Source organism: Zalophus californianus, chromosome X, assembly GCF_009762305.2.
Source record: "Zalophus californianus isolate mZalCal1 chromosome X, mZalCal1.pri.v2, whole genome shotgun sequence".
Lineage (NCBI taxonomy): Eukaryota > Metazoa > Chordata > Mammalia > Carnivora > Otariidae > Zalophus > Zalophus californianus.
Genome location: NC_045612.1, coordinates 114,044,999 through 114,288,791, shown reverse-complemented (window position 1 = coordinate 114,288,791; position 243,793 = coordinate 114,044,999). Strand labels below are relative to the sequence as shown.

The 243,793-nt window shown below is 44.1% G+C and overlaps 2 protein-coding genes and 1 long non-coding RNA gene across 10 annotated transcripts; 1 reads left to right on the top strand and 2 right to left on the bottom strand.

Annotated features, from left to right (window-relative positions):
- Positions 1-3,296: 3,296 nt before the first annotated feature.
- Positions 3,297-77,494, bottom strand: PHKA2 (phosphorylase kinase regulatory subunit alpha 2). Of its 7 annotated transcripts, XM_027607776.1 has the most exons (34): positions 77,385-77,494; positions 76,628-76,849; positions 52,295-52,453; positions 49,441-49,488; positions 48,359-48,527; positions 46,322-46,404; positions 43,733-43,813; positions 42,519-42,617; positions 40,348-40,494; positions 38,836-38,889; positions 38,107-38,229; positions 34,852-34,947; positions 33,116-33,223; positions 31,594-31,672; positions 28,676-28,810; positions 27,905-28,014; positions 26,376-26,520; positions 26,041-26,119; positions 22,506-22,669; positions 21,575-21,754; positions 18,142-18,230; positions 17,068-17,201; positions 16,499-16,655; positions 15,638-15,717; positions 15,123-15,201; positions 14,904-15,033; positions 14,268-14,369; positions 11,955-12,073; positions 11,190-11,219; positions 9,654-9,707; positions 7,670-7,840; positions 5,530-5,583; positions 4,693-4,893; positions 3,297-4,201 (listed from the first exon to the last, which is right to left on the bottom strand). In XM_027607776.1, the coding sequence occupies exons 2-34, from the start codon at positions 76,703-76,705 to the stop codon at positions 4,031-4,033; spliced, it is 3,708 nt and encodes a 1,235-aa protein (XP_027463577.1). In that variant the 5' UTR covers positions 76,706-76,849; positions 77,385-77,494; the 3' UTR covers positions 3,297-4,030. The 7 variants fall into 7 exon arrangements, with proteins under 7 accessions (XP_027463577.1, XP_027463580.1, XP_027463583.1 ...); XM_027607779.2 differs by lacking the exons at positions 38,836-38,889; positions 77,385-77,494 and having other exon boundaries at positions 76,628-77,119; XM_027607782.2 differs by lacking the exons at positions 42,519-42,617; positions 77,385-77,494 and having other exon boundaries at positions 76,628-77,119.
- Positions 77,290-108,951, top strand: LOC113930585. Its single transcript, XR_003522537.2, has 4 exons — positions 77,290-77,449; positions 105,577-105,789; positions 106,369-106,464; positions 108,834-108,951. It is a non-coding gene; the product is annotated as an uncharacterized LOC113930585 (long non-coding RNA).
- ADGRG2 (adhesion G protein-coupled receptor G2) lies at positions 83,199-214,799 on the bottom strand. 2 transcript variants are annotated; one of them, XM_027607785.2, is made up of 29 exons: positions 214,726-214,799; positions 167,794-167,841; positions 155,813-155,931; positions 137,597-137,632; positions 135,040-135,078; positions 134,912-134,935; positions 133,440-133,478; positions 131,451-131,492; positions 129,173-129,226; positions 125,702-125,754; positions 124,623-124,678; positions 121,507-121,546; positions 120,965-121,002; positions 119,629-119,723; positions 119,034-119,100; positions 112,271-112,659; positions 108,757-108,928; positions 108,397-108,553; positions 107,398-107,541; positions 106,440-106,562; positions 105,731-105,776; positions 105,506-105,609; positions 104,278-104,399; positions 102,786-103,054; positions 99,315-99,414; positions 98,470-98,753; positions 95,735-95,836; positions 94,188-94,340; positions 83,199-83,934 (listed from the first exon to the last, which is right to left on the bottom strand). In XM_027607785.2, exons 3-29 carry the CDS (start codon positions 155,928-155,930, stop codon positions 83,750-83,752), a joined length of 3,051 nt encoding a protein of 1,016 aa, XP_027463586.1. In that variant the 5' UTR covers position 155,931; positions 167,794-167,841; positions 214,726-214,799; the 3' UTR covers positions 83,199-83,749. The 2 variants fall into 2 exon arrangements, with proteins under 2 accessions (XP_027463586.1, XP_027463585.1); XM_027607784.2 differs by lacking the exons at positions 129,173-129,226; positions 131,451-131,492; positions 133,440-133,478; ... (4 more) ...; positions 167,794-167,841; positions 214,726-214,799 and adding an exon at positions 128,421-128,617.
- Positions 214,800-243,793: the final 28,994 nt, after the last annotated feature.

Below are 243,793 nucleotides of genomic sequence, written 5' to 3'. Positions count from 1 at the left end.
GCCTGGGAGGCCTGTGGCGGGAAGGCATCCCAGGAGGCTGGGCAGTGTCCTTCCGCAGAGGCCTTCACGACTGGGCGGCGTTTTTTCACCCCCCGCGCTTGTCCATATTCCTGCGAGCCGAGCAACGCCCGGCTTGAAGTAGGCCACAGTAAATGCTTTTCTGAGCAATTCATGTTTCAGAATAGCTGGCAGATTGCAGTAAGGCGGAGGGATGCGTCACGTGACTTCAGAGTTCACTGGTTCTGATTACCCCACTCCGTCTGAGAAGCCGTTTTTGCCAAAATTGCACATATGTTCCTGAAAAACACACACACAGTTGTTTTCTGGTGGAATTGTTCTCTCTCCCAAACCATCAGACACTCCCGTGTGTTAGACTCCAGAATGGTCTCCGGTGGTTTCAGTTCTTCTCATGCCTCAGAGAACCCTCTTGGCTAACTCGGTGGCTTTTCCTGAATGGCTTGGAGGGGGACAAGGGGGCACTGGGCTTTAAGAGGGTGACAGTGCGGCTTTACCTTCCCCGGCAAGCAGAGGAATCAGTGGTCAAGTCTGGGCGAACAGGCATTCTGGGAGCATGCAAAGAGTAGAGAGACACGCACAATAGATGGCAGGGACTTCAAAGGCGTAAGGGTCACCTTGAAAGATAATGGCACCGAGGCGAGGGGTGGGAGGCTTTTGTACCCTCTGACAACGAGGAAGTAGGGAAGACAAAAGCTATTTGCCACATTTGCGCGCGCGGGTCTATAGAACTGAGCATAGTTCTGCTATAATTTACATCAAGGGAGGCTGAGCCTCCTGTCGTCTTGTCCAGAAATAAATGGCATCAATCAGCTGACAAACTGTTTCTCTTGCCTCCTGATCTTCTGGTCTTTTTTCTTTTCCTTTTTTCTTGTTTTTTTTTTTTTTTTTCTTTTTTTTTTAAACACAGGGAGCATTTAAATTCTATTTAGGCACCTAATGTATAACAATCTCCTTCCGTTCACTAGGCCCCAGAAAACTGACAGATGCCCACCCCATGAGACACGGGCATGAACTGGAGACCCGTGTTCCTCTGGCCCCTGGCCTGGCTGGGGGTTGCCATTGAGCAAATCTGGATTCTTGCGAACGGGGAGCCCCAGGCTCCGACTGCCAGAGGCAGGGAGTAGAAGGGAATCCCTGTGATTCCCCCACACGTAGCCCCGTGCCAGTCTGCAGGCCTTGTGCACCTTTGACAGATGGGCAAACTGGGGTGCACAGAGGCTACATCACTCACCCCCAGGTCACAGAGCCGGGCCGGAAGGCCAGTCTGACTCTGAGACAGAACCTTTGTCCTTGCTGCTGGCTTCACCTGGGTCAAAGCCAAGGTGAGCAGCAGGTGCGGCGGCCAACAGATTTTCAATGAATGTTAAAAGAAATGTTTGTTCCCGGCTCAGAGAAAGAATATGCTACCTCCCAGGCCCAATAAAGGTCAAAACCGGCCTTTCTGCTCTACGGAAGGGTAGAGGGACAAGCAGCAGGGGCTGCCGGCTGCGCCCTCCTGGCGTGGAAGCCCAGCGGGCCGGGGCCGGGATAGTGGCAGCATGGGGCCTCTGCCATCCCCCTCGAGCATCTGTTCCTCTCTGCGGCGTGGGCCTCAGCTGCTCGTGAAAGGGATCAAGCCTCAGAAGGCTGTTCTCCTTCTTTGAAGCTGACAGCTTGATGCCTGTGGAAATGCGATACTATTTCAGGATTTCATTTGAAAGAGGCTTCAAAAGAGTGACTCGAAGGCTCCGTTGAGTTGCCTATTATGGCGCTCCTGCCGGCCCGCATCCCCGTTGGTGAGCCCGAACGCGGCATCTGCGGTTTTGCACGTCATCAGGCAGGTGATGTTCTAAATTAGCATCTGGCTCGTTCTGGAGGGCTGTAACTCTTCTCGAGCTCTCTCTCCCAAGAAACAACCAGGACTTTCACAGCTTGTGCCTTTCTTACATCGCGTTTGAAACGATCCTCCAGGAAGTCGATCGGGTGAACTACATGAGCCCTGTCCGTGCTAGGCATGTTTTCAAGACCCCAAAAATAAAGGTTATGAAATTGCCACTCTGAAACCAGACTAGCCGGGGCCCACCTCCCAGCCCCGGACCCTTGGAGGCGCACGGGACCAGACAGGCCTCCCGGGCAAGACGGGGCATGAGCAGGAAGCACCGCACGAGCGTGGGGGAACATGGCGCCAGGCCAGGCCATGTGCCGCGTGGGCAGGAGCCGGAGGCCAGGCGGCCCGCACGGTCTCTGAGCTCGGCTGCGACGCCAGCGCTGCGGGCAGGCCCCACCTTCCGGTCCCACGGCGTGCTGGGTCTCGGCCACCGACCCCACCACACTCTGCCTTCCCTGCCGGGCTGAGGTCCTCAAGCGCCGAGTCACATCTCCTGTAGCTTTGTGTTCCCACACCTGGCACGGAAAGTGTGCAACGTGTGCTGACACGATTAGGGAAGGGAAAGAAGAGAAGGGGAGGAGAAGTCCGCGGGAGCAGAAACTGACGGATTCTGGGGTGGTTCTTTATATAACTACGCCATGCCTCAGCAAAGAAAGTACTGTGCTTCCAAGAATTGGAAACAAGGTCCCAAAGGCGCGTATGCGCCACTGAGCCCAGGTGAGGAGCACTGAGCCCTGTGTTTCTAGACCCTCTCTCCCTGGGGCTCAACCTGAAGAGAGGCTCTTTAGCAGAAGTACCAGGAACACAAGGCCACCCTGCCTCTCCTGCTTCAAGAATAAGGATCAGCGCTGCATCTGCTGAGGGCAGCTCCACGGAGGGCACCTCCGTGTCCCCTCAAAGCAGCTAGAGCATCAGCTTTCTCCACCTTCACATAAGCTTCTGAGCCAACAATGATCCAGTGGCCATGTTCCCACTTCAGAGGCAGAGTCATCACAAATCTAACCTGTCACCCTCCGGCAGCTGGAGCTCACCATTTAACCACCGGGCGACGGCTTGCCTCCAAAGTCCATCATTCACGCAAACTGTTCCCTGTTGTTGTCCCATTCCCCCCCCTGCCCCCCGCCCCAGGTAAGTCAGTGCCTAGAGAGACACTCCATTCACCAAACATTGCAAACATTGGCCAAAGACGGCGAGGCCCTGCCCTATGAGGATCTGTCCTTGCTCAACATTCCAGGCCTCCGGGGAATGGCTCTGTGCACACCACTCCTCTCTCGGGCATCTGGCACCATGTACTCCTCCGGTGGTCACCCCATGCGGGGGTAGGGGATACAGGCCTTCCAGAGGGACTCCCTGCTGCTCCAGCCCCCAAACAACAGTTGGCCCAGCTATAAGGAGAGTTGGCACCTCCCCTGCCTTTTTATTTTTTGTGCTATATTCCAGAAGATGTGGGATTTTTCTTTTTATATAAGGCAGAAGAAATCTCTAATTCATAAGGAGCCAGGATAAAATCCTTGAGACCACAAGGCAAAGTTAAGTGCAAGCAGTTTTCTAAATCTCGGCAAGAGAGGATGCTGTCGCACAAAGGCAGCTACGCCCAAAAAAACAACACGAGCCCTAGAAAGAAAACAAGGCACAAGAAAACCAAACTTCCACAGAAAGATAGAGTTGTTCTATTTGGTAAACCGTTCGGTCCACAGACCGACTGCCTCCTGTTAAGATGTTCCCCTTGTCAAGGTCCATGCCCGCTGCTGGAAGGATCTTCCCATCTTTAGATGTGTCACTAGCACATCCGACTGATTTCAGTAACTCACAGCAAGAGCCAATTTAAGCTGGTTTTTCTATTCACACTGCCCTCAAAAGAGACCAAATTCCAATTCCTCTTCAGACTCCGAGACCAGATGTTGCGGCAAATGTTACAGCAAAGTGAACCTAGACAGCGATCCCATGGCACTCCCGGGGGGAGCACAGGACTCCTCAGCTCTTTCTGTGGCTTGGACACACATTGGTTTCAGGTCCATTGCTGCCACCTCCTCCCAGCCAGGGTTTCTGATGGGACAGGCTTTTGCGCCAACACAGGGGACCTTGGAGAACAGAAGGTTCCCGACGAGGCTAGGGGGCAAGTGACAGACTGACAGCAGGGAGGCCCTACTGCATCTGGCAGCCTGAACTGGGCAGCAGTTCCTGCAAATGAGAAGCCACTGCCTTCGTTAGGTAGGTCATTGTCCCATAAGCGCCACTTGGAGCACTGTCATAAAAGAAGTGGCAAATGCCTGTGGCTTGGTCTTTCTCCAGGGTGTCCATGGCTCCGATTGACATCTGCAGCAGGAAAAGAGGCAAAGAATGAACAGAGTTCCCTCTCAGGCCCTGGGATGACCGTATGTGCTGGAAGCCAACAGCCCCCAGAGAAGGGCTCTAAGCCCAAGGGCAGGAGCCCAGAGTGCCCGGGGGTGACACCCAGCCTCTCCTCCGGGTACTACACTGTGCTCCCGCGTGCCCTCATCCGCAGTGCGTTACCGACTCTGTAACGAGAGGACGCTTCCTCCTACCTCAACGCCGGCACTCAAACCTATGCCAAAATGGGAAATGTAAAGATCTTTGGAAACAGACAGACTCAAGTGGCCACTGTGCCATTTTCTAACCAAACGGTCGACAGTTTTCCACCATCTGTGATGACATTTTCTTTGAGAATAGTGTTTCCTACTGGACACAGAATCCTCAGCCTTGACAGAGATACATGCCAGCCAACCTATCTTGCCTCTGTCCCCACCTCAGCTCGGGGGTGACTGGGCGGGACTGGGCACACCCACCTGGTCCTGCAGGAACAGCTGATTGGCCATCTGCACGATCTGGTCCACGTGGATGATGCCCCCGATGCTGTTCATGTTGGTGTCTGAGAGCAGCGTCAGCACCATGATGGCCTCCACCAGCAGCTGCCGGTACTCGGGCTGCGGCACACGGTTCAGCACCGACTCGACGTGGACGGCAAACTTGATCTCCTGGGGGGTCATCTGCCAAAGGGACCGGCGGGGGGGGGGCGGTCAGGAGGGAGCCGAGGACAGCCAGCCCTGATCCCAGCGCTGGCCACGGCACCCATTGGCTCCAGGGCTCAGCCCAAATGCTGCCTCCTTTCTGGCCACATTCTTGATGCCACCAGCCAGAACCTTCTGGAGCGGGAGGCAGACAACTTCGAGGTGTGGGAGGTGGGGGGGGGGGGAGGTTGGAGTTGGCCTTGTCCTAACTTGATTTACCTACCCCACTGGACTGGGACATCCAGGGGACAGGGCCCTTTGTTTATTCCTCTTTCTTCATCACTCCTTGTGGCATATAGCACTGGGTCTTGGGCGGGGTAAAAACTAAGTACTCAGTCTGTGAAAGCATAACTCGGGGAAAGGAAACCAGAAAGATGACTGTTCTCGGCGGAGGGGGCTGGAGGAGGCTGCACGGGGCTCCGGGGCTCCGACGTGTGGGGCATGCAGCTTCCTTCTTCTCTTAATAGTGCCTTAAAGGGCAAAGGTAAAGCTCTTGACAGATATGCAGTTTCTGAGGGGCCAAAGAAAAGGCGATGCTGACAAAGGTGGGAAGCACGCCCTAGAGCACTGGGGGGAGACCCGCAGGAGGTGGGCACTGGCGTTCTCCCGTCATACCTCTCTCGTCGTTGACGACGGGAGCACGTAACCATCGATGGACAGACCGTGGCACTGGAGGCAGAACACACACAGCATGGTTCAGTCAGATTCCAGAACCTTAGTAAATGTGCACACACGTTCGCACACACTCAAGTCCCTCTGCTCTGGAAACCTGCATGAGGGCTGAACACGCCAGACTGCTAGCGTTATTTTTAGAGAGCTTGTTCTCACTGCCCACAGGCTGTGTTTTCGATGGAGCAATTCTAGGGAGGCAGCAGGCATCTTTCAGATTGTGTGCGAACAATGCCCCAGGGAGCTGCTGGGTCCTCCTCTGTGGAAGCTCCGCATTTCACTTGGCAACCAGGCCCTGGCGGCTGTGAGGCCCCCTTTGGTGCCACATAAAGGGAGATTTTCATGGCTCCTGCTGGCGAAGTGATACTTCTGTGCCTTTGCAGGCATCTATTTTTGAGATTACTATAATAAGCACCAATCACAAAAGACTCGAGCACATGCACAGACGTGCACACGCACACCCTTGTATATAAATATCAAGTGCCGGCTCGACACAAAACGCTGCTTTTTCATAATAAAAGTGTCTTGGTGTTGAACTAGGATAAGTCTGGATGGAAGCGTATGATGCCCCAGGAAGAGTGGGGAGGTTTTTCTAGGAAGTTTGTTCTAGTCTAATTCGAATTGGCTGCCTTCTAAATCCCAGGGCCCTGGCGGGCTGAGGACAGGGTAGCGGCAAATGCCCGTGCCTCGTGAGCGGAGGTGGCGAACGGCTCCTGTGGGCTCCGCTACCGTGTGGGGACCAGCTGCTTGAGGACAGGGACCATTCTGACCTCCCCATGCTCAGCGCCATGAAGACCTCAGTCCCCACAAAGCAGACATGCTGAAGCTCCCTCATGGACCAGGGGCCCCGGCCCCAGAAACAAAATGGCTGAAAGGTGCTGTGACTTTGGGAAGGGGCTTGTGGTGTGTGCTCCTTCGGGATGACTTTCCTCTCCTCTCCTATGGTGAAATGAGCTAACAAAAATCGTTAAAAAAAAAAACAAAAAACCAAAACCAGTACTACCCCCTGGTTCTTAATTTGCACTGAAGCTTTTAACTGAGGCAGTCCGTGCCTGGGTATTAGGAAAGAGGAGCTGGGCGGGGGGGGGGGGGGGGGGGGGGGGACCCTGGGGGACACACAAGTGCCCTGGGTGGGGGTGGGGCTCACAGAGCAAAGGGGCGTGGCTTCGCCGCTGCCCCCTCCTTGCTCACGTGCGCAGGCGGACTCTGCTGTGCTCTGGTGTGTGCAGTGCAGGCTGTGGCTTCTGATGACCTCCGTTGATACCGCCACAGCCCTAGGCCGCTGGGAAATGCAGCCCTGTCAGATGGCCACAGGCACAGGGGGCAGCTGGCTAAAGGGAGTGGGTTTGGGGTCCCCATCCTCTAGGTGGAGAGGCAGAGGCGGCCCCAGGTATGTGGGGATTGTGCCTTGGAGCACCTGGGGCCTGACACGGTGCCCTGCAGCCACAGGAGGTGCTCACGTCAAGTTGCTGAATGGTGTAGACACCACACCTGTCCTGTACACGCAGGAAGCTAAGGCCTGGGGCTGCCATTGTAGGTCACCTACGTCACATCCAAAAGTCTCCCCCCCCCCCGCAGTTTTTGTCTATCTTCTGACTTTTCTATGTTCCAGAAATATGTCCAAGGTGGTCCCACACAACTTGGGCTTGCCGCCTGATCTAATCTGCTGTGGTTTCAGCCGGCAGTTCTCAGCCAGGACAATCTGCTGCCTAGGGGACACTTGGCAATGTCTGGAGATATTTTTGATTCTCACAACTAGGGGTGGGCATGGGGGTGCTACTGGCATCTAGTGGGTGGAGGCCAGGGATGTTGCTTAACATCCCACAATACACAGAAGAGCTCCCACAAAGAAAGAATTACCCGGCCCCGAATGTCAGTGGTGCCAAACATCAGAGGTGAAGAAACCCTGCTCTAGGCTGGGGGCTCCCCAAGTTCGGGGGCCGTATCTGCTGGCTCTGCAGCCACACGCTGATACCTGCAGGTGCCACCATGCCTCACAAAGGAATTAAGGGGGTGGTTTGTTTCCCTAGGAGTGTGTGCTCCCAGTGACAAGGCCAGTGAAATGGCGTACAGTGGCCAAGCTTACCTTCTGAAGGATCTTCCACACCTTCTGGTAGAATCCCACAGGGACCCTGTTGATGGCTCCGTCCAGCCTTCTCCTGCGTAGCCACTGGCCCTGGCGCTCCCCCCAGCCAATGTGGTGCCCGCCTGAGTCTGATGATGAAGTGCCAGTGGGCGAGGATGGGGTGCTGGACCTCTGCAAGACAGACCGCGCATGGTCTTTAGAAACCTCAGAGCCGGTACCCCACGGGACTGCTGGCCAGCATGAGGGGATGACTCAGCAAACTCATCAAAACACAGACCACATGCTCAGAAAGAAACATAGTTCCTTGGTTTAACTCTGGCCACTTTTGGAAGCTGGATTAATTCTGTATGGGTTTGGTTACTGATCTCCTTTTGTGTCCTCCTTCCAGCCCTCGAGACGTAGTACAACATCAAAGGACCTTGACCTCACAGGGCAGACCAAGCAGGGGAGAGTGTGGCCCCTGGGGTCAGGCTGTGACTCCCAAGTCAACACCGCTGCATCCATCCGAACACCAGCTCTGGGCCTCGGCTTCCCCTGTACAACGGGTCACAGGCAGACCTGCTTCGGAGAGCCGTGAGCACTCCCTGAATGAAGATACAAAAAACCTTGAAAGCACGCCTGGCTTGTGGTAAGTGCGCATGGGACACAGCTGTCCCAAGGCCCTCTGGCATTGCTGCAGGAGGGCTGCGAAAGAGCCCCCCAGGCCGATGAATGCCGAAGTGCCCACTCTTCTTGCACCGTGCCCCAGAGGGGCAGGGGTCACCTCCCCGTACTGCAGGTGCCACAGACAACGCAGCACATAAAAATATGGGGGAAGGGGGAGAGGGGTTGCTCTGGAGGGAAAGACAAACAGTAAAGGCTGGGAATCCTTATTTAGTAGTGGGGCCTCCAAGATGACAGTATATCCACCAGTGCCTTTGAATCCCTTTGTTCGCCTGTTCTCAGCACGGGGCTCCATCCTCACCGGGGCTGATGGCGGCCGCCCAGCCAGAACACGGGCTTTGCTGAAGCAGAGGGAGTGCGTCATCTCATTCCCACCTCCTGGCCTGAGGCTGGCCTTACTCTGGCCTTGGAGAGCCAGGTGCTGGGGCAGGGCCCGCCCCCAACTGCAGATGCAGCTCACAGAGGCTCTCTGTGGGGGTCTGGAGCCAGAGGACCTGAAAGCTGAGCTAGCTCCGTGGGGTGGGGGGCGGGGTGGGGGGCGAGGCCATGCCGCACCCCTCCCTGCAGCAGAGCTCACAGGCCTGCTTTCTGCCGGAGGATGGATTCTAACCTGCACGTCTACAGGGCAGTAGAGGGTAACTTTCATCCTTCCACGTTATCTTGTTCCGAACTATCTCATACCTTCATTTCTCAATGCACAACATCAAACTTAAAGGTTTAAAAATGAAATCCAAATGGTAAGCATGCTAGCAGGGCAGGGGGCAGGAGTTTTCCCTATGTACTCATTTTGACTTCATCGGATCTTATTTTGAAAAGGCTGTTAGGCTGGGTTATTCCATGGGGTTCATTACTGCCATTTAAATACGGCAACAATTAGATACAAATAAAAGTAATTACAGCCACACTCATCAATGACTCAGCTGGTTTTCTCCTTCTAGTTTCAAGAGGAAGATTAAGACTCGCTTCTGCAATTAGAATATTTCCTACTCCTCCACTTGATCTGGGGCCTCAAGCCAAGCCAGGGTGTTGTGAGTATAAGGTGCTCCTCAGCACGTGCAGGCAGTGGCTCACCACCACAGCTCAGAAGAAAGGCACAGAACCAATGCCCCGAAGGTTCCAGAAGCTCCTGGACAAAGCTCAAATCAAGAACTTCTTGGCTTTCCTTCTAGACCCTCTTCATAATGACAGTCACATGAAAACTTAAGCCTGTTCAAAGCTGTGGGAGCTAGGGATGAGGTGGGTGCACGAGAAGGGCAACAAGAGGACTCAGACACCACAAACGAGGAGGCGGTGAGGAGAGCAGTCGGGATGCGTGGTTTACCGCAGACTTGGAGGAATGCGCACTGCTGGACACGGCCTGGCTCACAGAAAACAGCTACAAAACAAAGAGAGTCCACTCAGTCATGTGCAGTGACACCAAAGGACGCAAGCAGGGAGGAGGAACACAGAACAGCATCGAAAACCCCCGCGGCAAGAAGGTGCAGAGGCGGCGGGCAGGCAGAACTTCTCACTCACCGTCCAGGCAAAGAGCCCCAGACGCCAGCCAGCGCAGAGCTCGGGGCTCCGTGCCACGGCGGACCTGGGAACTGCTCTTTCTCGGGAGTATGAAACATTACCCATTCTAGTCCTATGTGGATCTGTCTCATCAAGTTCGGACACTGTTTTCTAAAGTCCTAGCCACAAAATGCTCATCTTTTATGTTAAGAGTTGTGAAAATCTGTAGAGATCAATAAAATACCTACCCATAACCAGCATTTAGCGTCTGGGCCCCTACTGGCATTAGATAGATATTTATTAAATGAACAAGTAAGAGAAGGCTGATGACCTTTGGCCAAACAAGTATTTCCTCATCTAAAAATCTATAATGTATCCTTAACTGGCATGGGGATAGTGCCTGAGCACAAACTGTGCACCCGTGGTGTTCTTGCAAAAAAAGAGTCGAAATTTAAAATGCCAAGGCATCTATAAAATTTGGGAGAGAGAATAATATATTTCCTTGATGTAAGTGGCCAAGTATAAAACTTGTACTGGCTGAATCTAAACCTAGCAAAGAAGATCATTTTGTCCCCATAATATACAAGGACAGTATTAAATGGAGGCAGAAGGAACCACCCATATTCACCCACAGTGAGCCACGATCGGGGTATGGTGCCACCGAGTGGCTAGCAAAGGAAGATGTTTGGAAAGTTGGTTCCTGACTTGGAAAGAGCCTAAGCTAGCTGCAGGGACAGCATAGAGAATCGATATGTCACTCTACAACTCCTCTACGCCTGCTCAGTCACAGGGCTTCCAACTTCCCGGAGTGCTCAGGAAGAAGCGGGTCCTGAAGGTACTGGGAAAGAACAGTATCCTTACACTGCTTTCCCTCCAGGGTTAAAGTCCACACACACACCCCACACACACCCCACACACCACACACACCCCACACACACCCCACACGCACACGCCACACACAACCACCCCCCCCCACACACACACACACCCGGCAATGTGAGGACAGGAATAGCAGTATTCTTTCTATTCATCTAATCAATGACCACGTTTTACTTTCCCCTACTTACTTCCCTTTTTTTGCATAGAAACTCCTGGCAAGGCAGACCCCAGAACCACCTCTCTCACAAATCATCCTCTAAAACCCAAAAGCTTGATAAATGGATTTTTTAAAGGTGCGTGAAAGGCCGTCTCTCCTGCTCTGCCTGCCCGCCACAGGCGAGGAGTCACCTCCACCCAAGCGGATTTGATGGGCAAAATCACTCCCTGGGCCCTCAGTCTCCGTATTCGCAGCCTTGCTCTCCACATTCAAGCCAGAAAGAACACGAAACACACACGTGAAAGACGGAAAAAGACAATGTTTCACCTGGTCATCAGCACTAAATCGCCTAGTCATCTGAAAGTAAAAATACATCAGGACATAAAAGCCAGTTTCAAATCAAGGATGCCCTACTTCTATCACCCTCTGGAAAATCCAGGGAAGTATTGGCCCAACTGCTGGGTGTGACCCACAAGCGCCTCAGGGACTCAATCTACTGAGTCATCATTTGAAATGGAGAAGAGAATCTCAGTTCATTTCTCACTGGGGTCATGATCAGAAGGAAGCTCTGCTTCCTCCTACAGATCAGTCAAGTCCTAGCCCCGTCCCCAGCACACGAGGACTCCGAAGAGCTGCGGCCTTGCGGTCCTGGGGGGGTCACTTCAGAAGGAATGTACCATGAAGTAAAAAGTGAACCAAGAAGGGAGACACCCATGGATGGTGGCAAACACAGGTATCATGAGCATTCTATTCTATTTCTACCTCCTTCTTGCTATGTCATCTGAAGGACACATTTCATGGTGAGATGATTCAGTTACATCTTGCACGACTCTACTTTTGGAATAGCTGTGGCCCACCACCGAGAAAGTGTGGTTCTCGGCAATAGAGACAAACATGGGTAAGGGTGTTTTCCGGAATGTTCACAGAAATCTTAGATATCTGGGTAGAGTGTGTTAGATTTCAGGACAGCAGGGATCTCACATCCTATACAAAGAGCACCCTGCAGGCCCTGGGTTTCTAGCACTTTCTGAGGTGAGCCCAGGCATGAAAACCACTTCTTTCCTGGCACTGCCACCAAGAGTCCTGTCTTACCTGTTTCATCTCGCTCCTCAGCCTGTTAATGCCACTCCTCTCGGTTTTGGTGACTCCAGTGTGTCCCACTTCGTGGATGGAGATGGCAGGGCTGGATGTGGAGGAATGTATAGGTCGCACTGGAGGGGAAACATAAACGTGGTTCTTAGAAACTACTAGCATCCGCCCTGAGGGAGGAATACGTGCCCTGTGCTTATTTTTAGCCACATCTCTCTCTCCCACTCGCTGAGAAACTCCAGTAGAAGACAGCCTCTTCTGCCCTGGCCAGCGCGCTGTTTCCAGCCCCTGGACCGGTACCTGCTACACAGCACAGGCTCCCCAGGTACCGGAGGGAATGGATGAAGGAGTGAACATCACTTAAGCAGCATGCAAAAAAACCAGAGTGGCCATAAAACCTTTAATGAATCGGTTGTTTTTTAAAAAATAATTTCTTCTCCAAAAGCACACCTTCCTTGTAGAAAATTGAGACCACCCCACTAAGGGATCTTGGGGCTGGAGAGGATGTCCAGGGAGAACAAGCCGACTAAGGGCTGCAGGCGGAGGAGACCCCCCTGCCGGCACACGACGGGCCGGGGCCTCCGTCACCTCACTTTCAACCTGCTGTGGCAGCCTCTGGACTGGGGCGTCTGCGCCCCGCCCCTCCCCGCGAACCACTTCTCTGTGCTTGCATCACAGCAGTCATTCTGAAAGGCAAGTGTGATCATGTCACTACACACTCGGAGTCCTTCCAGGCCTAGCTCTGTCTTCAGGATGAAGCCCTCTGGACTTGAGTCCCACCTGCCCCCAACTTCCACCACCCTGCCCAACCCCCCCCCCCCCACCTCTGCACTCCTGGCCAGCTACATGGGGCTAGGCATTTGCCCAGGCTGCTCCCGCCCATCCCACCCACTCCCCTCTGCCAGGCCCTCCCTCTCCTCTGAAGACCCAGCTCGAAGATCACTTCCTCAGAGCAGCTTCCCCTGAGTGCCCAGCCTTCCCACCCAGCCCCCCACCCCCACCCCGAAGCCACAGAGGGAAGGGCGCTGCCTAGGACAGTGGAGATGACTAAGGAGCCCACAGACACCGACATTAGAAGGACAGCAGTGAAGGAAGGACACCAGGAAGGTAGAAAAGAGAAGCCAGAAGCTACAGTAGGGCCTGTATAGGGTGGGCAGTAGGTGGAAATATCTCAGACATCTCGGGATTTAATCAAAATTCTAAGACTATTTGAGTTTCCTAACATAAAAATTGAACAATGACAGAAGACAATTAACAAATGATGTTATATGTAAAAAGATGGCAATTAGCCTTACTTGCAATTAGACATATTTATAGCTTTCAAGTGACATTACTCTGTTCTCAATTTTGTAAGCATCTGTAGCTTTAGATCTAATAACAAATTTTTAGTAATTATCTGTGTCAAACCACATATATTATTTTGATGAGCAGGAACACATAAAATATTTATTTTGCAAATTTACATTTCAAGGACTGTGCATTTGAATAGAACTGAAAATTACTTTTGGAAAAGGATCTTAAGCACTCCTTCAGGAAAGGAGAAAAGCGACCAAACCACATCTGATTGCATGATGCCATCTTTGTTTGCTGGCTGGTGCGCACTCTGGGGAAAAAATATGAAGTACCCAATGTCCTTCTTATTAAATAAAAAGAATGACAGCCCACACGGCATTTCTTTGGCTTGATGAAATAAATTTGCCAATGTGTCTGCAAATCATTTCGCTTTATTATGAGGGGGAGAAATGATAATTGCTTCAATTATAATTAGGGAGCATTTGAGAACAGAATTCCACCAGGACTCAGGCGATTATACTTCCTAGCACAGCAAACTAAGTTCTGGTACAGATCAAAACTGAGTGAGCAAGCTGGAGCGAAGCAAACTCAGCAAGAAAGTGCCGTGAGGATGTAGAGCACTCTGCTCCCCTGAAGATTATCAGGGGTCTGCTTGCGAGTGCTTCTAGCCAAACCAAAGGCGGGGTCCACTCCAGAAGACTGGAAAACACAACCCTCTCATCCCACCCCCTGGTCACGTGGCCCCCTCCTCACAAGTGTGCACAAGTTACGGCGGGAGGAGGGGGGTGGTGGGCCGGGGCACAGAAGGGCGCGCACGCACACGTGACAACAGCACTATCAGCAGGCCTACGCGGGGTCACAGAGGCCGAAAAGCTGAAATCGTGAACCTAGGACTGTCCATCCCCATAAAGTCGGAACCTGCCCCTCGTGGATTCTGTCCACAACTGCAGTGCCGGGAAACCCTGGGCCCGCCAGTCCAGCCCCCCTCTGGCCGCCCCCAATGTGAACAGAACATTTACTTACTGCTTTTCTCGACGCCAAACTCTTTCCCACTCAGAATATGGTGCAGGAGGCTTTTCATGTCGAAAGGGCTAAGGTTCATCAAACTTTCGGAAGCTTCTTCTCCTACAAATACATACTTTTTAAGTGTCTCTGACACAGGGCTGGTGGCACATAGAGTCAGGTGGGCCTCGGGGAGGTGGTGACAAAGGCCATTGTGACAGGTCTCCCTGCTCAGGATGACCGCACTACTGTTTCAGGGCTGAACTGTGCCACTCCTCGGTGGTTCTAAATGCTGTGGTTTAAATACTCGCACATGTAATTTTTCACACTGTGATGATTCCCAGTGTTGGAATGTGTCCCATCGTTGACTTACATATTTAAATGGGTACGATTGCTCCCAGTGGAGGTGTTAGGAAATGGGGGATGACCTCTCACTGCAAGGAGATACCGTAGGAACTTAGCTATCAGGAGCAGGGCACAAGATCCTCGTGCCTCATTCTCCCTGATGTATGAAATTCAGCATCTAAACAAGAGAACCTGCTCAGAAGCCCTGCTTCCAGAATACTTGGGCAGGCTCCCCCTGGGGCAGGATCAGAGGGGTGGGAACCGGCCCCCCCCGCCCCCCGCCCGCCGAGAGTCCACTTGCGTGCCTCGTACCTGAGCAGTTCAGGCTCCGTGCCAGCTCCGTGGCCATCACCTGAATGATCAGTCCGATCCGGAGTCTGAGCATCTCCACGAAAAGGCTGGGCTGCGCCCTGACATACATGGCCAGGTAAACCACAATCTCCTGAGGCAGACACAAGTGGAGACAGCGTTTCAGAGACTGGCTGCGGGTGGCTGCTGGTGGCGGGACCCCTGCCCCTCACCAGCCCCGACCTGTGTGAGGACTGCGATGCTGATGTCCTGCCCGCTGGCTTCATAGATGAGTTTTGTGAGCTCCTCAGGGGGCAGGGGACTGGGAAGAAACATCAAGACACACACACCATGAAAGATACCTAGGAGGGGTGCCTCCTCGCCTCCCCGGAAGAGCCTTATTTTCCTGTGGGAAGCTCCTGAGCGACAGTGTTTTTAGAAAGACCCTCTTCTTGGGGCTCCTGGCTGGCTCAGTCGGTCGAGCACCCGACTCTTGATTTCGGCTCAGGTCATGGTCTCAGGATCGTGGGATCGAGCCCTGCGTCAGGGCCCCTGCTCGGCGCGGAGTCTGCCTGTCCCTCTCCTTCTGCTCTCCCCACCTCCCCTGGCTCATGCTCACTCTTTCCTCAACTAAATAAATTAAATTTAAAAAACAAAAACAAAACGACCCTCTTCGTGAATGGTGGATGGCCCAGATGCCCCCCCCGCCGAGCCCCGCAGTGCCCCAACCAGGTAAGGCCGCCAGGCTGAAGACTTACGCCGAGATGGTCTTCTCCCGCGGTTCCGGCGGCAGGCCCACCGTGAGCTGCTTCTGGTGCGACAGCAGGTCCGTGCAGGCCTACTCACACGGGGAAAAGGGTGAGGGCCACGGGGGGCGGGGAGGGGGGGTTAGCAAAGCCAACAGGGAAGTGTCACCACCAATAAGACCATAAATTTACCTTGACAAACTTTATGACCCACGCTGCCATTTTTTTGAAAATTCATACATAGACCCGACTGAGCAACGCAGGCAGGGTGGGGGCCCTGTGAGCTCTGTGGCCTGGGCCCGGCTCTGCAGGGCCCATGAGGGTATTTAGTGCCCACCCAGCCTAGCAAACCCACCGCACCCCCAGCTATTCCACAAGGGAGACGAGCTGTCATGAGTCCTAAGATGCCAGTGTTAAGGGTTAATGACCACATTACAGTCTTAAGTTGCCAGTTTCCCCATTACTCACAACAGACACCATCACCTTTACCATAACACTGCAACCTACTGTCTTAGAAAGCAGTTCTGGATTTTGCAGCGCCTCGGGGTTAAAACGTTAATCATGATTGTACTGCAGATGTGCAGAAATAAGAACACCCTGTTTAAGGGTGCCAGGCCACAGAGCATTTTCATTTTATTTCTTGGTAAACCTTTTTCTGCAGCTAAAAAGGAACAAGACTAATCAACTTGAATTTCATCTCCTTTGCTTGCCCTCCAAGAGCAGTGAGAGGTCAGTGAGGAGGGCCTGTTGCATCCGCGTATTCGATAACTGGTTTTCTCTACACACAGAAGGTGCTTGCCTCCAGCTTTAGAACAGAAAGAGGGCACGGGGCTGGAAAGAACAAATGGACGGCCCGAGTGCGCTTGCTCTGACCTCTGCCAGGACCTCCACTTTCTTCCTGAGCAGGCCAGAGATGTAGCGGATCAAACCCCACTCCTGGTTCAAGCCAGCTTTCCTGTAGAGCTCGCTGAGGAGGTTGTGAACCGTGACCCCATGCTGTCCGGAGAGATTTGTGTCCCAGCTGGGGCCCCTGTCAAGAGATAGAAAACCCCAGAAGTATGACCTGGAATGCTTACAGGCCAGATTGTCTTGCAGCAGAGCTCACTTGGCAGGGAGGGAAGTGAATCACCGCACATTCTGCCAAGTTCTGGGGGCCCTCCCGGTGCCTCCGAGTCTAACCAAGAGGGTTCCATCTTACCAAAGCATCCCTTCTATTTGAAACAGAAGCCTAACATCAGGAAGCAGTGAGATCCTGGCCTCACTCAGCCTTCTCGTCCCAGGAGGCCAGCACTAGTAGGCAGAGAAGGGGATAAAAGTCTGTTCATGGTGACCCTGGATAATTTGGGTGAATCATGGCCTGGTTTGCTGGAAGGCCAAGAAAACTAGAACAAAGAGTCAAGGAGAACAGAGCAAGCTTGAGCTAGCGAAGGCCATAAACTTACTTTATTACATACAGAATGTACAGAATGTCCGCTTGGTCCTGTAGGTTCGCACAATCTTTCAGCTGCTCCACCAGCTTCTCACAGTCCACGTCACCCTGGTCATCTCTGGGCCACTGGAAGTCCTCTTCGGGCGCCTGGCCATACAAAAGCCAAAAAGCAGGGGAGAGGGGCTGAGCGTGTGAACTCCTAGAAGACCGGGAAGTAACACGGGGTCTTGGAAGTCTGTCACTGCTGGGTTCCAGGCTTTCAGGGACTCTCCTGCAGCTTTTTATTTATAGGTTTTACTCTTCCTGATCAGTGAATCACTGTGTTACTCGATGTTTGCAAGAGATCAGGCTGAACAGGTTAAAATATGCATAAGTGTTATTTATGCAAAGTTGAAAAACAGGTGAAAACGAATTCCTGGTATTAGAATTCAGGGCTAGTGGTTCCCACCAGAGTGGAGGGGAAGGGAGGAGGCCACTGGGAGAGCACAAAGGGTGGTCCCCAACACCAGGTGGTCCCCAACACCGGTCTTCTGCTTCCACCTGGTCCGCCTTTCTCTAGCTTGTATTGCAATAAAATATCTTTTTGAAAGCAAAACAAACACAAAAAGCATATAAGTTTTAAATGACCTAAAATTGAGGTTAGGTTAAAAGACTCTCCAGTAGACACTGAATCTTTCTATTCATGTGGGATAAAATCAAGGGAGACTTCTAGATAAAACAAATTATGGGAACCGGTGGAGAACACCCTGAGATTTTATTCTCCTTAGGGATCTTTTTCTCATTTTGTACCCTGCTCTGCAAATGGCCCAGCCTTGGCTGGCTGGCAATCTACCCAGCCTGGTAGTGAGCTAGCTTATTTCCTCTAGTGTGACAGATTCCGATGCATTGTGGATATGGACACAAGGCACACTGCAGACAACTAAGTGTGTGGGTTCCCAATGAAACCCAGAACTTCCAATCCCCAAAGTCCTAGACATCAAAAAATATGCTCTTTCAAGTTCAACCGTGTAAAAGAGTTCTTAGGACTACACCAGCACTGAAAAACATTACACTTAAAAAAAAAAAAAAAAAAAGTGATTCTAAATACCTTTTTTAGGAGTGGCTGAGGAGAATCAACAAGATTTAGTGATTTACGGTGGGCACTCAGAACTTTAGTTGGCAAAGTCATGGGAACAACTGGAAAACAAAAGAATAAAGAAAGCCCTTCTGAGGAGAAGGGAGGATAGGATACTTCTTTTGAGAGCTGCGGCGGCTACCCCTCACCGAGTACAAACCAGCTGAAGGAACGCTCACCTCCCCAAATTAATATCAGCAAGAATGTACCGTGTAGCCACGTCATGTGCTAAGTCTGGGAACAAGAACTGAGCAGGACACGGATCTTGCTTTAAGGGGCTGAATTTTCCTTTTCCCTCCTGGAATTCCGGGGAAATGACATAGCATCTGAGGACTGAAAGGAGCCTTAGAAATGACTGAGGCCGACCTTTGTCTTTCAGCCGAGGAGACTGAGAACCAGGGAAGGAAGAGCACGTGAGCAAGGCCACTGGCCTCCTCATAATTAAGGCATCCAGCTCCCGGGAGGCCGGTGTGCATTTCACTTTGCCAGTGCCCTGTGTTGGAGCTTCTGGCGTTTCACCACCTTTGGATACTATCATTATCAGTACTTACTCATCAAATCATCTGGGTCTTCCAGGCTAGATCATATTATCTTGGGAAAATAGGGGGCTTTCCAAATAGAGATGAGGCATATTTAAAAGGCATTTATAGACCTCCAGGTTACACTAGTAAAGGACACACACATTTTACTTCCTCTCAAACCCCCACTAACATGGCAGAAAATAATTTTTTTTAATTTTTAAAAAAATTTTTTAAAGATTTTATTCATTTATTTATTTGAGAGAGAGAGAGGTAGCAAGAGAGAGCACGAGTGGGAGGGAGGAGCAGGCTTCCTGCTGAGCAGGGGCTCGATCCCAGGACCCCGGGATCATGACCTGAGCCCAAGGCACACACTCAACAGACTGAGCCACCCAGGTGCCCCTAATTTTTTTTTTAAGACAAATCCTCAAGAATAGGGAAAGGCGGGAGAGAAGACAGTAGTGGTGACATTTTGGAAGCGGGAAAGCTGATGAAGGAAAGAGAATGGACTGAGCAGACACAAGGCAACCAAACCCCAAGTCTAAAGTGGGAACAACCAACAGCCAGTCAGGTTTAGATCAGAGAATCCTTAGAAGGTTCAGGAGCTTGCTGCACCATACACCTTGAGAATTGGGGGGTCTGGAAGGGGTATCCAGAAATAAGACTGGAGAGAAGCTGCGTAAGAAGCAGTGAGCTCCCTAGATACCTTCCTCCAATCCATACAGCTCGGCAACTGCCTTCCTCACCTGAACAGAAGACTAGAGGGCACTTTGAAGGGGTAAAAGCAGGAGGCAGGGCATGTGGCATGCCTAAAGGACTGGGCACAGTCCTCAGGTGGAATAAGCGACCAAACAGCTCCATGCAACCAGACCCTGACCTGTCAAAAAGGAGGATCACAAAAGAGACTGTAGACTATCTCCGGGAAATCTACCCAGCCTATACCCATTATTCCCCCAGGGCCCACACCTCCACACTGAGAGACTGGCATGCGCGAGCCGACAACCAAGGAACACCCGGCATTTGAGGAAAGACTAACGTGGAAGATCGAAACCCAAACAGGAAACGTTGACTTGGAGGACCTGGAAACCATTTAGGGAAAAGAAAATGTAAAAACCAAACCAAAAAGCCCTGCTGTTAATATTCTTAGAGTAGTAAGAAATTGAATTGCATGCACAAAACAAGAATGGATGCAATTCAGGGAACAAAGATTGAAAACATAATAGCCAAAGTACAAAAACTCAACCCAGGGGTTGGAACAAAAAGTTGAAGCAATAGCCCTCAGAACAGAGCAAAAGACAGAGAAATGGAAGACTGAAGAGAAACTATAAAGCCTTCTCCAGGAGGTCAACATTGGAATCCGAGAGTACCAGCAAGAGAGAACAGAGTAAACGTAGGGAAGGAAATGAGTCAAGAAATTTTTCAGAGAAACTTTACAGGACTGAAAAACATAAATTTCCAGGTTGAAAGGGTGCACTGAGCCTCCACACAGTGGATGAAAATAGACCCTGATTCAGGCACATCACTGAAGTTTCACAACCTGGAAGCAGAGGAGATCCTAAAAAAATTTCAAAGAGAAAAAGTTTATAGTGAAGGATCAAACATCAGAATGGGTTTAGATTTCTCAACAGCAACACTGATAACAAAAGGACAGTGAAGCAGTGCTTTCAAAATCCTGATGAAAAATTCATTTTCAATCTAGAATTCTATACCCAAACTCTCCAATGGTTATACAGAAAATTTGTAGGTGTTTTCAGACTCGCAAGGTCTTGACAATTCTCCCTGCCATGTACTGTTTCTCAGGAAACTGCTGGATGTCTTGACCAAAATAAGAGAGTAAGCTAAGAAACAGGAAAAGTAGAGACACAGAAAACAGGAGAGCCAACCCAGGAGACAGGAAGTCTCCAGAAACTCTCCAGGATGCTGGTGAGGGAAGATCCCAGGATAAAGTTGACAACCCAGACATGGAGGCAAGCAGGCAAAGGGGCAGTGACCTTGAGAAACAAGCGGGTTGAGGGCTGTCATTGCTGTGCCTGGCCCTCTGCCATGGTACCAGTTTCTTTTTTTTTTAACGCTTTGAAACTGTTCTAGAATGTGTTCCACTAGAGGAAGAAATCAAGGAAGAGGAACATGCCAGATTCAGGAGCCAGGGAGGCCAACTGAAGAGATAAGCAATAGAGATTACAAAGATTAAAGAGAAGTCCCAGGATGCCAGGTATGCAATGGGCCTGGAGAACCATCCGCCAGACAGAGGGAGACTTGTGGAAGCTAAGCAGTACAAATGGCAAACTCATGGATGTGACTGACCTTGTGGAAATTTGTATTGTGGGCCACTGGGAAGTTGAGAAAGGAAGCAAAACAAAATGAAAAGATAGAGCAGGCTTTATAAATTTCACAGTATTACTGTCTTTTAAAGTTAACTTTAACTTTAGTATTAGCTTTAGAAAAACAAAAAGATAGTACAATCACAGTATACTATAATGCTCAGTTGAGAATAATATTTGCATATATACGATAACATAAAGAGCGAATAGTGATTTAACTACACTTTAATACAACGACATCACTAGGTTATGGGAAGCGAAGTAGAGGAGTGGTGATTTAGGACAGCTGAATCCTCATCCACGTAAGAGAAGGCCAACAGATACTGAATCAAGTCGACGCATCAAAAGACGGCAAGATACACACATTGTTTTAGAAAAGCAGAGATATGTAAATGCCAGTTGAAAGCGGTTGCCCCTCTGCAGAAGGACTGGGTCATTGGGGAGGGGAGGGTGGAGGCAGGAAACCTCTGCATTTTGCTGTCTTCTAGAATTCTCTGACTTTTAAATTATGCTCATGCATTACTCTGAGAAGTTATTTTAACAGGCCAAAAAGAGTTAATAACGCACATGGAATTTCCAAACCCTTTGCTTTTGCCATCACGGAAAGTATATCCCGGGTGGAGTGGATGGCACTGAAAACATGGCTGTCTTCTGTCTTCTTACAAAGAGGGGGCAGATAGCACTTCAAGGATGTGCTTTGTAGGAGGTGGTTGATATACTGGTCAAGTTCATCTTCGCTTTCTGTAACTGGACAGGCAGGAGAAAGAGCCAGTGAAAACAAGCTGCAGAAATATTCTCGATGTGTCATAGCGACTGTGTGTAGCACGTGGCGCTGAGGAGATTCAGAGGGAGCCAACGTTTTGATATAGAATATTCGCACCCCCACTCCTGGAGGGTAAAGACATTTACAAAGATAATGTACACGTTTATAAAGTTATTGTTTGGAAACCCTTCATCCTAGGAAAAGAAAATACAGGTCAAGATAGATACACATCGTACCAAGATGCACTGAATGCATATGAAAACCTGAGGACCAGCAGCGGACATCTGATCTTGTTTTAACTGGTCACGAGTGAACTAAGCACTATGGAATGCTCAGCCCCAATTCCATGTACTATGTAAAAGTAAAAACCAGTCACTTCAACCCAAAACCTTGTTCAGTTTGAGAAATATTATATGCATAGGATTTCATCCCTCATATCCAACCAAACTTAGATCACTCTACCATTCCTTTGAAAATTCAAGCAGTTGTGTTTCTGTCTTTAGAATATATTTTGTCAAGAATCCTCATTCCTGAAACTCTTTGTCCCTCTGGTTTAAAAAAAGCCCCACTTCTGTAGTTTGGATTTTTAAACTGGCATTTTATTCATTTTAAAAGATGCAAGCTTCCAAGCCTCTTCCAATCATTTTCTGTGCTTGAGTCTCGGGACAATTTTATCACAATGCCAAGGTTTAAATAAATTCAATGAACCACCTGCCAAGGCATTCCAAGCCATACCTTGATTATAGGTGTCTTCCAAATACCCTCCCAAATCTGAATCGGGACTGAAGCTCCCTTCGCTGGCATCATCAAACAACTTCTCATCACAGTCTGGATCCAGGAAGGTCAGATACGTGTAGAAAGACGTGGTAAGAAATTCCGAAAGGCTCCCTAATTTTACTCTGCCAAGGAGACACTATGTTAGAGATACAGGTGCATGTGGACAAACTTCCACTATGAATCAGAGAGAGACTTTTCAACAACCAGATGGTGCTTCTGCCAGAATTGATAAATACGTCACTCTGCAGATCACCGCACATAAGTAGTCAGCCAAGAAATTAAAACAAAAATTCAATACCAAGTATAAAGCGGGAGCACACAGCATATTAAAAGCCAAAGTGAATCATGCTGATTTCTTACTCCCAAACCCAACACAAACAGAAATCTAGTTTACAGAATCAACCAAAGTTTGACAAAACAGATTGACTAAACCACTTTTAACCAGAACCAAACCAAGTCTTGGGGGTTTTTCTGCCCTAAAACAACTGGACCAGAACAAAACCTACCATGCAATATGGTCACCCAGGAACAGGTAAATGAGAGGAGAGGCAGTCTCAGAGGCAAAGTTCTTTCTAGAAGGAATGCGATAGGGGGCCATCCCCAGACCGGAGCAGGTGCCCAGAGTGGCCTTATTACATTTTCAGGCTGGGAAAAGTTCCACTGAAAACTGCAAGCTGGGTTTGGCAGTGTCCCAGGTTCAGGGAGCATGAGGGAGGGCCACCCTACAGAAAGCTGCCACTGTGTACTTCTTAAAATGTTAGCTCCGGGGGCACCTGGGTGGCTCAGTCGGCTTAGCGTCTTTTGATTTCAGCTCAGGTCATGATCTCAGGGTCCCGGGCTCAAGCCCCGGGGCGGGCTCTGAGCTCAGTGCGAAGTGGGCTTGTCCTTCTCCCTCTCCTCCTCCCCGTACTCACTCTCTCTCGAATAAATAAATAAAACCTTAAAAAAAAAAAAAAAAAGGTAGTTCCGGTAGCAGAAGACAATAGGATCTGGAGCTACCGGCACCAGATGAGGACTTAGTTGAAAAGGTTGAGAGAAACGGTTTAAGGAGCACACTGAAGCATGCGTTGCAAATGAATTCGTGGGTGCATGAGCTTCAGTGGGCAAATGGACTACTTCAAGAAACGTGGCCTGAGGGACGGAAAGAAAAGCCTTTGGTTTAATGAAGTAAAATCTTTTTCCCTCTAGGGCCCTGCCCGTTCTATTGACTCTTTGGCCTTGAGACTGGGGACAGGAGGAGGTGAGGTACAATGGAGTGTGCAAAAGAAGACAGTGGCAAGTTTCTCTCCGACGGAAGTTGAAAGGAGTCAGGTCAAAGGTGGAATGGCAGTAATTTAAAAAGGCTTCTGATAGCAAGCTACCCCGGGTGGGTCCAGAGGGAAAGTCCGGCATCCAGGGTGAATTCAGCTTTTTAAAGACCCTCAAGCCTAAGGAAAAGCCAAAATGAGATTCAGTTTTAATTATCAGGAACTTAATAGGAAAGGTAGCCCATGGAGCCTAGGCATTCCTGTTTCTTTCCACGGTTCTCTGAGTCGTCTGCTGTACTCTATAAACAGGAGACCCTCCTGAAATTTTTAAGCCCTCGTTCAGCTCGGCATGGAGATCAGAGCCTGGTTTCTGTGTTCATACAGAGCTCCTGCACCTATTCATCTTGTGCCCCTTGCTCTACTGAGCCTACAGCCCCTTGTCTATAAAATAGGAATACAGCCCACCACGTGACAAAGTGAAAACTCAATCAGACGATGCACACAAAGCAACACAGGATGGACTGCAAGTGAGCAATTAACTGCAGATAGTATCCTTTTGGACAATGATTAAATTCACGAGTTTATTCTGAAAAGCAGTTAATTACAGGTGTATGGTATTTCCTCTTGGCTGTGATGCCATCCACCAGGTGGTAGCTTATCCAAACTGGATGTGAAATGTACAAAAGTGCATGCCAAGTGCAGTTATGGTGCTAGTGCTGGAAATGTGGATGGCAAAATGCTGGGGACAGTCTCGCGGACACTCCCAGGAGAAGCTCGGAATGAGGGCCATTCATGTCTGCAGCAAAACCCCGCAGTAAGCTCTGTGAGCAGAGGTGCTACTCCCAGCACTTAGAAATACAGTGACTCAACTCTGAGGACGTCAGGCTAAGTGAAATATACCAGGTACAGAAAAACATACTGCATGAGTCCACTTAGATGAGACACCTAGAGACAGAAAGTACAACGGCAGTTGCCAGGGGCTGGGACAAGGAGAACGGGGGCGTTGTTGTTTAATGGGGAAAGATTTTCAGGTTTGCAAGATGAAAAGAGTCCTGGAGATTGGTTGCATAACCATGTGAATGTACGTAACATTCCTGAACTGTACACTTTAAAATGGCTAAGATGGTAAATTTTACGTTATGTGCATTTTGCCGGTTTTCTTTTCTTTTTTTTTTTTAAGATTTTATTTGACAGAGATAGACACAGTGAGAGAGGGAGTACAAGCAGGGGGAGTGGGAGAGGGAGAAGCAGGCTTCCCGCTGAGCAGGGAGCCCGATGAGGGGCTCAATCCCAGGACCCTGAGATCATGACCTGAGCTGAAGACAGACGCTCAATGACTGAGCCACCCAGGCGCCCCTTTACTGCAGTTTTAAAAAACATTACAGTGGCAGCAGGGTCCTCAGTGTGGAAAGACGTGAGGAGGGCTGACTTCAATGCCCAAACACTCAGCAACTGGCATTCTTTCAGGGACCCAGTGGAAGACTCCAGGGCCCAGGAAGGGTCACACCTCACTCAGGGCCGGCTGTACAGTGAGGTTCTCTTAGAACCCTTCTTGCATATTCCAGGGGATTTGGAGAAATCTGGGCATAGATGCTATCGAGAAAACCTCTGCCTTGTGACAGAGGGTAGAAAAATGGAATCGGTTTTCCCAGGAGGTGAGCCCCTTATCGCTCAAGGCGCTTACCCGTACTACCGGGGAGCATCTGGTACTGTGGGCCTGCAAACCGGAGTACGTATCGCTCCACTGAGGATGAGGGGACAGTGGTCTAGGCAGGCCCCTTCAGGCGCCCTGCTCTGAGGGCCACCTAGGGAATTTATAACATTTATAAAGTTCTGTGAATTATTCTTCAGGTGACAGCACACTCAAGTCAATTCAAGGAGTGTTTACTGAGCACCTGCCAGACCTAGGCACTGGGTGTTTTCTTTTCCAGGCCCTTTACCAGAAACAGGCACAGCATCCCATACATGCAATCCAAGAATGCTACTTCAGAGAGACTCGGTACGTTCATCTATCTATGCCCCAAGCCTCCTGGCACCTGTAAAAGCTTCACCAACACCCACGGAAAGCTGCTTTCAGGACGATTCCAGTTCCACATGGGTGAATGCATAAGATTTAACTTCTTTTTTAGTCTAAAGCTTCATGCTTCTCCTGTTCAGCAATTGATATGAAAAGTGGGAGAAGGGCAGCAAAAGACTTTCAAGAAAGGTCGCTGATACTTAAAAAAAAAAAAAAAATCACAAATTACCTGGCTCCTCCAAAATATCCATCCTCTAGTTTTCTAATTGTAGAAAGAACTGCAGAATGAATGTCTGAGCCATCATTTGCTAAGGGGGGAGGGGGGAAGACAAATGAGTTTACTTAATCTGGGAATACTTTTTGGTTTTGGGGGCATGTGCAGAAACGTTTTCGTCAATACAATCTAATTAAAATACTTATGAAAGATTCCTAAGCTCAGAAACCAAACTGCTAAGAACCCCCTTCAGTACTCAGCTTTGTCTATGGGACTCATTTTAAACATTTTGAAAAGGGCCCAAAGCAACTGTGGGACATGAATCAGGCAGATCAAGTTCACGCAGTTACTGAGCATGGTGTGGGTGATGGGGAAGGTGAGCGTGGGTCTGCCCGTCATCCGCCAGCAGGTGCACAGGTAGGCCAGCTCGATCCTCAGCATCTCCACGATCATCTCATTGTCCAAGGCCAGGTAGAAGTGATGCTGGTCGGTGAACTGCAAGTCAGATCAGGCCCAGTAAAAGGCTGTCCTTCATTCCCTCGACACAACCCCAGCTGTCATTCACGGCAGCACTAATCCTTGCATTTTGTTTCCAGAGAAGAGGCTCAATCCTGGCTGTAATCCGCCCCCATCATGGGGCTCTTGCCATCAGGCAAAAATTGATCTGTCGCCTGCTCAGGAGCCACAGCTCCATTAGCGTGGAAGGGAGAGGTGCACGGCCAGATCTAGTTACAGCTCCTCCGATGAGGGTTTAAGCACCTGGCCCAACACCGCTGTCCCTGAAAGGAAATCAGTAACTCCTTAAATTCTACTCATTCTACGGCTGCTGGGCTCGAAGGATTTCCAAGTGAGGGAAGGGAGGGCACTGGGAGCAGGTGAGATGTGGAGACTGTGTTTACCCGATGGATGGCCTGGTTAATGTGAACTAAAGGCACTATCGCCTGGTGTCGATGAAAATCAAATTGTTCTCCTAGCCTCTGGGCTAGGCCACACTCAGCTCTGGTCCGAAATTTGTTTTTTGTTTTTTTAAATATTTTATTTATTTGACAGAGAGAGACACAGTGAGAGAGGGAACACAAGCAGGGGGAGTGGGAGAGGGAGAAGCAGGCTTCCCGCCGAGCAGGGAGCCCGATGCGGGGCTCGATCTCAGGACCCTGGGATCATGACCTGAGCCGAAGGCAGACGCTTAACGACTGAGCCACCCAGGCGCCCCTGGTACGAAATTTGTTACACAGGGAAATAACTCACAAGATTTAAGCGAGCAGTGTGGGTTAGGGTGAGAAAAAAACAACTTGGGGCTACTGACCCGGGACCCCATGGCTGACAGTGTGCCCGGCTGGTGGGGGGCCGTGCGCACGGTGACAAAGTGAGCCCATAGCTGATCTTTTTAGCTGGCCGAATGGATGGAAAACATTTAGGTTTGGGTTCCACAGGGCTACTTTTCTTTGTAACCAAAAACTCTGAAAAAAAGTGCTATAATCAGTATATTCGGGATCTCGTCAAGCAGGTTGGGACCTGAAAATCAGACAGGCTGTGTGTTCCCCGGTCTTCAGACAGCCCAAGCAAGGGTGAGGGACTACTGCTACCAGGGGCATGAGGGAGGCAAGTCAAGGGACAGGTAACTAGCAATTTTGGAAAGCGGTGTGAATTTCCCTACTCCTCATGACTGGAAGTGATGGCACCCTCAGTTTGCTTCAAGCCACACCTACTGAGCCCCTACAGGGAGTAAAGAATTGTACCAGGTACTGGGTGTCACAATACCCATTGCTATCTGAGCACATGCATGCTCATTCTGTTGCATCCACAGCAGCTCACCAAGAAGAAAAGGGAACTTAATCAGAGGATGCATGTGGCTTTGCTACTGGCCTGCTCTGCTCACCTGGGGTGTGAAAGTAAAGATTTGGTTCCTAATCACATATAGCTTAGATGTTCCAAGGACGCCAATGTGCCGATACGGTCGCCCACTCAATTTCATATTCTTATTCCGTCCTATTTGAAAAATAAAAGAGAAATTAGAGTTAGAGTCAATACGGTAACATGTAATCCAAGCGACTTTGGCTAAGACTGGGCTTATGTTCATGTTAACCTATTCCGGGGTTTGGTTTTTCTAATACCATCGATCCTTCTTTAAAATGGGACAAGGATGAATTAAAAACAAACCCCACCACCTTCTCTTCAGGCATGTATACACAGCACCCAGTTCAACATCTATATGGAATAAAACTACTGATAGAACTTTATTAATGTTTACTTCTAATTTATTTCATATTATGCCTACTAAGTTAGATTTTAGAAAAAACAGAATTCCCCCTCCCATTTTAATGGGTAAAGGAGCATTTTCTGAGACCACAGATAAAAATTAGAAACGTATCAAGACACAAATGACTGTTCCAATTGCGAATTTTCAAAGACAGAGCCTTGTTTTACAACAGATCTGGCGAAGGGCGCAGCCAAGCTGGGGCGACATCTAGTGAACGAGCATGAGAACGTGCTCCTCTGCAGCTCCTCTTCACTTCAGAGAGGTTGAACCACGTGCTTTGGTGCCTTGCCCAATTCTTCACAATTTATACCTATCCGTCCCCCCCAGACCCCAAACCTAGAACCAAGATGCCCCCTTGCCAAAACCACCCAGCTGTGTCCCCAAACCTACCAAGCTTGGCATATAGGTGACTAAGAATCCGGCCTGGCTGGACTCGGATTGGATGAATGTCAGCAATACTCTGGACGTTTACCCCGTGTTTTCTCAGCAAGTCCTTAATGTGGTTGTTTTCTGCCAAAACAGTAACTGTGAACAAGAGCGTAGCATCTGCATTAGACTGTGGCCCTTTGTCTCCTCACATGGAGAATACATTTATTGACCCATCTTTCCTCTGGCCTATGACATACACATCAGCATGCTCTCCACACACTGGGGGGCTTTGAAAATAACAGCAATTGTCCTGCCGCTCTTCCCAGTTCTCTCTGGCCTCACCTCGCCAACCCCCATGCTGTGTTTTTATTAAGTGCCCTCAATGTACCAGACAGTCTGATAAGAGACTTCTAGAAACGGTCTTCAACAGGTCCTGAGCCAAATTACCACATCTCAAATGATGTCTTGCCTCCCAGCGGGTGTGCATTTATTCGAAACCTGTCTTGTGTTCTTTTCACATGGGGTGAGAAGCAGAAACAGCTCTGCATGGGGGAGGATGCCAGGAGAAGCCAGAGCTCCTGCTCTCAAGGAACAGAAAAGAGCAGTATTGTGGTGCGCTAGCAGGGGATGCTCTGACCAACGGAGAGGGCAGGGGAGGTCGCTCCCTCCAGAGAGAGGGGAAAGTGGGGCTGCTAGTGGGTGGTGGTGCAGCCTGGCCCACCCAGAAGCACAGCACAGGCTCTGGCTGGTGGGGGAAGAGCCACCCCGGAGCCGGGCCCTGCACCCCGAATGGGCTGGCCTGGGCCCCATCTCTGGTGAGTGCGGCTGGCCATCTGGCTCTCCAGCAGGCAGGGAACTCGCATGCCTGGGATGTGGGGGCCTGAGCAGGCACTCTGAGCCCTGCACCTCCTGTACCAGTTCTGCTTTGAATGTGGCTTTTAAGAGAAGAACAGTGCTCTGGCAAAGGGCAGGAGTCCTGGGAAGGGGACTGGTGGAGGGGCGTTCTGGCCACAGAGAGTGGGTGCTGGTGTGTTCGGCCGCAGCAGAGCCCGCGGGGAACTGGGGGTGGGGGGTGTGGTCAGGCTACTGTTAAGGTAGCCCACTGAGCCCCAGCACTGTACCCATAGGCTGGCGGCCTTGAATGTACAATACACATAAATGCCACGGAGACCTGAAGGTCACCTCCTTATTTACATAGCACATGATACTTTTTCAAAGTGTTTTCATAGCCATGATCTCATCTGAGCTTCACAACAAGGTCCTGTGGGGAAGCCAATCGCAGCAAATGGGAACATCAGCCATGTAGGACCGGGTGGGTGGCCTCCCTCCACATCTTTCTCTTCTGAAGCTTCCAACGGGGTGCAGAGATCAGCGGTCACTCTCTGTACAAGTGACTCTTCTAGAGCAGTGGTTTGCCCGACACCTGTGAGCCTCTGATCTGATACGGCCATATGCGGGCAAGTTCCTGAAACTGTACTTCTCCTGCCCCCAGGCCACACCTTCTTATATTTTCTCTTCCGTTTCCGTTCTATTCTATTACATTGAGACAACACTTGCTGCCAAAGACCCATCAATGGGCCCCAGCCTGTGCTTGGCAAGGCGGCTTTGTGATTTAAGGGCTCGCTCGGCAGCACATGTGGTGGGTAAGCACCGACTTCGGACGGAGTCAGGCTGGGTCACTCCACTTGGACATCAGCACGGAGTTCGCGCCTCCAGCTGCCGGTTCTGGGGCCCTGAGCGAGCTAACCTGGAAGCCTCACGTGTAAGATGGGGATGATAATCCTAATTGTCACAATTTCTGTCTGGTCAAAATGTTGTGCCCGCCGGGTGTGCCTCTGAGGGCCTGGAGCACAGTATTGACCGGATAATGCCCTGCAGTGCCTCTTGCCGCATCCCAGGCAGGCGCAGGCGAACGAGTCCGTGGCCACAAAGAGGATTGCCTTGCATTTGTTCAATAATTGTTGTTAATCTACTGAGTGGGTGTGTGTCAATCAACACAGAAGCTACAAGAATAATACAGGCCTGGTCCTTAAGAAATGTATGGTGTAGGGGCACGTGGGTGGCTCCATCGGTTAAGTGTCCGGCTCAGGTCATGATCTCAGGGTCGTGAGATCGAGCCCCATGTCGGGCTCCGTGCTGGGCATGGAACCTGCTTAGGATTCTCTCGCTCCCTCTCCCTCTGCCCCTGCTCTCCCCTCCCCTCTCTGTAAAAGAGAAACGTATGGTGTAATTGAGAGGAAATAAGGCACATACACCACATGCTCAGATATTAGCTGGTGCCTAAGTTGCTCTGTGAGGCACGTGAGTCCTCAGGAGCCCTCCCCAGGAGGGAAGGGAGAGGGGATTTGGTGAGCGAGGACCTGCACTGAGGGCTTTCCTCGTGACAACTGCAGCGCATGCATCTCAAGGTCACCCGGTGAGGCGGCAGCAGTTATGACGACCCCGAGGCATGGAGAGGTAAAATCGCCAGGCTAGGCAGAACTAGCAGCAGTCCAGGCCTTCCACCTCTCTGGAAGAGCTGCTAGCTGGACAGGAGGGGAGGCAAGTGAAAATACGGGCCTGCAACTCCGGAGAGAAGTCAGACCTCAAAGGAAGGAAGGAGTGAAGCTTCACTTGGGTTTTGAGTTTCGGCCAGGGTCATGTTCTACTTTTTAAACAACTGCAGTGAAAGATGATGCTCAGTGAATCACTTGTGCCCCAATTGCCATCAAGATTTAGATTCGAGAAAACAAATGCTTTGTAGAAAGTAACTTTGCGGCTGGGAAGAGTACTGTTGCCTTTGGGAGCTAGTGAGTTATAGAAGGGAGGTCACAGAACTGATATACGCTAAAGCACACATACGTACTTTTTAAACAGAATAGGAAACTAGGGAGTCTTTGGCATTAAAAACAACATTGGCTTTGCGCGGTCAAATAGGAATAGGAAACACGCTCACAAACCTTGTACTACAACGTCAGGTTTGACGGAAGTGGAAAATCTTCTGTTTAAGGGATCGATCTCCCCGGTGGCGAGGAACCCCTAGGAAAAGAGCGTTAGTGCCGTAAAACACTGAATGCAATGCCACCTTACACCCAACTTGGAAACTGAAACATTGGGGGGCTCAAAATACGCAGTATTCTATTCCTTTATGTTTTCTAAGTCAATTGCTTCTCTCCTCTGAAACGCAGTACACCATGTAGATAGCCACTGATAAACATATTGTGTCTTCCAGGGCTAGTCACACACGCCACTGTCTCGCGTGACTGAAAAGAACGACGGTGACTCCTACCTCCTGAGCCCTTACTCCACGCCGCATCCTGTGCTGAACCCCTGTCCGTGCACGGTCCCATTCAGGCCTCGTGACAGGGAGGCACTACCATTAGCATTCCACAAGTGGGGAAACTGAGATAATGCCCTTAAGCTAGGTGGCAGAGAAGGACTTGGTCCTGGGCTGACTGTCCTGAAACACAAAGCTCCCCTCCCTGCTGGCACGGAGTGTTGTTTGAACATGGGTCTCCTCACATCTTCTATAAATGACTGGGGAGTCCTCAGGGAGGGCATCAAGGTGCTCTGGGAGTTCTGAGGAGGCATCGGACCTAATGCTGGGCCTAACTGAAGGCCTTGCCAGTGACGAGGAGGCAATGGGAGCAGAGTTGTTTGTTCCTCATGTCACCGACCCAGCAATCGGAGCTGGAAAGTATGGCAGAAATGATCAAGCCCAGCCTCTTTACAGATGAGGAGACTGAGGCTCTCGAGCTCAGGGAGCTAGTCAGAGGCAGAGCTGGCTTTCCAAGACATAGACATGGTTGTCCCCACTAATAAAGACAGAAGTAGAAGACACAGTCCCTACCCCCAAGGACATGACCATGAAATCGAAGAGGCAATCACAGCCATGAAACAAGTGGCCCACCTCAGCATCCACAGCTCCTAAGGGCCACTTCCACTGTGACAGCTTGACTTTCGGTCTCCTTTTACACACTGGGAACCCCAGTGGTACGGGTCCCACGACTCATCCCCTCCCCACCCCCACACACACCCCCTCCCCACTTCTAGAGTCTGACAGAACACACAGGACCGGGCCAGCCTAACAGGCTGGAGCTCCCAGCTCTTCTCCTGGACTCTTTCGTCCACACCTCTCCCCAGGGGCCCAGGGTAGTCAGCTGGGCAGAGCCTCTGAGGACAGATGAACCCATCTGATAACATCACCCATACATTGTCCGGTTCCAGCCACAGACCAGGAATATGGGGGTAGGGGGGGTGACGGGAGTGCTTGGCATGTAGCTCTGAAGTGGTTTAGTGTAAATATGGACACACAAGCCCAGGTGGCAAGCCTCAGAGCTGGCCCACTCCAGCTGACTTTAAAACTATGAGATACCAAAGACATTCACAGCCACACGGGGCAAAGAGCCCCTATGCTCTTCCGGGGTCCCCTATACCTCGAATCAGATGGTTTCCTGTCTGTGAAGTCCCCAAGTCCCCTACCTCTGCCAACAGCGAGCTGAGGATGTACAGGGACTGACCCCACAGATGGGGCAGCTTCCCCAGAGGGACTCTGTCCACTGTGTGGGGATTCTTATACTCTTCGTCAACCTGGCAAAAAGAGAAAAACCCAAAGTCAGAATGTCAGAGGATAAGAAGGCCAATATCACTGCCTATTGGGGAGCACACTGAGGATTTACAAAATGCCACTCATTCGATCCTCCAGGCCAATTCTGTGCGACAGCTGCGGTAGGGAGGCCACAGCGCTAAGGCCTTTGTGTGGGGGCCACATGGCTCAACGCGGGAGAAGTGGTATTCAAATCCAGGCCTGACTCCAGGCCAGTGCTCTGTCCACAAGCACACCGATGGCAGAAGACAGAGACAGGCACGTGAAGCCTGGCCTGCCTCCTTTGAGCACAGCTCTGGGCAACAACAAGTTCCACAGCTCATGCTTACGCTTGTCTGTATTATGGGTACAGTGATCTAAAACATCACCCTACAGCCACGGCAGGGCATCGCCGGAAGCTAAGTCAGCTTTCTCCTGTCTTGTTATCCGCAGGGGCTCACAAACTCTGTGTGCCTTTGCAAGAAAATTACCAGAAGGTGGCACTATTTATTGAGGAAAACACTGCTGTACTATCTGATCACTAATTTTCCATCAGGGACTCAATAAGCTGAATCCATTGGGGGCTTCTGACTCATCAAAATTAGCTACAGTTGTTTTGGGATGGACAGTGCTGGCTACACATTGTAAAAGTTAGTCTGCAATTTTCTCTGTTGTAAACTCCATGCTGACCTTTGTTTGTTTTTTTTTAAGTAAATTCTACCCCCATTGTGGGGCTACTCACGACCCCAAGATCAAGAGTCACATGCTCTACTGACTGAGCTAGCCAGGTGCCCCCGACCTTTGGGTGTCTTGCCATTACAACGCTGGTTGGGGGTAATGTTAGTGACTACTTTTTCCCTCCGGAAAACAAAGCAATTGAAGAAATCCTTCTCCAAAAGGGAAAAATCACACCATGAGGGGAGTCATACTCTGCATGTGGATTAATCAGTGATGTTATTAATAGATTGTTAAAATTTGCCACAGTAGTACATATTAAGAAGAACTTAAACTCATAAACTGAACAGAATTAAAATGTGTCAGTAATCAAATAATCAAATAGGATAATAGTGTGGCAGGAGAGTCTCTAAAACGTCAGAGTTCTCTTCGGGAGTAAGTTTGGTTATCTTTGGGTAGTAAGAGCAGAGAGAAGTATGTTCTTCTTTCTATAGAATCCTGGATGTTTTGCAGTGTACAGGATTGCTTTCATAATCCGATTGTTGTGTTAAGGCAGTTTGAAATATAAGTAGTGTTAAGGAAGACTGTAAAGATCTTGAATGAGAAATAGATGATGCAAAGCAAAGAAGGCAAAGTGTCTGGATCGAAAGACAGCTTGGTTCTGGCCTGCCTCGACCCAAGCACCAGCCCCTGCCTCCCCGTGCAGGTGTTGGGGGTCTCCCCTGGCCTGCACCTCTTATGCCCTCGCAGCACCGCTGCTGTGCCTGCCCTCCATCCCCCACTAGCCTGCAGCCTCACAGAGGCAGAGCTGCCGCCGTAAGCCCTTTGTGCCCCGTACCTAGCTTGGTGCTCTAGCAACCACTTCGGGACAAAAAGTGTTAGGTCTGAAAGGGGGATGAAAAATACCCAAAGGCCAAGCACAAACCCACTTCGTTCCAGCTATGCAGTGCTCGGTTACCTTGTTGGGCGGGATGGCATACAGTTCTGGCACCAGGTGGATCCCGTTCTTGCCTCTGATTAATATTCCCTCCAGGGCCTCTCGGTATTCTTGCACCTGGAAAAAAGCCCCATCCCCACAGCATGAGAGAGGCGCCATTAATACTGCCATGGGAGTGCATCACAGAAAAACACCTCTCGGGGCAACAAACAGATTATTAGTAGGACACAGGGTCAAGAAATGCGCGAACACCTTCCAGTTAGGGAGTGCAGGAGGGACCAGCACTCCTGCTGACAGCAGAGGTTAGGAGGACCTGAAGGCGCTGGCCTTTTCCGTGTTGTCTTTAACTCACGACTTCAACATTTCACCCTTAACTTCTCAACATACGTAAATTGTGTCTCACCAGCTAGACTATATAAGCTTCTTGGAGTCGAGGCCAGACCTTAAGCAGGGCATCCCGGTTCTACCTGTCTGTAGTTTTCCACTTAAAAGGCCCTCATTCAAGCACTTACTGCTCAGGAAATATTTGCAAAGCGCACCGGATGTGTGGAAAAGGGAGTGTGTGTACTATGATCCATGTACCCCAATTCTTAGGATGCACTACTCAATATAATGAAAGCTGCTGATATAAACATTTCCATTCAATTAAAAAGGCAGTGATTTAAAAAAAAAAAAAACCTACATATGAAAAGGAAACAAACAAAAAAGGGAAAACCCTTAACCAGCCACCCAGCTGTTTAACACGTTTCATCTTTAGAGAGCCTAGTCAAAAGCCTTCTACATCTCATTTCTTTTTCTTTTGAAATTTGTGGACAGCAAAATCTGACCAGGGGTGTGTCATTTTTTAAAGGTCATTGGGCAGCAAGTGGAAAAGACAGAATAGGCATAAGAGCAGTTAATTCTGTGAGACCTAAAAAATAAGGTCCTGAGCACATTCTTTTTTGTCTTCTCAGCTTTTTTGTTTGTTTCTAATAATTATCAAGTTTCCTCACAATTGAAATTCTAACTCAATCCTTTTGAAACTTTTCAGTTCTGGGATAAAGAGACAGAAAACATAAGACCCAAGATCATTGCAAAAGCATAACAGTAAGAATCAACAATATGGGAACATTAACATTTCAAGCTTACTACCATGTCGGGGAGGAAGAATTTTCTCTGCCCTTCAAGGTCCTTCTATAGCTAGGCTAAGAATCAAATTGACATGAGACAGATTAACAGGAGAAAAATCAAACTTAGTTACATATATGTACGGGGAATCCACACAGATGGGATATTCCAAAGACAGTGAGGCACCAAGTGGCTTACCTGAGCTCCTGAGCTCAGGAGAGGGGTGGGGTTCTGAGGACACACAGGGAAGGAAGAGCATTTGCAGGAAGGTGAGAGGAGATGTTTGGAAAACAAAGGTGGCCCTGCGATGCACAGAAGTTTCTTAAGTAAAGAGGAATCTGTGTCAGTAGCTCTCTTGCTGGTACAGGCAGGCAGCTGAGGGGGAGGTCAAGAGTTTTCCCCAATCTACTGGGTTCTGATTACTTTTAACTCAAAACAATGTTCATGCCAAAGTGGCCCATCTTGGGGCAGCCTGCCCTTGGCCCCTATAGCCACTTTTGAAACCACTCTCAGAATTTCTGAGCAGAGGAAGCTTTCAAAACCCAAATAAACCTTGGATTGCTCGTCCCACCCCAGTGCATGTGGTCTGAACAGGTTAAGAAAACACTAAAGCATTCGAGTTTGTCAGTCATTCACATAAGCTTCACGAGGACGGGTCTGTTCTACTTACCAACGTATGCATGGCAGCAAATGCTAAAGAAATCTGTCTCGAACAAATGAATGTGGCATGAACAAATCTTTACTCGGCACTTACTGCATACCAGGCACAGGGAATGTATTAGTGAACTGGACAGAGACCACCTCTACCAGGGTGCTCTGACAGGTAAACTAACTACAGCTATAGGGGCCATACTGCGGTAAGTGCTAGGGGACATGTAAAAGGGGCATCGATCCAGCGTTTAGGGTCAGAGAAGGCTTTCTGAAAGAGACATCTGCAGCAAATCAAGTGAGGGAGAGAGACACAGCTGAGGGAGAAAAGCAGAGCCTGGGCACTTGAGAAGAGGGGAGACAGCATGGCCTCTTCAGAGGACTGAAAGGGTTTCAGGGCACTCGCATCACAGAACTCAAGGAAGTTAAGTGAGCAGTAAGAAATCGGGCCAGGTTTTATGGGGCCTTACAAAACAGGAGAAGACCTTATACTTCATCCCAAGGCAAGCAGGAGCCTTTCAAAGCTCTTAAGTAAGGCAGTAGCATAATCTAATCTGCCTTTTAATAAGATGCCCCTGGCAACCGGTATAGAGAAACAGCAGGGAGTGAGGCTGGAGGCTGGGAACCCTCTAGAATGCTGTTACATCAAATAAGATGTTCGCTGACAGTACCTTTATACTAGAGCCGAAGACGGCAAAAGCCTAGGCTGGTCTGAAAAAAACAACAGGACAACCAGAACTATCTGTGGTCCCCGATGAACCCCACCTCTTAGTACTCAGGCCTTTGTGCAGTCCCCTCCTCTTGAATGTGGCATGACCCTTTAAACATTAGAATGCAACAGAAGGGGGGGCGCCTGGGTGGCTCAGTCAGTTAAGCGTCTGCCTCCGGCTCAGGTCATGATCCCAGGGTCCTGGGATAGAGCCCCGCATTGGCTCCCTGCTCGGTGGGAAGCCTGTTTCTCCCTCTCCCACTCCCCCTGCTTGTGTTCCCTCTCTCGCTGTGCCTCTGTCAAATAAATAAATAAAATCTTAAAAAAAAAAAAAAAAAGCAACAGGAGGACACTGCCAGTTTGGGGCCTAAACCTGAAGAAAGCTTAGCAGCTCTTGCTTGTGCATTCTCGGGTGAAAAGCCTAACTGCTCAGACACTACAATTCTGTGAGAAGCCCAAGCTAGCCACATGGAGGCGAAGCGAGGCCTGGGCCAAGAGCCAGCATCAAGCTGCCGGCCGCGTGAGTGACGCCATGTCGGAAGTAGATCCTCCAAGCCCCAGTGAACCAGCTGACACCAAGCGAAGCAGAGACAACCTGTCCCTGCTGAGTCCTGCCCAGATTGTGGAATCATGAGCAAATAAACAAAATAGCCGTTGCTTTAATTCACTACATTTTGGGAAAGCTTGTTAAGCGACAACAGATAACTGAAACGGTGCCCTAAATTCTTGCATAACCTTATGTTCTAATAACACTCAGCACACCGAGGGAATGAAAATGCTGATTGTCAACACAGCACCCAGCATGTTCTCACCTGAACGGCATCGCCAGTGAAGACCCCATCTATTATGAAATACGTCCAGAACACAGGCCATTCACATTCAATGTTTTCAAAGAGCTTGAGCTCAGCAGGGTCATAATGTAATCGGTTTGGGTCCTGGAATCAAACAGGAAACCTTCTGAAAGGTACTGTCAGATTACATATATAATCCCCCTGTAGCTCACTGGGTTTCCCTCGCTTTCTGAATCACTGCATCTCTGCGGCTGCTAGGATTAGGAGTTGGCTATAATGCGGAGATGCTATTTCTGGCAGCTTTCCATGGTAAAATTTCAGAAATGTCTATCAGAAATGTACACAAGACTCCTTGGTGGTTTATTATATTAAGCTTCCTAGATTGCTAACAAATAAATAGCAATTTGCCTATCACAGTGCTCAGCAGACTATCTGTTTCACTGAAATCACTCTATCAGTCACTGTGGCAAAGCAACTTGAGAGGGAGGCCACAGTTTCTCTTGAACACATCGTGGGAGCCGCAGAACTGAGTGTCCATGCCTACAGGCTGGTTTTAAACCACCAGCTTGCTGTCCTCCTGATGATCTTATTATTCTACTGCCTAACTCCAGCCTTGCTGTCTTCAAAATTAAGACTTCCCCGTCCAATATTCTAACATGTAATTTTATAATCGAGAGAGGGGGAACACCACGGTGGTGACTTAAATATGAAGCAGTTAAGGAATCATACGAAACAATATTTAAATACAACCTCTCTTGGGGTTTTATAACCATCTCGAAGGAAACGACAGCATCCATAACGCCCCTAAGAAGATTAAAAAAAAAAAAAAGTGCATTTGATGAAAGAGAAGAATTTCTTTGTCTTTTTCTGTTGATTCGTGTTGGCCCTCCACCCCCATTCCCATGAATCTTTTAGTAACAAAATGTGTACCAAGTGCTCTTTGTTATCAATACAAAAATTATTTTTAAGTAATAAGCCAAGGAAATTCAGGGTTGATCAGTGCTGAGAAGGGAATGCCAAAACTTTCCATAGGCGTATCAGGGCTGGGAGAGTAATTACTCAGAGTTCACAGAATGACCAGCCCTCATTCTGACCGGCTGTGTCACGCAAAGATGCAGAGGGACCCTCATCGCTCACAGAGGCCACCAGGGCAGATACTTGGATTGGACTGCTTTGACCTGAAAGACTGGAAAACCAAAAGGACATTCCAGACTCCTCACAGTTAGGCTCTGGATGCAGCGAGGTGGAAGCAGGGGCAGGGTGGGGTGGGTGGGGCTTCCTCTGGCCTAGGGCTCTTGCTGGTTTTCTTGGGGCAGGCTCCAGTAATCCTCTCCAGCTTCCTGGGTGTTAAGGAAGAAGGATGGTGGCACTGAGCCCTCGATCTGCCTCCCTAGTCCCTGGATCACAGTGTTGGGTGTCCATTTCCCAGTTTCTTAAGTGCGTGGGGGCTCCTAGCGGCCAGCCCCATAGAGTTCTGGGAGTTCTGGGGAGGCCCAGCCAAGAACCTGCTCTCCTTTAAACACTTCATTCCCTGCACTGACTCCCTGCCTACTGGGACAAGCTAAAAGAGCTTCCTTTTTCTCCACTAAACCATGAGACAGCTTCTTTGGGGATATGACTAGAGACCCTTCATTCCCTCTGTATCCAAGGGCTAAAGGCATTTTTTACGGAATCTAAGTAGGATCATCAACATGAAGATTTTGGCTCAAGAAACTTATTTTTTTTTTAAAGAAAACTTACATCTTGATCATTTTACTGAGAAGTTCAGTTGCCTGGGCTATTTAATAACATTCTCAGTTTGGTATCTTATGTCATAGTTCCTGCATTTCACCTCAGAGCAGGGATTTTCTTAAGCTCGATTTAACTTTGGGATTGTTAAGCCCCCAGAAATTGTGTGTAGAGTTGGAGGATATTGGGACGTGTGCATTTTTTTCTGGCAGGGACCTTATACCTTTCAAGAGATTCTCAAAGAAGTCTGTGATCTCTAAAGGGTTAAGAAGCTCTGCTTTAGAAGTACAGGAGGGGTACGAATTGGGGTTCAAAGGTGCTGGCTGGAGTTCAAGCTCTGCTAGCGGGAAAAGAACTAGGGCACTCGATCAACCTGAGACTGTTTTCTCACCCGTACACTTGGCTTTGGATCCCGCTTAGATAAACGAAGGCACTGACCTCATGGAGAACCAAGGCCTGGGTGAGCTGCTCCATGTCATCATGAAAGGGGCACTTAACACAGGGCGGAAGGGCACCAGCATGATCAACCCTTACCTGGAGCTTGGAAATAATTTCATTTTTGGTCACATTCACGAGGTTCACATCTTCCACTGCAAAGGCCGGGAAAGAGATAATGGAAAGAAGTCCAGCGTCAATCTCCTTAGATGTTGATGCTCTTGGCAGCATGGAGAACAGAATAGACTGAATGAGAAACAAAGAGGTGGCTTGAATCTGGGAAGCATGAACAGTTGCATACAGTATCTAGAGACCATGACCTTAGACCCAAGAAACATTTAAATGAGTTTGCCGATTTTGAGTAGAGCTTCTTCCTACCAACAGAGCCCCCACTGGGGGACCTCGCCTGCCCAGCCAATGACTCCTGTTTCTCGCAGGAGAGGAGAGGGTCAGGGAGAGCACAGTACTGCCTGGAGCCCATGCTGAGAACTGCTGGGCTCCCTCCCTTGGGGGCCTTCTGTTGACTTTGCTGTGTCTTTCGGACATGCAGGTGAGGAACTAAGGGCTACTGTGTCAGCAGGCCAGGGTGTCCTGGCTGTGAAGATAAAGACAGAGAAGAATACACATACAGGGCAAGCACGGAGAAATGTCTGGCTTCTGTGGAACATGACTGGGTGATCAAAACCCATGTGAAGGAGTCAAATCCAAGAGACCACACAAACACTCAGGTAAAACGGTAAATAAGAGAATTACTTTAATCCTAGAACTAGGGTTACTTAGTGGCACTATAATATAGCCTTGATTATAAGGTGGTTGGACTAGGCACTATAAACTAAAGGAAGGTGAAAGTGATAAGTTTGGGAAGGGAAGGGAGCTGACTTTGGGATCTAATGTGTATAGACACGGGGCTAGAGCCCTGCAAACATAAGCATATTAAATCTCATATGAACATGGTGTACTACATTAATTGATTTTCAGATGTTAAACCAATTTTGCATTCCTAGAATAAATCCCATTTGGTCATGTTAACAACTTTTTTTTCCATTTTATAAAGAAGGAATTTGGATACTCTGTCCAGTTCACGCATGAGGGCTGACTGAGATGCAGACACAGAGCCTCATGTGACAGAACAAGAATTCTAAGCCAGGCCCAGCTGGCCACAGAGCTCACACAGTTTCCACTAGGGACTAGGCATTATTAAGATGCACATCAGCTCGCCTCTATTAAACTGTAGCCCAAGAAACAGCAGAGTCCCCATTATGGACTATTTATTGTGGGAAAATGGATGAGCTGCAAAGGGGGTAAAGATGGGGAACCCTTCAGCTGCAGAATAAAGCTTCATTTTCTCAAGTGAACTGACCCCCAAGCCCAGTTCTTTAACTAGCTGCTCTCCCTTAAGCTCTCTGCCTGGAAACACACACTCCCTCCAGAAGCTCTCTGCTAACAAGTTTGCAAGGCTCTCACTCCCATAACCCCGGCACGGGATGTGGCACACAGTGGGCCCTCACTAAGAGTTTGCTGACTGACCAACAACGGGTGACCTACTGTCTGTTCAACGGACTCCCCTAATCTGCAACAAATCTCTCCTTTCTCTGACTTGTATTTCATGCAGGTTCTACTAATTTGTCATTTCTCCCATCTCATCTCTCCTCCACTCTCCTTTCCACCCATCTCCACCCCTCCCCAAGTGAACTACTGCTTGCTGGTCATTCAATTTGGTGGCATCATGAGAGAAACTTGAGAGAAAACCACCTATATGCTCAACAATCAGATCAGATTTTGCCTCCAGCCAAACAAGGTTGCTCTGATTGTTGACTCCATACACACACACACACACATATATATATATATATATATATATATATATACCTCGCCACTGTTGTGTCTTAGGTTTACCCAGCATTTCTCAGCTTGCAGGGTGCTCTGACGAACTAAGTTGATTTACTCTGATCCTTACCACCACCCTGTGCAATAGGAGGGGAAGGTGCCAGTATGCCCATTTTATGGATAGGGTGAAGCTCAAAGAAGCCAAGTACTACCGAGCTAGAAAGGTGAGGAGTGTGGGGTGCCTGGCTGGCTCAGTCGGTGGAGCACACGACTCTTGATCTCAGGGTCGTGAGTTCGAGCCCCATGTGGGGTGTAGAGATTACTTAAAAGTAAATCTTAAAAAAAAAAAGAAAGAAAGGTGAGGAATGTGACCGGAACCCAGGTCTTCTACTCCATCAGTCTCCTTCCCTCCTGTCCAGACCATGAGAGGCTGGAGCTGCTACCTGGCAGTGTTCGACATCATCAGGCAGGACGTGGATCACGGACTTGCGTCCTCCGTGGGCTCCAAAAAGGTCCAGTTCATCAATTGCCTCAAGAGCTGCCTACAAGCACAGGTATGAACCACTTTTTCTTTCTAGTAAACATACATGCCCATATCCAGTACTCCTCCTTTCCCATTAAGCGATCTAGCATACATGTGTTGCCAAAGGTGACGAAACACACATCTTTAAAATTCAGCTAAAGTGTCCTATAGACATGTTCTATCCTTATTTTCAGTGGAATCAGGCCTTCCCTGTACATTGCTGCTCTTTGCAGAAACAAGAAAGAGAAAATAGACAAACATTTCCCCAAATGAAGTCAGTATTTGACCGAAAAATAAAATATTAACAAGTTCATAACATTGGTGGTGGGGGGGGTGGCGCACTAAATTCACGGACAGCTTTTCTTTCATCTTTATGTGTTAATTCTAACATTAGCATGTCTGCCACTTAAAGTTAATTCTTTTAGTATTAAGTATGTTTTCTGTCACTTGACCTTCACCGAACATATTTCTTGTTGCTTTGAAAATTCTAGCTCTAGAGTCTTTATTCTATCCAAGCATGTACTTCACTCTTGAGCGGGAGGGAGGGAGTGAAATGTGGAGGACAAGAGATGTAAACTGGTGGCTGGCGGACTGAATCTGCCCCACAGCCATGTTCTGTTCGGCCTAAAGAAATTTTTAAAAATGATTTTGAATTGGAATACCTTTAGAGAAAGTTCCCAGTGTCCCCAGTACCCTCCAATATTTTTCTATCTGGCCTGCTTCACTTGTTTATGTTACTTGCCTGACCTGACTCCATAGACTTGAACTTGTAAGCCCTGCCCTACAAAGCGGTTATTTTCTTCAACCTTCTTTATAACCCAGAAAAGACAACTGGATATCACACATCCAGGTGCTCAGACAACAGCAAGACCTTAGACCTGTGAGTGATAATAATGGATAATGAGGAAGGAGGGCGCTTAATTTCTGGCTCACGCACATTTCAGGGTAAGGAAACCTACATCCTTTACCTATAATCTCAGTAGGCTGGGGTGTATGTGCCACTTGAATTTCATACTAGCAGCCGACTTTTGAAAAATATGCTAATCAGATTAAATCCAAACCCCTAAAGATTGAGAACCAAATCAAAGCAGTAGAACTACACAGAAGGAAGAACGAACAGGTCAAGAGTGTTACCTTGGCCATTCCTACAGAGCTTGCATTCAATTCCGGAATGCCCTGATTAGTCTTATCTCCCCGTTCCCACATTCCATAATCCTATGGAAGAAAAAGGTAGTAATCAGAGCAGGAAAAAGAGGTAGAGGAGAAGTGCTATGGAAAAATAATTCTGTTATGTTACCACAGGCACCACGAAACATGAATCTCCCTTCTCCAAGGTTTTACTGAATTCATGGCTTTATATACTCAGGCTGTGCTTGTCCTCAATTTCACTTCATTTGACCTCTGTGCAGAATTTTGCAAGTAAATACTCAAGTGGAACAAAAATGCATGCAAAGACACTCTCAGTTTTCTTATTCCCAAAAGTTATCAATTTGTAAGAAACTCCTGATTTGTAGAGAACAAAATGTTTTATTTATCTTCAAATCAAATGAAATGCTGCCCCTCTATTTAGCTGATCCCTTTGAACTTATATTAAATTGTAAGATAGAAAAAAGAAACTTTAACAAATGTATTATAACTAATTGAAGCCAACCAAGCCATTTAATATAATTTAATACCTATTTCTAGTGTTACCTCTTGGGGGAAAATGCTAAGCAAGTAACAGAGGCCAAAATCAAAACTGAGGCACAGAATACTGAACTTTCTTGGTCTTTTAAAACCAGTTATTGTGAATTGGCTCACAACACTCCATCCATACAGAGGATGTGATACATGCATACCTAACTTTTATAATTTTTATTTTCACTGAAGAAAGGCAAGCACTGGATACTGTTTTGAAATAATGCTACATGCACTACTGAAAAATTACAAGCCAACAAGAACAGGACCAGTGCCAAAATTTCAGTATTTATTATTTGATCTGCAAAGAGGAACATTTCCAAAATGTGCACATTTAGACATAGGCACGCCAGAGCGGCGTTAGACTCTTTCCTGTTGGCATGCCTTCTAGCTGAGGCCCAGGACTCCGGCCTTCAGTGCTCCTCACATTCGGGCCTTTCCACATGCCAACCCATTCTCACTCCAACCCTGGATCCAAGTGACTCATCCTCAAAAACTGCCCGATCAGCTAACTCCCCTGTGCAAGAATCTCAAATGACAAACTGCCTATTCAGCACTGGCTCCGTCAAATCCCTGCGGCTGGCCACACCTCCGTCATGTGGCCTCCATCCCCGGCATGCCCACAAGCAGACTTGGGTTTGTGCTAAGTCTCCAAAACTCTGCCTGCAGGAGAAGTCTGCTCCTTCCCTCCACAGCCCCTCTCCCCAAGGACCCCTCCCACACTCAGAGCCCATTCCTACCCAGTACGGCTCCCGCTATTCCCACACCCTTCTGCTCTTCTAAACCCTGCTCACCCTCCAAGGTCCAACTAAAGTCCCACCCTTTCCACTCCCCTCTGGTTTCTTTAGACCTCGGTGCTACTGACATTTTGCGCTGGACCATTCTTTGTTGTGGGGCAGTCCTGTGCACCGCGGGCCGTTCAGCAGCATCCCCCACCATTGCCAGCTAGATGCCAGTAGCAATAACGTCTCCAGATGTTGCCAAACGTCCCCTGGGAGGGGCAGACTGCCCCTCATTGAGAATCGCCTCTTTAGACCTAGGTAGCCCTCAGACCCAACCTAGTTTGCCACCTACTTCTGTAAAGAAGGTCTATCTGGGACAGAGCCATGCTCACGTGTTCACGTGCTATCTATGGCTGCCTTTCTTCAACAAGGGCAGACGTGAGAAGCAACAGGGGCCGTAGAGGCGAAAACAGCTATTTACTGTCGGGCCCTTTACAGAAAATGTTTGCTGACCCTTGCTTTCAACCACAGTGGCTTTTTAAACAAACAAACAAACAAACAAACAAACAAACCAAACCCTACCCTTTCTTTACTGCCCTTGCAGTCAGCTTTGCCCAGGTCAGTTGTTCTAGAACAACTAGAAGTGCATGAGGCTCCACCTGCCGTATCAGCAGAAGCTTGGAGGCACTGGGCTTTATACACATTTACAGCCACCCATACCTGGCCTGGGGCACACATCCGGCTCTGGCCCCTCTGCCTGTGGGCTGCCTGGGGTGATCCGCACGCACGGCTCTGCAGCTCCTACTGACAAGCTGATGCTGCTGCCCTTCACCCGGATTCCAGCCGGCCTGTGTGCCGGCTACAGGACATGTTAGGGTCTTATTTCAAATAAGCATAGGGGTGCCTGGGTGGCTCCATCGGTTAAGCGGCTGCCTTCGGCTCAAGTCATAATCCCAGGGTCCTGGGATCGAGCCCCGCATCAGGCTCCCTGTTCAGTAGGGAGGCTGCTTCTCCCTCTGCCTGCCGCTCCCCCTGCTTGTGCGCACTCTCTCTCTCTCTCGCAAATAAATAAAAATCTTTAAAAAAAAATTTAAAAAATAAGTACAAAGGATTCAAACAGAGCATGTGGTGCATTCCAAAAACATCAACTCCTCAACTGGGTCCCAGGACAAAAACGTGTACTTTGTGTGCAGAGGTGACAATCTTGGAGCTCGAATCTTGCCAACTTTCTGATCAGCCCCAAACAGCCTGGCCCTCCAAGACCTGTATGATTTTTATTCTTTTGAACTGGGACACCTGAAAAACTACCAGGGTTGATACTTACAGCAACTTTATACGCGGCTTCTATGTAAAAAACAAGATTCTGGATGAAGGCCACCTCATCAAGGGTAAAAATAATACGTAAACCTAGTAAAGAGAAACAAACAGTAAAGTTACAGAGTTATGTTGTAAGGAGAGATGTGTGTGCTGCCACTCCCAAATTACAAATATCATACTAGGAAAGAAATTCCTGTACTCTCATTTTTTGTTTTCCCCCATTTTCATTTTTCTTACTAGGCATCAAAAATTAAATCTGAAGTAAACTGAAACAGCCAATGTCTAATCTCAGAAAGAGAAAGGAAGGAAGGAATGCGGGTGTGCCTACGGATAGAAAAGGCTGAAAGAGGTGTGGGGCCTTCTGCTAGTGTTGGATTTGCGCAAAGAAGTTTCCAACAAAGCACAAATTTTAGCCCAGAGCAACCAGACACTGTTCTTATCCTTGAATGAGTCGAAGGGTGGGTACCTTTCCCCTATGGCAGATAGGTAAAATAGAGCCTCCACCTTCAAGAGACAGCCCTTGACCTTGTGGGATGGCGAGCTCCCCAGACCTCCCCAGGGAGCTGCATTGACTCGTTGAAGTAGGTGGTGATCCAGAGAGCCGGACTTTTGCTTGGGCCCTCAAATGTTTAGGTGATTATGGCAAATACACATATTTTGAAAAGTATGGATTTTTGAAGCTGATAGGGGTATGGTAGATATGAACTCTTACATCAGTAGGGGGAGTTTAACTAGTAAACTGTTCTGAAAACAATTTGGTAATATATATAAATAGCCTCTGAAGTCTATCCAACAGAAGGAAGCAAGTAGAGATGGGGGTCAAAGTTGGTATTGTGGGGCACCTAGGTGGCTCAGTCAATTAAGCAGCCGACTCTTGATCTTAGCTTGGGACATGACCTCAGGGTCTCGGGATGGAGCCCTGCATCGGGCTCCATGCTCAGCAGGGAGTCTGCTTGAGGATTCTCTCTCCCTCTCCCTCTGCCCCTCTCCCCCCACCTCTCTCTCTCAAATACATAAATCTTTAAAAAAAAAAAAAGTTGGATTGCAACATCAGTTACACTAGGAGAAAAAAGGAATAAAGGAATCATTTGATTATGGCATATCCATTGATAAAGTTGCTAAAATTATATTTATGAAGAGCTTGTAAGATCATGGGGAAAATGCTTAAGTTATAATTCTATATAATAACGACTACTATTTATGTAAACAATATGACCCTAAATTGGAAAAAAAAAAGAAAAAGACTTAGAAGAGACACATCCAAATGAAAGTTGGCAGTAGAACTTTTTTCTTTGTATTTTGTTCTATTTTCCAAACTATTTACAGTGAGCCATTTTAATTTTCATAACCAAAAAGTATTTTTTATAAATGCCTGGCTTATTCACAAAGCTATAACAATATTATTTACTGATTTCTGCTACCTTTAGAGTTTCATATTTGCAGACTGAAATTCACGGGAAGCCTCTAACTCAGAAGGTCAGTTTACTGGACTGGGGCTAAGAACACTGAGGCACAGCAGCTAAATGACCTAACCCCTGGGGGCCGTTGCAGCAGACTCTGTCATGCAAGAGACCATTTGGTTAGCAGAAACACACTACAGTCTGGAGCTCAGGAGACCTGGTGTCCAAGCTGCCATGGAAGCCAACAGCTTGGGCTGAGGAACAATGCTCACAGTCAGGGAGTTTTTGGCCCACTCCCAGCATGGAGGCTATGGAGTTCTAGAAATTATGCTGTTTGAATATAATTCAGGTGAATGAGTGTGTGTCTAGAAGAGGGAAGTGAGAGGAAAAGGTGAAGGGGCCAGGCCAGCTTTGGGATCAGCCAGAGAGATGCTACCAGAGCTGGCTCGACAGCCCTTTGTCCTATAGGTCCTCAGAAGGCTGGCCGTTGGCAGGTCACTGAGTCAATGTACGTGGTATTATAAACATGCATGCTTTTTCTTTACAGAAATAACTTACTTTGAATGTGGATCAATGCCTGCCCCTCCCTGCTCCCTTCTGGATTGCCACTCCCTGTACAATGGGCTCCAAGGGCCCTGGCTCACCAGAGGCAGTCATCTGGGCCAGGAACAGGAGGAAGAGGGAGGTGGCATCCACCTGGAGGTGGCCCCACTGGTCGTCGCCCACCACGGTGCTGCAGGTGGCGGTGTTGTACTTGGCGTGCAAGCTGTCTTTGGTACTCTGAGTGTGCTTGAACTTCTCCACTTTAGCCACCTGAGGGAGAGAGCAAGCCGGCTCCACATGGTTAAGGGCTTCACGGCTGGCAGAGGCCACACCCAGTCTCTTGCTCTTAGACCTCTTAGCTGCTACCTCTGAGAGCCAGAGAGATGGAAGGCAGCACCACACGGAGGAGCTGTGTGGGGGATTCTCCCTGTCCACACCAGATATGGCCCAGCCCAGGGGGATTTTAACAAGCTCTACAGGGCGATGGGCCAAGCCAAAGGGTTTTCCTTGTGTGCATATGCCCAGCCGGAGCTGTGACACATGGTAGGCGCTCTGCGAGAGAGAGAGGGAAGAGGACCCGTTTAAACTTCAGCTTCCTGTTTCCTTATGTCAAAAGGAAAAGAGGAACTAGGGCTTTGAAGAGTAACCAGGCACATGCTGCTGAAGGGTGGGGACAGTATCATTCATTTTGGAATCTGGGCAAATCCCATAATGAGGTTCTGTGCATAGTACGAGCTCAATGAATTATTTTATTTACCACCCCCCCCCCACTGAAATGCCAGTAGACAGTAATGTCAAGCCTTAAACTTTACTCAAGCATTTCAACTCAAATGGGAAGAAACCCCTCTATATATAAGCTCAACAGAATAAACAATACTACATGGCTGTCCGAGAGTGGCTTTTAAAAACAATGATTTCATCCCTGTTTAAAAAAAGGGCATGCTCTCCTTCTACACAAATAACTCTTCAAAAGGATTGTTAGAAACAGGGTCCTTTGAGTCTGTGGTTCTATAGTATGATTATTGAAGATAATTTTAAAGGACAAAGTAAGCCAAGTATTTTTAATTTCTCTTCCACTTGAGAAGAAAAGCTCAAAACGCTTTAGGAATGTTAGTTGTCACCATGAAAGTGACAAAATGCCCACTCAGATGACCTGAAAACACTTTTGTCATTTTCTGCCTACCTGTCTCATCATGCACTGGAGAAGACCCCGCATCAGTTTCACCACGTTCTGTGGAAAGAAAGTGGGATCGGTGACAAGGCCAGCTTCCCTGCTCCTTGAAAACCACCTCCTTACCACAATGGCCCGTAAGCCAGGGCTGCCCACAGACCTCCCTGAGAAGGCATATCCTGAGCATATACAAGCATTCTGACTGTTGAGATTATCTCCACGCCATCACAAAGAAAGAAAATCTTGATACCGTAATTCATCTCAAATAAAGGGGTTGGACCAGATGGCACCTTCAGTTCTAAAATCCAGTGACTCCTCACTGGTATTTTAGCAAGACAATTTTTACAAGCCTAGTACCCTGAGGATTAATTCTGATGTCACAATTCTTTTTTATTTTTTGTTATGCCAGAGATGAATTAAGTCCACCATGCTTGCCCCAAAGTAATGCTACTTTGCCAAAAGAGCCATCTGTGACACCATCACAGGACTATTGAGTAAAGTTCTTACAAAATGCAAGTAGCTGCCAAGGTTTCTTAATAGTATGTATTGCAACCAACTATTACCATTATCATTATGAATAATAACAGTAGTACTATGATAATCAGACATTCTGTCCAGGCACTGTACAAAACCCTTGACCTGGACTGGATTCTGTCTAATTCTGGCAACAACCCTATGAGGCGCGTGTTATTACCCCACTTTATAGATAAGAAACCTGAGGCTGAGAGAGATGAGGCAACATTGCTAAAGTCTCCCAGCAGGCAAGGGGTGGAGCAAGGACAGAGCCCACACCCAGGGATCTGACTCCAGAGTTTGAGCTCTTAGTCAATATTGCTTCCCACTTCCTCTGAAATTCAGACCCATCAAAAGCTGGTTTTAATCCATCCTATTAAAAACAATATAAAGCTAATTCACAAGTGGCAACAGAATGGGATATTCTGTAGGTCGAAGTAGCCCGGCTGAAAGAAGGTCCCCCCCACCCAGGACCATTCTCTTGTAGAATGTACATGGTCTGCAGGGCAAGAATATAGTGAAAGGCCATGAAAGTTAATTACCAGAGAAAAATCTGGAATGAATCATCCTTCAGATCCTTCTGTCTCTAAAATCCTAGGATTCTAGAAATCAATCTCACTTTAGGACATAAACTCTTTTGAGGCAGAAAATGTTACCTCATAAGGTATAACTAACATTTCCTACAGGGTAAAGCACAAATATTTGTCAACTGACTTCCCCTCAAACAAAGTTATTTTCCATTATGAAGAAGCATGGTGGTTCCCAACTGGGGGTGACATTCCCATCCCCTAGGGGTGGAGGAACATCTGGAAATGTGGGGCTGGGGGCATTTTTATTGTCACCATGATGAAGGTGGGGCTTACTGGCATTTAGTGAGTAGGGCCCAGGGAGCCTAAGTGTCCTGCGATGCGCGTGACAGTCTCACACAATGAATAACTGTACACCCCAAAGGCAATAGCAGCCCTACTGAGGATCACGGGAAGATCCTGTGTTATCCTCCATAATCAAGGGAAAGGTCTCTCTTTAGTTATGAACCACACTCAACACAACAATGTGGCCTGTTCGTGCCTCACTACTGTCAGTCACAGCGCAGCAAATCTAGTCGACTCTAGCCTGCATCAGAAAACGCTTACAGAGCCGAGGTACAGGGTGTGTGCATGCACACGTGTGTGTAGCCAGGCAAGCTTTACTTCGATTTTGTCTCAAAGGGGGATGGGAAGTTTGATGAACATCCACATTAAATTATTATGCTGCTAAAGAAAGATTCACTTACATAATAACCATCCAACTTCTTGGAGGAGCATGCAGTGCTTGCTGTAGGCATATTTTAAAATGACCTCTTCCCTTACCTCTAAGACTTGGTGATTTTATCACCTTACACTCAGCATGTCTCGTCAAATCCAAACTGTCCTTCCCTTGCTCCCACAGACCGGCTTCCTCTGCTAGTTTTGCTATGGCCATCAAGGCTGCCTGTCACTCCTGCCCACTTTGGTTGCTGTAACACACTGATTGGGCTGTAAGAACTCTCCCTGAACCTGATAATCCACTGGCTGGGAGGGCCAGTAAGGAACATATGAATCAAACATAAATCCCAAAGGCTCTCATGCTAAGAGAACTACACTGTTCTATGTCAATGCTCCCTACTTCAACGCTATCACTCAAAATACTCTGAAAATACCTCCTGTGCTCAAGGGCAGATTATTCTCTTACACACTCAATGATGGCCAATCTTTGCTTCGGTGACTATGTTGGTTTCTGATTTTGGAAATCAATAAAAGTACTTCATTGTGCCATACAGTAACACAGGCATGAATACTGGACAACACCAATGTGATTCAAAATGAAAGGGTGACTGACTATAAATTCATAAGACTGCTTTGGAATGGTTCAGACTAGAGAGGAATTTCTAAGGGAAATACCAAAAATGTTTTAAGAAATAGCAATACTGTTTGGATAAATACCCTCTCAACATGACTACTTCAGACTACTACACTTCGGAATGTATATTTCTGGTGTGCTGACTCTTTAAAAACAACCGATTAGTTTATAATGACATTTTGTATATAAGTATATATAAAATTGACAGAGCATGTGTGAGAGAAATACAGCTAGTTAGAAATTTGGATGCTTTCTTTTCCTTTTCAGAACAGTGTGATTTGGGTGGTTTTTTTAAGGAGGGAAAAACATCTCAAAGAGAACTATCAAGGAGACCACCTAAGCGCCTCCCTAAAATACTCTACAGCAGAAATGGAGGCAATGCTGACACCAAACTGTTCTGCACAGCTACTTCCAGGCTTCTCAGTTTAAGGAAAAGGCGCTGAGCAGCCAAGACATGGCTGCCCGTCAACAGTACCTGCTCCAACTCGTAGGCTTTGGCCTTGTCCTCATCACGGTCAGCATTCTTGCGGTAGGCCATGCCCAGGCCCCACACGGCCAGAATGCTGTAGATGTTATCCCGCACCCAGGCATCCTTCTGCTCGTGACTGGCCGACAGCAGCCCTGTGACGGGATTCTATTAGAGAAGAGACACAAAATGACTCAGCACAACCCTCACCCAGCTCTTGACAAACGAATGCTCACCCTTACAGGGCACAGTGAGGGCTGCGGTGAAGAGTAGAAATCGGAGTTCTAGTCCCTGCTCTGCCCCCCAACAGCATTTCTGGGCTTTGGTTTCCTCATCTATATTACGGAAATATTAGACTAGAAAGTCTCTAAGGAACCTTCTAACTCTGATGTTCTTGTTCTTTTGCTTTCAAACCAGATCGTACTGTTGTGACAAACAGAAGAAACAGCAAACAGAAAAAGCCTACAAGACTTTTACAAATCTGCGCACTGAAGGCTTTAGGTCGTCTTCTGCCTTCATGTTTCCACACCAGTTGGTGAAGCGCTGAACCTGGGAGCGAGAGACCCGGATCCAGGATCCCACTCCACCAGTCTAGCTCTATGCGCCCAGGGAAGCCGCCTACCCCAACTGGCCTCCACTGCCTTGTCTGTGATCCAGACACTTCATGTGCCTAAAAAGGAGGCACTAAGCAAGAGCACATCGGGGGTCCTATTTAGCTGTGATATTTAAAAGGGCAGCTGAATCACTAAAAAGCCAGATCTTCACACCAAAAAAGTATACACAATATTTGGAACAGCATTATTCATAATAACCCAAAAGTGGAAACAACCCAAATGCCCATCAATCGATGAATGAATAAAATGTGGTCTATACAAACAACGAAATATTATTCGGCAATAAAAAGGAAAGAAGTACTAATATATGCTACAGCACGCGTGAGCCTTGCAAACACTATGCTAAGTAAAAAAAAGCTGGTCACAGAGGACCGCATATTGCATGATTCCATTTATAAGAAATGTCCAGAATAGGCAAATCTGTAGAGACAGAAAGTAGATTAGTGGTTGTCTAGGGCTGGGGTTGGGGGGAGGATGGGAGGAAGTGGGGAGTGAGTGACTGTTAACAGGTTTCTTCCTTTCTGGGGGTGATCTAATTGTTCCAAAATTGATTGTGTTGATGATGCACAATTCTGTGAATATATTAACAATCGTTACATTGTTTACTTTAAATAGATGAATTATATAAGTAAATTATATCCCAGTAAAGTTTTTCTTAAAAGCCAGTGCTAATAAAATCTGTGCCTAGACATAAAATGGGTAAGGTAGAAAAAGAGTCACATAAAGATAAAGCCTTGTTGACTTTTCCTGAAAATACGCAAAGAAATATGTACCTAATAAAATACATCTAATAAAATACAGAGCCTTGCCAGCTTAAACAAAATTAATCAAAAGCGTTCTTAATTATTCACAAGAAGGCTCATGAAAAAAGTTGGGTCCTTTCAAAGTGATACTGCCATGGATATTCGGTAAAAAAAAATTGGCATAGTTTCAAATGGTCCCACATAAGGCATTAAATATTTGACTTTCTCCTTTAACTAACCTATGCCCTCTTCAAAAACATCTAAAACTCAACTGATACTGCCCTCAGGGGCAACAGCATTCTGTATTTTGACACCGTTCCATAGCCAACAATTACAAATCAATCATTTTAAAGCCTAGAACCGAAGTCTAGAAATGACTGAGTGAAGGTGCAAGTCTTATTCCAACAGTGGACGACTGGTGTTTTTAAGAAAATCACTATGCACCAACAACTGGAACTGTTCTGAGGCCAGTTGACTAATCCCAGGACAGCAACTCATCAGGAGATCCAGGGAAAGAAATCAGCCCCTTCCTGGCGTACCCATCAACCGTGAGTCCATTGAGACAAACAGCCTTCCAATGACACAGCAGTGACCGCTTACACATAGTGCCAAGTGTGGTTTGGATTATGAAGTGTCACTGTCCTGTTAACTGAAAGTTACTTCTTTGATTCTTCAGTTTGGGCTTAACTGTTTAATTGGATTAGTTTATCCCCACCCAGAGCTAGAATGCCTGAACCCCTCGTTCCACTATAGAGACATAGTCTAGGTATTTTGGAGATCCCCACATTCATAACTCCATACCCAAACCATGTTAACTTGGGGTGCTACTGCACTCAGTGAAAGGAATACTTACTGTTATGGACTGAATGTTTGTGTGTCCCCATATTCATTTTATTTTTTTTTTTTTAAGTAGGCTCCACGCGTGGAGCCCAATGTGGGGCGTGAAGTCACAACCCTGAGATCCAGATCTGAGCTGAGATCAAGTGTCGGACACTTAACCAATTGAGCCACTGGGCCACCCCTGTCTCCTCCATATTCATACGCTGAAATCTAATTCCCATTGTGATGCTATTTGAAAGTGGGGCCTTTGGGAGGCGATTAGGTCATGAGGTTAGAGCCCTCAGAAAGGGGACCTAGCGTCCTTAAACGAAGAGGTCAGAATGCTAGCTTGCTCCCTCCTGCCCTGTGAGGTTGCAACAAAAAGCCGCCTGCCTACAACCCGGAAGAGGGCCCTCACCAGAACCTGGCCACACTGGCCCCCCGAGCTCGGACTTCCCAACCTCCAGAACTGTGAGAAATAAATCTCTGCTGTTTAAGCCCCTGGTCTATGGTATTTGTTATGGCAGCCCTGGCTAAGACTTGCTTCTCTCTTAAAGTCTATAAAAAAGAATGTATTGTGCTGGAAGATGTGGGAGTTTCCATTTTGATGCAATTCAGAACAACTGAAAAGAGCACAGACCGGGAGACAGTCTGTCGCCATGGCCGGTCCGCTGTCCTTTCCTCTAAGGCCAAGCCAGTGGTTTTGCCTTTGCGAGCTCCTCCCCCCCCCCCCCCCCCCCCCCCCCCGCAGAGGGCTTATGCTGCACCACCTGCACTCCCACCCACTGGCTTCTGTGACCCAGCCAACAGGTACATCTCCTTAGAGCTCTGCGGTCTTTTACTTGCATTAGCTATCTAAATGGAGGGGGAGCAAAAGGCCTTCGCAGCAGATGCAAATTTTACAAGCTAAACAGAAACAAGCAAACTGCAGACAGCAGGAGGCAAGTGGGTAGATCCGTTCAGGCTAAGCCTGTGGCCTCAGATACGATCATTTTAACCATATGCTGCTTTCCAGTCTTTTAAAAATATAATTTAATTCTATGGATACCCACACATAAACTTCAGTGTATTGTATTTAAGAGCACAGGTTCTGGAAACAGACTGCCTGTGTAAAAAGCTCTACCACCGTCCAGCTGACCTGGAGCAAATTACTTCCGTGTCTCCGTCTACCTAATGGGGATTAGAACAGTACCTAGACCTCATAGGGTTGTTTGTGAGGATTACACGAGTAAATTCAAATCAAGCATTTTGGACTATGTCTAGCACAAATTAGTGCTAGACATATTTAGTTAACTGCTAACTAAATATTATCAACCTATTTGAACAGATTTCATTCACATTACTTTTTCATATAATTATTTTAGGAAATCAGATGGAGACAGTGGTTGGGGAAAAAATCTACAAGTTAGCTTAATGTAACCATCATTAATTTTGTTAGGAAAAAAAAAAGCCTGGGGTCTTCTTTTATTTTTACAGTAAATATTGTTAGTTAATATATTTATCCCATTGTTACGCTTGAGACAAAAACCCTGGCAACTCTATACCCTCTCCACCCCCAGGTCTGGTAAAGGCAAAGGCCTGAATTTTGCTCATTCAAATAAGTCTTCCCTTTCTGTTTATTCTACTAAACTCTCTATGTACTTCACTTGAAAAAAATAAATCTTAGTGACAAATCTCTGTAATAAGCACCCACTACCACTCTCCTGTGGTGACAGGTGTGGGGCCATGACGGAAGAGGATGGGGCCAATTTCAGACAATGGAGCTACCGGGAGAGCCATGAGGAGCCAATGGTAGTGGCCCAGTGCAGTCTTAGAGGAGATGGCACAGGCCTGAGCTAAAGGACTCGGCACCCCTGCTGCAAGGGAACTGGCAATGACATCCTTAAACTCTAGAAGAGGCCTGAGACAGAGGAGCCCAACATAAATTGTGTCTCACTGAGGGCAAGGGGCCAAGAGCTGGGCATTTTGTCATTCAGGTTCAGTCATTTGTCAGCTGCGCTTACCTTCTCTACCACTTCACTTCTAATTTAGAGAAAGTGCCCTTTTCGTCTCCTGTTTATGAGAGAAAGGCCTAGAATAAATTGGGCCCAGGGCTTGGTTTCTGTGCTGTGGTAACAAACACCACTAAAATCTTGGTGGCTTATAACAAGGAACATTCATTTCTCCTCCATGCCTCATGACCATCCCTGGTCGGCTGTGCTTCTGCTGTGGGTTGTCCTTCCTCTAGGTACCAGGCTACTGGATCAGCCTATACCCACAACACTGCCCAGCTCGTGGCAAAGAAGAAGAAACACACAGTAAACCATGAGCTGCATCTTCAGGCTGCTAGCCAGAACTGACATGTTAATTCTTCTATCTCATCCGTGAAAGCAAGTCTCATTGCCATTTCTGAGTTCAACGACGTAGAGATGTGAAATCCTCCCCTAAGGATGAGAAGCGAATAACTGTGAAAAACTATTATGTGAACAATTATGCTGCTATGATGACCTCACCTGCTAGCCATGGTAGGCTGGGATCCCCACCCTCACAGCCCACGCATAAGTGAATCTGAGAATATCAGAGATTAATAGGGTAATGAACCACTTGCATTCTGCTTTTTGGCTTATAAAAAGGTATTATATAAAATGAAATTCTTACTCTTTAGGGTGGGGAAAAGGAAAAAGGAATTGAGATATTAATCAGACAAAATAGACTTCACAGCAAAGAATATTATCAGGGATACAGAGAAATGTTATAAAAATGATAGGGTCAGCTCACCATCAAGACATAACAATCCTAAATCTGTCTGTACCTAATAAGAAGCTAAGGGATACATACATAGTGGCTAGAATAGAGAGTCTAAAAATAGATCCATACAGATATGACAAATTGATTTTTGATAAAAGTCTAAAGACAAACAGGGAAAGGACAGCCTTTAAAAAAAAAAAAAGATTTTATTTTTACATAATCTCTACTCCCAACATGGGGCTCGAACTTACAACCCTGAGTTCAAGAGTCACATGTTCTACTGACTGAGAGAGCCAGGTGCCCTGAAGGACAGCCTTTTTATAAATGGTGTTGGAACACAGAAGTACAAAAGGTAATAAGAGAATATTATGAAAAATTATATGCCAATAAATTGGGTAACCAGGAAGAAATGAATAAATTCCTAGAAACACAACTTTCCAAAACTGAATCACACAAATGGAAAGATACACCATACTCATGGATTGGAAGAATTATTAATTAAATTAAATAAATTGTTAAAATGCCCATACTACCAAAGCAATCTACAGATTCAATGCAATCCCTATCAAAATACCAATAGCATTTGGGGCACCTGGGTGGCTCAGTCGATTAAGCATCTGACTCTTGGTTTTGGCCCAGGTCACAATCTCATGGATCATGAGACTGAACCTCACGTCGGGGTCCCTGGTCAGCAGGGAGTCTGCTTGAAGATTCTCTCCCTCTGCCCTTTCCCCTACTTGTGCTTGCTCTCTCTCACACTCTCTCTTGCTCCCAAATAAATCTTTTTTAAAAAAAGCATTTTTCACAAAGCTAGAACAAAAAATTCTAAAATTTCTATAGAACCACAAGAGACCCCAAAGAGACAAAGCAATCTTGAGAAAGAAGCACAAAGCTGGAGGTATCACAACCCCAGATTTCAAGATATACTACAAAGCTACAGTAATGAAAACATTGTGGTACTGGCACAAAAATAGACACATCAATATAACAGAATAGAGAATCCAGAAATAAACCTATGATTATATAGTCAATCTACAACAAAGGAGGCAAGAATATACAATGCAGAAAAGACAATAAATGGTGTTGGGAAAATTGGACAGCTACAAAAGAATGAAAGTGGGCCACTTTTTTATACCATACACAAAAACTAGCTTGAAACAGATTAACGACTTACACACAAGACTTGAAACCATAAAACTCCTAAAATAAAATATAGGCTGTAATTACATGGACACTGACCTTAGCAACATATTTATGGATAGGTCTCCTTAGGCAAGGGAAACAAAAGCAAAAATAAACTATTGGGACTACACCAAAATAAAAAGCTTTTTTTTTTTAAGATTTTATTTATTTATTCATGAGAGAGAGAGAGGCAGAGGGAGAAGCAGGCTCCCAAGGAGCAGGGAGCCCAATGCGGGACTCGATCCCAGAACCCTGGGATCATGACCTGAGCCAAAGGCAGACACTTGCTTAACCATCTGAGCCACCCAGGCACCCAATAAAAAGCTTTTGAACAGTGAAGAAAATCATCAATAAAATAAAAAGGTGACCTAGTGAATGGGAGAAGATATCTGCAAATAATATATCCAATAAGGGGTTTATATCCAAAATATATAAAGAACTTATACAACTCAATAACAAAAAACAAACAATCTGATTTAAAAATGGGCAGAAGATCTGAAGAGACATTTTTCCAAAGAAGACATACAAATGGCCAACAGACACATGAAAAGAGGCTCAACACCACTAATCACCAGGGAAATGCAAATCAAAACCACAGTGAGATCACCTTACACCTGTTAGAATAGCTAGTATGAAAAAGACAAGAAATAACAAGTGTTGGGGAGGATACGGAGAAAAGGGAACACTTGTGCACTGTTGGTGGAAATGTAAATTGGTGCAGCCACTGTGGAAAACAGTATTGAGGTTCCTGAAAAAATTAAAAATAGAAATACCATATGATCCAGTAATTCCACTACTGGGTATTTACCCAAAGAAAATGAAAACACTTATTAAAAAAGATATCTGCACTCCTACGTTTACTGCAGCATTACCTACAACAGCCAAGACATGGAAGCAATCCAAGTGTTCATTGATAAGTGAATGGATAAAGAAGATGTGGTATACATATGTACAATGGAATACTACTCATAAAAAAGAATGATATTGTGCCATTTGTGACAACATGGATAGACCTAGAGGGTATTATGCTAAGTGAAGTCAGAGAGAGAAAGACTAATACCATATGATTTCACTTATATGTGGAATCTAAAAAAACACAAACAGAAATAGATTCATAAATACAGAGAACAAAATGGTGGTTGCCAGAGAGGCGGGGCGGGGGGGGGTGGGAGGATGAGTGAAACAGGTGGCGGGGATTAAGAGGTACAAACTTCCAGTTATAAAATAAATAAGTTATAGGGATGAAAAGTACAGCATAGGAAATACAGTCAGCAATAGTGTAAAAAAAACAACTTGTATGGCATCAGATGGTAACTACACTTATTGTGGTGAGCATTTCATAATGTACATAATTGTTGAATCATTATACTGTACACCTGAAACTAACATAATATTGTATGTCAATAAATACTCAAATATTACAGCCAATCAAGGAAAGAAGGAAAATAATAAGATGTATTTTTAAAAATGTTAGGTGAGTAAACAGTAAACATCAGATGTCAAAATAGTTGTTAACATGGTTAACATGGTTATAAAACAAGGCAAATACCAAAAGTAATGAGTAAAATGAAAAATACATAATGGAAAAAATTTAAGAAATAGTGTTGGAACAACTGAACATCCATATGCAAGAATATGAATCTCAACCTCACACCTCATACAAAAGTTAATTTAAAAGGAATCACAGATCTAAATGTTAAATGGAAACTTATAAAACTTTTATAAGTAAACATAGAAGAAAAACCTCCATGACCTAAGGTCAGGCAGAATTAGCTATGGTACTAAAAACACAATCCATAGAAGAAAAATTGATAAATTGGACTTTAGCAAAAGTAAAAACTTTTGCTTTGTGAAGGACAATGTTAAGAGATAAAAAGACAATCTACAGACTAGGAGAAACTACTTGCGAGTTGCACACTCAACAAGAGAACTGTATCCAGAATATATGGCGAACTCTCAAAACGCAACAGCAAAACAAACAACCTAATTTAAAAATTGGTAAAAACAAACAAACAAACTTTGATACTTCGCCAAAGAGGATGTGACTGACAAATAAGCACATAAAAAGCTCAACATCATTAGCTATTAAGTAAACGCAAATTAAGACAACTACGAGATACCACTACATACCTATTAAGATGGCTAAAATTAAAAATACTGCCAATACTGAGTGTTGACAGAGATGCAGAACCACTAGAATCCCCATACATTGCTGGTGGGAATGCAAAACGGTGCTGCCGCTCTAGAAAACAGTTTGACAATTTCTAAGAAACTTGAACACTTATCCTACAACCCAGCAATCCTGCTCCTGAATATTTACCCTAGAGAAATAGAGAACTCTACATGCATGTTTAAGGCAGCTCAATTCCTAACTACCATAAAAACTGCAAACTCAAACGTCCTTTAATAGGCAAATGGATAAACACACTATGATATGTCCTTATAATGAATACTACTCAGCAATGAAAAAGAACAAACTATTGACACAGACAGCAACTTGGATGAATCTCACAGGCCTTATGCTAAGTAAAAGAAGCCACTCTCAGAGGTTACATACCACACGATTCCACTTACACGGCATTCTCCAAAAGACAAAATTACGGTGATGGAGAACTGATCAGTGGTTTCCAGGGCTTAGGGGTGAGGAGACGGTGTGACAAAGGGGTAGCAGGAGGGAGATTTTGAGGGGTTGAAGGGACTGCTTTGTATCTTGATTATGGTTATGGTTACATGACCCTACATGTTTTTAAAATTCACAGAACTGCACACTAAATATATAAAAGGAAATGTATTGTGATTTCTAGCATTTTTTTAAAAAAAGTTTTACTGCGATATAATTCATATAACATACACTTTACCCATTTAAAGGATACAATTCAATGGTTTTTGCTATAGTTACATGCTAACAGAAACATCAGAGTGAATTTTAGAATATTTTCATCACTCCCAAAAGAAACCCCCTACCCTACCCGTTAAAAGTCATTTCCCATCTGCCCTAATCCTCAATCCCCCAGGCCTAGGCAACCACTAATCTACTTTCCGTCCCTATAGATATGCCTGTTCTGGACGTTTTGTATAAATGGACTCATACCATATGTGATCTTTTATATGCCAGACTTCTTTCAATTAGCATGTGTTCAAGATCTGTCAATGTTGTAGATGTATTAGTACTTCATCCCTTATTGCAAATAATATTCCATTGTATAGACATAGTACATTTTGTGTTCCCACTCATTAGCTGATGAACATTTTGGTTGTTTCCACTTTGGGGATATTATAAATAATGCTGCTATGAACATTCATTAATGAGTTTTTGCGTGGACGTGTGTTTTCCGTTCTCTTGGATATATACCTAAGAGTGGAATTTCTGGGCTGTATGGCAACTCTAAGTGTAATGTTTTGAGGAACGGCAAAACTATTTTCCAAAGAGGCTACACCACTTTAAATTTCCACTGGCAATGTACAAGGGTTCCAATATCCCCATATCCTTGTCAAAATGTGTCTGTTAAATGAAACAAGATGAAACCAGAGAGGGAGACAAACCATAAGAGAGACTCTTAATCTCAGGAAACAAACTGAGGGTTGCTGGAGGGGAGGGGGCTGGGGGGCTGGGGTGGCTGGGTGATGGACACTGGGGAGGGTATGTGTTGTGGTGAGAGCTGTGTATTGTGTAAGACTGATGAATCACAGACGTGTACCCCTGAAACAAATACATTATATGTTAATAATAAAAAATTATCTTTCTCATTGCATCTATCCTAGTAGGTGTGAAATGGTATCTCAATTGTGGTTTTGATTTGCATTTCCTTGACAGTTTGTGATATGAGCATCTTTTCATGTGCTTATTGGTCATTCGTATATCACTTTTGGAGAAATGTCTATTCAGATCCTTTGCCAATTTTTAAATTGTTATTCACCTTTTAATACTGAATTTTAAGAGTTCTTTATGTATTCTTGAATCAAGTCTCTTAACATATACATGATTTGCAATTTCCTCCTGTGGGTTGTCTTTTCACTTTAATGGTATGGTTTGCCGCACAATAGCTATTTTTTAATGAAGTCTAATTTATCTATTTTTTTTCTCTTGTCACTTGTGCTCTTGTTATTGTACTAAGAAGTCTTTGCTTCCCCTAAAGTCAGGAAGATCTATTCCTGCGTTTTCTTCTAAGGGTTTTATAGTTTTAGCTCTTACATTTAGGTTTATGAACCATTGTGTTAATTTTTGTACATGGTACGAGGAAGGGGTCCCTTCATTACTTTGCATGTGGATATCTAATTGTCCCAGTACCATTTATTGAAAAGAGTATTCTTTCTCAATTTAACTGTCTTGACACCCTCGTAGAGAATCACCTGACCATAAATGTGGTGGTTTATTTCTGAACTCTCAATTCTATCCCCTTTTGTTCCATTGGTCTGTATGTCTATAACCTTAGGCCAGCACCACACTGTCTTCATTACTGTTAGCTTTCTAGTAAGTTTTGAAATCAGGAAGTGTGAGACTTTCAACTTCGTTCTTCTTTTGCAAGATTCTGGATCCCTTGCATTTCCAAATGAATTTTAGGATCAGCTTATCAATTTATGCAAAAAAGCAGCTAAGATTTTGATAGGATTGCATTGAACCTGTAGATTAGTTTGGGAGAGTATGGCCATCTCAATTATATTGTCTTCCAATCCATGAATCTCGGATATCTTCCTGGAACAATTTTAAGAATTGTTTCTATGCTTTAAGCTCCCTAAGGGCAAAGTCTATTTTGTTTACCACTCTAACTAAAGGTCCTGGTCTACTTAGATAAATAAATGAACAAATGTACAACAAAGATTATATTTTTACTGATTTATAGTCTAAAATACCTTTTTCAAAGATAGTTAAAAGTGTAGATATTATCTATTTATATACATTTGTATTATGCATAGCTAATGCAAGTAATTTTCCTATTAAGAAAGCTTGTTTTATTATTATGCACATCCTTCTGTTCAGTCTTTCTTTAGGAAACTGAAGAAGCAACTCAGGTATGCATAGCAGGAAGCTTGGTAATGATTCAAACAGGAACTAAAGCCTTTTATTTGCTTTAAAAGTAAAAAAGTAGGTAAAATAGGGGAGCTCTTTCAAGCTTAAGAAATAGCTTATTGCTAGACTCAGAGAGGAAATGGGTAAAACCAAGAATAGTAACCTCACAGGATAGAGGTGAAGTTAAGGAGGCAGAAGTCAGGGCAGTAAATTTCAGTGGGGGAAGGGGTACAGTGGTAGAGGGTGACCAGAGAAAACAGTATACGTGACTCCCAAGGGTGGTGTGTGTGTAGTTTAAAAAACATATTCAACATTATAATTATCTACCTGAAAAATGAAAAAAAAAAATAAAAGCTAAAGCCTTCATACAAGCTCAAGAAAGAACACTTACACAATCTTCTTGGCTGGTGACAATACAAAGATGACTCTCAGAGCAAGCAGGAGATGGAGATTTTAACAACAGAAGAAAGCAGAGATACTGAAATGGTGATATTCACTGCTCCTTAGAGGGTGTGTGTGGGGAACAGCAGAGGCAGGTAAGAGCTGCAAAGGAGATGCTGAGCCAATACTGGAACAGCAGAATGCTTACAGACTTGGACAGTAGGTCGAAACAAACTAGACAGAATTAAACAAGAATTTATTTATTGGGCTCATATGTTTAATAAATGTTTGCTGAACTGATTTTATTAGCCAACACTCCCACACATTCGAGTTGACTCAGTTCCCTTCACACATACATTCCCACCCCCAGGGCCCCAACACATCTTTAAAACAGAACTTTTCTCTTTTCCAAATCACCCCCTCCTCCCCAACCCCAGCAGCTACCCCGTGGCCCTGCCATATGTGGTCCCAACACTTAGGTACAAGAAATCCCAACTGTACAACACTGATTGCACGGGTTTTTTTTAAGATTTATTTATTTGCGGGGAGAGGAGGAGGAGGGCAGAGAGCCAGCAAGCGCACAAGCAAGGTGGGGAGAAGCAGAAGGAGAGGGAGAGGCAGACTCCCCGCTGAGCAGGGGGCCTGATGCAAGACTCGATCCCAGGGCCCCGGATCATGACCTGAGCCAAAGGCAGATGCTTAACCGACTGAGCCACCCAAGTGCCCAAAATATATATATTTCTTAATATAAATCACATCACAACTATATTCTTTTGTGTCTGGTTTTTGCTCAGTATTATGGTTGTGAGATTCAGGGTCCTGGGATCAAGCCCCACATGGGGCTTTCTGCTCAGTGGGGAGTCTGCTTCTCCCTCTCCTCCTGCCTCCTCCCCCCTGTTCATGATCTCTCTCTCTGTGAAATAAATAAAATCTTTAAAAAAGAAAATACTGGTTCCTTTCAATCCACCCTCCACAAAGGAAGGTTGCAGAAAGAACTAGAATCTCAAGACTTCACTGTTTTAGAATTCTCCAATCCTATAAAACAGAATCTGAGTCTCTTAGATTGCCATACAAGGCTCTTCCTCTCACATCCAGCCTCATCACCTGACACACACGCCCTCCTCAGCCCCTGCCCCAAAACCTGAATTCAAGTTTCATGCACAGGCTCTGCTCTCGCACTTCGGAGCCTGGGCGCCCACAGTGCCCTCGTGGCAAATGCCTCTCCACACACTTGCTCCTCTGTGAGGCTTCCCCCAGCTTCCTTGATCCTACAGTCCAGGAGACAGAGGTCAGAGGCCTCCAGCTGACCCTTACTCTCAGTCCTTTTTCCTTTAGATTAAGAATGGCTAAGTACACATCACTGCCTTGCTCAGCTCCAAGGGAGGAAAGTACAAGTAAATCATTCAAATGAAATACCTAGAAGAGACTAGGACAAATGTTGAAAATAGAGGATTATTCACCATCAACCCCCTCTACCCCCGTGTTGGTAAAACAAAAAACAAAGTGGAAAATTCTATTATAAAAACTCCAAAAACTGGTTAAATTCATTTGTTGTGCTGAAATTTTATTCTAGCAGCTACCACTTAAAATATTAAAGGGGATAGGGAAGGGCAATGCCTTGGACTTGAGATTTTTTTAAGATTTTATTTATTTGAGAGAGCGAGAGAGCACAGAGGGAGTGTGAGAGGGAGAAGCAGACTCCCCGCTGAGCAGGAGCCCAACACAGGACTCAAACCCAGGACGCTGGGATCAGGACCTGAGCCAAAGGCAGACCCTTACGTGACTGAGCCACCCAGGCGCCCTTGAGATGATTTTTACAGTGGGAATTCCAATAGCCTGTGTTTTAAAATGATGACACCTGGGGTGCCTGGCTGGCTCAGTCAGTAGAGCAGGCTACTCCTAATCTCACGGTCTTGAGTTCAAGCTCCACAACAGGCGTGGAACCTACTTAAAACAAAAAAAAATTTTTTTAATGTTAAAAAAAATAAAATGATTATATCTGTAATTGAGACTAGGGGCTGTGTGAGTAACACTTTCTTTCTCCATTAGTTTAAAAGATAGGTTTTGTATAATTTGATATGTAAACCTTGGGCATTCAGAGAATAATGTTTAAGACTTAAGCTCCGACATGCAGCGGCCTTACACTTTTCACCTGAGGAGATCACAGGTGTGCAACTTTCACTTTCGAATGATGTCTTTTGCTAAACTCCTGCTTATCTGATTTCCCCCCTCTGGATTTACAAATAACTCACAAATTACAAGGTGCCCTGGGCCTAGGCATTTGCACCATCCCATATGACTGAAGGATGGCTTCCAGGGAAATAAAGTGGGTCAGGAGCCACGTACTGCAGGCATTCACTTCGATCAAGCTGTGTTCCAGCTTTATCCCAGATCCCAGTGCTCACCTTAAAACTTTCGAGACTTCCAGAAACTATGTGGGCCCCTTAGCTACCATCAAACGCACAAATGACTTCACCACTGTCTTAAAACATTTTATTTCTTTGCCTCTCTCACCAATCCCTGTTGCAAGGTGGGGGATTACTGAAATGTTAGTCCTTAGCCTGGTGCTGTGAAAACCGACAGAACACAAACTCAGTGGGGTTGCTAGGATCCTCCTGGCCAACACCTCAAGTCAGGGGTGTCAAGGGATTACTGGCTGCTATGCAGTAACACCTCCCCCAAACAGGAGAGCTGTGGGCCTCACTATTTATTTTCAACTCTAAGACTGACGGTTACTTTATTAGGTTCAGGGTTCAGGGTCAGAGCACCGAAGGACCACACGTCACTCCGAATCTGGACTCTTGCTAGAGGATCTACTAGGAATCCACTGAAGGGCTTTGGGGAGTGCGGGTAGGGAGGTGGAGACCCATGAGACTCCTGGAATGTCTGTGAGCATTTTTCTCAGTAGACAATAAAACACTCACTCAGCTTTCATCAAATTCTCAAATGGGTCTGTAACTCATTTGATTAAGAACCACTACTCTATGTGTATGCTATGAACATAAATTATGTTCTCCCTACCCACTGTGAGGAAGATGTGATATTTATTTTACTCTGTGACTTTTACTAATAGAGTGAAATAAATATCACAACTGCCTCACAGTATTTAAAGAAAGGGCCTATTAAAGTTTCACTATTTTAACAGGCAAAAATACAAATTTATTTGGTGTTCACAGCAATCTAAAGTATTTCTCTCCATTCCTCTGGCCTGTTTCCAACAATACACAGTGTTTATCACAGGGCTGTCAGCTCACCAGAAGGATGACCTTGAAAAAGATCCCCTCAACTCTCTTGGCTGAATTCTTTAGCTGTAAAAGGAAACAAGGTGATATAATTAGATGATCTCTTGGATCCCTGCAAAACTTGAAACAATTCTAAATTTCTCCCTTGTATGCGTTATTACAGTCCTATTTGTAAGGAGAAGATTCAAGGACTTTTTCATTCAATTACTCAAATGTTTCTATCTGGCACTAAAACATTTAAAAGTGGTCCTGAAAAGGGCACAGCAAAAACCCTCCTCCTGGCACCTGAAAGAGTTGAAGGAGGAGGTGGCAAAAGGCAGGGCACTGAATTGTTATCAGGAAGGAAAAAATGCCATCCATTCAGTGCTTGCTTTCTCCAATCAACACACAGAGCAGACAACCATCTCTCAGCCCTTTTAAAAGGGCTCAGGAATCCTGAGGGATCTGGGGACCACACTCCTGAGAACTGCTATACTACTTCAAAGCTGGAGTGTATTTTTCCTGTCCACGTGTTAGAAATTCTTACAAGTATGTGTCCCTAAGCAAGGAAAAATATTATTTGGGGTGTTTTTAAAGTTCTACACACTTAATAGCATACTGTACTTATTCTTCTATAACTTGTTTGCACTCAACTTTAAATTTCTGAGTGCTATCCGATTTGATACATGTAAGTCTAGGTCACTCATTTTAACTGCTATCTAGTATTCTATCGTGTGGCTAGATCTCTATTTGTCCATTCCCAAAGTGATGAACATTTAGATTGTTTCTAATTTTTCTCTTTTACAAACAATGCTTCAACAAATGTCCTCGTACATGTCTCCTTGGGTAATGGGTAAGAGCACAACATTAGTATATGTAACTACATAGGGACCTCCTGCGTCATACAGTGCGCGTAGCTTCAATTTCACCAGCATCTCCCAACTGTTTTCCAAGGTGACTGTACCAGTTAACAGTCTGTAACTTACATTCTATGGCACAGACTACTAATCACTAACTGAATTTCCTTTTCTTCTCAGGCCTTCAGCTATCCTACATTTCCCATCCTCCCTTGCAGTTAGATGTGACCATGTGTTTGAGTTCTAGCCAAAGGAATGTGAATGAAAGTGAAGTACCCATCACATCCAGGGTGACCTTTGGAGCTGCACCGTTAGCCCAGATCTCTAAATGACACCCTTATTGACCTGGACCCACACCCGGCTGTTGTCGGAGTGAGAAATAAACTTCTGTGTTTATTCAACGAGATTTTGGACTTTGTTACAGCAGTTAGCCTATCTTAACTAATACCTCTTCCCATGAATTTATGAGATTTGCCCCTTTTCTACAACCTTGTCAACACTTAGAATTATGCTTTGAAACTGTTCCCCGATTGTCAGTCTGAATTTATTGCTTTGATCTACTTTACTTTCTCGGGTTACTAGTGAGGTTAAGCCATCATTTCACATGTTTATTAATTTCCTCTTCTGTGAACTGCTTGTTTATATTGTAGAACACAATCATAGAAATATATAAAATTAATATAAATGAGAAAGGGAGTATTAATTAAAGGGCAACAATGAAGTAGGACACTTGGACTGAAAATATTTTTTGGTTATCCTGGCACTTCTCTTTGCTATTAAGAGAAGTAATGAAGAGAGAATATTTATAAACCCAGAAGCTAAACAATGATGTCACCTGCTATCTAATCAAATAGAAACAAGCTCAACTAAAACCGAAACTTAAATCCAATCAACTATAAGTGGCCGGTTCTCCAAAGACTCTCAGGGTTAAGCTTCTGTATTTGTTATTTATTAATCACCCCAAAACTTACTCTAAACACTGAGAACCTAGTTCCAGTAGTTCTGGGTTTTCTGTGGTATTTATATCTGCAAATACCATCTCCATCCGGCTCATTTTTTTTTTTCAGGTCTTTTATGTGGGTCACAGTTACAATGCAGCATAGGAGTGATAGTGGTGACCCTTGAGGTCCCTGACTTTAAAGATATTGTTTCTGATATTTTGCCAATACATTAGGTTTGTAAATTTTTTTTTAAAGATTTATTGATTTATTTGAGGGAGAGAGAGAGGCAGAGAGGGACTGAGGGAGGGAGAGTGAGTCCTAAGCAGACCCCAGGCTGAGCGTAGAACCTGACAAGGGGCTCCATCTCACAACTCTGAGATCGTGACCTGAGCCGAAACCAAGAGTTGAATGCTAAACCAACTGCACCACCCAGGCACCCACATCTGTAGATTTTTTAAAACATTATCTTTTATCGGGATAATACAACTCCCTAGAATACCCTAAGAGGTGTATTTAAAAAATCATTCTAGATGCTGAATTTTATCAAATGCTTTTCTACACCTATTGAGATGACCACACTATTTTCTCCTTTAATTTATTAATGTGGTAAATTGCATTAGATTTTCTTATAGTAAATTTCCTTGTATTCTTGGGTAAACTCCACTTGAGTAGAGCATCAACTATGATGCATTTTTTATACATTGCTGGATTCTTTTTATTAACATTTGACTTTGTATTTCACATCAATATTCATAAGTGAATTTCCTCCACAAGTATTGTTTCTCATTATATCTTGTTTGCCTATGGTATCTTAGCAATATAAAAGGAGTTAAGAGTTATCCCTCTTTATCTTTTATCTGAAACAGTTTAAGATAGGGGTTATGTTAATCCTTTGCCTCCCTCTCACTCCATTGTATGCACTGGACAAAGCCCCAGCTCCGGTTAAATCTGACTCTTTGCCTACTCTGGGGATGCACCTGTGCAGCTAACTGGGGCTGGAGAAAAACACAGCCATGCTGATGGAACTCACCGGAAATTAATGGCCCCAAAGCTATCCAACAATCATAATAGAAATCTTTGGTTTCCTCTAGAAAGGACTGTTTTATACCTGCTCCTCTCTCTTCAAGCCTCCAATAACTCCTCCCTGTCTGTACTCTCAGCTGACGACTGTGCCTTATGTTTCACTGAAAAAGTAGAAACAATCAAAAGAGAACATGGTACCCATGTACCCCGCCCTCCTTCTTGTTTTGATGGATAAACTATCTGTGCTCCTTTTTAAGGTCACCCATCACATGCGTGCATGCTACATTCCATCCCTCTCACTCACTCAAGGACTTTGCTCCAATGATTCTCATTCTGCCTCTCCTCAGTCTTCCTTGGCAGCTGCTCCTGATCTTCTGGATCTCTCCATTTTTGCAAAGCTCCTCTTCGAACATCTTTTCTCTGTCTATGCTCACTCCTGTGATCTCATCCAGCCTCATGACCTTTTAAACACCACATATATACCAATATAACTCCCAGATTTTTCTCTCCAGCTCAGACCCCTCCCTTTCCTCAAGACTCATATATTCAATTGCCTACTTGCCATTTCTACTTGGATGCCTCATGGGCACCTCAAACTTAATAAAAACTCCTTCTCTTTCTCCCCAAATTTGCTCCTCCACAATTTTCCCCATCTCAGCAAATGGCAATTCCGTCGTGCCGGTTGCTCAAGCCAAAACCCTAGAGTCATTCCTGACTTCTCTTTTTTCCACACCCCTTATGCCCAATCCACCAGTAAATCCTGTTGTCTCTACAAAACTTCCCCCGAATTCCACCACTTGCAGCAGTTTCCATTGCCACCACCCTTGTCTGAGCGATCATGCTCCAGCTGCTGAAGCTTCCTAATCAGTCACCCTGCTTTGCTTCGTGTCTGCTTTACAGACAATATTCTATGCCGCTGATGGAGTGATTCTTTTCCAACATTATTCGGATGTCACTCACTTGCTCAAAACCCTCTCATGGCTTCCCTTCCCACTCAAAAGCCAAATTCCTTCACCTTCGAAGATGAATGAATAAATAAGCCTCTGAATGTCCTCGGTCCTTGTCTGTAAACCCACCCTGGACTAGGATTTTTTGTGACTCAATCCATTTCTTTAACAGTTACAGGTCGAATTAGGATTTAATTTTTTCTTAACATGGCTAACATTAATCTTAGAAAACTGTCCATTTAACATTTCCAAATGTACTGCCAAAAAGTATTGATACTATTTTTCCATTTTCTCCTAATATTGTTTATTTGTCCCTCTTCCCCGGCTCCTAACAACCCTGCCAGAAGTTTGCCTATTTGTTAGTCTTTTCTAAAAAACAGCTTTTGGGGTACCTGGGTGGCTCAGTCAGTTGGTCAACTGCCTTTGGCTCGGGTCATGATCCCGGAGTCCTGGGATGGAGCCCCACATCGGGCTCCCTGCTCAGCGGGGAGTCTGCTTCTCCCTCTGCCCCTCCCCCTGCTCGTGCTCACGTTCTCTCTCTCAAATACATAAATAAAATCTTTAAAAAAATAAACAGCTTTTGGTTTTGTCAATCCTTATTGTGTTATCTTACACCAGTTTTTGCTCCTGTATGATTTCCTTTCTTCTGTTTTCTTGGCTGCACTGTTATCCTTTTCTCAATGAGTTCAGTAATCTTCAAATCTTTCTTCCTTTCTAATATATCAGAATATAAATTTCAAATCCCACTTTAGCTGTATCTCCTTTGTATTTGGAATGCTTCTGTTGTCATTCAGTTCTAGATATTTCATAATTTCCATTATAATTTCTTCTTAGAGATACATACACACCCATGACACATATATCCACGATCTATTTAGATAAATTTAGAAGTGGGCTTAGTAAGATTCCAAACGTACTTGGAGATTTAGCAGCTGTTTGTTATTGCTAACTTTCTTGCATTTTGGCAAAAACTCCGGTGTTCATAAAGTTGATTTTTCAGTATTTTTGAGACTTTTATACCCGAATTTGTCATCAATTTTTGAAAAACTTCGCAAGGTTGAAACAAATATGTATTTTCTATTGGTGGGGTGCAATTCTACGTATGTACACTTGATTTTGTTTCTTATGGTGCTCAAATTTTCTATGTCCTAATTATTTCTCTGCTTGACCTATTAGTATCTTAGGGGAGTATAAAAGTTCTTAGTATGATTATGGATTTCTTAACTTCTACAGTTAGGTCAAGTTTTGCTTCATATCAGTCAGAGTTGTATTCTGATTTAAAATTGCTTTATTTCCTTGAATTATCCTTTTATCATTTAGTAATAACTTTTATCCCTAATGAAATTTTTTAAAATTTCAAGATCTACTGTTTGACATTAGTATGCACACCAATTTCTTGTTTAGCATCTGCCTATATATCTTTTCTAAACTACTTTCAACCTTTGGGGGCAACTGGGTAGCTCAGTCAGTTAAGCATCGGACTCTTGATTTCAGCTCAGGTCATGATCTCAGGGTGATGAGATCGAGCCCCACCACAAACTCCATGCTCAGTGGGGAGTCTGCCTGGGATTCTCTCCCTCTCCCTCTGCCCCTACCCCTGCTTGCTCACTCTCTCTCTTTCTTGCTCTCTAAATAAATAATTTAAAAAAAAAAACTACTTTCAACTTTTGAATATCTTAAGGTTGTATCTCTCGCTTAAAAAAAAAAAAAAAGATTGAGCCCTGCGTCAGGCTCAATTTCATGACCCAGAGATCATGACCTGAGCTGAAACCAAGAGTCAACCACTTAACCGACTGAGCCACTCCAGTGGCCCAGGTTGTGTTTTTTATAAGCCACATATATCTTGGGGCACCTGGGTGGCTCAGTTGGTTAAGCATCTGCCTTCGGCTCAGGTCATGATCCCGGGGTCCTGGGATGGAGCCCCATGTCTGGCTCCCTGCTCAGTGGGGAGTCAGCTTCTCTCCCTCCCTGTGCCCCTCACCCCCACTCGTGCACAAGCTCTCGCTCTCAAATAAATTTTATAAAAACCACACATATCTTTAAAAAAATTTTTTTAATAATTTCTATTAGCTGATTAATTTAAGCATTTACATTCATTGTGATTACTAATTGCACTTATTTGATCTTGTTTTGTCCTTTGCTTACTTTTTTTTTTTAACTTCCCTCTCTCCCTAAGCACTCTTTTCCTTCCTTCTCTTGCAGTGATCAAATTTTCTTTATTTCTCCACTGTTTTAAAAGTCATACATTCCTGGGTAGGGGGAGGGTGAAACAGGTGATGGGGATTAGGGAGTGCACTTGTCATGGTGAGCACCAGGTGATGTATAGAAGTGTTGTATCACTGTATTGTACACCAGAAACTAATACTGTAAAAAAAAAAAAAAAAGCTATGCTTATGAGAAATTTTTTTTAAAAAGTTATATATTCCCTTCATGTTCAAGCATTACATACAAATTCTTGATTTAAATATATAATCTCTCTCCCCTTCTTAACGTGATAAAGGCCTAAGAATGCTTTAATCCACCTCCCATTCTTCTGCCATATTATTTCACAGTATTTAATTATATCTTTTTTAAACTTGCCCCAAATTAGTCTTTATTATTATTACTATTTGTTCCCTACTCCATGTTTTAGTTATCCATTCTTTTCATTTTAAATTCCATTGCCACTAAATAAGCAATACTTACTGTTCTGGTCTCTTATCTCTTTTTTATACCAAATAATCTGCAGTTAAAATTACTGCCTTGATCACCGTTTCTGATCCATATTCTTTTATCACTACTTTGTAACTTAACACTTTCGTTTATGAGCTTTCAAACAGAACTGATATTCAAAAAATGTACAAAGTTAGTATTATCTGGAGCAAAGTAAATCTAGGAATTTTTTTTCAGTCAATAATTATTTGAAGATAATCCCTAGAGTATATAATTATACTCTCTGTATACACAAAATCATATCTGCAAAAGGACCCTTTTATAAACATAGCTCTTTTCGTCTTTGCCTTAAAGATTTAAATAGTAATTAGTAGCAAATATATTTGGCAAATGACTAATGGAAAAAGTTGTTCTCTTTCACAGATACAGGAAAAGGAATTAGTTGACACGCTATTGCCTCTAACTGAAGAATTATGTTCGACATATTTAACACTAAATGATTTCCAACAAGTGAAATCAATTTAAAAAGCACATCAGGGGCACCTGGGTGGCTCAGTTAAGCATCTGACTCGGCCCAGCTCAAGATCTCAGGGTCCTGGGATGGAGTGCCTCCCGCTCTGCTGGCTCCGTGCTCGGCAGGGAGTCTCTTTCTCCCTCTCCCTCTGCCCCTCTCCCCGCTCAGCTCATGCTCATGCTCATGCTCCCTCTCCCTCCCTCCCGCTCTCAAATAAATAAATACTCTTTTAAAAAATAAAAAAATAAAAAGCAAATCAAACAGTTCAGAGCTTGTATCAGCTGACACTGAAAAATACCTCATAAACATCGGCATGTATCTACAGGAGATGGGGAGATATAGCATAAATTTTAGAAACCACCAGTCCAGCTCGTTCATTTTTTTATGGTCGAATATGCATAAAATTGCCCATTCATTTTTAGAGTGGTTAGGTGACCTAAGATCACTCATAAAGATGATGGGACCTTAAATGGATTAAGGATCTGCAACTGTGAAGACTAGCTGTTGGGGCAGGATGGGGGGAGGGGGATAGGAGTGCGAGTCTGCATGGGATTTCCCAGCAGCCTTGTGCTTGGAGGATTCCGCTTTGCCACAAGAGTAAAGACGGTAAATGAGAGCTTCTCACCAACTACCCCCCAAATAAATACAACTAAAGGCTGAGACACCTTTTTTTTTAATCATTAAAATGTTGGAGAGGAAAGTCCAACACTGCAAATTTGCTTTAATAAGACAGTTCTTTTGCTCCTGAGAGAAGGCAAGCCTGGATCAATGGCTGGACAGTAGGATGGCTCAGAGCCTGTTGGAAGTATTTTATCAACAAGGACTTAATGGTGCCTTTCATGTGCCAGGAACACTGCTTAAGACAAAAGGAACAAAACTGATGAGGCCTCTGTGCTTAAGGACCTCACTGCATCAATGGGGAGACATAATTATGTTTATAGACTAGAAAGCAATTAGTAGTTGTACCAAGGCCTTCAGGAAAGGGAGTAACATGGCCCACGCTGGTGAGGTGAGGACATGTGGCCTATGTCAAAGTCATAACACCACCAACAGCACTATTTACTGATTGCCTCCTGGGTGCCAGGCAACGTGCTAGGCACTAACTTTTTCTTCACAATACCTCAGTGGAGATAGGTGTTACTGTCCCCATTTTACAGATGAGGTCATGGACTTGAGAGGTTAAGGCTAACATGTCATTCAAGGCAGAGCTGGGCACACAAACACAGGTGTGACACAAGAACCAAGCTTCATCAGTTCTCCTTACAGCCCCTTCCCTCACAGTAAGGAAGGGGAAAACCTTTGAACTTGAATTTTAAAACAATTTATAGATGTAATTATAATATACTACAAAGAGGATGGCAAAAAGTAACCACAATTTGCCTGCCTACTCCTTTTTTAATTCTCAACGTCATCTCTTCTAGGACTCCATCCTGGCTCCCCAAACTGGGTTTAGCTCCCCAAATAAGGATCACAGTCCTTCATGTGCAATCTTAAAAGCCAATAAGTTCTGGAAATCTAAAGGGTTTTCATAAGTTTGCAGCAAGCTTGGTGACAAAAGGTGACCTGAACAGACGTGAAACTATTTTAAGTCTTTACTTTTCCTACTCAGTGTGAATATTCACAATCGGATGTGAGAAAAATGTGTTTAAGGGATGGTGCCCACTGCAGTTATTATAGAATACATATGTGTATTACACCTTTCTAAAATCCAAACATTTCTGACTTGCAAACCACATCTGGCCCCAAGGATCTCAAAGGACTCTGGAACTATACCCTATGCATAAATCTCATTGCACTACACGCATTTATTCTTCTTTGTAAGCCAAGCACCTAACAGAGTGTCTTGCATATAATAGGTACACAATAAATATTTCATGAATGAAGAAATAAGACTGAGAAATTGGCTAAGAAGGGAAAATGGTCAGTGGCTTGGGAATGACTATGGTTCCCGACTTGTAGGCTGAGCCTCTAACCATGGAATGCTACTTCCTTCTCGAACATGGAGGTCCTATTAATAGTTGCTGCTGAGGGAAAGGGACAGAGCTGCTGTCTTCACTAGGAATAAAAATAGTCCAGGGGGTCTTACATGATGGGCCCACATATAACTTTAGGCCAGTAATATAGAACAGCAAGCATATTCATACCTCAGACCACATGGGCAGCCTCATAGGTCCCCCTTGAACTTGGGAGCAGAAGACCTGCGTTTGGCCCTGACCCTACTACATGCGGTAAGCCTTTTGGCCTGTAGTTTTCTCATCTGTAAAATATCAACCAGAGTAACCCCTAAGGCCTTCACACGTGGGTCTCTAACAAGGTAACTCATGGGAGGGGCAGCAGCAGTTGCCCTACACTCTGGAGGAGCAGGATACAAACCTCCGGAGGTTCTTCACTCCTGTCTACTGCCCCGGCAGTCCCGAGTTCACTGTCCCCGTTCAGTGAGCTCTGTCCAACCTATACACACCTCCTCTCTCACCCCAAAACAGCACGGTCGAAGCAAAAAGACGCATTTTTGTACCCAGGGCACCAGGGGGGGCTCTGTCTTCGATCTCAAACAGAGGTGGTCCCCTGAAAGAGGATGGGGTGGAATGGGGGTGCGGCCAGCAAGCACTGGATTTAAGGAGCAAACCTCCTAAATGCAAAGTCTCAGGACCGGGAGGAGATTGGGTAGGAGAATAAGTGCCGCGAGAGGGCAGCTCGGGTGGTCCTTCCTTACCTGGTAGCACAGGATGGTTTGTTGGACCAGCCGCGCGTAGCCATCCAGGCGGACCCCGGAATTGCTCCTGCTCCTCATCTCCGCGTGCTGCCGGGGCCTCAGCGCCCGACGGGCTGTGCAGAGGTGGGACGCCCGAACTGCGGCCGCCGAGCGGGCCTGGTTCCCAAACACGCACAGCCTCGGTTAGTTCCTGGGACAGTGCCCGGCGGTGGGAGGTCAAGACTTTTTTAAATGAAAGAACCAAAGTATGATTGGAAAACAAGCCAACCAGAGTTTCGCTCCTCCGCAAGGCGCGGGGGCGGTGATGGGGGCAGGCGCTAAGGCGGCCCCTCCCTGACCAGGCCCGCCGCACTCTCGACACCCGCTCGTCCCGGACAGCCCCGCGGAAGACGCGAGGAACGGAGTTCAAGGACGGGAGACAACGACGACCCCGTCGGGCCTTTTTCACCTTAAAGCCGTCTGCAGGAGGCCCCGGGGCGGGCCGTCAACCGAGCCTACAGGCCTGCAGCAACCCACTTGCCGCCCCGCCCCCCGGCCCCGCCCCCGCCGCGGAACGCAGCCCTCGGAGTCGCGGCTCGAGGGGGAAAGAAAAGGGGGTGGCCCACAGGAGGAGCGGACCACTTGGCTCCGGGCGGGAACCAAATTGCCTCCCTGAGCCCCTTATCTCCCCGCCGGCTGCCGACCCCAGGGGAAGCTAGAGAAACAGGCCCTTCCGCAGTGACCACCTGGACGCCCTTGAGCCCGCCCCAGGCCCCACCTCTGGATCCGCCTCCGGCTCCGCCCCGTCGCTGAGCGGAACCGAAGCGGGGCCTGGGTTACAAGGTAAGGGGACCGCTTCGCCAGAGGCCCAGAACGCCCCTAATAAGGTCGCTTGTGGCCCCGCCCCGTCCTGAGATGAGCTCGCAACCGCGTCCGTGACCCCGCCCCCCGCAGCGGAGCGGAACTCGCGGAGTCAGGGAGATAAAGGACGGGTTCCAGGGCTCCTCCGGGAATTGCCGTGAGGCCCCGGGGATGGTCAGCCAACCTCACCGGCGGCGGGAGAAGTAGGCCCGCCCACCGCGGCGACTGGGTTGGCCGCCGGCCAGGATCATAATTCTGTACCCGGCCGCTTCTCCACCGCCGAGCGGAAGCCAAGTAGTGGGGCCCCTCAGGGAAGGAAAGGGGGCGGTCGGGGCAGGGTCCCCTAGCCGCACCCTTCTTCCCCCCTTCGGCTCTTGTAGCCCCTGCCCCTGATGACCTCTCTCGAAGTCAGGCCTGCAGTCCACCTCCTACAGGCCTACTACTTGAAACTGGCATTTTTGCAGCGGCTAATTACCTACAGTTCACAGTCTTTGACCCAGTGTTCATTTTCCAACTAAATTTGTTCCACTGGACAGCTCGGCTAATGTAATTTTCAGAAGCCCTCTGCTAGTCTCCATGCATTTACTGTGTGCTTGACCTAGTAGGCCGCCCCTCCTCCTCGCCTATCTGAAGCCTTTTTTTTTTTTTAAGATTGTATTTATTGATTTGAAAGAGAGAATGAGCCAGGGAGAAAGGCAGAGGGAGAGGGGTAAGCAGACTCCTCCCTAAGCAGGGAGCCCGACGAGGGGCTCGATCCAGTAACACTGTGATCACGACCTGAGTTGAAGGCAGCCGCTTAACCTTAACCGACTGAGCCACCCAGGCGCCCCTGAAGCCTATCCTTTAAGAGCCAACTCAGGGGACGCCTGGCTGGCTCAGCTGGTTAAGCAGCTGCCTTCAGCTCAGGTCATGATCCCAGTGTTCCGGGATCAAGTCCTGCATCGGGCTCCCCGGAGCCTGCTTCTCCCTCTCCCTCTGCCTGCCACTCCTCCTGCTTGTGCGTGCTCTCTCTGACAAATAAGATAAATAAATAAATAAATAAAATCTTAAAACAAAAAAAGCCAACTCAGTTCTACCCTCCTAGAAGCCCTCCCCGGTTCTCTGAATTGCCAGATAATTTCTTCATAAGAACCTAAGTTTTGGAGTCAGTGCAAATTAAATTCAAATTCTGGTTCTGCCATTGACAAGTGTTATGAGCTTTAGCATGCCATTGCAGCAGTTTGAAATTCAACGTTCTCATCTGTAAAATGGGGATAATAGCACCTACGTCATAGGGTGGCTAACATCAAGGGATGAATGTAAACCACTTAGCAGCATACCTAGCTCATAGAAAAGTACTTCATAAATCACAGCTGTTTTCATCTATCATTTGACAATGTATTGCCTCATGTTATTTTCGTTTTCAGATGAGGCATGCTTTTCTAACTGGATTGTAAGATACTCATTCAAACAGCCTTTGAGGGGCGCCTGGGTAGCTCAGTTGGTTAAGGGCCAGCTCTTGGTTTTTGATCCAGCTGTGATCTCAGGGTGTTGAGATCCGGCCCTCCCTCCCCCACCCCAGGGCTCCAAGCTCGGTGTGATAAGTCTGCTTAGGACAGTCTCTCCCTCTCCCTCCTCCCCTGCGTTCTCTCGTTCATAAATATCTTTTTTTAATAAAAGTTTTGGGGCGCCTGGGTGGCTCAGTGGGTTAAGTGTCTGCCTTCGGCTCAGGTCATGATCCCGGGGTCCTGGATTGAGCCCTGTGTCGGGCTCTCTGCTCAGCGGAGAGCCTGCTTCTCCCTCTCCCTGCCGCTCCGCCTCCCTGTGCACTCTCCCTCAAATAAATTAAAAAAAAAAAAAAAAAAAAGTCTTTGAAATCTCCTGCCACGTCTGCAACAGTGTTGAGCTCAGTGTTGAATGAATGAAAGAAAATCAGTCCTGCGAACTGGGACCTTAACTAAATTCACTTTAGAAATTCCATACCATAAATCTATGTCACTCAACTAAAGCACCAAGCCCCACATAATGTCACATACTTTTTTTCTTACTATTGGCTCTTAAATTATGCAGCATTCCATGTGATGTGCCTCCATGCAGAATTTGCAATGATCTAAGGGTAAATAAAATTAGACATTAAGTTATCACCATTAACTCTTTTGGAATGGGAATATGTACTCTTACCAGAACTCATATATTCTGCATCAAAAAGCTGGGATGGGATCATTGCTTCATTACCATTACTGTTCACACTGAATGCTTCTTCAAGAGTTCATTTTGCTGCCATGGGGGAAATACCTAATAACCTTTGCTCATTACCTGGCATTTCCATCCAGTATAGAAACATTTTCAGTTTATCTCATTCTTGGTGAATTCTCCTATGCACACATACACCCCTTTTGGTGTATAACTAGCCTATAGCGTATAGCTTTGGTCCATGCTTTAATGAATATTATCTTAGCTATATTTTTCCATAAGCTTGAAATTCCAGGATAAAACCAAGAAGCAAAGCTACTACTTTTTAGCTTTTAAATTTCCATGCATATTTTGGACCATAAGCTGTGCTATATGAAAATCAGACTCATATCTTAGTATCCCTATGTCCCTAAGATACAAGACTTCCATATCTTGGTTTCTATATCCACGAAGCCTTTCTCTGGCTGTGATCCAATAGACAGAAACCTGTCTCCAAAGTCATTTCTCAAATATTTGTCAAGAATCAGATATGGAACATGACGGGGTATGTTGTTGTTTTTGAAGTAGATTCATGGTCTTTGTAGACATGAAAGCCCAAAACTGGACTCTAGGGTCCATACAGGACTTCTGTGACCTCATCCAGAGGGTCTGCCTCATTGTCCTCCCATAGGGGCTCGGGTCAACGAAGTTCCCAGGGAGCCCCATGTCATCAACCAAGGTAGAAACCATCCAATGTTTCTTCTGGAAGGCTCAAATTTTTGACCCTAAGGAAAAGCACCCCATCTTTGACACCAAGAAGAGGGTCCATTCTGAATGAATTTTCTGAAAAGAGCTAATGTGCCAAATTCTGTTATTTCTATGACAATCAAATCTTTGTTGACTGGAGATCATTTTCATTGCAATGTTTTAAAGAATGTACAATTTGTCTCTGTTCCAGATTCCTGTCGCTAGTTTGAGACTAAGACGTAAAGAATAGAAACATCAGAGAGTGTAAGATTTCCTCTCAGTGAAGAATATACAGATATATTTAAAAGAATATATTCTGGAAGAATGTATTCAATTTTTGTTTGCCTCAACATTTTGATGCTGTACCTAGAGAAAAGGAAAAGGAATCTACTGACAAAAATTCTGCCCACTCAAGATTATGTTTTTATGTCCACCCAGTCTTTCCTTTTTCCTGTCCTTCAGACTCCAACTGCATCAATTGGAGCTGAGCAGAGACAAACTGAATAGTCCTTAAAATGCTGTTATGGAGAAAAAAATAACACACTAGTCCATTCAGTAAAATGTTCATTTAGTAAAATAGCCCTTTGTCAAAATGGTCTTCAAACTAACCTGCTTTCTAGGTGACCTCATTAGATATACACCAGTATCCCAAATGAAGCCATTTCACCATTTTTGCTGAGACTAGTCCCGATGCTGCTCCCTGAAGTTAAGAGTTACTCTGTGGGATTAATGATTGCAGTGTGTTTTGGGGAAAAACTCGAATGTTCTGAAGAAATTCTTCAAATACTGGTCACTGCTGTGATGCTCCTTGCCTCCTCATACTAGCACTTCTGTCTCCTTCAGTGGAGTCTCAGATTGTGAGACCAATTTTAAACTCAAAGAAGGATGCTTCTCAGGAACATTCTCTCTGTCCTGCCCCTTATGTGTGTGAAGTAAAGAAAAAAAAAAAAAAATAGACAAGAGAATTTGGCTTAAGGACCACAACCCAGACACAAAACACAAAAGGGAAAATAAGGGGGCATGGACAGAATCTAAAGAACACTGGACACTGTGCATCCTTTGGTGTACACTTTGATTATATCATCTCCAGGAGATTTGGTCTGTGAGATCTCAGGTTATCTCACCACCTTCCTCATCAATTTAATCCTCAACGTCTTTGAGGCAGCTGAGCATCACAGGAGCGATTGCTCAAAGACTTGTTATAGAATCAAGGCCAGCTTCCCCCGTTTGTGGCTCCCCTATACTAATCAGCTCCCCAGAAATCCCTAACCCTGTCCTCACCTTCTTGAAATCCTACTGTTCAATGCTGTGGATGCAGAGACATGGACGGGGGGGATCCAAATCTGGGGCTGTGAAGGCCAATGGCAACATGTGTTAAGGAGGGAATCTTGAAAGCGTGAGGGGAAAATGAAGAAGAGACCTCAGAAACTGATCTCGTGGGGAAGAACCTTGCTCTAACCTCACAATCACTGTGTGTCCGCTATTTGCCAGAAGACGTTACCGTCACGTCCCTCGTAGCCCACTCACATGCCGCGTCGCCGGGGCAAGAGATCCCAGGCACCTTCCCTCAGTGAAAGCTTTCAAACTCAAAGGAATGAACTACAAATTTATTTTGGCGATCTTAACATTTTTGTCGATTTTAACATAAATACAAGACAATTAAATAAATCAGAGAAGAAATCTTGCAAAGGCAAATCAGCACTCACAGAAGTGTATTACATTATTATTGTGGTTAGTCGGGGATACAACATTCACTTGAAATATATGCAAGGGAACCATAGTGAAAGATCTAACTACAGGGTTTTGCAAGGTTCCTAATCAGGACACACTTGAGGCTTTGCTCAGGCAGCTTAGCTATAGGCGGGAAGCAAGATAAACCCTCTATAACTAGGAGCAATCAGGGTTTGATACACATGGAAACAATAGCACTGCGGGACTGTTCACGTTCCCAACAGCTGCTCCCCCTTGTCACTATACATTCTTCAAGACTTGACACCTTTTAAAAAATAATTATAGCTCTGGCCGGGCCAGAGGGTACCACTCCTAACAACTAAAGTACTATGCAGTCGCCTTTTAAAGAAGAGCAATATAATTTTTTTTTTCCTCATATACATCTCCTTCAAAAAGGAATCCTACTCTACTCCCCTTCTCTGAAAGGCTCTGGGGATTTGAGAAGCGGCAGTGTATGTATCTCCTCCACATTCACAATTTTCCTGATCACAGCTCCATCCTTCTCCATGGCCAAGGTACCAAGCTAAACATCTTGGTGCAGATTCCATTCCCTGGTGATTAGGGATGAGGTCAGGAGATGAGTGTTGGGATTGGGTGCCACAGATGGCTGTACTCGTGGTGCCCTGCACAAAAGTGCACCCAGGAGGATGAGTGGGGCTAAAATATGGCCCCCACTTTGTTTGACAAACCATGAGCCCTTGGAGCTGTGTCTGCCCAGTGGGGGCACCTTTCTCCAACTCGCTCCAAGGCACTATATGAGCTCATTGTGGCACTGTCTGCGTATACTTTTTCCAGTCTGGCTGGCACCATTATTTCTTGATTTCAGTGAAGCTTCTGTATTTCACATCGCATATAATCTCCAAAAGGAGCTGAACCAGCAAGGATTTTCTGAATTATCACATTAGACACAATAACACAACCACGATTCTACAAAGAAATTAATTTACACATTGTACCTCTGAAACAAATAATACATTATATGTTAAAAAAAAGAAGAAGATAGCAGGAGGGGAAGAATGAAGGGGGGAAATCGGAGGGGGAGACGGACCATGAGAGACTATGGACTCTCAGAAACAAACTGAGGGTTCTAGAGGGGAGGGGGGAGCACTGGGTGTTATACACCAACAATGAATCATGGAACACTACATCAAAAGCTAATGACGTAATGTATGGTGATTAACATAATAAAAAAATTTTTTAAAAAAGAAAATAAATACAAAAAAATGTAGAAGATATTTGACATGTGGGGCACTAGAATTTAGCTTATTTATAACAAAGGCATGCACAACTAAACTCACCAACGGGCTGAAGTCAACAGTTGCTTTATAGGACCTTATCATAGATGACTCAGCCTCTTTAAAATGTGGCTAGAAATGAACTACTTTGATTTTAAACAAGTCTTATTCTTACTGTGTTGTTTAAACCCAATCTTCTTTTAAAATGAGGGATAAAAAAAACAAACAGCAAATGTCTAAAAACCATGTATAACGTCTCGGGTTTCCTCTTCAATAACCATTGCCCTCAATTAGCATATGTTCCTCCAGAGGTTGCTGAGTGTAAAATTAGTTGATTTTCATACATCTCACATTGTGTAAAAGGTAAAATTGGACATTTTCACTGTCAAGCATCATGCTTTGATTTTAGAAAAAGGAATCACATTTGCTCAATAAAGTGTAAGCTTCCCCGCTTTGAAGTCCTTCTGGGAGCAGTACGGCCTTTACCATTGCACGAATCTTCTTTCTCGGTAAACATGTGCTGTTTCCCAGTGAAGTCATGAAGGCACACATCTCCATTCTGAACACTGAAAGAAACACCATTCTTGTCTGTTGAAGCATTCCCTATATAAGGAAAAACAAAATTGGTATCATGAAGTATCCAGAGAAAGCAATTAAAAAATAAACACAGTTAAACATCACTTCATTCTGAAGTAGGCACGTGCAGTACGTGGGTTGGTTTTTTTTTTTAATATCGTTATGATGTATTGTCATGTTTTACTTTTCGTTCCTTCCTTGAGGCCGCTCAAAGTAAACAACACAAACTGGAGAATGTGTCAGAAACCAGTTCTCTATGGCAATTTTTTTTTTTTTACTGAAACGGTCAAAACATGAAGCAAAGCAATATATTTGATATGAGAAGACCCATTCTGTGTAGTATGACCTAATATAATATTCTGGTCTCCCCCAAAAGGTTAAGGTTAACAGAGGTCCCCATATGTCCCCTTACCAGGTTCTTGGTTCCTTAAGATTCCTATAAAATAAAACCTTGTACCAGAGAAACCCAGAGCAACAACAGTCATGGCCAAGAAAAAACCATCTCAGGTAGAGTAAACCGGCTCCTCTGACTAAATCAGGACAGGACTTGGTTCCCACGAGGAGACTACCAATTAATTACAACCTCAGAGTCCAAGCCAGGGTGCAGCTGGACGTTCTAGAGCCAATGTAGCTCGGACCTGGGCCTCCCACACCGCAAGCAGGCCCTCAACCGTGTGTGTGCAGGCAGTACGGAGCCACAGCTGCTCAGATCCTCTGGCAATTCGGCACCATCCTCCTGACCATTTTACTACTGGAAGACAATGTAGAAAGCCAAATAACAGGGTGCCTGGGTGGCACAGTCGGTTGAGTGAGCGACTCTTGTTTTCGGCTCAGGCCATGATCTCAGGGTCCTGAGATCGAGCCCTGCGTCAGACTCCACACTCAGTGCAGAGTCTGCTTGAGATTTTCCCTCCCTCTGGCTCTGTCCCTTCCACTTGAGCGCTTTTCCTCTCTCTAAAATAAATAAATAAATCTTAAAAAAAAAAAGCTGAATAATAAGCCCATTTTTTAGTTCATGCTATAATCCTAATAATGATTAACAGTATTGAGAACTTTATAAGTATTATCTCATTTACTATACTACACGTTGAGTGCTATTATTATCCCCATCTCACAGACGATGAAACTAAGGTTTCAGAAATCAAGTGCTTTGTACAAGGTTATGCAGCTCAGAATTGATGGAGTCAACATGTGATGTTTCTTTCAAACTGTGAGTTTAGTGGCCCCCCCCCATGTACCGAGTGAGATGGCTGCTGGTGCCCAAGTTTCTAAAGCATAACCAAATATGTACCATTCACACAAATTACGTGATGGATATGGTCAACACAGCCCAAATAGGGCATGTGACCATCTGAGGCAGCTGTCCTGATTTAGACGTTTTGGTGCAGGGACAATTTGACCTGGTATAATAAACCATTGAACTTCCAGCTTCTTTTTTGGAATTGCCCATCCCATATCTCATCCATTCCAGATCCTGGTGTGCAGCCTGAGGAGTCAGGGATGTCTATCTGATGAGCATGTTATGTGGTATTAAAAACTTGGCCGTTCCAGTGGCCTAAAATGGACCCCCCCACCCTCACTGTTGGCCATCCAAAACAGCTGTGTCAAATCAGCTATGTCAAACAGCTGTGCAAAACGTATTGCTTCAGTCAAATCTGATTGCCCAAAGCATGGCAACACAGGCTAGGCAAGTGAGGCTTCATCTGTGAGTTGTTTCTAGAATATGGAAAAACCTGGCTTTAAGAGCTCCAAACATTTCTGTCCAAGCCAACAGGCTTTTTGATATGTTGTGATTTTGAGGATTCATGATGGCTTACCTCACACCTCTGATTTCTCTGCTTTGAACTTGCTTTTTCACGCTAACTTATCAGCCAGTCTTGATTGCTACTGGCCCCACTCTCTTTACTTAACATTGAGTCATTCCCGACAGAGCCATTTGTCCTAGAACCCAGAGCTCTTACGCTGGCAACTGCGGTAAGGAGCTAAGGCCAGATGGTAGGTGTTTTTCATCTTCTACAGCAATGGTTCTCAGTGAAGGGGAGGTGGGTGATTTTACCCTTTAGGGGACATTTCACAATGTCCCAAGACATTTTTGGTTGTCACAACTGGGGGTGAGTGGGTGGGTGCTACTGGTATCGGGTGGGTGGAAACTAGGGATGTTGCTAAACGTCCCCAACTGCACAGGACAGCCCCCCCCCAAACAAAGAGTTACCTAGCTCCAAATGTCAATTGTGCCGAAGTTGAGAAACCTCAATTTAGAGGCATTCCATTGTATTTTTAAATTCTATATAAACCAGCAGGACCTCCCATCTTTAGGTTGGAAAACTGACAGGTATATCAACTTTCTCACATATGTATTTGAATTCATCATGAAAACAATTAATATCCTAAAATGATGAATAAAGGCAAATTCTCCAGGGAAGGAGAAAGTATACGAGTAGAAATAGAAGTTTTGATGAAAATGCAAAAGATGTTTTAAGAAGCCAAAGAAGAGGCGCGGAGCAAGATGGCAGAGGAATAGGAGACCTGGATTTCGTCTGGTCTCAGGAATTCAGCTGAATAGGGATCAAACCATTCTGAACACCTACGAACTCAACAGGAGATCGAAGATAAGAATAGTAACAATACTCTGAACAGAAAAGCGACCACTTTCTGGAAGGTAGGACGTGCGGAGAAGTGAATCCGAGGCGATATTCGGGAGGATAGACGGCGGGGGAGGGAGCCTCCGTCGGCCGCTTCTGGCAAGTGATAGAGCCGCGGAGCACAAAATCGGACCTTTTAGAAGCCGGCTCCGCTGAGGGACGTCGCTCCAGTGGCTAAGCGGGGGGTGGAACCCTCGCGGGACAGTGTGGTCTCAGGACCCTCGGGGTCACAGAAAGACCGGGGGTGCCTGAGTGCGGCAGAGCTCCCAGGGATCGGAGCGGGGAAGCCGGCTGCAGAGACGGAGCCGAAGCGTGGGCTCTCGCTCGGGGTTGCCATAAACTGCGATCAGTGCCACACAGTCGGGCCACTGCTCCTCCAGCAGGGACCCAACAAGTGGCAGAGCCAGGGAGACTCCCCTTCCTCCCCTGGGAGGAGCGGCGCGAAAGCGCACCGCAGGGATCTGCTGGGTTTGGAGACTCCACACGGGGTCGGGTGCCAGAGATAGAAACGCTCGGTCACAGGCCGGGAGAGCACGGAGTGCGGCCGGAGACCGGGGAGACGAGAGGGACTGCTTTTCTCTGGGGGCGCACTGAGGAGCGGGGCCCCCAGCTCTCAGCTCCTCCGGGCGGAGGTTGGGAGGCCACCATTTTCACCCTGGTCCTCCAAAGCTGTACCGAGAGCTTGCAGGGAACAAAACCTCCTGAGAGCAAACCCGAGCAGATTGCTTAGCCCGGACCGACAAGGGCGGGGCAATTCCGCCTCCGGCAAAGACATTTGGAAACCACGGCAACACGCCCCTCCCCCAGAAGATCAGCAAGAACAGCCAGCAAGCCAAGACCAAGTTTACCCATCAAGGAGAATGGGAGAACTCCAGCGCTAGGGGAATACTGCACATAGAATTTATGGCTTTTTTACCATAATTCATTAGTTTTTCAAAGTTTATTTTTTAACTGTTTTTTTTGAATTTTTCTTTTCCCCTTTTTCAAACAACATCAATCCCTTTTTTAAAAAAATCATTTTTTATTTTTCATTTTTAGAGTCATATTTTTATCCCTTCATAGTAGTTACCCTTATTTTTGGCATATATATATGTAAGTTGTTCTCTCTTTAAAATTTTGAGATACAATTTCTTCTAACAGATCAAAATATACCCTAAATCACTAATGTATGGCTTTGTTCTAGTCTCCTGCCTGATCACATTCTCTCCCTTTTTTTTTCTTTTTTCTTTTTCTTTTTAAATCTTCTTTCTTTTTAAAAACAACTTATCAATTCCTTTTATAAAATCTTTTATAATTTTCATCTTTACAGTCATCTGCCATCCCTTCATTGTATCAACCCTTATTTTGTACATATATAACTCTTTCTTCCTTTAAAATTGTAGCAGACACTTTCTTCTAACGGACCAAAATATGCCCAAAAGCTAGTGTGTGGCACTGATCTATGCACTAGCCTGATCATATTTGATCATATTCTGTTTTTTTTGTTTTGTTTTGTTCTGTTTTTGTTTGTTTTTATCTTTTTCTTTTTCCTTTTTTTTTTTTTTTTCTCTTCTTTCCCTTTCTTGTCCCCTGGTTTCAGGTCTTTTCTGATTTGTATAGAGGATATTTGCTGGAGACATTGTTAACCTGTTAGCATTCTGTTCTCTCATTCATCTGTTCTCCTCTGGACAAAATGACAAGACGAAAAAAATCACCTCAGCAAAAAGAACAAGAGGTAGTACCGTCTGCCAGGGACCTACTCAATACTGACATTAGTACGATGTCAGACCTAGAGTTCAAAATCATGACTTTAAAGATACTAGCTGGGCTTGAAAAAAGTGTGGAAGTTATTAGAGAAACCCTTTCTGGAGAAATAAAAGAACTAAAATCTAACCAAGTCGAAATCAAAAAGGCTATTAATGAGGTGTAATCAAAAATGGGGGCACTAACTGCTAGGATAAATGAGGCAGAAGAGAGAATCAGCGATATAGAAGACCAAATGATGGAAAATAAAGAGGCTGAGGAAAAGAGCGATAAACAACTACAGGATCACGAGGGCAGAATTCGAGAGATAAGCGATACGATAAGACGAAACATTAGAATAATTGGGATCCCAGAAGAAGAAGAAAGAGAGAGAGGGGCAGAAGGTATACTGGAGCAAATAATAGCAGAGAACTTCCCTAATGTGGGGAAGGAAACAGGCATCAAAATCCGGGAGGCACAGAGAACCCCTCTCAAAATCAATAAAAATAGGTCAACAGCCCGACATCTAATAGTAAAACTTACGAGTCTCAGAGACAAAGAGAAATTCCTGAAAGCAGCTCGGGAGAAGAGATATGTAACCTACAATGGTAGAAATATTAGATTGGCAACAGACCTATCCACAGAGACCTGGCAGGCCAGAAAGGACTGGCATGATATCTTCAGAGCACTAAACGAGAAAAATATGCAGCCAAGAATACTATATCCAGCTAGGCTATCATTGAAAATAGAAGGAGAGAGAAAAAGCTTCCAGGACAAACAAAAACTAAAGGAATTTGCAAACACAAAACCAGCCCTACAAGAAATATTTAAAGAGGTCCTCTAAGCAAAAAGAGAGCCTAAAAGCAGCATAGATCAGAAAGGAACACAGACAATATACAGTCACAGTCACCTTACAGGCAATACAATGGCACTAAATTCATACCTTTCAATAGTTACCCTGAATGTAAATGGGCTCAATGCCCCAATCAAAAGACACAGGCTATCAGATTGGATTAAAAAACAAGACCCTTGGGCGCCTGGGTGGCTCAGTTGGTTAAAAAACAAGACCCATCCATATGCTGTCTGCAAGAGACTCATTTTAGACCCAAAGACACCCCCAGATTGAAAGTGAGGGGTTGGAAAACCATTTACCATGCTAATGGACACCAAAAGAAAGCTGGGGTGGCAATCCTTATATCAGACAAATTAGATTTGAAAACAAAGACTGTAATAAGAGATGAAGAAGGACACTATATCCTACTTAAAGGGTCTGTCCAACAAGAAGATCTAACAACTGTAAATATCTATGCCCCTAACGTGGGAGCAGCCAGTTATATAAGGCAATTAATAACAAAAGCAAAGAAACACATTGACAACAATACAATAATAGTGGGGGACTTTAACACCACCCTCACTGAAATGGACAGATCATCTAAGCAAAAGATCAACAAGGAAATAAAGACTTTAAATGAAACACTGGACCAAATGGACTTTACAGACATATTCAGAACATTCCATCCCAAAGCAATGAAATACACATTCTTCTCTAGTGCCCATGGAACATTCTCCAGAATTGATCACATCCTAGGTCACAAATCAGGTCTCAACCCGTACCCAAAGATTGGGATCATTCCCGGCATATTTTCAGACCACAGTGCTTTGAAACTAGAACTCAATCACAAGAGGAAAGTCGGAAAGAACTCAAATACATGGAGGCTAAAGAGCATCCTACTAAAGAATGAATGGGTCAACCAGGAAATTAAAGAAGAATTAAAAAAATTCATGGAAACCAATGAAAATGAAAACACAACTGTTCAAAATCTTTGGGATACAGCAAAGGCAGTCCTGAGAGGAAAGTATATAGCAATACAAGCTTTTCTCAAGAAACAAGAAAGGTCTCAAATACACAACCTAACCCTACACCTAAAGGAGCTGGAGAAAGAACAGCAAATAAAGCCTAAACCCAGCAGGAGAAGAGAAATAATAAAGATCAGAGCAGAAATCAATGAAATAGAAACCAAAAGAACAGTAGAACAGATCAACGAAACTAGGAGCTGGTTCTTTGAAGGAATTAACAAGATTGATAAACCCCTGGCCAGACTTATCAAAAAGAAAAGAGAAATGACCCAAATCAACAAAATCATGAATGAAAGAGGAGAGATCACAACCAACACCAAAGAAATACAAACAATTCTAAGAACATATTATGAGCAACTCTATGCCAGCAAATTAGATAACCTGGAAGAAATGGGTGCATTCCTAGAGATGTATCAACTGCCAAAATTGAACCAGGAAGAATTAGAAAACCTGAACAGACCTATAACCACTAAGGAAATGGAAGCAGTCATCAAAAATCTCCCAACAAACAAAGCCCAGGGCCGGATGGCTTCCCAGGGGAATTCTATCAGACATTTAAAGAAGAATTAACACCTATTCTCCTGAAACTGTTCCAAAAAATAGAAATGGAAGGAAAACTTCCAAACTCATTTTATGAGGCCACCATTACCTTGATCCCAAAACCAGACAAAGACCCCATCAAAAAGGACAATTACAGACCAATATCCTTGATGAACATGGATGCAAAAATTCTCACCAAAATACTAGCCAACAGGATCCAACAGTACATTAAAAGGATTATTCACCATGACCAAGTGGGATTTATCCCTGGGCTGCAAGCCTGGTTCAACATCCGCAAATCAATCAACGTGATACAATACATTAACAAAAGAAAAAAAGAATCATATGATCCTCTCAATAGATGCAGAAAAAGCATTTGACAAAGTACAGCATCCTTTCTTGATCAAAACTCTTCAGAGTATAGGGATAGAGGGTACATACCTCAATATCATAAAAGCCATCTATGTGAAAAACCTACAGCGAATATCATTCTCAATGGGGAAAAGCTGAGAGCTTTTCCCCTAAGGTCAGGAATGCGGCAGGGATGTCCACTCTCACCACTGCTATTCAACATAGTATTAGAAGTCCTAGCCACAGCAATCAGACACCAAAAAGAAATCAAAGGCATCCAAATCGGCAAAGAGGAAGTCAAACTCTCACTCTTTGCAGATGATATGATACTGTATGTGGAAAACCCAAAAGACTCCACCCCAAAACTGCTAGAACTCATACAGGAATTCAGTAAAGTAGCAGGATATAAAATCAATGCCCAGAAATCAGTGGCATTCCTATACACCAACAACAAGACAGAAGAGAGACAAATCAAGGAGTCGATCCCATTCACAATTGCACCCAAAACCATAAGATACCTAGGAATAAATTTAACCAAAGAGGCAAAGGATCTGTACTCAGAAAACTATAAAATACTCATGAAAGAAACTGAAGAAGACACAAAGAAATGGAAAAACGTTCCATGCTCATGGATTGGAAGAACAAACATTGTGAAGATGTCAGTGCTACCTAGAGCAATCTACACATTCAATACAATCCCGATCAAAATACCATCCACCTTTTTCAAAGACATGGAACAAATAATCCTAAAATTTGTATGGAACCAGAAGAGACCCTGAATAGCCAGAGGAATCTTGAAAAAGAAAAGCAAAGCTGGAGGCATCACAATTCCGGACTTCTAGCTCTATTACAAAGCTGTCATCATCAAGACAGTATGGTGCTGGCACAAAAACAGACACATAGATCAATGGAACAGACTAGAGAGCCCAGAAATGGACCCTCAACTCTATGGTCAACTCATCTTTGACAAAGCAGGAAAGAATGTCCAGTGGAAAAAAAGACAGTCTCTTCAACAAATGGTGTTGGGAAAATTGGACAGCCACATGCAGAAGAATGAGACTGGACCATTTCCTTACACCACACACAAAAACAGACTCCAAATGGTTGAAAGACCTCAACGTGAGACAGGAGTCCATCCAAATCCTAAAGGAGAACACAGGCAGCAACCTCTTCGACCTCAGCCGCAGCAACTTCTTCCTAGAAACATCGCCAAAGGCAAGGGAAGCCAGGGCAAAAATGAACTATTGGGATTTCATCAAGATAAAAAGCTTTTGCACAGCAAAAGAAACAGTCCACAAAACCAAAAGACAACCGACAGAATGGGAGAAAATACTTGCAAATGACATATCCGATAAAGGGCTAGTATCCAAAATCTATAAAGAACTTATCAAACTCAACACTCAAAGAACAAATAATCCAATCAAGAAATGGGCAGAAGACATGAACAGACATTTTTCCAAAGAAGACATCCAAATGGCCAACAGGCACATGAAAAAGTGCTCCACATCGCTCGGCATCAGGGAAATCCAAATCAAAACCTCCATGAGATACCACCTCACACCCGTCAGAATGGCTAAAATTAACAAGTCAGGAAACGACAGATGTTGGCGGGGATGCGGAGAAAGGGGAACCCTCCTACACTGTTGGTGGGAGTGCAAGCTGGTGCAGCCACTCTGGAAAACAGTATGGAGGTTCCTCAAACAGTTGATAATAGAGCTACCCTACGATCCAGCAATTGCACTACTGGGTATTTACCACAAAGATACAAATGTAGGGATCCGAAGGGGTACGTGCACCCCAATGTTTATAGCAGCAATGTCCACAATAGCCAAACTGTGGAAAGAGCCAAGATGTCCATCGACAGATGAATGGATAAAGAAGAGGTGGTATATATACACAATGGAATATTACGCAGCCATCCAAAGGAATGAGATCTTGCCATTTGCAATGACGTGGATGGAACTGGAGGGTGTTATGCTGAGTGAAATAAGTCAATCAGAGAAAGACATGTATCCTATGACCTCACTGATAAGAGGAATTCTTAATCTCAGGAAACAAACTGAGAGTTGCTGGAGTGGTGGGGGGTGGGAGGGATGGGGTGGCTGGGTGATAGACATTGGGGAGGGTATGTGCTATGGTGAGCACTGTGAATTGTACAAGACTGATGAATCACGGATCTGTACTTCTGAAACAAATAATGCAATATATGTTAAGAAAAAAAAAAGAAGAAGATAGCAGGAGGGGAAGAATGAAGGGGAGTAAGTCGGAGGGGGAGACGGACCATTAGAGACGATGGACTCTGAAAAACAAACTGAGGGTTCTAGAGGGGAGGGGGGTGGGGGGATGGGTTAGCCTGGTGATGGGTATCAAAGAGGGCACATTCTGCGTGGAGCACTGGGTGTTATGCACAAACAATGAATCATGGAACACTACATCAAAAACTAATGATGTAATGTATGATGATTAACATAACAATAAAAAATTATAAAAAAAAAAGAAGAAGCCAAAGAAGAATGAAATACATAAGCTTTTATGAATAATGGACAGCCAAGTGTATGAAAGAAAGAAAATGTAATGGAAGTTTTAGGTAGAAATGTCAGAATTAGTATAAGGAGGCGTTGCAGCAATAATCTGTTCATATATTGGTGACATATATGGTCACCAGTATGGGCCACAATTCATCTTGGCAGTATTTGACATTAATGGGGACCTGGGCACTGCCACAAGGCAGCCATGCTGTGGAAAAGAATGAACAAACATGACAAGCAAAAAATAGGAAGGTTTAAAAGTGTTGAAAATATGTATGATTATAGATGTACTAAAAAAAATCGATATGGTCTTAACTATTTTTGGAACAGCTTACACAGCAGGGGCACAGCGCTGAGTCTTTGGGCAGTCCTTAAATCAGGATTTGCAACATGAAACATTTTAGGTCATCATTAAGTCCCAACATAAAAAACTAAACCTTAAAAAAAAAGTTCTTCTGGTATTTGCTCTAAATTGAATACACGTGGATTAATAAACTTCCTCTACCATAAGGGAGCCACATTTTGATCCACTAGTCATATGTACTTTTTCTCTTTGCTTAGCAAAAATGCCATTAAAGGATAAAAGTACTTTAATAAAACACACACTAGCTTGAGAAATACTATGTTGAGGGATACGTACCGTTCCCGCTCGCAAGGCCTGAGCCATCGTTATTCACCAGCAGCGTGGTGGAGTGCGTGGAGTTACTGTTTGACTGTAAGGAATTTGAAGAGCTGGACACTCCTTGGTTTACAGTCTGCTTCTTTAAACCATTAGTAGCAGTTTTACTCCAGTCTACAGCAGAATAAGCATTTCAGAAAAACAGGGCAGAATGTTTGAAGCTCAAATGCAAGAGACAGATCACAGTGGAACTCGTTCTAGCAACTGATCTCACTTCCAGATTCCACTTCTTACAAAGAAGTCACACATTTCACAAGTTGGTGTGATAAAATGTATTTTCATTTAAGACTATATACCTTTATCCTTTAAACGACCACCTGGTTAAAAGTAACCTATATGCTCTTGGACTAAAGGCCACACTCATTTGATTGTGTCTAAAGATAACCACTGAATTAGGCAGTACTCCAGAACCAAGGATTGTCTTAACAAGAACACAAGATGGGGCGCCCGGGTGGCTCAGTCGGTTAAGCATCTGTCTTCGGCTCAGGTCATGATCTCAGGGTCCTGGGATCAAGTTCCACATTGAGCCCCATATCAGACTCCTGGCTGGCTCAGCGGGGAGTCTGCTTCTCCCTCTCCCTCTCCCCCTGCTTGTGTGCTCTTTCTCTAAGTGAATAAATAAAATCTTAACAACAACAACAAAATAACACAACTGTGTTGTGACAGGTGGCTCTTAAATGACTTAAAATGACAACTATATGTACTGCTATTTTCTGAGTGCAGATCTTGTGCACACAGGTCTCTGCCATACTGCAAAGGTGGTATTCGTGGGCGATATTCATGTAAAAGGAACTTATGTTTTCAAACAGTACTTCAGTTTTCTTATTTTCTTGAAAAGGAGCCATTTGCTCTGCAAAGCGGCAGGGCACGCCTGAAAAGAACTTCAAAATAACCAAAGGTATGCTAAAGCTTATATACAACGTCTAGCCCACTAACAAATTAAGCAATGGACAACCAGGACCTGTGGAAAAAAGGTTGAGCCAAGGCTTTTTTTTAATAAGAAAATAATATGCTTTATTAAAGAATTATAGAATTTTTTAATGTTTTTATTTTAAGTCAAGTTTACATAGTGTACTATTAGTTTCAGGTGTGCACTATAGTGACTTAGCACTTCCACACGTGCTGAGTGCTCATCACGACACGTGCCCTCCGGAGTCCCCATCACCTGTTTCACCCCTCCCCCCAGCCCCCAGGTTGAGCCAAGGCTTAACAAGTTATGAAGGTAAATATGAAAAATTACCTCGGACAAATGGAAAACCTGGGCTCAAAAGGAAAAATTGCACTCTTGTTTCATTTAAGAAGCAATGAGCCCGTTAATCCTATTGTTCACGAAGTTCCCAGATCATGAGCAATTATTTTTTAATTCACTAGGGTTTTTCCCCCTAATGTTCACAACTGAGATCCGTTCACTGATTTCCAGATCTTACAGCCCTTCGGCATTGATTGCTTTAGATCTTAACTTATGTCTTTTCCCCAAGAGTTAAGAGGAGAAAAAGGTCAATCTTTACCAGAATTTTCAGCCAGCCGTAACTTTCCACAACAAAGATACCGCCTCCATTGCTTTCTGACGTTCTCTTTAGCTACACAGTAAAAGATGAATATGAAAAATCCTACGGAGGAAAAAAAAAAAAACCGGTAACATAATTCCAAACTGAGACCTGAATGTCATGAGCTTCCTTTGCCCAAAAGATAAAAATCTTTGGCAGCTCTAGGCAATGTGAAATTTTACAAATGGGGGGGGGGGGAAAGTCCAAAGTCCTAAGAAAGTCTGCTATTGAAAGGCACCCTGAAGGGACTCTCTTTGTAAGATAAAATATACCTATGAGAGGAACGATAACTCCCTGTTTCCAAAATTAAACTGTCTCTCCTCTCACATCCCACCCTCGGCGTGCCCTATCTTTGGAAGCACAAGCCATCCACTCTACTCAGGTTGCCAGCTCAGACCTCGGCTCCTACTTCCTCACCCTTCCATATTTATGATGCATCTTCATGTTCAGTCAAGTGCCACATCCTCCTCGGTCTCAAATCCCTGGCTCCTCCTCTCCAGCCCATGGCAGAGTCCCTTGCCTGGGCTCTTCCCTCTTCCTCCCAAGCCTGGTGCCCCACAGTGATGTCCTTGTCTGCACTCCAGTCTCCCTCTACTCTGTTCAAGGAAATTCTCCACTGGTGTCCTGGCCACAAAGAAAGCAACACTACAGACCTGAAGAGGGACTCGGGTTCTGCCTCCCACCCACCTTCTTCCTGGTCCTGCAGGCACGGGGCTCCACGCTGCTACCATGCCTCAAGGCTTTTGCCAGTAAATATTTGCTGAATGAATGGGCGACTTCTGAATTCTCCCTCTCCTGAAACCCCAGTCGGTCTTTAAAATCTTCCTTTTAAGTATCAGGTTTGCTTCTAGTACAGTACACGTGCCCATCCTAAAACTTGCCATCTTGACTACTGCACACCTTGGTTTATCTGCTACCCTTGGGCAACTCCCCTTGGTTGCACAAGAGGAGAAACAGCATGTATGAGAGACGATCAAAATGGGCCTAAGTCCCAACTCAGAACCTACACACAGCTTTCCTTTAATCAACCCCAAAGCCAGTGATTTAGGCATTAGTTCCCTTTTGTAAATGAAACAATGCATTCCTTTCATCTATTCATTTTCTAATGAGAAGACATTCTGGGGGAAATGAAGACAGAGGCAGGTTCAGTTTCCATATTAAATATATGAGGTTAGGTACCCTGCTTTCATGTTTGTGATTAGTGTGATGTGGGCATATTTTTTGCTCTTTTAGCATGCCGTTAACACAAATAAAACTTTTCTATTTAATACTATGTGGTGTAACACCTGGATATACCAATTCAGGAGCTGGTACATTGTAAGTTAAAATTAACAGGGGCACCTGGGTGGCTCAGTCGACTCTTGGTTTTGGCTCAGGTCTTGATCTCAGGATCCTGTGATCGAACCCCACATCGGGCTCCACTTCTCTCCTCCCTCTCCCTCCCCCTTCCTCTCTCTCTCAAGTAATAAAGAAATAAATGTCTAAAGATATAAAATCCTTTAGGGCGCCTGGGTGGCTCAGTTGGTTAAGCGACTGCCTTCGGCTCAGGTCATGATCCTGGAGTCCCGGGATGGAGTCCTGCATTGGGCTCCCTGCTCAGCAGGGAGTCTGCTTCTCCCTCTGACCCTCTTCCCTCTCGTGCTCTCTCTCATTCTCTCTCTCAAATAAATAAATAAAATCTTTAAAAAAAAAGACATAAAATCCTTTAAAAAAATCTAACAAACTATCTAACCAACAAGTATATTAACTGGCTTCCTCCAAATAAGAACGGATAGCTAAATTAGGCATTTGAATTCAATCTCAGGTTGGGATTTCTTTGAAAACCAGCAAAATAATCTACTGCCTGACAGAACTACGGGAGGACGCTATGGGAGCTAAAAGCAACAGGAAGGAAAAGATGAAAACAGGCAGATGAGAATGAATTAAAAGGCATCCCACAGCCAATTTGGAATAAAAGGAAACCAAGGGACAAGAATTAATCATCATTGTTACATAAACCTATTAGCCTGCTTAGCATTTAATGCTAAAGTACTTCCATTAAAAATTAATTACAGCTGACAAGTCTTTTATAACGCTGATCTGAAAGAGTTAGTAGTTTGCTTTTCTGAACACGACAACCTGATGGGTTGGGAAATGTGTGCAGCTGGGCTTCAGGAACAAATGGAAAGCCGTGAAGAGCTCACACAGAGCCTGCCCCTTTCCCGCCGGGGTGGCCCAGCACAGCAACTTCTCAGGAAGAGCCACTGGGCCGGGCTGTGGCCACTTGGCTCTGTCTATTGACTTCCCATTTCTCATTGTCTTCACTCAAACAGACCTAGAATGTGGGCGTGGCCAGACGTCACCTGGACATGTACAATCATGTGCACTTTGCTGTTTGCATGTTCTACCTCCATAAAGAGATTAAAAACAAAAACGAAAAAAAGGGCAAGGAACCAAGTGAAGGAAGAGTGATTCCCATAAGCGAGTTCTTGGCAGGTTGGCAGGTTCCCCTCAATATGTTCTCTCCGAGGAGACACTATGGAGGAGGAAAAAAGTACCTGTTTCTTCCAAGGATCTCCAAGCCCCCTTTTTCAAAGATGAATCTGTTTTTCAACAAGTAAGTGTTAAGCTACGAAATAAGCCACTTCACAGATACTTTTTAGAGATTTTTAGTTCGACTGGGATCATTCATGCGTAATTAGTGCTATAGAGCTTACCTTGTAAGGTGTTAAAAATTGAGAAGAGATACATGAAAGTGACGTTAACTGGTCCCCAGGCAAAGAAGGCAAAGCCCCAAGTAATGCCCAGTAAAAACGTAAGGCCGGCAACGCTCCTGAGGTCTTGAATACTGGTTTTCCGCTGGGCTCCCAGTTGTTTCTTCTTTTTAATTCGACAGAGCTGAACCAGGACCACAATGAACATGCTGACGTTCAGCAAAAATATCAAACAGAAATATCCCACAACTGTAATATAGAATACAGCATTGCTGTTGATCCAGCAACTGGAATTTGGGGGGAAAAACAATGGGAAACATATTACAGTGCTGAAATATGGTTCACAATGATATAATGAATCTAAATCATTTTACCGAAACATCTCCTAAAAGTACAAGAGGAAAAAAAAAGATAAAACCAGCTGTTTGACAACAACCACTTAAAGCTCGAAGGAAAAAAAAAAACCCTAAGAGTTTATTTTAGGACAGTTGGTGATAAGTATTTAAAAACTACTCTTTTGAAAACATTGCAGATTTTTACCCCTTTAAATCCTAGTAACTCTATCCATGAGTCTATACTAATATAATGTAGCTGGTATTTCATTTTTATCAGAGGCTTAGAAAAGTATTTTCAAAATACTTCCAATTCGTTTTTTTAATACTTAAATAGTAGCATGGCATTTCCAACTGGCTTATCTCATCACATACATAACTGTGAAGACTGCCGTAAATGTGACTGGATTTTATTAGGATGAGCGTCAGAGTCGATACTCTGATTACATACTCCACTTTCTTGGAGAATTCAGTTTTCCAGTTCACTTAACATTCCCTCAGGGGCTTTGTACTCACAAGTCGTCGGGTGAGCCATTGGGGAATTTCCCGTAGGACCCAAGGCCATAGTTATTCGGGGATATAGCCAGGACAATGGTCACGACCCCAGCTGGTAGCCCTGGAAGATGGGAAACGTCAGTCACACGGAGTTCTGATAACCAAGGTGGTAAGAAGAAAGACTAGAGATCACGTTCTAGTTTCTTCTGGTAGCAGACTGCTGAGTTGTTCACCAAACCCTGTTTCTCTTTCTCCTTGGCACAAGGCTGGACCTCTCCCAGCCTGCTTTGGGGCTGTGGGTGGCCACATAACTAGGTCTTGGTCAATGGCATATGGAGAGAAGTGATTTGCTCTACCTCTACGCTTGTCCCATAAAAACTTCCTATATGAGATCCTCCACTCTTTCTTCTCCCAAATTCAGGGCAATTTTGGAAGCCCTGTCTTGAGGCAGAGCTTCCCACCGCTTGGATCCTGAATAACCACAAGACCACAGACCTCTCCAGTCCTGCTAACTGGACTGTGTGTGAGAAATTATCTTCTCCGGAGTTTTTTCTTTGTCAACTACAGCAGCTACAGTTACCCTTAACTTATACACATCTGGAATGTAATTTTGAGGCTCAGGTGGCAGGCAAAGTGAAGGACTCTAAAATGTAAACCAAATAATCAGCATAGTAGGGTTATCAGCAACTCCTGGCAAATCTTTCATTATGAACCCCAAATCCTCCACTGATTAGCTGGAACCCATCAATGGATTGAGCAGCAGACCTGATTGATCTGGGGGGGTGCTGACTGCCACTATACTGGCTCTTTCAAGGGCCTACTGGCACTTCCACTAAGAAGCAGCACAATGAGAAGGCTCTTCCCAGCTTAAGATGGTGTTTGGCTGGGAAGGAGTCCCTCTCACTCCCCATCCTGTCACCCCTCACCCCACTCCATGCGGACAGCTCACACTCTGTGCACAAAGACCAGCCTGACATCCAGTCTCAAGTGTCTGGTAAATAAAAAACAATTCCAGCGCCTGGGTGGCTCAGTCGTTAAGTGTCTGCCTTCGGCTCAGGTCATGATCTCAGGGTCCTGCTCCCTGCTCGACAGGAAGCCTGCTTCTCACTCTCCCAGTCTCCCTGCTTGTGTTCCTGCTCTTGCTCTCTCTCTCTATGTCAAATAAATAAATAAAATCTTTAAAAAATAAATAGATAAATAAATAAAACAATTCCTCCTCACAGGCTGGGATGCCTGGTACAATCTAACATAATATTTCATTTAATTCTTTTATATTTGTACCTTACAGAGACACTAACATATGATGATTTCCTAAGTGAAACACTTTTCTAAAAATAAAACACTGGGGTTGTGGAGCCTATCCAGGACAGAGAATGTGACCTTTTGGTATTCCACAAAGAGAGAATCCATGCTCGGTGTCAGAAGCAGTGATTTATTTTTCTAGGAAGAAGTGACTCATCTCTCTGGAAAGGTGTTCCATTATTATTGACAGAGATATAATGACAGGTGGGGTGACAAGTGTGGTAAAGGGTCTGCAGTACTGTTGTGTAGGGAATATCTGAAGGAATATTTAGCCTGAAAAAGAGCAGAGGGAGGGATGGTGGCTGTAATTCAGTGGAAAGGATACGCACGAGAAATTAGAAAGCCAGGCTGGGCTGTTCTCAAATTGTGTGAATTGGGTAAATCATGTCATCGCTTCGAGCTGCTTTCTTTACCTAGTGTTAGCAGTAACTGCCTGTGCTAACCTCACCAGCTTATCTTTCGTGGGCTTTACTTGTGTGAAAATACATGGAAGAACAGGGCATTTTTCATAATGTTATATAGTACTTGTAGATTATGTGAAGGGCTCTTTTGGCAGAGGAGTGTCAGCTTATTTTTTTTTTAAGATTTTTATTTATTTATTTATTTGACAGAGACACAGCGAGAGAGGGAACACAAGCAGGGGGAGTGGGAGAGGGAGAAGCAGGCTCCCCGCTGAGCAGAGAGCCCGATGTGGGGCTCGATCCCAGGATCCTGAGATCATGACCTGAGCAGAAGGCAGACGCTTAACGACTGAGCCACCCAGGCGCCCCGAGGTGTCAGCTTATTATTGTTTTGCCTTAGAAAGCAAAAACGAGACCACTGGGCAAGTGCCACCAGAGAGCCAAGTGAACTTAATGGGAAATCAGAGCTGTAGGGCTTTACAAAATGGTTATTGGCTGCCTTGTAAGGTATTAAAAACAAGACAACAGACCTAAAATTGAGTCACTTATGGTAAGCCGCAGGTCATGAAACTGAGACTTGACTTAATTACAATTTCAGCTCTCTCGGAAATGGAATCTTAAACCAGTCAATCAGGAATCACATTATTAGCACTAGTTAAGTAATCTGCCTGGTAAGACACCTCTGTCATCCCCTAAAGGAGAGTAACCTTGCAATAACGAACTCACTTTTTTGCCTAGAATAACTTGCTTATTCCTGTTCCCTTCTGCCTATCAACGTCTTTCGTTTTGTACAGCTCCTTTCTATCTGCTAGATTGGATGCTGCCGATTCATGAATCCCTGAATAGAGCCAATAAGATCTTTAAAATTTAGTCAGTTGAATTTTGTTTTTTTAACAAAGATAATGAGCTCCCTAATAATAGAAGTGTTCAAGCAGAGGTTAGATTACCTTTAGTCAAAGCTAAGTCCAGTCAGGTTGATGAGGCCCCTACATTTGGTGGAGAGCAGAATGCAGGAACCTTCAAGATATGTGTGGTGTCTAAGACTTTGTGACCCACCACCAACAGGTGGCATGATCTGAAAATTGTGTCAGTGCGGCTATGAAGTTACATCAGGTCTCACCTGGTATGTTCATCTCACTCTGTCCTTTTGAGCACAGTGTCGTACATGTGTGTCATATCTGGGAGATCTAGAACAGAGTGAGGCTAGCTAGGAAGCCAGGGACAGAGAGCTTGACCTCATTATCACGAAGCTCACTTTCTTCAATTTTTTGAGCACCTTCTGTGTGCCAGCCCTAACTCTAGTTACTGGAAATACAGACAGTATTCATAGCCCTAACCTCAAAGAGTTTTATGTCCATAACCAATATACAGGTATTCTAGAAAGAGACTGGACAAGGTTGAGGCACCTGGGTGGCCAGGCTGTGAAGCGTCCAACTCTTGGTTTCGGCTCAGGTCATGATCTCAGGGTTAAGAGATCAAGCCCTACGTCGGGTTCTGCATTCAGCAGGGAGTCTGCTTAAGATTCTCTCTCCCTCTCCCTCTGCCCACCCCTCTAAAACAAATAAATCTTAAAATAAGAGAGAGAGAGAGAGAGAGAGAGAGAGAGAGAGAGACTGGACAGGCAGGCAGTCCTTTTGGGCAGGCAGTGCAGTTAAGGACAACATAGCTGTTTTAGAAACCTGCCAAGTATGACCTGCTTTATCATCGTCTCTACTTGATAAAAAACCAAACTAGAGGAGTAAAAGCTTTGGAGAAAGCCCAGGCCATGTGCAAACAAAATTATACATACCCCAACCAACAATGCAGAATTTAAGGATGTATTTCCGGATATAAGTATTAAACACTTTCACAAGGGCCAGGTACATATGGAATGCTTCCAGGCCCATCCATGTGAATGAGACCAAGAGAAAATAATGCAGAAATACAGCCACCGAGATGCAGAGGCCTCGCATGTCATACAGAGCTATCCACGAGTCCAGGAGGAATACCAGGTTCAGCAGGAGCAGAGCTGCACACAGCTGGATGAGGATTTTGGAAGGATAATCCCTCCGAATCTTTCTAAAAGGAAAGGACAAGAAAAGAAATAGCATCCCATTCTGACAACCCTTATGTGAACATATGTATGAAATTTATGTGTATTCTTTGGTAAATGTCTATATGCATCAATTTCTTCTGTGTGTGTATGTGCCAGGGGTAGGGGTGGGGGCAGGCATTGAAAATCAACAACCATAACAACAACAAGGGAAAAATCAAAACAGAATATCATCTGTCATAACAATATGGAAAATCTGTATTTGCATTTATGTGGAATCTTTTACGTGTTGATGGCTGACCCGACCTTTTAAATAATTTGTAGTGGAATCTACTGAGCACCCACCTTCCTTTCTCCCAAGCAACTTCGAGAAGCATTGCTGTTGCTTCTCATACAATGGGCTCCTACATTCAGATCTTCAAAACCTAGCTAGATCCCCTATTATGTTATTAGTTAAAATGAGATCATGGAAAGAAGAGTGTAAACTACAGCTAAATGAAACAGGCAGAGGAAATTAGAGCTAATTGATGACATGTGCATGTCTGTGTGTGAAATTAGACCTGGTGAAATCATTCTGAGTAATGGCTGGCCTGATGGTAATTTAGTCTCATTAATCATATTTCCAAAGGTCCACTAGAAGATCTGTAGTTACAGCTGGACCCTAAGTTTGGCACTGCAAGTAAATTTGTGCATTTCCTGAGCAGTGTCCAAAATCTAAATCCCAGAACTTACATAATGTTTGATTTAGTTAATGCAATAAAAGTGCCTATTTTTTTTTCCAACAGAATTTGTTGGAATTCGGCCCCCCCACCCCAAAGTGACCAAAGGGACATTCCAAATAATAGCATCTCCTTCATGGCTTACTTGTGTTTGACCAGTGTAACTTAGAAACTTAATAAATTGAACATAGCTCTTATGCTGTACGTGAAGCTATGGTCTGTATCAGATTATAAGCTCTTGAGTTTCAAGGTCTGCATCCATCTTTCATTTCACGCTTAATGTTGGCTAGGTAGCAGGCACCATTCTAGGGTAAAAAGATGACCAAGACACAACCCCTGCCCTCAGTAAGTGTGCAAACTAGTAGAAGGAAGTGAGTATTTTAACCAAAAAGTCCCACAAAGTTTTGCATATAGGTGACACCATTAGATGTTATACAGGATAAGGTAGGCCAACGAGCACACGTAATACATTTTGGCAGTGGAGGTGAGTACTGCATCCTGTAATCCAAGTTTCCAGTGTGGATACTCACTCAAAGGCTAAGTAGGTTACCAGAGTAACTGACAGAAAAATTGATGAAAGCCCACAACCAATATATGTGATAAACGTCAGAGCCATCATCTGAGAAGGTGGCAAGGATGTTCGAGATAGGTCCTGGAAAATAAAATACTGCTTTCAAGATCAAATATTTTAAAGAAATAAAAGAGCTATGGTTTACATTTATTGAGTGTTCTAAGTGCCCATCCATAGTTCATTCAACAAACCTACAAGGTAGACACAATTATTATCATCAAGTAAAAACAATGAACCTGAGGCCCAGAGAGGTTAAATAATTTGCCCAAGGTCACACAAGTATGAAATGGAGAAGCCAGGACCCAAATTCTGGTCTGGCTGCCTCCAAAGCCCGTGTACATGATCAGTACAGATGGTTTCATTCTGCTTCTTGTCTCTAACAGAGCAGCCATCCGATGACCAGCCTCCTCTGCCACCTGTTGGTATTGGGAAGAGTATCTGTCCCATCAGCAAGGCCGTGGCATTACGATACACTGGACGTGCACCGGGCTAGGAGCCTAAAGACCTGAATTTGGCTTCAGGCCCTTATACTTCTTAGTTCTGTGACTGTGGACAATGGCCTAACAAATGAGTCTTAATTCTAACTTCTTAAAATGAGAGTAACAGCACCCCATTCCACCTATCTTGTAGGACTGTTGGAGAAATTAAACATAATAACTTATGACAAGAGCATTTTATGAAAATTTTAAAGTACGGGGCACCTGGGTGGCTCAGTTGGTTGGGTGACTGCCTTCGGCTCAGGTCATGATCCTGGAGTCCTAGCATCGAGTCCCGCATCGGCTCCCTGCTCAGCAGGGGGTCTGCTTCTCCCTCTGCCCCTCCCCCACCTCCTACTCATTCTCTGTCTCTCTCAAATAAATAAAATCTTAAAAAAAGAGAGAAGATTTTAAAGGGCAATGCAAACTGAACAACTGTTCTTACCCATTTTAATCTGAATTCCCTAGGCCCTGCTATTTAAAAGAGGGAAACTTGCATATAAAAATAGACTGGGGAAAAAAAAAACTTCCACGTTCAAGTATTATCTTCCAAGTGCATTTGCTCATTGGAAGAGTAATTTCATTGGTCTATAACTTTGCCACAATATCCTACCTGCTGATCAAAGTCATCCATCATATTAGACATCATGGTGTGACGCCCAGCTACCCCTCAGACCCAGAATCTAAAGCCATATAGCGTGGGGTTATTACCAGTAGGACGCCAAAGCTCGTAAGGTGGCTGCACGTACAGATGGTTTGATTCTGCTTCCTGTCTTTAACAGAGCAGCCATCCGATGACCAGCCTCCTCTGTCACCTGTTGGTATTGGGAAGAGTATCTGTCCAATCAGCAAGGCCGTGGTCTCAATGATTGCCACTTCCTCCCCTGTCCCCGCCCCTGCCCACTCAAGACTGAAATAGGTACGACTGGAACCTACCATTTCTGCCCAAGTCCCAAAATACACATCTCACGGTTAAGTCATCCTGCAGTGGAAAGGTAAGTGACAAATAATCAATTTACGCAACTGAAAAAACTAAAAAGCAATTGAAAAAAAAAATATATGAAATTGTTCATTTCAGAATCTCGTTCTTGATATTTGGAGAATTCTTATTTTATTCTAGTCCCTAGAAGCAAGTGAGTCTCATATAGGTCAGCACTTCTTAGACTTAGCAGTTGTGCAAAGGAATGACCTTGAGGCCTTCCTTGCTAAAACACACATTCAGATTCTAGGGGTCAGCATGGGGCCTCAAAGTGGGCATTTCTCGCAAGATCCCAGGTGATGCTGAAGGTACAGGTCTGCAGACCAGACTTTGAGTAGTATGGTCATAGATAATGCTCAACCTGAACTGAAATGAGAGATGTTTTCTCTTTGGGGGTGAGAATCAGACCTGTAGCCACAGATCTAAATGCACTAAAATTGGGCAATTGATAGTAGCTGGCTTTTGCGCTGCACCTTCTTGGAAATGAAGTGGTCAGTGCTTAGGCATGCTAAAACCCAACAGAGTGACCCTATGATCCTAGCCTCACACACTGCCTTAACCGAGTTTGAGGTTCTGCTGGATCTCCTTCTTTCAGGTCAAGTCTGACAGACGTGGTTTGCGCAAGCGTTATCTGGTCCATGAAGAGACCAGACAGACCTCTCGCACCTGGCTTGGCTTGACGTGCTTTAAGGTAACCGTCACGTTTCTTGTCAAGTTCTTGACAGTCAGATTTGCCACACTGGATGATATGACGTAGCTGATCAGAGAGAGGTTCTCCAGGAAAGGGTCCTAGCACACCAAAAAATCAACAAGATGGATTTTAGAGCTGAACGGGACCCTAAAGAACAGTAAGTCCACACCGGTGATTTTATAATCTAGGTGAGAAATTGAGGGTCAGGGATTGAAGTGACTTTCCCAAGGCCCACAATTAGAAACAGAGCCTGCTCCACTATACCCATGTGCTCTAACTACTGACCGAAATTTCACAGACTGACACACCAGGACCCTCAGGAACTGTAAAGGGAATAGAACACGAAGCCGCTTAAACTGTTGTGTTCTTGAGCAAGTTAACCTCTCCGCACTTCCTTGCCCTCATCTGTAAAATCGGAATCATAGTTGAATAGTTCCTCCCTCACAAGGTTGTTGAGAGGATTAGAGTTAACATTTCTAAGTGCTTAGTAGCATGCTCAGCAATTGGTAAATGCTATATATAAATGTCAGTTATTGTATTTATCATTACCAGTATCCCTAGGTCCTGTTTAAAAATAAACTGGAGGGGCACCTGGATACAGGTGGTTAAGCATCTGACTCTTGGTTTCCGGTCAGGTCATGATCTCAGAGTCGTGAGATCAAGCCCTGCGCCGGAACTCTGTGCTCAGCAGGGAGTCTGCTTAGTTTCTCTCTCCCTTCCCCTCTGCCCCTCCCCACTGCGTGCACTCTCTCTTTCTCTCTCTCTCTCTCTCAAATAAATAAATAAATCTTTGAAATAAATGAATGAAAACAAACTGCAAAAAAATATAAATAAATCAAAATAAACTGCAGCTTTCATGGGAGAATTAAAAGAAACGAAACTGCCTCACTCCAAAACAAAACCTGAACCCAAAGCAGTTAGCATTAACCTTACCTGAAACAGGGCAGGTGTTTCAAAGAAGTTGAACTGAACCCTGGAAGCGAGCTCCACATCATTAGCTGGTAAATTACTCATCAGTGATGAAGGCAGAGTAATAACACCAATACTGTTCTCAGGAGCCCGCGTTTCCAGAGAAACCTGAAAATCAAGTAAAATATAATAAAAAATGCTTGGAGTTAGTATAATGAAGAGATGGAAAACACAAGAACTAATTAAGACGGAGGATCCTGTAAAGGCATTTATTTGTGGTAACTTGTCAAATCAGTTGTTGTTTCTCTGATCTCTATGAAATTGGAGAGGATGTATAATAGACAGACAAGGCCTCAGAGCAGGAAAGGGAACATTTTAAAGATACACAGAAACCATCAGAAAGTGTAGGATGCTGTATGTCAATTATAGCTCAACGAAACTGGGAGGGGGGAGTGCAGAAAGGGTAACTGCAGACACACCAACTCGGCCACCTGTTAGGGCAAAGTCTTCATAAAACCACACGCACTAAACTTGTAAAGGGAAGACTATACAAATTAAATTAAAAGGCAAAAAAGGCAAGACTTGGTCTGACGTGGGCATTTCCAGCCCCTAATCCCTCTAATAGGTGGATAGAAAACACTGGAAGCAGGACTGATACTCAGCACCACTACTGACACCAGGGCAGTCAAAACACTTGTATAAAGTATTGAAATAAGCTGGTAAGTAGCTCATGTCCCCCCTCTCTTGCAACTGCCTAGAGCCCTCCACAGGACACTTCTCCCCACCTGAGCCCCCAACTTCCCCACAAAACTTCCATTTAGCTGCTAGAGGGTTAACCACTCAGATCCTGCTCCAGCCAAGACCAATGTCCTGTTTCTGATTCTGTAGTGCCTCACTGTTCTAGATGTTAAATATTTTTAGTACCACCCCTGATTAGAAGCAGTAATTGCCTCCATCATGAAGTACATGGAGACTGCAATCATAGATAAGAAAATGTTTTTTCCACAATAGATTAGGATGTACCTGAAGATTTGCAGGGTCTTGGGCAGCAAAGGTAGTTGTGTCAAAATTACTAGCATTCACTCTGATCACGGCCAGGGCCAAAGAAGGGGAGGTTAGAGTGATGGTCTTGGTTGAAAAATTCAGCTGTAAGCCAATGTCATCCACTATTTTTAGCAATCTGTAACGACAAGTGGTAGTTTTCAAATTTAGCACTCCTGCTTTGTCTTCCCCATTCGAAGCAGAATATGCAGTAGCAACTTAACAAGTCATTATGAACCTCTTATGTGGGAGAAAAATACTTGGCTGTAATTAATCCTGATAAGAAGTCTCGTTCTCTTAGAGGGTCCCCTCTCCTGACCACGTGAGTTTGCTAAGTCATACCTTTGGGCCAGAGGAGCCAGCAAGGCAGGTGGGGAATGAAGGAGTTTGCTGACATGGTTTATCATTTCTCCCGCAAGGTTAGGCTCCAAGCTGCCCAAGGACAGAGTCTTTTCCATCTGGGACACTTGGTTCTCAAGATCAGAATCACTGATGCTGCTGGTATAAACAACTTCTGTAACAGAGAGCCAAATCATTTTATGAACACATAATGGAAAAATCACTAATAAAGGAACACACATAGACTCTATGACCTGGCGAACCTACTCCTAGGCATTTGCCCCAGGGAAATAAAGACATGTCTCAGGACTTGTTCGTGAATGTTTATAGAGGCTTTTCATTAAACCCCCAAACTGGAAACAACCCAAATGTCTATCAACTGAAGAATGGATAAACAAACTGATCCCTCTGTACAAGAGATTATTGTTCAGTAATTAAAAGGTAGGAGCCAAGGGGGGTGGGGGGACGGGTTGGCCCGCTGAAGGGTATTAAGGAGGGCACATTCTGCGTGCAGCACTGGGTGTTATGCACAAACAGTGAATCATGGAACACTACATCAATTACTAATGATGTGATGTATGGTGATTAACATCACAATAAAAAATTTAAAAAATAAATAAATGAAAGGTAGGAGCCACTGATAATTGCAACAACATGGATGGATCTCCAATTTTCCAATATATTATGTTAACTGAAAGAAGCCAGACTCAAAAGGCTGCATATTGTATGATTCTCTTCATATGACATTTTAGAAAAATCAAAAGTATAGGAAAACAAAACAGATCAATCAGTGGTGGCCAGGGGCTGGGGGTAGTGGATAGGAATCGACTACAAAGGAACACGAAGGAAATTTGGGGGTGCTGAAAATGTTATATATTGTGATGGTGGTTATGTGGCTATGGGTGTTTAATCCAACCTCATGGAACTATAAAAATTTCATCTATCCACAGATCTGGATGAATTTTACCGTATGTAAATTATACTTCAAGAAACCCAACTGGGGTGTCTGGCTGGCACAGTCTAAAAGAGCACGCGACTCTTGATCTCGGGGTCATGAGTTGAAACCCCACACTGGGTGTAGAGATTATGTAAAAATAAAATCTTAACAAAAATAAACCTAACTGAAAAAAAAAGAAGCACATCAGTGTAGTTAGTGTATATTTGTATAAGTATAAATACACTTGTATCTAATTTATATCGTGTGTACAGGATTTTACATGGGTAACAAGAAATTTTTGTGAAAAAGAGACTATGAAATTAATAGCTAGATGACCAGCTGTAAACTGGTTTTCAATAGTGTTTTTAATTGGAAAACAATGATACAAATCCGTCTAGCAACGGAAAAGTCTCTTAATTCCACCACCAAACATCCTGTTTCTTATTTTGCATATTCCCTTCTAATCTCCATCCATGTTGTTGTCACATACTGTTATAAACACAGTGTACAAACTATTTATTGTTGCGTTATTTTTTTTTTTCACTCAAGACTTGAAAGATGCCCCTGAGTTTCATCTAGCTGTTCTTATGCAGGGCTGCGAACAGTCATCATGCTGAGGTGGCTTACTGTATTTCATTACTCTTCTGTTGTGTAACTGTTAGGTTGTATCTACTTTTTCACTACCAGGTAATAACTCTGACACAGCTTTTATATGTATGTCGTTTTGCTCCTGTTGTCTCATTGGCTAAAACTGGAGTGTCAGAAATGGAAGCACAGATGCAGGGGGATATGTTGCTAGCCTTTCTGGGGAGACTGTGAGGTTGATTCTAATGGTCAATGGGGATAGCTCCGCAAAGGTGGGTGTTTTAGGCCCAGGCTAACTAACTTCAATTTTACTTTATTTTTCATCAGCCACTGAACCTTCTCTAAACTAAGGTCCCATTGGTTTTATAATGTGGCCTAAAATGTCCATATTTATAAAAAAATTGAGAGAGCAGTGCAAATTCAAAGAAATATCAAGTCATGGCGCGTCTGGGTGGCTCAGTCGGTGAAATGGCTGCCTTCGGCTCAGGTCATGATCTCAGGGTCCTGGGATCAAGCCCCACATCGTGCTCCCTGCTCAGTGGGGAGTCTGCTTCTCCCTTTCCCTCTGCCACTCCCCCTGCTTGTACTCTCTCTCTCTCTCTAATAAATAAATAAAATCTTAAAAAAAAAAAAAAGAAAGAAAAGAAAAGAAAAAAGAAATATCAAGTCATTTGGCAGCCGCTCCCAATCTCCTGGGGATGCTTGCACTGTGGGGGAGAAGGTGGAGATCACAACCTGAGCTCCAATCTCATGTCACCAAGAACTTGGTTTTGCCTCCCACTCCCCCGAAATCTAAAGGAAGGTCTGCTTCTTACTCACTGAATTGAACCTTCAAAGCATCCAGAATTCTCTCTTGCATCTTCCGCTCTTGTCTTTATCTCTTTACCCCTAAGCCAACTTTGTGTGTGGGGAGCCCTCTGCAGGTTCCAGGGCATTCTCCTGTAACCATCATTCCAAACCCAGTGCAACTAGTGTGATTATTTCCATCTTAAAGTCGTGTAGGCTAAAGTCAGCTAAATGGCTTATCCCAGATCACACTGCAGGTGAGGACACCTGCAGACCCACACATAGGTCTTCTGAACATTTCTCCCCTCCTCAAGGCAACCTTAGCTCAGTCCCACGTCTGTCACTCCGTAATTGACTTGTTTTCAAGAAAGCTAAATTTTTCTCTTGTCATCTTTCTAAATGGAATTACCGTGTTTAACAGTACAGAAGTTTTCTTGGGGTGCCTGGGTGGCTCAGTCGGTTAAGTGTCTGACTCTTGGTTTTGGCTCAGGTCCTGATCTCATGGTGGTGGGTTCGAGCCCTGCTTCGGGCTCCGTGCTCAGCGGGGAATCTGAGATTTTTTTCGCCCTCTCCCTCTGTCCCTCTCCCCACCACACTCCCTCTCTCTCTCTCTCTCTCTCTCTCTCTCTCTCTCTCTAAAATAAATAAATAAATCTTTTTTTTTTTTTTTAAAGTTCAACAGTGAGCGCCTGGGTGGCTCAGTCGTTAAGTGTCTGCCTTTGGCTCAGGTCATGATCCCGGGGTCCTGGGATCGAGCCCCACATCGGGCTCCCTGCTCGGTGGGAAGCCTGCTTCTCCCTCTCCCACTCCCCCTGCTCGTGTTCCCTCTCTGGTTGTGTCTCTCTCTGTCAAATAAATAAATAAAATCTTAAAAAAAAAAAAGTTCAACAGTTTCCTCTTCAGAATGTTGAAAACAGTGACCTAATAACCTTTTGTGGGAGAAAGAAACCTGTAAAATAACTCATCTCGACAAAATGAGATACGTTTGCCTCAGAGCTATTTCTCCACTCCCTTGGTCAAAACAATCAAACTTAGCCACATCTATGTTCTACGAATCTCTGGAGGAAAGCTCTCGAAATCAAGCAGGTATCATAAAAAAGAAAGGTTCAACAGGGCCTTGTTACAGATATCTTGATTTGGCAGGCTAGCCCCTGCGATTCAGGAAGCCAGACTGTAACAAACAGCAGCAGCGTGACTCCTCATATTTACCTGTCTTGTCAGGAGGTGTGCTGGTCGTGATGACATTCGCAGGGGCAGACGCAGTGGGAGAGGAAAGTGCGGATTTCACAGTTGGCAGTGTGTGGGAAAGATCAGTTTGGGGCATAGGGGAAAAGATAGTTCCAGAACTGGGGGGCATATCAATGGCAGAGCTGGAAGCTAGGGGAGCTGAAGGCTGGGAAGAAGGAAGGTAAATCCCTCGTGTTGGAGAGGGAGGGCTCTGGGTTACAGGTGGATGATTTAGAGGTTCAGCAAAAGAGAAGGCACTGGAGACCTGGGAGAGAATGGTGGCCCGAGGAACAACTGGGATGGAATTGCTAGAAGAAAATGGTGAGCCATCTGGATGACCAGCAAGACATACGACAGGATCCTGCAGGTCACTAAAGGAAAGAATCAGAGAGATGCACGTGAGACACGAATGAGCGATAGAGAGGCTCATCTCCTCTAGCAACCACCCGACACCACCAAGGTGACTTGGCTCCACCAGGGACCTGCTACTCCCAGCCTCTGCCCTGCACACCTGCTGTGCCCTTGCCACTGGCCCCCTGCCCCTGCCCACTTCCACCACTTCCTCCCTCGGAGAGGAATTAGCCAGGAGGGATGCTCTTTTATGAATTGCCAGTTCCGGGTCACTCACTCACTCACCACTGCTCTCAGGCTCTTGTGCTTTATCACTTATCACTCAGTTGAAGAGATCTTGTAACACTTCTATGTGCTTCTGGTGGGGCAGGGGGAGCTGTTACATGCTGTTACCCACCTAGTTGGTTTTCATATACTAGGAATCTTACATTTTTTTTTTTAGGTTTTACAAAATGTATTCTCAAAAACGGATAATCACATGCCCAAACTGTTCCTAACATACTGTAAAGTGTTCTAAAAACTGGGTGCCTGGGTGGTTCAGTTGGTTAAGCGTCTACCTTCAGCTCAGTTCATGATCCCAGGGTCCTGGGATCGAGCCCCACATTGGGCTCCCTGCTCAGCGGGGAGCCTGCTTCTCCCTCTCCTTCTGCTGCTCCCCCTGCTTGTGCTCTCTCTCTATCAGATAAATAAAATCGTTTAAAAAAATCCTTCTAAAAACTTAGATATCAAAATATCATTTTCCTTGAATATTCGAATCTGCATTAGCAAAACTGGCTCATCATTTTTAGCACAATTGATTTTACTTTGAGGCAAAATCATATCCATTTCAAACTGTATCTGTCCGTAACAGATTCAGAAACTCTTTTTTTTTTTCTTCAAGATTTTATTTATTTATTTGACAGAGAGAGAGACGGCGAGAGAGGGAACACAAGCAGGGGGAGTGGGAGAGGAAGAAGCAGGCTTCCCGCTGAGCAGGGAGCCCGACATGGGGCTCGATTCCAGGACCCTGGGATCATGACCTGAGCCGAAGGCAGAGGCTTAACCGACTGAGCCACCCAGGCGCCCCAGATTCACAAACTCTTATGTCAACTCAGTATTAACATGGGGTACAAAAGGGTATGGCATAAAATGAAAAGCAGCTCTAAGTTTATCAATAACCATAAAATGTTCTTCAGATTTTTCCTGTAGTTTTTGCAAAGTACATAATTCTGTCAATTACATTTACAATCTTCTGTGTATTGATCCATATTAGAAAAATGTGCAAAAATCATTATTATTGATTTGGATAATGGCATTTTTTATTTCAGCAAGTTCTCATACTGGTCTTCATGAGTCACAAGTAAGCCTTTCTTTTCCATGAAACCTCAAATTTAGCTCACTCACATTTAGTGTGATACTGGCTGGAATAGGTAAATCACACTGCCTTTTTTTTCTTTGACTTATTGAATTTTGTTTCAAGAAAATCTTGAACTGAAGTTAATAATACATAAATTTTTGTGAAACTGATGAACATAGGAATCTGTCTGAATCAATTTTATACCACTATAGCACAGCATGATGCTAACTGGCACATAGTGACCGGAAATGTTCGTTGACTGAAAAAATAAATTGAGCTGGGGCCATAGGGGTCCCCAGTTTGTAAATCAGCTATGCCCTCAGTGTTGCTTTAGCCCAGTGGTTCTCAACCTAGGCCGTGCATGAGAAAACCCAGAGCACTTTTAAAAAATATACAGAGATTTCTGTGGTCTACTCCTCAGCATGTTTCAGTTGGTCTTGGTGCAGGGGTGAGGCCCCCAGGCCCATATATTTTCATGGCATGCAAGGTTGAAAAGAACTCATCTACTATCAAGATCCACCAGTCTTGCGGGGGGTAAGAGTAACCAGAGGGGGCAACAAACTATTACCTAGGGAAGCCTCTGATGGATCCAGTTTTAGATGGTGACTTATGAGCACCAACTAGAATGTGTCCTTAGAGATTCTCTGGGGTGAGAGGAGGCAGGAATATTAGGTTGAGGAGCCCGAGGTAGGTCATACCCATAAAAAGAAATGCTGCCTCAGTCTAGTGTGGTTAGACACCTGCCAGAGGCCCGTCTACACAGCCTGGGGTTCAGGGTGGCAGTGTGGACGAAGGGGCGCCAGACAGTCGGAAAAGTGATGAGTCGAGAAGCCCTGGCTGAGGCTCCAGCTCTCATTAGTCTTCTAGGCAATCCACCCCAGTTCTCTGAGACTCTATTCTCTGAACTGTATACTGCAGCAACTCATCGGGCCAAGTCACAGCACAGGTGCTTTGCAAAGTATAAATTAAATTTCCTTCTTAAATCTGGGGGTTTGCAGCAACCAAATCCCCCAGCACGAGGGTTCGCATTCCCTGGGCTCCTCTGTGAACAGGCTAGCCTCCCTCGGATACTCTTGGCACTTCTGCTACTCAGAACCCTCCATCTGTCGGGAGAGGCACACCGAGGGGCAGAGCAGTGGCGGGCAATGCCAGCTCTACACGAGAAACCTCCAAGCGCTGCAGCAGTGGTGCAGGGGCTTCCATCCCAGGCCCACTCAACTGGACTCTCTGCAGTGGCTGTAGGCATCCATATCTGTTTTAATACGCTTCTTCAATGAGCAGCCTCCATACGGTAGATTGTACTAATCTTCCATCTAGAGTTTGAAGAATTTTTATACGTATATACACCTGTATCATCACCACCCAGATCCAAAGAGAGTATTTCCAGCACCCAAGACGGCCACTTTGACACATCAGGTTTTTAAAGGGCCCGAAGTGGGCACCTGGGTGGCTCAGTCAGTTAAGTGTCTGCCTTACACTCAGGTCGTGATCTCGGGGTCCTGGGATTGAGCCCCGCATTGGGCTCCCTGCTCAGAGGGGAGCCTGCTTCTCCCTCTCCCTCTGCTCCTCTCCCCCTCCCCCTAGTTCATGTTCTCTCTCTCAAATAAATAAAATCTTTTTAAAAACTTAAAAATAGGGCAGCTGGGTGGCTCAGTCAGTTAAGCTTCTGCCTTTGGCTCTGGTCATGACCTCAGGGTTGTGAGATCAAGCCCCACGTCAGGCTCTGCATTCAGTGGGGAGTCTGCTTCTCCCCCTCCCCTCTCCCTCTACTCATGCTCTCACTCTCTCACAAATAAAATCTTAAAAAAAAAAAAAAAAGAATCACCCCACCCAGAAATCCTGAAAACTCCAAAAGCCTGGACTGCACCCAGACCAATGACATCACCATTTCTGAGGGTGGGAGGCAGGTATGGGTGTTTTTAAAACCAGATGATTCCAATGTGCATCCAGGGTTGAGAAGCGCTGCTCTGTGGACTAGACCCCACTGCGGAAAGTGAGGTCCATGAACCAGGAGCACTGGCTTCACCTGGGAACCTGGTAGAAATGCAGCATCCCAGGTCTTTCCCAGACCTCCTGGATCAGAATTTTGACCAGATCTTCTGTGGCTAATATACACAGCAACGTCTGAGAAGTGCTGATAGGGCTCACTTCCTCATTTTACAGGAGGAACCTGAGGAGTATTTCTATTAATAAAAAATTAACAGCTGGATACACAGCTAGCTAATGACAGAGCCCTAGCCAGACAATGAGCTCATATTCTGCCCGCTCTTCTGTGTCCCTCCGCTTCTTCCTCACAGCTCTTTGAATGGGCAGGCATCAGAGGTCTGTGGGGCTGCCTCAAAAGAGCTATTATCTCTTCATCTGATCCTGGTACTTCTAGAAATTCCATCTCTCAAGTGGGCCTCAACCCTTCAGCTTAATGGGGCATGTTGAGCTTAAAACTTAAAGATTCTTCACTTTTTATTACAGAAAATGCTATAAATCCTAAACTAAAGTCCTTTAGCTATTCCTCGAGGTCCAATGTTTTAATATATCCCAGAAATACAGCCCACACAGGGCAGACAGGCTACAGTTAGCCTTTTGTTCCCATATGAGAAGCTTTACATTGAAAAATGTATGTCCTGGGGCGCCTGGGTGGCTCAGTTGTTAGGCGTCTGCCTTCGGCTCAGGTCATGGTCCCAGGGTCTTGGGATCGAGTCCCGCATCAGGCTCCCTGCTCGGCGGAAAGCCTGCTTCTCCCTCTCCCACTCCCCCTGCTGTGTTCCCTCTCTCGCTGTGTCTCTCTCTGTCAAATCAATAAATAAAATCTTAAAAAAAAAAATCTATGTGCTTTTGTTCAAATACAAATTTTATCTGATTGTAATAAAGTATTGAAAATGCTGCAAAGAAAAAAAAAGGAATAGTAAACAAAATATCACCCATGCCCCGTGAGTATTTTCCTTCATTCATTCACTTCCTAGTTTTTTCTATGTATATTTGTATACACCTGTGATCACGTCATCCATGACTTTGGGGTCATCTGCCTCCCAGCTTCCCTTCATTTCGGTGCTGAGTTTAAGGCAGTCATTCTCAACATTGGTTGCACATTAGAATCGCCAAGAGGGCTTTTAAAACCCTTAATGCCTAGGCTTGTGTTCCTGACTATTTAAATCAGTCACTGAGGGTGTGAGACTGGATATCAGGATTCTCAAAAAATTCTTCAATGGAATTAATTTTAGGCTTACAGAAACTCTGCAAAAATAACAGAGTTCCCTATACCCCTCACTCAGCTTCCCTCAATGTTAACATCTAATGTCTGGAATTGGGACCAAAAAGCTATCAACATTTAACATATTCCAAAGATGGCATCTCAAATCGCTGAGGAAAAGATAGACTTTTTAATAAATGGTGTGGAACCCCTGGCTAGACATTTTTGAAAAGATTAAATTAGATCCATACCTTGCCCCACACACAAGAATAAATTCCAAGTGGATTTAATAAAAAAAAAAAAAAAGAAACCATATAAATACTAGAAAAACTCAAGGATGAATTCCCCTATAACCTGGGCATAGGAAAAGCCTTTCTAGCTAAGACTTCAAATGCACAGGCAATAAAAGACTGGCAAATTTAACTACAATTTTTTAAAAAGATTTTATTTATTTATTTATTTATTTATTTATTTGAGAGAGAGTGTGTGTGTGCATGCACTCTCATGCATGGGGGGGCGGGGGGCAGAGGGAGAGGCAGACTCCCCGCTGAGCAAGGAGCCTGGGCCTATGGGGCTGGATCCCAGGACCCCAAGATCATGGCCTGAATGGAAAGCAGACACTTAATAGACTGAGCCACCAGGCGCCCCTTACCTACATTTTTTTAAAAATTTAATTTGCGTGACAAAAACACGAAGTCAAAAGATAACTGACAAACTGGGAGAAAATATTTGCAACATATACTGCAAAGGGTTAATACCCCACTATATAAAGGACTCTTAAAAACTGATCAGGTGATCAGGGGTGCCTGGGTGATGCAGTGGGTTAAGCATTCAACTCTTGATTTCGGCTCAGGTCATGTTCTCAGGGTCTTGAGATGCATTGGCTCTGTGCTCAGCAGGGAATCTGCTGGAGATTCTCCCTCTGCTCCTCTCCATGCTCTCTCTCTCTCAAATAAATAAATAAAATCTTTTTTTTTTAAAGATTTTATTTCTTTATTTGACAGAGAGAGAGACAGCGAGAGAGGGAACACAAGCAGGGGGAGTGGGAGAGGGAGAAGCAGGCCTCCTGCTGAGTGGAAAGCCCGATGTGGGGCTCGATCCCAGGATCCTGGGACCATGACCTGAGCCGAAGGCAGACGCTTAATGACTGAGCCACCCAGGCACCCCACATAAATAAAATCTTAAAAAAAAAACTGGTCAGGGGCGCCTGGGTGGCTCAGTCGTTAAGCGTCTGCCTTCGGCTCAGGTCATGACCTCAGGGTCCTGGAATTGAGCCCCACATTGGGCTCCCCACTCCACAGGGAAGTCTGCTTCTCCCTCTCCCTCTGCCAGCCACTCTGGCCTACTTGTGTGCTCACGTGCTCTAATAAATACATAAAATCTTTTTAAAAAAAGCAGATCAGATATCCAGTAGAAAAAGTGGGAAAGACATGCACACACAATTAACAAGAAAAATACAAAAATGACCCCCAAATACATGAAAAATGTTCAAACAGACCTCAGAAGTGCAAATTAAAATACCACTGAGATACTCTTTCTCAACTACCACACTGGAAAAATTAAAAAATATGATGACATTCAGTTGGTGAGGCGGGGGCAGGGGTGGAGGGGAAGAGGGCCAGAATATTTCTAATATACTCCCCAGGTGATTTTGATGTGCAACCAAGATTGCAAACCACTATTTCAAAGTAATGGTCCACATGGAAACTTGATACAACAGAAAACTGCATTTCCTCTAAAATTGAAAGCCCTTCTTCACTGTCAAAATTCCTTAGCCAGCATGGTGATTAAATATTATTATAATTATTATTATTATTATTATTATCATTATTGTTGCTTTTAGGAAAAATGTCAGCCTGTGTGCTACATACCACTGCAGTTTTCCTAACTCTTCCGGGGAGGAAGGGCATGGTATCCTGACAGAACAGCAGCACTGTTCTGGAGACAACAGTAAAAGAAGAAAATACATGGTCAAGAATAAGGCAAGGCAGACACTCAGATCCATCAAGTATTATGGTTCCTACACTGGATGCATTTTAAAAAGCATTTGTCTAAAATAGGTGATAAAATAAAACTGGATACTATTATATTGACAATCGTACATACATAAGAGGTGCTCAGAAATATTTACTGCGTGAATAATTTGGGGGAAGTTATATGCACGCAATATCAATTGCTCTTCAACAGCTCCTAAGAATTCCGAAGTTAAGTACATCCAGCAGCAATGGATCAAACACTCCAAACAGAAGTCCCCCTCTCTCAGGAGGTTTTTTTCCTATCTTGTTTTCAAATACAGTATACTGAAACTTTATTGAGAAAGCAGGGGGAAAAAAATCACATTTTGACTCACAAGAGTCAAAACAGAAAGCTATCACATACTTAAATTTATTGATATTTTCAGTTTTAAAAAGAACACATCAAAGTCATGTGAAAAAGAACACAGCAGTAAAGATAGAGACAACTTACCCATCGGTTGAATCTTTACTCTTCTCAAAGCAACCATTACAGCACATATGTTCATTGTTTTATTCATTTTTATTGTGAATGTACAATTTAATGTGCTGTAAAGAGAAATATATATAACCAGAATGTTACTGAACTGGAAACCTACCTACATATTTGTAAATGCTTTTTCAAACTTGGGAGTGAGGAAAGGAGACACTGATGCTGTGAGCTTGGAGGAACAGCCCAATAAGCTTGTGACCACCCACGACTTTCAACCATGAGACATTTATAGAGGTTTACAGTCGCAGAGGTTGCAAACCAGAGACCCTGTGACCACACACAACTGCCGATTCATTTTGCCTGCGGGAAGTATGAACTGGCGGGGGTGCAACTTGTTTGCAAAGACAAGCATCTTAACATCGAAAGTCTTACCCGAAGCTGGCTAATAGCCTGGTGTCTGTAGGCATGTGAGTTTCCACCATAGGAGCCCTGTCACATACCAGCCTGGATGAACATCAAGGTCTCTTAAATCCAAAACCTCTCTGGCAATTCCATCTAGATTATCAGATAACTAGCAATTTAAGACATTATCGCTTATTTTTTTTTACTTTAGTGTTGACTTACGTGAAAAAATATTAATGTTGCAAATAACCAAAAGTGGTTAAGTGAAATGAACTAAATATATATAGTGGATAGGGAGTCAATCTACAATTTCATGAAGAATTGCCAGTATTTGTACCAATGAATAGCCTGATGAGCAGAAACCATCATTTTCTAGGACTTGTACTCTCACAGAATGCTCAGGATTCAGGTGACGAGATTACTGACCTATGTTAAGTCGTTCGCTTATGCGGCCAAAGACAGCTGATGGACACAATTTAAAATGATTATCTGTGCAACCCTAAATAACTGTCGGGCAATCTCTGATGCACCCCTGCACACTTTTTAATCTCTTCTTTTCTCTTTCTTTCCCATCTTTTCCTCCCCTCTCTCCTTCTCCCAAGTACCATATTATGTTCCTTCTTCTCTATCTGGCCTTCACTAGACTGGACCACTGGGAGCCATTTCTTGGTTATATTGGTGGCCTTTGGGGCTAAGGACACTGATAGTCCTTACCATCACCGCACCAGAGGCAAATGGCCCAGTCCCACCCACCCCTCTGTGATTCATAAAGAAATGGGAAGAGGAATGTGACAGAGTGATGAATGTTTCAGAGAATAAAAACATATATCCAAAATGTCATGAATATGTATTTATTTTAGAGGAACACATTTGAATTTGCAACCTAAGACCCCTCAATACTTCATTTCTCATGAGTAACGAAATAATATGGATAAAAGTATTAAAAATGACTGACCTTTGGGCCTCTGCCGTAGCACACACAGTAAAATAAGTCTGAAACAAAAAATATATATATATATAGGTTCCTTTGACAGTTGAGAATGTCAGACAAAACAACCTAGGACTTATCACAGCCTCATAGAATCTTAGAATCACAATAACCCCTAGGGATCATCCAATTCACAGTGCTATCAGATTCCTGATGTATCATCAAAGCTACTGGGGGGGGGGCGGGGCAGTCTCTGCTTGCATCTTGCTACTGTTGAGAACTCGCTACCACACAAGGGAGCTCATTCTGGAGCCCTAATTTTAAGAAACGTTTGGTTTTACATGAAGGAAAATCTATCCCCTTGTAACAGCATTCCACTGTGATATCCAGTTCTGACTCTGGATCCATCCAGTTCTGACTTCTGGAGGAAAGGAACTAGTTTATTCAATCTTTTATATGACAGATTTGGGGAATTTTGAATACATTTCTCCTCAGGAACACAGAACTCCACGCTTTCCCCCAAATAGAAACAGTAATGATAAACAAGGTATAGGATGTACTATGATTACCTCACTTAAGCTTTGCAGGGCTTTGTTTAGCTCTGATCGTCTGTTAATAAAACGAGAGAAATTGACATGAAGGAGATCACTGGTGATGTTAAATTCAAAACAAGTTAGATTTTTAGCAATTAAATTAAGCCTATGGTATTTATTGCTTCCAGTGTTCACTTTGAAGAAACACTGGGCATACTAAGAGATTCCTATGTGAGAAAAATAAATTATTTATATGACAAGGGAAACTAACCAGACAGAAGCTCTATCAGTTCTAGCCAACAGCAAGATATAAATTATGGTTGAACAATCTTGTTATTCATTAGGATCCTGCAACCCCCAGGCAGCTTCTTCTGGCAGAGGGCCCAAGGAAGAGTTGGCCCGAGGTAAAATTTCTGAGAGGAGTCCACCACTCGCCATGGGGGCCCTGCACCCCTGATTTCTTCCTCACTCCCTCTCCACCTGACCCCACCTGCCCTCTAGCACTCTCTAGTCCCCCTTCCCTTCCTCATCACTCCTCTTGCAGAATTTCCCTCATTCCTCTCCTCCAATCCCACTCAAACAACACTTTTATTTCTTCAATGTGGAAGAGCTTCACGGGAAGTTAGGATAAAGGAAATCTAGTTAAAGAATTCACTCTAGGGGCACCTGGGTGGCTCAGTAGGTTAAGTGTCTGCCTTCAGCTAGGGTCATGATCTCAGACTCCTGGGATGGGCTGTGTCAGGCTCCCTGCTCAGTGGGGAGCCTGCTTCTCCCTCCCTCTGCCCCCTCTCTCAAATAAATAAAATCTTAAAAAAAAAAAAATAAAGAATTCACGCTAGGGCAATCGTTCTCAACTGGGGTGGGGGGACGAACTCTGTCCCCCAGGGGACATTGGGCAACATCTGGAGATGTTTTTGATTGTCACAACTGGGGGCTGGGTGTTACTGGCATCTAGTGGATAGAGGTCAGGGATCTGTTACACATCCTACAGTGCAAACACGGTTAGAGAACTACCAGGTCCAAAATGTCAATAGTGCCGAGGCTGAGAAACCCAGCTCCAAGGGATGGGCAATAGTTCTAGGTGGTTCCAGGGAAGGTCTGGAGGAAAGAAGAGCAGGATTGTGGCAACAATAAGTAGTCAGCTAGCTTTTCTAGCTGGAAGAACCCGCTCCTTCCTAACTGTGCTCAGAGGTTGCCTTTCTAGGGGTCTCCCTGGCCCCTGGGTTCAAGTCCAACCACTCTGCCTGCTCTCTATTTAGATATGTAGAACATCCTTTGGAACCCTGAATATGTCACATTTATTGTAGGGATTGTACTGTATTGTTATTTGTTTGCATCCTAGGTCTATCCTACCAGACTCTAGACTCCTGGTTCTAAAAACTGGCCTCATGCTGGAACCATCAGGGGGGCATTGAAAAATACCAACGTCTGTGTCCCAGCCCCCAAATACTGATCTAATTGTTACAGAGTGTGCCTGGACATCAGGATTTTTAAAAGCTCCCAAGGTGATTTTAATATGCAGCCAGGGTAGAGAACCATTGTTCTAGAACCAGTTTTCCATCCTGAGAGTTGGGTTTATCCCCAAGGCCAAACACATAGTAGGTGCTCAACAAACAAATGCTTCATGGCTGTAAATGAACTCCTCTATATTTCAAGTCTAGTAATTAAGATGAATTACAAGTATGCGAATTTGTGTTCTATTTATTAATTTGTGAGTTTAAAAAAATGTATCTTGGGGCGCCTGGGTGGCTCAGTCAGTTAAGTGTCTGCCTTCAGCTCAGGTCATGATCCCAGGGTCCCAGGATCGAGCCCCGCATCGGGCTTCCCACTCAGCGGGGAGTCTGCTTCTCCCTCTGATCCCCCTCCTTCTCATGCTCTCTGTCTCTCAAATAAAATAAATAAAATCTTTTTGAAAAATTTAAAAAAATTAAAAAATACATCTTATCAATATTTTTTCCCATCTAAAGTTTAAGATACTTCTAGGACACTGATATCTTGTGCTTTTTATTTCACACGTATACTTTGAATAGCTAGGAAAGCTACATTTTTAGCAGGAGTTCAAAAAGTAGGCATAACGGACAGAAATGCCAGTCCTGCCCGTCCCAGTTCTCACTAGTTTCACTGTTTGCTGCTACACCCTCACTCAGGGGAGCCCTAGAGACGTTTGCTATCCCCCCGGGGGAACCCCAAGGTTCCCTTCCACCTATGCATTGCTGACTCAGTGGAAGCAGCCAGGTCAAAATGCTAATTGAAAGGATGCCCCTTAGGAAGAGTTTTGTTTTGTTTTGCTTTTAAAGATTTTATTTATTTGTCAGAGACAGAGCGAGCGAGCACAAGCAGAGGGAGCGGCAGGCAGACGGGAGAAGCAGACCGCCCGCGGAGCAGGGAGCCCGATGCGGGGCTCGATCCCAGGACCCTGAGATCATGGCCTGAGCCGAAGGCAGACGCTTAACCCACTGAGCCACCCAGATGTCCCTTGTTTTGACCTAGGAAAGGTTTTTTTTCTTCAATGTCATCACAGATACTCCCCGGAGCTTTTGGATTTGGTTCAAAAGTTGATGAAAATCTCCTTCGAGGGGTAGTAGCAAGATTGAGAGTAGATGGATTTTATCTCCGATGCTGCTTCCTTACACGAGGATGAAGACATGACGTTTCCCCTCCCGGTGACACTCAGGTAAGACTAACTCCGGGCCTAGACTGACATTTTGGCCTTGTAGTCTGACTGGGAGCATCTATATTTGTAATGTATTTCTCATTGTCCGTGCTTGTCCCTGGAAGCTGGTACCTACTTCACAAAGACTTCTCTCTGACTTTTGAATGACCGATGCTTCGTGAAAGCATGAACAAATGGAATACATGGCATCCCACCTTGAACTCTTCTTCCAACCTTTCTGGCTACCAAATCATATTAAAGCTCAAATACCAATTCAAATTGACCTCTTACATACTTACAGAGCATCAAAAAGAACAGCCTCACGGGGCTATTAGCTGAGGACGGGTGACTACTGTCTATTTGCTAAGAACTCACAAACCAATTTTCTATAAGCTTTGGGTCTATTTCCTACTCTCAGTTTCCAAAAGTAAAGACAGCTCAACAAGTACCTTTCCATAGTTGATGTCTTAACTTTTAAATCAAGCAGTAGATTACTCACTTTGATTCCCTTAGAGACGGGACTCCAGATAAGGTGTCATTAGCCGTATTTTGACTCTGTTAGGAGTACAAAATCATTAAGAATATAACAAATATTGTTGTGGGTTTTTTGCACTCTCTAACAAGAAATTGTTCTTCAGTTTCCTTGGTCACCCAAAGAACTAGACCCCAAAGACTTGAATGCCAACCATATGGAGTATTATCTAGCCAATGATCAAATCCATATTAACTGAGCTACTTTTTGTTTTTTTATTTCCTTTAAAAAATATTCTGAACCAGGGTGGGGGGATGGGTTAGTCTGGTGATGGGTATTAAAGAGGGCATACTCTGCGTGGAGCACTGGGTGTTATGCACAAACAATGAATCATGGAACACTACATCAAGAACTAATGATGTGATGTATGGTGATTAACATAACAATAAAAAATTAAAAAAATATTTTGAATCAGCAAGTCTGATGTGCTAATTAATGTCATTATTCCAAGGGTTCCCCAAAAAGAATACGATTAAAGCTCTCCACATGAAAGCTCTCAGACTTAAGATCCCAGTGTCAAGAGGGAACTTGGTAGCAGCCTTCACTTCATTTGTAGCACCTTGCTCCTCGCCTGGCACATAGTAGGTGCTCAGGAAATAGTCACTGGAAGAACAAACCACATTTAGCTGGGATCCTCTGAACCAAGTCTAGGTCATGGGAAGTCTGACTCTACTGCATCTGAATTCCCCCATGAGGTGGAACAGGATCAGATTCATAAGACTACTCTTAGATTCAATATATTTCTTATTGCTAGAAGTTTCTAACATAATTAAAAACTTTTTAAAGGCAATAGGATTCCATCGTATAAACATTCAGCAGCAAGTTTAGTGAAAACTGAAATATGCTTATTAACGAAGTACCAGGATTATTATGAAGTCAAACCCTCTTGACAAAGCTAGTGATTCGACAACACTTAATTTATTTAAATTTGGTCATAAAAGTAAATATGCCGAATACCGTGAATAATCTGAGCCTTAAACAAATCTTTAAATGCACAAGCACTTCCTTTTTAATATTGCAATAAAAAAAAAATCTTTAAAACCTACCTGGGTAACATTGCTTTCTTCATATGGAAATATTATCTCACCTCTAAAAAATGCTAAAAATAAATTTGCAAAACAAAATTTGAGACTTGCATCCTTAGCGCATGAGGATTAATACAACACAGGAAAAGATTATCAGATTAATAATGAATAATCAAATTTATAAAATAAATGGTTTCATCAAATTCTTTGCAGTTACTCACATTTACTGTCTTTTCTATCAGAATGGTACTCAATGACCACCAATACAATTTTCAGAAAATGCAAACCATAAATTCTATGTGGGAATGCAGAAAGAGAAAAAACTTGCCTCCTTGTCAAGAAATTTTAATCCTACATGCTGCTCATCAGACCTTTTTTCCCATAAAGATGCTAACTTGGGGAACCAGCTCTAACATTAAAAATCTTTTTGGGGGGCACCTGTGTGGCTCAGTAGGCTAAGCGTCTGCTTTCAGCTCAGGTCATGATCCCAGGGTCCTGGGATCAAGGCCCGCATTAGGCTCCCCGCCCGGCAGGGAGCCTGCTTCTCCCTCTTCCTCTGCCCCCCTTGTGCTCCTGCTCTCTCTGTTTCTCTCTCTCAAATGAATAAAAGAAAATCTTAAAAAAAAATCGTTTTGGGTTTTCTAGTTGCAGTTACATACACAAAGCAGGGAGAGAAAAAGTGTTTCTCAGAAATTAAGCAGCCTTGTGAGAGTCTATTTATTCTTTGCCATTTGGGTTTTTTTTTTCTCTCTCTTTTTAAAATATAGCTACCAAGTGCAATCTCCCCCCTAGGAACAAAGTTAAGATTTTGCTTTTGAAACCTGAATAGTCTGCAGGGAGAATCTTTTCTTCAGTTGAACAACTCATTGTGGCTTTCATCCCCAAAACGCCAGAAAACTCTGTTCTTAAAATGCTCACTTCGGGAAATACAGAACTCAATTTCAGTCAACCGGTATCCTACAGGGTATACTTGGAGGGGCTCTGACTTGATCAGAAAAAAAGAAAATAGAGACTGCTTAACAGAAGTACACTGTGTGCACTTCATAATCTACGGAGACAGAAAACCGGCCTTTTTTTTTTTTTTAAAGATTTTACTTATTTATTTGACACACAGAGAGAGAGAGAGAGAGAGAGAGCGTGAGCACAAGCAGGGGGAGCAGCAGAGGGAGCCCAACGCGGGGCTTGATCCCAGGACCCCGGGATCGTGACCTGAGCCGAAGGCAGACACTTAATCGACTGAGCCACCCAGGCACCCCAAAACCAGCCTCTTGAGCAGAAGGCAAAGAGGTCATACAAACTAGAGCAGGTGTCAGCCATTTTTTTGGTATCCGATCAGATATTTGAGGTTTTGTGGGCCATATGTTCTGTCAGAAATACTCAACTTTGCAGTTGTAGCATGAAAGCAGCCAAACAATATGTACACGACTTGCATGGCTATGTTCCAATAAAACTTTACTTACAAAAACAGGTGGCAGGTATTTAGACTATGGGCAGTAGTTTGTCAGCTCCTGAGCTAGAGGGTTGAATGCCTTCTCAGCTCATTTTTATAACAATCCAAAGTACCACTGATGCCCACAGCCAAGTACCCAATGGTCCACTTCCACTTAAAATGGCCGACAAAGCCACTGGCCCAGTGACTAACAGGATTTATCTATTTTAGCACCTGTTCTACTGAGAACCTCAACTTCGGCATATTCGTACTGAAATCTCAATTAATGCAGTATACAAGTATTAAAAGTAAAGATACTTGATATATGCATAGAATTACTTATCCATTTTGGGAAAAACCCTTCACTATTAAAAATGTATTTAGTGTGTGCACATGCCGACACCCACAATTTCTCTCCCTCATCTGTCCGTTCTCCAAGGTCATCCTTCAGTCTTGTGGAGCGCATGCTGAATTTCATACATGTGCTGCGAGCACAGTGTTAGCAGTGCAACCCGGAACCTTTTGACCCTCAGCCTAACTCTGCCTAGTCAGCTCCGAGTTTTTTTCACCAGCCTCCGTTTCCCTTAATGAACTCAGATTGGAACCTGCGAGAAGTGAAGGTTTCTAGTTTCTGGCAGGATACCATGGAATTTCTGGTGCCAAAAGAGTTGGTTCCCTGATGAGGCTGTTTTCACCAGACACTAAAACAAATGGTCAATTCAGTCACTTAATTGGGGAAAACATTACTCCAACTAGCTTCCTGGCATCTGTTATTCAAGATGACCATTTTTCTGTTTTTTTTTTTTTTCTAAATGTTCAATTTTCAAAGTTATCAAACATCATGCAGATACAACACTAAACTAGACATTAGTCACCAGTCCAAAACACAGATGAAGCATAAAAATAATGCAATTATGGAGAATTCAGTAAGAGAAGGGTAAGAGAAGAGGGAGGGAAGAAGAGTTCCACAATATATGAAAGTGAAATGTAACTAACAAGTCTTTCTCCCCTTTAATCAAAGGCAGCTAATATTTGCCTACCATACTCTACCTGGCACATACTATCCGCAGAACGCTCATATCCATAAATCTCACATTCACACAGGTAGAAAAGGTTTGTGGACCATTCTTTGAATGCAAAGTTTTCTTATTTTCTAATACAATCCAACCTTAACCTCTTTTACTTGAAGCTGTTTCCTGTGTTTTTAAAACAAATTATTAAAGGGAACAGAACAAAAGGAACAGAAGAAATGGAAAACATTCCTATAAGGACTGTTTTTTAAGACTTTAAAATTACAAAATACTTCATTACCTTCCTCTTCTCTCTTCCCGTGATCCAGTACTGACCTGCCACACCATGTTTTTATGTTTTTCACATCTGCTTTCATTGGTTTTCATAAGGAAGGGAACCCATCAAGCCAAACCAAGGTGAGAAAAATGGTTGTTTCATTCTTTCTGGCCCATGGCAGAAGGGAAAATATTCCCATTTCAAAAATAGCATGTTCTCAAGAGATTTCCATCTTCAATTTAAAAAACAGTGACAGTCTGGGTTAAAGATGGCAAAATACACTCTGGGCACTACTGGAATTAGCAACCAATTAAACTAGGTGTCCGTGAGGTTTTCAACATTCTAGTGGAGCGGTTTATTTTACTTTTAGCAAAAGACAACACCCTATTTCTAAGCTATGATATTTAAGGTCCTATGGAAAGGCTTGAGGGATTTATATACCAGAAGTGGCTTTCAATAATTAAGTTCATTACTAGTTATATTCATGGATCAACTCTAAGGGTATTAGTTATGGATTTAAAGCTATGGTGAAAATATCTGGTGTAGAGCTTCATATTCTCATAGTAAGTTAATCCATCATCTCACTAAGCAATGGGATCATTTCAGGCAGATCTAAAATTTGCTTTTGTTTTCATTTGGGACTTCTTAGTAGCCAGGCAATGTGAAAAGAGACAAATCAGAGAGATACACATCCCATACTCAACCGGAGAAAAACAAACCTTTCCCCTCCCTGGAGCTCATTTATTTGGTAATGTGTAATGTACACAAGAACTAACCTGAGTCGTTGCAAATAGATGACAAATTGCAGATATTTCTCTGGGGTTTGACTCCTGCAAAGAAAACAACCCAGCCGGTTAAACATGTCAACACCTACACTTATATCCTACATTGTCAAGAGAATTCACAACTTTAGGCATCAAACGTGGGCCTAAAATACTATAAGTTGGATATAATTGGCTGGATGAATTCCACAAAGACTAGAGGAATGAGAGTTTTCATTTCTTAGTTGGTCAGCTATAGAACTTGATTCTTTACTATTCTTTAGTGTGTCACTGTCTAAGCCCCTACTCCTCCCTCAAAATTTTTATTGTCCTGTCCCCCATTCGTCCCTCTCCTGTCCAACATAAAAAGAACAGTGTGAATGAAAACCGAGCCTAGAGAATTTAAATGCAAGAGCCCTTACTCATAGATCCTCTTTCCTTCCCTGGGCAGGGGAGTCCATGAACGCTCTAATGCTGGTCCTATTTCCTTATGTAAATATATGTAAGAAGTAACATCAATGTCATGATGTCACCGCACCTAGGCAAAAACCACAAAATTCAAAAACTATTTGCTGAACAACTCCCATATTCTACAGGTTTGGGAAGGTTCCAGATACAGACCCTGCCCTCAATGAGCGTGCCATCTAGTAAGTGATAGTGGGTGGTAAATAAAAAGTTATAGTGAAGGCAAAATGGAGTGATGGCCAGGACAACAGACCACACAGGCATACAAAGGAGGGAGAGACGAATGGGAGATGAAGTAAGTCAAAAACTTCACACATATTCACCTAAAAAACACTTTCTCCCTTGGTGAAAGGAGTAGTACATCTCTTCTTTGATTTGAAGAGAGCTCAAGGTTTACTCCCTAAAAATCTGGCCTTCACTAATTTCATCATTTTGGCGAAGTAAAAGAAATCTATAGTAAATGTGAGGTGCAAATGTTGATAACGTATTAAGCAAAGGGCCAAGGGAAAAGATTGTTATATTAAGGGATATTTTGCTGTCCTTCCTGGGTCTGGCTTGGCCAGAATTATGTATGCAATGCCTGATTGCTATTTTATTTCCATTGTACTTTTATGAGTGCTTAATTTTTTTCTTAAGAGAACAAGTTTGGGCACAAACTAAAATTAGAGCTTGTATTAGTGCATGTGAAATGGTTTCTGCCAGAATGATCTGGGTGACATTTGTTGTATAGGTATCATGCTTCAACTAAGAGTTTTGATTCTGTGAGCAAACTGAATTTAGGTGCCAAAAGTTACCCGACATGTAGAATTCTATATTGTTTCACAGCAATGTTACCCACACCAAAAGAGAGATTTCATCTTAAATAAACCTGCTTTATTTGTTCTCTGGGTAGTAATGCTTTAAATGTTCTCTATAACCATTGGTCTATTGTTCACTAAGTGTTACATTCCATCATCTCTCAGCTTTCTCTAAATTTTAGTGGTACCTTTGTTTCCAATGATGTGTGTCTTTTGCTGCTCATTAACTCAGAATTTTCTTTCCCATTGCCAGGGCTGTTATCTGTAATTTCCCCCAAGTACATGGCCACAGGTCATCCTTTCAGTCATGAGTGAGAAAACTTTGTAAAGGGTCAAATAATAAATATTTTAGGTTTTGTGGGCCACATAGTCTCTGTCACAACTACTCAACTCTCCTGTTCATTATACCGGAAAAGTAGCCATAGATAACATGTAAACAAATGGGTATGGCAGTGTTCCAATAAAACTTTATTTACAAAAATAGGTAGTGGGCCATATTTGCCCTGCAGGCCACAGTTTGCTAACCCATGCTTTAAATCAACCAGAAGCTTTTGTTAAGCAAATTACGTATTCCTACTCTTGCCCTAGGTACTTAAAAGTACATCCCTTGCTTGATTTCAAAAGAGTTTGAGGTTGACTCCTCTAAGAAGCTCTCCCTCATAAATTATATCCCATTGCTAACCACTAGCACCAGCGCTTTTATTTCCCATGCTTCTTAACCATGTCAGAAACACTTGTGTTGTCATTTGCCTTTATCTGCATACATGTTCATGTTAGTTATCTCTTTGTTTGCCTTGTCTCTCCCCAAACTAGAAGATTCTTAAGGGTGGGCATTGTATTTCATCATGATTATATAGCCCCAAACACTTAGTACAACTTCAGGTACCCAGTGCATAAACATCTATTCATGAAGAACAGATTTCACTTTTAAAGGGTAGGAAAAAAGAGAAAGAAAACATAAAAACCAGCCATTCGTTTCATTTTACTTTAGTTATAAAAAAGAAAGTCTTGATATTGATAGTAAGTCATACCTGATGCATTGAAGGTTTTTACTATAGTGATTTTAGTTTTTTCTGCAAAGAAGCAATTTAAATATTAGAGCAGAATTGTTGCGTGTTTTTAAAAACAATTTGCCATGAATATCATTTTAGTGAAGTGCTAAGAAAATCATACTGTTAACACCTTTCAGACATTATTGGTTATCCCAGCAGCAGAATAAATGGGAATTGCAGACCCAGATCATATAGCATTGGAATAGGGTGGATCTGCAATTTGGATTCCCATGTTTACCCAGTTATCTCACACCCATCACACACCCCACTGTGTCATTCTACCACAGTTTCCATGAGCTGCTGCTAGACAAATTAATGTGGACTTACACTTCAGATATGTAGAATTAAGTCATTATCAGGAGCTTCAGGTGACAGGTTGTAAAGAAAAGGTGATTCAGAATAAAACTTAATGGAAACACAAGATCTAAAATACCGCATGCTCTATAATCAAGAAAGTGTCCTGCTATTTTCTCTAGGAGTTAACATAATAGTATTGCTATTATATCAGTAGATAAAATTATTCTCAAAGAGGCTGAAACCACTCAGCTACAGTTGTACAATAAGCTCAGAGCAGAGCCTAGACAGAACTGTTCAAACCACAGGCAAATATGAACACACTCTGGAGAAGCAAACCTTAGAAATATCTTCCCAATACACTCTGGGTACAGAGCCTATGGTTCATTTCTCAGATAATGGAGAACCAGGTTCAGAAATCCTTGCTTTAAGGATGGTCAATTAGAAGAGGCTGAGTTCGGGGCACAGATTTGCAAAGGTCTGTCTGCTAGGGTGAGTGGCAAATTCTGAAGAAAACACAAAGCTCAGATCTTGGAGAAGCACTTAAGAATGATGATGTTATACCAACAGTTTCTGAAACCTCATTTGTGTTATGTGTTATCGACGAGTTCCTGTTTCAGTACGTGACTGACTCATGGGCGATGGTTGGTGGTAATTATAGAGGCTGACAATATTTTGCATTACCATGAAGAATCTTTTAAATATATTATTTGGTTTGCCCTGATACTTTCCTTTCCAGAGCAAACAAAACACATCTGTGAAATGAACTTCTGGTTCTAGTAACAAAAGTGCTTTTGCGGAAAAATGTTCAACCTCACTAATTAAGAATGTAAAACAGAACCTACCGAATTGAAAGATCTAATAATATATGATATTGTCTCAGTTCTCAGCAAAGGTACAGTGACACTGACATCCTCATTCACTGCTGACAGGAATGTTGCTGGGTACAAGCTTTCAAGAAGGTAACTGAGCAATATGTATATCAAGGACCTTAAAATACTCATACTGCTAACCCATTAAGTCCAGTCCTTAGAATGCATCCTACAGAAATCAGGAATGAATCAAAATGTTGGCACAAGGATGTTCATTGCAAAAATTTCTATTAAGAAAATAGAAACAGCTTTAAGAATGTTCAACATATGGTACACAATGGAATATTATCAAGTCATTAATAGTAACGGACAATAGAAAATACTTATAATTTAATATGAAATCAAAAGGGCAAGACATAAAAATCTATATACCCTATGACTATTGTGTAAAAGATACACACACACTCACACACATATATAGTGTGTATGTATATATGATCCTGAATGGAAATGTACCAAATTAACAGTAATAGTCTTAGAAAAGTAACATTAGAGATGATTTCTATTTTTTTCATTGTATTTTCTATATTCTCCATTTGTTACGAGCTAAGATATATTACTATTACAATTTTTTTGATGTTATTTTAAGCGGAGTGTATGGCCACAACAGTTTGGAAGGTCAGGAATGTGATAACACAAGAATGACAATGTCAAACTGAAATGAGTAGTCAATCAACAATTGAAGGCACAGGAAGTATGCAAGGAGACAACCTTTAGCAATCCAGAAGACTGACCACACAAGTGAGAAAGCCAAGAAGGCACAGCAGATGAGCTATTATATTTAGAAAGAACTTGATATTACCTGTTTTGTTTAAAGTGGATAATACACTCGAAGTAGCATCTGAAATAAAGTAATGAAAATTAAGCCTAATTATTGATATGCTTAACAAACACAAGCATCTTCTAGGTTCCTTGCACATTTCACTTTCCCCCAAACCTAGAGAAGCTATAGAGTTTTGCAAAAGCCAGCTGACACTATCAAATGTATTTGCTGCCCACCCCGCCACATACTAACCATTCTCCAACCCCCAGACACAATTCCTGAGCAAGTATTCATTCTTTAAAAATGTGTTTCCTGAACACAGGTAATGTGTCTAAAACATACCAACACTTCTATAATGATTAGATTTAAATAAACCCATTTATGTTGTTTAATATTTTGTCCCCTTTGGACTCCATTATAATGCAAGTCCCTAAGGGATATATTTCCAGTTAATACCAACTTTAATATATAGCCCTGGGGATGCTTAAAGCTACACTCTTATAAAGCAATCTTTAAGCAGTTCTAGCTTAAAATTAAACTTCTTGAACATTAGATTTCACTAACTTTTAGAAAAAAATCTCACTTTGATCTTGTTTCCCTTAAAATTCAATTGAAAATCTATTCTAACTGGTATTTCTTTAAATAAAAATCATTCTGTAATTTATTATTCTGGATGAAACTTTAGGGGGAAAAGGCACATATTACCATACTTAAAAACCCACATACCATGGATCCAAAAACTACTGCCAAAGCTATTTTGAAGATGTTTTTTCATTCACTTTTAAAAAAGTAATTAAACATAGTTATAATGTAATATCTAGCCCTTTCCATTGGACCAAATATGAATTTAAACCGGTTTCAATCAGTGTGAACTCCATCCAAGATTGTTTAGCTCCTTAACCATCAACCACATGGTGAGATTTTTATTTTAACCAAGTAAGGGACTGTGAACAGAGCTGCACAAAGAAAGAGGCTGTCTACCCAAAGAGTTCGGGAAGGCACAGAATTTGCCGTGTCCACCTCTCTCAAACACAGCCCACTTCTCCAGCATGATGAAGAAGCCAGGTTTTTCTCTTCATGTCATGCTACTTAAAAATTGATAAAATCATCCATAAAAGGGCGGTCTTTGAACATTCTGTGCCTCCAAATCCATGCTGAATCATATTGAAGTCACTGGATGTGCTTCCCACATTTAAACGATCTGTCATATAAAATGTGCTGGCATTGTGTTGGAAAGCAAGAGAAACAAGGTACTCAAACTGTGATCACTATTTCTTCTTTTTCACAGAACAGTTAGCATGGTGGGGCGCTGGCCTCCCTCCATGAAATAAGAAGTTTTCATTTAACCAAAAAGTTTAGGGTGCTCTCCAGGGTTGACAGTTTTGGGGGTTTGTTTTATTTGGGGTGTTTTTTCTTTTGCATATTTGAATGTGAAAACCTTCAACACTACTCATTATACTTATATTCATATTAAGGGTTATCAATTTTCACTTACTTCAGAAAAATCTTACCATTTAGGCTTGTAGTTTCAACCTCTTTTGCCCCAAGGGAAAAAAAAAAAAAGGTATAATTAAATCCAAAACTTAACAAATTAGGCTAAATCTAGGTTTGAATTTTTTCAAAATCTTGCCTGGAGTACCATTGGTGTAGGGGACAAAACCAACAAAAGATGATTCAACTGCAAGAAGAAAAAAAACAACAAAAATTTCAAATTAATATTTTGAAACACTTATTTACTGAATTCTAAGGAGTTAAAACTTTTGAGATAGAATTATGAAAAGAAGTAGACAACATGCTATCAGACCAATATGAATCTGCAAGCCCCATAATCCCTTAGGGAATATACACTTAACCAGAGAATTGCAGAGAAAGAACCCAAGAAATGAAATGAGCAGTTGTCTCATTTTACAGACAAAGAACTTGAGACTCTTCCCTCAAAGCCTGCTCCTACCTATGGAATATTATGGACATAAGTTTAGAAACCACAGCAAAATATGTGACATACCACTTTCAATTATTTTCTCAGCCAGAGAATTCTAGAAACATTTTATACTTTGAATAACTGTCAAACTACAATTATAAAACATACCAGCACATTGGCTCCATTCTGTTATAATAATGCCTGGCAACTCTCCCCATTGTGAATTGAGGATTTAAAAAAAAAAAAACCAACAACTTTGCTACCACTCAGTACAGTACCACCTAACACAATTTCCTGGTAAGTTATTTAAAAATATGGCTGCTATTAAGACAATCAATCAAGTTATAAATTTCCCATGGAGTAAATCTACTTAGGCTAAGAGGTCAGTCTACTACACACAGTTTGCATGTTGGAATATTAAAAAGATCCTATGGCTTGACTTCTACATATACGCAGGAAAAGGAAACACAAACATTTGACAAGTAACACAAGCTTCGCAGTAGGTAGACTGATTTTCAGTGGGTAAGGACAACATTTGGGTGTGTCAAGGCGCTGGGCTGGCCTGTTTTAGACTGCTCATCCTTTGGCTGAAACACACACACCCTGTCTGTCCTACATTATTGCTTCCATATTTTGTCATTTACTACATTTCTTTTTAATTACCAAGGATATTTCTTGAGAAATAAGACAGTTCCTGAGCAATAAGATTCAAAATGTGGATATGGAATCCTTTGCAAAACAAAATAATTGGCCAAAGCTGGTTTTTAATTAACGAGTATTCATTCTTCTGAAATGTGTGCCAGTCCCTGGATGTGCACGAGCTGCTCCGTTCCTAAGTTAATGCAGCTCTCCCCCAGGGCACCCAGATTGCAGGCTCTGATTGGAACCAGTGTGTGCCTCCAAATCTCCATGCCCCCTATTTCCATGCAAACAGGATTTTGCTAAGATATCACCACGATTAAGTCAGATTATGGCCACTATACTAGGAGAAAAATACAGTGGTTCATTTTACCCCAGGAGCTTAACAGCAAGGGGGCAAATTGGCACAGTCAAAAAAGCTTGGGCTTTGGAGGCTTGCAGTCCTGGTTTGAATCTTTGCCCCATTACTTAATCACTCATAATAATGATCGTTATTACTTATTGAGGGTTTATGCTGGGTCAGGTGCATATATTATCTCATTTCATCTTCACAACTACCCTATGAAGCAGGTACTATTATATTCCCCGATTTATAGATGAAGGAACAGAAAGGTGAAGAAACTTGCTCAAAGTCACACAGCTAGCAACACGGTGGGAGGGTAGTGGCCAAGTTCAAACACAAGTAGTCTGGCTCCACAGAATGCGTGAACATGAGCAAGTTTTATCCTCTCTGACCCTCAGTTTCCTCATCTAGAACATGAATATAATAATTCCTATACTGCAAGACTGGAAGCTGAATGAGATGTCTGGAGACTCCCAAGCATGTAGTATGTGCACAAGAAGTAATAGCTATCATTAATTTTATTTAAGTGAATTAACAGCAGAAGCTCATTTTGATACAACTAAGGATAGAATGTGAGTTGACTCACTCCTTACCATAACAGATTGTTCTACAATATATGGTATACCAGAAAGAATGCAGGAGGAGGAGGCAGAAAAGCCATGTGCCGCCTGTGCATAATGGTGGCAGGGAGCTGTGTGACCTTAGGTAAGTTACTGGGGCTTCACTATCTCATCAGCTCTCACCATATGGGGCTGGACCACTTTATCCCTGAGTTCCAGTTCCGGTTCCAGCTAGCAGTCTCGAATGTGGGTTCTACTCCTGGTTCCTGCCAAGAGGGTCCTAGTTAAAAATTTCTTTGTATTTGCCTTCCCATTCTCAGGAGGGCTAAGCCCTCAGAAGTCCTTTGGAAAGTATTTGTTCAGAAGTGACTGAAGAAGTATATTTAAGAGAATATCTCACGCCTCAAATATATAGGAACATTCGGCAGGTTTATGTTCTTAATAGTCTACAGGAGACCTATGAACTAGAAATAATAAAAATAACGTTGAAGAACTTAAGAAGTCCCCTAAATGAAAATCCACGTTATTCCTCAGCTTTGTCCATAAATGTGGGGGGACCAACTTGCCGGTCCGCTTGTCTATGTGTGCTAGTGACTTTTCAGGTGTAGGCTTAACTGAATCAACCTGCATGGAGAAAAGCAATTTTGCTGTACCTGGCTACATGCCATATTGCATGGAGAACTTTTGGAATATTTTCCTGAAATTCCCCAAAGCCATGAAATAACAGTCTTACCAGATGGTGATAACAAACTGGAATTATCAGCATTCTCTGTTGAGGAAAAAGGTGATTTAAAGTTAATTTGTGCCTGAATTTGTAGATAACATCTTTAACAGGAGCGAATGTAAAATGAATTGCAAATAGCTACCAAGAGAGGGCAGTATACTAATTTACAATTATTTTCAACAGCCTCATCCGTACTTGTCAACTCAATTCTCTAGAGACACATCTCTGGTGAAGCAATTCTTCCAATTTAACTGGTGATGATGCTCCCTCTATTCTGTTATATAATGATATAGTATATATGAAACTTAAAATGATGACTGAGAACTTCAATTGTTGGCTAGTATTCATTAAAATCTGTAAAAGAAAAGGGGAGCCAGGGTGGTTCAGTTGGTGAAGCGTTGGTCTAGGTTTCCACTCAGGTCATGATCTCAGGGTAGTGGGATCGAGCCCAACCCCCTCAGCGGGGAGTCTACTTGAGATTCTCTCTCCCTCTCCCTTTTCCCCTCCCACCACTTGTGCTCACGCTCTCTCTCTCTCAAATAAATAAAAATCTTTTTAAAAAAGGAAAAAGAGGCGCCTGGGTGGCTCAGTCGTTAAGCGTCTGCCTTGGGCTCAGGTCATGATCCCAGGGTCCTGGGATCGAGTCCCACATCGGGCTCCCTGCTCGGCGGGAAGCCTGCTTCTCCCTCTCCCACTCACCCTGCGTGTGTTCCCTCTCTCACTGTGTCTCTCTCTGTTAAATAAATAAAATATTAAAAAAAAAAAAGGAAAAGAATGTGTAACCGTAAAGGTATATATCTGCATAAACAAAACTTCCACTAACTGCTTCTTTGTATACCTATTAGCACAGCCTTTATATTATACCTAGTAAGTATATTATACTTCTTTCTTAGGAGTTAAACCACATCAGATGCCTCTGGGTTTATAAACTACAAGAACCACTGTATTTACTTTCAGAGGATGCTCAAATTCCTTAAAAGAAATTCTATTTTTTTTCTCTCTGAAAAACAATACACACTTACTGGAACAACTTCAGATAAATTACAGATAAACAAAAAAGAAAATTAAAACCACCTATAATTTCACCACCTAGATATAGACGACATTAACATTTTGGCATATATGCTTTGTGCTCTCTCTCTCTCTGTTTTATGTATTATCTACATATGTATATAGATATATGAATATATGTGTGTATGTATGTATTTATGTGTGAGAAAGATCATATCACATAAACTATTTGTATCCTGATTTTTCTCATGACAGTATATCCTGAACATTCTTCTATATCATTAAACAATTTTCCACAATACCTAACTTATGATCACTGTATAGCATTTCACTGACTGGATGTACCATTAATTTACACAACAAATTTCATTTTAGTGGTACAATTTTTCATGATTATAAACAATATTGTAATAAATACTTTTGGCTAAATTTCTGCAATACATACTTGGCTGCTTCCTTCAGAAACTGCATGATTTTGATTGCCAAAATGCCCTACAGAAAACAAACCAGTTTATACAACCCTCTGTAGCACATGAGTGCTACTTCCCCAAACTCAAACCCACGTGGGGTATTAAAATTTTTAATTTTTTTTAATTACAGGGCGCCTGGGTGGCTCAGTTGTTAAGCGTCTGCCTTCAGCTCAGGTCATGGTCCCAGGGTCCTGGGATCAGCCCCGCATCGGGCTCCCTGCTCGGCGGGAAGCCTGCTTCTCCCTCTCCCACTCCCCCTGCTTGTGTTCCCTCTCTCGCTGTGTCTCTGTCAAATAAATAAAAAAAAAATCTTTAATTTTTTTTAATTACAAAGGAAAGATTATTTCTATGGTGGTATCTTGAAATACAAAAAAAATTAATAATATGTAGGGGCGCCTGGGTGGTTCAGTCTGTTAAGCATCTGCCTTCAGCTTGGATCATGATCCCAGGGTCCTGGGATCCAGTCTCATGTCAGGCTCCTTGCTCAGCGGGAAGCCTGCTTCTTCCTTTGCCAGCTACTCCCCCTGCTTGTGCTCTCTCTCACGCTCTCTCTCTCTCTCTCTCTCTGATAAATAAACTCTTAAAAATAATAATATGTATGTTTGGGGGTGCCTGGGTGGCTCACTCGGTTGAGCATGTGACTCTTGATTTCAGCTCAGGTCATGATCTCAGGGTTGTGGGATCGAGCCCCATGTTGGGCTCCCTGCTCAACAGAGAGACTACTTGAGATTCTCTCTCCTTCTCCCCCTGCCCCTCTCACGAGTGCTCTCTCTCTCTCTCTCTCTCTCTAAAATAAATAAATTGATCTTTAACAAAAAAGAATATGTATGTTTGGAAACTAAAATTGCACGGTGAAACATACCTGGTAGGCTCCAAAAGCCTATTTTCCTGAAGTGGTGGTAGGGTACTGATTATTTTCTGGGATCATTAAAACACAATTCCACTTGAAAGCAAGACTGAATGAGTGCTCAAGTTCCCAATTACCCTGCAGCCAACAAGGCAAATGTATGCAGAGCGGTTAGTGCCTCGATGCCCCAATTTAATTGGAATTGCCTCCTCTTAGTCTCTGTCCTTCAATATCTCCCTCAGGCTACTTTAATATTCTACCAATTAAAGAGTCTGTTGAGTTAACAGGGCCTTAATTTTTAAAATACTCTTGGGAGCACTAAGGGAAAATCAGTCATTCACACTTTAGTATGAATTACCCCCAATTGGCTGAATTACTCCGATCATGTAGTAAAGACCTACCATACTGGGCCATGTTGAAAAGTACTGGGAAGAATCAACATTCAATATGGTCTACTCTGAGAATGACACTTATTAGTGTGGGCAGATGAGGTGCAGTGGGCCGCGAATGTGGCACAGGCAGGGAAGAGCATGAAGGCACTGAGGAAGTGTTCAATACCAGGAAAGAAGGATGGAGAGTAATGTTTAAGGCCAACAGAGGCTTATTCTGCTGCCTCCACAATTTGCCCAGGGGCTGACCAGAGCCGCCAATGGTTCCAACCTCCTCCACTGCCAAATCTTCTGACCTGTAGGCAGAGCTGGCCTCTTTCATCTTGGAACCTTGCAGGGCTCCCAGCAACGATCTATACTGATGAAGGGAGGAAATATGGCTAATAAAAGCCAGAGATTTTTAAAATGTTATTGTCCACTTTTTTTTTCTTTTGGCAATTTTTTTCTTCTAGGGGCCTAATTGCTTAGTGACTAATATTTTATTCATTTTTTTTTCTGTCTCTCATTACAATCCTCCACATCACTCCTCTTGGTACAAAATAGAGATGTCCCCATAGGCCTTGCATTTTCCTGACTATCAGCCCATTTCTCTTGGGCTCTCTCCTAACTCACTTCCCATTTGTTACAACCAAAGAGGTGGTCGTCATTTCCACTGAGTCATATATTTGAGCTCCATGCCATTCTTAGGAGACAAAACATTTCCATTGTTACAAGGATTCATGAACAAAGAAAGGAAAAACATTTAAATTTTTCAGATTTTCCTTTGGAAACCTACTACGAGCACATTTTAAAGCATTATTCATTTATTGAAGCCTCAATTTAAGTCAATAAATAAAATTATTGGGGGCGCCTGGGTGGCTCAGTCAGTTGAGCGTCCGACTCTTGGTGTCTGCTCTGGTCACGATCTCAGGGTTGTGGGATCGAGCCCCAAGTCGGGACTCCATGCTCAGTAGGGAGTCTGCTTGAGTTTCTTTCTCCCTTGCCCTCTGCTCCTCCCCACTGTGCTCCCTCTCTCTCTCTCTAAAATAAATAAATCTTTAAAAAACTAATAAAAGTATTGTGATCTGTCTATAAAATTTACTCAGTATTACTCCAGTGATTTTTTTTTAAACAAAGCACACATTTCTGATTATGATGAACAGGAGTTTGGCATGCATATGCTTACAATGAAAGCCAAAGACAGGAACTGGAAACTCCAGAAACCGAACTCAACAGTCTCGTATCCTCCATCACCTCCCTGGCACTTTCTTTTGGCTACTGCCACCACCTCCTCAACCCCAACCCCGCGAGGCCAAGTGCGGTCTGAGCACTGCCAAGTGAATGTCTTACTGTCTTTGCGCCTCCAACTGCATATATCCCAGAACTTCTCCCTCATCACCCCACACCATTTCCGTACCTGCTGAGTTCTCGAACTTGATGGTGTTGCTGGTAACATCAGCCAAATAATTTAAGATGGAAATGCCCAGGTATTAGTTTCCTGTTGCTGCTGTAACATATTACCATGAACTTAGCGGTTTAAGACAACACAAATGGGTGATGTCAGAGTTCTGTAGGTCAGGAGTCCAATATGAGTCTCACCGGACAAAAATCAAGGTGTCAACAGGCTGCATTTCTTTCTGGAGGCTCCAGGGGAGAATGTGAGTCCTGCTTATCTGGGATACTACAGAATTCAATTCCTTGCAGTTGTAGGACCAAGGTACTCATTTACTTGCTGGCTGGAAATTGAGAGCCATTCCCAGATTCTAGAAGCTACCCACATTTCTTCATTCATGCCTCATTCTTCCATCTTCAAAGATGGCAATGGTGGGATGGGGTGGGAGGGGGGACTCCTTCACCTGGGGCATTCTACTCACTCACTCTTCTACCTTCCTCTTCTACTTTTAAGAACTCCCAGGATTAGACTGGGCTCACCCAGGTAATCCATGATAATCTCCCCATCTCACAGTCCTTAACTTCCATCACACCTGCAAAGTCCCTTTTGTTAGGTATGGTAACATATTTGCAGATCCTAGGCATTAGGACAGGGACGTCTTTGAGGAGCAATTATTCTTCCTACCATACTCAGAAATCCAGTTTTTTTTAAATTATAGAAAATATGAGTTGCAAGGAAACACCCTCTATGGAAAAAAAAATCCCACAGGGGTTAAGTAAAGGGCCTGAAACCCAGAGTTTGTTTCAGCAATAGAGCTGAGTGTACAATTCAAATGCTCACTCTTGGATCATTACCCCTGACTCCTCCCTTTCCCCCACCTCCCACCTCCATGTCCAGGCATCTGTCTGGTGCATTCTTCTCCTTGTAACACGGGGCTATTGCAAGGACTAGAGAGAGATGATGTATGTGTGATAAATAGCAATAGCAAACAGTGGTTAATGCTTCCTATGAGCCAGGCTTAAAGCTTCATACGCACTTATTATTTAATCAGCCAACAACTCCAGGAGATACGTGAATTCATTAGCATCAGTCTATTTTAGTGCCTGAGAAACAGTCTGGGCAAGGTGTACTGGGCCCCACCAGAAATTCACTGTACAGCTGACATTTGAACCCAGGCAGTCCAACTTCAGAGCCCACCCTGAGTCTCTATTCTGTCCTGCTTCCAATGACAAATTCTGTTGACCACAAACTAGTATATAAATGGAGGGCATTATTATTAATATTCTCTAATCTCTCTCTCATCCGTCCCTTCTTCCCTTCCCATGCCCACTGCCCCCTTCTAAGCCCAGGTCCTGATCGCCTCATATGTGAGTGAAATATTAGAACCCCAGAATTTTCTCATTGGAAAGGATCTTAATGTTCTTTACATTCGACTTCTCACCCATTGCAGTAAGCCATTCAACAAATGCATACAATTGGCTCACGATCCCAATTCAGCTGCCAGGCAAGTTCTATCGTGCCCACACAGTGGGAATCATGCTGAATTTTTTGAAAGTTTGAATTACTTAACAACATTTAGAAATCAAGTGATTTCAAATGAAATTCCAAATTTTCACCCTTTCAAAATTGGGAATTTTAGAAGATGACCTCCTTGGATCAGCGATCTGGCCCTCTAAAGCATGCTCTGGCTACAGCAGTCAGTGGAGGTGGCTCTCTCCTCTTTCTATCTTAAGGTTTATTCCTTGACTACACCATTCATTTGCCATTTGTCGGACATACACTATTAGGCAGTGTTATTTAACTTTTCTACTGTATGTCTCATTTTCCCAACTAGATGTTAAGCTGCCTGATGCTTTATTATCCTCTAGGAATCCAGTCCAGTGCCCTGCATCTGGTAGATGTTCGAAAACATTTTGGGATTAGGGCGCCTGGGAGACTCAGTCGGTTAAGCATCTGCCGGAGTCCAGGACTGAGCCTCGTGTCAGGCTCTCTGCTCGGCGGGGAGTCTGCTTCTCCCTCGGATTCTCTCCCCTCTTATGCTCTCTCTCTCAAATAAATAAATAAAATCTTTTAAAAACATATTCTGGGATTGACTAATGACATCATTAAGGAGTCTCCATCAGTCAGGGATCAGTCTGGAACCCATGAGTGGTAGTTGAAGAGCAGGAACTTAACACAAATAGTGCAAGGAGTCAGGACCCTAGGATACGAAGCACAGCAGGGGAAAGATAAGAAATGGATCTGAGAACCATGAGGCAGAGTCTATGAAGGAAAGACTTGAGAGTATTTCTTGGACAGTTATTATTCGGAATCTCAAGTTTGGAATAGTAGTTGTAATTGCCAATCACAGCAGACAGATCGCTTAGCGGACCTTACAAATGTATGCTAAAATGACCACTAAGATACATAGCACGACCAACATAAACAATTCAATGACCCTGAGCCTTCACTGCCTACAGCAGTGACCTCAGTAACATACCCTTTATTGGCTTTTCCATTTTTCCTAATGCCTTCTTCCTGTTCCCTCACTCCTGATTCCTAAAATCACCTCCCCAACAAACTACCTGCATGCAAGTCAGGCGAGGTCACGGCTGACTGTCTCTGACGTTCTCATTTTTCTGCCCACTCTTTGATGCCGTGGGGGTTGTACGACTTGAAACGGGAGGGGGCCGGTCGTCTTAGACCTGTGACTGTGGGAACACGGATGAGGATTTCCTTCCAACGCATGTGCCCCAAGTTGAATGAGAAAGATAAAGACAACTTTTGAAGAGTGGATCTAAAAGAGATACACGACTAGCCCCCCCCTTGCACGAATATTTTAGACCCAGCTGAAACTTATAATCTGGTGGCAGTCCACCTCTGAATTGAATTACTATTCCATAGAGAGATGATTCAAAACTAGGCGCCACACCTAGGCACTCCTATATGGGAACCCCCAACAAAACAATTATTGTTTTGTTATTATATTGGCTCTTCAGGGCTTGGAACAACAGATACTCTTCCAAGAACTGTATTTTCAGATTTTACTACATAACCAACAAAATGGATGAAAACAGTTCTCCTTTGGCACAGCCCGAAGTGTTTACTTGTGCTGTGACCATCTCACGTCACACTGCTCAATAAGTACTCTGACATAACACTTTTATTAAAGGATTAATAATAACATCATTAGAGAAAACTTCAGCTGCTAGCTGATGGAACTTCCCAAAGTGTGAACAATCAGCAATTCTCGGTGGGCCTTGGCCTTTATTGAACACTTTACTGAACGCTGGCCTTTACTGAACACTTACTAGACTGACAATACACCTTGCTTCTTCATGGAGTCTCCCCACATTCCCATGGCACAGATGACCTTCTAGCCAGATCTCATCTCCTCCTATTCTCCCCTCACTCAGCCACACAGGCCTCCCTGCTATTCTGCCAACACACGGGCCATATTCACACTTCGCACTTGCTGTTCCCTCTGCCTGGAACACTTTTCCTCCCAAGAGCCCCTTGGTTTGTGCCCTGGCACCTCCTTGGCATTTTGCTCAAATGTCACCTTCGGCTGAGAAGCTGATCCAGACCACTCTATTTAAAATCCCTACATTTTCCCTCTTTGCCTGACCCTTCCCATCCCTTTATCTCCTTCCACCTAATGCGTACATACACATTTATGTATGTGTATGTTTTTGGATTTGTGCACACTCACATATGCAGCACTAAGAGTGGGCATCTCCTAATATTTTGTGCTCTAGACCCTTCACTTGCCTCATCTTAGTCCCAACCCTGTAATAATTGGTAAGACTTTTTCGCCTCCAAAAGCCAATGTTCACTCCCGTGGGGGCGATACTGCCCCTGGAGAGAATGCATGCTCTACGCTTATCTCTACTTATTCCCAGGAGAGATGTGGCTTAAGGAGAGCAGCATTTGCTTGGCTGCCCTTCTTCTCCCTGATTCCCACTCCTGTCTAGGGTAATTCTACTGTGAGTTAGTTGACACATTCTTTCATGCCAAAGCACCTATAATTTATGGGTTAGTGAGAGTTTCTTGTGGTAGTTTTAAGCGCAGAAGCACCTGGAAATGTAGGGTGGGGGCACTAGTGGCTAGGGTACAGAGAGTTTTCTAGTCTCTTTTATTTTTTTTAAGATTTTATTTATTTATTTGAGATAGAGACTGAGAGGGCACAAGCAGGGGGAGCAGCAGAGGGAGAGGGAGAAGCAGACTCCCTGCCGAGCAGGGAGCCTGCTGCAGGGCTCCATCCCAGGACCCTGGGATCACGACCCAAGCCAAAGGCAGATGCTTAACCGACTGGGCTACTTAGGCGCCCCTAGTCTCTTTTAGATCACACCACTCTTTGCCAGCTCACAATCAAGCAGCGACCTCCTTGGCGTCTTAGTTTAGGTTCTCTGGGGGTGCAAAACCTAAAATAAGGACTTGGGGGCAAAATGGCCTCCCCCCTCTCCCCAGCCCCTAGCACAGAACAATACGTATTGTTTTATATAGCTCTGAAATACACGAGGCGGCCAGAGGAGGGTGCTGCGGTAGACTGGCCAAGACGTGATGAGGACCTGAACCTGTGCTTGGGAAGCTGGCATGAAGAGGTTCAACAGACACCCTAAGGTAAGATGAGAGGATGGGGGGGTCCCCTGGGATGTCGGGGTATGCAGAAAACAGGAGTCAGCCGCAACAGTCCATGTGAGATTGCCCTGAATCCCTCAAGTGTGTTAAGTAGGTCACGAACCTAGACTATGAAGCCCAGACAGTGTAGGTCCAAGTCTGCCACTTGTTAATTCCACACAACTTCTGTAATCCACCACTAGGTAACTTTGGACAACTTCCTTACTGCATGCACCCCCCCCCCCCACCCCGGCCCTGCACTTCAGTTTCCCATCTGGAAAACAGGGATGAAGATAATCACAATAGGACATACTTCATTGGCATATATGAGGAGAACGCACAGGAAACCGTGCTCATGTCCATAATTAATACGATCATGCTCTCTGTTCCTCGTTTACCTAGTGACCTTTCTAAAAACGGTTTCTCCCCTCTATGGAGCAAGACCTCCATTTCACTTTCTTTCCGTTTTATACTCTTTGCTTCTGATTTTCAAATAGCCTTGGGATCGCTTTGGAAACGTAAGGAAAGAAGCAGAAGTCAAAGGGTTTCAGGAGATCAGGTGACTGTAACTTCTGTTTCTTAAATTTTTGCACAAAGTCAAGACCCGGTTAAAGTTTCAGGGCAAAAGTGAAAGGTGCATCTAATCGTGATGTTATTAGGGTGCCCTCTAGTGGGATGCACGGTCTCCCCAGGAGTCACTGGCTGGCTTCTAAAAATTAACATTAGTTTCTTTTCTAATTATAACAATAATTATGTGGGTTTATGTGGAGAAAATTCTAACCACAGAAAAGTGGAAAGAAAAACTTCTAAAAAAATATTCATATGAATCATGGAACACTACATCAAAAATTAATGATGTAATGTATGGTGATTAACATAACATTAAATTTAAAAAATATATTCATACTCTTTCTACTGAAAGATAATGTTGGCTGGCTGTAAGGCTCTTTGGAATATCTTCGGGCCAGCTGCAGAACAGAAACAATTCAGTAGAGCCTTGGGAGATGTTAGCATCAGGTTTTACTTAGAACTATTAGCAGATACAAAATTGAGCTCGTTAGCGTTCCAGTATGTGTGGTGTCTTGGTAACGGAGCATCATGGCGGGCCTAAGCTGCATTTCCCAGAATTCCCTTTTCTGTACATTTCTGGAGAGCTTCCTGTGGGACATGCGGACAGAAAAGGCACAGCAGCCGCCTCTCCTCATTCACGTGAGGGCGCAGCCAGCCTGCAACAGCTCCAGTGCCACCCGGGTCTGCTTCAGCTTCTCCAACTCCTGGGCCAGGTGGGTACTGAGTTTTGTGCTAAGGACCCAGCTTCTGCGGGATGACCATACCACCAAGGTCACAGGTAACAAGAATGGACGTAGGTTTCAGTCATGCCTGTGGGTTCCAACTTGTTCCCAGTGTCACCCTTCTTCCTGCCTCCCTCCTGCCCACCCATCATACATGGCAAGTTCTGGCATCAGATGCGAAGGCAACAGCTTTACGGAGCCTGCTTAGCCAGCTCCCGCAGTTGTATAAGGTCACATCCCTGTGACAAATTCCTTAGTGTGTGTGTGTGTGTCCCTAGTGACTCTCCTTCTGTGACTGAACCCTGACTTACACGGTATGAAGGAGAAAAAAATTCTGAAGCAATTCAAACGAATGGTCTAAGCTGCACTGTTCTCTCTACCGTAGCCCCTGGCCACGCGTGGCTACTTAAGTTTAAGTTAATTCAAGTTAAACAAAATTATAATCCAGTTCCTCAGTCACGTTTCAAGGGCTCAACAGCCACACGTCATTGGCGGCTACTGTATAGGGCAGCACAGAGACAGAGCATTGCCATTATCGAAAAAAATCTCCATCACTGTGCTGGTCTCTAGGGATGACGGCCAGTATTTAGGGATTCTGCCAGTGTGTCAGACACATCACAGGCGTCTCTTCACGCATTCATTCGTTTAATCTGTGAGTAATTCTGAGAGATACTGCTACTTTACAGATAAGGAGATTGAACCGCAGTGATTAAATACCTTGTTATAGTCAGAGTTAATAAATGGAAGAGGTAAGATTTGACCCCAGAAAGTCCAGAGCCTGGAGTCTTTTACCGTATGCCAAACTGTGAAAGTCCCAGTGGCCCGGGTTGGCACAAAGGGAGTGGATGGCTCTGGTGGGCCTCCTGCACTCAGGACTCTCTCGTAATTGGGTGAGGAGCATCTCAGTAGTGACATCATTGACTCCCCCAGCTTGGACTTGATCTCAAGAAAGAAGAGATGCCTTACCCCACCCCACCCCACCTTCCAGTGGCAGAACGAGATGTACAAACAACCCTGGTGAGAAGGGTCATAGATGTATTAGTTAAGGTAAGGCAAATTGCTGCAATAACTAAATCCTACAATCTCAGGGACTCAAAAAAATAGAAGTTTCTTTTCCATGTGTAAAGTCCAATCAGCAGCCTAGAATGGAGAGTAGGGTAGGGCAGAGAGAGGGACATCTGCTCCGTGTAGTCATTGAGGGGCCCAGGAGGACAGAAGCACTGCCATGTTCAACATGAAAATTCCAAATTTGCTCTGGAGAACAATATCCAGCAGGCCAACAGGAAAAGAGACAGTGAGGGGAATCAGGTGGGAGATTTTTAATGGCTAAGCCTGGAAGTGGCAACATTGTTTCTGCCCACAGCCATTAACCAGAACTCAGTCACATAGCCACTTCTAATGGCAAGGGAGGCTGGGTAACAGAGTTCTAGCTGTGTGGTGAGAAAGAAAAAAATAAAGTTTGGTGAGCTGCCAACCATTCTCTGCCACATCCATTTAATTTGAGTGCTGTGGAGTAATTAATATCCATTAAACTAATGATGGGACAAAATCAATGCTAAAATTACTCTCCCAACTACCATTTTCTTTTTCTTTGCCATGATATCGACAAGGTCAAAAGTCAAGGAATCAATAGGAATTGGAGGAGGAGGAGTCCCTGCCACTTTGAAGCTAAATCTATGAATTCCCCTTCTTTGTGACTCACCTCCCTAGTTCTGCTCCCAACAAACATCCATATTATGATTTTTTTCATGATCCTCAAGAGTAGGATTCCCATATGATAAACTATTTCTGTAAACAGCTGCATACTAGTAAAAGCTACTAACAAAGCCTGGAAGTACGGATATTCCTGTTGTAGCCTACTTAGTTGGAAAAGCTGTATTTTGGGGGCACCTGGGTGGCTTAGTTGGTTAACTGTCCAACGATTTCCGCACAGGTCAGGATCTCAGGGTCCTGGGATCAAGCCCCACATTGGGCTCTGTGCTCAGCAGGGAGTCTGCTTGAGGATCTCTCTCCTTCACTCGCCCTCTCTCTCCCTCCCCCCTCTAAAATAAAGAAATCTTTTTAAAAAAGAATTTTGAATAGGAGAGCAGCCTTAAAATGAGATGGCAGAGATGAGTGGTTCTCAGTTCGAAGCAGACCCCAAGGATCTCTGGTAACCCAGGACAATGAATTAGGAAGCTGAAGACCCTCCCTACTGGGTAATTGAACTCACAGAATGTGAGAGTGTGACGGAATCCTAACACGCAATCAGCTGAGCCCCTTCATCATACGGAGGAGAGGAAACCATTCTTTAAGGGTTTCTAGCCAATGGACAGCCACTTTATTGAGGTCTATGCAAAACATTAGAGGAGTAACATATGTTGTATAAGAACTCACTGGGTTCAGATGAGGGTAATGCTGGTGATGTAAGCTGAAGGGAGAGGCCCGCGTTTTAGAGTATCTCTAGGCTTTACACTAGAGTCACAAATCAAAACCAAACAACCAGAGTTTATTGAGCATTTACTATGTGCTAGACTATGGAGGATACAGAGAGGAAAAAGTTGTCACCCTTACCCTGAAGGACCTGACTAGATATTTCTTCATACCTGAAAAGGTAATCCAGAATATGATGATCACCTTCAACAATCCCTAGCAGAGTGTCCTAACACATCTTAATATGTGTTCATTTTAGAGTTAGTTTAAAATGTATAAATAGAATTTGGATGTACCAATAATAGCAACGATAAAGAAACACATAAAAAAAAAAAATACCCGAGCTTCCATCTTATTTTGGAGCCTCCATTCCAGAGGTACAGGAAAGGGATCCTTACACCTGATACTTTAAGGTGGCTCGCTCTTTTGCTCTGAAATGATCTCCAGTTCAATCAATGTCTTTTGGAAAGATGCACAATCTTTGTTTTGCCTCCTCTTCCATCTCGTGGCCAAGATGGCTTCCAGGTTGGGAATGGGGTGCCAGTGTTCTTCTGGCAGCAGGGAGAAGGGGCCCGGATCTCTGAGCCCACTTCGTGTTGAGCAATGGGTTCTCAATGGCCTCTCCAGAGGTCTCCCTCACCCTGTCGGGTTCCTGAGTATCCAGTTGGCATCCACTGCTGAAGACTGTTGTCCACTGGCCCCCATGGTCTATTCTCTCAGTAGCCCACCCTGGCCTGGGGGTCCCTCTCTTGATAATCCAGGTCCCCTCAAGTCTCACCTCTGAGTGTCTGTCACATCCTTCATCTGGCCCCTGGTCTAAATTGTCCACACCACCGCTTTTGCGCCCTGTCCCTGCTCCTGGCTCACAACACAGCTACCCACAAGGAACATGAAGGCCATTTAGAATCTCTACCCTGCCCACAAGAGACAAGAAAGACTTGAAAAAGACACCATCTCCAGCCTTCTCTCTGCCTAAACACTCTATGTCATCATCTTTCATCTCTACTATGGCTTCCATGTTGATGTACAGGCTGCTATGAGTTCTGACCAGGAGTTCTAAGTGGAAAGTGGGACACAATGTCTTCCGCTTTCAGTTTCAGCTTCAACTCTCTAGAGCCTCTACCATTCCTTGTCACCACTTCTATCTGCCAGGGAAAGAGACAGGGTCTACCAGAAGTGACCTCATGCCCATATGGGGGTAGTGCAAATTTGGGAGGCTGTAAGATTGGCTGAGCATCAGATCAATGCCATGGTATTTATAATCTCATTTGCACAGACAGAGAATTGAGAGAGAAGGAGTACAGTACCCGGTTTGGTACTGGAAGACAAAGTCAAACAAGACAGATTCCCTGCCTTTCAGGAGCATTACAGTCTACCCTCCTACAGCTTTACCATGCACTGCACAAGGAAGAACAAAGATTTGGATGGACAAAGCATGAGAGGATAAGAGGAAACAAGAGAGTGAGGCCTTGGGAGAGAAGAATTATAGAAGAATCCATCTCTGGAAATGCCTGCAGCACAGAAAGATCTAGGCCCAGACCAGAGAGAGAGAGTTGGGGATTATAGCTCATGAGCTCACCAAACTGGCTCAAATGTGTAATTGTTTCCAAATGGGGAAGACAACTCTACAAGGATGAAATTATAACCATCTTCCACTATTACGTCATCTCACCCTCTGGAAAATAGTTGTACCTAAAAGAAGACCTCCTTCAAAGACAAAAAAAGGAATAAGAAAAAAAGGCTATTGGCACAGCCCAGGAGAGCTAGAGGCTAGAGACAAGTATAGTCACCTACTGAAGCTAGCTCATGTGGGCTTCTGGTAGACCAAGAATGATTCCCTCACACATTACCGAATTACACAAGTGAAAGCGTTAGGGTCTAAGGATTCTCTCTGTTGGCCAGTGGCCTAACAAGAGAGTGTCAGACCTACCTCCCCTTATTGTCAAGAGCTAATGAGTCATCTCTCAGGCTTCCAGGATGAAGCTACTGTGTTTGCAGTCCAAATCCCCCAAAACCAGGGGGAACGGCTGCTAACCAGCGGCACACCCCGGCTCCCTCCCTGTCTTCTCCGCACACCTCAGTGACACGTTCCTTCAGTCTTCAGACACCTACGAGGCAACCCGGTAGAGGATGAACAGCACAAGCTACAGATCCCAACGGGGAATCCTCTGAGCTATGAGACTCTGCACAAATGACTAAACTGAGACTGAAAGTATCTATCATGAGGCGTTTTTGTGAGGAGTAAATGAGATGATATAGATAAAGCACCTAGCAGGGCGTGGCCCAGAGCAAGTCCCCAGCCTGCCCATTAGTTTCCCATCCGCCCCTGGAAACCCTCCTTCTCCCTTCTCACCTGGTGCTGACAGTGTGCTAAAAGGACCCGTGATACAAAGGAAGTACCTAATGCTGTCATAGAAGGGGACAAGTATAAAAAGATATGGATAAAGAGAAAAGCACTGTGGAAAGAGGTTTAATTCTTCTGGAGAGATGAGGGCAGGTTTTATAGAGGTAGTAATATTTGGCTGGACCTTGGACGATTCATTCAGTTCCAAGCGGGGAGACCCCAGAAAGCAGAGGGAGGGAGTAAGGAAGTAAGATAGGGAAGGGAGTAAAGACAATAATGGGTACATTAATGAGTGGATTACTACTGGGGGCAACTGGGGCACAACCCAACAATCTACTAGGTGTGTAGAACACAGCTCAGCACCATCTCACCAAGGGATGAGGAAGCTGGCATAGGTAAACGCTGACTCTCATCCCTCACTATTTTGGAGTGTTAATTCCCTCACACTTGTGGCTTGTTCCAAGCACAGGCCATGCATGGTCCTATAGGCACAGATTATTCGCAGTTAGAGAGACATGGGAGCTATCAGCACGCATGCACATTTCTGTTTACCTGCCCCATTTTAATCACTTTTAAAGATACTTTTTCAAAAAGACTTATTTCTACCAAGCCGCTTTCATTTTGATGACTTTTTTCCCCTTATGTTTCACTTTCCTTCCTCATCTATCCCCGTGGTGGAAAAAGCACCGAAACATGAGACTGAAGATCTAGTATCTAGTCTGGCTCTGCCATTTTCCAACCAATCAAGTCCCTGGGGACATTTACTCATTAGTAGAGTGGGGACATTTGATTTCTGCTCTGCCAATCCCACAGTGATGTTTTAATGCCCCAAGAAGATGACGCGTGAGCATAGTTTAGAGGAACATCACAGTACCACAGCAGAATGTGTAGCCCGTGATATTTAGCTGGAGGAGTTTTCTCTACCTACTTCTGTCTTCTGCCAGTTGTGCAGGCAGTGGTCCTCAAAGTGTAGTCTGAACCAATGGCATCAACATCACCTGGGAGCTTGTTAGCAATGTCCATTCTCAGGTCCGGCCCTATACCCACTGAATCAAAAACTCTGGGGGAGAGACCCAAGTCCTACAGGGGATTCTGATATTTTGAGAACTGATGTTTTCAGAGTTTGAGAACTCTGGGTTTCTGGTTATGACCACAAAATTCAGAGCTGGCTACAAATTCCAGTCAGCCACTTCCTTGAGCAACTTACTTATCTGAGACTCAGTTTCCTGATCTGGGAAATGGGGCTAACACTAGGACCTCTCCTTCACAGATGTGGTTGAGAAGCTTAAGAGAGTGCGTATGTGTAAAGCACGGAGGGACCTGGCCCATCGTAAGCAGTCAGTACATGTTTAGCTCTTACCATTTCTTTTTCTAAAGTATTGTGGCTTCTTGACATGCCCCAGTGCCGGCTTTTTGAAGGATTGTCAATTATTGTGTTTTATCCTGTTGGGAAGTTTTCCATTTAGTTCGCATGTGTGTGTTGTACATCTATTTTGTTTACATGTCTTTGTTTGCTGCTAGTAGATATGTGCTTTATCCAATGAAGATTCCTTGATGCTGCCACTCTCCTCTGAGTAAGAAAGGTATTTCTCTCTGTGTCCTTAATAATTCTTCTTAAATAACATTCCTGGTGAGGATTCTTTCCATTTGCATAGCAGCATTGTATTTTTTTGGACGTTTTGCCTACAGATGTTGCAGCCAAGATTTCTGGCCTTTTTGCTGCCTTCCTTAGGTACATTTTCTCCATGTTTCATTCTAAAGATCCTCTCTTCTGAAAACCATGCTGCTTCATTTGGCTGATTGTCTACCTCCCTTAACATTTCCATGCAGAAGTGACTTTAAGTGGATACTTTTAAAAACAAATAAACACCAGAAATAGACCCTCACATATGTGGTCAATTGATTTCTGACAAAGGTGCCAAGACCATTCAATGGGGAAAGGACAGTCTTTTCGGGCGCCTGGGTGGCTCAGTTGGTTAAGCGACTGCCTTCGGCTCAGGTCATGATCCTGGAGTCCCGGGATCGAGTCCCACATCGGGCTCCCTGCTCAGCAGGGAGTCTGCTTCTCCCTCTGACCCTCTTCCCTCTCGTGCTCTCTATCTCTCATTCTCTCTCTCAAATAAATAAATAAAATCTTTAAAAAAAAAAAAAAGGACAGTCTTTTCAACAAAAGCTCTGTGAAAAGTGGATGTCCACATGCAAAAGAATGATGCTGGGCCCTTACCTCACACCATATACAAAAAATGAATTCAAAATGCATCAAAGCACCTGACCATAAGAGCTAAAACTATAAAACTCTTCGAAGAAAATGTAGGAGAAATCTTCATGACATCAGATTTGACAGTGGTTTCTTGGATAAGACAGCAAAAGCACAGGCATAAAAGTAAAAACAGATAAATTGGACTTCATCAAAAATAAAAACTTTGGTGCGTCAAAGCACACTATTAAGAGAGTGAAAAGACAACACAGAATTGGAGAAAATATTTGCAAATCGTATTATCTGGTAAAGGATTTAATACTCGGAACATATAAAGAACTCTTAAACTCAACAGCAAAAACACCCAAACAACCCAATTCAAAAATGGGCCAAAGGTTTAAGTAGACGTTTCTCTAAAAAAAGAACGTTATGTCCAATAAACCCATGAAAGATGCTCCCTATCACTAATCATTAAAGAAATGCAAATCAAAACCACAATGAGGTATCATTTCACACCCATTATCAAAACAAGAGAAAATAAGAAGTGTTGGTGAGGACAGAGAGAAACTGGAATCCTTGTGCCCTGTTGGTAGGACGAAAAATGGTGTCGCCACTGGAGGAAACAGTGTGGCAGATCTTCAAGAAGAATCACCATAGAATTACCATATGATCTAGTAATTCCACTCCCAGGTATATGTACCCAAAAGAACTGAAAGCATGGACTCGAAATTGTACTTGTACACCAATATCCAGAGCAGCATTATTTACAACAGTCAAAAGGTAGAAATACCTCAAATGTCTATCAACACTGAATGGATAAACTAAATGTGGTCTATACACACAATGGCGTATTAGTCAATCTTAAAAAGGAATGAAATGCTGATACATACTATAACATGGAGGAACTTTGAAAACATGCTAAGTGAAAGAATCTAGAAACAAAAGGACAAATATTGAATGATTCCACTTATATGAGGTACCTGGAATGGCAAATTCATAGAGACAGAAAGCAGAGAGAGTACCAGGGACTGGGGTGAAAGGGAATGGGGAGCTACTGTTTAACATGGACAGAGTTTCTATTTGAGACAATGAAAATATCCTAAAAATGGATAGTGGTGATGGTTACACAAAATTGGGAATATATTTAATGCCAGTGGTTCAATGGTTAAAATAGTAAGCTTTATGTTATGTTTATTTTACAGTAAAAAAAAAACCTAAATAAACACATAAAGATAGAGACAACATGGGAAAAAATGAAACAAAACAAAACAAAAAACAGCCAGGCACATTACCTTCCAAGGATGTAACCAGAACAACATGAAGACAAATGATGATAAGAAATATCTTGAACATCAGTAAAAGTTCTTCAGGTCTGCCAACATGGCCACACTGCCTGCCAGAGAAAAACATCCTGGAATAAAATAAGGGGAAAACATATCATCATAGCATGCCATAATCACAACACAGCAATACCCAAGAGGCAGTTACTTAACCAAGGCAACCTGCAATCCTGCATCCTTTAAATTACTCTGGTCCCAGAGAACTGGCAATGCCAGATGGGGCACTGGCTACAAAAAGCAAAACCTCTGTTTATTATGGGAGGACCACCCAGTAGGGTATCATATTACATTAAAAATTATTTAAAAAAAAAAAAACCCAGAGAAACAGACTCACAAATACAGAGAACAAACTAGTGGTTGCCGGAGGAAACAGGCAAAATAGGGGAAGGGGATTAAGAGGGACAAAATTCCAGTTATAAAATAAATAAGTCACAGGGATGAAAAGTACAGCATAAAAAATATAGTCAGTAATATTGTAATAAATTTGTATGATGTCCAATGGTAACTACGCTTATCCTGGTGAGCATTTCATAATGTGCAGATTTGTCGAATTTCTTTGTTGTACACCTGAAACTAATGTAATATTGTATGTCAACTATACTTCACTCAAAATTAAATTTTAAAAAAAATTTTTAAAAACATGGTCCCTGTAAATTTATGGAAAACATCAATGCATGCAAAATATCAAGAGGAGAAGTTAAAAACACAAAGCGCTGCATATATAATTATTACTACGATATAAATGCTGGTTAAAAACTATGCTAAGAATCAGAAGGGGTTGGAGAATCCTACAAATAATTCTACTCTTGTTTATGTCTTATACTGTAAAAGGATTTCCTCTTTATTACATACAAGTCCATTATCACTGCTTGCATCTTTAGTGGTCAGGAGGACAGAGTCAACATTTGTTAAAAGCACAGTTGGTATCAAAACTGAATTTAAAAGCCTCATTTACCATTCATGCATTCATTCATTCAACAAATATTTATTGAGGGGCAATAAAAAAATGTATTGAGGGGGGAGCCTGGCACACAGAGAGAATGGCAAATCCTGAGACTGTGTCAGTTCCTCTAACGGTGGAGGAGTTGGCCAACAGAACCCCATGCCAGGCAGTCAGCACCAGCAGCAGAGGCTGGCATGGGATGCCGAGGGAGGAAGAAGCCAGCCAGGAAGTCACAATCTGCCCACGGGCTCAGGCACAGGCATGGGGAAGTGAGAGCCCACTGAGCAGGCTCCCCATACACAGCCCCAGGGCGAGCGGCCAGGGCAGACCAGGCTGTATGCTCTCAGCTGCCAGAAGTCCTGACCACGGAGCACCCACGACCCCAGCCACCACCGCAGCTTCTGCCAGCCTCAGAACGACAGAGTGCGCATGCGCGGTGGCGAAGACTAAAGAGCAGGAGTTGCAAGGTTCTGGCTCTGCCCTGCAGTGTCTGAATGACTTTGGACAAGCTCTTTCCAATGGCCAGGATTCCAACCCGACAGCGTTGCTGTGGTGAGTAAGCCCTGTGAAGCCACTATAAACGCTAGCTCTACTCTTCACTCGTTCGGTCGACAGATACCTATTCTGCACCCGGCATGTGCAGGGTAAAACAGTGCAGGGATTACGGGCACGAGGGCACGTAAAGATGGGGATAAAACACAATTTCTCAGCCCCAAGGAAAAGCTGGCAATCTTTAAGGATCCTGTAACTTAAAAGCCATCACCAGTAACAGGGAGGGAATTCTTTCCTTGGACGTGGCATGATAATGTCTTAGACAGGAGGTGAGTCCTTCTCCTTCCAAAGAGGGCTTACGTTTTTTAAATCAATAAGCTGTATCATATATTAATACACTATGTTGGGGCACCTGGGTGGCTCAGTCGTTAGGCGTCTGCCTTCAGCTCGGGTCATGATCCCGGGGTCCTGGGATCAAGTCCCACATCGGGCTCCCTGCTCGGCAGGAAGCCTGCTTCTCCCTCTCCCACTCCTCCTGCTTGTGTTCCCTCTCTCGCTGTCTCTCCCTGTATGTCAAATAAATAAAATCTTCAAAAAAAATTTACTCTTTAAAATAATAATAATAATACACTATGTTAACAAGTTGTCAAATGCCTCTGGTTTGGCTCTCCTCTTCAGCACTTTTATCCTCTCTCTGTTCATAATGGCATGTTATTGACCCTCCCAAATGAGTCCCTCGAACCAGAATGCAAAGATGTAGCAATGTCTCTCTGGAGGAAAATGTAAGCGTCTGCTACAGCTACACACAACAATATTGATGAATCTCAGAGACATAAAGTGAGATAAAGGAGCCAGATGTGAAAGAATGCATATTGTACAGAATTCCATTCATGGGAGGTACAAAAGCAGGCAAAACCAATTGATGGAGCAAGGAGTAGGGAGAGTGGTTCTCCTTGGATAGGGGGTGCGGGTATAATAATTAGACGTGGGCACAAAGGGGTTTCTGAGGTACAGGTAACATTCTGCGTGCTGGTTACATGGGTGTGTTCAGTTCCTGAAACTCACCGAATTGTACACTTAGGCATATGTCACAAAAAGTTTCATTTAAAAGTTTAAAAACCAATCTATTTTTTATTTCTGAATTCAGTTCCCCCTCCAAAAGCACTATTATTTTTTTTAAATCTATATTTAGTGAAACAAACCTCTACCAAAACAAACAAACAAACAAACAAACAAAAAAAACCCCAAAAACTCTCCTATACAAATGCCTTGACTCAACTCTACCTGGAATTTGTAGAACTGACTTAGAAGACTGACTGTGCAAGTACCTAATTTTAGTTCTGGAAAGAGCATCAGAGCAGTTTATTTTTGGAAAGGAAGTCGGAATTCACCTAGCCTCAAACCCCCATTCTACACATGAAGGAAGGGGTCCAACATGTTCTAGGAGATGGGTCAAGGTCATTTGGCTGTTTGGTGGGACTCCTACTCTTTCTACCAGGCCACAGTGCTCGCCTCCTGAGAATGTGCCTCCTTGGAAGTAAACGTCTGAGTCCATCAGGTGAAATGAATCAAGAAATGCAAAATGCTATTATATAATTTCAAAATTTCTGCAAGCTCATTCTTGAGCTTTGCCAAATCCTAGGGCAGGACCTCCTGAGTGGTATAAGATATGGTCAAAGTTAAATTAGGCACAGTACACAGTGACTGGTTATTATGTGCCATAACGTGGGCCTCTGATCAAAATAAACCACACCTTTTCACTGAAGAGAGCTTGTACTCAACTCCCAAATGAGAGCAGGAAAGGTCAGAATGAAGGGTGACGCCAGCAATCATCTTGGAAAGAGAGTATGGATCAAGAAGGACTTACTACAGACCAGCTACCACTGAAAAGACTGCTTTCGGTTATCAAGCCCGAAATATCTTTCCTCAAGACTGAATATACAGGGCGCCTGGGTGGCTCAGTCGTTAAGCGTCTGCCTTTGGCTCAGGTCCTGATCCCAGGGTCCTGGGATCAAGTCCCACATCGGGCTCCCTGCTCAGCAGGAAGCCCGCTTCTCCCTCTCCCACTCCCCCTGCTTGTGTTCCCTCTCTCTCTGTCTCTCTCTGTCAAATAAATAAATAAAATCTTAAAAAAAAAAGACTGAATATACATTTCCTAATAGGAGAAATTTTATGGTATTTAAAATAATGCAGCTCTTAGTGCCTTCTGTATAAGCTGGAGGACATCCTGCTAAGCCATAAAGTCCTAGGATCACTGATCAAAGAGGGAAATCTGTGGATTTTGTTGAAAGCCTTATTCATTATACATGAAAGTCATTTCTTTTTTGAGCTGGAACTTTTCTTCACCTTCCAGGGTAACTTGGGTTAGCTCAATGCTCTCCAGGTCATCAAGAAAGAAGATTTAAACAGCCACTGATTCTTAGCAAATTTTCAAGGTGCTGCGGATGGCTGGTAAGATCACATCAATTACAAAGAAAACTATCTGCTAGCATTTAAACAGTTAAAACCTAGACCTTGACGCTACACAATCACTCATAGAGGATTTTCCAAGCTTCATCATGGTCCTGGGCCTCGTTTTATGGTTGTGGACTCTGATGTAAATGGCAACCCCTGAGGTTGTACGGTACACAAGCGACATGACTGTAGGCCATGGCCCTGTCTGTAACCCTCCAAGGAATTGTTCTAGATCTCTTCCATTTCTTTAAATATACTATCACTTATCATATTTTTAAAGACACATTTGTCATCAGTGCAACCCTGAATAGCAATAAATGATAAATTTATCTTTATCTAAATATAGAATAAAGAATAAGACTTAAAAGTGGGGGGGCAATAGCTTGATACCACTTTAGGGCAGGTCTGGGTAAGGGTTATTCTCTATTACCTCTGATTAACTGGCATATTTCGATTATACCATGGCGGCTGTGATATATGCAATGATCAATATTTTTGACTGAAGTAACAAGAGGTGTGGTAATTGTTCCCTAAGTCTCCTAGAAAATTTTATGCCTTTGAGATATTTACATTGAGTCATAAGTGTTGGTTAACCAGACTTGCACAAAGGGAAATTTAAAAGGGAGGCACTGAAGAGGTTCTCAGTGCAAATAAAGCACTTGACTTGGATCATTCAACTGTCAAAGAAGTCAGAGAATCTCAGGGTTGCTTTTTTTTTTTCCCCCTAGAGTCTCTGGTCATGTGTTTACTCTAAAAAAGGAATCCAGAAACTGTTAGTAAAAGCATAGTTAAATTTTATTTGAACTCTACTAAAAGACCCTGATATAGCAAATACCTCAGGAAAAAAAATTTCTTCAGTGTTCCAAGAATATGTTGGGTTCAGTTATAATTAGACCAAACCTTCTGCTGAAGACAATCAAAAATTACAAAGGACATATTAAGAGCATTTTCTTAAATATATCAAAAAGCTGACAAGATAGAAAAGAATCACCATGCCAAAGGTGAAGTGAAAGCAGGAACTCAGGGAGGAAATATAAACCAAGGAACCACTTATGCCTGAGGTTATGGGCCTAATGAAGTAAACCTGAGCTCCAGATATGAAATACAAAAGAAAAGTTCAGAGACATGGAGAAAAAAAAAATACAAGGTCTAACATATATTTCAAATTCAAAAAGGAGGGGCACCTGGGTGGCTCAGTCGGTTAAGCATCTGCCTTTGGCTCAGGTCATGATCCCAGGGTCCTGGGATCGAGCCCCGCATCGGGCTCCCTGCTTGGCAGGAAGCCTGCTTCTCCCTCTCCCTCTGCCTGCCTCTCTGCCTACTTGTGCTCTCTATCTCTCTGTCAAATAAATAAAATCTTAGGAAAAAAAAAAATCTGGCCTGTACTCTTTAAAAATGTCAGAGGGTCCTGGGATTGAGTCCTGCATCGGGCTCCCTGCTCAGTGAGGAGCCTGCTTCTTCCTCTGCCTGCCGCTCCCCCTGCTTGCTCTCTCGCTGACAAATAAATAAATAAAATCTTTAAAAATTTTTTCAAAAAGGAAAAAAGAGTCAAGGTTTGAAATTATAATGACTGAATGACCCCAAATTGGTGAAAACCATCTATCCACAGATTCAAGAAACCTAAAGAATCTGTACAATAAATAAAAGGAAATCTATACTTAGACACAAAATAGTGAAATTGAAGAACACCAAAGATAAAGAGAAAAACTTCCAAGTAGCCAGAGAAAACCAGACAGTTTACCTTCAAAGGAGCATATGATAGACTGACAGCTATCTTCTCAGAAGCAACAGTGGAAGCCAGAAGACAGACAAAAAAAACTGATATTGTTCACTACCTGCAAATCCTCCCTGAAGCAAATCCTGAAAGATGTACTCAGGCAAAAGATGTAAGATCTGAGATGCAACAAGGAATGAAGAACAAAGAAAGTGGTTACGTGTGACCAAGCCCATTCCTAACATTTGTGATACACAGGTTAAGAGTTTAAAAGGAGGTCCAGGGGTGCCTGGCTGGCTCAGTCTGTAGGGCGTGTGACTCTTGATCTTGAGGTTGTAAGTTCAAGCCCCATTTTGGGCATAGAGCTTACTTAAAAAAATGTTTTTAAATTAAAAAAAATAAATTAAAGGAGGTACAATTTGCCCTTATTCTTCCACTGAGGCTCCATCTCAAAATACAAGAGGTGTTGTGCACATGTATGTGGACAGCCCAGCCTGTATATCTAAACCGCCCTCGCTCCCTGCAAGCAGCTACCCCTTCCTTGGTCATCCCTTAGGTCTAAAGGTAGGGACACCTGCAGCATGACTTGCCTGGGGGGAGAGGCCTGCTCAGGTCCTGGAAATAGGCACACAATGACTGGACAGGGAATTCCAGGGTCCCAGGGTCCCATAGCAAGATTTAGGAGCAAGGGTTGGGGGGCAGAGTGAAGCAGGTTCCAGGTGGGTATCATTTGTTTGTGTCACAAACTTCTCACCCTTAGAGAGGGGTATGACTAGGGAAGGGTCAGAGAGGGGACCTCTAAAGCATGAGACACAGGCCAGAGGCCCCAACTGCCTAGAGCTAAGGGTGGTACTATATACTGGTAAATCCAAATGAATTTTTTTTTAGTTATCTCATTTTATTTAAATGCAATTAATTAACATATAGTATATCATTAGTTTCAGATGTAGAGTTCAGTTATTCATCAGTTGCATATATAACACCCAGTGCCTTCCTTAATGCCCATCACCCAGTGACCCCATCCCCCCACCCACCTCCCCTCCAGCAACCCTCAGTTTGTTTCCTATGATTAAGAGTCTCTCATGGTAGGGGGAGACGAACCAGGAGAGATGATGGACTCTGAAAAACAAACTGAGGGTTCTAGAGGGGAGGGGCTGGGGGGATGGGTTAGCCTGGTGATGGGTATTGAGGAGGGCACATTCTGCATGGAGCACTGGGTGTTATGAACAAACAATGAATCATGGAACAGTACACCAAAACAAATTATGTAATATATGGTGATTAACATAACAATAAAAAATTTTTTAAAAAAAGAGTCTCTCATGGTGTGTCTCCCTCTCTGATTTCATCTTGTTTTATTTTTTCCTCTCTTCCCTTATGATCCTCTGTTTTGTTTCTTAAATTCCACGTGAGTGAGATAATATAATTATCTTTCCCTGACTGACTTAATTCACTTAGCGTAACAAATGAATGTTGACTATATAAAACATTAACAATAATATCTTGCAGGGATAAGTCAAACATGATAGCATAAAAATGACAACTATATTATTTACATATACATTATATAATATAGACTATATATATATATATATATATCTCAATTAGGAGATGAAAAAATGAAATTAAGAAATTAAAGTCTTCCAAGGTCCTTATATTAAACGAGGCTAAAGGTATGGATTATCTTTAGACATTGAAAAGTTGGGTAGACATTGTGATTTTTATAGTAGCTATTAAAAAATAGAAGTGCGGTATATAATTTCCTAACAAGTGGATGGGGGGATGTTTAGAATATTCAGATAATTTGAAAGAAGCCTCCAAAAGGGAGCAAAAGAAACAAAAAATGATTAGGAAAATAGAATATGGTAAATGTAAACACGCACATGAATCAATGATTCATTAAATATAAATGGACTAAATGATTCAATGAAAAAGCAATGATCATCACACTGAAAAAAAAAACACCAAAATTCAAACATGGTATTTATAAGGACACAACTAGAACATAATGATACAACAAGTTTGAAAATAAAAGGATGGGAAGATATGTAATGCCAATACTAATCAAAAGAAAATATGTTTATACTAATATCAGACAAATTATACTGTAAAGCAAAAAGCATTACCTATAAATAAAATGGTTCATTCATAAAAGGTTAGATTCAATAAGAAGATGACAAATTAACATCTCTATCATCAACTGGTAAAATTCAAATAAGAAAGTCACTAAGAATATAGAATATTTGAATGACACATTTAACCAACCTGACTTAAAGACCATCTATAAACCCTCCACACCACTTGGGAGTAGTTACGAAAACCGAGCCATACAAGAAGTCTCAAAAATGTTTTACAGAACTGGAGAAGGAAAAAGGAGCATCTTCTCTGACCGCAAGAAAATTAAACCATAATACAAAGGTAAATTGTTATTTAACAAACTTACAGGTCAAAGAAGAAGTCATTTACATATATTAGAAAGTGTTTGGATCAATAATAAAAAAGACTGTATTTCAAAGCATGTAGGATAGAACTAAAGATCTTTAGAGTGAAATTTACTTTTTTTTTTTTTTAAGGTTTTACTTATTTGACAGAGAGAGACACAGCAAGAGAGGAAACACAAGCAGGGGGAGTGGGAGAGGGAGAAGCAGGCTTCCCGCGGAGCAGGGAGCCCAATGCGTGGCTCGATCCCAGAACCCTGGGATCATGACCTGAGCTGAAGGCAGACGCTTAACGACTGAGCCACCCAGGCGCCCCTGAAATTTACATTTTAAATGTACGTATTAGAGGGGCGCCTGCTGGTTCAGCCAGTAGAGCATGCAACTCTTGATCTTGGAGTTGTAGTTTCCAGCCCCACATTGCATGTAGAGGTTAAAAAGAAAATCTTTTAGGAGTGCCTGGGTGGCTCCGTCGGTTAAGCATCAGACCCTTGATTTCAGTTCTGGTCATGATCTCAGGGTCATACAATGGCGCCCCACATCGGGCTCCACGCTTAGCAGGGAGTGTGCTTGAGATTCTCTCCCTCTGTCTCTGCTCCTACCTACCCCACCCCACTCCCATTCACTCTCTCTCTCTCTCTCTCAAGATAAATAAAATCTTTAAAAAAATAAAAAGGAAATAATAAAAAGCATAAAATAATGATATATAAAAAAGACATAAAATAAAAGGTATTAACACAGCCAAGGTTGTTCTTTGGAGAGACAATTCTGGCAAAATTAAGAGGAGGGGAGAAAGGAGAGGAAAAGAGAGCGAGCACCAGCAAATAATCAGTGGAAAGAATTTAAAAAGCAACATAATTGAAAATGCTATAAACATACAAGATAAAAGGATCTTAGGGATAACGTTATTCAATAATTTTGAAAATCTAGACAGAAATGGGCAAATCCCTATGCAAAACATAAAACAACCAAAAAGGAATCAAGAAGAAATCGTAAACATGAATAGATATCTAATCATTAGAAGTCTCAAAAATTTTCCGAAGACAAAAAGTCCAGTCCCAGATATTTTCACTGGTGATTCTATCAAATATTTAAAAAAACAAGAATTCCGATCTCACAAAAACTCCAAGAATAGAGAAAGAGAGCACAGCCTAACTCATTTTTACCAGGCTAGGATAACCGTGGTGCCAAAACCTGACAAGGAAAGTCCTCACATTTTTACCCATTTTATAAATCAAATGAGACTATTTACAGAAGTCTCTGGAATGCTCACAGAAATGTCTAACAGCAATTTCAAATCTTGTAAACTAGGGTAATCTGAATAAATATAGGACAAAAGGAGCCATTCTGAACTTCAGCAACAAAATTTTTTGAAGATGAAGTCACCAAGAACTAAAGCCAGCAACGCTGTAGTAAGAGAAATGACATCTCATATGCCCAAAAAAGCCCATGTCCTAAGGACAACAAAAACTGGGTTAAGTGTACGTGCTGCATATGAACTCCAGAATGGCAGCTTTGTGTATCATTTGTCATAGCACAAAGTCAGGTCAATGGGGAACCATCCAGCATGATGGTAATATGAAGCTTTCATGTCTCTAGAAGCAAATGGAAGGACATGATTTGTTTGGTCTTTGCAGTGCAAAATGATTTCCTTAATAAGCATTAAGTGCTTTCTAATGCGGCGGGGGGATGGGGGGTGGAGGGAAGCTTTATTCAATAAAACAAGTGAATCATTATCAGATGTGCAAGATTAGAAATAAATTGTACACTTAAAGTAAACAAATACAAAACTCTGTGAAAGGTCTGATATTTTCCAACTCCCTCACTCATGTCCAAACTCCTCCACTGTCCTACCTGCAATCGCCCAGCCTCTTTCAGCCTCTTCATTACCCGATGTGTGAATACCCAAGGCAAAGCAAAAGCCCGCTTCGTCTCTCCCCTCATTCTTCAGGCTCCTTTCCCAATGCATGGTTAAGTATGTTGAACAAGCGCATGCCTGGTAGAGCCAACTGCCTGCCTTCGAACCCAGGGCTCCACCACTTACAGGGTAACCTTCACCTGTTCCTTAAGCTCTCTGGACCTCAATTCTTCATCTAAAAATTGGAGGTCATAATAAAATCTACCTCATAGGATTCTGTAGAAATGAAATCAAGTACTATAATGAAGACTTAGTGTAGTCAAAAAGTGTTAGCTATTATTACAAGCAGAATTATAAGACAAGTTTACAGTATACTCTGGTGCTAAATGTAAATAGATCTGGGAATTATTTCCCACACTCATTCATCTGGTTTATAAAACTGTGTTGAGGTTCTATCACATGCAAGGTACTGCGCTTGGGCCTTATGATACTACAATAAACAAGACAGATATCTTTCTTGCCCTCGAGAACTTACACCTACTATGTACTTAGATTCGTTGGTCATTGGTGTAACCAAAGAAATAGTGACTTTTTTTTTTTTTTTTTTTAACTTTCTCTTCATGGTCCATGAGACTCAACTTAGCCGAAAAAGAAAACCAAGGCACCGGAACACAATATGCTCGCCTATACAGCCTCCGTCTCCACCTCACCCCAAGCCCAGCAGCATGCAACTCCACCCACAGCAGGCACTCGAAAAAGATTTTTTTAATTGATTTGGTCTGGAATCTGTTGCTGCAGCGTAATTCCATCAATATGTAGAGGAGAAAAATAGGAGACTCTCCTTAAAAGTATCCTCAAGATGGTGATCTACGCTGGGGGATGAGCACAGGGATGGGGCAGAAGTACATGGTTTGTACCATCAGAAGATCATATTTGATTAGCAGTGAGGTACTAAGAAAAGCAAACCACCCACCAATATTCTGTGCCCTTCCTTGCCTTTGTCATCACACCATGCCAACTCCTGCTTCAAGTCCCAGTTTGGCCATTTACTAGCTGGGTGACCCTGCTCAGATATTTTAACCTTATCTATAATAATAACGTATAAGCATTTAACACAATAACTATGTTGTTATTTATCACTTCAATTATAACAGGATCATTATAATTTGTATTAATTGCAATTAATACTTACATTGGTTATAAGATTTCTATTGTTTATACCAGTGAAGTCCCAGAAATAACCAATATTTAGGAGTCTCAAAGGAAACAGGAGGTGTAAGTCAGTAGTGGTTTAAAAATTTCTGTGTAGAGGAGAGCTGGGAGCTGAAATATGGTTGGGAGGAGCCTTTGGAAGCTGCATGGGCACAGCACTTTAAGTAAAAAAGAGAACGTTCAAGGACACCTGGGTGGCTCAGTCGGTTAGGTGACTGCCTTTAGCTCAGGTCATGATCTCAGGGTCCTGGGGTCGAGCCCCGCATCGGGCTCCCTGCTCAGTGGGGAGCCTGCTCCTTCCTCTTCCTCTGCCTGCTGCTCTCCCTGCTTGTGCTCTCTCTCTCAAATGAATAAATAAAATCTTAAAAAAAAAATGTATTTTAAAGAAGAGAGAGAGAACGTTCAATAGTCCATTTCAAAGCATGAGAAGAACTGTTAGAGACAGGGAGGCCAGTCCAGGGAGAAAGAAGGAAAGAGGAAGAGTGAAACCAAATCCCAAAGAGTTCTCTGGAAACAGTCGTTTTCCTTCCCCAGATTTCACTGCACCAAGTGACTTCAAAATCTGTACCCACTTCTGAAAGTTCTTAAAAAACAATTGGATTAGCAAGAAGAAATGGGTCCACAATAGAATACCCAAGGATAAGAAAATGTCTGAAGAAGAAGGCTCCGAGTAGGAGTGAGGAGTTAAAGACAAAACAAAACAAAAAAGAATACAGTGGTTAAGGGATAGGGATGTGAAATGAAGGGAGGCCGTTTGAGAGAAAAAACCAACCAACCAAACGTGTTATTGCTACAACATTATCACGTAAAAAAAGCCTCACTCACCTGGCAGCAGGAAATTCAAAAGAAAAGATGGAGACACTCTGCACAAATCTGAAAATGAGAAAAAGAAAATTAGATCAATGTAAAGCGGGCCCTCTTGGCACCATAAGGCTTCAAGCTACTGTCAGCCCCTTGGCTGTGGCCCGCAGACCCCCTGCTGTATACAAGGGCTTGAACTTGGAAGCAGAGATAACAAAAGAAATGGAGGAAGCAAACCCTGCTCCTAAAGAACTCATTTTTTTTAAAGATTTTATTTATTTATTCATGAGAGAGAGAGAGAGAGAGGCAGAGGGAGAAGCAGGCTTCCCGCCGAGCAGGGAGCCCGATGTGGGGCTCGATCCCAGGACCCTGGGACCATGACCCGAGCCGAAGGCAGACGCCCAATCATCTGAGCCACCCAGGTGCCCCTAAAGAACTCATTTTAAACTGCAAGACCAGGGGGGCTGGGTGGCTCAGTCATTAAGCGATTGCCTTCGGCTCGGGTCATGATCCCAGGGTCCTGGGATCGAGTCCCACATCGCGCTCCTTGCTCTGCGGGGGAGCCTGCTTCTCCCTCTCTCACTCCCCCTGCTTGTGTTCCCTCTCTCGCTGTGTCTCTCTCTGTCAAATAAATAAATAAAATCATTTTTAAAAATAAATAAATAAATAAACTGCAAGACCAGGGGCGCCTGAGTGGCTCAGTCGTTAGGCGTCTGCCTTCAGCTCAGGTCATGATCCCAGGGTCCTGGGATCGAGCCCCGCATCGGGCTCCCTGTTCCGCAGGAAGCCTGCTTCTCCCTCTCCCACTCCCCGTGCTTGTGTTCCCTCTCTTGCTGTGTCTCTCTGTGTCAAATAAAAAAAAAAAACTGCAAGACCAGCCCGAAGCTGGTGTTGGGGCTGACCATGTTAAGTGTTTTAGTAGCATGTATTACTGCTCAGTCTCAGGCTTCATTAACAGCATGGCAGGGGCACTGGACAATGCAGTGATCGCATCTGGGGGGGAGGTAGTACCTTTTAGAGACCATGCTTTGTTAGATACTTCTACATGGTTTTGTGACTTAACTTCCCTAGAACCTAAACTCCTTGATAGCAACAACTGGGTCATTTATGTCTCTTGTGCACCTAAAACCAGAGGCAGAATTCTTTCTCCACAGAGGGGCCAGATAAAGAACTCTATTGAGTGTTAAGTTTGGCTCAGAGTTGAAAGGGGTTGTGGGGGTACTGGCAAGGACAAGAGTGAGGGACAAGGCGGATGCATACCAGTGAAGGGAAGAGAATGCCCACCCAAGGCAGAGCGCATTGGTGACAACCCGACTTGTATCTTTCACAATATTCCACTATGCCCACTTCGAAACCAAAACACTGGTATAGCTATTAACTCGAAGAGGGCAGTCCCGTCACACAATGGTATCCCTTCATGTGAAATACAGGCATAATGATTTTCAAATCAAGACTTACGAGAGGAAACAATCTGTAGGTGATCTTGGAACCAACTGAACTACTTCTGGTTTCAGTCAACAGACAGAAGTTCAATGCTCAAGGAAGAGTCCAAGATACGAATTCAAAGAAGAAATAAAGGGGCTCCTGGGTGGCTCAGATGGTTAAGCGTCTGCCTTCGGCTCAGGTCGTGATCCCAGGGTCCCGAGATCGAGCCCCACATCGAGCTCCTGGCTCAGCGGGGAGGCCGCTTCTCCCTCTCCCTCTGCCTCTCCCCTGCTCATGCTCTCTCTCTCTCTGTATCTCTGTGTCTCAAATGAATAAATAAAATCTTTAAAAAAAAAAAAACAAAGAAGAAATAAGGAGTCACGGTGAGTTTCTATGGATCATGATATGTCCTTTTTTTTTAAGATTTTATTTATATGAGAGAGAGAGAGCACGAGAGAGAGAACATGAGGGGGGAGGCAGAGGGAGAGGCAGCAGACTCCCTGCCGAGCGGGAAGCCGGGACACAGGACTCGATCCCAGGACCCCGGGACCATGACCTGAGCCGGAGGCAGATGCTTAACCCACTGAGCCAACGAGGTGCCCCTGATATGCTCTTTACCAAAAAAAAAAAAAAAAAAGTAGTTCTTGGGGCACCTGGCTGGCTCAGTTGGTGGAGCATATGACTCTTGATCTTGGGGTTGTGAGTTCAAGCCCCACATTGGGTGTAGAGATTATTTAAAAAATAAAATCTTTTAAAAAAAAGGTTCCTAATAAAGCCTGATATGTCAGGAAAACCTCATTGAGCAATGTTTAAAGAAGACAAAAGTGAAGGCCAAGCATGTCGCCCTGTCCTAGAACGAACAAATGACAAACACATGGCCCAGGGCTCGCTGTGGAACGAATGGAGGATTAACAACTGAAAAGCATTCAAATAATCAAAGAAACAAATTGATTGCGACTTGAGTATGGAAATAACTTCACTTCACATTTGTGCAAACGAGGATTTTCTACCTAGGGATTTTTGACGATATTTCACACTTCAAGCACATTGCCTCTTCAAAACGTTATTGACAGCCACAATGAAGCACACTTCATGGTTCACGGTCACCAAGTTTATTAATAAACAACACGAGGCTCTCTTTGCTCCTTTGGAGTACTTTCAGGTAGAAAAAGAAGTCAAACAACAGTAAAGTTTGTTTTGCCCACTGGATGAAGAAATGTAAAAGGCTAGAAATATCCAAAGCTGTAGAGCATGTGTGGAAATGTACACTCACATACTCTGTTGGTGTCAACTTTAGGGCGCCTGGGTGGCTCAGTTGGTTAAGCGTCTGCCTTCAGCTCAGGTCATGATCCCAGGGTCCTGGGATCGAGACCAGCATCAGGCTCCTTGCTCAGTGGGGAGCCTGCTTCTCCCTCTCCCTCTGCTGCTCCCCCTGCTTGTGCTCTCGCACTTGCTCTGTCAAATAAATAAATAAAATCTTAAAAAAAAAAAAAAGGAAAGGAAACCTCAACTGAGAATAGTGTAGCTAGGCTTTGCAATGTTAAGTGTGCATACCTTTTGATCCAGAAATTCTCATTCCAGAGGTTGTCCCTACAGAAATACTGACACTCACAAAAAAGCTGTCATTGCAGCTTCATGTGACTGGGGAAAAAAGCCTAAGTCTCTCTCCATCAGGAGATAAATAGCTAAATAAATGATGGTCTATCCATATTATGGAATATTATGCAATGCTTAAGAAGATGAAGTTGATCTACATGTTGACATATAGAGATTGTGAATACATGTAAGCCAAAAGAAAAAAATCAAGTTTGTTAATAATACATATACTAGGATCTGTTAAGAAACAAGCAAAGCTATACATATGCATGCTTATTTATGTAGTGACAAGTAAGAATGCACACGAAAAAGCCTGGAAGGAAACCCACCAAGCCTCCACAGAAAGCAGTGTGACGGGGACGGGGGGAAAGATGAAGCCCAAGAGAACACAAGACACATATCTGTATATTACTTATGCAATTAAATATATTTCTTCTAGCAAAGAAAAGCAGAAGAGACAGAGGACCAAGCCATCCAGGTTCTCCAGAAAGAGCTCCCAAGTAAGCTTGGTGGGAGGCTAACTAGGAGGTAATGCCATCACTCGCTCAGCTGGAGGCCATCTCCCCTGGCCCAGCCCTAATCCAATTAGAAAGGCCCCAATGAAAGCACAAAACCCTCTGGTTGTGGAGCCAAGAAATCAGCTTCCCAGCCGGGGAGCAAGAACTCACTTGAGCAAGTTGTGGAAAAGAATGTCAAAAGCAATGATGTGCAATGCCTGATGGACAAAGCGGCCTAAACTTAACGAGAGCTCCACATCCTTCAGCCCCTGGGGTCCTTCCTGGCCACTGTCACCACACACCCACCATCCTTTATCTCCTATAGAAACTATACAGGAATCAGGACCCAATCAGCACCAGCCTCCAGGAACAAAACATTAGTGACTGCCAATGTTTGGGCTTCTTACATCATTGAAAGGAAAGGGCAAATCACAAAAGGAACCGTATCAACTTATGTAACACATGGCACAAAACAGAGAAACTGCTCAGAGGAGAACAGCAAATTCACCAATTGCTAGGATTAACTGAAACCTCCCCCAGTTGCAGACTGCCCCAAACCATGACATCAGGGAGGCTGGAAATGCATCCAACTTCCTCTATTTATCAAGCTGGCTAAAAGCCAGGGTAATACCAGAGTGAGCAGGGGCGGGGAAAAGGGCAAGCAGACTGTACAAAGTGGCTTGGGTGGGAAGGAAATGATCTCGGTATGCAGTTCAAGCCCTGCTCCAGCGTCGAGTAAACTCTCAGAGGCAAACCACATCCAAGAATCAGGACTCCTGTGCTCGGAGCCTGATCAGAGGCCCTGGGTGCCAGCCACAGGGCCCAAGCATCCTGGGGATAATCAGCAAAACAGGCCAAGTACACAGGTAACAGTCAGCCAGCCCCAGACGGTTGTACCGCTGCCCTCTGGGGTAATACGATGCTGGTCCAAGGATCAATAAAAAAAAAACTTAAAAAACCCGCTGGTGACATACAGCATCCTGAAAGACTCAGCACTTCATATGAAACCTAACGATTAACTAGTGGCCCAGACTGAGGGGCAGAGTGGCTGACAGTTTCTGGTGTTGACAACACCATGGAAGAAACAACCAGAGAACAAAGAGGTTGTGATAATTTGGGAACAAGGGCAGAAATAAGCAAAGAGAAGCTTCTCCACACTAGGAGGAAAAGCAAATTGCACAGATAGAGATGATGGTGAAAGTTAGGCTTGCGGGCATATACAGGAGAAGGTCAGGGATATGCAGGTTCTGGACTATAGAGTAGTACGTATTACCGTCAAGGAACGAACAAGAGTGATTCTAGAATTCGGGGTGCCTGGGTGCCTCAGTCATTAAGTGTCTGCCTTCAGCTCAGGTCATGATCCCAGGGTTCTGGGATCAAACGCTGCATCGGGCTCCCTGCTCGGCAGGAGGCCTGCTTCTCCCTCTCCCTCTCCCCCTGCTTGTGTTCCCTCTCTTGCTGTCTCTCTGTCTGTCAAATAATTAAATAAAATCTTAAAAAAAAAAAAGAGTGATTCTAGAACTTTCTGGTGGCCCCATTGCTGTCAGACCCAACATAATAAGATCTTTACCTACACAGACTGGTGTGTTCAGTTCTGGATGCCACCATTCGAGAAGAGTTCAATTGTGACAAACCTTTGGAAAACCCTGAAGAGATTTCATTCAGCAAACATTTACGGAACACCTACTACATGCCAATAACAGGGCCTCTCCGTATGGTTGCGCAGGTTGCACCTTGCACAAGGATGCCTGGTCAAGAGAATCAACAGAGCCTGAATCCAGAATGTCAACTTTTCTCGAAGTGCCATATGAACCAGCTGTGGGCTCTGTCACAGGCACAGCAGGAGCTCTGAGGAAGGACAGTAAACCAGTGCAGGGAAATGGATCTAGGAGCATTTCCTCAAGGAGGTAACAGTCATGCTGCATCCCAAAGGATGCACAAAGCCCTTTATGTGAAGAAATGGGAAAGAGCTTTCCAGAGAAGAAATAGCCTAGACCAAGACACAGAGCCAACGACTGGCATGGAGTGGGCAGGATTTGGAATCAGTTGCATGTTGCTGAAGCATGAAGAGCGAAGCAGAGGATGGCCAGGAGGGACCCTGGAGAGATGGAGCAGAAAAGCAACGGAACACATTAAAAATACAATCTGAACAGGCTGGGGAAAAAAAGTCACACTGCACGTCCACATGGAAGTTGTGGTGGATTATGAAAATAGCTGCTAAGTACACAAAGCTCTCACAGAAAGAAAATGGCGGCTAGGTGTTCTCCAGCTCTACCACAAGCAGAGAGGATGTCAAAAAGCTGGCTTAAACCATAGCCCCAGAAGTAAGTTAATCAGGAGTTAAGAATGTCCTGGTATTGATCATTGTTCTACTGTAGAAGTGACTATGAGAACGCTTTTGGAATTGCTTTCTGAAACATCTAAAAAGATGACCTCATAGTCCCTGTGGTGAGGCTTCGTGCCGAGATGGAATAAACCAGGCCAGGAAAAGTAGCTGGTGGGTCTCTTGCAACCGTTAGCACCAGGCTATTTTTTTCTGCAGCACTCAGAGCTTTCTTTTCTCTTCTCCCCCCTCCCCATTGTTCTCTTCTGCTCTTTCCCTTCTACGGGTGTAAGTCAGTTTTATTGCACCTCCCTTTATTGCACCTCAGAGATGCTATGGGGTTTGGGGGGAGTTTTTTGTGGTTTTTTGGTTTTGTTTTTGTGGGGGGTTTTGGTTTTTTGTTGTTTAACAAATGGAAGGGTTGTGGCAACCCTGCATCAAGCGGGTCTGTCGGCGCCATTTTTCCAACAGCATCTACTCACTTTGTGTCTCTATGTCCCATTTTGGTAGTTCTCACAATATTTCAAACTTGTTCATTATTATTGTATTTGTTATAGTGATCAGTGATTACAAGTTGCTGAAAGCTCACATGATGGTTAGCATTTTTTAGCCATAAAGTATTTTTGAATTAGGTATGTACAATGTTTTTTAAGACAGAATGCTATTGTATACTTAATAGACTGCCCGATAGTATAAACATAGCTTACATATGTGCTGGGAAACCAAAAACTTCATTTGACTTGCTTTGTTGTGGGGGTCTGGAGCCAAACCCACAGTATCTCCGAAGTATACCCGTATTCTCTCTCTCTCTCTCCTTCATCCTATGGTTTTCCCTCTTTTCCTCCCCTCCCCTTACCTAGCTTGACACTTGCCAAACTATGCCAGGGCCTAGAATGTACATGGTTACCTCTGTCCAGAGCTGGAGAAGCAGTACTGAAGACCACATGATGAGAGACCCACCTTGGAATGACTCCCTGATAACCAGACCCAACCCTCTGAGGGAGGCGCTCACAGCCCACCACTGGACGTGGCGGAATAAAGGTGTTTCAAAACAGGGCATGACTTGCTTTAGCGTACAAATGATTACCACCTTAAAAGTAAATGCGTCTGCAAGGATATAGCAACTAATTCTTTCACAGGGGAGTAGTCTACGGTTTCACAAGAACACTTTTAAGGCAAGACTTACGGTAAGGTATATTTATACAAAGTTAACCTGAGGTAAACCATCTTCCATTTCTTTGAAAACATTTCACCAGGAAAACTGAATTTAGGTAGCTATCACAACCTTAAATCAATCCAAATTGTCATACCTGATATTTTCTCTTAACTTCTCTTTCCATTGGGTAGTAACAAACGCTGGGCATTTTTCTTTACTTAAACTATGTTTTGATATTGTATTTTCAATAATGAAATAAAAGGCAATGAAAACATACATAAATGAAGATGAAAACCAAATTAATTGTGCTGGTAGGATGGGTTCCACCAAGCAACTAAGAAAACCACCACATCAATTTCTCCTTTGTTGTTTTACACTTGATACCATATTGGGGTTAGAAATAAAGTATGGTGCGTTAAAATCCTTCTGCTTCCAAATATATTTGCCACATGAGATGCACTAAACACTTAACTGTCCCTTAGTCCAGTTTCGGGGAGTACAAGACAAAGAAACTTTTGCCCATAAAGATTTTATTGTTCCCACTGGAAATGAGTAAGAAATTACCTTATTATCCAGCCATACTTGACAGATAAAGTGTGGAAGATAGGAACCTGGTGATATATTAGTATCATTTTTTAGGGGCGCCTGGGTGGCTCAGTCAGTAAAGCGTCTGCCTTCGGCTTGGGTCGTGATTCCAGCGTCCTGGGACCGAGCCCCACATCGGGCTCCTTGCTCTGCAGGAAGCGAGCTTCTCCCTCTCCTCCCGGCCTGTACTCTCTCACTGTCTCTCCTTCTCTCTCTCTCAAATAAATAAAATCTTTAAAAAATATATATCATTTTTTAATTCACTGTAAGAGCCTCACACTCAATCCCTATGCTGTTGTGTCTCTGCCAACCGTGGCCACAAAAGAAATTTCTAGGGAGCCTGGGTGGCTCAGTTGGTTAAGCGACTGCTTTCGGCCCAGGTCATGATCCTGGAGTCCCGGGATCGAGTCCCACATCAGGCTCCCTGCTCGGCAGGGAGTCTGCTTCTCCCTCTGACCCTCTTCCCGCTCGTGCTCTCTATCTCTCATTCTCTCTCTCTCAAATAAATAAATAAAATCTTTAAAAAAAAAAAAGAAATTTCTAGTCCTTCCCTTTGGTGGTAGATTGCAGAACTAGCCATACATCCTTGCTGTCGCAGCATGCTTGTCCATTTGCAAGGTGACTTTACAGGTCCTCCTATCAAAAGGTGGAGTCTATCTCTCCACCCCCTGAAAGGGCTGGCCTTGCCACTTGCTATGCCCAATGGGACATTAGAAAATGTGATACAAGCAAAAGCTTGAGAAGTGCTTGAGCATGGAAGTTTGCACTGTCTTGCCGCCCTTAAAACCTCAAACCACCACGTAAGCACACACACAAGCCTGAGCTAGCCTGCCAGATGGCGAAAGCACATGCCCAGTCACCACCACTGTGCCAACCCCCAGGGACAGTCAGCGAGCTGACTGGCAGCTGATTGCAGGTGCATGACTGAGGCCCAACTGAGACCAGCAGGACCATCTAGCTGAGCCTAGGCCAACTGCAGACTCCAGAACTGAGAATTAATGAAATGGCTGTGGCTCTATTAAGCCACTAAATCTAGGGGTGTTTTGTTACACAGGAAAAGCTAATTTATATACCTAGTCTTTCTTCCTCTCCTTCCTCTTCATTCTTTCTCTCCCTTCTCTACCCTTCCTGTTTTTCGTTATTTCCCACCCCCCACGGTTCTTGCTTTCTTCCTTTCCTAATACAAGTACTACAAAGTACCCATTCCGGACACATCAGTACAAGCCACTGGCCTGGGCTAGTTCTCATTCACAGCCTGCCTCCTTTTTGCCTCTAACTCACTCCTTTTGAAGCCCACCAAGCCAACTCTGCAGACTTTGCGAGGGCGATGGCCCCACTCATAAAGTGATGCAAGATGTTTCTAGGGACCAGCAGGCCATAAGGTAGACTCTTGGCAGAGTTTGCAGCCCATCTCTGAACATTTGCTGGTGATAATCTCCCTGGGGGAGTCATTTGTCACTGTGACCCGCTGACTGGGCTACTGAGGTGTTCTAGCCCTCCCCTCTACACACCAGAGGGGAAAATGTGTCATAAGAAAATGGACCTTTCAGGGTGCTTAGGTGGCTCAGTGTGTTGGGCATCCGTCTCTTGGTTTCGGCTCAGGTCATGATCTCAGGGTCGTGGGATCGAGCCCCACATTGGGCTCCACAGATCAGCGTGGAGTCCGCTTGTCTCTCTCCCTCCGCTCTGCCCCTCCCCGTGCTCTAATAAATAAATACGTGAATATCTTTAAGAAAAAAAAAGAAAGAAAAGGGACTTTTCAAGTCAGACACCCAAGGGTTAAAGGGCATAGCCCAAGACCCCTTCTCTCAAATGGCTGCTCAGGCTAAGTAAGCAGAAAATATATTTATAACTACAGGAAACAATGCATTGTGAGTGGTAAAATGCTTAGATTTCCATTTGTTTACTACACGAATAAAAGACAATCAATAGGATCATCCTGCTAATGACATCAAACCACTCAGTACTCAGAAGACAGAAGGTCATTTCTTAAAACGCTTTTCTTTCCACTTCCATATTTATAGTGTGCACTTTATTCCCTTTCTAACTTATTTTTCCTCTGAATCATGTTTTTTCAGACTTTCTAAAAGCTTACTTTTCCCTGCTGGCCTGGAACATACCATTTGTTTGTGGTTACAACATTAATGTTTAGAAAGGTCAAATTAGATGTCAGGGTTGGATAAATATTTGTGTGTGTGTGTGTCTGTGTGTGTGTGTGGCTGAGAGAAAGAGAGAGAGAGATGTTTTAAATGGAACTCTCTCCCTTAGGATTCCCTGGAGTTCTTTCCTTCTCTAGGGACATGTGTGAATGTACTTCTAAACTGAGCACCAAAATGTCAGGTGGACGGAAATTTTAATGGTTTCCATCAGTGAGTATAAATTGGAAGTAGACCCTCTGGTACAGATTTCTAAGATTTTCCTCAATTTCTTAATGCTGCTGTTGGCAGAGCACAGGAAGACTGCTGCCTCAAACATCTTCTAATACTTCCCTTCCTATGTTCTCAGACTGTCTATAGAGCCTCCCTGTTTAGAGAGAATCACTTTTGCTCCTTCCCATCTGCTAATAGTAATAACTCCTTCCATTTGTACAGTGGTTTATGATAAGCAAGCTGCTTTTACATACATTATCTCAATTGGCCCACAAATGTTTACAGAGTAGCTGCCAAGCAAATTCCTAGCCCCATGCTGGGTAGTGGGGATACACTGGAAAGCAAAATTAAGTCCTGCCTTCAGGAAGTTTATTGTCTGGTGGTGAAACAAAGATGTGATACCAAAAATTAACACCAAGAAATGCAAAACTGCAATTGTGGTAAGCGCCACCAAGAAAAGCCTGTGGCCCTGAGTGAAGACAGTGGGATTTGACCTGGGGGGGGGAAGGGTCAATGAAGCTTCCCTGAGGAAGTGATGCTAAAACCCAAAGGATAAGTGGAAGGAGTTAACCCAGAAAAGAGGCGGGGAAAGACCATACAAAGTAGAAGCAGCGTGTGCAAAGGCACTGCGGCAGGAGAGAATACAACCCATGAGAGGACCTAAGACCATGTCAGAGAGGCCAGGACACAGAGGGCCGGGGGCGCACTCAGGGATGAGGCTAAAGGAGCAAGACTCAGCTCATACCAGCTCTTGGTGGCCAAGGTGAGGATTCATGTCTTGTTCTCAGAGCAATGGAAAGGCACTTAAGGATTTTAAACCGAGGGTGGTATGTTCACATTTTGATAAGATAGTTCTGGCTGTTGAGTGGAAAATGGATTCGAGGGAGACAGAGTGGAAGTGGGGGTTCCAGTTCAGGATTTCTGCTCTCCATCTCAAATACTGTTCTGAAGGTCTGAGCAATTTGATAAAACAAAAATCCAAAGTAAGATGTATAATCAAGGAAATGGAAACTATAGATTTATGTCATACACACACACACACACACACACACACACACACACACACACACACACACACACGATGGAATTAAGAGATCAGAAAAGGAGGAAGATTGAAAATTATTTCAGTTTTCCCAGGGCTAAGCAAACTTTTCCTGTGAAGGGCCACATAGTAAATATTTCTAGCTTTGAAGGCTACAGAATCTCTGCTGCAACCACTCGTCTCTGCCACTGCAGCAAGAAAACAGCCACTTGGGGCGCCTGGGTGGCTCAGTCGGTTAAGCATCTGCCTTCGGCTCAGGTCACGCACGATCCCAGGGTCCTGGGATCGAGTCCCCCATTGGGCTCCCTGCTCAGCGAAGAGTCTGCCTCTCCCTCTCCCTCTCCCTCTGCCTCTCCCGCTGCTTGTGCTTTCTCTCTCTCTCTCTCTCTGACAAATAAATAAAATCTTTAAAAAAAAAAAACAGCCACAGACAAAATGTAAATGAACGGGCGTGGCTGTGTGCCAAAGCAACTTTATCTTCAAAACCAAGGGGCTGGTGGGATCTGGCCCATGGGCAGTAGATGGTCCGGCTCTATACCAATGAAGAAGGGATGGTCGTATCTGAGAAGAGAGATGCTAGTTTGGCTGAGGATGGTGGTGGTGGTGATAAAAGACATATTTGAGAAGTATTTGGAAGGGAGCACTGATGGGCCTCGCGTCTGGACTGGCTATTAAACATGAACCAGTAGAAGGCAGAGCCTCGATTTCAGTTGAGGCAAGAGAGGCTCAGAGCTAGTAAGTGGCCAAGTGTGGAATAGAACCCAGTTCCTCGGACTTCTCCACACCTGGCCCAGCGTGCCTTTCTGCCACAGCCACAGCCCCTCTGGTAGTCCCATCTGCAGCTCCCCTACCGGCCCCGGCAGTGCCCCAGCATTCCACCGTTGCTAGCTTTCAAGTGTACAGAACACTTCCCCCAAGTGCTTTTGGCTTCTGTGGCCACATATAATCTCTATAGCATTAACATCAATTCCCAGCCTTTCCCCTCACATCAGTCCCTGTGAGACAACCTGGAAATGAGTCAGGTAAAAACAACAACAAAAGACAGCCTAGTAGACAGTCAAGGCCTAATTGGGGGCGGGGGCACAGAATGAAAAAACCAGAGTGGGTAGAATTAACCAGAAACCAGCCCTAAAAAGATGAGCTCGGGGGCACCTGGGTGGCTCAGTCGATGAAGCATCCAACTCTGAGCATTCGGCTCAGGTCGTGATCTCGGGGTCCTGAGATGGAGCCCCTCATTGGGCTCCACGCTCAGTAGGAAGTCTGCTTCCCCTCTCCCTCTGCCCCTACCCCCCATTCATGCACACACTCTCGAAATAAATAAATCTTAAAAAAAAAAAAAAGATGAGCTTACAGTCAAGTGTCTGGTGAGGATGAGGAGGGGCAAAGGCAGGAGGAGGAAGGGCAAGCCCAAATGTGAGGCGCAGATTTGAGAACCAACACTTCCTAATGCCATGAGGGAAGGCGCATAGACTGATGTGGGAAGAGCAGGAAACCAATTTTGGAGCTCTGAGTGGTAGGTACACAGGCCCTTCTTTTCAGCTCTTGCCTTCCAGCCTCGTCCCCCTTATCCTTAGCATCTTAAAATTCTGTCTTGCACCTGTCCTCAGGGAGGTCTCTGGAGAGGTAGGGAAGGATTTCACATTGGGCTTGTGTCTTCGAATCTCTAGTAATATTTTTATTTAGAGTCACTACTTGTTCCATGGAGGCCAAGAGGTAATTAACAACCAAGACTACAGATGACAAAATGGCACTCTGTATGCCCCACCCCCCACAAAGAAAAATAGCTTCAAGGAGAATATATGAATCAGAGAAGGAGGGGGATGCCTGTGTGTCTCAACTGGCTGGGCATCTGACTCTTGATTTCAGCTTGGGCCATGATCTCAGAGTCCTGGGATCGAGCCCCGCATTGGGGTCCGCGCTCGGGGCAGAGTGTGTTTGTCCCTCTCCCTCTCCCCACTTGCTGTCTCTTTTGCTCTCTCTCTCTCAAATAAATAAATAAAATCTTGAAAAAATATCAGAGAAGGAGATCAACCAAGGAGGGGAACTATAAAACAGATAACTAGGTCCTAAGGCCTTCCTATTTGTATTATCAAACCACAAATGTGGCTCTTTGGTGTCCACATAGAAAAAAAAAAAAATTCAGTCATATTCCATTCTGAACTCTCATGCATGAAGAGAAGAAAACAAAAGAATCCTTCAAGGTTGGGGCACCTGGCTGGCTCAGTTGGTAGAGTGTGCAACTCTTGATCTCAGGGTTGTGAGCCCCACGTTGGGTGTAGAGATTTAAAAATAAAATATTTTTTTTAAAAATCCTTTGAGGGGTGCCTGGATGGCTCCTTCGTTAAGCATCTGCCTTCGGCTCAGGTCGTGATCCCAGGGTCCTGGGATCAAGCCCCACATCGGGCTCCCTGCTCAGTGGGAAGCCTGCTTCTCCCTCTCCCACTCTCCCTGCTTGTGTTCCCTCTCTCTGTGTCTCTCTCTGTCAAATAAATAAATAAAATCTTTAAAACATAAAATAAAATAAAATAAAATAAAATAAAATATAAAAAAATAAAAAATCCTTTGAGGAAGCAAAGTTTTTCCTAAGCTAGTCCTTAACGGAACCTACTTAGGGGCCATACTCAGTCTCTCCACTTCTTTCTTCCAGCCTCTCTTGAATGAATTTCAGTCAGCCTTCTGGGCCACTCCTATCAAGGTCACCCATGACTTCCACCTGGCCAAACCCAGCCGTCGCTTCTGTCCTCCACTTGTCCTTTCAGTAGCCTTGGACAGCTGATCACATCACCTGCGGTTAGTTGTGGCTTCCAATTAAGACTCTTCAAAATGAAGGCTAGTCTGTGTTTGCACAGGGAAAGGACAGAGGGGCATGTTCTGTGAAGGGAAGAACCATCTCCAGTCAACTCCTCCGCATGGATGAATGGTGTCATACCACATGCTCATAGCCAAAAGGACACTGCTGTGAGGACACAAAGATGTTCTTTATCAGAGGGACTGAAGATGATGGTGACCTAGAAGGCCCGTGAGAGCGTGCCTAGAGTAAGACTCCTCTCCTACCCTAAAAGTTCTTAGTTTTTAACTGCTGTCTAAAAGACCACCTCTCAAGGATTCTTTTTTCTAAGGCCTTGCAACCATTACAGAACACAAATTTCAACTACTATGGTCATGAACAGGTAAGTGTGACTTACCTGATCAGGTCAGCTTTGCTGGTGAGTAGGGATACCACAGGCACGGATGATTGGGGAGGGCCCAGTGGGGTCAGGAATGGACGACACAGGAGCATTGAAGTGGGAAGCTGCTGTTGACTTGGAGAAGGCAAAAGGAGAGGGATGGGGAAGAGATTCCCAAGGAGGGGCTTGGCCTATAGTAGAGGTCTGCTCGGCTGCTCCTTAGAAACTGGAAGTCAATGCCATTCCAAGCAGCTCTCGTCCATCCAGGAAAATCTCCCATTTGAGACTGGTCTTCTCATTTTATTTTGTTTCCTCCCTCATCAGGATGTTCTCTCAAAGCATCAATACTACCTTTTGCTCAGGGTGTCTTCAGTGACTACTTGGCTCCCCCGGAAGTGGAGTTATTTTTGCAGACTGGATGGTGTAAGATAGGGTGGGGAAAGCCGGCAACGGTGGAAACTCCTCTCTCACCAGTGAACTTGGCTGTGGCACCAAGCCCTGGCCTCACACCAGAGCAGGCCATCCATTTTCTTCTTTTTTTAGTAATATCCCCCTGAACCCACCCAGTGCTGTGATTTGTCAGTGTGTTTTTCCAGGAGAGCTAGCAAACCACCTGACAGATTCAATGGTTTTCATTGACAGCCCCAGTGGAGTCCTCCGAAGACTGCAAAATGGGACACACAAACAGCCCATAAAAATCCTACCTCCCACAAGTGTCTGAACACTGCCTTTTCCCAAATGACCCTCCAGCACTGATGCAGCATGGGTGGCTTCACAGTATTTTTTTTTTAAAGATTTTATTTATTTACCTGACAGAGAGAGACACAGCGAGAGAGGGAACACAAGCAGGGGGAGTGGGAGAGGGAGAAGCAGGCTTCCCGCGGAGCAGGGAGCCCAATGTAGGGCTCAATCCCAGGACCCTGGCACCATGACCCTAGCCGAAGGCAGACGCTTAACCAACTGAGCGACCCAGGCGCCCCCACAGTATTTTTTTTTAATGATTTTTCCAAAACTGAGGTGTTCCAAGTGATGTGGGAGTATTATTTTTTTTCCCCTTCCAGTACGAACCTAAGCTTCTCAGATCTTTTGGGAAAATGGGAGCATAACTCATGAATGAATCGACTCTCAAAGCTGATCACCTGCCACCAAACAGACCCCAAAGTCTCCACGAACTGTGAGATGCAGTGAGCCTGCTGGTTAAAAGTCACTTTAATACACTGCAGGGAAGGGCGCCTGGGTGGCTCAGTTCGTTAAGCGGCTGCCTTCAGCTCAGGTCATGATCCTGGGGTCCTGGTATCGAGCCCCACGTCCGGCTCCCTGCTCAGCAGAGAGCCTGCTTCTCCCTCTCCCTCTGCCTACTTGTGCTCCCTCTCTCTCTGTCAAATAAATAAATACAATCTTAAAAAAAAAATACACTGCAGGGAAAGCAGTGTGATAACAGATGTGCCATCTAGTTTGACCTTGAACTCTTATGAGGGGTCAGCAAAGTTGACTGCAGAAAGGCCACTCTCCAGAGGCAGTGACTCCAAGTCCTTCTGCCATCCAGACGTTGACCAATAATCCACACTTTGCTAGTCAGCATATGGAGTGCCAAAAACCTTCTACTGGTAAAAGTAGTGACTCAACAAGAGTGATGAATAGGATGCGGAGGAAAAAAGCAAACATTATTTCTCTCATCTGAAGTATAACACATAGGTTAGTCTTGGGGATGGATGGAAAATTTTACAGTAAAAAAAGTTCAGGGTGAATATGAAACAGAATATTTCAGACAGTCTCCCAGGTCCTTCTTGGAAAGGGTCAGGTTGAAAGGAAATGGACCAAAATGGCAAAGTCAGTTTACAGCTAGTGGGCTTCATCAGGAATATTCACTAACTTGCCAACTCCCTGTAAACTGTCAAGAAATGTTAAGCATAGTGAAGAAAGGTCACCCTGCCCACTCATGAAGTAAATGGCAGTCGTTTCAAGGGACATGAGCCCCTAAAACCTTGGGCAAGTCAGTCTCTCTGTGCGCTTGTTTCTTCATCTGTAAAATGTAGAGCATATCAGTAGTGCCCACCTCACACTTGTTGGGACACATAAATGTGTAAGTACATATACAACAGCTAGGGGGCGCCTGGCTGGTGCAGCTGGTTGAGCATTCGGCTCCTGGTTTCAGCTCATGGTTTCAGCTCAGGTGTGAGATCAGGCCCTGCGTCTGCTTGAGATTCTCTCTCCCTCTCCCCCTGCCCTCTCGCTAGTGTGCTCACGCTCGCTCTCTAAGTAAACACATCTTTAAAAAAAACAAACACCTAAAACAACCCCTAGCACATAACAAATGTTCAATAAAGAATAGTTACCAGCATTATAGTTAGAAATACAGATTGAAAAGGGCGCCTGGGTGGTGCAGTCGGTTGAGCATCTGACTCTTGGTTTGGGCTCAGGTCATGATCTAGAGATGGTGGGGTCAGATGGTGGGATGGAGCCTCGAGTCAGACTGTGCTCAGTGGGAGTCTGCTTGAGGATTCTCTTCCTCTCCCTCTGTTCTTCCCCTGCTTGCACGTTCTCTCTCAAATAAATAAATCTTAAAAAAAAGGGAGGGGGACCCTGGGTGGCTCAGTCGGTTAAGCATCTGCCTTGGCTCAGGTCATGATCTCGGGGGTCCTACGATCAAGCCCTGTGTTGTGCTCTCTGCTCAGCAGAGAGTCCGTTTGTCCTCTCCCTCTGTCCCTCCCCCCATTCTCTCTCTCTCTCTCAAATAAATAAAATCTTTCAAAAAAATAGATTAAAAAATAACACTTGATATGAAAATGATCCTGCCTGAATAAAGATGTAGTATGCTCATGCAAGTAAAAACATGTGTACAATATATCCAAATATCTACTGTTAAAACTCACACTCAGAAGTATTATAAACTGCCTTTATCCTATAGTAATAATGGCAAATTATTGACAAAATTGACAAAGCATTTTCACATGTAGGATATTGCAGAAAAAAGGGAGGTATAGGAAGGCAGCAAGATGCTCTTACTGAGTCATGGTAAGAATGGCCAGTATTTAATGTCAGCCTATCACAAGTTGCAGGACGCAGTGTCCACGGATATGCAACGCCTCTCCACCTCGGATTCCTTACCCATAAAACAGGGATAATCACTGTATTTGTGTCCTGAAGTCTTCGTGTGCAAGAGCTAGTAAGTACAGGAAAAGCGCTCAGCGTAGAGCCTGGCTCACAGCACGTGCCCAAGAATTAGTTCTCAGTGCGCACACCACTCTAACTGCTGAGGTGTGTCGGCGCCCCGCTAATGGCTTCACACGCCTGGGCTGGGGGGGAAACTGAATGTGCTTCTCCAGAAGAGACTGTGTCGGCAGTGGGCCCACTGCCCTGTGTCTGCCCTCTTCCCTCCCGGGCCGTCCCACCCTGTCCAGCCCCTCTTCTGCCTCCCTTCCCTGTGTTCCGCTCCTCATCCCCACCCCATCACAGTCGCCCCCAGAACTCACAGTCTCCCCCAGGAACGTAGCCAATAATATCCACTCTCCATCCCTGAGTGTGAAGGCCTAATGAGCTGCCCGGCTCAAAACGCATTGGCGCTTTAAACCAACTCGGATGGTCAAATTGTGGACTTTGTCAATCGCTAAGGCATTTGGAGACTAGAAGAGAAAGTGTATTTGAGGGACCAGGGCCACGCTGAGGGGGGGGTTCATTGTCTTGCAGCCCATGGGGTCGTCCCCAGCCTGACGCCAGTGGAGGACAACCTCACGGCACGGAGGGTGAGCATGCGCTGCCCTGCTCAGGAGCCTTCCCATTCAACACATATTTAGTGAGTAAATATCACATGCCAGGCACTCCGTGAGGCACTAGGAACACACCAGTGAGCAAGACAGATACAACTGTGCCCTTCTGGAACTTACATGCCACTGGGGCACTCAAACAAATAAAAATGGAAATGGACAAATATATGAAACAATGACAGGTTTTAAAGAGCACTGTGAACCAACACAGGAGATGATGAATCACATTCTTAGAGGAGACGGTGACACCAAGAGAATGTGCAACTTGCTCCATACTATAAAGAAAGTCAGGGCGCCTGGGCGGCTGGCTCAGTCGCTTAAGTGTCTGCCTTCGGCTCAGGTCACGGTCCCAGGGTCCCGGGACTTCCCGTATCGAGCTCCCAAGCTCCCTGCTCAACCGGGACTCTGCTTCTCTGCCCCTCCCCTGGCTTGTGATAGCTCTCTCACTCACTCTCTCTCAAATAAATAAATACAATCTTTAAAAACAAACAAAAAAAGAAAGTCAGCAAAGAGAGACTAAGTCACTACATGGTCATTTCTACTAAGATGTTCGTGTTGGCAGGAGTCAGGCAACGCTTTGCCGACATGCCAGGAATCCCTAACTCCAAGTGAGGTAATATTCCTTTTCACTCAGCTGCTCCTCCATGTTTTTTCTTTACTTCTAGAGCTCGGACTAGGCCAGATCAGGGATTTAATATTTTCTCTCAGACCAGTTTCAGATGAAAATATAGAGGAGAAACTATCTTAAAGGGATCAAATTTATAATACTTAGAGAACACAGTAAAGCCTCATCTGTTTATGAGCTGCTTAGCTAAAGTTATAGGAGTAGAAAATGTACTCCCTCTAGAGCTGGTGTAAATTTACTTTCTTAGGCCACCTCAAAATGCCAACTCTAGGGGGAAGGATGGGACTAGGGCTGGATTATATTCGTTTCGTTGAAGTTTTCTGGAATTTCTAAAAGTTTAACAATAAAGATACATTATTTTTAAAAACAGGAAAATAAATCTTACAGGCACGGTGTATTTTGAGGGGGTCTATCCCAGTTACAGCAAAACAAAACTACACTAAAAACATTATTAGCTGCTCAATTAAATCTATAGGTTATTAGTAATAAGTATCCAGTAGAAAATCAAGGCAGGGAAGTGGATAGGAAGTGCGTGTGGGAAGGGAAGACAGTTTTTGAGAGGTGGCCTGCGAAAGATGCCGGGAGGCCCGCTGGCGGCTGAGCGCTGCCGCAGGCAGAATTCACTGAGCCCCGGGCGTAGGCTCCCTGGATGGCCCGTTTCCCCAGACAGGCAGCTTACTTCTGACCCGAATCAGCCTGGACCGAATGGAACCAACCGAGTCAGAGGAAAATGAAGTGATGGGTTGGCATGGCATTAAGATAAACGAAAGCCAAAGTCTAGTAAATGCAGGATCCTAAGAGCTTTATTTGTACTAATTCAATCCCTGCAACAATCCAAGTTAGGGTACATACATAATTTAATGTCCAGACGGGGGTACTGAAGAGTAAAAGGAGATGCTATTAATTAATGCAGAGAAAACAGGCATAAATCAGGGCTGCCTCAAGCAAACTGGGAGATATCACCACCCCACCGAGAAGGCATATACTATTATAACTGCTTTATAGAAAAGGAAACTGAGGGGGCGCCTGGGTGGCTCAGTTAAGCGGCTGCTTTCAGCTCAGGTCATGATCCTGGGGTCCTGGTATCGAGCCCCACGTCCGGCTCCCTGCTCAGCGGAAAGCCTGCTTCTCCCTCTCCCTCTGTCTGCTTGTGCTCTCTATTTCTCTGTCAGATAAATAAATAAAATATTTTAAAAAAAGAAAAGGAAACTGAGGCACAGAACAGAGAGGCTGAATAACTTGCCTGAGGGGCGCCCGGGTGGCTCAGTCAGTTAAGCGTCTACCTTCAGCTCAGACCCTGTTTCTAGGACCCTGGGATCAAGATCCCTGCAGGGAGCCTGCTTCTCCCTTTCCCTCTACTGCCCCCACTGCTTGTGCTCTCTACCTCTGTCAAATAAAATCTGAATGAATGAATAATAAATAACTTGCCTGAGGCCACAGAGGTACGTTGTAGAGTGAGGATTTGAATCTGGATGACCAATCTTCAGAGCCCCCAATCCTCATGCCCATTCTGTATCGCCTTTCTGTGTTTTGTAAGCTAGGAAGCCCCTGATGCTAAAACCTAGGTTGTGTTTATCATCAGTAGGAAATTAAGCCAGAAAAAGCACAAGCTTTTAGAGTCAAACGCCACCACCTGACAAGGTCTGCAGCCATGGACAACCACAGTAACCTCCCCAAGCACCGGTCAGTCACCTGTAAAACAAAGCTACTGAGACCCACCTCACAGCACCACTCACCGCAACACTCAGATGAAGCAGTGTTTGTGAAAATGTTTGGAAGCTGAAAAGCACAACATGGACATTAATTCTAAAAAGTTGTAATATATAAAAATCTGCATTTTCTCTGCAAAGGGCCAGATAGTAAATATTTTCTGTAAAAGGCCAAATAGTAAGTATTTTCAGCTTTGCAGTCCATATGGTCTCTTGCAACTACCGAACTCTACCGTTGTAGCATGAGAGCAGTCAATCTGTAAATGAACGGGTGAGGCTGGTGCCAATAAAACTTTATTTACAGAAACAGGTGGAGGGCCATTATAATTAGCCAACCCCTGATCTAGAGAAGTGCTATTTAAAATTGCAATCCCTCAATGCTCCCTGTACCTCTTTTCTGATTCATTTTCCTCCACCATCTAACATAATGTCTATTTTACTTATTTATTATCTGCTTCCCCCACTAGAAAATAAGCTTTGTTGGGCGCCTGGGTGGCTCAGTTGGTTAAGTATCTGCCTTTGGCTCCCTGCTCAGTGGGGAGTCTGCTCCTCCCTCTGACCCTCCCCCCTCTCATGCTCTCTCTCTCTCTCTCTCTCTCTCTAATAAATAAATAAAAATTCTTTAAAAAGAAAGAAAGTAGGCTTTGTTGAAGGCAGAGGTTTTGTCTGTTTGGCTCACTATCGAGTCCCCAGTGCCTGGCACATAGTAGGAACAAATCGACAGTAAGTAAAAAAAAGAAACAGAGAAAGAGTATCTGAAAGCCAAGGGGAAGAAAAACTACGGCGAATGAACTCAAACTCAAGTTTGAGATTCCTTGCAGGCAAAGGGAAATAGGATTACAGTTTCTGAGAGAGTTCCAGCACTTCACTTTTTGTCATGCTCATTGCTTCTCCTGCTTTTGGCTTTACAACACCATTTTGACTTATAAAAGGTTTCATAGGGATGCTCTACTTTCGGGTAGCATGGGAAACCTGTATTTCCAAAACCAATTTTGTGGGTTGTGAACATTTGGAAGAACTGAAGCCTTATAAAACGATCTCCAAAACAGCTGGTTAAAATCTAAATGAATTATTGGCTTGATTTAAGTTTAGGTAAGAGAACTTGAGGTTTGTTGCAGCTCAACTAATTGTGAGTGAGTGTGAGTGTGTGTGTGTGTGTGTGTGTGCCTGTGTGTGTGTCTGTGTGTGTTTGAGCCCTGCTCTCCCCCAACCCTGGCAAATGCAGGTTCGCTGGGAGTCGTCTGGGGAGCAGTAAGGAATCGCTTCAGCGGACCTTGCAAGGAAACACACATTTGTCCCTAGTTTGGCTCAGGTCTTGGCAAGTTGTATTGTCATTTGTTCTACTTGTTCTTCATAGTTCAATTCAAGCTCATGGTTAAAGTTAACAGCAAAATACCACTCCACTGAATAGGCGCATTTCTACAGAGAGGATTCTTTGCACAAGGTGCTTCATGTCTGTATTTCGAACCAAGCTCTATCATTAACACGTTGAATGCGCCAGCCAACGTTCACTGGAAGAAACTACTACTTTACTCCTACAAAAGCTGGTGTGCGTGTCTAATGCACAGCTCACAACCGAAACGATATCCAGCTTCCCAGACACACTGCTTAGCAAAAGTTTGGCATGGCACAGAGTAAACAACACTGGCAAGATGCTTCTAAAGAACTCTGTCACTGATCCTCTACTCTGGTGCACTCTGCAAGGAAGTAGGGAGTCCAAAGAACTCTGTTAGGCTCATGAGTAATCACTGTGCCCTTAACTTCTTGAAGAAATAAATTTCCACTTACTGATTGATTTAATATGGTAACTGTGAAAGGAGCTGGACCCAGAGTCAAAAGACTTGGCTGAAGGACTGAAGGAATGAAGGAAAAAAGGAAAAGAAAAAAAGAAAAGATGAAAATGAGGAAAGGAAAAAATGAAGGAAAAGAACAAGGAATGAAGTTCTGATTCATGACAGGGAGGACCCTTGAAAACATGATGCAAAGCGAAAGAAGCCAGACACAGAAGGCCATACACTGCATGACTCCATTTATATGAAATGTCCAGAAAAGGCAAATCCTTAGAGACAGAAAGTAGATGAGCGGTTGCCAGGGGCTGGGGGCGGGTAGGGAGAATGGAGAGTGACTGCTAATGAGTCAGGGCTCCTCTTTAAGGTAATGAAAATGTTCTGGAATTAGATGGTGGAGATAGTTACACAACCTTGTGAATACACTTAAAAAACGTTGAGTTGCGGGCGCCTGGGTGGCTCAATCGGGAGAGCGTGAGACTCTTGATCTCGGAGTCCTAAGTTCGAGCCCCACGTTGGGTGTAGGGATTACTTAAACAGATAAAACTTTAAAAAACACATTGAATTATATACTTTATTTATTTAAGATTTTATTTATTTGACAGAGAGAGGGACAGCGAGAGAGGGAACACAAGCAAGGGGAGTGTGAGAGGGAGAAGCAGCCTTCCCCCTGAGCAGGGAGCCCGATGCGGGGCTCGATCCCAGGACCCTGGGATCATGACCTGAGCTGAAGGCAGATGCTTAACGACTGAGCCACCCAGGTGCCCCTGAATTATATACTTTAAAAGGGTGAATTTTATGGTATGTGAATTATTTCTCAACCAAAAAAGGGGAGACAAAAAGAGAAAGTTCAAAAAAAACAAAAAGGGACCTGGCTCTGCTATTGACAACCTTTGTGAGCTGTGGGCAAGGCATTTAATTTCATACGTTTCCCCATCTGAGAAATGGAGGTAATATTAACCTACCTCCCAAGCTGTTGCCAGATGCAATGAGGTTATCTATGTCAAAGTCATTTTGGAAAAAATGTGTAATGCCACAGGGGCGCCTGGCTGGCTCAGTCAGAAGGGGGTGTGACTCTTGATCTCGGGGTTGTGAGTTTGAGCCCCAAGCTGGGTGCGGAGATGACTTAAAAGTAAATCTTTTTTTTTTTTTAAGATTTTATTTATTTATTTGACAGAGAGAGACACAGCGAGAGAGGGAACACAAGCAGGGGGAGTGGGAGAGGGAGAAGCAGGCTTCCCGCCGAGCAGGGAACCTGACGCGGGGCTCGATCCTAGGACCCTGGGATCATGACCTGACCCGAACGCAGATGCTTAACGACTGAGCCACCCAGGTGCCCCTAAAAGTAAAATCTTTTTAAAAAATGTATAATGTTACAAATTCAAGACAGTTTCACTCAAATCTTAATGAGGTTCTTCATGGAACTTTATGGTGATTCTAAGGTGTATATGTAAAAGCGTGGCCAAGACAACTTAACAAAGAAGAGCAGGAAAGGAAGGCTTCACCTACCAGACACCAAGACTCATTAGAAAGCTGTAGCAATCAAGGCAGTGTAGTATTCTCTCACAATTAGACAAATACAGTGGGAAGGCAAATTTGGGCGAACCCAGAAGCAGATTCACACACATAAGAACACCTGGTATAGCAAAAAAAGTGCGAGAGTAAAAGCAGCTCGGGAGGGCAAGCATCCTGGGACAACTGGTTTTCCAAATGGAAAAACAATCCTGATTCTCCCTCAATTCCAATTAGACAAAGTAGTTCAAAAGCCAACATTTAAAACTTTTAGTAGACAATACAGAAGAATATCTTTAGGTCTTCAGGATAGGAACACAAAAAGAGCAAATCATAAAAAAAAAAAAGCAGAAACTACATTAAAAGTAAGAACTTTATCAGAACACAGCATAAAAAGTGACAAAATAAGCCACAGACTGGGGGTCACTGTCTATAACACATATCACAAAAAATTAGTTTCCAGAATATATAAAGAATGTCTACAAGTCAGTACAAAAAAATACTAACAACCTGACAGAATATAGGCAAAAAACCGGAACTAGAATTTCACAAAGATGAAATTGAAATAGCCAGTGAACACTGGTACTCAAGATGTGCAAATCAAGGAGTGCCTGGGTGGTTCAGTTAGTTAAGCGTCTGCTTTCGGCTCAGGTCATGATCCCAAGGTTCTGGGATCGAGCCCCATATCGGGCTCCCTCTCCCTCTGCTGCTCCCCCTGCTTGTTCTCTCTCTCTCTCTGTCAAATAAATATAAAATATTTTTTAAAAAAAGAAATGCAAATCAAAGCCAAATGATAAACAATATCGTACCTACCATTTTAGCAATATTCAAAAGTCTAACTATGCTAAGTGTTAGCAAAGATTCTGTTGCTCAGGAAAGTAATCTAGCAATATCCAGTAGAGTTGAAGAGGCATATATCCTACCATCCAGCACTTCCATTTCTAAATATAATCCCTAGAGCAACATTCATATATCAATACAAGGAAATAATGTTCAAGGCTGTTCATAGTAGCCTCATTTTTAAAAACAAATTCTGAAACGACCTAAATGACCATCAATGGAAGAATGTATAAATACATATTTACATAATGGAATACCACAGAGCAGAGAAACAGAAATGACCTCGAGCTACATGTAACAATGAGGGCATATCTCACAAAACCTGTCGTTTGAAAATGAAAATTGCAGAAGAATGGGACAGTAAAAAGATACCAGTCATATAAAGTTTAAACGCAGGCAAGTAGCATTCTCTTTTGCTTAGGGAAGTATACATATGTAGGATAAGTGTGAGGAAATGTATGAGAAGATAAACATCAATTTCAGGACAGCACTTACCTCTATGCACTTTTTTAAAGCCACTGTATGGCCAGGGTTGAGAACCTCCTGATGACACCCTTGATGGAGCAGGTCCCAAGTAGATGGAATCCTATGCATTTTCCTCAGCACAACTAAACCAGCACTGACCCACCCTCATTGGGTCCCCGGAGGAGCAAAGACCACAGAGGGGTCACAGCCATCGGTGTTCTGATGACCTGAGCCAATTTTCCGTAAGCAGCTGACCCCAGTAATAACCCACAAGAAGGGCTCACTTCACCTCAGGTACCATTGTGATTCTAGCAGGGGAGGAAGCTGCAGTATCGAAGTAGAAATACTCTGATTAATAAAGGATTACCATTTAGTAACAAACAGTAATGAAGACCATCAAAATCACAGTTAATATGAAAATCTTCCCATACATAATTTAATCTTCCATAACTCAAAAAGTACTTTAGACTCCAGGAGCACATAAGAGGCCTTCTGAAAACATCTATTGTCATTATACATAATTTTCTGGCTAATAGAACGTCCATGTTGATAGAAGGCTGGACAAATCAATGACAAGTTGTTCTTCCACCTCTCCCTTCACACAGAGTCAATAGGACTCCTTCTTTAAAAGGCAGCGTCTTTTGGGGTGCCTGGGTGGCTCAGTCAGTTAGGCGGCCAACTCTTGATTTTGGCTCAGGTATGATCTCAGGGTCCTGAGATCGAGCCCTGCGTTGAGCCCCGCGTCTGGCTCCACACTGGGCATGGAGACTGCTTAACATTCTCTCTCTCTCCCTCTCCCTCTGCTTCTCTCCCTGCCCCCACACACACTCTAAATTAAAAAATAATAAATAAATAAATAAATAAAAGGCAGTGTCTTTCAAATCACTCACACATCTAAGAAAGCAAGGTCAAATACTCAATTCTCTTATTTTAAGGGTTATTTTACAGGAACTGATAAGAAAATAATTCTGAGGACTTGAACAGGCCTTGGCAAAATCAACAGACAGACATTGCTTGGAGAAAACCAACTTCATTTTTAGTACCCTTTCTGTCCTCTCGGTGGGGCCCATTCCCAGCCTGTAGGTATCCAATGACCAAATACCCTTTGAACCCCTACCTGCTCTTAGAAGACCTCACATCAACGCACATAAATCAAATGCTATGTCCATTTACATTTTAACAATTCTTTAAACCAAATGAAGACTCTCTAATTGTGGAATTTCAGGATTCTTTTAGATGAACAGGAGAAATGCTGGGGTAGGGGGGGAGCTGGGCACAGTTATTGCTATGGACTGGATGGTGTACCCTCAAAATTCTTATGTTGAAGCCCTAACCCCCAGTGTGACTGTGTCTGGAGACACAGTCTCTTTAGGAGATAATTAGCTTAAATGAAGTCATAAGGGTGGGGTCCTAACCCAATTGGACTGTGGTTTATAAGAGAAAGCTCTCTCTCTCTCAAACTCCACAAGCCCCCCCCCCACCACCACCATTTGAGGATATAGCAAGAAGGTGGCAGTCTGCAAGCCAGGAAGAGAGCCTAAAGTCACAGGGAAGCAGTCGCCTAGCCATCCATCCTTGATGTTTTTACAGATGTTTACATTAAAGCTAGCCCTGCTGGGGCACCTGAGTGGCTCAGTCAGCTAGGCGTTTGCTTTGGCTCAGGTCATGATGCCAGGGTCCTGGGATCGAGCCCTACGTCAGGCTCCCTGCTCCTGAGGAGCCTGCTTCTCCCTCTCCTCCCCCTGTTTGTGCTCTCTCTCACTATCTCTGTCCCTCTCTCAAATAAACAAAAATCTTAAAAATAGGAAGAAATCAGAGAAGGAGAGAAACCATGAGAGACTCTGGACTCTGGGAAACAAACTGAGGGTTACAGAAGGGAGGGGGGTGGGGGGATGGGTTAGCCTGGTGATGGGTATTAAGGAGGGCAGGTGTGGTGGTGAGCACTGGGTGTTATATGCAACTCATGAATCGTTGAACACTACATCAAAAACTAACGATGTACTATATGTTGGCTAATTGAGCATAATAAAAAATAAATTTAAAAAAATTTTTTTATTTAAAGAAAAACCTTAAAAATAAATAAATAAACCTAGCCCTGTTGATGTAGCATGTACCCTTAAAATATCAAATCTAAAGGACCAACGGGAACCCCAAGAGGTCCAAACAAAGACATGGGTGTTCACCTGGTAGGCAGCACACCCTGGCAGAGGTACAGCAAGACTGTGAGAAATCCAGTCCAGAGCGGTAGGTCGGGCTACTCTCCCGAATGTCCCTGCATGTTTTGAGTTCCAAACATGCAAGGAACCACAGAAAGGGAGATCCTGCCTGCAAGGTCTTGAGGGGAAAATGCCGGGTCATAGCATACTTGTGAACATACAGAAGGACTAAGAAGCCCACTGTGGGTGCAGGCAGTCCTTAAATGTACTGAGAGGCTTGAATTATGCCAAGGTTCAGACCCACATCCAGTCTGGGAGAGGCGGCAGGGGCAGGCGGCGGTCCAGCGGAAGACGTGGCTTGGAGGAGCACTGATCCTTGATGCAAAGCTTGGGGCACAGGTGTGGCTACATCCTTGAAATTTAACATCAGGGGCCTTCACGGTAAAAGGAAAGTCCAAGAAAGAGCTTCTTGTCCCAAGGGACAGGACAGAGAGCCCACAATAGAGAATCGCAGGGAGAGGAACATGGAGGAGGATGCAGCCAGGATGAGGTTTGTGGGGGCCACAAGATTGGTCAAGAGCTCTAAGACAGAACTCAGACAAACATCCATTGGGCAGGGGTCAGAAATACCAGAATCAGCTCTGCTGAGGAGCCCAGAATATCACCTCTGCTGACAGGACTCCCAAACAGCCCAGAAACACAGAAGCATTCTCTCCATGATCAGGCATATTTCCAGCCATCGAAATGGTTAATGTCATGCCAATAGAATAACTAGACACTGGTGAAACCCCCTTGAGCAACCCCCCCCCCGGGGCTCCCATGCTGTTTTCTTGTAATGGAGTTTTATTAAAACAAACTAAAGTACTTCCTGACTGCTGGCCTCGAAGAACCTTGCCGTAGTTTGGGTTCCTTCAGAAGGTGACTGTGGAAGGATTCGAGGTAGTTGGTTGACTTAGGACGTGATCCCAGTGAACAGGAGGAACGGGAAGTGAGACAGGAGCAGGAAGGCAGCTAATACAGGTGCATTACCTAGCCAGTTACCACTGGGGTCAACTGCAGCTCAGTCCTGGTGAACTTGGGGGACCAGTGTAGAATGCTCCTCTGCGCAGTTACCCCACTTGTGGGCAAAGGAGCTGGACTATTTAGCTACTAGCGGTCATCCGGCATTGGTTGAGGGCTGCTCCCAGGGTGGGGTGCAGGGTGTAACTCCCTGGCACTCCCAACCTGCCCCATGGGCAAGCAGAGCGGGCTCGGAGCAGAGAGAAGCACAGCTGCTGGCTGGAAAGAGGCTGCTGTGAACTGAAGCAGTGGGGACCGGGGATGTCCAAATGCACATCCAGTCTCTCTGGAACGAATGAGGAAGTACAAAATGTTGAAGCCAGGAGCGAAGAGGTTTGGTTTCATGCCTGCCCTGCCTCACGCCTTTCTCTTTCTCTTTCTCTCTCTCTCTCTCTCTCTCTCTCTCTCTCTCTCTCTCTCTCTCTCTGTGTGTGTGTGTGTGTTGGCTTGGCGTGCCTTTGAGGAGTTCAGTGGTTTTTCTTCAGGTGTATGGAATGTTTGAGGAGAGACTAGATGAGGGAGGTTAAAAGGAGTTTCTATTTGAGGGTAAAAGAAACATTCAAAGAGCACTGGCTCTGTCTGCCACTCCAAAGCCGGCTGCATATAGCTGCTTCTTCAGCCAGTGCGGGGAGGGCTAGCAGAGAGGCACTTGGGCGGGGATGTTTATCATCTGTACAGGGGCAATGGACAAAGGTTCCACATAACCCCCAACTGTGCTCCAAAGCCTCGCTATTCAAAGTGTGGTTCCCCCCCCCCACCGCGGAAATCTCCAGCCCCACCCCAGAGCTATAGAATCTGCATCTGCATTTTAACAAGATCCCCAGGTGATTAGTTTGTACATTTGAAAAGCATCGCTGTAGATAATACTATTCTGCTAATTGTTCTCTGTATGGAGTTCATTCGGCAACCGTGTCTCCCACCGAAGTCAAGTGGAAGGTTATTTGCCTGATCTCAGTCTATATTTGCTCTCTCCAGTTTGTGGAATAAAGTTCAGATCTGCTGAATGGAGTAAGTTAATGCAACTTGGGACAATGGAAGAAACTAGTGTCAAAATCTGCTGACCTGGGTGTAATCCCAACAAAATAAAGCAAACTTCAGTTTTTCAAAACTTTCAATTACTTCTTTCTGCTCTTCCTTCCTTTTTTTCTTGGCAAAATTAGGAACCAGAGCTTAATAAGCCTGTACCATTCCAAGTCTATTCAGGTGGGTAAACCTCTGCCTCAACATCTGCAAAAATACACTCCTTTCAGGAGTATTTTCCATTTCAAAATGTGTGTGTGTGTGTATTTTGCAGGAAAAGAAAAAGCACACCAAAATTCTTAGGATATTTTTTAAATGACATTGGATATAGGTAGTTAGTAAAGGAAAAAGTGAGCATAGAAACAGACTCTTAGTAAAAAATTAAGAAAAACAACTGATGCTAAAACTGAATTCAAGTTATGAATAAAAAGCTTCAATACTGTATACTGATACAGACGTGTATGTCCAAAGGGGGCTACTAATCCTAACTGCATGCAGGGGAGAAAATAATTGACAACTGTGAAAATGATTAGGAATGGTTGCCCCTTGAATAATGCAGGGCTTAGGCATATTTGGCCCTCCCCCCCACACACACAGTTGTAAGTCTGCATATAATTTTTGACTCTCCCAAAATTTAACTACTAATAGCTAGCCGTTGATCCGAAACTTTACTGATAAAACAGTCAATTAACACATATTTTTTATGTTATATGTATTATATACTGTATTCTTGCAATAAAGTGGGCTGAGAAAAAAACATTAAGAAAATCATAAGGGGGGGGCGGCGCGTGCCCGGTGGCTCAGTTGGTTAAGCATCCAACTCATGATTTCAGTCCAGGTCATGATCTCGGTCCGGGTCATGATCTCATGGCTGTGGAATAGAGCCCCGTGTCAGGCTCCGAGGTCAGTGAGCAGTCTGCTGGAGAGTCTCTCTCCCTCCGCCCCCCACCCCCCTTCCCTTGTTCTCTCTCTCAAATAAATAAATAAATCTTTAAAAAAAGGAAAGAAAATCAGGGCGCCTGGGTGGCTCAGTAGGTTAAGCGTCTGCCTTCGGCTGGGGTCATGATCCCAGGGTCCTGGGATCAAGCCCATGTTGGGCTCCCTGCTCAGCGGGCAGCCTGCTTCTCCCTTTCCCTTTGCTCCTCCCCCTGGCTCATGCTCTCTGGCTCTCTCTCTCTCAAATAAATAAAATCTTAAAAAATAAAAAACATAAGGAAAACACATTTGCAGTACTGTATTGTAAAAAAATCCACATATAAGTGGACATGCACTGTTCAAAAACCCACATTGTTCAAGGGTTAACTATATATTTAAAGCATTCTTTTAGGTATTCAAGGGAAGCCGAATAGGGCATCCCAAAATGTGCCTGTTTGGCATAAGGGTTATCTTGAGGCTGATTATTTTTAAGAAATGGCAGACACAGGAGGAGCTCCGAAAACCCAGAAGTTACCCTTTTGTAAAACACATTTACATTTATAAGGGCAATATCAATTTGTAAGGGAGTTTCCCTTTGTGTACCTGGAAGATACCCCAATCTCTAGAAACTGTTATCAATGGAGAAGGTAAGGACTAAGAGCTGCATAACAACCTTACCCTTGTCTACTGCGGTTTTCCTGGTAACCTCCCATAACTGACTCCCCACCACCCCAACATCTTCTTTTGTCTTTAGCTGGAGATGGCATTTAAAATGATGTTGCACAATTTGGGAGAGTTACTCAGTTTTCCTGTATTTCTCCCATGCATACAGGAGGTATACATAAATTTGTTTTTCTCCTGTTAATCTTTTATTCCAGTGGGGGGTGGGGGAGGTCTCAGCCAAGAACCTTGAAAGTATAGATGGGAAATTATTTTCCTCCCCTATGGTATTTACTGGATAGTAATGCACACATGTGTTTATCAAAAGATATGTCCAGGAGTGTTTCTCACAGCACTATTTATAAAAGCCAAAAACTAAACAAGCCAATGGTCCATGGACAGCAGAAAGGATAAATCGTGGGACAGTCATAAATAGAATATGGCAACTGTGAGCACACACACCAATACAGATGAATCTCATAAATGACACTGAGTGAAAGAAGTCAGATGTCCTGTGTGGTACCATATATATGAAATTCAAGAACGGGCAAAATGAATCTGTAACATTTGAATCAGAATAGTAGCTATTTGGGGGAGGTAGTAACCAGAAGGAGACGTGAAGGGGGCTTTCGGTTGCTGCTCATGTTCTGATTCTTCATGTGGGGACTGGTAACAGGTGTGTGTGGTTCATAAAAAATCAATTGAGTTGTTCATTTATAATATGCATAATGTGTATTTCAATAAAAAGTTTAATTTAAAAAACATATGTAGGGGGTGCCTGGGTGGTTCAGTCACTTAAGAGGCCAACTTTTGATTTCGGCACAGGTCATGATCTCAGGGTTGTGAGATGGTGTCCCACATCGGGCTCTGTGCTCAGCGGGGAGTCGGAGCCTGCTCGAAACTCCCTTCCTCTCCTTCTGCTTGAGATTCCCTCTCCCTCTGCCCCTCCCCCGTTTGTGTGCTCTCTTGCTCTAAAATAAATAAATCTTTAAAAATAATAATAATAGGGCACCTGGGTGGCTCAGTCGTTAAGCACCTAACTTCGGCTCAGGTCATGATCTCAGGGTCCTGGATCAAGTCCCACGTCGGGCTCCCTGCTCAACGGGAAGCCTGCTTCTCCCTCTCCCACTCCCTCTGCTTGTGTTCCCTCTCTCACTGTGTCTATCTCTGTCAGATAAATGAAATCTTTAAAAAATAATAATAAATTAAAAATATATGTATATACACTTAATCCAGTTTTACAAATGAGTCAAAAAGAGTAAGACTCAATATATCTATATCCATGAAATGGTACCTGACACCCTTGCCTCCTCTCACTAAAGACGGATGCTGATTAGTCAAAGAAAATGACTAATAATGATGCATAGGTGACAAATATTACAAGAGTGAATAATGGTACACAGCTGTGGACTCATGTATGAACAATGAGTACAATGAGCATTTGATTCAATTAAAGAATATAAATCCTGGGGTGCCTACATGGCTCAGTCGGTTGAGCGGCTGCCTTCGGCTCAGGTCATGATCTCAGGGTCCTGGGATCGAGCCCCACGTCCGGCTCCCTGCTCAACGGAGAGCCTGCTTCTCCCTCTCCCTCTGCCTGCCACCCTGCCTACTTGTGCTCTCTCTCTATCTCTCTGTCAAATAAATACATAAAATCTTTAAAAAAAAAAAAAAGAATAGGGCTCCTGGGTGGCTCAGTCATTAAGCGGCTGCCTTCGGCTCAGGTCATGATCCCGGGGGGTCCTGGGATCGATCCCCACATCGGGCTCCCTGCTCTGCGGGAAGCCTGCTTCTCCCTCTCCCACTCCCCCTGCTTGTGTTCCTGCTCTCGCTATGTCTCTCTCTGTCAAATAAATAAATAAAATCTTTAAAAATAAATAAATAGGGGCGCCTGGGTGGCTCAGTTGGTTAAGCAACTGCCTTCAGCTCCGGTCATGGTCCCAGGGTCCTGGGATCGAGCCCCGCATCGGGCTCCCTGCTCGGCGGGAAGCCTGTTTCTCCCTCTCCCACTCCCCCTGCTTGTGTTCCCTCTCTCTCTGTCTCTCTCTGTCAATTAAATAAATCTTTAAAAAAAAATAAAAATAAATAAAATAAATAAAATAAAAATAAATAAATAAATAAATAAAAATTAAAAAATAAAAAAATAAAGAATATAAATCCTACTGGGTCAAGGGTAATGGTTTCTCCAAATAGCCTAAAACATGTGATACATTCTATCAAAATTTAATCATCTGTATAACATAATCACTAGCTGAGTTCATTTGTACTGATTTTTCCTGGAACCCTTAGTACCATATAGAACCCACTACAAGAGTTTACAAAAAACCCACAGCGAATCTTCAAATAATGCCTAAAAGGGAAACCACTTTGGCACACAACCTTCCAATCTTTCTCTCCCTCTCCCACATAATTCAATTTGTGAATACCTAGAGGGTTTAGAAAATTCACAGGTCTAGATGTCAAGGTAAACATGTCAATTTTTTAAAGATTTGTTTTATTTATTATTTTAGAGAGAGAGCGGGGGAGAGGGAGAGGGAGAGAGAATCTCCAGCAGATTCCACACTAAGCACAGAGCCCAGCACGGGGCTCTATCTCACGACCCTGAGATCATGACCTGAGCCAAAATCAAGAGTCAGATGCTTAACTGGGCCACCCAGGCACCCAAAACATGTCAATTTAAAAATCTGAGACCCAGTCTTATAGTGAGAAGGGCCAGGAAAGTCCCACACTGAAAAATGTGACACTGGTGATTTCTGGAATTCTAGCACTGTTTTGTTTTTTGGTTTTTTGGGGTTTTTTCTTGGTAAAATGTAATTCCCCTTTGTCTGGAATCTCTAATAATTAGGATCCTAACACATCCATATGCATCTGTTTATCAAATCACTGTTCTCACTAGAAGCTTCTGGACTTAGCCCCAGAAAGAGATGGGCATTCATGTTAGAAAAAGAATATTCAGTGTTTTCCAAGTGCTGGAAATTATGTTAGGCAATTTAAATGTATCATTCATTCATCAAATATTTATTGAATACCTACTATATGTCAAACACTATTCTAGGGGCACCTGGGTGGCTCAGTCATTAAGCATCTGCCTTCGGCTCAGGTCATGATACCAGGGTCCTGGGATCGAGCCCCGCATCGGGCTCCCTGCTCCGCGGGAAGCCTGCTTCTCCCTCTCCCACTCCCCCTGCTTGTGTTCCCTCTCTCGCTGTGTCTCTCTCTGTCAAATAAATAAGTGAAATCTTAAAAAAAAACAAAAACAAAAACACTACTCTAGGCACTGTGGTTAAAGTCTGGGTCCTGCTCACATTCTAGCTTAAGGAGAGGAGAGGGAAGGGGGAACAATAAATATACAAATAAACAAGAAAACTAATATAATGATAAAGCGCAATGTTGAGAATTAAAATAAGATGGGAAGGATACAGAGGGTAACGTGTTGGCTGTTCTAGATCAAGTGATCATAGGTGATATTTAAACTGAGATACAAATGGTGAGAAACCAGCCACAGAAAGACTGGGGAGGGGACAAAGAGAACACTGCAGCGTGAACAGTTAGTCAAAAGACCAAAAGGAGCTTGATGTGCTGGAAGAATGAAAAGGGGGATAGTGGTCCTCAACAGGGACAGGTGAACAGTAGGGAAGTGACATCAATTACTGCTTCTAAAAAGATGCTCTAGCTACTGTATGGGAAATGAAATAATAGGAGGCCACTGCAATTATCCAAGAACAAGATGGCGGCAGACTGACAGGTGGAAGAGTGAAGGTACAGAGAACACCTGGGACATACTGTGGGAGCCAAACTGACAAGATTTGCTGATGAGCTTTGGATGTGGGGCAGGAAGTTTGTAGGCCTGGGGCTTGGGCAACTGCGTGGATGATGGTGCCAGAGACAGAGACGGGGAGAGAGTCAGGTTTGGCCCAGGGCGGGGCGGGGGGCATGGTGGAGAATCCAATTCTGCTTTGGAAACACGGAATTCAGAATGCCAATTAGATATCCATGTGGGTTAGTAAGTCTTTTTTGTTTCAAGATTTTTTAATTTTACTATTTTAAAAACACAAAATGTTTAAGAGCATGATTTTTTTCTGTGCTTTCTTCCCCATTTTTCATTTCTACAGCTCCCATTTCTGAGCCTTTTCATGTTTCAAGTTCCCCCCAAAATTTTCAACATTCTTAGAATTGGTCAATTTATCAACATTGCTTTGCAGTATTTCTCAATGATATTTTTGAGCCAGTATAAAAATCTCAAAGATATTTTTTGAGACAATGAGATCGACTCTACATTATAATCTCACAGAGGTTAGTGTGGTATGAATGCCATGCTAAGGAGGCTAGAGTTCACTTTTTTTTTTTAAGATTTTATTTATTTATTTGACAGAGACACAGCGAGAGCAGGAACACAAGCAGGGGGAGTGGGAGAGGGAGAAGCCGGCTTCCCGCCGAGCAGGGAGCCTGACGCGGGGCTCGATCCCAGAACCCCGGGATCATGACCAGAGCCGAAGGCAGACGTCCAACAACTGAGCCACCCAGGCACCCTTGGAGTTCACTTTTAAAATCAGTGTAAATGAATGAGTTCTGGAATCTAATGTACAGCATGGTAACTCCAGATAACAATACTTGCATTGTACACTTGAAGTTTGCTAAAAGGGTAGATCCTAACTGCTCACACACACACCGAAACAAAGGTAATTATGTGAGGTGGTGGACGTTAGTTAGCTTGAGTGTGGTGATTACTTCACAACGTATACCTGTATCAAAACAGCAAATCGTACACCTTAAACATACACAATTCCTATTCAGCAATTATACTTCAATAAAGTTGGGGGAGTGGGAAAGTATATACAATGCTTTTAAAAGAATGGATTAGTGAATCTTGAGTGGTAGGAAAGGTCATGGCCGCAGGTAGTGGCATCTAGATGAAATGTAAAGCCATGAGACTGGTGGGGTCATGTAAGGAGAGGCTGTAAAGAGAAGAAAAGGAGTCCCCAGGCCCTGGAGAGACACCAACCTCTGTAGGTTGAGCAGAGAAGGAGTCTGAAATGAAGGCTTAGAATAAGTTACCAGCAAGAGTAGGAAAGTATAGTACAAGAGAGTATAAAACAATGGAAGCCCTAAGGAGGTGTTCACGGAAGGCGGGGATGACGGACTGTCAAATGCCGCTGCAAAGTCAAGCACAGCCAGAGAAACGGCAGCTGCCGTATTTGGCAACATGGCGTTCGCTGAGAACTGACAAGAAGAGAACCAGTACAGGGCCCTGATTAGATCGGAGAGGGGAAGACTGTGTGGTGATGAAGTACGTGCAGGCTCTTAAAAGGCTCTTCTGAGAAGGGGTGACTAGTAATGGGGAGACAACCGGAAGGGGCTGTGGAGACAAACAAGATAGTCTATATTAGAGCATGACTGTAAGCTAATGAAAATGATCAAGAAAAGAGAGAGGGGTGCATTGAAGCAGGAAAGAACAAGAGACACAGGATTAAGAATTACGTTCTTCACAACATGAGAACAAAAATAATTAAGTACAGCAATGAATTATAAACCACTGAAAAAACATGAATTGAGTTCGTACCAATAATAAATACGTGAATGAAAAAATAAATGGGGAAGGAGGAAGGGGTCTTGGTGAGGGCCAAGGGGCAAATGTAGAGGGAATATCAGAGTTGGAAACTCATTATTTTCGCCATCATATTAAGGACTGGATCAGGCAAAAATCAGCACTGAATGCAAAATCTGGAGAGAAAGACTGATGAGGAGCAGGCTATCTGTGTCTTCCCGCAGATGACTCACAAGGAAGGAAGAAACCAGTAACCACACACTGGAGAAATTAGACAACACCTTGACCAAGTGATCAAAATGAACATCGTCGACAAGAAGAGATGGACATCCGTGTGGAGGCCACTTTTAGGCAAAGAGGCTTGAGCGATGGGATCCAGACCCGGCCTCAGTGACGCCCTGGCTGAGCCCATCAGGCCACCCACCTCAAAATATCCCTAGGCCCTAACTAACCAATGGGCTACTTACAACTAGGCACAGTTCCCAGAAAAGGGGAAGGTTCCATATGTCGCCCTACCTCCTCATCTTCCCCCTTTAAAAACAGCCGCGCCCACTGCCTCACTGCAGACGACCTCTCCTCCGCGGTCCTGCCCACAGCTCCCCCGGTGTAGCCAATAAACTTCGATCTCCTTTGTTCTGCCTCAATCTCCTTTGTTCTGCCTCGGGTGACTCCTTTCACTGCCTGCTCCCTTGGCCTCCACCCGATTGTTGCCCCACATTTGCGGGCCCCCATCCGATCGTGACACCCTATTTAGGCACCACAATCTGGGCATCGCGGGCCTCCAGCTGTGATACCCTGAGGACACAACATCATCTATGCAGTATTCTGGCCCAAAATGCATAATCTGTATCTAATCACACGAAACATCAAACAAACCCAAAATGATGAACGTTCTCTTAAAAAGAGAGGGAGATGGTCTGTGTGCATCCTAAATGCTGAAGGGGAGAAGCATTTGCCACCCCAAAATATGCCTCTTTGGCCTAAGGATTATTTTAAACTGATTATTTCTAAGAAAAGCAGACACAAGAGAAGCTCTGAAAACCCTTAGACATTACCCTTTTGTAAGAGACATTTACACGAATAAGGGAAATCTCCATCTGTGAGGGTGTCCTCCTCTCTTTACCAGGAAGAAGGGGATGACTCTAAATCTCTAGAATCTCTGGTCAGTAGAGAAGGCAGGACTTAAATCTGCATCACAGCCCTACCCATGTTTACTGTGCTTGGCCTGGTCACCTCCCATAACCGCCTCTCCACCCTCTGCCCCCAAATTTTCTTTGGGCCTCAGCTGGAGATGGTGCTTAAGGTGGTGACTTGGGCCATTTCGCAGAGTTACTCAGTTGTCCTGGGTGCACACGTTATTCAAGTTCTTTGTTTTTCTCTTGTTAATCTGTCTTGTATCACAGGGGGTCTGTGGAGGGAAAATTACTTTTCCTTCCCCACACTGCCAACGTCATAAAAGACAAAGAAAGGCTGTGGAATGTTCCAGACTAAACGAGGCTAAGAGACGAGACCACTAAATGCCAACATCCCTAGAGCAAATCCTGTGCCAGAAGGAAAAGATGCTGTAAAGGATCTATCACGTCTATTGTCTAACTTGGAAGACAAATAGCAGATTAGGTAAACAAACAGACAAAAACAAATAGCAGATTAGGTAACAGTATAATATCGATGTTAAATTTACCAAAGTTGCCAACAGCGCTGTGGTTACGTAAGAGAATATTCTTATTCTTAGGAAACCCAGACTGAAGTGCTTACGAGTAAAGGCCATGCTGCATGTAACATCCTCAGATGGCTCAGACCAGGGATGTGTGTGCGCAAGAGTGCAGGGGAGAAAGCAAATGGGGTAAAACGCTAACAAGAGAGGAAATCTGGACAAAGGGTACATGGGTGTTCTCTGTACAATTTTTATTTTTGCAACTTACTTACAAGGTTTGAAATTATTTCCAAATTCAGGCTTTGATTTATTTGTTTTAAGTAGGCTCCACACTCAACATGGGGCTTGAACTCACAGCCCTGAGATTAAGAGTGGGGTGCTCTACCAACTGAGCCAGCCAGGCACCCCTCCACATAAAAAGCTTTCAAAAAGGTGGGGGGGGGGGCGGAATATGTCCTTGAGAAGGTAAAGAGGGTAAGAGGTCCAGAGCCCAGAAAAGCAGCCAGTCTTTGACACACCGGGATCGGTTCATTCAGTTTCACAGCACCAGTGGGGAGCACCATGAATATTTAGTATTTGTTTGTTTGGGGGGTTTTTAAAGATTTTATTTATTTATTTGACAGAGATAGAGACAGCGAGAGAGGGAACACAAGCAGGCGGAGTGGGAGAGGGAGAAGCAGGCTTCCCGCGGAGCAGGGAGCCCGACGCGGGGCTCGATCCCAGGACCCCGGGATCATGACCTGAGCCGAAGGCAGAGGCTTAACGACTGAGCCACCCAGGCGCCCCGAATATTTAGTATTTGTACGAATGTGGGCATGTTGGGAGTTTGGGCGCCGAGGATCTAAGGAGGCTGCCATCTAATGAGCCAGAGTCAGCAGCTGATGTAGGAGGACTGACAAAATAAAAGGTGCCAAACAGCTGTTTTGGGGAAGAGAAAAGGAAACCTACCCTCCAAGCAGGCTTGCTGGGCAATGCTGAAAGTCCACTCGAGGTTCACCAAGGTCAGGATCTGCACCTAGACGTCCATTTTTATTCTGAAAACTCCCCAGGTGGTTTGAGTGGGCAGCCAGCTTTTGGAACTACTGTGCTAAGGCAGGATTTCTCAAGCGCAACACTATGGGCTTTTGAGCCAGATCATTCTTGGTGGGGGAGTCAGAACGGGTGGGGGTTTCGTGCATTGCAGGATGTTTAGCAACGTCCCTGATCCCTACCCACTAGATGTCAGTAGCACCCCCACCTCTGCCAGTCACGACAACCAAAACTGTCTCCAAACACTGCTGAATGAATGTCTCCAGGGGGGCAAAATCGGCCCTGGTTGAGAACCACTCGTTAAGGGAGTAAAGGCCATAAACATGACGTGCTGATAAAGGTTAGGAACTGTGTATGCTCCTTGTTGCCATGAGCACTGTGTAGGCTCTGAAATCACAGGGTCTGTGTTCAAACCCTAGATCCATTAGTTACCTTTCGTATGACCTTGGCCAAGTTACTTAACCTCTTGTGCCTCAGTTTCCTCATCTGTAAAATGATAGTAGCACTTGCCTCTAGAAGTTGGAAGGATTAAATGAGCGACTATATGTAAAGTAGTGAGACCAGTGCCTGCTCATATTAGCTATTGGCTATCATTATTACCATCACAAAATCAGAAATGGAGTAGATATCAGATGTCTGTTGATTAATGAACTGCTTACATTAAAATATACTCCATCTTTAACCAATAGATAGTTCCACACTACAACAGAACAGAACAGAAAGGCAGAGTACATTGGACTTCTCTTAGGATTAGTGGCCTGATTTCTTCTAGAGTCCAGGCACACTCATTCATCCGGTTGACGAATATTTATTGAGCACCTACTATGTCCCCCTGTTCTAGGTCCTGAGAACACAACACTGAGCAAGATACACAAAGTCCTCACTCTCTGGGAACTTATATTCTAGCAGGGAAAAGAAGACAAGGAACAGTAAACAAATAATTAAATGATACAATTGCAGGTAACAGTTGTTCTGAAGAAAACAAAAGCAGAATGTGGGGACGGGCAATTCACGGTGGTTAGTAGGGAATGTTGTTTTGGAACATCGGTCAGAGAAGACGCAGAAGGCACGAATGAAACAAGGCAACAAGTTCTGATGAAATGGTGCTCCGGACAGGCTGTGTTTGGGGAAGTGTGAGAATAGGGGTGAAGGACGTATAGGGCCTCAGAGGCTACAGTGAGGAACTGGAGTCTTATTCAAAGTGTGGGAGAGGTTATTAGAGGGTTCTGAGCAGTGGGTTTACAAGACTGAATTTACAAGCTGTTCTGAGGGGTCAAGGGTGGATGCTGGTTTAGAGGCTACACAGTAATTCAAGAGACAAACATCTTACTTTGCAGCATAGCAGGATCGGATATAAAATGAATCTGTCTAGGACATAGTTCAGCAGTCTGGGGGCTTAGAAACTAAAGGGACAGTTTTATAAAACTGTTTTTTGAAAGAGTGGTCAAATCCATTTATAGGGCAAGGATCATCATTTTTAAATGAAATAGAACAGATGGAAGAAAACTGAAGATATCAGAATACACTGCACAAAGGCAAAATGCATAAGACTTTGCGAGATTCTATTTCAATCATATATAGGTAGGTTCAGACTAGGCTGAGATATAAAATACACTTCTCACTATGGATGGCAGGCAGGAAGTTTGAAAACACTACCAAAAGCTAGCTTATTTATTCATAAGTAGGTTATATAATCTGTCCCTCTATTTTCTCCCTTTCTTGCTGTACCTGGCATCCTCCCAAATGAGGACATTATAAAAAGCTCCAAAGGTAGTATCTTCATAGTCTAAATAAAACAATTGACTTATATTACACTTTACCTTCTCCTCCAGGGAGATCAAAATATGACCCTCCGTAGAAGCTGGGAAGAGTGACTCACCTCTAAACTGTTAGGCTTTTTCAATGGAAAAAAATAATCTAAGCAGAACACGAAATTTTAAAATCAAACTTTAGACGTTCAGAAGCTCCAAATGCAAAAAAAACTTCCTGAAGGCTGTAAAAATAAAGACCAGAACTCTACAGCAAGCACAATACCTAGTAGTAAAGTATTGGAATCATTCCCACCCAAATCAGATACTCCTCAACAGTGCCCTGGAGGGAAGCCTAGCCACTAAGGCAAGCAAGTAAAATGGGGGAGAAAATGGAGGGTGGGGAGGGGATTCTTTCCAGAGAGTTTGACTGTCTACCTTAAAAAATCCAAGAAGACTGACTGGAAGAACTTTGAACTAATAAAAGTTCAGTAACGTGGCTTGAATATGATAGACCTACAAAAAAATAAATAACCTTCTATGCAAGGTTCTTTCAAATTATAAAATGAAATAGGAATAAATGATACAATATTTTAAAGCAATAAAAATTGGGGCACCTGGGTGGCTCAGTTGGTTAAGCGACTGCCTTCGGCTCGGGTCATGATCCCAGGGTCCTGGGATCGAGTCCCATATCGGGCTCCCTGCTCAGCGGGGAGTCTGCTTCTCCCTCTGACCCTCTTCCCTCTCATGCTCTCTATCTCTCTCATTCTCTCTCTCAAATAAATAAATAAAATCTTTAAAAAAAAAAAAAGCAATAAAAATTATACCCACAAAACAATCTAGGACTTCACCTAACAAGAATGTGTAAGACCTACAATGTAGAAAAGACGTAAAGACAAACATACAGATCGATGGAACAGAACAAAGATCAAAAATAAACCCACACAGGGGCGCCTGGGTGGCTCAGTCAGTTAAGCATCCAACACTTGATTTTGGCTCAGGTCATGATCTCAGGGTTGTGAGATCTGAGCCCTGTGTCAGGCTGCACTGGGCGTGGAGCCTGCTTAAGACCTCTCTCTCTCTCTCTCTCTCTCTCTCTCTCTCTCTCTCTCTCTCTACCCCCTCCAGCATACCCCCATCTTTAAAATAAATACAAAAATAAACAAACCCACACATATACGGTCAATTAATTTTTGACAAAGGGGCCAAGGGAATACAAGGAAGGAAATACAGTCTTTTCAACAAATGGTTTTGGAACAACTGGCTATCTATATGAACAAAAGTGAATCTTGACCCATACAAAAGTTAACCGAAATGAAGTCATAAACCTACATATAAATGACAAAACTATAAAATGTCCAGAAGAAAGCACGGGAAAAAAATCCTGGTAAACATGAGGTAAACAAAGATTTATCAGACAGGTTACTAAAACTGCTTATCTATAGAAGGAACGAAACCTGATAAATTAGACTTTATCAAAATGAAAACTTCTGCTCTTCAAAAAAAAATCATTAATTCCACTTATACGATGTGTAAGTCAAATAAAATAGTCAAACTCATAGAAACAAAGAGTAGAATGGTGGTTGCCAAGGGCTGGGGGAGGGGGAGGTGGGGAGCTGGCATTCAATGGGCATAAAGCTTCAGTTGTGCACAATGAATCCGTTCTAGAGATCGGCTGTACAACATGGCGCCTATGGTTAACAGTACTCTACTGTACACTTAAAAATTTAAGAGGGTAGATCTCAAGTTAAGTGTTTTCACATCACAAAAAGAAAATAGGGGCGCCTGGGTGGCTCAGTCGTTAAGCGTCTGCCTTCGGCTCAGGTCATGATCCCGGGGTCCTGGGGTCGAGCCCCGCATCGGGCTCCCTGCTCGGCGGGAAGCCGGCTTCTTCTTCTCCCACTCCCCCTGCTTGTGTTCCCTCTCTCGCTGTGTCTCTCTCTGTCAAATAGATAAATAAAATCTTAAAAAAAAAAAAAAAAGAAAACGAAAACGAAAACGAAAAGGCAAGCCACAGACTAAAAGAAAATATTTGCAATAGATATCTGACCTGTATCTGTATGATATATACAGAACTCTCATGATTCAAGAAGACAGACAATACAATTTAGAAAAACAGACATTTCATAAAAAACATACAAATGACCAAAAAGCACATGAAAAGATGTTCAACATCACTAGTCATCAGGGAAGTGCAAACTAAAACCACAAAGAACTGCCACGACAAACCCACTGGAATGGCTAAGATAAAATCCACTGCCAATACCAAGTGCTGGCAGCGAGCATGCCTTGCAGCTGGACCTCTCATACATTGCGGGTGGCGGTGCGCTGGGGTGTGGCTGCTTGGGAAAAGTCTGGCCCTTTCCTATAAAGTTAAATTTACCATACAATCCACCGGCAAACCTATTTGGAGATACTTACGTGAGTGGAATCAAAGTGTATGTTCATACAGGAAGCTGTCTGTGAACGTTCACATTGGCCCTATCCATGACCACTGAAAGTCAGTGAATGGATAAACTGTGGAATAGTACTCAGCAATAAAAAGGAACAGATTATTGATTCACAGGACACTGAGAAATCTCAAATGCATTATGCGAGGTGAAAGAAGCCAGACTCAGAAGGCTACATCATGTATGAATCCATTCGCAGGGCATTCTGGAGAAGATAAACTTATAGCAACAGAAAACAAATCAGTGGTTGCCAGGGGCTGAGAGGGGTGGAGGAGGTTGACTACAAAGGGTCAATAAGGAATTTTCTGGAGTGACAGAATTCTTCTCTGTCTTTTTTTTTTAAAGATTTTATTTATTTATTTGAGAGAGAGAGAATGAGAGATAGAGAGCATGAGAGGGAAGAGGGTCAGAGGGAGAAGCAGACTCCCTGCTGAGCAGGGAGCCCAATGTGGGACTCGATCCCGGGACTCCAGGATCATGACCTGAGCCGAAGGCAGTCGCTTAACCAACTGAGCCACCCAGGCGCCTCTTCTCTGTCTTGCTATGGTGCTCATTAGATGACTATATGCATCTGTCAAAATTTATAAAACTATACACAAAGAAGGTAGATGTTATTATACGTAAATTATACCCCAATTTCAAAAACATGGAGTCAACTCAAGAATTAATTAAGTAGATTTACGAAATGGAACAGAGTGTTCACAGAATCTTATTTGATTGAGAGGATTTATTTTATGGTAATTTTTACCAAATGTTTAACCCATTTCTTAACTTCTAGTACCCCCACCTCATACCATGTTCCCAGAATAAGTTCCATGTGGATTGAAGACCCACATATTTTAAAAACCATAAACATTTTAAAATAATTTTTTGCCCTGTCTTGGGGTAGGGAAGGCCTTTCTCAGCAAGGCATCAAAACCAGCTCCTAGGGGCGCCTGGGTGGCTCAGTTGGTTGGGTGACTGCCTTCGGCTCAGGTCATGATCCTGGAGTCCCGGGATCGAGTCCCGCATCGGGCTCCCTGCTCAGCAGGGAGTCTGCTTCTCCCTCTGACGCTCTTCCCTTTCGTGCTCTCTATCTCTCATTCTCTCTCTCGCAAATAAATAAATAAAATCTTTAAAAAAAAAAAAGAACAAAATGGGGCTAATATTAAAAAAAAAAAAAAACAGCTCCTAGGTTTTAACTAAAGGCAGAATCTCATTTCTATCTTCCAAATTATTAACATCACAGAAACACATTCTCTGCCCCCAACCCACCTTTTTTTTTTTTTTTTTTTTTACCGGTTCTCTTCCCAGTTTGTAGCGAGTATTTGAAAGGGACTTGGCATTCTCAAGCAACAAAATGGAAAAATGTGTTTGTCAGTTTCTCATGAGCAGTGAAAGCACCAGGAACCTACATAGTGATGTCCCCCTGAGGCCAAAATCTATATAGTGATGTCCCCCCTGAGTCCCAAACCAGACTCAGCCACACCACAACCACACCAGAGCCCCTGGAACGAACACGTAGGCCACCCAAAAGCAGCTTAACTGGCTCCCTAACACCTGAGCAAACTCACTTTGCCATTTCTGGAAGGCTGTTCATGGTACCAAAAACACAGCGGCTCTCCTTTCCCTGCCAAACCTGCCAATGAAATTCCACTTCTCAGACGTTTTCTCCCTCTGCTGAACAAAATCATCTCCATAATTAAAGTTCAACTTCTTTTTCTTTTCTGTGTTTCCAACCATTTTTTTTTTTTTGCTAGAAAAATCACACACACCTGGAGTCTGCGGGCAAGAATTATTCACACGGGGGGGCCTGGGTGGCTCAGTCATTAAGCGTCTGCCTTCGGCTCAGGTTGTGATCCCAGGGTCCTGGGATCGAGCCCCGCATCGGGCTCCCTGCTCAGCAGGAAGCCTGCTTCTCCCTCTCCCTCTGCCTGCAGCTCCCCCTGCTTGTACTGTTTCTCGCGCTCTCTGTCAATAAATAAGTAAAATCTTAAAAAAAAAAAAAGAATTTTTCACACGGAAATCACCCTGCATTTCTTCAGTGTTTTTCAATAGCAAAATCTGCTCTATCCCCCTTTTAAGGAAAGACACCTTGCAGGGATGTGGAAATGATAAAAGCAGTGGGAATCCGATCAGGGATTGGCATGGCGCTGAGGCCCTGTAAAACAATACCCGTGAACAGCTACACAATTTGGCCACTTTTTGTTTTCCAGATTTGCTTTTGAGCTGTAAAAGCAGCCAAACCAAGCAATGTCCAGCTCCTTCAGATCTTAACTAAGCAAAACTTTGAGACACTAAACAAATCCTAACACTAAACAAGTCTCCCCAAATCCTTTGGGAATAACACATATACTGTCACTTCGTTTACAAATATACAATACAAATACAATATTATGATGTCAAACTTAACTGTATTGCCTATTAATAAGTTCTTAATAAATTGTTATTTATTAATATTAATAGAGCAATAAATATTGGCATACCACGTATAACTGAGGTTATACTCACAGGCTTATCTCTTAAAATAGCCAAAGAGAAGCCGAGGAAGAACGGAGGAACTGCAACATCCGGCTAGACTTTGGCTTAATAAACCTTCACTCTCCATCACCCACCAGCTCCTAACCCTGATCAAAGAAATGGGTCATTTTTCTGCCGATGGGGACAATTAGACAGGATCGGCTACATAATTTGTGAGCCCCAGTACAGAATGAAAATGCGAAGCCCCTTGTTAAAAAATCACTAAGAATTTCAACAGCGACAGCAAAGCATGAAAACCAAATACAGGTTGCATGCCCACGAAGCCGGCTCGACCAACAGATAATGTATTTGGCTAATAAGCTAGTAAGAAAAGTAAAGCATTTCGCTTCTGAATGAGTTTGGGGTGGAGCTGGGACTGTAAAGTCTTAGGACCTCTCCTCCCAGTCTCTCACTTTTCCTTAGGTTTTCAGCCTGTTGGACAGAAAGTACTTCTGCAGTGTCTACCATACAAAATGTGGTCCATGGAGCCGCAGCATCAGCATCACGTGGGGGCTTGTTAGAAACGCAGACTGTCGGGCCCCACCCCAGACCTACTGAATCAGAATCTGCATTTTAACAAGATTCCCAGGGCATTCGTGTGGAGAGTACAATCTAAGAACTGTCACTATCCAGGCAGCCACGGAAAACCTGTGCCGCCTGCCTCATCTGACTGTGGCAAAGCCCATCGGCTCTCCTGCTCCTCACCTTATACATAGTTCCGGAGCCTCGAAAGGGCAAGTCCCAGTCAGAAAGCTCTCACCCGAGACCTCCAACCTCCTCCTTCCCCCGCCCCATGGTCACCCCCAGGCTTCGAGCTGCCGCTCCATCCCGCCGCGCCCCCCGCCACCTGTTCTGGGTCGCGCCAGACAGCGCCGCGCGGAGCCGTCGGGGGCCCGGGGCGCGTTCGCGCTCCGCAAGCTCCGCCGCACCCCCCGCCCGGAGCGGTAAACTGAGTCCCCCAAGGGTCTGGTCTCGAAGACCGCCCGCGCGAACAAGATTCGTGGGTACGTTTCCCGGAGGGGCGGGGAGAGTTTTGAGTCCGTTTGAAGCTTTAAGATACACACGCCGTCACCCCCCCACCCCTCGGAGAACGCGTCGCGGGAGCCCCCTTTCCCGTGGCACGCACTCTCCCACTGCCGGGGTGCCGGCCCCCGGAGCTCGGCCCCTCTGCCTCTGCCTTTCAGGGCGGCCCCGGGCTCCGACTCAAAGCCGCAGCCGGGCGGAGGGAGCGTTCGCCCCGCTGTCCCGTCGCCCTCCAGGTCCAGGCGTTCCGCCCGAGCCGCCCGCGCCCGTCGTCAGCTCCCGGGCTGGGTCTCAGGAGCCCGAGGGAACAGACTCATCCCTGCGCCGCGCGCTTACCTGCCTATCCCGGCAGACCGGCTGGCTGCTGGCGCCCTCCGGCCCTCCTTCTCCCCTCTCCCTCCCGCCGCGTCCCTCCCCCTTCCCGCCGGCTGGGCGCCGCCCCCGCCGCTCCGGGACCGCACGCCCGCCTGCTCTCCAGCTGCCCAGCGCGGCGTGGCGCGTCCGGCGCTCGGCGGCGGCGAGGCTGGGCGCGGAGGCTGGACGCGGAGGTGGGGAGCGGGCGGGGCGCCGAGGGAGGAGGGCGTGAGCGAGTGGCGCGGCTGGCCAAAGCCCGGCGAGGAGCTCCGGGCAGGGGGGGCGGGGAGAGAATCGCGGCCCGCGGGCTGGGCAGCCCGCCCCACCCCTGCAGAGGCCCCCGCGGCGCCTCTGGACTCCCTGGACAGCGCGACCCTCGGATGCCGGGCGCCCGGTCCGGCGAGCTCCTTGGAGAACCCCAACCTCCAAACCCATCCTCTCACCTTTAGGGGTCGCCCTGGTACCCAAATGCCTGTTTCACTGTTTTCAGCACCGTGCACTGTGATGGGTGAGAACCCCGAGGTCGCACCTCTGCCACAGTATTCTCAATGCAGAGATCATATGTCAGACCACTGGAGGGGGATTTGGAGAGACCGGTAGAAGGAAAATGTTCTGGAAAAGGTTTTAGCTCCACGGTTATTTGGTGAAGGACAGGTTACACCGGATACCTAAAAACTGGGATCCCCAGCACTCTGCATGCTGAGTGTGTGTGTTGGGGAATGGAGGGGGGCGGAATATACGGAGTGAGTTGTCTCTGGTCCCTTCTATCTTACCTGTTAGCATCTCCTCCCCGTGCACGTTCACAGAATAAGAACTAGATCTGGAAAGGACTTACAGGCCACCTAACCAGCTTGTCAAAATACCCCATGTTACAGATGGGAAAATGGAGGCCTTGACCCGGTTCTACAATTCTAGTTACTTGTAGAGACAAGGCCGGGGGGGGGGGGGGGGGGGGCGGGGGGGGAATAAGCACTCTGAATTCCCTCTCTGGCTCCTTTTCCTGCTGCCCATCTATTCTCTTCAACCCTACCCTTTATAGTCAAATAGCTTCTATATTTGCAAAATGCTTTATCACTTTAAAGGCGCCATTCTCTTTTGTTAAAAGCTGCAGGAGAATATTCCATTGTTCTTTACCACCAAAACAGAATTCTAGATTCTGAATTGCATTCACAGCTCTGGAGAAGGTGTTTATAAAATGCAGGTCTGCAGAGAACATCCTGGCTGACTCTGCCATATTAGACACAAACCCGAGGTAAGATGTACTCAGCTTTGCAGGAGGGGTTGAATTTGTTTGCAAACACCAACTTATTAACACTCACAACATTCTAGCTGGATAAATGAATGGAAAGTATTTGCAGAGAGACTTTTGACTGGCTGGATTAAGGGAGAGTGGAGGTCAGGAAGCTCATCCAGGCTACATAAGAAGTTGGAGGCAGAATTATGATAAGGGGGAAAACAGTATATTTTAATAAACAGGTTTAATGATACTCCAAAGGATTAAATTGTTTCTGTTTGCATTAACTTAACATTTGTATATCTTCAACTTACTAGAAAGTACACTTCATATTGTATAGAGCCACGAAAAATCTCACACACTGCTATTTGGCAGAATCTATTGAAACTGAGCGTACAACTACCCCATGTCCAGCAATTGCCCTTCTAGGTGTATACGCAACAGAAAGGAGTGCATATGTTTTCCCAAAGGATATGAACGAGAGTGTTCATAGCAGTGTCTTTCTAATAGCCCTAGACTGAAAGCTACTCAAATGTCCATTGGCACTAGAATGGATTGAAAACATTGTGGTGGTATAGTCACAAAACGGAATACCAAACAGCAAGGAGAAAGCATGAACCACAGCTTCATTGAGTATAGACGGAATTCATAAACAATATTGAGCAAAGGAAATCAGACGTGAAAGCATACGTACAATGTGATTCCCTTTATGCAAAGTGTAAAACAGGCAAAACCAACATTCAGGTTAGTGGTCATTGAGAAGTTGGTGACTGGAGGGAGTTACAGGGGGGATAAGAAGGTGATGTCTTGTTTCTTTATCTGGGTGCTATTTACATGGATGTATTAGGTTTGTGAAAATTCATTGAGCTGCTCACCTATGTTATGTGCACTTTCCCTATGCATGTTTTACTTCAAGAAAAGAGTTAAAGTCTGTATACTTCATGTTAAAAGTTGCTTGAATTCCTAAAGTAAGTGTGATGCCAGAATAAATATGCTGTTCCTTTAAACAAACTTGCTGTTAAAAAAAAAAAAGACACTCGGGGGCGCCTGGGTGGCTCAGTCCTTAAGAATCTGCCTTCAGCTTAGGTCATGATCCCAGGGTCCTGGGATCGAGCCCCGCATCGGGCTCCCTGCTCCGCAGGAAGCCTGCTTCTCCCTCTCCTACTCCCCCTGCTTGTGTTCCTGCTCTCACTGTCTCTCTCTGTCAAATAAATAAATAAATAAATAAATAAATAAATAAATAAATAGATAAATAAAATCTTAAAAAAAAAAGACACTTGAAAGAAATATGTCTAAAACACAAAAATGAAAAAATAAATAAATAAATAAAACACAAAAATTAGAGACTCCTTTGCCTAAAATTAAATTTCGGATTTTGATGCACTTCCAGCCAAGCTTCCATTCCCCTTGGCACATACATTCCGGTCAACATAACTCTGCCATCCTGACCAAAGGAAGAGGAAAGAGGCTGGGACCAAAGAGGTGGCCAGCACTCCAGCCAAGGGGCCCTCTGCCTTTTCCGTGAGAGGGGCCCTGGTCACACACCTCCACAGGCACTCTCTAGTGATATGGAGGAAGGCTGTGGGTGCTTGTGATCTGCAGTTCAATCTTAAATCTACAGGAGCACAGCCCAGAGACTGCTGTCCCAGCAACTGGAGAGTGGGCGATTTGGATCTTGCCCCACGGGGTATGTGAGCCAGTGGGGATAGAGTTTGATCCCCAGCATCAGTCGGTGAGGAAACATGGCAGAGACTTGAGTAGGCAGGCAGAAGGCCTTGTTCTCCTCTCCCCCTCCCTCTGGTGGATCCCTGAGCGTGGGCTCTCAGCAGAGGGAGGTGGCAGAAAAGGACAGCTCACCAGTGCTCAAGGCCCAGCTCTCTCCTTAGAATTTCAAATGCAACTTTACCTGGGGCCAAATAGTCTGCAAAGACACCATGCAATGGTCTTTAACAGATTTATTATTTTCCAAGGGAAATGAGCACAAGAAAACATGGGACTTGGGAGTAAGTCAAGACAGTGGGATGAGAAGGGCGCCTGGGTGGCTCAGTTGGTTAAGCGACTGCCTTCGGCTCAGGTCATGATCCTGGAGTCCCGGGATCGAGTCCCACATCGGGCTCCCTGCTCAGCAGGGAGTCTGCTTCTCCCTCTGACCCTCTTCCCTCTCGTGCTCCCTATCTCTCATTCTCTCTCTCTCAAATAAATAAATAAAATTAAAAAAAAAAAAGACAGTGGGATGAGAAACCATAATGATGATGGTGACCCTGATGGTGATGACCATTATACTTGCTACATGCCAGGCATGTTAGGGTTCTTCCCTAGTTTATACTTTATTACCAAATCTTCATGTCCAACCCACTGAGGAAACTGAGGCACAGAGAGATTAAGTAGCCTCTCCCAAGATCCACAGGTGGTAAGTGGTAGGACCAGGAGTGGAATCAGTCAGAGTGTGACTCTTAAGCTGTCTGAAGGCCGGGTATGAAAGGTACAATGTTGGGGTGGCAAAAGCACTGATAGAGAATCAGGAAATGAGACTACACTGAGTCTGGGTCTCAGTTTCCCCATTTGTAAAATACATAGAGGGTGACAAGATCAATCTAAACTCTAGTGGTAGTGTCAAGGGTTGCTTTGGGGTATTTTGGGCCCCTCATAATCTCATCAACATTCCAATACCCCAGATAAGAGGCATCTAACAAAACCAATGTACTATACGAGCAAAACATGAGAAGTTCCCTAGCCAACATGGCCCCCACTTCCCACACAATTATCACCTGATTACCAGGACTGACTTTCTCCTTTCTAGTAATTCTAGAGCGACCACTGCTCAGAAGTCCTTTCTGGCTTAAATCATTCATCCATTCAACAACAAACATTTATTTTATGCCTACAGTATCAGCAAGGATAGCCTAGGTTATGTTGCAGTAACGAACAACTCAAAATCTCTATAGTTCACACAACAAAGGTTTATGTCTTACGCTATGCATGCATTGTTAAGTTAGAAGGGGGAGCTCTACTTACTACAGTCACTGAGGGACCCAGGCTGACTGAGTAGCCACCCTCTCAAATGTTGCTGGTTGCTCAGCTAGAAGGAAAAGAGAGCTCTGGACCACAAGCATTTAAATGCTTCAGCCCAGACTTTTTTTTTTTTTTAAGATTTTATTTATTTATTTGAGAGAGAGAATGAGATAGAGAGAGAGCATGAGAGGGGGTTGGGTCAGAGGGAGAAGCAGACTCCCTGCTGAGCGGGGAGCCCGATGCGGGACTCGATCCCGGGACTCCAGGATCATGACCTGAGCCGAAGGCAGTCGCTTAACCAACTGAGCCACCCAGGCGCCCTTTCAGCCCAGACTTGATGTGCAACGCTTCTGCTCCCAACTCATCAGTTGGAACTGTTCTCAGAGTTGCCCCCAGGCACAGAAGGCCAGGCAATGTAGTCCTATAAGGACCCAGGAAGTGAAGAGGTAGAAATACTACCATACCTACTATGGCTGACCCCTGGGCAGATGAAGATGAGCAAGAGGTGATCCCAGCCCCCTAGGCACTCACAATCAAACCAGAGAAGCCTCTGGCCACACCATTCCATCCCCTGCGGTGTAGGCTTTGGTGGATCTAGGTGAAAAACCAATCACTGCCGATGTGAGTGATGTCACCATGTGATACAGCAAAATTTTTCTCTAGAACATTGCGTTAGTTGTAATGATGGTGAACTGATTGCACAATGGAGGAGATAAATAAATCACACATTCTCGTGGGAGGCAAAAGTCTCTCTCCTGTGAAAATACTGAATGAAGACAGTTGGACATGTTGTCATTCTGTTCGATGAAAGTTACAAATAGCAGTTTAATGAAAAATGAAACCAGACTTTGGCCTCTAGCAAGATGAGGATGGTGGGACCAGCCCTTTCTGAGAATGTGTCCCAACTTGGGAAAAGCTGAGCATGGCCCCGTGCCAACACAAATAATCCCAGAATCAAGAGGAAACTAAATGCATCCCAGTAGATCTGCACACTGGCATTAGCTTGTGCAACTCACCACCACCCTCCCTACAATAAGCAATCCAGGGCCTTGGGGTAGAAACTGGGGGGAGGAAGATGAGCCCATCTCTTCGGAAGTGACACAGGGAACAAGTCTCTGGACAAGGCCACACTCAGCTCAGACGTAACTGAAGCTCTCTGAACAGAGATGGCCCTGTTTGTTTCTTGGAAGAACCCATGAAGTCCTGGCCATGCAATTTCTTTCTAACGGTTTTATTTTTAAGTAATCTCTAATACCCAATGTGGGGCTCGAACCACAAGCCCGAGAACAAGACTGAGCCAGCCAGGCACCTGCTCGCCATGCAATTTTATTTTTTTTTCTTTACATTTCTTTATTGTTATGTTAATCACCATGCATTACATCATTAGTTTTTGATGTTCGCCATGCAATTTTATTTTTTAATTTTTTTTTAAAGATTTTATTTATTTATTTGAGAGAGAGAGAGAATGAGATAGAGAGCATGAGAGGCAAGAGGTTCAGAGGGAGAAGCAGACTCCCCGCTCAGCAGGGAGCCCGATGTGGGACTCGATCCCGGGACTCCAGGATCATGACCTGAGCCGAAGGCAGTCGATTAACCAACTGAGCCACCCAGGCGCCCCTCGCCATGCAATTTTAAACTGAGTCTCTGGTTTACCTGTCTGTGAAACCACAGGGCATGTTTCAGGAGAAAACTCTAGACAGACACACCCCTATAGCACACTAGTTTGTGCTATGTATCCATTTTCCCTCTTGGGGAAGATACTTTGAGGCTATGCAAATACCCTGTTTCTCCTCACGCCTTCTCTTATTAATGTTAGCATCCATCTGTGGGTCTGCCTACTACAGTGATTACTGTGGTGTGCTAATGGTAGCTTACTATTTCCCCCATGGCTTCTACATTCATTCACTAGAATTATTCTATAGGGAAGAGCTGTACCTTCTCTCCCATTACTTTACTTATTCAATTTATTTATATCACTAAGGACTATAGGTAATTATTTTAGTCTTTGGGTTATAATCCAATGTTCTCATTTTGTTGCTAAACTGCCTTGCTTGTGGGTCCCTGGGAGCTCTTTCAGGTTGGCTCCTGTGTCCATTCCTTTTTTGAGCACTTCCTTACTTTCTGGAACCACAGTATATTTCAGGCTCATCTGTATATTATTCCAATTTTTTCCAATTTCACCTAAGAAGACACCTTCAGTCCCCCTCCCATTTCACCTAAGAAGACACCTTCAGTCCCCCTCCCATTTAAAAATAAGTATTTGTAGGGGCGCCTGGGTGGCTCAGTCATTAAGCGTCTGCCTTCGGCTCAGGTCATGATCCCAGGGTCCTGGGATCGAGCCTCGCATCGGGCTCCCTGCTCGGAGGGAAGCCTGCTTCTCCCTCTCCCTCTGCCCCTGCTCATGTTCCCTCTCTTGCTGTCTCTCTCTCTCTCTCTGTGTCAAATAAATATAATATAATAAAAAAACAAAATAAAAATAAGTATTTGTATATTTTTAGCCAATTCACCAGTTGGGGATCCTCTGCATGAAGTAATCCTCCATTTTATTTGTCCTAAGTTGCTTTTCTTAAGTTACAACGGTTAATCTACCTGGATCTAGTTTTTGGGAACTTAGTGAAAAAAAAAATGCCTGTTAAGTAAATACATCCTTCATCCTAGAATATTTTTGGTATGCCCATTGGCCCCATACTTCCTTGACCTCACCTGTAGTTATGACTTTTTTTTTTTTAAGATTTTATTTATTTATTCATGAGAGACAGAGGAGGAGAGAGAGAGGGGGAAAGAGAGAAGCAGAGGGAGAAGCAGGCTCCCAAGGAGCAGGGAGCCCGATGCGGGACTCGATCCCAGGACCCTGGGATCATGACCTGAGCCGAAGGCAGACGCTTAACCATCTGAGCCACCCAGGCGCCCCTCGATTGTACATTTCTAACAAGTTCCCAAATGATGCTGGGAACCATACTTAGAGAACCAAGGGATAGACCCATCAGACTAACTCTACAGCTGGGGATAGGATCAGTGTACCCTGAATCACATGGGCTGCATGGAGGAAGGATGAATTCCTGAAAAAAACTAGGGGAAGAGAAGAATGGGCTGAGGGTGGACCATCAGCTGGTGCCTGCCAAACTATTGCTCCTCAAACTTTAATGTGCAAGCATCACTTGAGGATTTTGTTAAAATGCAGATTCTATTTCAGTACGTCTGGGGTGGGGCCTGAGAGTTTGCGTTTCTACTAAGCAATGATGATGCTGCTAGTCCATGGACCTCACTCTGAAGAAGAAGGCACTACACCCTCTTTCCCTGGTTCAGGTCTCCCATAGCTACATGCGATGTATGTAACATCCTAACAGACTCCCCCTGCATCTCAATTGTGAACAGTCCAAATGGCTTCTTCGACCAGTCCACGGCATTCCCTATCATCTACAGAATCCAGCTCAGAATCCTTCACTTGTCATTCATAGCCCATTGGGATCTTTCCTCAACCTTAGTATTCTATGTGAATCCTCAGTTCCGATCAGAATCCCTGCACACTACACCTAGAATGTGCCTTGTCCGTTTCCATAACTTTATCTTTGTGCTTGCTCTACTTCTCACCCAAATTGTCTTTCCTCACCCTCTGCTTCTTTGAATCCTACACTTCTCTCAAGGGCAAGTTCTACAAAGCCTCCTCTGCCCTCCCTTCTATGGATTCTACAATTATTTGCCCACGCCCAGGGTGCCAGGCAGCTTCAGCTGTCCTTCCCTCTCCTGAATTCCCAAACCCTCATTGTTTGCACCATTCATTAACTCTGATGATTCATGGCCTTTAATGTTAAGTCTAAGTTGCAGTTGTAGTTGCCAATTGGAATAGAAAGAAGTTCCTTGAGACCATGCCCTGATACTTCCTTTTTCCCCTAGAGTGTTCACCCCTGAATCTGGGTGTAATAGATGGATTTGTCAAGTAAAGTTAGGCCAGGCTGCAGTGATGACATTAAAATTCACTGGTTTGACTTCGTAAAAGTATACCTCTCCCTCACGTGAAGTCTAAGGCAGGACAGAATACCCTCTTCCATCTTTGAGGACCATCAGGAACATGTGTCACCAAGACGGTAGAGGCAGGGAAGAGGCGGAGGGAGGCACCTGGGCTTTTAAATGCCACAGCCCAGAAGTGATACATATCACTTCTGCTCACAATTGACTGGCCAGTGTTAGTCCTATGGCTCCAACTTAACTGTATGGAATATTTGATGACATTCGTCTATACCATAGTAGGTATCAGCAGTTATTTCTTTTCTTCCTTCTTTTTTTTTTTTAAGATTTTCTTTTTAAGTAATCTCTACACCCAACGTGGGGCTCAAACTTACAACCCTAAGATCAAGAGTCACATCCTCCACCAACAGAGCCAGCCAGGTGCCACTCAGTAGTTCTTTCTTTCTTTCTTTTTTTTTTTAAAGATTTTATTTATTTATTTGAGAGAGAGGGAATGAGAGATAGAGAGCACGAGAGGGAAGAGGGTCAGAGGGAGAAGCAGACTCCCCGCTGAGCAGGGAGCCCGATGCGGGACTCGATCCCGGGACCCCAGGATCATGACCTGAGCCGAAGGCAGTCGCTCAACCAACTGAGCCACCCAGGCGCCCTCAGTAGTTATTTCTTGATTAATAGTTTGAGTGTTTTTCTCAGGGTCTTTTCCAGCTTCAAGAGATCTTTCCCGAGGATTGATGACAAAGACCACACTGGATGTCAGTGAGGCCTTCCCTGACTGCCTTATTTATTTGCATTTTTAAATTTCCTCCTTCACCACACCCAGCTCTCTCTCTCACTCTCTCTGCTCTTTCCCTGCTTTATTTTTTCTTCATAGCACAAGTTGCCAACCAACTTGTGTTACTTACTGGTTTTGTTTATGGACTATCTCCTCCCACAAATAGAAAGCAAGTTCCATAAGGGCAAGGATGTTTCGGCTTGGTTTTTTACTATTTTTTTTGCTGTGTCTCCAGTGCCTAGACCTGTGCCTGACACATGGTTGGTATTCCACAAATAATGAATGAACGAACGAATGGACGGATGAATGTGTTAATCATGGATTTATATGAGAGGAGATGATGCTTTTGTTTTTTTACCAGGTACCTTCCTGGAGGGCATTGGCCTTGCCTGAGTAGATGTACCAAAGGAAAAGTATATAGTGACTATTAAAAGCTTGTCCTCTCTAAAATTGGTAGTGCCAGTGATTTCCCTTGATCCTTTGATCTGCTACCTACTATGACCGTCTGTCTACTCCCGAGTCAGCAAAGGAGAGACCAAGAAAGGCTTCAGAAATACTGATGCCAGGGCCTTTCTTCTCTTCAGTTTGCCTCTGGATAGACCAGGTCCCCAGGGCAGGCTGGACAAATCATCGGAAAGAAAGCTACTAAATAGAGTTTCCAGGGACACTCTGGAACGCTGCTGATCTCTCCCTTCACCTGAAAAAGAAAGTTCAAAAAACACAAGTTATTCTCCAAATCACCAGGTTAGGTGCCCAGTTTCTCCGAGGAACTTCTTACCCGGGCCAGAACAACGATAAGGCCCCTTTCTCCCAGCTGGAGAGGTGGGACTCGGGAAAAGCTGCCGTCCCTTGCTTTTTGCTTCATCTTCTTTATTCCTTCACTCCACAAAGCAAAATGTGATAGTAGCATAATTTCTGTAGCTTTTCTAAGAAATTCCTCTTCGTTGGCACATGAAAAGGACTCTCCTGGATTCCTGCCATTGGCCATGGAGCTTTAACACATTGTTGTTGGCTCAGCTGGGGAGCCAAGATGAGTAAAATATTCTCCAAACACACATAGCAAGTGTTTCCAACCGTACTGTATTATTTGACCCAAAATATTTTTCCCCCTCCTATTTGCCAATCCATGTGTTACTTCCCTGAAAACTCCAAGTGACCTTCCTTTTCCAAACCCCATAGCCCTTGGATTGCTGAGGGTCTGAGGCCACTTCTAAATAGTTTGACGATCTTCAGCAGGTTACCTCCCGTTTCTGAGCTTCTATTTTCCTATCTCATGGAAAGAGATGTATTAGGACAGAGTTTCTCAGACTTCAGTGTGGATCAAAATCATCTGGAGGGCCTATTAAAACTGATGGCTGGGCTCTCCCTCCACACTTACTGATTCAGAAGGTTTGGGATAGAATTCCAGGATTTGCATCTCTAACAAGTCATCAGTGGCCCCAAGGGTACTGGCTCAGGGACCCCACTTGGAGAGTCACTGTATTAGATGAACTCCCAGGTTTATGTAGTTGTTCATTTAATGAGTCTGTAAATCTGAGTCAGGGCTCTTTTGGTTGCACATGACAGAAACTTGACTCAAATCAGCTTAGTTAAGAAAAGGGAATTTATCAGCTCACATATCTGGGAAGGACAGAGGTGGAGTGGATTCTGCATACAGGAATTCAAATTATGTCATCAGATTTCTCTCTCTCTCTCTTTCCCTTTCCTTCTCTTCCTCTCTCAATAGTTCCAATCTCATCTTTCTACACAGGACTTCTTCCGTGTTAAGCAACATGAGGTATGGCTATAGAGACTTCCAGCTTATCATCAGCCCAGGTAATAATCACAGAAAAGAAATAGAAATTCCGGTTTGGCAGATGACACCAGGGCCAGGTTCTCACTGGCCTGGCTTGGGCCATCATATGGTAAGGAGAATGAATTGTAATGATTGGCTAAGCCTATGTCACATGCCTTCTCTTGAAGTCGAGATCTAGAGCATTAGGATGGGCAGCACCCTTCTCAGATGTAACCTCAGTATCTGTCATGTTCATTGCTGTATTCTCAGGATCTAGGACCTAGCACATGGCAGGTGATTAACAGATTTTTTTGGAGTGAATGGATGAATCATTTCATGAATAGTGTAAACTTTTCTTAGTGACTCCGGAATCTTCAAAATTGGTGATCCTATGCACTCGGGGGGTAAACGTGAAATTTCTTGAGCTTTTCACACAACTTTACTGGACCCAACTAAAGTACGCTTTGTTCTTTTCCTTTTTCTTTTTTTTCTCCCAGTAGAGACTAGAATTTTGCTAAGACCCAGCATATCCTCTACCCTTTACATTCTTCTGGGTTTCTGAGGCTTCTTTTGATCCTGCTTTGTCTTTGGAAACACAGTCATGTACCTTTTTTCCTCAGAATAATGTAAATCATTTTTTTGAAGATTTTATTTATTTATTTGAGAGAGAGAATGAGAGATAGAGAGCACGAGAGGGAAGAGGGTCAGAGGGAGAAGCAGACTCCCTGCTGAGCAGGGAGCTCCACGTGGGACTCGATCCCGGGACTCCAGGATCATGACCTGAGCCGAAGGCAGTCGCTTAACCAACTGAGCCACCCAGGCGCCCTGTAAATCATTTTTAATTTAGATCCTCTTTAGTGTCTTTTAGTGAGTGCCCTGTAGGCTTTTGTTAGTCAATAGTTTAATAAGGTTTAAATTATCAGGTGTTTTTTTCAACAAAGATAAACATCTCCCCATCCTGGTCCCCAGCCTGTACTGCAGTGGCTTTTTTTTTTTTAGGGTTTTGACTGAATGAGGGGACCCGGGTTCTTTGTTCCAAACATTGACTCTTTGGGTGGTGGTGGGGGGGGACATTCAATTTCCTTATTTGTAAAAGAAGGGTTGAACCAGATCAGTGGTGTTCTGAATTGACTACCCATTGAAACTACCTGGGGAGCTTGAAAAAAATATTGATGATTAGGCCCCATTCTCAGAGAATCTGATTTACATGATGGGGCCATCAGAGTTAAGAACCACTGGCTAGGGGCGCCTGGGTGGCTCAGTTGGTTGAGCATCTGCCTTCTGCTTGGGTCATGGTCCCAGGGTCCTGGGATGGAGCCCCGTGTGGGGAGTCTGCTTCTCCCTACCCCTGCTCCTTTGCGTGTGTGCTCATGCTCTCTCTCCCTCTCTCTCTCTCTCTCTCTCCCTCTCAATTGAATACATAAAATCTTTAAAAAAAAAAAGTTTTAAAAAAATTAGAACGGGGCGCCTGGGTGGCTCAGTTGGTTAAGCGACTGCCTTCGGCTCAGGTCATGATCCTGGAGTCCCGGGATCGAGTCCCACATCGCGCTCCCTGCTCAGCAGGGAGTCTGCTTCTCCCTCTGACCCAACCCCCTCTCATGCTCTCTCTCTCTGTCTCATTGTCTCTCTCAAATAAATAAAATCTTAAAAAAAATTAAAAAAAAATTAGAACGATCTAGCCAGTGTTTTTTTTTTTTTAAAGATTTTATTTATTCATTTGAGATACAGAGAGAGAAAGAGAGAGAGAGCATGAGCAGGGGGAGAGGCAGAGGGAGAGGGAGAAGCAGGCTCCCCCTGAGCCAGGAGCCCAATGTGGGGCTCCATCCCAGAACCCTGGGATCATGACGTGAGCTGAAGGCAGATGCTTAACCATCTGAGCCACCCAGGCGCCCCTAGATCATTCTAATTTAAGAATGCAGACTTAGAGTCAGAATGCCAGCCCCACCACTTAGGTAAATCATGTTATCTCCCTAGGACTCAGTTTATTTGTAAAATGGAGACATTAATTGTACCTAGGGTTACCGTGAGAATTAAGTGAGATGATCCAACTAGAACCTCCCTATTCAAAATGTGGTACCTGAACCTGGCCAGGGGTATATGTATCACTTCAGTACCTCCTAGATGCAAAATCCCAGGTTCCTCCCCAGACCTACTGAAGCAGAATCCTCATTTTAATCAGAACCTCAGACAATTCTTATGTACATTACAACCTGAGAAGTATTGGTGTTGAGGATTTGGTAGACTACCCAGCACAAAGTAAACGTTCAATTAACGTTAGTCGTTACTAATATTTGTACTAAAAATTCTCAAGGTAAATCATTCTATTTCCATCCCAGTTCTCAAGTTTTTTCTAGACCCAGCATTAATGTTTTAGTCTTTGGACTGTTCTTTAACTAAAATAAACATGTACTCTCAAAGTCACCCATTATTAAAGATGTAAAATACAAGTATGTTTTCATTGTAAGGGTAAATACCCATAACTACATCTTGGGGGGTTTTTTGGATTAAACAGAATCTATTTCTGCATTGCTTATCTTCAATGCCCATGACAGCCACCCAGTCCTTTTCCAGTTCAGACAAGTAAAAATGCATTTCACATAACTAGGATTGTTTTTTAAAACTACCGTATTTGGCATATTTTATTTAAAAGCAGTTTATTTAAAAAAATAAAAAATAAGAATGGTTTATTCAGGGGCACCTGGATGTCTCAGTCGGTTAAGTGATTCTTGATTTTGGCTCAGGTCATGATCTCAGGGTCGTTAGATCGAGCCCAGAGTCGGGCTCCCCACTCACTGGGGAGTCTGCTTCTCTCTCTCCCTCTCCCCCCATCTGCCCCTCCCACTGCTCACTCTCTCCCCCTCCCTCTCTAAAAAAAATAAATAAATCTTAAAATAAAATAAAATAAGATAAAAGTGGATTTTGTGTTTTCTGGACTTAGAGTCCACCATATTCTCAAACAGATTCAGAAATCAGCACAACCCTAAACCCTGTATTCAGTGAATCCAGCATCTGGCACCTGAGACTTCACCAAATCAGTTTCGTTTTATAAGCTCCTGATCAAGTTATTTCCTGATTCTTCCAACACTTCATTTTCACTTTTTGTTTTTTGCCTAGGAGGTTGTTAAATATATTTTTTTAAAGATTTATTTATTTATTTCGAGAGAGTGAGAGAGAGCACATGAGAGTGGGGAGGGCCAGAGGGAGAAGCAGGCTCCCCGCTGAGCAGGGAGCCCGATGTGGGACTCGATCCTGGGACTCCAGGATCATGACCTGAGCCAAAGGCAGTCGCTTAACCAACTGAGCCACCCAGGCGCCCTAAATATTTTTATTGATCATGAATTTGCAGAGCCAGATCCAGTTCTTCTACATTCTCATGGCACAACGGTTACCCAGTAAACTGGAGAGATCCTGGGCCCTGGGGCCTCGGCCCAGCCAGACCCGAAGGAGTGGCTGAAGGTTCTTGGTCTTATCACAAGAATGAATTTGGGGACAGACATGGAGCAGACCGAGCAGACAAGTACACAAGTGGGAAAGTTTATTAAAGCCCAAAATACGGGGCGCCTGGGTGGCTCAGTCAGTTAAGCATCTGCCTTCGGCTCAGGTCATGATCCCAGGGTCCTGGGATCGAGCCCGACGTCAGGGCGCCCTGCTCAGCGAGGAGTTTGCTTCTCCCTCTTCCTCTGCCTCTGCTCCTCCCCACCTGTGCTCTCTCTCGCTCTCCCTCAAATAAATAAATAAAATCTTAAAAATAAATAAATAAATTGAGGTGCCAGTCCCCGCCGTTTCTCCGCCAGCATGCCGCCGGGGAGCTCACTCAGCAGCTGGCGCAGGCCACTGGCAAGCCGGCCCAGTACATCGCGGTGCACGTGGTCTCAGACCAGCTCATGGCCTTCGGCGGCTCAAGTGAGCCGTGCGCGCTCTGCAGTCTGCACAGCATCGGCAAGATCGGAGGCACGCAGAACCGCTCCTACAGCAAGCTGCTGTGCGGCCTGCTGGCCGAGCGCCTGAGCGTCAGCCCGGATAGGATCTACATCAATTACTACGACATGAACGCGGCCAACGTGGGCTGGAACAGCTCCACCTTCGCGTGAAGGCCACGCCTGCCCGACCCGCCTGCACCAGGCCCTGCCACCCCGCAATACTGTGCCCACTTCGCCCCCCCAGCGACCTCCACCCCCAAGTCGAGATAAATAAACGGTTTGGAGGCTGCAAAATAAATAAATAAATAAATAAAATAAAAAATAAATTGATCTTATGAAAAAAAAATTTTTTTAAATAAAAGTAAAGCCCAAAGTACACTCTGGAGATATGAGAGGGGCACAACCTAAGGTTTGGGTTTCTATCTTTTGACTGTTAACTAGGGGGTGGAAAATTTATTAGTTGGTTTGGTAAGTAGGGTTTCAAGCTTTTTCTTCCTAATTTGATCAGACCTTTCCTGTCATGGCTTCTGCTATGTTGGGTCTGTCTGGTTTAATCTGGCTTCTTGTGGAGTGCTGCCAGGACAGGCCTCTGATCTTCCCAATAGCCAGCCATGACTTTCTCATTGCTGATCTCCAGGTATCCTGTTAGAAGCTAAGGAGCAGCAAGAGAAGTCAGACACTGAGACGCAAAGACCTTGATGTTCTGTGGGAAAAAGAGAAACCCTCTATTTTTTCTGCTGGCCTAAGCCCCTACCCCTGTTCTTTTTTTTTTTAAGATTTTATTTATTTATTTGAGAGAGGGAGAATGAGAGATGGAGAGCGGGGGGGGGGGGGGGAGAGGAGGGTCAGAGGGAGAAGCGGGCTCCCCGCTGAGCGGGGGAGCCTGATGTGGGACTCGATCCCGGGACTCCAGAATCATGACCTGAGCTGAAGGCAGTCGCTTAACCAACTGAGCCACCCAGGTGCCCCCCTACCCCTGTTCTATTTTGGAATGCTCAAAGTCCAGGATCTAAAAGTGTTGATATTTAGCAATCTTGGTCCAACAGAAGAGAGTTGATACTGGCTGCTGACATTCATGCCTCTAAGGAAGGCAGCCTCCATGGGCACCCCTGGGAATGAAGAAGGTCACCAATTAAGACCCTCCTCACTCCTTTGCCCTCACTTATGAGGGCGGAAATCGTTTTGGTATAGGCTTATGAGTTAAGGATAGTCCTTTGTAGGAGCAGAAAAGTTTTCCCTTCTTCCCTTCTGGTTCTTTGGCCAGTCTAACAATTCGGTTGCCATAAGGACACATTAACAAGAGAAAAACAAACAAGTTTAATAACATGTATACCTCCTGTAAATACAGGACAGACGTGGGAAGCTGAATAACTCCCCTGAAATGGCCCAAAGTCATCACCTTGAAAGCCATCTCCAGCTAAGGCCTAAAAGGAGATTTTGGGGGTGGGGAGTCAGTTATGAGAAGTTACCAGGAAAGCACAGTAAACAAGGGTAGGGTTGTTATGCAGATCTAAATCATTGCCTTCTCCATAAATAAGGATTTCTAGAGATTTAGAGTCAACCTCCTTTTCCTGGTAATGGGAGGGAGACACCCTTACAAATGGAGGTTCCCCCCCATACAAATGGATATAAATGTAAATATCTCTTACGAAAGGATAACTCCTACTTGGTTTTCAGATCTTCTCTTGTGTTTGCAGTTTCTTTAAAATAACCAGCTTAAAATGATCAATATGGCAAGGAGGGATATCTTGGGGTGGCAATATTTGCTCCCCTTTACCTTATTTTTAGAGAACAGAATTATAATGCCTGATCCTCTGACCTCTTGCTACTTCAAGTGTGGTTCTGGGACCAGTATTGTTGGCACCATCACCTGGGGACTTGTTAGAAATGCAGAATCTCAGGCCCCACTCCAGACCTACTGCATCAGAACTTTTTTTTTTACGGCACAACATAAACACATTTTTCAAATTAAACCTGCAATTTTATTTTTTTGTTTTTATTATTTTTTTAAAGATTTTATTTTTTTATTTGACAGAAAGACAGCAAGAGAGGGAACACAAGCAGGGGGAGTGGGAGGAGAAGCAGGCTTCCCGCCGAGCAGAGCCTGATGTGGGGCTCGATCCTAGAACCCTGGGATCATGACCTGAACTGAAGGCAGACGCTTAACCGACTGAGCCACCCAGGCGCCCCCCTAAACCAGCAATTTCAATTATAAACACAGTGCTCTTGAAAATTGGTTGTAATACTTTCAACTTTTTTAAACTTTATTTTTATATTTTTCCAGCTTTATTGAGATATAATTGACAACATCGTGTAAGTTTAAGACGGGCAGTGTGTTGATTTGATACATTTATATATTGCAACATGATTACTGATGTGGTGTGGAGTGTTGGGGTCCGGAGCCAACCGGCAAGAAAGAATTCTTGAGACAACTTTGGTGCAAAACAGGGACAGGAACCGTGGGCAGAAAGAGCTGTACTGGGGTTGTGAGGAGTGGCTGATTATATACTTTGGAGCTGGAGGAGTTGGGGGAGGTAAAAACAGAGGGATGTTTCCAAAAGGACTTTCATATGCTAAAGAAGACACGCAGGACCCTGGAGGCCTAGTTATTGTCAAGCTCAGGTTGTTTTTCCCTCTAGCAAGGCATTAACATTAAGACAGTGGGAGCTTCCTGGAGGAAAGTTAAACTCTGCCTGTCTCGAGTACTTGTCAATGGGCTGCAGGTTCTAAGGAAAGGTCATTTTATCTACATTTCCTTCTGCTTCTGTTCCCCACATCAGTTACCATTAGGTACCACCTCCATCCAGTTACAAGGAGAGTTGTCCCAGTTGATTTGCATGCACATTCACATTTAAGAAACACTATTCTAGAAACTTTTACACAGTATCTTCCTATTCTATTTTTTTAATTGATTTAGGGGGCGCCTGGGTGGCCCAGTCGGTTAAGCGTCTGCCTTCGGCTCAGGTCATGATCCCAGCGTCCTGGGATCGAGCCCCGCATCGGGCTCCCTGCTCAGCAGGAAGCCAGCTTCTCCCTCTCCCACTCCCCCTGCTTGTGTTCCCTCTCTCGCTGTGTCCCTCTCTGTCAAATAAATAAAATCTTTAAAAAAATAAAATTGATTTAGGACAGTATTTACACCTTATCCTGAATATATTTTCCCTCAAAATAAATTAAAAAAACCCTAAACATGACGGCCTTCCATTTCCCCTCATTTTGAGGGAATACTTTCCCCCTCATTATCCCCCTTGATTTTCTCATTTTTAGTCACCGTTTTATTCGTCATTCCAGGAAGTGGTTCTGTGCAACAAGAGGCCATAAGACTGTTCCTCCGAGCCACCAGGGACGATGTGTAACACCATCGGTCACACCCCTTATGAGGCAACTAACTTCTCATTGTCAGTGTGAAGTTTTTTTGTGTCCTCAAGGATGGTTTTGCACACAGAAAATATTATTCAGAGGCTAATCTGGTTCTGGGAAATAACATTCGATTCAAATTAAATTAACAAATTTTAAAACTTAAAAACAGATCTTTCTTAAGCTTTTAAGTTCAACTTACAAATCTTGTTTTCTTTATAAATATAATTGCGTTTTATCAATAATTTTACAGGGACTTTTACAATTCATCAATTAAGTTCTTTTAAATCAAATTTATACATCTAACATTTTATTTTGTTTCAGTGCATCAATTGTTTCCTAACAAACAAGCTCCTCAAGAATGCTGCTGATTCTAGTAAATGTAATAAACAAAACTTCTAAGTAAGCCCTTTCAAGTGCTCTAATGAGGAAGGAACAGAAGGCAAGCTGAAGACAAAGCAGAAGCTGACACCCCACAACACACCCGCCGCCCCCCCCCCCCCGCCAGCCATGGGATATATGTGACATGCCTCAGGCACTCCTGGCTAGGAAAAACAAATAGTTACCTTACAGAGATCACAATGCTGCAAGACATGAGTCTCCCTCAGTTTACAAATGTCTTATCAGTCTACAAGAACAAAACATTTCTATCAATAACCTAGCTTCCGGAAGGAAACGTAGATACAATTAAATGTCTTTATAACCTGTGGCCCATTGACAGATACTTAAAGCCGGCAGAGTGTAGTGTTCCTCCAGGAAGTTCCCAACTGATGCGGTTTTGGAATATAGGTGAAGTTCGGTGGGGTGGAGTCCGGAGCCGACAACCAAGAAAGAATTCTTGAGACGTCTTTGGTGCAAAAGGGTGGTTTATTAAAGCTCAGGGACGGGACCCGTGGGCAAACAGAGCTACCGCACTGGGGTCTTGAGGAGTGGCTGATTATATACTTGGGAATTGGGGGAGGTAAGGAAAAGGGAGGTTTCAAAAGGATTTTCATATGTTAAAGAAGACTCACAGGATACCGGAAGCCTTGCCATTGTCAAGGCTGTTTTTTCCTTCTAGTAAGGCATTAACAGTGAGATAGTTGGGAGCTTCCTGGAGCAACACTACACTTTGCCCACTTCAAGTATCTGTCACTGGGCTGCAGATTATAAGGACATTTAATTGTATCTACATTCCCTTCTGGAAGCTAGGCCATTGATAGAAATGCTTTGTTCTTGTAAATTGCTAAAACTTGTGTAAACCGAGGGAGACTCCTATCTTGCAGGATTGTAATCTCTATAAATTAACTATTTGTTTTTCCTTTAGGGCAGCTAGGAGTGCCTGAGGCATGTCACACATATCCCATGGGGGAGGGGGTTGTGGGGTGTCAGCTTCTGCTTTGCCCTCAGCTAGCCTTCTGCTCCCTCATCACAACTATCTTACTGTTAATGCCTTGCTAGAGGGAAAAACAACCTTAACTTGACAATGGCAAGGCCTCCGGCATCCTGTGAGTCTCCTTTAACATATGAAAATCATTTTGAAGCCTCCCTTTTCCTTACCTCCCCCAACTCCCAAGTATACAATCAGCCACCCCTCACAACCCCGGGGCAGCAGCTCTGTCTGCCCACGGGTCCCGTCCCCGAGCTTTAATAAACCACCCTTTTGCACCAAAGGCGCCTCAAGAATTCTTTCTTGGTTGTGGGCTCCGGACCTCACCCCTCTGAACCTCACCTATATTCCAAAACCCCATCACTAATACTGTTTGCAAACTTGGTAAGCTGATCATCTCAAGTCTAAATCAATTTCTCATGTATGTATTTTAAAATAGAAACACAAAGCTAGTCTGTTAGATAATTAAATATTTAAAATTATCTTTTTTTTTAAATTTTATTTATTTGGGGCGCCTGGGTGGCTCAGTTGGTTAAGCGACTGCCTTCGGGTCAGGTCATGATCCTGGAGTCCCGGGATCGAGTCCCGCATTCGGGCTCCCTGCTCAGCAGGGAGTCTGCTTCTCCCTCTGACCCTCTTCCCTCTCATGCTGTCTGGCTCTCATTCTCTCTCTCTCAAATAAATAAATAAATCTTTAAAAAATTTTTTATTTATTTGTTTGAGAGAGAGAATGGTAGAGAGCATGAGAGGGAAGAGGGTCAGAGGGAGAAGCAGACTCCCTGCTGAGCAGGGAGCCCGAATGCGGGACTCGATCCCGGGACTCCAGGATCATGACCTGACCCGAAGGCAGTCGCTTAACCAACTGAGCCACCCAGGCGCCCAATATTTAAAATCATCTTGAACATTGCAAGTAGATACATACAGAGAATTCCCACACATAATGCAAAAATATTAATACTGTGGGTTTGATTTATTTATCAATCCCTATACTTAACCATAAATCTTCTTAGGGTTAAAGCAGTGGTTCTCAATAAAGGGTGATTTTGCCTCCCAGGGCACATATGCCAATGTCCAGAAAAAAAAAATTTTTTTTGGTCGCAACTGGGATGGGGTAGAAGTTCTGCTGGCATCTAGTGAGTAGGGAGCAGGGATGCTGCTAAATATCTTACAATGCATAGGACAGTCCCCCACAAAATAGAGTGATGCAGTACAAAGTATCAATATTGCCAAGGGGGAGAAACCCCGGGTTAAAGGTGAGGAGACAAGTATTTAAGGAGAGAAGTATGAACCCAACCAAGTGTCCATCAATAGTTGACTAGATAAAGAAATGTGGCATATATATATATGTATACAGGCATACATGCATACATACACATACAGGGGAATAGTACTCAGCCTTAAAAAAGAATGAGATCTCGCCATTTGCGACAACACGGATGGACCTAGAGGGTATTATGCTAAGTGAAATAAGTCAGACAGAGAAAGGCAAATACCATATGATTTTACTTATACATGGAATCTAAAAAAACAAACAAATGAATAAGCAAAAAGCAAAAACAAACCCACAAATACAGAGAGCAAACTGATTATTGCCAGAGGGAAGGAGGTAGGGGATGGACAAAAGGGGTGAAGGGGAGTGGGCGGTACAGGCTTCCAGTTATGGAATGACGAAGTCACAGGGATGAAGGGTACAGCATGGGGACTATAGTCAGTGGTTTTGTAATAATGTTGCATGAGGACCAGTGGTAGCCACACTTGTGGTGAGCACAGCAGGACCTACAAACTTATTGAATCACTATGCGCTACACCTGAAACTAATATAACATTGCATGTTAACTATACTTCAATCTAAGAGAAGAAGAAAAAGAAGACAATTACATCATCACAAGCAATTTGGAGTTACTCCCCAAGTGAATTTTGAGGTTACATTCTCAGTTAACTGAGATTTGACCAGAATGTGAGAACTGGAACTACAGACATTCAGAGAGATCTTTCCTACAACCCAAACTGCCTTACAGTGCCCCCTGCTACATAGTTTTTCATAGTGGCTACCTTAATGGGCAACTCCAAGTTCAGATCCCATAAATGTGGTTAGTTTTGCTCTCAGAATCCCCTGAGTAAATTCAAGTCAAGGCTTATTTACTTTCGTAACTGCTTTTCCCTTTCTCATCTGACAAGGCATAGAAAATCTGAGGCCCTTCAATCCAGATTGCTATACCATCTGATTGGATTTACCTAATCTATTTGCAGCTTTACTCTATTTACAAAATGTTATCCTGGCTCAGAAGGCAGAAACACTTAAATGCCTCTTACTGGATTCTGTATATTTGTCTAGCTTGTCTAGTCAAGTTCTAAAGTTATTCTAATGCCAATTATGATGAGAAACATATATATTTATGTAAATAAATTAGTAAAATTATGCTATATTAAACTATTTAATATGATTATATACAATTTGGAATATATGATATATGTAGTACATACATATTATATGTATATAAACAATTTATATTATTGCATGCCTACCATGTGCCAGGCACTAATGTTTTACATTCATTATTGCTCTAGACAGGACAACTGTGGTTTTAAACTGCTGGTGGGTTCTTGTAAACCTCTCTTGCCACGTCCTCAACCTACTCAAGTTTGCCTTCCATTCATTCAGCAAGTATGTAGTGAGTACCTAATGTGCCAGATACTGTGGGAGATCCTGGGGATAAGAAGGTGACCAGGACATACACATTTGCCATTTTCACTGACATTACATTCGAAGACTGCTTTCAGAATTAAATGAGATAATATATGGCAGCCCTTTTTACCTCCTAAATCACCACGCAAATTCTAAAGATTCGGGCACACAGTAGCTACAGCAGACCCAAGTGTGAGGACTTTGCATCTACAGGGTTTCGAGCCCTCCTGGGGTTGAATTCTAGAAAGATTCAATTCTTTCTTTATAACGAAAATCTCCAAGGAACTTGGTTACTCGTCTCTTGAGTGTGGATAAATAAGGTAGACACAGACAGTAAGAAAGACTCTACCACAGATTGAAAATAATCTGGGGCTTTCAAGAATGCCCTGAGGGCAACATTCAACCAGCAGATGATAGGAAGGGAGAGAAGAGATTGGGTATTTCTGGGACAGGTCTGAATGGTGCACTTTTCTTTTTGCTTGCATTTTATTGGCTAGGCTAGAGTTATATAGCCACCTAACTGCAGGGAGGCTGGGAAATGTATTCTACCTAGGTGCCCAGGAGGGAGAGGCTCTAGCTTTAGCGACCAGCTAGCCACTCTCTAACACACCCATTCACACAGGTTAATTAACTATGGTGGACGGGGTCATTTGAAAACCCTAAATGGTACATCTTGAGCCTTGATACTTGATTCATTTTATTCTTCCAAAGCTTAAGACTAACATTTAAGGGGCTCCTGGGTGGCTCACTTGTTGGGCATCTGCCTTCGGCTCAGGTCATGATCCCAGGGTCCTGGGATCGGGCCCCGTGTTGGGCTCCCTGCTCAGCGGGAAGCCTGCTTCTCCCTCTCCCACTCCCCCTGTTTGTGTTCCCTCTCTCTGGAGTCTCTTTCTGTGAAATAAATAAATAAAATCTTAAAAAAAAAAAAAAGACTTACATTTAAAAGGAAGGATGAAATGTATGTGAGTTAATTTCTTCTTTTAAAAAAATATTTTATTTATTTATTTGACAGAGAGAGAGAGATCGAGAGAGCACAAGCAGGAGGAGTGGCAGAGGGAGAAGGAGAAGCAGGCTTCCCGCTGAGCAGGGAGCCCGATACAGGGCTCGATCATAAGACCCTGGGATCATGACCTGAGCTGAAGGCAGATGCCCAACTGACTGAGCCACCCAGGTGCCCCGTGAGTTAATTTCTTACGGCAGAGCTCTTTGCCTCTCAGAGTCACAGTTTTTTCATCTATAAAAGAAAACATTGAAATAACAAATATTAGAGCATGAATTAATAAAATAGAAGAACAATAGAGAAAATAAAAATTTATTCTTTGACAAGATCAACAAAAATTGACCAAGGAAAAAAGAGACTCAAATTACTAAAATCAGAAATAAAAAAGGGGACATTATACTAACTTCAAATAAACAGGATTAAAGAGGAATACTACTCACAATTGTATAAGAACAAATTAGATAACTTTAGTAAAATGGACAAATGTGTAGAAAGACAAACTGCTTAAACTGACTCAAGAAGTAGATGTCAATCACATTTCAATTTAAGGAAAAAGAAGTGGGGCACCTGCATGTCTCGGTTGGTTAAGCATCTGTCTTCGGCTCAGGTCATGATCTCAGGGTACTGGGATCGAGTTCCACATCGGGCTCCCTGCTCAGCGGGGAGCCTGCTTCTGCCTCTGCCTGATGCTCCCCCTGCTTGTGCTCTCTTTCTCTCTCTCTATCAAATTAATAAATAAAATCTTTAAAAATAAAAATAAAGAAGAAGAAATAGAAAATGTGAGCAGACCCATAACAAGACGCTAAGTAAGTAAAACAAAACAAAATAAAACAAAAAACAAAACACAAAAACCCTACCCATAAACGAAAACCCAGGACCAGATGGTTTCACTGGTGAATTCTACCAAAAAAAAAATTTTTAAAGATTTTATTTATTTATTTGTCAGAGAGAGAGAGAGAGCAGGAACACAAGCAGGGGGAGCAGCAGGCAGAGGGAGAAGGAGAAGCAGACTCCCCGCTGAGCAGGGAGCCCAACGTGGGGCTCAATCCCAGGACTCCGGGATCATGATCTGAGCCAAAGGCAGAAGCTTAACCGACTGAGCCACCCAGATGCCCTCTACCAAGAACTTAGAGAGGAACTGGTATGAATTCTTCACACACTCTTCCAAAAAATTCCCAATTCATTATATGAAGCCAGAATTACCCTGATAACAAAATTAGGCTAAGATATCATAAAGAAAAAAAAAAACTACAGACCAATATATGTCATAAATACAAATGCAAAAATCAAAAAATAAAAATCCAGCTACATATAAAAAGCATTATACACCATAACCAAGTGCAATTTATCTTAGGAATGCAGGTTGGTTTAACATGCAAAAATTAATAACTCTGGGGCACCTGGGTGGTTTCTCTCTCTCTCTGTCAAATAAATAAATAAATTTCTCTCTCTCTGTCAAATAAACAAATAAAATCTTAAAAAAAACTTAATTACTCTAATACAGTATATTAATAAAATAAGGACAAACAACCACATAATCAACTCAATAGAGGCAGAAAAATCATTAAAATCATTCAACACCTCTTCATGATAAAAGCAGTCAACAAACTAGGAATACAAGAGAATTTTCTCAACCTGATAAAGAGCATCTGTGAAAAACCCAGTTAGCATTATAATTAATAGCCTCCCCTAAATTCAGGAACAAGACAAGGATGTCTGCTCTCAGTGCTTCAATTCAACATTGCATTGGAGGTTCTAGCCATGGAAATTAGGCAAAAATAAATAAATAAATAAAAATAAAAATAAAAGGCAGCCAGACCAGGAAAGAAGAATTAAAACCATCTCTATTTACAGATAACATGACTTTATATATAGAAAATCCCAAATAATCCTCTAAAATCCACTAGAACTAATAAACTAGTTAAGGCTATGGAGCACCTGGCTGGCCCAGTCAGTACAGCATGCAACTCTCGATTTCAGGATCATGAGCTTGAGCCTGAACCCCACATCTGGGGTAGAGTTTACTTAAAAGCATACTAAAAAACAATAACAAACAAAAAGAAATACAAAAATAAAAAAAAGTCTTAAAAAAAAAGGTGGGGGCACCTGGGTGGCTCAGTAAGTTAATCATCCAACTATTGATTTCGGCTAAGGTCATGATCTCAGGGTCAGGGGATCAAGCTCCACATTGGATCCACGGTCAGTGGGGAGTCTGCTTGAGATTCTCTCTCTCTCTCACTCCCTCTGCTCCTCCCTCTGCTCCAGTGCTCTCTCTCTTAAATAAATAAATAAATCTTTTAAAAGAAGAACTTTGCCTTTAAAAAACAAAATAAAAATTTTGAAAAGGTTTCATGATACAAAATCAATATACAAAAATCAGTTGTATTGCTGTACACTTACAATGAACAACCAGGAAGTGAAATTTAAAGAGCAATTTCATTTACAATAGCATCAAATAGAATAAAACACTTGGGAATAAAATTAAATTCAAAATTTATATTCTACAATACAAAACATTGTTGAAATAAATTAAAGACCCAAATAAATGGATAGATATCCTTGTTCAGAAGAACTAATATTGTTATGATGGCAATAGTTCCCAAATTGATTGACAGATTCAATGCGCTCAATCAAAATCTCAGCTGGCTTTTTTACAGAAATTGACAAGCTGTTCCTAAAATTCTTATGGACATGAAAGGGACTCAGAATAGATAAAACGATCCTGAAAAAGAGTAACAAACAAAAGAATAAAAAATTTGCACTCAAACTTACCAATTTCAAAACTTACTACAAAGCTACATTAATCAATCGCTACATTAGTGTGGTGCTGGCATAAGGACAGATAGATAGATTCATGGAATAGAATGAATAAGAGTCTAGAAATAAATTCTCACATTTACAGTCAAATGATTTTCAACAAATGTGCCAAAATTACTGAACAGGGCAAGAATAGTCTTTTCAATCAATGGCACCAAGACTGCTAGATACCCACATGCAAAAGAATTAAGTTGTATCCCTACTCTACACCATATACGAACATTAGCTGAAAATGGATCAAAGACATAAATATAAGAGCAAAAACTGTAAAACTCTATAAGAAAACATAGGCCTAAATCTTTCTGATCTTGGACTAGGCAATGGTTCTTAGATATGATACTAAAAGCACAAGGAACGAAAGAAAAAATTGAGGAGCATCCAGGTGGCTCAGTCAGTTAAGCTTCTACCTCCTGGGATCCAGTCCTGCATCAGGCTCCCTGCTCAGCGGGGAGCCTCCCTCTCCCTCTCCCCCTGCTTGTGCTCTCTCTCTCTCTGTCAAATAAATAAATAAAATCTTAAAAAAAAGAAAAAATCGATAAATTATACTTTATCAAAATTGAAAAGTTTATCAAGAAAATAAAAAGACAACTTACAGAGTGAAAGAAAATATTTGCATAGGGGAGGAAAAATGATTTTTCCTCTACCCTTCTAGATTCCTGGCTGAGACCCCTGTGTAATAAAAGATAGATTAACAGGAGAAAAACAGACATTTAATAACATTTACACCTCCTGTGTACATGGGAGAGACCCAGGAGAACTGAGTAACTCCCAGAAATGGCCTAAGCAACCACCTTAAAATAAATAACATCTTAAGCTAAAGGCAAAAGATGTTGGTTGGGAGGGCGTCGGTGGGAAGATCTGGTAATGGGAGGTGACCAGGAAAAGCACAGTAAACAAGGGTAAGGTTGTTATGCAGACCCAAGTCCTTACCTTCTCCACTGATAAGAGTTTCTAGAGATTTAGTCATCTTTCTCTTCCTGGTACAGAGAGAGGAACACCCTTACAGATGGAGATTTCCCTTATACATGTAAATGTTTCTTATAAAAGGGCAACTTCTGGGGCACCTGGGTGGCTTTGTCAGTTAAGTGTCTGCCTTCCACTCAGGTCATGACTCCCGGGTCCTGGGATGGAGTTCCGCACTGGGCTCCCTGCTCAGCAGGGAGCCTGCTTCTCCCTCTCCCTCTGCCTGCCGCTCCCCGTGCTTGTGCTCTCTCTCTCCCTCTGTCAAATAAATAAATTAAATCTTTAAAAAAAAAAAAAGGCAACTTCCACTCTGATTCCAGAGATCCTCCTGGGTCTGCAGCCTCTCAAAAATAATCAGCCCCAAATAATCAGTATGTCAAAGAGGTATATTCTGGGGTGGTAAATCCTGCTCCCCTTAATTTGCAAATCATATATCTGACAAGGGACTTGTATCTAGAAAATATAAAAAACTCTTACAACCCAATAATAAAAAGATAACCTAATTAAAAAATGGGCAATAGATCTGAATAGATATCTCTTCAAAGATATACAAATGGCCAATAAGCACATAAAAATTTACCCGTCATCCTTAGTCATCAAGGAAATGCACATTGAAACCCCAATGAGATACCATTTCACACTCACTTAGGATGGCTACAATTAAAAGGAGAGCTAATAATAATTGTGGGTAGAATATCGAGAAACTGGAACCCTCATACATCACCGGTGGGAATGGAAAAGGGTGTAGCTGTTTTGGAAAATGGTTGCGGCAGTTTCTCAACAAGTTTCACATAGACTTATCATATGATCCAGCAATTTTACTCTTTGGTACATATCCAAGAGAAATGAGAACATATATCCACACAACAACTTGCACATGAATGTTTATAGCAGCATTATTAATAATAGCCCCAAAGTGGAAAGAGCCCAGATGCCCATCAACTGATGAGTGGATAACCAAAATATTTCATATCCATATAATAAAGTATTATTTGGCCATGAAAAGGAACGGGGTACTAGGACATGCTTCAATATGGATGATCCCCCAAAACATGATGCTAAGTGAAAAAAGTCAGCCATAAAAGGCTACATATTGTATATTGCGTGATTTCATTTATCCAAAATGTCCAGCACAGGCAAATCAATGGGGACAGAAAGTAGATTGGTGGCTGCCAGGGGCTGGGGGAAGCGGGGAGGGAAGATGAGAACTGATCGCTAGTGGGTACGGGCTTTCTTTTTAGGGTGATGAAATGTTCTAAAATGTATTATGGTGAACAGTTGCACAATTCCGTGAATATATAAAAACAATGAATTTTACACTTTAATGGGTGAATTGTATGTTTTGTGAATTACATCTTTTTTATTTTTTAAAGATTTATTTATTTGAGAGAGAGCCAGAGAGAGAGCACAAGCAGGGAGAGCAGCAGAGGGAGAGGGAGAAGCAGGCTCCCCGTGGAGCAGGGAGGCCGATGCAGGGCTGGATCCCAGGACTCCAGGATCATGACCTGAGCTGAAGGCAGACGCTTTAGCTGACTGAGCCACCCAGGCGCCCCTATATCTTTTTTTTTTTAAGATTTTTAAAATTAATTTATTTAGAGTGCACAAGCAGGGGGAGGTGGCAGGCAGAGGGAGCAGCAGACTCCCCGCCGAGCAAGGAGCCCGATGCGGGGCTCGATCCCCGGACCCTGGGATCATGATCTGAGCCGAAGGCAGATGCTTAATCAACTGAGCCACCCAGGCACCCGAGGAGCTCGGGTTCTTGATGACCATGGGACTTCCTTCCCAACATTAAACTCTACTTCAGGGCACCTGGGTGGCTCAGTCAGTTAATTGGTTAAGGTCTGCCTTCAGCTCAGGTCATGATCCTGGGGTCCTGGGATCTGGCCCCACGTCAGGCTCCCTGCTCAGCAGGGAGTTGGCTTCTCCCTCTCCCTCTGACCCCTTCCCCTGCTCGTGCTCTCTCTCTCTCAAATGAATAAATAAAAAAAATCTTTAAAAAAAATAATTAAGGGGCGCCTGGGTGGCTCAGTCGTTAGGCGTCCGCCTTCGGCTCAGGTCATGATCCCGGGGTCCTGGGATGGAGCCCCACATCGGGCTCCCTGCTTGGCGGGACGCCTGCTTCTCCCTCTCCCACTCCCCCTGCTTGTGTTCCCTCTCTCGCTGTGTCTCTCTGTCAAATAAATAAA

Coding starts and splice junctions, on each gene's coding strand:
- ADGRG2 (XM_027607785.2), bottom strand. CDS start 155,930: ATGTTTTTCTCTGGCAGGCAGTGTGGCCATGTTGGCAGACCTGAAGAA. Junction 134,936..135,039: donor TTTTGTCCCCTACACCAATG/GTACTCCAGGCA, acceptor TTGGGGCAAAAG/AGGTTGAAACTACAAGCCTA. Junction 104,400..105,505: donor CGAGCTTTGGCGTCCTACTG/GTAATAACCCCA, acceptor TTTATTTTCCAG/GACCTATCTCGAACATCCTT.
- PHKA2 (XM_027607776.1), bottom strand. CDS start 76,705: ATGAGGAGCAGGAGCAATTCCGGGGTCCGCCTGGATGGCTACGCGCGG. Junction 31,673..33,115: donor TCAGCTCGCTGTTGGCAGAG/GTAGGGGACTTG, acceptor CTCTTTTCCTAG/GGGTTCCTCGCCACCGGGGA. Junction 15,718..16,498: donor AAGTGGAGGTCCTGGCAGAG/GTCAGAGCAAGC, acceptor CCGTGTGAGTAG/GCCTGCACGGACCTGCTGTC.